The 263,287-nt window shown below is 40.4% G+C and overlaps 2 protein-coding genes across 8 annotated transcripts; one reads left to right on the top strand and one right to left on the bottom strand.

The window, feature by feature from the left end:
- The first annotated feature begins 13,568 nt into the window (after nucleotides 1–13,568).
- On the top strand, nucleotides 13,569–78,231 carry PRDM1 (PR/SET domain 1). 7 transcript variants are annotated; one of them, XM_074923238.1, is made up of 7 exons: nucleotides 13,569–13,655; nucleotides 54,883–55,131; nucleotides 61,833–61,952; nucleotides 65,156–65,408; nucleotides 73,162–74,270; nucleotides 74,577–74,705; nucleotides 75,137–78,231. In XM_074923238.1, the coding sequence occupies exons 2-7, from the start codon at nucleotides 54,949–54,951 to the stop codon at nucleotides 75,710–75,712; spliced, it is 2,370 nt and encodes a 789-aa protein (XP_074779339.1). In that variant the 5' UTR covers nucleotides 13,569–13,655; nucleotides 54,883–54,948; the 3' UTR covers nucleotides 75,713–78,231. The 7 variants fall into 7 exon arrangements, with proteins under 7 accessions (XP_074779339.1, XP_074779353.1, XP_074779362.1 ...); XM_074923252.1 differs by having other exon boundaries at nucleotides 13,625–13,651; XM_074923261.1 differs by lacking the exon at nucleotides 13,569–13,655 and adding an exon at nucleotides 16,444–16,490.
- A 26,732-nt stretch (nucleotides 78,232–104,963) lies between these two features.
- Nucleotides 104,964–189,570, bottom strand: ATG5 (autophagy related 5). The gene is made up of 8 exons (XM_074896108.1): nucleotides 189,476–189,570; nucleotides 188,545–188,705; nucleotides 181,317–181,444; nucleotides 171,712–171,790; nucleotides 165,652–165,814; nucleotides 152,135–152,229; nucleotides 132,628–132,745; nucleotides 104,964–107,757 (listed from the first exon to the last, which is right to left on the bottom strand). Exons 2-8 carry the CDS (start codon nucleotides 188,650–188,652, stop codon nucleotides 107,621–107,623), a joined length of 828 nt encoding a protein of 275 aa, XP_074752209.1. The 5' UTR covers nucleotides 188,653–188,705; nucleotides 189,476–189,570; the 3' UTR covers nucleotides 104,964–107,620.
- Between the last annotated feature and the right edge of the window lie 73,717 nt (nucleotides 189,571–263,287).

Below are 263,287 nucleotides of genomic sequence, written 5' to 3' on the forward strand. Positions count from 1 at the left end.
AACGTGTACTGTGGCAGTTCTAGTTTGTAAGCAGTTGGGTCCACATTTGCAGGAGGCCCTAGTTAGTACACTTCTGTTTGAAAATGTTTAAACAAAATTTTAAAGTAGTTTGGGATTTTGTGCCAGGGTCTGTGAGTACCCCTCTGTGTGCCCCATCAAAATTCCCCATGAGGAAGGGCACTTTAGGAAGTGTGCTCCTCTACGGTTGTAAAACATCTCTACATTTCAGACAATTCAGCATAAAACTATAATTAATATGGTTATTAAAACAGACAAGCAGCCTCTCTAAATTCAAGCACACATCTCAGTTGCTAAAGTGACTGCACATCAACAATAAAAAAATAAATTCCTATACAATATATGCTGTTTTCTCTTTTGCTATTCTAAAGAGAAACATTCTTGTTCTTCATGTAAACAGGGCAGTTGTAGTTACCTTCCAATTTTGGATTTCATCAGTACGTCACACAGTTTATTTTCCAAAATCTAATAAAATGGATGGGAAAAATTCTTTGAAACTCATTAAAATGAACCCTAATATATATAATTTAAAATGTGGTTTCTCTGCTTCTACAAGCTGTTTGCATGCTATGCTATACTACTGGTTTAAGATCTCTTAGATGAGGGAAGAGTGATGAATAACAAAGCTACAGCTTTTCCCAGTGTAGGGGTGACTGCCTGAGCAGATTCCCACCAACACAAAGAGAATTCCTGGGAAGGCATAAGGCTGCTATTTATTGTGGTAGCCTCTGAGCCGAAGTAATAACTCTGCAAATTGAACGTAGAAGTTCCAAATTGCTGCCTCATACAAATTCCCAGGAGGATATTTCACATTTCGGCTGAAAACAAAACTCCAAAGTTTTATTTTCCATGGGTTTCTGCAGACAGTGTATTCAGATTGTGTCAGTTTCCTCTCTGACAGATTTAGTCCTAGGTTCTGGTTCTGAATAAGTGGCAAAATTGTAATTTGGAAAAATACAGTTTTAACTTGGCTTTGTATTGAGATAATGAATTTTATTTTCAGTCATGAGATTTCAAGGAAGGATCATGAATTAACTCAAATTTTTAAGCTATCAACAATTTCCCATCACACACAAAAATCACACAAAGGCAATCTATAGTTTATCACTTGCAGCATTGTCAGGGAAGTTTTATGTGGGCCTGAACTTGTTTCATGTGCTCACAGTAGCTCTGAACAGCACAGCCTCCAACATTGTGTCATAGAAATAAGAAAATATACATTTCTCTGTCACTGTTAATTTGATACTGAGCTGCGATAGATTTATGAGAGAAGCTATATGTAGGAAGCACTATTTCTGTATGAGGTACTGCAGGAAATGGAGGAGAAATGCTGTGGGATTAACACACTTTGGAAAAAGGTATGGGTTCAATGTATTGCACACATAAAACATTATTTTCTTTTTTTTTTTTTTTTCCCCACTAGATTAATATATGTTTAGATGACAGGGGGAATATAAGTAAGGCTTCAATTTTGGAAACATTCAGTAGGATTGCCCATGGCAGCAAAGCTAAGTATACTCATTTGTCAGATAGGTAATTTAGAGAGAGAGTAGGATTAATAACAGAGTGTTTTGTTTGCTTGCTTGCTCATAAATGGTTTATTCTGGTCTGATCTTAGGTTGCTTGTGTGCAGAGGGCATCAAGCCATGTTCTGAGGCAAACCTGCTTTGTTACATTTGGAAAAAATGGTTTTGATTAAGCTCTTCCCTCAAATTATTAACAGGCACAAATGGTGTTTGATTTAACTTGCTTTTTATTTACATAATGATCAATGATAGGGTAATGTCTGAATTAGCTTGGAAATCATACAACCGTTTTTATTTGACCTGATTTCTGTGTTTGGATGAGTTTCCTTTTCCTGCATGTAAATATCCATAAAAACATGTTGAATATTTCAGGTCTCACCTAGTTACTCACTTTGTTGTGGCTACTGATATCTTTATGAGTTTGATTCCACAAACACTTATGTACTAGTGTTGCATTTGATGGCTTGTTAAGACACACTGTATAAATAACAACCCGTATTTCATCTAATTTTAATGTAATATTCTTCTCAGAGAATCACAGAAATAAGAGATAGATCAACTTGTGCAAACTTTTAGTTGTGTAACCTCCCCAATTCCTGACTCTCATCCAATGCTCCTTTTTGATTATTTTTATTACTTACCCGTTGTCTGTTACTTAATAGATGGCCAGATACCACACATTATTTAGGTAGAAGGCTTTCTTTGCCTCTGAAGTTTGAGCAGTTAGTCATGTTATTATTATCCACATAACATTGTTTTTCCTATGGAAAGACTGGTAGCTACGCTGTTTATAAGCTGGCTACTAAGAAGGCGTAAAACCCCATACAGTTCTGACTGTTCCTCTATACATGGAAAGTACAAAATAATTTAAGAACTGTGTTTCTCTTTTTTACTCAGGCAATGTTCCGAGTAAGATTTCAGCAGAATTGCTTTTGTGATGCAGCAAAAAAAAAAAAACCTGTCCAAGGACTCCACTGTTTGTGTTCTCTCTCTGTCTGTCTTTTTTTTACGTTTTGCAAACAATCATCACTGTTACCCAGATTAACCTATTCTGAGTTTTGCTTTTTTCCCCTCTGTATATGGATCAAGCTTCTATCTGGGTGGGGTGAAAAGTGAACTCTCCAAACATACAGTACAAATTAGGTCTTTTTAAAAACAAAGACTTCTCTTAAGAATAGCTGTATTTTATTTCTGACAAAAGAAGGGAAAACACAAGTGTGCACACTAAATCAAGAAGTCAAATGTGTGTAATCTGATGCCAAGTGTAAACATGTACAGACTTTACAAGGCTTGCCGACACTAGATACTCTGATTTTCTTTCATTTGAAAAAGTGCTTTTGAGTTTTCACAGTAGTGCTTGCAAGAGGCAGTCAAAATCACTAAGTGAGTAAGAGCAGGTCTATACAACAGCTCGTGTTGAATCGAGAGCTTTTTAATTTTTTATGGACACAATATTTTCTGCTCAGAGTAGCTAATATACATTTGGTAGATCTAGGTCAGTGGGGCTTTTTTGGCCTGGTTTTTGGCAGAAAGTTTCTTAACTGTATACTGTAAAAAGCTGCTAAAGAGTCAAAATACAGTTGCTTACATACTAACAAAATTTAGGGATATGGTGTAGTTGAGAATGGTCAGTGTTAAGTTAATGGTTGGACTAGATGATCTTTAAGGTCTTTTCCAACCTAGATGATTCTGTGATTCTGTGAAAACTGTTCAGTTTTAAGGGAGGTTAAGCACCCAACTACCTCAGGATATTGGCCCTAAAGACCACCTGAATACTCTTCCAGTACTGAAGGGCCTGATGGATACCTTACTGTGTTCACTGGAGGAAAAATGGAATGCAGAAGGTGGTGATTCAGTAAATAAAGATGTTGTCTTGCCTTCACTGCTATTCTATCAGGCTGCTGCTATAACAAATGATGGTATTACTTCATCTGTGCAGAAGTACTGATGTAAAACTGTAAATTTTCAGGCTGCTTAACATTTGTACTGAACAGTTCAAGCTGTGTTAAATATATATCTGTAAGCGCTCCGGTACTGAATGCTGATTGGGTAGATCCCAGAGGTCGGCCAAGGCATTTTTCACATAATTTTAATGTTAACAGTATTTTTGTAGCTGGATATTTATTTTAAACATATCACAAGGGTTTCTAAGCACTAAAAAAAATCGTGTTTGCAGTTAGTGAGTGGGACTTCTGTTCTTCAGCCTTATCTATAATTACACCCCATGAATGTGAGAAAGGGTGTTTCATTTTTGCTTGTTCATGCTTTAGAGCAGTTACCAGATAGCTTTGATATTGTCTCGGAAGGCAAATGTAATGACTTTAGCCCTTTACGTTTCTTCTGAAGACGGTGAGACATGTGATGGTCTTTATTTCTAGTAAAGAGGGAGTGTTACTGATCAAAATGCAGTTATAAGAGTTTTTCTGTGCTGAGAGACAGTGGATGCTCTGAGCCTCTGATGTCCTGCATGCAGGGAAGGTGAAAGATCGGGGAGATGTTACATCATTTTTTCTTCCTTCCTTCCCTCCCTCCTCTTCCTCACATGGCAGCAGCTGAGGGCTGGTTCAGCCTACCATGCCAGCTACAGCAGTCATAAGACCAGTCTGGCCTAAGCCACTTGGCACTTCTGAAAAACTGGGCACCAGAAGACAACTGGAAGAGTGGATGACTTGCAGCTCTGGAGAAGTATGGTGCTCAAGGAGCTGCCCTGGTACTTCAGGATTGCCATACTAAACCAGTGCCCCTAATGCTGGGCGTTCCCTACGTAGGCCTGATGGCAGAAAGGACAGCAAGATGCTGTGTTCACCCTACCTGGGAGATACCCTGTGACAGACAAACTCCTACCTGCCCCACTCCAGACACGTGAGGCAAATGTAGTGCTAGCCAAGTGCCCAGCCCTAAAAATGTCTAGGGAGGGCAGTGCAACCAATTCCCTCCTCATACCCACCCCTGGGTACAACTGCTTCAGTAGGTTGTGGTTGTTCCTCAGGAAAGACTGACAGGAAGGTATGGAATGGTATCCCCTGCCTGTGCCACCAGACCTGAGGGACACCTTCCAAAGAAGGATCTAGAAAAGCCTAGATGGACTCATATAGTGCTTCTCTTTCTCTCCCAAGCTTTTTGCATGTAAAAAACAAGAGAACTGGCTCCTAAAAGTCACTTGGATGAATGTAAACTCTTGAAAGTGTCACGTAGCCCTTGGAATAATTCCAGATAAACCCCAGCTTATTTGGAAAAACTGTTCTTTGAAAGAAATGCACAAACATTGGTCTCGATCCAAAGCCATGAAATCAACAGGGAAACTCTCGTTACAGAGGGCTTTGGATCTGGCCCATTGGTGGCCATGACCAGAATGATGGTCTGTTACAATAAATCATTTTTAGATTCTTTTTTTACAGAAGCCTGCAAAGTTTTGATGAGAGGAGAAAGAAAAGAATAACCTTCAGCTGCCTTCCAGTGAAATCTCCTTCTCTTTTCCAAACTCTTTGAAACCGTAATTTATGGACTGTCTTACTATTCTACTTCGAATGCAGTACCTTTTCTTCTTTCTTTTCCCAAAGATCAGAGATATATGTAGCCATTTAGAATTAAGAGTGAATTAGCTGTGCCAAGGACTTCTCATGCTTTTAATTTTCTTTTTTTTTTTTTTTTTATTTAACTGCTCAGTTTGTTGGATTATCGGAATCCATAGGTCATCCCAGGTATTTTAAATGCCCATGATGCAGAAAAAGTGACAGAACAGCAGGGAATTAAAGAAAAATTCCAAGTTTGTCCTAATTAATGTGTTAATATATATTGAATTCTTCAGTGTGCTCTTGCAGAACAGAAGCTTGAAACTGCTTATTTGTTAGTATAATTTGCTTTGCATCCAGGTTTTTTATCATTTGGGTTTGGGTTTTTTTACTGAGAATGGTGGACACAGAGTGCACTTGCTTTGTCAGAAAACCACAGGCTTCACAAGAAGAGAGTTGCTAAATGCAATGAAGAGCAAAGTATTGGTCTAGAGGTTGGAGAAATGAGTTTATTATGAGTTAGGGACATAATTTTTTACCTGCAGAAAAGTGAAGAAAAAAAATTAAATCAGTGCAGAGAATACGGGGTCTTTAGATTATCACTTGTAATATAATGAAACCCCAGCTTGCAAGAACTGCAAGTCAATCTTAAGGGTCATGAAATTGGCTTAAAAATCACAGGTTATGAAAGTAGGTGGGATTTTTTTGGTGGTTTTTTTTTTGTTGTTGTTGTTGTTGGTTGGGGGTTTTTTTGGGTTTTGGCGTTTTTTTTGTTGGGTTTGGGTTTTTTTGGGGGGGGTGGGTGTTGGTGTTTTTTTTTATTTCTTTGATTAGCCTTCTGGGTTTGGTCCTATTAGATTTTGGTTTTAGGCTTTTCTTTGTCACCAACAAGGCTAGACACTTAATTTCCTTCTCTCATGATGGCTGATATTCCTACAAAATCACGTGGTTTTTTAATACAAGGCTTTTAAAAAAGCCTGTCTTGTAAGACTCACAGTAGGATTCTTAAGAGCACACAGTGCTGGTCTTGCATGAAGTATAAGCCGATATCTACTATAAGTAGATAACCAGGGTGTCCAAACTAACTCTAATAAATACATGCTGTTCCTCACCTCATCTTATAGATACCATCATAACATCCTTGAATGTTGTGCTCGTAACTCTTAAGGAGCACCTGCTACCCTTATATACAGAGTAGTCTCTGCTGCGCCTGCAGTGGCAGACGTTCTCCATCCCCCAGGCCAGGTTGGCAACCCTCTTCTCCCTTTTGTACTGAGAAAGGAGAAAGCAGGGAACAAGGGGGTGCAAAGTAGGCTCTGTCTGTCTCTCTAATTATCAGCTCTAATTAGTTGTCTTTTCCTGGAAGCCATATAGATGGAGGGGTGCCAGTAATAATAGGTTTTCCTATCGACAAGTCTGGAAATTGAATAGAGACTGAATTTTTTTCAGATCGTCAAGAAGAACAGGCAATAGTGCATGTGAGAAATCGATTCACTGTCAGAGAAGCAGCACAGGATGCTCTAGTGGGTTTCACTGACTGGCCTGCTAGGATTAAAAGTATGGTTGTATGGTGTTTAAGTGTGGCAGAGAGATGAATCAAATTTCACTCTTCTGTCAGGCTCACAGTGAAGCTGGTAATGTTCTGGAAACAAGATCAGATTTACAAATAAGTGCCACAGGTTTATATCTTGTTCCAAACTTTGAGACTCATGTGGTAGCAGGTTCTCACAAGTGGACCCTGATTGCTCTTTCTGGAGGAGGTAAGAAGGCAGAAGAGAAAAGGTGATCCATATTTCAGCCCTTAATTTTGATAAAGAGGGATGACTGTAAAAAGAGTTATAGCTGAGGTTGAGGCACCTGGGATAGGATAAGGTTGTCTTAGTGAGTCCCAAGTGAAGGCGGGTTGGTAATCCTGAGGAAGAGACACAGAGGTGATCTGAATAGCTGGGCCATGCTCTCCCTTGTCCATCAGTTTTGGGGATGGAGCAGGACTATAACATAGCGCTGTGCAAAGGGGGCACAGTAATTCCTGATTTTGCTCATCGGTACATCTTATTGGCTCCTTTTTCTGAGTGCACGAGACTGAGTGAACAATGGCACTGAGATGGGGACTGATGCATGGGAGGTAAAAGGCCTCTTAGTCCCCTTTGACCAAGAAAATCCATAGTTGGCCCTAGTTGTGCAAGTTACCGCCTCTGGTTTGAAGAAACGGTTGAACCAATGTGCATTGGTTTGGTTAGGTTGGGGGAGTGTTACACTTTTGAGAAGGTCTTTTTAGTGCAGAATGCCCAGAGTCTACATGCTGTCATACACAAAAGTTCATGTGGTTTCTTTAATACTCTGCATTCCTGCAAATAGAGGATTATTTGCTTTCCGGCTTTTGAATGGAACAGTAGTATGAGTATATATATGTAGATGTGTTCATTTACAGTAAATGTGGAAATAGGGAAGACCTGAGAAGGGTAAATGGAGAGTCAAAGTGAATCTCGGAGGAGATAAGTGGTGAAAACGGGTAAACAGAAAACTCTACTTATGTGGGAAAACATGGAGGAACAAAACCACAGACAGGAGAGGAAACAGCCAAATCTAAACAAAGAATTGCAGCCGCAAGCTGCAGCAAATGTAATTTTAAAGAACAGAGTGTTCACAACAGACATGCGTCACTGCTGAAGATAAGTATGTGAGCGCAACTTTCCTGCTTCCCCATCCCCAGTACCTCCATGGAAAGCTCAGCCTCCCCTGTCCACCTTATTTGTTCAGTAGTGGACTTCATACGGCTGATTCAGTTCTCATTAAACTGATTTACTGGGCTCACTGGCTCTGCTCAGCTTCAGTTTATTCCTACTTTGTTTAAAATTCGGGAAGTGCTGGGGGAGGGGACAGGACACTAATGGCCGTTCTCGTGCAAGTGGAGTGGTAGCTGATTTATTGCAAAGGTTATAAAGGAAAAGTATTAAGTGTGTTCCATTCTGCTTGGCAAAGCCATCCTGCACAATGTCCAACAAAACCCTGAGAGCGCTGGTTTGTACCAAAAAAAAAAAAAAAAAAAGGAAAAAAAAAAAGAAGAGGAGGAGGGGTATGCGTGTGTGTGGAGGGGGGACGCTCCACCAAAGATGTGCTCTTCTTCTTTTGAGCATTAATTAAGACTGTAAATCACAGGCAACATGAAACAACTGTATTCGATGGAACGTGGACAGTTCTGGAGTTCTGCTGTGCTTGTGTGATCAGTTCGAATACCTACACTGAAACGCTAATGGGAGAGCAAACTTCAAAGAGAAATTTTGGCATGAAGAAGCGGTCTGCAGGACCATTACATGGATAAGGTTGTAAAATAGACTCCTCCGTGCAAACTGGGAAGGGAGATGGAATGAAAGCTTGAAAGGTTTATAGAAACTCAGGCTTCTTTTCCTTTCATGCACAAAGTCAGTCCCACATTAATTTGGTCTCATCTTGAAATAGGCTTGTGTATTTGTGTTTTGAATAAAAGGGAGGAGAGGAGGGTGACAGCAAAAAAAAAAAAAAAGTACTTGGATAATGAAGAGCTCAGTTAATAGTCTTTAAAATTAATTTTCCTTTTCTAATAAATAGTTGAGGGAGCTCTTTTGTCACATCATAAGTAATGGTGTGTCACATTCCCAGGTTTATAGAATTTAAAGCCTGAATTTGTTATGCTCAGGTAGTTTTATCTTCACCAGAACATCAGTTATAGAAATTCACCCACTAATTCCTTTTAGGAAGCCATCTAATCTTGATTTAAAGGATTAAGTAATGCAGACTCCGCCATGTCAGGTTGTTCACTTTGTTACTGTTTATTTAAAATAAAACTTAATCTTTAAAATTCCACTTTATTTCTCCATTACTTATTCTGGTATCAGTTTCTTGCTATTGTGCTTATACTGGGCTGCAGTGGAGCTGCTGTAATGTAGTTGAGAAGATGATTTTCATCCATTGGAGAATATGGTCCATTTGTTCCTCATTTTACTTTGGTGTAAAGCCACTGGATGCAAGTAACATCTTGATGAAAAATGGTCTGTCCTTAATAGTTAATTCACAAGCAACTTATTTCCCAGCACAACATATTTACGTAATTATAAGTAGACTTCTGTCCAACTACTTGTCCGGGATTCCTCAAAGCGTTTTTGGTTTGCCAAGTGTGGTTTGAGATGTAATTCATAACATGGGGGATTCCAGAATGGCTGACGAGGTTAATTTTCCTTCTTTTAGAATATGATATTATAATAGAGATATTCTCTTTAGATATGCAAGGTGTAAAAAAAAAAATAAAATTGTAAAGAATAACTTAAAAAAAATAATCTGGAGTTATTTATATTTAGTATATAGGAATCAGGAGCCCTGTTTGCAGCAGTAGTCCCCATGCTTGCCATAAAGCTGTCACGATACTACTCTGAAGACTATTCACTAATACAGATACATTATTTCTAAATTTACATATAGTATAAATGTTTATGCAATAAGCAGGGAAAAGGAATTTGTTCTATTACAGGAATGCACATGCTAGAGGGTTTATGGAATGAGAATTCGAGTGCCTTAAATGAAAGGTAGGGTTCAGAGTAACTGCACTTGTTGTAACTTGCAGAAAGAGACAATTTATCTGTATGCCACTTACGTTGTCAAGGAAGGTACTTGATGTAAAGCAGTGTGTCCACTGCTTTGCCACTGTACTAGTACTTCAGAACAGTACCTCTCCTTTCCTTAGTGACAGTAAAAACACATTAACTGACCTTCTGTTACATTTAAGACAGCATCTTTTTTCTTAATTGGGAATCAGGATTGTGCTGGCTTAGCATGCGGTGCCTTTCAGAGGTACTCAGATGGTCTTGAGCAAGAATAAATGCATGCTGTTTGCTAAAAAGGGCTGAACCATAGCATAGTCATGTGTTTGAAAAGGCTTACACTTGCATGTATGGCTTAGCTTGCATGTCCAGATGTAAATAGTTTAAAGGGTGCACAGTCCTGAATTCTACCTATGCTGGAAAAAAAATAGTCTTGTCAAGAAGTCTGAGATAACAGTAGACACCTCGTTACTTCCCTGCTGTTCTTTCTATACCAAAAAAGGAGACACAGCATAAATGAACACTGTATTAATAATTCTTTTTTTAAAAAGAGATTTCAGTGTCATTACAGAATTTCATACAAAAGGCACATCCTCAGTTTGCCTAACGTGTGCATCGCCACCAATTTCCATGGACCTAAACCAGTGTTTCTTGCACCCATCTAGAGCATCTGCATTCAGGTAGTAAGGATATCATGTGCAGCCACCATCCAAAAGCATACTTTGTTTATTGAGTTGTGTTTCTGGCAGTGCTGTGGCTAGTTTAGATTGGCTGTGGCTAAATATGTGGTCATAGGAAAAATATGCATAAAAACTTTTGACCTGAAATGATTGGCAGATGCAAAGGACCTGTCCCCAGTCTCTTTAAAACAAGCATACTATGACCTTGGTTCCCTAGTTGCCCTGGTGTATATATTCCTGTCAATTCCTGGGTCTTCCAGGAAGAATACCTATCCGTAGCCCAGGGATTTATGTCAGTTAATTCACAGATACTTTATATATACGGGAAGCGGGCAAACATTTCTGAATGAGAGGTGATAAAGGGAAGCAAGAACCAAGTGCTGGTATTTCATTTCTTGTTGACTTCAGATCAAGATCCAGTGTGTTCCTGGGAAATGCACTCCACACAAATGAAGTGCATGGAATTACTAGACAAGTGAAAAATACCAGCCAGTGCTCTGTAAATGAATGGGCTTTCTGCCCATGCTGGCTGAATCTGTGAGAGCAGAACAGCTGAGCAAACGCCCTTCAAAACAACATTTGTTACCAATGCAGTTGCTGTTCCACAATGATCTTGTATCTGTCTATATACACAGGTAAGCAAGATTTAAGTCTTATCTTGTGGGAAGCATACTGACTTGGAAGAGAGACCATCCAAACTGCATTTCATGGTCTCCCTTTGTCTCCAGTGTGATTCTGGGAAGAGAGCTGGAGTGATGTATTTTTCACCCAGCTTCACATGCCTGAATTTGAGTCCGTTGTCTCAGAGCTCCCTTTGCTGTCTCTGGAGAAAACCAGCCAACACATTTATCAACACTTTTATCAATTGCTTTCAGACATCTGCAGTGGAGAAGTTTACATTTAGTCAGATGAAACCAACACTTAGCATCAGACTTTTAAATTGCGTTAAGATGTCTAATGATGCAGGTACATACTGGACATATCAAAAGATGACAGAGATCACTCTAGGCTGTTCTCAGTTCCCTGATGAGACAAAATATCTGAGCCCCTGGGTTAATGGTGCTAGTCTACTGGGCATAGGAGCCCTGGGTGCTGGAAATCTGTACTGCTAACTGGTGGGGATGGTTGCTAGCAGTTTTGGTTGGGATAGCTGCTAACAGCTTTGGCCTGACTCAACCAACAATCTTTTGGACAATTCCTGGGCACAGTTCAGGTGTTAAAAGACAAACCAGGGGACACTGCTGCTAGCTGTCTTGTCTGCAGCCATGTGATAGATGCTAAAAGATGCTGGTAGGGTGGGCATAGGCTCTTCTGGGCGAGTAGTCTGCAGTGTTGTAGAATAGTTGCAGCCATGGCTGTAGCCTGTGTGTCTCTGTTCTTTGTTTATAAAATCATGGCCATAGTGTTCCCTGCCTCGGAGTTGTTAATGAGTGTACACTAAAGCTTGTGGAAGAGCACCTAGCCAGGGTAGTTTACAGCTGAAGCAGTTCTGTTTTGCACACAGCTGTACAAATGCTTGTGTCTTTATCATTGGGGAAGACTGGGGTGGAGGAAAGTAAATGCATCTGCAGGTAGGAAGAGGGGGGTGGCAGCAATTGCTTTAAACCAGCATTACTGCCTGAAACTTTTTCTTCAAATGACCCCCTGTCGACTTCACCTGCCAATCCGTGATCGTTTGCATAGTTCAGTATATTGGCTTTAGGGAGCCCCAGAACAAAGGCTTTCCTTAAAAAACTAAGACCTTGCTCAGATAAAACTTCCACTCATGCCCCAGGGAGTTTTGCATGACGAGGAATTACAGGATGGTGTCTCAGCTTTACAGTGTGTACTGCTTGTAGCCACTTTTTAGTTTTGTGGATGAGTAAGACTGTGCCCATTTAGAAGGTAACTTGGTTTCCGTTTGTTCCTGCTCAGTTTGCTGGAAACTTTTTACCATCCTCTTTGTAGGCTAGGGGTGGGGCTTTTGAGGAACCTACAGGTGAAGAGTAAGGGCACCCACCAGAAAGAAGTGCCTTGGGTGAGTGTGCGGAGGGAGAGGTCTTTGAAGATCTTAGGAGGCAAGTGTTGTTTCATAAGTTGCCCATACTCGCACCCACATGAGCTCCAAGTTACTCGGCCCTGGCAGGACTGCTGTTAAGCAGGAGCTCAGCCTGTCAGTCTGTTCAGTGTTTGGGGATCCTGAGATGCTTCTTTCCCCTTCTTTCCTGGCGTGGCAGGTATGCTGCATCATGTCTTTAGTTTCTCTGATTCTGCGGTTACTCATTGTTACTTTGTGTGAGTAAAGCAGGCAGATGTTACCATAACTTCCTTGTCAGCATGTTCTACAGTTTCTGTTTCTCTATTAGATGAAGCAGTAAAGCAGTCACTTCAGGGCCAGAGAATTGGGCCTCATTTCGTCAGCTGGAAGGTGACTAGTTAAAATCTAACTAGCAGTCTCACACCCAGTGCCTGACAGGAACAGTCTTTGAAGACTATTAAGAAAATAAAAATTCCCTGCCCTGTCATATAATGGAAATGAGTATACTTCAACAGCCATCCGCTCTAATCTGTTAGCCAGCCTTTAGCAGCTTACCAAGCCTGTATTTAACCTATTTCCCTAATGGCAATTAAGAAATGTTTTCATTTCCCAGGGAGAGGATTGCGAATGAAATCCTCCTCTCCCCCCCCCTCCCCATCCCCATCCTGTGGCTCTGCTCTCTCCCTGCTCTTCCCCACACCCCAGCGCCTTCTTCCTTAGCCCAAGGCATCCAAAGCATTCCCCCTGTGTTTGGGTAGCATGCAGTGAGGAAGAAATGATTAAGCAGCTGAATGTTTGAAATCCAGCTAAATGCACCGATTATTATCTGCTTAGGGCTTTCTTATCTGGAACTGTGTGGTGCTTAATGGCAGGCCCATTGTTTTCAGCTCAAAGGTATTAATGAAGGAATCAGGGCAGCAGGCTGATGTCATAGGTGGCTGAAAGGTGACTTGCTGCACTGATTTCCCTTACTCCACCCCTTCGCAAGTCCCTTCCAACTAGTTCAGGAGAAGGGTTAGTATTTTTAGAGTGGAGGGGAAAGAAAAAAAAAAAAAAAAAAAGCAGCCAGGTTGTATTTGTGTGTCTGGTAAAAGGATTGCAGAGTCTCCTAAATATCCTGCTTAAAAGATGTACTCTCTTAGCTTCTGCTCTACTTTCTCACTTCATAAAGACTCAGATCTGCTGGCACTGGTCTCAGTGTGAAAGCGGCCGCCGGCCCTTGTTCACACCTGCCCTAGGCACTAGCCAGCAGGCTACACTTTGTGTTCTCACCTATATCCAGCGTGAGGTTTCCACTTTGTGTTTTCGATGCGAAGAAAGAGCTGTGAGTAAGTAGCTGCCACCAAGGGTTACTTCCTGAGGTGGGCGCAGCCCCCAAGATGATGAACAATTTAAGGAAGTGCTTATGCAGTCAAGTATCAGCTGTACTTGTTGTCACTCTTCCGAGTTAAATTAATTTAAAATGTACATAGTTATTAGATGCAAAGTGGTCTATGTTGTGTGAAGAGAGACTCGTCTCTCTGGGTGGGATATTGTGAGTGTATTCAGTCTTCTGTTGCGGCGCGTAAGCACGGAAAGGTGAAGATTCACAGTAGCTTAGATTTCATTGTCATTGTTTGTGTTTTAATCATATGTTGTTATTTCTGTCACTCTTTTTGTGATTTAATCTGATATTCCCGTCTATTTTGTCAGAGACTTGAAAAACATGATGCTTTCTTTAACTTAAAGAATTATTTGAGTATTAAAAATTAATAGTATTACTCTACACTGTAGAACTTTGCATCATACTGTCTACAGAAATGGTAAACAGAAATAAAATTTCATCAAGCTTTTTTTTTTTTTTTTTTTTTCTTACGGACCCAGCTAAGAATTTGAAGAAAGGTGTATTACCAGACACTGACTTCTGGAGCTTTTGTGATTTATGGAACAATAAAAGAAAAACAGCTTTTAGACAGTGGGTGTTACAAGGTAGCAGGTAAAGAGTTCTTGTGTGCATACATATCCAAGAAGGTCTCAGACAAGGGTAAAAAATAATTCTTGCTTTCTTTTTTTCTTCCCCATTATAATGCGACAGTCTTTTTGTGTAATATGTAATTTAATCAGTTTTTGTCACTATGGTTAAAATTAACAACTTTGCTGGCATGAGATTAGTAAATTAGGAGTTCTGTCTTAAACAAATGAAGAGTTTACTCCTTTTTCTTATTTTTAATTGGTTTTGTTTATTTTTCTCCATTTCAGTTTAGTTTTGGTCTGGTGAACACGTAGTAGTAGTTTTCACTGTTCACTGGAGTATTTTGTGACTGTTGAAGGAGCTGTCTAAATAGTCCACCTCACAAGAGAAAGTAGAGGCAGAAAAAGAGTGGCACTGAATACCAACACATGCATCAAAGCCAGCTGTCTTGATGAATAAGATTCGTTTATTCATCAAGAATAAAACATGGAAATGTTCCCTTCAAATTTGTTTCGTTTGTTTTGGTTTTTTTTTTTTGTTTTGTTTTGTTTTGTTTGTTTGTTTTTTTGTTTTTTTTCCTGAGGAAAAAATAAAGAACTGTCTACCACTAGATCTCTCTCACTTTTTTTTTTTTTTTTTTACTAACTTGCTTATGGTTGTTTTTTTGCCATTGGAAATGAAATCAGGTGGCGTTCTGAAAGAAAAACTGGACAACTTTAAAAAAATGTTAGCAGAGGTGCACCAGAAGGGTTGAGTGAATTGACCAGCACTTCCAGTCCCCTCCTTTCCTATTCCCCCTCCCCGTATCTGTAGGTCTAGCAGTAAAACCCTATTGAAATGTGAGATTACCAAACTGAAGCAATCAGTCTGGAATGATTAAGGAAGATGACTATATATTTTTTTTTCAGATGACCAAAAGTCATTTTGTTCAGAGTTCCTTATCTTGGAGCTGCTATTTCACAACATTTTCTGTCTTAAGTTTGTATTTCCTGTTAAAATCAAAGAGTGCTTACCTTGTATGTAAAAACCATCACCAGTAGTTATAAGTGAGGTCTGTCTTTCTCCTAAAATGATGTTGAGATTTTTTAAAGGAAAAAGTGTTTGTTTATTTCTTCAGTAATTTAGCAGATTATGTGTCAAGCCCAGGGTGAAATTTTGTTTGCTGAACTTATCTTAAACCTCAGGAGGGGAGGAAGGTTCTGTTTAAAGGTCAAAGTGTTCCAGGATTCCAATTCAGTGTATTTTTTACCTTTAAAGTTTTCCCCTACCCCACCCAGACCTCTGACCATAGAAGCTTTTCAGATGTCTTACACATGTTCATTTTGTATTGAAATTTTGGGAACAACTCTAAATTAAATCCCAGAATAATTAAATATCCACGTACATATTATTAACATCCACCATGCACAAACATCGCTCTGGGAAGAAATTCAGTGTTTGAGGTTAGGGGAGAATGCTGGAGCTGACAAAATTCAGATGCTAATGATAATGAATTTATATAGTGGCAAAGATAGGTGCACTGCCAGGTGCTTTACAGGCAGATAAGATCTGGTTTCTGCTTCAGTGAGTTTACTACAATCTGAGGCCCTGGTTTTGCAAATAGTTATGCACGTGAGTTATGCCACTGAGTGCAGTGACACTACTCACGCATGTGAAGTTACTCACCTGTAGTGAGCGTATCTGTGTACAGTTTCAACTACATTAGCTTTTTGATTGATTTCATGGTGAGTCAGTAATTGTTTGCTGTGATAATTGAAGTTACTTAATAAGCTCTGCAAGTCAGAAGTTAAAAGAAAACACAGGAGTCACCTTTCCTTAAAGAGAACTGAAAACTGAGATTTTTCTGGGCCGTTTTTTAGGATGCAAACAATCCAGGTTAGATCTGGCACTGTCATGTCACACTGTCTTAAATTATGTCTATTTGATTACAAATCACACAGGAGAAAAAAAATCACCCGGTAATTGGAAGGGAAAAGTGTTATTCCCCTTACTCATTTGTCGTGATGCTGATCTTGGGGCCACATTAAGAGTGTTTCCAGTGAAATTACTTTCAAGTCTGGGAAAATTTAATCAGCAGAGGCCTTGGTAGCTATAAATTTGTGACAGCAGTCCCTAATTCATCTTGTAATTCTATGACAGGCTCTGAATTGCCCGTATTTGGCCAGGGATCACCTCAGTGGACAGTTAATGAAAGAGTAGAGGGAACTTGAAGGTCAGTCTCACTGAATTCTTTTTTTCTTCCTGGATGTGTCTTTTTTATTGCAACCTATCTTTCTTTGTATAATATATTAAACAAAACCCTTTTTGTTTCCAGCAAAGACAAATCTATCCTTCTTTGTTTATCTGCCTTCTTTCCTTGAAGCATTTATAAAATAGCCCAAAAAGTCTCAAAATAGATGTTTCTGTTGAAATTACTAGACCGAATTACACTCTAGACAATTTATTTTCTGAGTGTGATCATGAGAACAAAACTGCAACAGATGGTGCAACTAGGTATGTTTTTGAGAGTGGAATTTGTACATCAACATGTAAATCTAATGTCAGTACAATGAGAAGTCTTTAGTTATTGGCTCAAGCTCAGAATAAATGAATTTGAACTTCAGAAAACCATGACTAATCAAAATAGCACCAGAAAACACATTTGGATCTGCTGGCTTCAGACTAACCAGCAGATAAGATGGAATAGCTTTTGTTTATTGAAACACTATAGTAAATGGGTCCTGACTTGCAAAACGGGATTTTCTTGTGACATGTATAGCATCACAGGTATGTTGAAAATAAAATAGAAAAAATTGAAACAGTGAGGGGTATGGAATAAAAATTATAATGTCCTTTTCTTTTTCTTTCCTCTTTCTTATTTAATAAAGTAAGTGCCTGTTAACAATATTTTCTCTTTTTCAGGATTTTTTCTTTCTTTGGAAGACAGCCTTACTTCTTGTCTTACCTCATTCACTCTCTCCCTCAGAGTACATTGTGTCTTAACCTTCTCTCTCTAGCTTATTGCTCCATCCTTTTTGCCTCCTTTTTCTATCCTTTTCCTATTACTTTTTGTCCTTCGTTTTTACTTTCATTCCAAATGCAGTGTCTTCCCACCTCAGAGTTCCTTTCCCCTGTTCAGCCTATGTCAGAAAAAAATTTGTAGGGCTCACCATCATTTGACACTTCAAGATCAAGTGTTCTGAATGACCACTGGCTGGGAATGACCACTGGCTTCAGAGAAAAAGGAAGTGTTGGGTAGGTGAAGTAGAGGTTTTTCAGCACCTGAGCTCTTAGCATCCTTTCAGTCAACAAGATCACTGATACTTCTTCTCAGGTTGAATTCAAAATCCTTTGCAACTCTTGGCAAGCTTCATTTACTCTTGAGTTAAACCTACAAGTGGGGAGAAACAGGAGATATGAAAAGCGGGTAGAGAAGTCCACTTTCTGCCTGATACACAAGGAAAAATTAAAAAAAGATTTAGAGGTGAGTTTATTTTTCAAAGTACATTTAATTTAAACTAGCCATAAGAATTACCCGCATTTTTATGGTTATCATCTAGTCAAGGATGCCCTTACTGTAAATGCAGTACAATGAGATTTTCTGTTTTGCAGACTTCGGTTTTCATGTCACTTTTTAATAGGTTTCTGAAGCACACATCATTTAACTAGCTCTGATACAGCAGTGGTCATTACTAGCGGCAGGACTAGCATCCACTGGCTGTGCCTGTCTCAGGTAGTGGGACATCCCTTGTGGACAGTGTGACTGTGACCATTTGTCTATTTACCAGCACCAGGGGATTGCCAGCTTTGCCGCTTTTGCAGATCACAAATGTGATATGGGAAGCAAGATGATGCCTTCTAACTTGGTCATGCTGTTGCATCTGTGCAGACAAGAGGAGGTTTTGCCTATATTGAACCCTTTCAAAATGATGCCAACACAATCTCAGTCGAGTCCTGTGGAACAAAAATAGTCTTTGTTCTTGCACAAACCAATGTGGGGAACAAGGTGGCCTCTCAGTATTAGCAACACCACATTTCTACATGTGCTGAGTTTCCAATATTTGTACAAGGACCCGCTCTGAGAGGGCTGATTGGAAGTAATCAGAATTGTTTTGCATCTTGATTTTGCATATTTCTGTTTAAATCTGAATAAGTGGTTGTATTTGAAATGCTGGTGTTGGCAGTAACTGCAGAGTAACAAAATTGCTTGAAGGAGAACATGAAAATCTTCTGTTTGTTTGTAGAAGGCTATTGTTAATTTAATATAATTGGGTGTCAGGCTTCAAAACAATCATACACTATGTGTTTATAAAGTACTTTTATTAATGGTGTAAAAAATCCAGTAACAACCCAAGAAACTTATTATGAGACGAGAAGAATATTAGTGCCTTTCCTGACAGCGTTTCTTTTCACGAGGGATTCCTCTATGGAACACTAATCAAGTCCATTCAGAAAGGTCTTAATTAATTTAATTAAAATCTGTCAGATCAAACTGATTAGCTTGACATCCAGCCTGGTGGGAGGAAGGAGGCTGGTACTTGCGTTGTAACTGTGTTGAGGTGGGCTTGCTGTCTGCAGTCAGAGACGTATGGCCGCTGCAGTGATCAAAGCCATCTTTCAGTGTTGTTGGAATAAATGTTATGGCTCCCCCGGGCAAGTGATCCAGTTTCTTTTTTGTTAGAAAATATTTTACACTTCCACAGCCCTGGCAGCTCAGGAGGGGACAGCAGGTACCTGGCTCTGCGTGTGATTGAAGGGTAGCACCAGGTAACCTTTCCTACCCTTCTGACAACAGGAATACGGATTAAATGTTTTTCATCACTTCGCCATCTTCTGTCTTAGCTGTTGACCATGACCACTGCTGTACGGGCAGGAGAGAGACAAAGGCCATGTTGACGGGGGTGGCTGTGCATGTTGATGGTGAACCTGGTTATTGCTGCAGCAGAACCTTCCAAGGAATGGTGTGTCTGCATGTGGCATCTTCCTTTTGAGGACTGAACTGAGGTGGAAGATGAGAAACTGCATCCTCTGCTATCTGTCTGTACTCATCCAAAATACGAGTAACTACCTCAACCGCATAGGCTTCTTAATCCTACAGCTGGTAATAATGATGTATGGTTTCTATGGCAAACATCAGGGCAGCCAATGCAATCTGTGTCTATAGCCCTTTCCACTTCCCTTACCCCATTCATGTGCTTACGGAGTATCTCTCATCTTCAAAAGCTTTTTTTATAAATACTTTTATCCATCGTTATAGTGGGGTAGATCCATCAAAAGGGTAATAGCTAGTAAATGCTCAGGTTTTAGGCCCCAATCCTGCAGGCGCTTAGGCATATGTTTTAGCTTTATGTACTATAATTCAGGCTTCAGTGGAACCATTCACAGTGCACGAAGTTAAGCATATGTGTAAGTTAGGAACTGCAAAGATTAAATAGCATTCCTGTTTGCTAGAATTCAAAAGGTAGATGAAAAGAGTGACCCCAGCTACAGAGAGAGAGCGGTTCCTGAAAGAAGAGCAGCAGTAACAGCTGACATGAAAGACTTGCCAACAGACCTTCTGGTGACATGTGTTTGGTCTTTATTTGTGAGAAGGCCCCTTCTCCTGGCAAAATGCTCATGGACCAGTTTCTCCGAGGGTGGAAGTCACCTGGGGCATTCGGTTCTAGTTGTGTGGGCACACACATAGTGAAAGCATCTTTCTGCAGTTTAGCAGTATGTATCCAGCTTTAGTACTTGGGCTTGATGAAACTTTTTGCCAGTGAAGTGATAGGGATGTATTGTTGGAAGAAACAGAACATATATTTTGTCTGCAGATACTTTTCCTGACTTGTAGCTTCCCAGTATTTTCTGTCTGTGCCAGTTGAATTGCTACTGATATTCTTGTAACAGGCAAGGTAGCTTTAGCTTCAAGAGTGAACCTGCAGTTTGGTCAGTTTAGGATCTTACCACTGGAGAAGCATGCTTTATGGAATGATTCAGCATCGCAGGGGTAGGGCAGACAAATACATAAGAAAATAAGCCAATAGCTAATATATTTGGTTGGTTTTTTTTTTTAAATAGAGTAATATTTTGCTTTCTCTGCTATCTAAGCTTAAGCTTAGATGTAGACATATTCTCCCCTACCAGCCAAGAGCTTCTTTGATCCAGATCTTGTATTATCTCCATGCTGGCCCAAGGACCCACCCACGATGAGACCTTTTTGAAAGGGAATATACTACAGTGTCTGCATGGTCTTTGTTGATGATGACTAAATTCTAGCAATTTCTTCCTAGTGGAGAACCAGAGTCTTACCTTTTTTTTCTTCTTGCTTTTAGCATGAGGTCCATTCCCTGGTATCTTTCCAATTTCTCTGTTATTTTTGTCTTAAGATAATACAAAATTGAATTCTATTCAACTGTACTTATTCAATTGAACTCTGCTCCAAATTTTAATTTATACTTAATGATCAGGTACCTAGCTTGAAGAACTTCAAGATTCCAGTCATGTACCTGAGAGCGTGTGGTTGGTTCAACACATTGCTGTAATGCATGTTTGTAGATACAAATGGGCATCAAAGGAATATTTAAAGAGATGTTTCCTGTTAGGATTTTCTAAAATTTATCTCTTCCCATAAAATAACTGTACTAACTGTATGTACTACTTAAATCAAAGCGATTTTTATTTTTCTTCATCTTTTCCTTTCAGCTAGCCTAATATTTGTGAGGAAATAACACTGGATGTTATTGATCTATTTTTTTTCTTTTCTTCCTGGCTCCTAGGTCACAGTTTAGGCCCTAGTTCAGCAAAGTACTTAAGAAGAGGCTTATCTTTAAGCACATGTTCAAGTCTCAGCAGAGTAAATGAGAATTAAGCAAATACTTAAGTACTTTACTGAATAGGGATAGAATTAAGCACGTAGTTGAATGTTGCTGAATCAGGGCCTTAAAATTAAAAATTAATCTTATTTGTGCTACAAAGATTGAAAAGCTAGGCACTAGATTTAGATCTTGAATTAATATAAACCAGGAACAGGGTAGCACCAACTGTCACAAGAAGAAGGGTGTATAGGTGTAAAAATGGCATAAAGCTGGGGTTGTTAAAATCATGGGTAGGACACAGGAGACTTGTATGTTTAGTTCCTAGGTCTGATTTAGACTCAGTTACTGGATACTGACAATCCCTTGTGCATCAGTCCTGGTGCTGGTGAGCCCTGGCATGCATAAAAAGCCCTATAATGTTAATAGCTGACACTCTAAAGTTGCAGAAGAGGCTTAATCTTTCTAAGCCTCAATACATACTCTTATTTGTCCTGTGAAGTGAAGGTAATGCCACTTCCCTTTTTTCACTTTGTGTCTCTCTTCTCTATCTGATTACAAACTCTTTGACGTGGTGAGGTCTCTTTCTATGCATTTACATGATGCCTGGCACGGTGCTCTTGCTGGTGACTTCTAGATGGTTTTGTAATAAAAGTCCACAATAATAAATCTTGTGCCTTGGTCTTGACAAAATAATTTGTGTGACATGACAAAGTATTATTGCAGATAAAGTTTTTTGTCAAGATTTATGTTAATACAAAATAATGGCAGTACTAAGTAGTTTTCTGGCCAGCATGAGTAACTTGTGAGACTCTAGAAAAAATGATTTGAAGAAGCATGGTAACTTTCCACTGTTTTTAGGAAGACAGATGCTGTTTTCAGCCGTTAGAGTTGAGCAGCTTATGGATGAATGTAGGGGAACGTTTGCATGGGCTGGTTTTAGGGACATTTGTTAAGTGTGCAAACATCTAGTATGAGTTTTTAGTGCCTGTGAATTCCTTCTGAGCAGTGTTTGGTATCAATAATAAACATTTGACTTGGGTAAGTGAAGTGTTTGACAACCATCATTTCTACAAACGTGGAGCCTGTGCCCAAGGCTGGCTCACTGTGCATTGTGATGTTCTGTGTTGAGGCAGTTGGTGTTACCCTTCAGCAGTGTTTAAAGTAGACTGACTGACCCAAGTGCTTCTCTTAAACTAAACTTCATTTAAGGATACCTTAACAAGTATGCATAACGAGTGTAATATGATCTGTATGGGTGCTAGCTAATGGTTAACCAGCTCTGTTGAACCTGTGCTCCTTAAACAAACGCTATCAATGTGAGATGAGTTGTCTTATTGCTGCAGACAGACTGTAGTGTAGGTTGGAGACTAGTGTTTTTTTCTTAGGAGTAGAAGACAGCAGGAGGGCTTTCACTGCCTGCTCAAACAGGGAAGGGAAGGAAGGCATCACGTTACTAGAGCTGCTATTTTCAAATAAAGACAGGAGGGATGAGGGTAGTGGGGTCTCCGAGTATGTCCTGAAGTTCGTAGGGTGGCTGACCTCAACTCAGCTGTTACTTTGATTTTTTAACTGACTGTTGTCTGAACAGGTGCTTGATGCAGTTTAAAGCTTCTCAGGATAGTTGACGTAACTTTGCTTTCACGCTTTGAGAAAGGGGAGAGAAATAGGCAAGATCATGCTTTACACAGAAGGTTACTGTGTGGAGATACTCTGTACGGTGAATGAAGGGGCAAGATAGTGCTGAAACTTTGAGCTTTCTGTACAAGGCAAAAACCAAATAGATCAGGTGAGTCAAAACTATGTGGAACTTGCTTATATGCTGGGGGCTTTGAAAACTTTGCGGAAATCACTTGTCATAAGGCATATGGGATAACAAACTTGTTTCCTGAACTTTTAGCAGGGAAATAATTTACATTTTATATATGGGAGAGACCTCTCACCCATGCACAGTTCTTGCAGTGGTAGTATTTCATGGTCAGCTTGATTAATCATCTTGGCTTATAAATGGGTTGAGTTAGTATCTTTAATCTGAACATCTCTTAAACTGGTAGAAAAACACTAGTTCTGGATAAGTTGTAATTGTCTCTCTTTTTTTTTTTTTTTTTTTTTAATGGCAAACAAATCCCCTCTATGCATTTAAAAAAAGAAAAGTAGACTTTTGTTGAGCATAAGCAAATTATTCATCCCTACAGCTCAACATAGAAGACTTCAAAAGCACACCTAGAGCAAAACCGATGTATTTTGTTTTTTCACAGCTGTGGGCAGAGTAAGTTGATATTTCAGGTTTTTGACCATGGCTAGTAGGAGATATACTGAGTACTTCAGAAATTGTCTCTGTGATTATTTTTTCAGACCAACTTTTCCTCCCTTGATGAATTAAGTGAACTATCTCTACAGACAAATGAGATTGTTAGCTCTGAATAAAGTAAGGGATTTATAACTGTATAGCATCTACTGCTCACAATAGCAGCCTCTGTTCAGGACAGAAGTTTAGAATTTGATGCATGTAAGGTATTTTTATTGACCAGATAATTCTTCGTTAAAACATTGTTGGGCATTCAACTCCTTCATTTAGGTTAGCCTTGCATGGATGTAAGTACATTTAATTCAGTGAAGTTCCCTGTGACTTAGAGCATTAAACATATGACAAGAAACAAAATGACAGAATTAAAAAATAACTTATTTTTGCATTAACAGTGTACTTTATTTGCCTTTGATTGCACAAAAGCTCTAGGAACCAAGTTAATAGTAAATGTCACTTTCTAGTTAACATGTCATGAAAGCCTCTAGAGTACATAATGATTATTTTAAGAATCTTTCATTCACAAAATCAAATTCATAGCTGTAAATATTTTCTTATTTATTCTTTTAAAATGACTATCAAAAAACAAAAAACAAAAACTTAATTTGTAGCCTGAAGTTACTTTGTTAAAGTCTTGACAGACTTATTCATAAGTGAGTATGGTTTGGTATGATAACTGAATTGATTTATAATGGAGAAGGAAATAAAAATGAAGATATTTTAAACACATAAAAGAAATATTGACAGGCCTGAAACATAGATGATTTTGTTTGGTGAATTCTCCGGTCACTTTTTTTCTTAGGCAGAAGGATCTCATTTGGACCATCTCTGTGAATTGTTATAAATCAAAATTTTTGAAGTGAATCTTAAATTAGGAATCTGGAACAAGAGACCGTTTTTGGACTCCATGTTTGTTAAACAAAAATGCATCAGATATTTTGCCGAGAAATCTCTCTTCTAACCGTAGCAAACATATAAATATTTATTTCCTTAATACCTTTTTGGATTAAAGTAATAAAGTCTAAAATGACTTTATGAATGCAGGTTTCAGGGGTTTTTTGTTTTGTTTCGCTACCATACATTTTATGGAAACTTTATGAGTTCCAGTGCACCTTCCACATACTGACAGTGCTGGACTGGATGGAGGGTTCAGACCAAATCTTGAACCTCCTCGTGTTGGTTCTACAGACTGTCTGGAGTCCAAAGGTTACGAACTGCTTGTAAACTATCTCCAGAATAAAAGCCTGTGTGCCAGGACATCAGTGCTGGTATTGTGTTCTCTATTCTTTTCCTAATTTGCAGTTTCTCCCCACCCTGCCCCCGTGGATTCTCAATGGCCCGAATTGCTTCAGTCTATTTAATTCAGTGAGGCTATGCTAATCGGTGTCAACTGAAAGCCTGTCCTGAGACCTCGAGACTTTTCAGAGATGTTAATTCGCTTAGTACTACAAAAGTTTTAAAAAAAAAAAAAAAAAAAAGTGGTTCTAAATGGTCCGCTCCTGAGGCACAGACATTGAAAACCCTGGATTCTGCAAGCCCTTTTAAGTGAGTACACAGCTTTTAATGGTACTGATTTAACAAAACTATTCTCTTTGACGTTAAGCACCATGTACATTACCGATGTAATTTGTTAGCAGTAAAGGGTGTCTGCAGCATTTTACTCTGTTGGGTCTGGCAACATAAAGATTAAAATTTGCATTCAAAATACTCTCTGCTAGATTGACCCAGTGACTACTGAAGTCAACAGAAGTCTCCCTGTGAATCCAAATTTAAGAGTTTGCTTTGCTTAGCTCTGCAAGATGCGCATGAGAAATCAAGACCATTTATGTCCTTAAACATGAGGCAGTAACACGCTGCTCAACCTACAGGTTTCCCAAAGTGGACCCCTGTGGTAGGTGCCTGGAGGAGAACCTTGAAGCTTGAGTTAGGTGCTGAGACTGTCCAGGTGGCTCACTGGAAGAAGACAGTGCTCAGGGAGAGGACTCCCAGGAGCCAGCAAGCTCAGCCAGAAGCATCCTGCGTTCAGTTCAACAATACAATTTGCGCATTTCTGCGAAGTGGAGGATGGGACAGAGTCCAACCCCATCCTCCCCCAATAAACTGAATTGCCTGTCTCTGTTTTGGATATCCTTTGAGGATCCAGGCTCAACCTCCCAGGCATAAGTACAAAATGGTAGATTTCCTCAATGTTACAAAAAAATTTGGGTCTGAACGAACATTTCTGCCTAAAGCCCTTTTCCAAATAGATACTTCTGCTAGAGAGCAGGAGGCAGTCACTTACACACAGTATTTGCCTGTGGAAAGTTGTATTTTACTCCCAACTGTGATAAATTTACCTCTGGTTTAGTTCATTAAGAAAACTTTACCAGGAAAATGCAATTTCTCCTCATTGTGTAAATGTAACAAATAGTACTTATCTTCTTTGACTGGTTGTTTTTCAGACATGAAATTACTGTTAAATGGATTTAATGAATATAAAAATTTTAAAAACGCACACACATTTTTTCCCCTGCACCAGTGTGTGGTTTTTAGTTAGTAACAGAGTATGTAGAATCAGCAGTTCATCAAAATGATCAAAGGTCCAATGAAGGAAACTTATCTGAGTCTTTAACTCTGAATTGATCCTCAGTGATACACTTTATTCACCAGAAATAACTTTTTTTTTTTTTTTTTTTTCCCCTGGTAAAATAGCTTTTACCAAAAACTTCTTTTGTATCAAAATTTTTTAACGTTATGGGTGGTGTATGCCTCATGGGTATACTCTAAATTCCCTTTGTAGCCAGCAGTGATCTCAATGATAAATCATTTTACAAGGTTTCGAATGTTCTTAACTCTTTGTGAGATAATCCCAAATTTAGTGTGTTAAATATTTTCAAGAAATAGACCTGCTGACTTTTAATCTGCAGGTCTGATTTGTACAGCATGCAGTTTCCAGGTATTTGGTATCTCTTGTGCTGCGTAACCTGTATCGCGTGCACAGCTATCTAATCTTGCAGCAGGTGAGAAGCTGTAATTTGTGGGGCGTCTTATCAAAATACAGAAAACTGATGCAGAAAGAATGGCAATTAAGCCGTATTTGGCCCATACAGTCTTAATTCTGTTTTATAAGATAGGCAGTAATCAATGAATAATCTTCAGAGCTGTGAAAACATTGTGGGTTGCGTGGTGCAGAGGCGAGCCCTGCGAAGGTGAGCCCTGCGAAGGCGACCTGCACGGGGCACCAGCGCCCCTCACTCTCCAGGGGCTGAGCGTCCCCCCAGACTTGCCAAGATCTGTTTGTCCAGTGATGCAAGAGTTTGCTAATTAAACAGTTCACAGCGGTGTTTGGGGCAGAACCTGTGGACATTTAACCAATTGAACAATTTATTGCTGTAATTGAAGGGGTTAGCTGGTGTTTATTAACTAGCCTTCCTGTCACGTTTGAATGGCTGGACTAACCCTTGGTCCCTGACTTGTTTTCAAGCGTCCCACCAGTGGTGTTGGCACTGTGGTTGTCACTCTTCAGGCTGCTGATTCAAGGCCAGAACTTTACTCATCCCCCTTCTGCAAATTCAGCAACATAACTGAGGACTTTTTTCCTTGCAGGAGCAAGTGTCTTATTACAAATTAAGTACCATCCCTTTAGAGCAAAAAGGAGATTTTATCTTAGACAAAAAATAAATTGGGATAATTAGGAAATTTCAGCAAACCGCTTCTGGCTTGAAAATGGGTGTTAGGCTTTGTAATCTCAGCGTAGCATTAGTTTATTTTCTGATCATGGTCAACCTCTGCTGTCTCCATCGTCATTAAAGTGGTTTCAGGGCTAGGATAAAGGTGTCACTGCAGTGGCCTGCAGCAGGGCTTCCCGTCAGACCACTGAGGCACACACAGTTTGGGACACAAATCTATTCAGGGGAACAATGAATCCTGACAGTGATAACAGGCTGCTCATCCTCCTTACCCATGAAAGCTTCTATAACTAAAACTAATTGGCTGTTCTTAAAGTTCAATTAGCAGGGATATTAATCTAGGGCTGACAGGTGAGAAAACGTGTTTCTTTGGGTCCATTCAAAAGACACTGTATCTGATCAACCATAGGAGGAGCCTGAAGCAATTGTGTCTATAAACTTGCAAGGCTTTAGTTTGTTGGAACTAAATAGCCCACTTTTATTAATTGCACTTGAGTCAGACAACATTAATTCAACAGAAATGGATGGGAGGAAGTTCACTTAATACTAACATAATACTTGGTATCACTTCCATCATCGGGAAAGGAAATGCTTGCTTCCGCCTTCATTCGGGCACGGGAAGAAAAGGGAAGACTTCTTAAAAATTTTTTTTTTTAATTAGAAAGATAAGTCTGAATTATTTTGCATTAAGGATCATTCAGTGTTCCCCTCCCAGTTCACTTCTAGTGGCTCGATAATCTTAATTTGTAATGTTTGCTGCTTTTCTCAGCTAGTTGTTCATCCCACGAGGCACAGCACATGCTGTGTGACTTTAAAAGGTGGTGCCACCAAGGGTGGCGTTCTCATAACCTGTGCAGGTATTAAATAGGATTAACATAAAAGTCTATGATGGTGTTTCAGGACTTGTTTAAGGAACTTGGGGCCAAATACATCCCTACTAGTTCAGCTTCTTTACAGTTGGTGTAAACAGGCACAGCTCAGTGGAGCTGCACTGATTTATGTGTCCAAAGATCCTGAATTCCACCAGCAGACTTATTGTGGGATGCTGAAAGGGTTCCATCTGAATCTGCAGGCAGCTGCTTGTGCTAGTGGGCTTCAGGCTTGGAACTAGACAGGGAAATCTGTATTTCCCATTTGAATTGAAAGGGGTGTTCACAATATAAGACTAAAAGACAAAGCCTACCCCAAAGACATGCATCTGTTTCACATAAAATAAATGCATTATAAGAGTGAGAAATTGCTTGAAGATGGTCTTGGTACTGGAAATAGTGTATGTTCATGGGCATGCACATGCATGTATACTGCTCAGTCAGCTAGAATTTTCTCTGAAGGTAGAAAATTCTGTTTGTTATGTATGACCGGCTCTAAAAAAATGCATGCATAATGCTTTACTAGTTCATCCTTCTGGAAGTATCCAAACATCTAGATCATTGTGATAATTTTTAGAAAGAAGATTTACTAGAAAAGATATCTAGAGGAGGTCTTCTGGTCAGTCAGCCCAGTTTCCGCCTCTGGGAAAGGCAGTCTCGTAAAAAAATTAGTTTTACTAACGAACAAGGCCTGTCTTACCAAGACTAGGATTTTTTGCCCCACCACTGTGACGGAAAAGCCCCTCTCAGACTACAGAACTTACAGCCTGAACTTTCTCAGGTCAGTTTTGTTCTGTGAAAATCTTCAGCTGGAAAAGCTCAAAAATAGCTCCTCGCTGTTTACCCCATGACATATTTATGGAGCACAACCATAGCCTTTCCCAACCTTGGCAAAGCCAGAAAGCAAGAAAGATGATGCTTGCATTGCATAATGGAACAAGGTTTAGTGACCTTCAAGAGTATAACCAGTGATTGAGGTAGCCTTAGTATGTCCCTGGACTTGAATTTGTATGCCTTTCTGAGCGGTGAGGCTTATTAACTTAGCGGCTAATGTATCCACATCACTCTCTTGATGCAGCAATGCCACTCGCGAAACTACACGCTTCCACAGTCAGCAGGCTCAGAGTTGGCTCTGCAGGCTTTGCAAGCAGAGCATGCTGCGTGGCATAGACGTGCACTTTTGCATCTTTCTAAGAAAGGCTCTTCATTTTCTAACTTATTGCCATCTAGATTGATCTTGATTCAACACAGATGACCAGCTTAGGAAATGACACCCTCCTCCTGGAGCAGTAGCACAGTATGTCATTTCTTTGGAACCCATTGCCCTTCCGTCAAGACATCTGGATTTTCTACGTGATTTATAGATTTAGTATTCAATTCCTGATTTAGGAGGGCAAGGCAGTCTCTTTCTTGATTACCGTAGATAGTGCAAAGCATACAAGAGGAAGGAGGGTCTTGTGATTGAGACAAAAGGCTGTGATTCAGGATGTGTGGGTTCAGCTCTTGTCCCTGCTGTCTGCTTTCAGTGAAACCTTGGGGAAGTCATTCGATCTCTTCCTCTTACGCAAAATCTCTGACTCTTCCTGTCTTTTCTATTGAGCTGAGAGATTCTTGTCACTGGCTGCATGTTTGTATGCCTTCCCCACCATTGTTGTCCACTAATGCAAGCTGGACAGCCTGCCTTCTCATGTTTGGGGAGGAGGGTTCAGGTATGACAGTTGTGGAGTCCGTTCTTAGAACAGAGAACATGATCCCACACCCAAAGCTGCTACTAGGACTCCTGTTCGCTTTTACATCTGCCCCTCAATTCTCTCCCCACCACCACCTTTTCTTCCACATCCCTCCTGAACCACCCAGAAAGGGAGAGGAAGAGAAGGACTAGCTTTCCCCGTCCCCACTGTGAAGCCAAAATATGTTATCAGTCTCCTCTTAATCAGACGGGGGAACAAGATTACTCAAATTGATGTCAGCTGAGTAAAAGTTACGCAGTTTTGCAAGTTGTGGACTAGAATTACTGAAATTACCCAGAGCTAAATGATTTGTTATAGCTGGAAGTTGGAGAGCCTTTGGTGTTTACACCATTGTTTGTGATGGAAGGGATAAGTCCTGTTGCTTCACCTCACCAATGAAGATGTTTGTTCATACTTGCTTAACCTCACCTCGAATGTTTCAACAGTTACTTTCTTCATGCCTTAGTTATATTTTCATTCCCATTCAGGGTTTTCATTAGCAAGTTACTTTGCAGCTACCCAGAGTGACATTTAATAATTGCATTGAGACATTTCTCTTAGAAATCTAAACTGTAGTAATGAAGTAAAATCTGCTTTTGCTCAAGAGATAGCTGAGCAAAAAACCCCAGTGATTAAAACAATGGCTAAATAAGCACTGATGTGGTATTTATTGATAGAAAGCTGCAGCTCTTTGCTGTGTGACTGGTAAGAAAGAAGAGAATGAATAATAGCTACCAGTGTCCCAAGTTTGAAAAGTCAGAGGAAATGGCAGCAAGAAAAAGCAAATGAAGATGGATTAAACCACAGGAGGGTGAAGGGAGACGTCCTCCGTGCTGGACCGGGCTGGGCGGCTGACTCCGGGGTCACGTCAGCTGTTGCTTTTCGGAGTGGTGTTTTGAAAGGGCCCTGTTTGGGAGAAGTGCTTCCTGGCTGCCACTGCTGTGCACCACTTGCAGATGCTGCCTGTGGGTCAGTGGGAGGTCACCGCCAGTTAACTCAACACCTCCAGCGAGGAGAAAGCTCTTGGGGATAAACTGCCTTACTGTCACTGTCTAACCCGCACTGAGAGAACTCGCAGATGCTTAACTTGCCCCTTCGCTTTGTCCCGAAGTACATTTTTTTGGCATTATTAGCACTGCCAACTAATACCTCTCCCCTTGCTCAGTACAGCGGCTTCAGCATCAGTTTCTCCAGCCTGGTGGTTGGGTTTTCTCCTGGCAGGTCCCTCTCCCCGTGCTGTGTCCAGGGCCCACCAGTGCCTCGCTGGCACCTCAGTGAAACGGCCAGGGAGGGACTAAGCGAGACCTCGGGGCCTGCAGAAGCACCAGTGTCCTGCGCACGTGTGGGTACCCCCGAGCACTCTTGGGTGCCCCCAGAACCCACATGGGTGCCCCCAGGTCTTGCCCTGTGTGTTGGGGCATGCCTCATGGTCCCACAGCACCCAAAACAAAACCAGCTCCCCAGTGCAGTGGCACTGGCAGCTCTGTGGCTCAGCGCCAAAGGGAAGAGACAGCTCTTAAACCTCTGCCTGTACTCTGTGTTGTCAGTGATGACATCAAAGGCAACATCAACAGGGGATAGACTGAATGTGAAGGTGGACAGTGTTTGCTTGTAAAATGTAAAGTCTGAGTATGTTCAGCAAACTGCATCAAGTCCTTTAGCTCTCCAGAAGCGGATTAGTTGCCTTTAAATCATTGTATTCTGAAAAAGATTGAAGATGTAAAGAAATGGCACAAGCAGTGCAGGAGCCCTTTTCTTATATATACATAGAGGTATATGAGAAGTCAGTGTATTTCACATTGCTCCCACATTTTTGCTTCTGACCAGCAGTTAGAGAGCCCTGTCTATAGGTGAGTCTGGGTGCAGGCACTCCGCAGTTACTACTTCCCTGGGTGTGAGAACTGGTGGGGCTTTCTCAAGTATCCGCATGGATTCTGGGCAAAAGTCTGGAAAAGGTAAAATGCTTAGGCAAGGGGATTGAACTCTGCAAAACCTCTGCAGGGTGCAGACTGCTCTGTTCTTGTCCATAAAAGAATTTAGTAGGCATATATTTTATGTGTGTGGGTACATCAGTAGATGCGTAAAAATACATATGTCTGTTTTCAATAAAAGCATTCCATGATCTAAACGTCTTAAAAATCTTAGGCTTCACATTTTCTTGAACAGGCTTGTTCAGGGAAACAAAAGAGGGTGCTTGACAAGATTATGGTGTTGCTTCTATACATTTCCTTTATTCTTGTGGCTAAAAGGAAATTACAATGTGTTGTTAAGTCAAAGTGTGGTCTGTGGAGCTGAACCAAAAAACCTTTAAATGGACTAAAATTCCCCTTCTGATAAAAGGGAAAACTACACAGCAGAGAGACAGGATATCTTTAATTTAAATAGTGGGTTTAGGTATATTAATTTGAGTTCAAAGCATCTTTCAAAGGGTATGATGCCCACATTTTTAATTTTACCTAATACTGAGCATCTGGTGTGGACTGGTTTGTGGTACTGAGAGCAAAAGGAAATACATTACTCATAGATGAAAGGAGTTGAGGGGGAATCACTGTCCTGGCTAAAAATAGCCTTTTTTTCCACCAGTTAATATCAGCTGGAGGTTTGATTAAATAGTAATTGTCTAGAAAAAGACAATAATTGAGTGTGACTGTTTCCTTTCAGGGGCCAGGCCCAGGTGGTGAAAGTTAAGTATTGTCCTTCAGATAAGGTCCTGAAAGCAGTTTTCCTGGATGTCCACCGAGCCCTTCTGCAAAATGTCCTTTCTGGGTGCTGAGCTGCAGACAGACAAAATCCAGGCCTTTTCGCAGGGCAGCAGCAGCTCTCAGGGATGTAGCGCTGGAGGATTTTATGGCTGCATTGCAGATACGAGCTGGCTCACCTCTTTGGCTGGAACTCTAACCCAGAGGCACAGAGATCACAGGAGACAAATGTCTTGAATTAAGAAATGGGGTTGACATCTATAAAAGTCAGAGCACATCTAGTAGGCAACATGTGTAATAAGACTATAACGTTATATCTAATAGGGAGATTGGAAAGCTGTCTAAAAAAATAACGCAGCTTCCGTTCAGATCAGCACATTCAAAACCAAAACACCCTAGATTAATATTTTTGGGTTTTTTCCCCCCCCTTAATTTATTGATATGAGTCCATATGGTCTTTTCCTAAAAATCAGTCTATCTTTTTCAGTACAAGGTTTAGTGATGGTACCGGTAACAACTTTGCCTAGCTTTGTTGGAGTCCATAGTGAAGAAATGCCTGTTTCTGTGAGGTTAACAATATTTTCCTCTACATTTCTGTAAGGTTATTCTCTCTGAATGACCGTTTTATGCTTCATAACATTAACACTTATCACTCGTCTGGGACTTTGCATATTACGAATATCGGAACATTATTTAATTAACCTCTGCAAGTGTCCAGTGAGCCAGAGCCATGAGATAGAGCCAGGCAGGAAATGCTTTTTCTGCCTTGTGAAAGTTTTCAAATTGCTACTTATTCTGAGTGTAATGGACGCAAAACTGTGGGGAGTTTTTCATGGAGGAAAAGTGGAGGAAGACAGAGCGTGAGAGACCAACTGGTTTGCTGCAAAATAGCCAAAAGTTACAGAGTGCTCCCTTGGGAAGGGGAAAGCTATCGTTTCAGCCCTTTGTCCTGCTTGGTGAAGGTTTGGGACTTCAGCCTTACGCCTACACATGCTAAATTAGGACCATAATGGCAGGGCCAGAGTCAGTGCAGCTCTGCTGGGTGGCCTGGGGACAAGCACTCAGAGAGGTGGTCACCGTAGCCTGCTAGCGCGAGCAGCTCCCAAAAGCTTTGCTGTCTGTAGCTTGGACCATCTTTTCTCTTGCGCTCCAAGTAAGAGGAGCTCTCATCCAGCCAGAAATACCACTCACTTGAAAAGTAGCACACATATTGTACCAGGAAGCCTGGGTTTTGGCCATTCAACATTTTCCAGGGGAAGCTGATCCCTTGGGTATAGGTAAGGGTAGTTGCTTCAAAGCCACAGCAGAAATTGATACTGCATGCAGTTTGAGAATTCGGATGTCTTGATTCTGTGGTTTAAACCACTAGACCACACTCTTTCTGAAATAGGTAGGAATATTTGCATTTTTATATAAGGAAACTGAGGCACAGAGGAGGGTACAAGGCATGCCAGAAGCCACGTAAGAAGCCCATGACAGAGCTAAGAACAGAACCCAGGTTTCCTGATACCAGCACCTGTGATTCAGATACAGCACACTATGAGGGCAGGACAGGAAGGAACAAAGAGATAAAAATTGAATTTCTTCTGAAAGTGAAGACTCCTCTTGCTTCAGTTAGTGTCTTCCAGTATATCCAAGGCAATGATAGAGTCAGATTCATTGCTGTATCCCTATAATCTAATTTTTCTTTAACAGTTGGGTTTAACAATGAATATCAGGAAACTGCTGGCCTTCTGCTAACCATAGATTGGTGGGCTAAAATGAGACACTGCCCATTGAGAATATAATCCTGGTCTGCAAGGGAGAACAGAGATTTCTTCACCTCTGGGAGGCAGCCTGTAGTTTAAAGTAACTAGAGCCTAAAACTCATCGTTTAGGTACAGCACAGTGTGCTAAAAATTAACATGAACTTTAAAAAGGGGGAGAACGGTCTTGAGCTGACAAGAAGGGTGATGAGTTTGCTTATGGTAACTCTAAATATGTAGAAAATAGATACGAAAGTTTAAAGGGCATCTTAACCATGAGTTCAGGAAAGCGGGTATTTTCTTGTCTTTCTTATTTCAAATATAGTGGAAAAACAATATAATTCTATCCACATTTATCAACGTGTTTTAATAGAAAAAAATGGGGTCAATAAATTCTCTGGAAAGAGGCTAAAATGAAGGAAGATTGAGCGTTCATTGCTTCCATATTTTGAGCCTGCGACTTCCAAAATCAAAGGCCTAGTAATCCTAATGGATTGACTTCCAAAATTCCTTGGATTTGTATTGCTGGACTTGTCTCTCTCCAGGGCTTAGCTGGATCCCTGCAGATAGATTTTCAGGTTTATATGCTGTAATTCCACTTAGTCCAGCTGTAAACTTGCGGTGGCTGAATTAATACATTATAAGAGGAAAAAAAAGAAAAAAGAATAAGTATATACCTACAAAACCCCTAGCTTGTATATCAAATCCTGAGGGGGGAAAACTGGGCATTTCAATTAGTTGGTTGTGTGGCCTGATTGAAGGACAGCCCCGTGGCTAACAAAGCTTTGTCTGTAGTATCAGCTTGCTCCTCATCCACCAGGACAAATAGAGTGGTTGGTCATTAACGGGCTAGCCATCGGGTAGGGGTTTTGTTCTTAAATGGGGGCTTTGTCTTATCCCTGCTGTTTAAGCCCTCTCCAAGCACTCCTCACCTGTCATATCTGTCATACATTTAATTCATCACGCTCTCTGGTCAAAAGCTACACTGATAGTATCAAAAGAAGAGGAGGGGGCTTCTTATAACTTTAGCGATCAAAGGAGATTACCAAGCAAATAAGATTTTAATGAAGGCGGCAGGTTTGGAAAAGAGAATTTACTGCATTGCGAATCTCTAGCACATAAAGGTTCATTTTATTTGTATAGTATTTGAGCAGGGAACCCCAAACTATAACAGAAAGAAGGATGGATACATGTGTCGGTTTGTGGTTTTAATTAAAAACACAGAGGGAGATGTAGGGGGAAAAATAGCTCTTTTATTTCACTTATAGAGGTGCTATTTTTAATCTGTAAATATGATAAGTGTAGCAGTCTGTGTTTAAACACAGGTTTTTTGCAATGATGACAAATACATCAAGCAATTTGCCACTCAACTGATATTGTCAGGCCAATGCTCTCTGTTATTTGACCTAAGTTTCAAAATACCAATCACAATACTGAGATATGCTTGGCCTCACTGTAACCACTCGAGTCAAAGCAGGCAGGCAGTTCCCAGTTACAGGCATGGACACCCTCATATTCCTGTGATCGTACATGACAGAGGCCAGAGATAACTGAAGTGCACCTTTTGTGTTGGTGGGCATTTTCCAGGAAGGCAGCTCTGTGCTGGAGGAGTAGGGAACACTGAACGCCTTCACTGATGAGTTAGCATGGAAAAGCACATGCTGCCCCATGGTGCTTTGTCACGGAATGTGAGCCTGCAGCACCCGCACCTTAATTCGCAATTATTTTCTATTAAACCTGCAGTCTTTCCACAGAGGAATTATCCCATTTGGGACTGACAGTCCAGAACACTTACTCCATTTTCTGATAAAGTGGAAACAACCGGTGGGGAATTACCTGTTGCAGTTCCTACTGCTTGGCATGCAAGTGCTGCTCGGCCAGTTGTTTGGAGATTCACTTAGCAGCCAAGTTGCTCTACTGGAAACATAAAGCAGTGCTTCACCCACTGGCCGGCATCTGTGCAGTGTATAGAGCCAAACCTGCCCTGTTAGCAGCAGAACTAGAACGCTTTATTTTTGCAGTTTTTCCTTGCGATGTAAAGAAAGCCTCTGCGATTGCTGTGGAGCCTTTGATAAAAGAAGGGTGGTTTTATTATTATCACGGATGTTAACATCTTTACTTAAAAGACAGGGGGGAAGTGGCTGCCTAGCTTTCTTTAAACTGAATTTAAAACGTGGTGTCCAGGAAGGAGATCACAAAAACATGTCTGAGCTTGTCAGCCTTTATAGGTTTGGTTGGAAAACTGCAGTTCTCACTTCCCGCTGAGTAATACTGAGAGCTCATTATTTGTGTGGTTTTCAACCTGGCTATGAATTATGAATGATTTATTTAAGAAGTGATAAACTATGGGTCTGCCCTTCAGACATGAGGAGGTCCCTACAGCTGAGGTGTTTTACATTCAGCGAGGAGATGGTCCTCAGCACCCTTCTGATGTTGGAGTTAATGTCTTGCATTTTCCGTTGGGGGCCAGTATGTGTCCCTTTAGATGCTTTTCTGTAGCTCCCAGGATCTCCTGATATGCAAGGCGCAATCAACTAGTTTTACTGAAGGAGAGATGAAAAATCACATGCTGTCATCTGGTGACATGAGTTTAGCTGAAACAAAGTCAAACCCAGATTTATTTGCAAGTGAAGATGGAACCAGTTCAGAAACTCTGCTTGAACCTTGCTTTGACTAAGTACGTCAACAGATAACTTCTAAACTGATTTGCTTGAATCAAAAACGATAAAACCCGTGTGTGAATAGGGCCTATATTTATCTGATACTTTGATGAGACGGTACCGCAGAGGCAGCTGCAGCAGGGCTCTCCCAGTGCCCACACCAGTTCAGGGGATGGGTGTTAGTGGCACTGGGAGTTGTTCTGCAAAACTCTGCCCTGTAAACAGGGTTGACATACGTGCCAGACACAAACATTTGCATTTACTGTTGGTTTAAGGACCTCCATGCTTTTATTCAGCTGGACTTTTTTTTTTTTCCCTCTGTAAGTTTAGATGGAGCCAAGACTAGCTTACAATATCGTCTTGGCCTTCTCAAATTAGAAACTCTGGGAAGATGCATGGGTTTCTTGAGGTATGGACCAACCATCTTAACTAATGTGTTTTGGTTATAGATTTTAAGAGGTATTTGCAGGACCAAAGTACTTATGTAAAGAAGTGTTTTTTAAAACAGAAGTCCATATGACAGCATATAAAAGTCAAATGACAGAGCAATTCATGGGTTATTGTTACAAAACTAACCTTTCAAATGAGCTCCTAAAATACTCTGTGGTTGGAGTTTCACTTAAGGAATTTACTTTTAAGCCACTTTCACCAAGTTTAAATCTGTCTACAGAAAACTTCAAAAACTTTATAGGAAAAGAGAGGAAGAAAAATAGCATGCTTTTTTCTGCGTTAAAGCGAATGCTTTTGGAACATATCACCCCATACCTGACGAAAATTTAAAAAAAAAAAATTACCTTCAGAAACTGGGCATCAGTTTTCTTGGACAGAACAAAAGCCATGGTGCCAACACTTAGAAACGCAACACATCAGCTGCTCTTATAGCTCATACTTTATTCTCTGCATCAAAGCTCTGGTGGAGGTGGGAGGGTGGGAGGGAGAAAAAACAGAGAGTGAGAGAGCGAAAGAGTCAAGCTCTTCAGAGCCTCTAATGACGCGTGCCAAACACGTGGAAGGTAAATCCCCTAATTCAGTCTATTCTTTCAGCATTCCCTGGCGGGCAGCCAAGCTAAATATTTCTGCCGGATAAAAAATGCACCCTCGTATGCGGCACTTTCTTAACAGGATGGCTCTCTGGCTTTAGCGGAGGGGGCTTCTCTGGGGGAAAGCCAACATGTGTGTTCTCTTATCTATTTATTTATTTTATTAAAAAGGGGCTTTATGGGCTGTGATTGGATTAACTTAGTGAACCCTAGAGGAAGAGGAAAAACAAATTGGGAAGCTGGTTTAGCACCCCCACCTTTTTGTCATCTTCTTTTGGGATTTCCTGGCTGGCTGCCACCTTGAGCCTGTTGAATGTTCTTTAGATCAATCAATTAAAAAGGCTTTAATATTTGGGTGATTGGAACGCAACATATGGGCTGCTGGTGCGGATGTCATGTGGTGCGTGGAGTTAATTGAAATGATTAATAGAGGTGTTAGTTTCTTCAAGACTAATTGAAGAAAGAATATAATTGGAAGCATGGACTAACCCTTATTGTTGATTTTTTTAAACATATTGTGTTTCTTAAACACTTTTACATGTTTATAAGCATGCAGATGGATTTTGTTTAGATTTATTTGACAGGGTGATTTGCAAAATCACATTTACTGCACATCCAAAAATCAAATCTAGTTTTTATGTAAATTAATCTAAAAAAATATTTCCATATGTCTTGTCTGTTTCAGTAACCAGCACGTACACTGAATTTCTGGTACCTGTTTGTCTTTAGATCCTCGCTAGACTTAAACCAGTTTACCCAGACTTGCTGTTATTTATGGGGTTACAGCATCCATCCTCAGGAACTGATCATGAGCCTCCAAAGGTCTGTTAGAGCAGTCTTCTCTCTGCAAAGTGAATTGTGATAATTTACGCTCTTATGGTGTCCTAGCACACTGCAAACATGCCAGGTATTTCAAGGAAATAGCATCTCAATCGTACTACACCACACCTTGTCAGCTTGACCATGTTTCAGAGGGATCCGTTTATCTATGCAGAAGACTGGCAAAAGCTCGGCTTTGACAGTCAAAAAGTAATGTGAAATGAGAGAAATTCAGAGGATCTAGCTGAGATCAGATCCACCTTCTTTAAGAATAATACATACTTTTCTCAGCAGTAGTAGTAGTCGGTGAATTTTCACCAAAATTGTTAAGCTATTGTGAAATACAAAAAGGAAAGCCATGAACTAGGTGCAGAGGACATCTGGCAGCAAGGAGAGGGTACAAAGGATGTGTCTCTGAAAGTCATCCTGCTGCACAAGGTAGCTCTCAGGTTAGAAGAGGGGAAACTAAGAAAACATGACAATCTTTAGTCTATAGTCAGCAAGCATGGGCTGACTGCCTGAGCACTGTGCGAGGAAGAGCAGTGTCGCGACCTGCTTGCTGCTGAGCTGTGGTTACCAGTGCCGTAGCAAACTTTCAGTTGGGGATTTCTTAAGACTGAAGATCATGGCTTAAATAACTTGTGAATCTGCTAGAGGGCAAGCGGTTATCTTTGGGAGAAGAGAATCAGGCAAGATGGTAATGGACTGTTAGTCCAGAAGGTAAGTCAGTCAGTTCTGATTTAGGACAGATAAACTACATTTTGAAGCACAGTATTTTCACACCAGCCTTCTTTTTACCTACTTTTGGTAACAGAGGAGAAGCTTATGCATAATTATAATGTTCTGGAAGAGAACTGTCTTTCTAGAAAGGACATACAGATTTTCTCTATTGTTTTCTTTTACACGTGTGGCGCAGCTTATGTATTTGTGCATCTCTGCAGTAGTCGGAAAGTTTATTCTGCAGCCCAGAATAAACTGAACAGAGAAGTGATAGATAAGTTTAGAGGGGGTTTGTTGTTGGCTTAGAAGAGAAGAGTATAGGATGGTTTTAATATTTTGGAGTCTTCCCACACAGATTTCCAGTGATGCTTTGAAGGCAACTGTGTGTCTGCAAAGGCTTTGAGCCTCCCCGGAAGATGTGGCCTGTCTTGTGTACAGATCTGAGCGAAGCGTTTGTAGAAAGGAAGTGGCTGTCCTGTACTGGGGGCTGAGAGGAAGGGAAGACATTAGGTCTGATTGCAAGCTTCCCTTACTCCCTGTTGCCTGATTTTTGTGCACGTAGTGCTAATAATTTTAGATGAGGGGTATGCTAGGACAGACTGGTGCAAATTAATCTTTCAAAACTATTTTTAAATTATTATTATTATTACTATTTGGTGATGAGATTAGTCACTTAAGGATCTGGTTTTATTACAGCAAACTACTGTAATTAGATAGTCACTTGTTTATTTTTCAAATCTTAACAGTGATGAAAAATAGTAGCATCGGCATTTTTGTTGTCTCTCTTGCCCCTTAGGATTTAGTATATGAAAAGGGGCACTTTATGTAAACCTGTTGGAACAGGAACATCCTCTCTGTCTTTATCAAACCTTACTATACTGTATAGTTAATACAATTCCAGTGCATTGGCCTGAGCCACTGAAAGAGGAATATCATGCCAAGGAAATAGGGTTTAAATCTATACATGTTTTGTATGTAATTTATGTGTGATCGTCTCATCTACAAAGGAGAACGTTCAATAACATCACCCTAAAATTAATGTCAGGAAACTGATCTTTAGTATAAACGGAGCTGGTAGCATGACCTGTTGCTAAGACAGACAGACCGTTTGCATTAGGAGATCACACTTTTAAGTGCTGATAAATCTACCAAATACTAAATGTGTGACTCACTTGTTTCTCACATTTTACTTTCGTCAGGCTGTATTTTTCCCAAAAATCTATTCTGCCATTTCCAATGACTTGGTCATGTCAAAAACCGTGTTGCTAACATTAAGAGTGTGATGACTTTCCTTTTGAAAAGTAATCTCCACCATGACAGCCCCCATTTTTTGGAGTAGAAGTTTGAATGACAGGTTCAGTGGCCTGAGAAAGGACAGCATATGTGGTAGGGGAGGATGGTGGCCACTGTTGTCATGGATGCTTGAATACCATCCCTCTGCCGACAGGACTTCCCAGTTCCTGGATCTGCACATGTGCTTCACTTACATTGAGTATCTTGTCAGAGGAAGACCAGGACACACACCAGTCCTACTCCCACCTCCATCCCTGATTCCCACGCCCAGGAGAAACGCTTTTGAGCTTGAAGCCAACCTAGACCACTGGCAGAGCAGCCCCCACAGGAGCTGTAGAAGGGCATCATGGCTCACTTCAGTGAGTGAACACTGTTGAGTCGAGAACTGAGGGCCTGAACTGAGAGCAAAAGAGTGCCTGTTCAGTGCATGCTTACTGAAAACTGTCCTGAGGCCAGAGAGTCATCAAAAGGAGTTGTTTTTAAAAGCCTATGGACAAGAGCAGGATCTGAGGGGATTATGAAGGAGGAGAGACTGTGCCTGGAGATCAGCAGTGTCAGGGAGGAGGGAAACTGAGAGTAAGGTTGGTACAAGACTGAGGGATTTATCTTTATGGGTTATTGTAGACGAAGACAAGCAAGCTTGGTGTTAAAAGCAGGTGGGATGTAAGCCAGCTCTGATCCAAAAGCTGCCTGACTGCATTAGCACGGTGCTAAGCCCAGGCTAATATATCCGGCTTCTCACCAGGGCTTATTAGCTCGGGCTCAGTGCCATACTAACATAGTCACAGGACTTCCAGTTGGCTTGACACCCTGTCTGCTCAATGTGTGAACTGAGCTCACCGCTATGTGCCTGCAGAGGAGCACCAGGAGATGCCTGGAGACTTGACTACATCAGGCTGTTGTTCAGGCAGTGGAGGCCAGGCCTGCTAGTCAGCAGGAAGGGGCACATGGGGATGGAGGGTGTTTGCTTAGATCAAGAGGGGAAAGAAGTGCAGTGCAGATGAGGAACCAGGAGGGACTGAGACTGGCTTCATGGAGCCTGCATATGGGAGTGACTGGAAAGGGAAACTGTAAGAGGGGTCAGGAGGAACAAGGTGAGGACTTGCTGGGCAAGGAAACCAATCAGAAGTCTGAGACAAGGTCTGGAAGACGGGCTGAAAGAGAAAGAGAGGAGGAACAAACTCCACACCAAACCTGTCATGAAACCAAGGTGCCTGAAAGCACATTTCTCTGCTTCCAGCATATCACCTGGGAAAACTCACCAGCAGAAGTGTCCTGTCCCTTCCAATGTTTGCGCTGACCTTGCCAAAAACAGCTGTATGGTTGCTCTGAGCCAGGTCTACTAGCTTCCTTGCAGAGGTCTGCCCGTGGCATATGAGAATGTCCCAGCCCCACTGAGGATCTGTGTGGGCATCAGTGTGATGCCTGGTCATAGGATCTCTCCTTTTTCTATTTGCAGTTTCAAAAATCAGCACAAAAACTGTTGAAGAACATTACTAAAATTGCAAACTCAAGTTCTGCAGAGTTTAGGTTGTTTGCCTAATCCCAATTTGATCTTCTTAATGCATTATGATACAGTCTTTAATTACTTACTTAATTACTGTTTTTTCTACTGCTTACTTGCTTCATTCAGGCATCAGACAAGCTTGCTAGGGGAGGTGAATTGGGGTGGTGTAATAAAATGTTATCTTTAACACACCTCTTTCCGCCATCTCATTCACTGCAGCGTAAGGAAGTAAAAGGGCCATGGTAGGAGGAAGTGTCGCTTTTCTCAGGACAGGTGAGCTTTGCTCTGAGGAACCAGGTATTATTTCTGCCCATGTTTTCTGAAGATTCATGCCAGTTCACCTCAGCAAAGCCTTTTGTGTGTGGTCATTAATTTTGACATCTTCCTGGGTGCCTGATGTGAAGCCCTGCAAAATACAGAGCCATCACAGATGCCAGGAAGAAAAATGCTTTGAACATAGAGAGTAATACGCCATGCTGAGTAAATTGGTTGCTCTGCATCCCAAAATTAATGTACAATATTGATGCTGATGTCACTGTGTCTCCATACCCCTTCTGCAGAGTGAGAATAGCAATAATACCTTCATCAGCATATGGGGGAGGTATTGTGGAAATAAGATTAGTCATTATTCGGTATTGGTGAGCAATTCAAGTGTTGCTGTTGTGAAGAGCAAAGTAGAAAAATACAAGACAAAATTGGTTTGTCTTCCATTTCAGTGGCCTGTGATAAAAGTAAGACACTGGGCCTTTTAGAGAGAAAGAAGATACATGGAAGAATGACTTTTTTGTCAGCACTCTTCTTTCTAAACACTGAACAAGGAAGAGATCTGGTGTAAAAAAAGATGGTGCATCATATGCCAGTAGTGCAGAGCTGAGTTTCTGTATGCAGTTCTACACCTGGCATCTCTCACCATTTGAAAGAGTGCCTGATTTTGCACCATAACAGTCTCTACTTTCTGTCATTTCGGAGCATTTGTCTCACTGCAAAGCGTGTGGCTTTTTATGTGAGGCTGTTTTCTTGCAAATCTGATGGTTTGCTGTAGATTTTTACAGAACTTTGACTCAGCTTCAGGGAAGGAGGAATGAAGAAGCAGAAGAGTGAACTTCTGGAAGCTGAAACCCTCCTTTCCCTGTGTTTGAGCAATCTGTGCTCTTATGAAACCTTTTGAAATCTCATTTGCTGATGTCTTTCTGACCCCCAAAATTATTCTTGTGCAAATGTTGACACCCAGCAGAGATGAAATCATTGACTTAGGAAAACACATCTAGCTTGTCAGAAACTGCAGGATTCCAGCAATACACCAGCTTTTCTTTTTTTCTTTCCTTTTTTTTTTTTATTGTCTGTGGTTAGTTGGCAGATGGTATTGTGAATCAGGTTATACATATTTGAGAAAGCAGAATGTTTTTTCAGTTCATATGAACTCAAATATGTGTCATACACCAAACTGTTTTTTTTTTTTTTTTCTGGTCTTCTGCTCGTGAATTTTCTATGTGCTTGTGATTTTGATATGTTTAGTAATTTTATGTTGACAGTTTTAATTACACACTCACAGAGTGTATAAGCAGAACAAGAACTAGATGTTTTCCAGTTGAATCCAGGCTGTGTGTAAATTTTCTGTGTGGGTTGGACCCATAGCTCACTGAAATCAAAGGACATCAGAGTTTCTCCACTGACCACCTGAAATCAATTACTCCTCAGTTGTTGGTTTTTTGATGATTCTGACACTAAATTTCTGTGATTTGATTGCTGAAGGAAAGTGATCTGAAAGTGGATGGAGAAACCATCAGAAAAATTTTGAGACTTTGGACTCCTGTGTCATGCCATTAGACACCAGGCAGGGCAAAAGGAACAACTACGATTTACTTATTCATGGACGTCTGTAAAGCCAGAAGATGTATTTAAACTTGATTTTACATCTTAGATTTTTAGGGTCACAAAGTAATTCCAAAAAAAACCCCACCATGTTTCTATGGAGTTTGCTGTGCCTAGGAGGAGGGAGCTGCCCTCTAATAAACTAGTGAAAAAACAAAATAGTCTCATTGGTCCAAAAGCGACGCTTTTGAGTTCTGCTGTTCAGATGCAAGTTTTGGGGGTTGTGTTTTAAATTAAAGGCGTGGCTGAATGTTCATTATCCCTATGATAAAAGCAGTAAAAATAGGTGCAAAATTACTCTTGTGCAATGTTGTAATTTACCTTTATTTTAAACTGGTTTACACATCTTAATACATTATGACAATCAGAATTATCAGGCCACCAGGCGGAGAGGAGTTTGTTTTGTTAATTGCTCTTGTTAAGCCTAATTACAGAACGGGGTGGAGTGGATGCGAGGGGAGGGAGGAATCTGCTAGCAAGAGGAAATCCTAAAATCCTCGGAGCGGTTCCAGGCAGTGTGTGTTGGGGAGCGAGAGCGCGGGTGTGGTGTGCGTGTACGGGTGTTTGAGCATGCGTGCGTGTGGGTAAGGGTGTGAGAGTGAATGACAGACTTTCCATATGGACTAAAATCCTGAGATGCATGAGCTGGAGGTGGGGAACCTGTGCTGTGTGGACACATGAAGGTACAGCTGAACAAAGAACTGTGTTGTATTTTGCTTTATGAATTAACTCCTTTATCTCCGGGGGGGGGGGGGGGGGGGGAGGCATGATGCAGATTACTTACTTTGCTGTTAATTTTTGAGTTTTGTGTTAAACCGTTAGAATGGTTTAACAATGTGATGTGCCATCCTTTGATATTATGGGTTGCCAGGACAAGGTGCATGCATATAGTTGCGAGTTGGTATCCTATATCCCTTTGAACCGTTTTCCTTCCTCCTGGTGAGTGCAGCAGAGACGTGCTGCCCACAAACTGTGTTACTTGTTTAGACTTTCCAATGGAAAGCATACATCGAAAGAGTCCTTCTGCCCTGCATTATTCTGGTTTGTTTGTGTGCCCCACATTACGCTGCTGGCCACTTACTGTGCCTGACCTGCATTGTAAGCCCCCTCTGTTGCCTCGGGAGTCTCCAGGACAAGTTTCTGATAAGGCAGTTTTGAGCCAGCCAGACGCAAAGTAAATGATCATATAACAAATCCGTGCTCTTCTCTGGGGTATGTTACCTGACTTGTTTGCTGCCAGTGTGGTTTTATTGTTTTGGCTGCTGGGTGGAGGGAGGAGAGTAGAACAGCAGAGGAGTCACGCTTTTGTTTTGCTTAATTATAATGTACGCTTTTAATAAAACCTTTTAGCACCATGAATTAAATGGCATTGCAGCCCTGCACAGGAAGAAAAATGCTACTGCTGTTGTAGCTGACAGCTGAGTTAGATGGCCAGTGTGGGTCTGAGGCTCAGAAGCCTTTTCTTTGCTGGCTGGAGATACTGCTGGGTAAATGTGTTTACTTTTTCCTTAGTATTTATACTAGTTAATGTGTCGCACTAGATAAATCTACTTCCTGAGTCCATCTTTCAGCTTGCTCTCATCCAGCCCAATTGACAAATGGTTTGAGTTTGACACCGTTTTATCAGTTGAGCCCCTGCTGGGTGCTGCATGCCTGCTTGTTCCTACTTTATCATGAAAAGTGAATTATCTGCAATATTTCGTTACCATCTAGCAGTTGGCAGGCTTTCCTATAAGAACTGATTTAGATTTCAGCAAGGGGAGGCTGTTGTCTTTCTCTGCAAAGCCCCGTTGTTGCTCTCCAGGAAAACAAAAGATCCCAGAGCTTTCTGTACCGCAATCTGCTGCTGTCCCACTTTCAAGGAGGTGTTTTGTTTGTTGCAGCAGCTTCCTATCTTAAAATGATAAATTGGACATCTGCGGTGTTTTAAACCTCTGCCTCCAGGGCTTTGTGTTCACTTAGGATAAAATACATTATTTTGTGGTAGGCTTTGGTGTGATTTAAACTTGGTTTAAAGATTACAAAGCAAAAGGGAAAGCATCAACATCTTCAGCAGTGGTAGTTTGATGAGGAATAGCTGTCAGGAGGAGAACTCTACTGACTTACCTCAAGTGGGTTGTAAATGCATTAGGGATTCATTAATATTAATAGTAGAATAGACATTTCCTACATTCGTTTGACATCTTCCACAGTCTCACACTCTCCCCCTTTCCTTTCCTTTTTTTTTTTTTTTTTTTTTTAAAGAGCAACTTGGAGTGCAGTTTTAACCCTTATTCAAGTTAATACAAAGATGATAAACTAAAGTTAAACAGAAGGAGACCCCTGAGTGTGTGAGGTCGGTCTCAAGGAGTCCTGGAATTTGGTGCTGTGCTTTAGAGAAAGATTGTGGTAAACTCTTGGGTGAGGCTTCCAGGGCAATTTGCAAAAGGGGTCCGCTAGGTACGATTCTAACCAGAAGAAATTGTTCTATGAGGGTGACAGGAAGGTCACTATCAAAATGTCATGTAAGGGTTAGTAACTGTGTAGATTTCTAAGGTGGACACAGTAGTGGCTTGTTCACAAGTTCAGGGGTGAAAAAAGAAAATCCAAACCATTCTTCAGTCTCCAAATGTTTTGTAAGATTGGCTAAACAGTTTGGTTTGAAAAATAAATAAGTCTAAGGTAATTTTTTCTTGGTTTTCATCTTTGAAGTCCTGTGATGCACATTTTCATGCTGCTTCTGGTCTGTCACCAGCAGGCTTCCAAGCTTTCTTCAAAAAAAAACAGAAAAAATGAAATTTGAGAAAAACACCAAATATCTGTGAGATGTAAATTAAAACCAAGAATATTGTCAGCACCAGGAGGGAACATGTAATTGTGACAATCGTTTTTCAGCATCCTGCACAGCACATCACATCACAATTTCACCCACTGAGCCCTTTAACTAGTAGAATTTATGTTAGTGAAGTGAGGCAGGGACTTGCTTTTTATAGAAAACCCTGCTAAGAGTCCCAGTCTGTAAAAAGCCAAAAGAAAAAAGATAAGCCCCCACAAAGCGCCTAGTCTGGCGAGACTAGTGATGCAGCAGCTACAAACACAGAAGCGCACACGCGTTTGGCAGCTCTTACTGATAGGGCAATTTGAATTGTCAGTGTGCGTCTGCTCTACTTGTTGAGCCTAATGAAAAGTACAGTTTAATCACTGGTGTGCCAAATTGACCATGATTAGCTGTTATTGCAGATTAGTGCATTGTCTGGGGCTCCAGAATTATTGATCCGGGTGCTGTGCTCTGGTGTTTTCTGTGCCCTCTATCGTAACCTCTTCTTAATGCTTAGGGGAGGGAAGCAAGAAAGGAGAGTGGGAGGGAAGAAGTCCAGATGGGAAGAAAACAGGTCCTGAAAAGACCACATAGGAACTAGGTCAGGTACTCTGGAGATTAAAGAAGCATGCTTCATCCCTGGACGCAGGAGGCAGGGACAAGTAGCATACAATTACGAGGAATTAGAACGGCAACAAGTAGTGCAGATTTATCAGCTTTAATTGTCTATTGTCAGGACAGAGCCCTTCTTGTAGATCAGGCGCTGCCAATGCTTTAATACCTCTAATGGACTCTCTATTGTGGGATTATCTCTCCTAAGGACAATGTCTTTCTTAAAACTAGTTGTTTTGGGAGAGGGAAGGGGGTGGAACACAGAGGGGGAAAAAAAAAAAAAAGTAGCTTCAGTCCTCCTCTTATCTTTTTTTCTCTCTGGTTTGTCACATTCTGCAGGAAGTAGCTGAGAGCCCAGTGTTGCTCTTCTGTCAGCAGCCCTATTCCTTCAGGGGAACTGATAGATACCTATTGAACATTAACCCCCTTTGCTCCACCTTCCCCAACGAGCTCCTCCAGGAACAATAGCTGGTTGATAAAGAGCAGATAAGCAAGGACACCCGGCTTAAGAATCCCTCTGCTATCTTTGTTTTAAAAGCTTTCCTGGGTTTTGCAAAGTAAACATTACAACATTTAAAGAAGGATAAGGTGTCAACTATTTAATGAGAAGTTGTGTTTAATAGCAGAGGAATTCTTCCCTCCCCCAGCCAACACACAGGTATGAAAAGACTGTTATTTCACCACCCTGGGGTAGGAAAGGTGAAGAAATGACAACTGTACTCTTAGAAGCTTAAAAAGTGGTCCTTCAGTCCACTCCTGCCAGATTCCCTAGTCGGCATTAAACATGTAGTCACTATTTCATATCCTTTAGTCCTAGATGCACGGTAGTCGCATTGCTGGATCTGTGATAATCTGTGGGTAAATATTTTCGTTTCCACCATATGTGCTTTGTCATGGTGTGTAGCTCTTGTTTTGGTTAATCTGTTTTGAAATGCACTCCATGGCCAGTTCTTTGTCTGAGAAAAGTGGCTTGGTTCCACCCATGGATCTCCCCCTCCTTCTGCTGTGCTCATCGGCTCCATGAGATTGGGCAGCTTGGAGAGTATCTGAAATGAAAATGGAATTGTACAGTAACAGAGTCCGAAGTTTCCCCGTGCTTCATATCACTGTGTCTTACCAGGCAGGTTGACGAAAGAATATGCCAAAAAGTGTCATGACTGCCAAGTTGGGAAGAGACATGGAAGTTGAATGAATGCAATTAGTTCTGAGGTGGCTTTGTTATTTCAGATTGTTGTGAGCTTGTTGCGGGGATGATGTCTTTGAACTATCCGCAGGAGTGAGCCTTCTAATAAATGTATAGCATCCCATTCCTCATCTGAAACAGCCTGGAAATCAGCCTGTTTTAAAGGAAAATTTCCCAGAGCACACCCTTTTTTCAGGTTTCTGTCACCAGTAAGTTTGAAAAGTGGTTGGAATGGGTTGGTTTGTTTTCATTCATTTATCCTGAGACTCGGTTGCTATGGACAGAATATTAAAAAGCCCATGTTTGGGATGTGGAAGGTTGACTTTTGTGCTCAGGTTTTATTGTCCAATATAAACTTGGGTTGGTAGAAACACGCAAAGATAACACAAGAGTTGTTGTATGGGCACCTGGCTGTCATCCCTACGTTTCCCAAGACCGCTGTCACTCAGAAATGTGATGGGAAGGCTGATGGTAACCAAGAGGGGAACATCTGTGGTCTATGCTGTGAGGCATTTCCCTTCTCATAAGGAACAAGGAGGTGGCTCTTCATGTTTAGTGCAGACTCTGAAGTCTGCTGCCTTTTCCCACAGTGAAAAGAAGTTCAATGACAAAGCCTCTGCTGCTGCTTTCTCAATACCTTCACCCCAGCTTGCTTCCTGGGAACAGAGAGTGAGCGGCTTCAGACTGTTTTGTCTTTGCTGTTCAGCTGTGTTCACAGCAAAGAGAAGTCCACCTTCTCACAGTGGCTTCTTGCTCTTCTGATAGCAGGCCCAGACAGCCTCGGCTCCTTCTCAAACTCGAGCTCAACAAGAGGAAATGGCTGAAGCTTAGTTCTCGCTTCTGTGTGCTGCAAGAACGTTTTTTCCATTGGAGGAGGGTTGTTTGGGCTTATTCATAAGTCATCTGAGCAGTATTTTAATAAGGCCTAGCTGGAAACAAAAAGAGGTATGGTTGTTTTAGTTTAACTCTTTTTTTATCTTTTTAAGGCAAATTTATTGAGAGGTTGAAACAACAGAAGTCAAGAGATGTTAAGGCTTGCACTAAGTAACAGCCGAGAGTGCAGCCAAGAGATCGGCTCTGGGTATTGCGCAGCCGAGACAAAAATAAATGTAAAGGCATTTGGAAGTGTTACGAGGCAATGACCAGGGTTCTCTGTAATTAAAGGCAGTCCCTGAAAGCTGCACGTGTTAATTCAAAAGCCTCCTGGCTACAACATACACCACCCCAAAAGCCCTTGCAAAAACCTTCATGTAGATTCAAGTGCAATTTTAATTTCTCTCCTTATAGGCAATACTATGCTAAAGTTGTCTAGGGCATACAAAGCCTCTGAGATGGTATCTGAAGCCTATAGGCTGTGTTTTGCAAAGGTCAGGCCAGTCTGTGAGAAGAAGGCTGTAACTTTTCCTGTTGCAGTCACTAGAGCGTGGCTGGGTCTCTCTCCCTTGAATCTGACAGCAACCACATTTTCAGAAACATGGCCCCAAAACACGAGTGTATCTCAGCAGAACTTGAAAGCAAGTTCTTCTTTGAGTTTGATTTCTCAGTTGGCTTTTAAAAGATGTGCAGTCGTGCAACTACATCATGTACCTTCTCCGAGTAATGACCACAACTGGTCCCCAAATGTTTACCAGCACAAGGATGCCTACATGCAGGAAGTGGGAAATGGGGGTGGGTCTGGTAGTTACTCTTGATGTGGTCAATCTGCCACTGACCTTGTTTGAGTAAGGGGAAGGGGAGGATGTGAAAATGAGACTCTGCTTTAATCTCTTGTGTGCATTTTATCTCCCCTCCAACTTTCTAAAGAAGTTTCAACTATTAGAGCCAGCTCCCTTCCCTCCTTCTTCCCCTTACAATTACAGCAGGCGCAGGGAGAACAGCAGCAGCAGCAGCTGAGGCTGAGTTGCGCAGGCTTGTTGTTGAGCTGAAGTGGTGATAGCATCAAAGGAAATGGATGGGGATTTCTGAGATCAGAGCTGTTAGGGCCATTCATGATTTGTTGCCAGGCTGAAAGCTGCTGCAGAGAGAGCTGCCTGAGAAATGCTGATTAATACAGTAATTGAGGTTTTCTATGAGTGAGAAGGAAAAAATGAAAATATGACTAAAAATGTTCTTTTTGAAATGAACAACATTTTGAAATTGCACATTCCAGACAATAGCAGCTACTGGTATGAAAGATTTCTATAAAAGAGCAGAAAACTTCTGGTTGAACAGGGCGTCTTTTTATGTTTCTCTATTAAGGAGGAAGGTCAGAAGGTCAGTCTATATATTTCTTTAATGGCAGAGTTTCCTTTGTGATTATTCTTACTTTAGGACACATTCTTAACAATTTGTTTCTGTCTCTTCTTTCTTGATAAACTTAAGTTTTATTTCAGATCAGGCAGTGTTAGGCTAGACCTGCACACCAGCAAAATCCTTTCTCCTGTGCTACAGTAGTTCTGGGCTCAGCTTCACTGAGACACCTGGAGCTAATTTCAGGATAGCCTCAGAGTGTGCCACGGAGTTATTTGAAGTCCGTAGGCTTCACAGGCTGTACTTGCCTCCCCAGGCTCCCGGGAGAGAGCTGCACTGACCTGGGATATTGGCATCCTCCTGTTGTCCTGACGAATATTTAACTTCATCTGATCTAATCTCTGCTTCCTCTTCTTCTCCAGCCCAAAAGCGTTCTCAGTTCCTTGAAAGGCAGATTTGCTTTTCTCCCGCTCTCCTTCACATTAAGAAGATCAGCCCCCGAAGGAAACACATCAACCCTTTTTTCTACACCCACCCACCCCCTTTTTTTTTTTTTTTTTTTTTTTAAGCTAACAGGGAAGTGAAAAGCTCTGAAACAGCTGCCTCTCAGAGTGAGACTATTTTTCGGTAAAATAATCACCTTCAGTATGACTACATTGTTTTTCTGTTCTATGCGGTGTGACTCAGCATCAGTTAATTAACCCAATCAAGTAGGCCGGATTTCTCTCCTTTAATGAATGGTTCTTCCTACTTCAGAGCCTTCCTAGACCTCGTTTTGGATGTGCCTTGGTTTTACCAGGTATATCCAATTACATTTATATCCTTCTAGCCCAGTGCTCAGGCCACCTCTCTTGTGGAATTACGCTGTGGTGGAAGTTAAACCAGGACACTCACTTGCAAGCAGTTGCCCTACTTAACGTCTGCTGCCATGAGCCCTCCTGTGTTAGCGCATACGGAAGGTCTTTACACAGATATACTATTCTCAGCATCGCAGACCGAAAATGGCAAGTAATCCTTTCCACACATCTTTTTATCAGAGGGAGGAGGAGCAGGTTAAGGGAAAGAGATGTGTGTACACCCGTCAGAGACACAGACAGGCATCCAGTTGCATAAAACCTTTTTTTTCCCTCTTTCTCCCTTTTTCCTGTGAAGAAATACGTAACACCCAGATCACCCCAAAATATGAGTGCGCGAGTGTTTAAAAGAAGAATCTGAAACTAGCTGTCACGTAAAGTGCCGGGAAAGCGATGAGAAATATGCTTGCAGACGTGTGAGAAAGGAAAAGTAGTAGGGTTGCCTCACAGTGAAGCAGCTAGTGTTCTCACTGGGCTGTAGATGGCTATAAATGGAATTGTGCATCACTGTTCCTCTGAGCCCGAGGACGCGTCGCTGAAGAGACAGGACCACTGAAGGAAGTAAGGCATCTGGTTGTTTTGTAATGAGAAGCAGGAATGCTCTTAATAATAAACAAACAGGACATTGTATGCCATCATCACAGGATGTCCTTCCTTCAGCTAGCATGCTGACTTCGATTGGAGGAAAACAAATTGGGTGCAGGGTCCGCTGATTGCTATACTGAGCCTCCTTCCATCACCAGCGTGCTCCCGGACGGTTGATTACGTACTGTGCTGCGCAAGATCAGTGCTTGTTTTCTTACCACGCTGTGAAAGAGGCATCGAGTTTGGAAATGCTGCCTGCCTTGCCCTGCTTTTGTGAGCTTCCCTGCTGTTACTTGGGGAGAGGGGGAAGATTTTATTTAAAGGAAGAAACAGAAATGCTTTTCCTAATTCATTCTACAAGAGTTGATTAGAAAGAGACTCTGGAAAGGGATAAAGTCAAAACTCTGAAACTCCCAAATTAGTCAAGTAAAGTACTGTATTTGTTAAAGTTTGGGAGTAAACACTTTAAATAGGGTTTAATGGGTGTTCTGGAACAGGAGGGGGTCGTTTTGTTATGATGTTCCATCGAGTCAAATTGAGGGAGAACGAAAGCGGGTACATGTTGACCTCTGGAGCTTAAAACAGCGCGAAAAATAGATTTCTAGTAAAAACTGCCTCACGCGCGCTTCCCACGAAGCGCGAAGGGGCCTGCCCGCCGCAGCCAAGGCCGTGGGGCAGCGGCCGCCGCTCTCCCGCTTTCCGCAGGGGCCGTCCCACCTTAGTCGAAAGGGGAGGCAACAGAAGAAACCCCCTAGCATTATTAATAATATTAAAAAAAAAAAAAAACCCAAACAAAAACCCAACCCAAACCGAACGCGGTGTGTTGCGGGGGGGAGGGTCGGCAGGTGGAGCCCCACCTCCGGCGCTGTGGGGCGCGGGGAGGGGCCGGGCCGGTGGCGGGCGGGCGCGGGGCCGGCGCGCGGCGCTGTGGCAGGCGGCCCCCCAGCGTTGCTGGGCGGCAAGAGCAGGGCGCGCGGCAGCACCTGTCTGACAGGGGGGAGGAGCGGCGGCGGCGGCGGGGAGCGGCGGCTGGAGGTGTGAGTCAGTCTCCCGGGGACCCGGCCGCTGGAAGGAAGGAGAGATGTTTACTCTGTAGAGATGAGCCAGGTTTGCCGCCGACGGTGGGCTTCGGTGTGGAAAGGCGCGCGGACTCTGCCCCGGTAAGGAGCGCGGTGCCTCCCTCACTCTTACTTCATCTCCCCCCTCCTCCGCCACCCCGGCTCTTTCTTCTCGCCCTCCCCGGTCGCGCCGGAGGACGGAGCACAAGTTTCCTCGCCGCCTCTGCCGGGTCGGGAGCTTCTCCTCGGAGCAGCCTTAACCCTTTCGCTCCGACGCGCAGCCGTCACCCCCCCCCACACCCCCTCCGCCCCGAGTTGGCCTCCTCTCCCCCTCTCCTCATGCCGAGGGCCGGCAACTCCCTCGACGGCAGAGCCGGGACGGGGCGCGGGGGCTGGCCCCGAGGCGGCCGCGGGGGAGCTGCGCGCCGCCACCCCCCGCCTCGCCGTCTCCCGGCAGTTGCCGCCGGCCCGGCCCGGCCGTGCCTCCCCGGCGGGGGTCCCTGTTAACCCCGAGGCCGGCAGCCTTTCCCCTCTCCCTGGGAAGATCATGCTGTTTCAGTCGTCGCGTCTCGGTGTTCCCGGAGGAAGGGTGTGAATTTCGCAGTCGCGGCGTATCCGAAAAGGAAAAAACGACGGGATTTTACGCTGGGATTGAACGTCATTCCCAGCTACCGGCGTAGGCAGAGATTTCGGTCTCTAGCGAACCTCAGGGGAAGAGCCCGACCTAGTACCTGTTTGGGCATAGGTTTGATAACTGCGCTTCTGTCCTGAATAGACAGAGGGGCGAAGGACTTGGTGGAATTGTCCTGCGAGGCTCCTGCCCAGTGCTTTGAGATAGCGATTCTCGGAGGTACCATCAAAAGGGATAGAAAAACTGTCTTTAAAAATTCTTTATTTCCCCCCGCTCCTTTTGTTTTTTGGCCCCCGATAACGTGTTGCGGTGCTTTGTGCAGGGCTGCTGCAGTGATGCTGGCAGGATGTCGGTTCTCTCAGCCTTCCATGCCAAAGGATAAGGGGACGTCAGGAGGAGGCGGGGGGCCAGGTTGTTTTGAAAGTTGTTTGTGTGTTGAAAGCCGGTGGGAAAGTTCAGGCTTCCCCATTTGGAAGAGGCAAGGCTGGGTTCCGCTCTTCCAACATGCGCTTTCCATTTTTAGCTTCATTCAGACGCAGACAGCAGCTCCTTTCCTCTTCCTCTCCTTGTTTGTGACACTTTTCTGAGGCAGCTTTTCCACAGGCGACTAAGTGGTCTCACGGCCATGACCCCACGTTTTCTTTGGCATGGAATATATTTTTTCTCTCGGAGGCATTAAGGAAAGGGTCTGAAAAAGGTAAAGCGGTTGTCAGCCGAGGGATTTTTCCCTCTTTGTTTTTGTTCTCTCCTCATTATTACTGAGGCTGGCGTTTTAAGGCTCTGCTTCAGTCAGAGCAGCTTCGTTTACACTGCTTTTTGGCTATTACTCAACTGTACCAACTATCCTGCATATGCTTTTAAAGTGTCACAGACTACTGTATTAGTCACGCTGTCTCAACGGAAACCACAACACTGAAGGACAATGAGGATTAAAGGCTGTTTTCTTATTTTCCAGGCTGCTACACGGTGTAGCTCGGACGCTGTGAGTTTCAAGAATCTGGTGAAAGGGAGAGAGTGGACAATGAAAATGGACATGGAGGATGCTGACATGACTCTGTGGACGGAAGCCGATTTTGAAGAGAAGTGCACATACATTGTAAACGATCACCCTTTGGATCCAAGTGCCGACGGAGGCACCCTAACTCAGGCAGAGGCTTCCTTGCCAAGGAACTTGACTTTCAAATACGCATCTAACTGCAAAGAGGTAAGCGGCAATGCTCTGGGGAAGGTTGGAGTCAGACAAGCCAAATCACAGCGCTTTGGAAAGTGTGTGCTCATCCTGGCTTCCATTCTTTAACACGCACACACCCCCCCACACCCCCTACCACCATCACCACCAATAAATGCTGCCCGCTGACTTTTAAGATGGGACCCTAATAACTCTTTTAAGAAACTGTGAGATGGTCGTCTGTCGTATAATATTTTCACTGAAACTGGTTCTGTACCAATTCGCAAACAGTTAAATTTTCACACAATTTGAACAGCATCTGAATAAGCATATTTAAACTGTGGGGTAGTTCTCTGTGCCAATTTCTAGGCTGCTGTTTGCCAGGACCATTCATTGCCTCTGGCTCAGAGATTAAAGTGCCTCGGTTGTCCAATAAATAACTTTAAAAAAAAAAAAGTAGAAGAGGGGAAAAAAAACAAATTCCTGGAAATGTGTTTAATTACTTCTTTTTGTTTTCCCTTTGGTTATGAAATTGCTTTATTCTTTTCGTGAGCTTGCTGTATTCCTGACTTCCTAAATTCTTAAAAACTCCAGCATGTTGGTTAAGCAAGTGATGGTAGAACTGCAGCAAGCTTGACAGAAGGGTGGCCGTAGCTTAAATTAACTTCTGTTTATCTGGGACAGTATCTTCACTGGTAGCTAGCCGTGCGAGTCTGTCCTATCCTTGTCCCTGGAGTGGGTACATTCTTTGTTGTTGTTTCAGAAGGGCTGGAAAGAAATGAGCCCGGATGAGCAATTTGGTTTTGTGTTTACTCCTTCATATAGAGTAGCTATTATAGCTAGGTGTGATGTTCGGCAGGCTAATAACCCAAGGGACAACCCTTCATTTCTCCTTGTGCTGAGACTTGCGGTATAGCAGCTATTACCTGTGCTTCTACTTTGGCTAAACACACTGACCACAGAGCTGAAAAGAAGAGGTACACTCATCCGTGCCTATCAAATATTTCCTTCCAAACTAGGTACTTGTTTAGTCCTGCATGCAGAAATAGGTCCGGACCCCCAGCTAGAGGGTATTGGCACTGTGGAATTTAGCTTGGCAGTGGCTAGTAAGTTTGGTAAGAAGTTAAAGCTAAATTCTCCTTAAAATCACTTTTCCCATCTGCCCTGCCCTGCCCTGCAGAACTTTGGCGGAAAAAGGACGTGCTCCAGAAAAAAGGTGCAAAACCTTGTTTTGCATTATTGCATCGTTAGATAGGTCGCGCTTTGGTGGAGCGGCGGGAGGGGGGAAGGAGATGAAGCTGCCACTCCGCCGTGTGATATAGGATGATCTCTTGGTTGAAGGATGAGCCAGCAGCACGACAGCTCGGGCAGATCCTCGGCAGCCGGCTGGTGACTGATTGGCTGCCTAGGCTGCTTGCTCTCTCTGCCTCCGTTTAGTCCTGCTGCCGCGGCAGGAGACATCCGAGGATCTTTCAGAATTCCCAGTGCTGTGTTTGGAAACACCAAGGTGTAATTTCCATACGCTATAGCTCAGATCAGTGAATCGGGGTAGGAGGATTGCTGCCATCTCTGTATACGAGGTGGGGAGAGAGAGAAGTCGTTGAAAGATCCCTTGTTCTTCCATGTAAAATGTGACCCATGCAGCTCCCTGCTAGTGGGAGTCTGAATATAGGACATCCTCCTTTTGTTCTCCAGAGTTCCCCCCAGTCTTTTATTTGTGCTGAATAGCACCTACTGTAAGGAGCAATAGGAACTTTTGAACTCTGACTATTTCTAAAGTAGCTCTGACAGAAAGGGCCAATCTGATGCTTTTTTTCCCTCACCTTCTGTGAAAGCTACGGTCCTGTGAATATACGGACAGGTCACTTGTTTGCTGCTTGTCTGCAGGGCAAAAGAGTTGTAAATGGCATAATTCCGCTTGCATTCTAGCAACTTCTGATGTGAAACATTATATTTTTCTCTCTGCCTTCAAAGTTTGATTTTGTTCAGTGGGATCAGGACTGGATGCATGTTGCTCTCGCACATCACTGTTTGTGGGGTCAGCAAGGGAACTTGATTCTGGTTTTGACCTCATGGAAAACCACTGGAGTCCTGACAGCTTAATAGGGTGGGATTTTTTCCCTTGTGAAAGGATGAGGTAAGACTTTGGGGGATGCATACATGCATGCTTGCCAGTGGGTTTCAGAAGTGAGCTGTCTTCATTGTTAACTTGGGGGAGAGCTGTCGGTTCATCAGGCTGAGAGTTTTAAATGCTGAGTCAGTTTATTGACAAAAACATATATAATACATCGCTTGTGAAATGCTAATACTGTCATGATTAGATCATGAAATCCTAGTGCTGTCATGATTACTATTATATCTCCACTTGGAGTAGGAAAAGTACTGCGTGCCTGCTTAGGAGGGAGGAAGTACAACTGCTGTTGTTTGGGGAGGGTTGCTTTTTGTGTTTCTTTTCCGTGCCTGCTTTGTGAAGCAAGTGTCTCCTCTTTAAAGGTTTATTGAATTTGCAAGGGAGTCTTATGACACGTCATACTCTTGTTTATTCTTGGATCTTGATCGGGGATTTTTCTGAAGGACACATTTTTCATTATGAGTTCACAGTATGTGTCAGCATTTTAAAAAATGAATTACTACTGCTCGTAACATTTTAGGCCGCTAGATTTACATGAAGTCATTATTTATTTCTGTGCGTGAATTATTTACCCTTTCCCCCAGTTTTAGCAATTGACAAAAAATGATGAAATGCGGTGCCAAAATCACGCTCTAGAAGGCCATATGTGAATGATCTTTTTCATGCAGATGTTAAAAAACGTTTTTTTCAATGATTTTTCCCTTTGGTCTTAGTTCTTAAAGCCCAAACAGCCCTTCTCGATATAAAGTGCCAGTTATTCTGCTGTCTTGAGTATTACAGGTCCATGAGCTTGACAGAGAGAAACTTACCTCAGCAAGTCCATTCCTTGTTGCATTTCTCTGCTAAGGCTGTTTCTTAGAGACAGACCCTGAATCAGTGATTTGGATGAAAGCAGTGATTTTGAGCTGTTAGAAAGTACACCTCGCTGACCTCAGACACTTGCTCTTCCCCGTTGCTTTTATTCTGTTTCTTGTGATCACTGAGGAAGTGGTCTGAGAGCGTTTTATTCCATGGCACCTCTTTTAGATAACTGATCACTGAGCGAAGGGGTAAAATTTGTGCGGGCATATGTAACTGTGAAACTGGTAGTTTAAAAAATAAATAAACAAGCCAGTGTTATTCCCGGACACATGACAGCCTTCCCTATTTGCATTTGGAGAACGCTGTTATTTCACTGAAGCCAGTAAGAGTTTTGTTCGGCGTTTTGGGGTTTTTTTTCTCAAGCAGTTCCGCGGTCCCACTGCAAAACATCCTCCCCTTGCAGAATTAAGAGGGATGGTCATATACTTCCAGCGCCCCAGACAAAGGTGTAGGAGTGTTGGTCTTCCAAAGCGCCTTTTGGTACCAGGTTTGGAGCCGGAGGCCATCGGTGTCTCGTCGGGGGGCCGCGGCCGGGGCGGGATGTGCTCCGCCACCCCCCGGCTGCTGACCGGGCCTGCCGGCCTCCAGCCCTGCCCCCGCCCGCCGCCCGGCCCCCTCCGCCGCATTAGGACCCTGGTCAGTTCCAGGCCCGCCGCCGCCGTCCCGGGCTGCTCCCGGCCCCGGGCTGCTCCCGCCGGGCTCCCCCCGCCAGCCCGGCCGGGCTCTCGGCAGCGCCGCGCCTCCAGGCTGCAGCCGGGCCCCGCTCCGCTCGGCGCGTCCCGACCCGCTCCGGCCCAGGGGAGGGCGAGCGGGTGAGCCCGGCCCGGCCTCGGCAGGAGCCATGGCTGCCCGCCGCGCCGGGAACCGGCCTTGCGGCTTCAGGCTAACGTTTGAGTGCCTCTCCGTGCGGGAGATGCTGGTTCGCTGAAAGGAAGAACGTGCTAGCGGCCGGCTTGCAAGCGTGGAAACTCGGAACTTTGAAGGGAGAGGGGGGAAGTGTCTGAAGAGAAAAAATGGCTCTGCAAGGAGCGCGTTGCTCCCTTACGGCACGGTTCAGACCCAGAAGGCTGCACAAGGGCAGTAGGTTTTTATTTGCGGGGAGCCAGCTCGGGTCATGCTCCCCTGTGGTTCCCTGCCAGGAGGCTGTTTGGGAAGGTCCCGTCGCCGCGAGGCAGCAGTGTGCTGAAGGACACCTGGTGGACACATCTCTGAAATGCCTCTGCCACCGCGTTTCGGCAGCCCGGAGACGGCTTCCCCTCCGCTCTGGACGGGGAGTTCCTTCGCTGTTTTGCCTACAAGCCCTCGGCAGCTCTGTACTTCGGGGCCTCTTGTTAAGCCGTCCCCCTTAAGCAGCGGCAGGGCAGGAGCCCCTTTTGGCTGTGGCCGGGGGGGGCTGCCGGCAGCTTGGAGCCAGTCTGCCTTGGCACTGCCAGCACCCCTCTCCTGGAGGGTACCCCTCCTTGACCACAGCAGCTGAGCTTGTGGGGGCACAACGGAGGCCGAGAGTTGCTGACCAGAAAGCCACCCTCCATTAATAGTCATCCGGACAGCTTTAGTCCGGTTTAGCAAAACTTCAGTGTTGGTACACACGGGTGTACAGAACATCCTCCACAAAAATAACCATCTGATGGTACAGGGTGAGAAATTGTCTTTGTGTTCAGCTGTGCTGGGGGAGAAGCAAACACTGCGTGTAAGGTGGATATCAAAAAGTATCTGCTGTGTCAGAGACACCAGTTCAGTGAGTGTTTCAAGTTGACTAGTTTGAGGAGTGATTTCTAGAGATTCTGAGAATTTCATTAAAGTCTTTTTAATTAAGACCAAGATATTTTAAAACCATGAAAAAACTCCAGTTACCATGCAGTAAAACTAGTAGGGTGTGCTGTAGCTTGGTTGTGAACTTTTCTTGAGAGGGCAGATGGATGTAAATGAAGATATATGGGGAAGATGAGAAGAACATCTGCCTTTTTCAGCTCTCTATGAGAAATGTACAAGACAAAAATAAAACCGAGCCACTGAGCTTGTTTCAGCTTGTGGTAGGTGTAGGAAAATTTCTGGAAGTCCCTTTTCTCTCTTTTCAGTCCAGATGCACAGATCAATGGAGCATTTAACTACCTCTGCTGTTGACATTTAATTTTTTTTGTAGTGTGCCGAAACACATGTTGAAATGCAAACAAGCGCAAACAGCTACCACGTACACCCAGAAATCTGTTTCCGGGTGGATTACCTCCTTGATTCCGTGGTTGTTATTTGTCACCTTTATTTTGACATTTAATGTCAAATTATGCTAGGTGTTAGTCTGTTTACTGGGAGTTTTAATCTTGACCAATACACAAGTAATTATTTGTCTGTCTCTCTCCCTCTCTCACACCAAGGATGATACAACAAAAGAAAATGTAGCATGAGAAAATCACAAGGCTTAACTAATTTGTTAAGTGCTGTCTACAGTCCAAGGGTTTTGCCTCCTTTGCTTCGAAGGGCTGTTAAAGAAATGCTCACTTCAGTGAGCTATCTGTAGGGTCTAATGAGTGCTAATCTGCTTTGGTAAGAACATTTCTTTGGGGAGTACAGACAACAATAATCCCAACTCTCACTGTTTGTGAACCACTTCTGCTGTTCCTGCCTTGTTCTGAAGTCCTGATGAACAAAAAGACAAGTGGCAAGATGTGTGAAGGGGATACTATTAATACATTTTGCCATGAAAGTCTGATTATAATATCAAATTAATGGGCTTTCTATCTTCCTTTTTTTTCCACTGACTGAGCAGCAGGATCAACCTTGCAAGGGCTTGGGGTTTTTGGTTTACAAAATTGTTGGTTTTCTAACATTGTTTGGATACATTAAATTTAAGCAGATTGGTGAGGAACAGAGAGAGACAAAACCAGTAACTCAGCAGTGTTTTGCAAAGGGTTACTCCAAGGCACGTTCTTCTGAATAATGATGAATTGCTTCCTGATTTGTGGTCAGTGACTTTTTTTGGTATAATTACTGTCAAGAAGGAAGCTGAACAACTAGAATACATTTCTTAGACCTAGCATAGTGGAGCATTTTCATCAAAATCTTTACGCCTTTCTGACCAAACCCACTTCACATATGTTACCGGAACTGCTGACTCCTTTTTATAAGAGGGTGATCTGCGAGTACATGTCCCAAAGCCATTTCGTATTCTGTTTTGTATGCCACTGTATGCTGGTGAGAGAATTGTAGGTTGTCTTTTTTTTTTGTTCTTCTTTTAGCTGTCAGGATGGGTATAGAGCGGAGAAGCAGGGGAGGGGGGAGGTGAGGGGAAGGTTTCATTTTGATCTGGAGGAGCAGTCATTCCAGTTCCTAACTTATTAGAAAAGTAAGCTCTGTAGCAGTGAAGTGATTGATAGCTATTGAATATTCTTCTTTGCTGGAACTAGACTTCTGGGGGTTGCCTTTGGTGGGAGAAGTAACTTCTGAAGATATTTGACAGTCTGTACATTTTGCTTACTGTTTCTTCTTGTAAATGTATTTCCACAAAATGCATTTTTCAGAAGGTGTTCATCTTTGGCTTCCATATGCTCGGTAAGATGCTAGTACCTAACAGAGCTGGTTGTATCGTATCCAGCACGGTTGCCAATTTATTTCTGTTTTGCTCACCTGTCACTAAAAACCTCTTGCATCGGTTGCTTTACCTTGTTAAGTTTTGGGGTACAGGGGAGAGAAAGGAAGACTTTTTGATCTCTCCTGGCAATGGACTGATCCTGTGCTGCTCTTCTTGTAGGTCACTGGAGTTATAAGCAAAGAGTACATCCCAAAAGGAACGCGCTTTGGACCCCTGGTAGGAGAGATCTATACCAGCGATACGGTTCCCAAGAATGCAAACAGAAAATACTTTTGGCGGGTAAGCAGGAAAAAACAGCACCATGTTGTTGCAGTAAGGAGATCACTAAATGAGTACAGCTGAGAAGCTGGGTCACTTCCTGCTTCAGACCTGTGTGAATGCGGGGGGCAACTTCTCTGCACTGCCAGGCTCAAACAGAGCAGTGGGGTGAACTAAGCCAAGTAAAAGCCTGACTGTCTTGAGTGTAGGGACCGTGTGGGTGGAGAGAGCGGGGGAGATGCACAGCCCTTCCCGACTCTGTCTTCCGAAACGGATCGGTGCTTGATGGCGTAAAGAAGTAGTTCTGCTGCTTGCTGTAGGGGCGGGTTATTTTGCATTTCTTCACAGCGGAAAGTCATTCTTGTTTATGCAAATATCACGTATCCTTGATTTTCCCAGCTATGAAGAAGTTGTGAAAGTGCTGCATCATCTTTTACTCTAGGATTGCAATAAATTTTGTGACATTTTTTCCTGGGTTTTGAATAGAATTGCTATAACACAGTGGTGGTGGTCTTCAGAGTGTATCATTCAAGTCATAAGCTTTTCAAGTCTGCTTCAGAAAGTGTTAAAACAGCAGCCCACAGATCTTAGTGAAGGGAAAAATCCATTAATGCCAGTCAATACTAGATGTGATGCCTCATTTCTGCTCCGTAGTATAAGCTGGAAGGGAGCACCAGCCAGTTTGTTTTGGCTTGGGGAGTCTGTGCTGGGGAATATGCTTCCAGTTTATCAGTTGACATAATCCTCAGTTTCCTTTACAGACCTATTATTAATTGTTAGAGAACATTCCTTCAGCCCCATCTCCTTCCATGGATTTGTTTTGCTGCCTTCTAGCCATTTAGGTTGTGTCTAAATCGGTGGATTTGGGAGTGTATCCAAACCTCTGTGCCCAGGTGCCTGCCTGCCTTAGCAATATCCCGACCTCATATCCAGGTGAAACCCAGGGCAAGCACCAGCGTTCCCCACACCCCTTTCTTCCTACCTAATTGCATCATTTTGGTTTTCTCAGATCATCTTTGTGCAATATAACACAGCATTGCACAGGCAGTTATCTTCATGAGCATTTTTACAAAGCAGGCAAGTGTTTTCACATTGACAAGGCTACAAAATGTTTCCTTCAGCTGAATTTTCTGTGTCCAGCATAGGAAGGGACTGGCACATTAGCCCTAGTCCTGCCAGTTGTTAGTAAGATGGCAGACATTGGGAGGAGGGGCTGCTAACTGTCCTGCAGGACTTCGTCCATATATTGCAGCAAGAAAGATGACATCATTCCCCTGATGTGATTTTAAGCCTTAATGTGGAGGGATCCTCAGAAATAATATCCTAGCAGCCATCTAAGCATCGTTAAATTCCCTGTTATAATCTCTTGATTCGTTCAAGACAGGCTGCTGCACTGAAAATGAATTCCTTCCTAGGGGTCTGACACAGGCTTGCATATGCAAAGGAAATTGTGGGAGATAACTTCCCACATGTTATTAAAGGCATCCTGGGCTTGCTGGCAGGAGTGGGAACATCTGCTGTGTGCGCGGGGGGATGCTGCCTGCGCCTTGCCCGCGCAAGGGGAGCGGGGCCACCCGGGGCCAGCGTCATTTCTGGGAACCGCGCCATGACTCAGCACATCTGGTCTCGCCTTCCCCAGAATAGGTGGGAGCCCGGTGGGGGGTGCCTTTGCCCCGGAGCCGGAGCACGGTGACCGGCAGCATCAGTGGCCCTGCCATGGGAGAGGTGGAGGGCCGGTTTGGGAAGCGGTGGCAGGCATCGAGTGCCGGCACCCTGCGTTCCTGGAAGTTTGCGAGCCGGAGTGAGCAGAGAAACCCGAAGGCTCCTCTTGATGCAGCACAACTCGCCAGGCTCCCTTCCATTTTCTCATAACAAACACACCGCAAAATCTCTCGCAGGCTGCTTTGATGAGGCCACATGTATTTCCCCCTTCTCAGTTTACAGGAAGTTACTCTTAAAGAAAGTGATTCTGGTGTTTACGGCCCGCGTTAAAGGGCCAGACTGCCTCACCCCTCTCTGCCAGCGGCTCTCGAAGGGACAAGACGAGAGGGTCCGGCTGGCCGGCGGGTGCTCGCGGGGTGCACTGCCCGGCCAGGTAGGTGCGAAAGACAGTGGTGTGAACACAAAGGCAGGAACGTGCTGTGGAGTGCTTTCTCCCTGAGATAAGCTCTGTCTCCCCTTCGGAAAGGCATTTCCTGCTCAGCGAGGTGCGCCGCTGGTGCAAGCTGCTCCCACTTCAAGATCTGGCTTTTGCCTGGTCATCTGTTTCATGAAACCCAGGAACCCTTTTTCATCCAGCACGGAGCTAGTTCCCCCCCGAAAGTAAGGGATGTGTTTTTAACAAACGTGTCTCCTGGATTTTTCTTGGTGTTTTGGATTTTTTTTGTTGGTTTTGGTTGGGGTTTTTTTTTAAATAATTCTCTTAATCTTACCACTTTAAGAGACAATAGCTTCTATCAGAGATTGGGACTTCTTTACCCCCAAGCTGCTGAGCAGCTTTTAGAATCATGTTTTCTTTCCCTTCTGTGGACGAGCCAGAACGTGTCCCTGGATAGAAAAAGTGACTTCTCATCAGCTGGCCTCTCTCCAGGTCTTCGTTAAGTTATGGCAGGTGAAGTTCATCTTTGCCTCGCCCAGCCTTTCTACAAAAGGGTTACAGTCTAACTGTGAGCAAGTGTTGCTCTAGGACTCTGGGGGGGTGGAGGATGTTTGCATAGCTTAAACCTTTGGGTGGAGGTGGTAGGAAACTGCAAGTACAGAGGCCATAGAAAAAGGCGAGAAAGACTCTGACGTAACACAGCCAGTCAGTCTTATACACAGGTGACTCAAAGCATTAATGCAAGCATGCACTCAGACCTGCAGTCATTAGCATCACCCACTTGTTGATCATCGCACCAGGAAAAGGGCTCTAAGGTAGACTTCACTCAGGGAGAGTACTCTGCATTTCAGATTCTGGATCTGATTTGTTCATACTAGCAGAGACACAGGCTAAGCAGAAATGAAAAAGGTGACTGTGGACTTAACTTTGAATAAGCATCTCTTTTCTTAATGCAGAGGATATCATAGTTGGAAAGGGGGGAATGCAGCTTGAATTCTTATTTGAATAATATCTGCTTGTTTAAAAAAAAAAAAAGGCAGCTTATCATTTTTCCCCTCTGGACTCTGTGCACACGTGTTGCATATTGTGCATATATATTTTCCTAAGTGCTTCCTCTCTTTTCCAGATCTATTCAAGTGGTGAGCTTCACCACTTCATTGATGGTTTTAACGAGGACAAGAGCAACTGGATGCGTTATGTAAACCCCGGCTACTCTGTTCAGGAACAGAATTTGGCTGCTTGTCAGAATGGAATGAACATCTACTTCTACACCATAAAGCCCATCCCTGCCAACCAAGAGCTGCTTGTGTGGTATTGCCGAGACTTTGCAGAGAGGCTGCACTATCCCTCCTCCAGAGAACTGACAATGATGAACCTCAGTAAGTGGATTACAGTATAAATGAGGAATGCTAGTAATGTCTCTTCTGCCTATATGATCTAATAATAAGTTGTATAATTACACAGCTGCATCGTCTGTTGTGTCACAGTAGGTAGCTCGGAGTGGAAAAGGGGAATTAAAAAACTCAACACAACAGAATGAGTTCCCTGTGCCTGTTCAAACGTAAACAGATTATAAAAAATTTGAACAGTTACTGGTTTACAATCTGAGTTTTATCGGATGAAATTCTGGACAGACAACCTGAATATATCCTCTGCCTTCAGAACCAAAGACGTTGGTTTACTCTTGGACTTTACAAGTCCAGTTCCCATAGTGCATTGAGCCCGCTTTCATAGCGCATACTAAAGGCTGTCCAGTCATGCTCCCAAAGGGCTGCCCTCACTGTACAAGGAAGTGGCCATGTGCCATGACTCTGTCTAGGTGTCTGACAAAAAATGTGTTGACTGCCTAATGCATACTTATCGTATGGGAGCAAACCTCCTGTGGTCTTCTCATCTGGTTACTTGTTTTTTCAGCTCAGTGTATTTTGTCCCTGTTTCTTGGCTGTATAGCACAGCTTTCGTTTTCTGTTCAAAAATAATAGCACTGGTAACCGGAGGAAGAGGTATTTCCAGGAGTTCATCTCTGTGTTCCTCTGTGGTTTCTGACCATTTCCAGCCTCAGTGCTTTACTCATAGCTTAATCACTGCCTAGCACCTCACCCAGAGCCCCTTGGAGAGAGGGAGAGATTCTTGCTGACTTCTCAGTTCAACTGTTAGGCTGCCTCCCCTCCTGCTAGCTGCTCTGAGATAGAGCAGAGCATTCTTTTGTCCTTCTGCCAGCACCTGCACTGAGATTTGAGGGAAAACCGGCAGGCAGGGTTTTTTTACAAAAAGGACTATTTGCTGTTGTTTGGTAACAAATAATGGGTTATAAAATGTCAGTGTTACTTTGGGGATCCTTGAACTAAAATGTATCCCCACATCATGAAAAGGATGTCACAAATTGAGATTAATCAAAAGTACATCTATCCTCTGTGGAGATCATCCTTTCACCAGTTTTTGGTCTTTCCCTACAAATTATAGAAGAAAATTTGCTTTCTTCTAATGGCAGAGGGGGGAGGGAGGGAATGTTCTATGCTGCTATATTCCCTATTCAAAAAAATATCTCACTGACTCTGTCACCTTTGCACATATGTCATTTCACCACTCGCTGTTCAGTTTCATTTTCTGATACAGGGTAATGTTGGCTTTTCAATGGGACCTGCAGGTGGGATGAGACAACAGCATTAAGGGTTCCTGTGGATGAGGAGTTTGCAAAAATCCAGCCAGACACATTTGGCCATGAGCTAGGAGGATACACAAAAGCAGCCTCGGTTTCCTGCATCTTCTGGCATCTTAGGTTGCCTTGCAGAAGTAGCGAGGAATGTATTTGTGAAGTGTCAACTAATTACCTGGTTAGTCTTACTCAAGTCAAAAAGAGGGTCTGGACACATGCAGAATAATCCATTTTAGTAAAAGTAGGCTCAATATCTGGACTTAAAGAAATGGGATCTTGAACAACAATTGTGTAGTTCAGCCTTAACATTAAAAAAAGCAATCTTTCCAGACATTGAGATCGAAATATCCTTTCTTCTTTTCAAAGATAATTCCATGTAAACATTTTAGAAATTTTATGTTAGCCCCCTCCACCTAAAGAAAATAGCAGTTCAAAAAAAAGAGAAAAAGTACTCAATTTTTTATCTTTTCCCCTCATCTTTGTGACAAACGCATTCAGGCCTAAAGTCTGCAGCTGGGCCAGAAACCCTACAGGTACTGTAAGAACTGACGTTTTCTAAAGTTTCAGTGCCCTTTCTTTAAAAGTACAGAAGAAAAAATACAGAGGTCTCCCAAAGATGCTTATTTGCTGAACGCCCTGTAGTAACAGTGCAAGCAGGGATGGGTTTTGCAGCATTAGTACTGGAACTAGATGAGTTTAAAGTGAAACTGTTCAGTTTCCTTCTTCGTCCCAGGCTACTTCTAGTTAAAGCTAAGATTAGTGAGCGTCCTGTTGCCTCTCCAGCCTCTCCCTATCGCACGCCTGGCCAAGGTGCCCTCACACTGCGTTCATCTGTGAATAAAGTGCAGAAGGCTTGTCCCCAGATGGCTTGGATCCTGCACCTGCTGCAGATGTGGGGCTTTGCGCCATCAAAACATCTTAACACAGTCTTGCTTGGGAGGACCCACCACTGGTCCCCTCCTCCACCTGTTAGGAAGTCAGGAAAGCCCTCTCCAGCCAAAGAGATTGCTAATAATTCTGTGTTTAAAGTGGCACAGCTGCCCTCAGAGGAGCAGGCGAGCATCGTCACCTCTCCCAGCTCCTGGCTGCACGTTTTGGCACCCTCTGAGGAATAGGGAGGGAAAGTCAGAGCCCAGGTCCCACCACAGGCTGAAGTCAGGACTCCCTCCTGCTGGGACACGTGCCGGCACGAGCGTTGGGCAGCAGCACTGCCAGCCCGTGGTCGTGGTGAGTTGCGCCCAGCTCCCTCCCTCCACCGCGTCTTGGGTGTGCAGATCATGCCAGTGCCCGCAGGAGGCTTTGGAAGAGCTGTGCCTTGGCTGGTTGCCCAGCCCAGCACAGGAGAGGCCACCTGGGACACACACCTACGGAGAGCTTTCAGTCTTGCCAACTTAAAATATAGGCAGCTGCTTTAGGTGCCTCAGGGGTTTTGGGATCACGGTCTTGGAGTTCAACACCTCAGTTCCTCTTTAAGCACCCGGGCGGGATGGGCCTCCAGGGAAAAATGTATCAGGGAATTTCTCTGGCTTTATTTCCTGTAATTAGTGGCCTCAAAAATGAGCAAACTACCACTTTAGAGCATAAATATATTTACACATCCACATATAACATCTACTTGCCTCTGTAACAACAAACTTTCAAATTAAAGGTAACTTCTCCAGCGTTATTCGTTAGTGCTGTAGAAGGAAAGCATCCAGATTCAAGACGGCAATTAGGCATGTGCTTAGTTATGGGTTTAACCCTGTCCCGTGTGTTTTCTTGATCTGGGGCCTTTGACCCAGTCCTTCAGACGCTGAAGCACACACCTACCTTCACAGCCGTGATTAGCTCCGATTGGAGCTATGTAACTTCAAGTGGATGTTGAAGTGCCTGCAAGGAGTTGCACAACAGTGGTAGAGGCAAGACACCTTATCCCAGAGGTGCAAATACAGTCTTGTTTCAAACGATCCCCTTCTTGTCTGTTTTAAGGCCACTGATGTTGTTTTCTATCAAGATTTGAGATACATCACCTTCAGATGGTTCCATTGTCCAGTAAATGGTTTTAAGTGCAATGGCACAAGATTTTGATACTCTGCTGGCCAAAAATCAGTTTTCGGTAGTTTTTTTCAATGTGTTTAACCTCATTAAACTGGGCTGTCAGATTGTCCTTTAGTCTGTGATACTTTATTTTTGGACTAGTGAACAGACTGAGGAAATCTGCTTTCGGGTTCCCACTTAGTTTAGTATTTCATTCCTACTTCACTGTAGGGGGATTATTTGAGGACGGAGGATGTAGGAGGTAACAGTTTTAAAAAAATACACCACCACCCCACCCCCCACCCCCCCCCCCCGAACAATTACATTGACTCAGGACATGACTATTTGATAATAATGTTCATGTATTGCAATCATATGATGCAACTTCCTGCTGCTTATGTTGTGTTTGTCTCCTCAGTCAAGTATGGGCAGGTGACATCTTTTTCATCAAGCTTCAATAAAAAAATTTGAGTTGGGGGAACATAATTTGCCTAGTTACAAAATATTTGGCAATCTTTTTGTTCCATTAATAGGTTTAACAAGGTATTATTTAAAATCTTTAGGATTTTATGAAGATTAACTTTTTAATACTTGTTTCTTAAATGTGATTTTTTTTTTTTCTTTTCTTCTTCCTGCTGGCCCTGACACGCTAGCCATTAGCTAAGTCCTGCCGCTCGCTTTCCCTTTTGTTTATGGGCAGTTTCACTTTCTGGTTTTGAAGCTTCTCTGTTTGGGTTGAGAGGAAACATCTGCATTTGCTTAAAAAAAAAAATGCCTCCTGGAATCTTCAAAAGGGCTCAGGAAAATGATTTTGAAATGATATGAAAGGTTGTCTTCACAAAACCAGAATTTGGGGGCTAAAGTTGACTTAATATTGACGATTATTTGAAGACTCCCTTAAAGACCTTCTCTGAGCAAAATCTTTTCAAAGGCATGTCACCCTGCCTTGGACCCATTTAGAAAACAGATGATCAAATTATATACTTCTAAATGTTGGTCTCCGTTCTCATTTTGAGTGGAAACACTCTTTGTTTTGCCTGCTTCACAACTTCGAGGTTCTCTTCCTACTAGCAAAAGAGGTGCTTAATTTAGATCGAAAATGTGAATCGGCATAATTAAGCTCCACCACTCAAAGTGTTCAGTACCATCTCACTCCTGAAATTACTGTTGAAATTACTGTCTACCTTACAACTGTTTTTCAAATTTTTAGAAAAAAACAGGTCATTGTTTTTATGAAGTCTTTCTCAGGCTACAGCTTGGGAGCACAAGAAATGAGAGCAAAGCCTAGAGCTATGCAGCAGTCTGTAGCTGGAACACCCACATTGGAGTGACTTCAGGCAGCCCCTCCACTCAAGTTTTATTAATGCTTAAAAGTAACGGGAGTTGTGTCTCTTTCCCTCTTGTGCACACTCACTAATCTCAGATCTGAGCAAATAATCTGTTGACCTTGGTTAGAAGTGAATCGGGCTCCTAAAGAGGCACGTCTGGGTTTTTTTCTTTTTCCCCCTCTCCCCTCCAGTCAGTACCTTACAAATACAGCTGCACTGTTCTTGTTTTGTCATGAACCTCTTTTCTGTGCGTGTCTCTGACCACAGAAACTAGACAGATCTTGGAAGAGTATGTGGCTATATTTAGTGTATATATGTATATGGGTGTGGGAGGGAGAAATGCATTTCAGGAGTGAGAGGGAGACATTGTGATTGGTAAGAACCTAACTCTAAAATCACAAGTTTAAAAAGAAATCTATTTATAAGAAATACCTCCCTTTAACTTTGAACTATGACTCCTTTAAGAGTAACAAGAATAGTTGTAAACCTCTCAATCAGTTTCAGTCCTGGTTTAAATCCACGTTCAGTATAAAACATAAGAACCTCTCCTTGGCCCCCGACATTACCTTCTCTTATTTTACACAGTGCTGACACACTTGTTTATGTTTTTATCTCTCTGGTGTTCCCAAGTGTCCCTTGTGCTCAGGTAATAGGGGAGAAAACCAAGAGGGCATTTATGGACAAAAGATAGCTTGCAAACTGAAGAGCATTGTCACAGACTTGAAAAATTATCTTTAAATATTGTAACTTATGTCTACACATGGAAATTAGTAGGAGGGAAGACTTTACCAGGAAAACTTTGAAGGGAAGGAAAGAGCAGTTGTCTTCACTCTGTCAAGTGGGGACATGGGCCTGTTGCACAAATAAAGTTACGTTCTCACTGTGAGCTTCCTTTTTTGTCACTCACGGGCTTGTTCCAGCACATAAGGCACGTATGTCCCCACCCTGAGGTTTAACCTTGTGACAGTAGGAGCCGTTCCTCCAGCTGAAGCAGCCCCAGTTTCTCTATCACTTTTCCAGCAGTGCCAGCACTTCTTCCTCTTCCCAGCCCCCCCACCCCCCGCCGCCCCAAATTTTTTTTCTTTAAAAGAGAAAAGTGTCAATTTGAACTTCCTGCTTGACAGACCCCACTGAGAAACTGATATGGGCCTGATAAGGTGGTATTTATTTATTTTTCCTGCTGCAAGGCTTCACAAGTCCTGCTTCTCTCTCCCACCTCACCCCACCCCCCAGCTTTCAGTACATCCCGGTCTCGATACTTCCCAGTGCTGATAGCGTCACCGGGAATATTTGCTCTGAGATGCTGGCGTGGTGACAGGCAGCTGATAAGAAGACGTAGATAATAGTATCCACTTCTTGAACCTAGTAGGAAGTTTTATGTTATACTCAAAAATCAGGATGGGTGTTTAGAAAATGAGTTATCAGTCCACAAGTACAAAATGACTGAAGAAAGTAGATGATTTTTAATGCCAGACAATGAGACACGCTATTAGTTTATTTTTGAAAGAGCTCTGCCTTAAACTTTTAGCATCAAGAGAAGTATCTGTGCACTTCTGTGTGTACATGCTTGCTCTACAACACACCCTATGTTTTATCATAAGCGTTTTAAATGAACATAACTGTGTGCCATTACATTTCATTGCAACTTGAAAATACACAAACTGCCCACGTATCTCAGATTAAATTTGCTTGCTACCAGTCTAATGCTGTTTGAAAAAGGATGTTGCTGTGAAAGTGGGTTGCTGTGAGTAGAAACATGCTTTGAAAGCAGCTGTTTTCTTGGGTACGTTTAATAAATGGCTGTTCTTTGCCTTATAGGGTAATGTTGCCAAATGATAGATTCCATCAGGGTAGTGAATAGTGAAGCAAAGAATCCACGTTGGAAGCGGCGTGGTCATTGCTTGTTCCCATCTTCCTCACTGGGTTCAGCTGGTCCTCCAAAAATCAGAAATAACTGTTTCTCACCTCAGTCACAAAAGTAGAAACTTGGCTAAAGGGCTACGATACTTTTGAGTCACATACCTACTGGCACTGACTTGTACCTCCCAATGGAAAACCTTGCACAGAGCTAACCACAAATATGAAACCTTCTTGTATTTTTTCCCCTATAACACAATTATCTTAGAATTCACAATTTCAAGATTATATAACGATCAACTTTGGGAGATGAGATAAAAGCAGACATCTTTTTCTATGGAAGACATCTTTCAGTGTACTGTTTATATTATATTATGTTCAGATAACAAGGTAGAGTCATTGAATACAAATAAACAGTGTATGCACTGAACTGAGCCGAATGGATGTTGGCTTCTATGTCCTTGTTGTTCTTGTAAATACATATTTCTTTTCCTTTTTTTTTTTTTTTAAAGTACATTTCAACTTAAGCTGGAGCCAACCAGTCTTGCTTTCTTTTGCTTTGCTTCAGCATTTTTTTTATAAAGTACAGCTGCAAGCAGAGGAGTTTTGCATAGACTGAATGCCACAGAAATCTGCAGTAAATAGTCTGCTTTGTTGTAGATGTTCCTAAGCAGTATATTTAATGAGTAATGATCTGTTTACTGATGGAGAATACCTTCTCTTTGAAGAAGGCTTTCATCCTAGCCAGCCATGGGTTTTTTTGGTACTGTAAGTAATTGAACTGGCTGGTGAAGTGACTGCTGTGGTTTGGCAAAAGCCGATTTGTCATGCCTTGTTATTTTACTGAGGAACATTTCTGGGAGCTTGCGTTCTGCAAAGTCCTTCTGTTAAACCTGTATTGTGAACAAATGCTTGTTACTGCATTTATTAGAAATACTGCTTAAATAGACATTAAACAGCAAAGCTAGTCAAATTTAAGGGGAAAGAAAGGTGAAATCAGTTTGCAAAGTGAAGACTAGCACTCTGCAAATGAATCATCATTCAGATCTGTATGTACTGGCTGGTATCCCTTAAATTAACAGCGCTTTTTATTAACACTTAATACCAGCAAGCATTTCTTCACACAGAAATTAGTTTTTTGGCAAGTTAAGTGGTTGCTTGTCTCCAAGAGTGGGCTTTCCTTCCCATTAAACTTGTAGGAGTTAGACTGTGTTTTGAAAAGAGATAATGACGGATGCATATCTAAATAATCATTACCTTGTCTTTGTATTTCAGCACAAACCCATGTTAATCCAAAGCAGCACAGTGCTGATAAAGATGAGCTCTATCAGAAAAGCATCCCAAAGAAGGAGCACAGTGTGAAAGAAATCCTGAAAATGGAATCCAGTCATCCAAAAGGAAAAGACTTCTTCCAGACCAACATTTCACCAGTTACTCCAGAAAAAGACTTGGATGATTTGCATAAGAACTATAGCCCGGAGAGGTGTTTCTTCCCTCGAGTTGTCTACCCAATCCGACCTCACATTCCAGAAGACTATCTGAAAGCTTCCTTAGCATACGGAATGGACAGACCCAGCTACATTACTCACTCACCCATCCAGACATCTACTACGCCGAGTCCTTCCGGGCGGAGCAGCCCAGACCAAAGTTTAAAAAGTTCAAGCCCTCACAGCAGTCCAGGGGTCACGGTTTCACCTCTGGCACCTCCTTCCCAAGAGCACAGAGAGCCGTACTCTTACTTGAACGGATCGTATAGCTCAGAAGGATTGGGGTCTTATCCTGGATATGCACCCCCTGGCCACATCCCACCTGCCTTTCTACCGTCCTATAACCCTCACTACCCCAAATTCCTGTTACCTCCATTCAGTATGAGTTGTAATAACCTGAGCGCTTTGAACAATATCAATGGCATCAACAATTTCAATCTCTTCCCAAGGATGTATCCTCTTTATGGCAACCTGCTCAGCGGAGGTAGCCTTTCCCACCACATGTTGAACCCCGCCACGCTTCCCAGTTCATTGCCCAGTGAAGGAGGCCGTCGATTGCTGCAGCCCGATCATCCGAGAGACTTCCTGATACCAGCACCTAACAGTGCCTTCTCTATCACAGGCGCTGCTGCCAGCATGAAGGACAAGCCATGCAGCCCTACCAGCGGGTCACCCACAGCTGGTACAGCAGCCAGTTCAGAACACATAATGCAACCTAAACCTACCTCAGTGGTGTTGGCTGCCACCGGTGGTGAAGAAGCCATGAATCTCATTAAAAGTAAGAGGAATGTGACCGGTTACAAAACCCTCCCATACCCACTGAAGAAGCAGAATGGGAAGATCAAGTACGAATGCAATGTCTGCTCCAAGACCTTTGGCCAGCTCTCCAATCTGAAGGTAGGCAGTGGAGAATAGGGCATGAGACTTCTTGGAAGGCTCTGGTTTCTCCCTGTAGGCTATCTAGGAAAAGGAGGTACAGGCCTCCCTGCTTGTTAGGCTGTTTATCAGTCTGGGCTTAATATGGCACCCTCCAGCGAGAGAGCATGGTTGTGAAGACAGTGTTTAATACTGACACCACCTAATTAACCAGATAACATTGTATTTTGGCAATGGGAATCTTCTTCTGACTTTAGAAAACATCTGAAAGTACTTTTGTTACAGTACTGGAAACTGCAAATTGTTAATTGCTTTGTTTCTCCGTAGGTGCACCTCCGAGTACACAGCGGAGAGAGACCATTTAAATGCCAGACTTGCAATAAAGGCTTCACGCAGCTGGCTCACCTCCAGAAGCACTATCTGGTACACACGGGAGAAAAACCCCACGAGTGTCAGGTATGTAACACACCACAGAGACAACTTCCCTTGGAGGCCGAAGGGATGTCAGGGCTCGTGCACACCCCATATGGCGTGCGGGGAGGGCTGCATCACAAACCTGTGGCTGCTCAGGGCTAGAGTCTCTTAGCCGTTTCCAGCCCTGGTGCAGCAGCGCCTGTGAGACAGCAGTGTTCCCTTTAGCCTGCTAGAGCAACATCTGCCTGATACAGTTTTGCCATTGGCCATATTCAAAATGCTGTTCATCAATATTTAAATAAAAAAGGTGGGGATTTTTGTCCCTTTGTGAGAAAGTGTGAAGATATAAAAAGCTGCTGCTTCATCCTGCCGTCTCCTCCTAGGTGTCTGTATTTAAGCCATAAAATCCCCTCCCACTCATTCACTGTTTCTCTGCCACACACACCCCCCCCCCCCCCCCCCCCACTTTATAGGTTTGTCACAAGCGGTTCAGCAGCACCAGCAATCTCAAAACCCACCTGCGGCTCCACTCTGGAGAGAAGCCTTACCAGTGCAAGCTCTGCCCAGCCAAATTCACCCAGTTTGTGCACCTGAAGCTGCACAAGCGTCTCCACACCCGGGAACGTCCCCATAAATGCATCCACTGCCACAAGAGCTACATTCACCTCTGCAGCCTCCAGGTCCACCTGAAGGGCAACTGCCCCGTCGCCCCTGCCTCCGGCCTCTCCATGGAGGACCTGAATCGAATCAACGAGGAGATCGAGAAGTTCGACATCAGTGACAATGCTGACAAGTTGGAAGAAGTGGAGGACAATATCGACTTAACATCGATTGTGGAGAAGGATATACTGACCATGCTCAGGAGGGAAATGGAAGGAGCTAATCTGAAGGCATCTCTACAGAGGAACCTGGGAAATGGACTTATCTCCTCAGGATGCAACCTTTACGAGTCGTCAGATATGTCAATTATGAAGTTGCCTCACGGTCACCCACTACCTCTGTTACCTGTAAAGGTCAAGCAAGAAACAGTTGAACCAATGGACCCTTAAGACTTTTTGGCAAAGTGATTTTTTTTTTTTTTAATTTATGACTTGGCAAGTCAGGGTGCCTGTAGCAGTTGCTTGTACATAGTTCCAATGCTGCAAAGCAATCTTGGCTTACAGTAGTTTCCCTACGCTCTCCAGCTGAAAGAAGGAACTCCAAAGTTACTGTTTTCTCAGGGCATAAAAAGGGGCAAAGGACTGTGCATTGCCTCGCCAGTTACTAAAAGACAATCATCTATCCATAATTATTTTTTCAATGATAGTACTTCATAATTTATTATGCAATTAATCGTTCTAAAAGCAATAATTAGGAAAATGTTTACAATGACTGGAAAATTCATTGTAATTTTTACTTTAAATGTTTTTATTTTTTGTTTTATGGCCATTCTTTGTAGATATTTTTTTCTGCACATCTGTTTTAAGAACCTAAGATTGGGGTTTCAGTAAATGTGTTTTATGCACCGATGTCTTTTAAACAAATGTGGTTTTTCATATTGCCAAAGTTGGACATTTGACATACAGAATCCTTGATCCGTTGGTTTGAAAAAAATGCTGTGTACTTTTATTGCAAATCACCCCCCTGGGAATTGAAAAAAAAACCCCAGACAAACCCAGAGTAGCAGCAAGCAGGGAAGAAATTGCTACTCCTGCCTCTCTGAGGATGGGAGAGAGATTCTTTTACCTGCAGCTCTACCCAGAACAGATGTGGCACAGCACACACCTACCTGCCGTGGACAATACCCCAGGTTTTTAGAAAACAGCTCTAGCCCCACACATTGTCATATAACTTTATGACCAAAGGAATGCATCAGGTTAAAAGTGGCTCTTCCAAAATAAAATATCACTTAACATTCTTTTATTTCCAAAAGCAGTTTAAAAGCAAACACACGAATATTCTTAATATTCTGCCTACAAGGAGGTTTTTGGCAGACTTCTTTCTTCTTTTTTTATTTTTTTTTTTCTGGCCAGAGCCTTCCAGGGATAAAAAAACAATGGTCAGATTCCCTGAGAAAGAAGGGGTTTGGTTTTACTTGTATTTTCCTCTCCCACTTTGCCTGGGTAGAAGTGGGGAACAAAGTCCTTTCCTGGCACATACATTTTTTTTCTTCCTTCCTGTACGACTCAGATTTTTCTCAGTATTTGTGTTTGTACATTTTGTGGTTAATTTAATTAAAGAAGAAAAGGGCATTGCAAAGTTGTTGAACAACAATTACCTCAGTGCTTGTGTCCAGTGGTGCAGACAATGCTGTTTTATCTAAATGCTTTGCTACTTTAGAAAAGAAACCAAAATGTGCACAGGGAAAGATAGAATGCACGTCCTTTTATCTTTTTGTATTGCTAAGCCCAAAGATGATACGGTGATGTTTGAGGTGTAGCAAAGAATACATGTATATTTATAGATATATTTATACCACTATACTATATATGTATATGTATATATATTTATACCACTTAAGTTGTGAGCCAAACCATGTAATAAAACCTATTTTTCATCTAAGTGTGAAAATCAAATGTTATCCAGTTTTGCATATTACCAGTGACCTCAAAACCAGAAGGTTGTACTAAGGCATTTATGGCTTGCGAGTACGCATGCGCAGCTCCCCAGCTGAAGCCTGAACTTGCAAACACCGTCTGTGAATAACGTCACCCACATGTGGTGACTCGGCAAATTCAGTGGGAATGACCCCGTTTGCAGGACGGGGGTCACCAGTCCCCTGTTCTCCTGGCAGTCTGTACTGGGCGGAAGGAGGCGGGTGGTCAGTGAGCAAACAGCCAGAAAATGTAACTGAAAGAACTTGAAAAGGAGCCAAATACGACCCATGCGTGGTGTGTTCACAAAAGACCGTGAAGGGCAGGACGGAAAGTAGCTGGGATGAGCCCCTTGTCTCGTTTTACCCTGCCATTAACAAGTTGCATGGTCAACTAGCATTATTACACACCTCCCCTCCACCTATATTTTTCTGTCTGGTTACGTTCTTAACAAATTTTAAAATAGCCCACTTCAGCAACCCAGGATTTGGTGATCTTTTTTTCAGCAAACTTCATTTTAATGCCTTCTGTTAAAAACCAAACAATCCTGAAATACAAGTCTCTCAACACAGCTTTTGAAGGACTACAGTTCATTACATTTCCACTCCTGCAAATTGTGAGGCTGACATCTTTTAAATGTAGCAATAGTTCATAAATATAGTACTTACTTGTAGGATAAACCAAAGTATCACTACTCTGTCACTGGACACACACTTTTCCTATTATTTGCCTGTAGTGCTTTCTTGTATTTGATACAAATTTTACAAGAATTTATATGCATCAGCTTTAAGAATTGTTACTTCTCTTTACTGTTCTCCCCTTCCCTTAGAAGTTTTACATGTGAATGTAGCAACAATCAACAGTGTTTTGGGGTTTTTTTGTCTCTCTTAAGAAAGACTCTGACCAAAGTTAACAGGCTTTTTACTTTGCTAGAACAACAAACTATCATATGTTTACGTATTGGTTTACATCATTATTTATGTGCAAATTGTCAAATGTAAATTAAATATAAGTGTTCATTGCTTTACTGATGTTTCCCTTGTCTTCAATCTCTCTGCACCAACTGCATGTGCAGCCTGGTTGCGGGGCGCCTTCCCCTCCCAGCCTCAAAGGGGGACGATGTCCCCAGCAATGCCGACTGACTTACGCCTTTGCAGGCTCTGATTTTCCACGACTGAAAGTTGCAAACAGCAATGCCAGAGCCGAACATCCTGGCTTTGTTAATTACAGTGCTCAGTTTTAGATGACACCTTTAAAAAAACCCACTGATTTAAAAAAAAAAAAAAAAACAACAAGAATTTTCAATGTTTCAATGGAAATATTTGAACACTGTCGCCAATATGTGACCAGGGTTCTCATTTACATTTTTCCAAATGATTATCATTTCTGGCCTGAAACCCTAACCACTGGGACCACAATGACACACTCAAAATGTCAGCGTGAGACCACTTAGTCCTCTTATCAACATGGTGGGAACTGCATTCAAAACAAATGTGGATCTGTTTTCACTGCTCACAAAGGAGACGTGAATGCGAACTAAATCCAGGAGGTCAAGTGTCCATTCCTCCACCACCTCAGCCAAAAAGTAACAGCAGGCCAGGATGCCCCAGAAAGCTAATTCAACATTTGCTACTTCCATCATTTACTGTGAGATCTAAACCAGAGAGGCCATGTGCTGCCCTTCCCTACCTGAACGTTAAAGAAATAATGTTCCTGCTCATATTGAGACACTCAGCACCGTATGATGTTTTAAAAGTATTTCACTGTCCTCTTAAAAAATTCATTTAAACATCTGTCTCAAGAATTTGAAATACTGCCAACTCCAAACTGTGGAGTTAAGAAAACCAGAGCACTGTTGTCATAAACGTGCCAAATGCAGCATGTTATATTCCTATATTCGACAGAGCTATTGCTGTAATAATTTTTTTTAAAAAACCATAGGATAACCATTACCGCCATAAATCATACTTCATTACTTGGCAAAGCGTTACGTTGTGCTGGAGAGTTATGTCCTGGGGACACTTGTAAGCTTTAGAAGATGTTTAATAAAACACATTACATAAAAAGACAATGCACGTTATAGATCACAGCCTTGCGAGGCTGAGCCCAGCAGCTGCTGCGTTGATTTCTGGCAGCCCCCAAGCCGGCTGGAAGCCGCTGAAGGCGTGTATTGTGACCAGAACTGCGGCGGGTTTCAGCCATGGCAACACCACCACCACCAGGTCAGCTAACCGCAACAGCGTTAGCAAGGTGCGGGGGGAGAAACCCCGCCATTTTGGGGGCTGCCATAGAACACAGCCCTGCAAGGCCATGTGCCCCCAGCACAGAGCCATGGGCTGCCTGTGGGCAGGCGGGCTCAATGCCCACCTTGCTGCCATCAGCATGAAAATGCTGGGGGGCCAAGCATGAAGCCCAGGAAGGCGACGTGCACTTTCCTTCCATGGCTTTGCCAGATGAGCTGCTTTGCCACAGGATAGGGCAAATTACAGCTGAGATGATAGACTAAAACACAGATTTAAGGAGGATCCTGCCCTTCTGGCTGGTTTATAAAGCTCTGTGTCTCTCAGCTGGGTGCTGGGGGAGACACCGCTAATTCCCAGCACAGACAATTACAATCTTGAGGTTAAAAACTAAAAACGTGACTCACTGAGGGGGTATGAGCCAGTGCACGGCTGCATCCCAACACGTGCTGGGACCGCGCTCCACACAGGACGCAGCCCAAAACCTTTGCTGTCGTTCAGAGGCGTTATGTTAGAGTGAGGGAAATAGTTGTGGCTGTAATTAAAGGCAGCCAGGAAACACTTGGCTAATTACTGCATGAGCTGGGGCTGAGTGGATGTGGTGCGGCCGAGGAATGTGCCTGTCACCAGGCAGGTATCTGCAAAACACAAGCCATCATGGTGGCCTAAGAAAAACTCACCGATGGCGTTGAGGCAACTGCCCTGGCACTGAGACAGAGGTCTCCCTCCTCTGCGTGGGGCCAGGGTAGGCTGGCATGGAAAAGGCAGCTGCCTGTGCTAGGATGTGGTGGGCACAGATGGAAATTTTGGCAGCTTCAGCACTAACCAGTCCTGCCTGAACAGTGGGAAAACATGACCTTTTGTCTAAGATGCGACACTTCCCAAAAACATGGGTGTTCAATTTTTCATCAGCTGCTGACAAAGGGCCATCCTGCAAAACAGCACGGCTGCCGATCCTGTTGGGGAGCAGCACATGTCAGTGCTGGCAAATAGCACATTCGCACACCCACTGAGGCCACGTTTGCACTAACTGCAGTCAATAGCTGAAGGCTTGAGAGTTTCCAACATGCCTTCACGCATTTTTAAAAGAAGCTGGGGAAGATCTCCCAGCAATGCACAGTAGTGGCCAAAGGGTAGAGGAGCTGCTAATCCTTACCGAGCCCTTGCTGTCTTGGTGCCTACTTTGGATCCAAAGTTGTATTCTTGTCCGATGCTAGAGGGGTCAGATGTCGATTAGTTAGAGACACGTGGAATCAGACATTGCCTTCTGCTTCAAAGGCAAGCCTCCTTACCTCCACCGTGACAAGGTGCAGCATGGCACAGGTTGAATGGTGCTCTGTGCAGGAAAACCCAGTGCAGGGAAGATTAGATGATGCCTTCCACCTCCAGGCAGCACAGGCTCAGTGGGCTCGGGTCCCTCGGCTCTGCAAACTTCAGCCTGCACAAGCTCACCTAGGAAAGGTACCTGAGACATAGCCTGGGCTCCTGTCGCTCATCCCGTGCTGATGTTGTCCTACCACTGGCTATAAAATTCTCCCTGGCCTGCTCTCTGAGGGCAGAGCGGTGCAGCCCCATGTGCCAGCCAAAGCCCAGCACTTGACTATCTGTCTCCTGGCACTTCAGAAGCGCCTGCCAGCCATCACATCTGGTCACAAACTGCTCTCTAGAGCTGGGGGTTAAACAGATTGGCTGTCATGAGAGGTAAGCCAGGCCCTGAGCAGAAACCCGGCAGAAGGAAAAGGCGCTGCAGTAACTGGGCACACTTTCCTGAGAGGAAACTCTCCCCCTTCCTGGAAGGGATCCCCACAGCTGGCAGGGTGGAAACTCTGGTACAGGGCACACATGAACTTCTGCTCCTTTTTGCTGCCAGGACTTGGGGCAGAAACCCCTGAACATAGGGACAGGTGGCACTCGTTGGGCAGAGATCTCTAAAAAGAGATGCCTGGTCCTCTGGGAAAGGGAGATAGGCACTCAGAGCTCCCCCTGCCCCATGAGCTGGCCGCCAGGCACCGTGGTGGCATTTCCCTCCTCCTCCCCAGCTGTGCGCGGGGAGATGGTTGGGATGCCAAACCACTTAGGTAGGTGTGACCAAATAGCCCTATTGAAGGGAGCCAAACCAGTATGACTTCCTTATTGTGCAATAATTAATAAAGGCCTTCAGCTTTTTTTTCCATTAATTGTGAATAGGCAAGTCCTTGATCATTTCCTTATCCAAGGACCAAGTGAGATTCCTTACAGCATTCCTGCCTCAAAGTGGCTGAACTGTGAGCAGCGATTCCTACAATATTGAAACCACACACAGCAAAATCAAAGGCTGAAAACCTCTTTCCCTGTTTGTCCATTCTGAGGACTCAGTTGTCACAATGTGATACCAGACTTAGGGTTAGGGAGATCCCAAGGTTCCTGCCTTTACCGGTTGAGTTTTACATGGTAAATCCTAACTTAAATGAGCAAAGCAGTGAGTAGCTTTTGGGCAGGAATTGAAGCCCAGCAGGCAGTAGTCCATACAGGATTTCTTGGATACTATAATCTCGGTTTCCAACTTCTCTATAGCTTTCCTATAGCAAAACTTTCTGCATGAGGACTGTCCCACTGTGAACTGCAGGAAACATTTGCTTTCCCCCATCCTTAGTCTACCTTGTGTATTCAGATGGCCTTTTTTTCCTAAAAGGAACAGGTCTTGTGCATCTTCACAGACAAGATCTGCTTTTCTTGTTAGTCTCAAAGTCCCCTGCAGAAATTCTTTAGTAAGCAGGGAAGGTTTGGTTTCTTCTGGCCACATTGGAGCCGTGTCCCCAGGCGGGGACCCAGTTAACTGGGCTGGGTGGTGTCCCCAAGAGGTCTCACTTTACTCACAACTGGTCATGAAAAAAACAAAAGTTAAAAATGTTGTAGAAACTGCAACCAGGTGTGAAAGGGAGCAAGAATACATGAAAAGTGAAGATTTGCCTTTTTAACAAGCCGTTACAAGTTAGTTGGGTGTTTAAGAGGGAACACACTCTGGTGCTTGTAGTCATTCAGAGAAGATTTTGTGTGCGTGTGTGTGTTTTTAATGAGACCAGAGGGTGCAGAACAGGGCTCCTTTTCTAACCTATATTGCAGCAATTTGTGCATGTCTGTAGCTGTGGGTGTTATGTGCTTTCTACTCTGAGTGGTAAGTTTCAGTTTGATTCTGCTCTCGAGAGCTGTGGGGACAGTTTGCACTCGCCTTATCAACACAGAATCCATATAGCTTCACGGTGCGCCTGGCCCCCTGACACTGCAAACTGAGAAACTACGCTCTAAGCACAGGAAAGCGAGTGAGGTGACAACCAGAGGGCTTTTTCTCACCAGAGCATCCCAATCTACCAAAACCCTTGCACCCCAATCAGTGGGGCAATAAGTCACCTTGAGAGCCACAACCTCGGCACCACCCTGAGAGGTGCTGGCCAGGACCCTGGGGCTGGGACTCTTTTCCTACATCCCCACCGCCTTAAAACCCTGCACCATCTCCTCTGGTGCCGTGCACCAATGCCCTAGCACTAGGGGCCTGGCTTGACTGCTGCAAACTGGGCAGCTTCAGGAGGCATTTGCCCATCCCCATTCCTCCCTGGGCTGGCCCTGAGGAAGCCTGGCTGTGAGCCACTGACCAAAATTGTGCCCATGATTAGAGATGGCAGCAAGGGAAGGGCAGGGCAGGTACTACCATGGCCCTTGGGAAGCAGATCTAGTTTGGCTCCAGAGACTTGTGGTCTCAACAGTAATCCCTATGCCCAGCCTTGCAGCTGATTTCCAAATGAGTTTTGCTGTCTTTACATTGGCTTGCTAAAAACGCCCATCTTTTAGACTACGCACCAAAGCCTGTGCTGCCCATCTGGCTGTCCCCAGATGGGCTGTGACTGAGAGATGCTCCATGTCCTCCATCCCTGTGACTCCCTACTGGAGGTCCTGTGTGGCCACCGGCCCCATGACAGCAGCCCCTGTGTTCCATCATCACTCTTGAGAAAAGCCTGTTCCCTGAAGAGAGAGACCCCACAGCAGTCTCAGCAGTTGCTGCTGAAATCTACAGAAAAACACTCCCCCCCCAAGTCTGGAGCCGTTCAGGAGGAGTTCCGTGCAGCTCCCCTGGGACACCCCAGTTCCTCTCACCCTCTTTGGGTGCCACACTCTTCAATTCACTGGGACCCTTGTTCGTAAAATTCCTGAGCATTTCTCAAATTATGACCTACATAACACCTCAGAGCAACATGCAGATTCGCTCCCTCCCTCAGATCTGTTTGAGGTTTTTAATCCCACCCACCTCCCCAGTACAACATTCAGGAATGACTGTGTTGTTTGCTGCACAGACACTTGTCTTGCTTGAGCTCAAAAAGGAGCCCAGGAGATGTGGTGGAACAGTGGCTGCAGGTACAGCTCCCTCTGCCCTGCCATGCACAAGTGGTCCAGGCTCCTCTGGGGCAGGGGAAACGCGGCACAGGCCCTTCTGCTGTTTAGGGCAGCCAACTCTGCTAGCGAGCATCCGACAGAGAGGCAGGCTGAGGAGTGAAGGGTGCAGACCATGCTGGAGGCACAGTGAGCACTGATTTCCTACAAAATCTCAGCTCCTTGTCCAAACTAAGGAGGCCAGAAAAAAAGGACCCTCCCTGACCATCAAACCCATTCTTCTGAAGCAGCACTAACCCCTGCAACACACTCTAAAAGAGCCTTGTTAGACATGAACATCCTAAATCTCAGTCCTTTGCTGCTGGCCCCCTGTCCGCCAACTCCCTGTGTGCCCGTTAGCTACAAGGGAATGCATCAATCCCATCTGAGTCTCCAAAAATACATTCAGGGATGGACCCAGACACAGAGTTCAGCTACAGGTTCTCATTTCCCCCAGATCTGGGGTATTTAAGTCTGGTGCAATTCCTAATGCTTTTTTTTTTTTTTTTTAATTAATTTTCAATGTAATTGTTTAGTTCGATCTAAATACTAAGGCGGTGATGTGCATCTACACAGGGGAAGGTATCCAAGTTTAAGCTTATCTAACAATGGAGATTTAAAGAAAAACTTTATCTAGAAATTTCAGAACTTCAAGGCCAGAGCGATGTTTTGCAGCAAGGACAGGGACCCAGGAGCCAAGACAGCTGGGTTTTGGTTTTGGTACCATCACTAACTGGTGGCAAGGTCTGGAACAAGTCAGTTGACCTTCCCATACAACGCCCAATTCATTTGTAGAATAGGTACAAGACTTGTGCAAGTTGTGGTGTAAGACTAATATTTGTACCTTGTTTTGAGATCCACCAGTATGTAACAGCATGTATTGTTGTTCATAGAGAGAACAAGTTGCTTACAGTACTATCTGCAATATCATAATATTTAGAAGTCCTCACTTACGGACTGTGACTACCCTGAACGCAACAAAAACTCTCTCTGCCCCAAGGAGCTTACAAATGAAGCACTATTAAAAACCCAAAAAACCACAGTGGCTAGGTGCACAGCTTAAATTTCCATTTTCTCTCAGCATTTTCCCACGAGGGGATTGCATGTGAGAACACACAACAGAGAGTCAGATCACGCCTGGTTCGGTTGCTCTGGCATGCCATTTGGCAATACAAGAATGACATAAATTAAAGTGAAACCTCTTCACCTCGGCCTAAGTGAAAATGTGAAGAGGGAGGGGGGTGAGGAGGAAGGGGGGATATTGATCCGTATCTACTCAACAGTCAGACCAGTGGTGTGGTGGCAACAAAAGACATGCCTTTGCTTTTTCAGTAACTAATAATCTATAGAGAACCATTTCCTTTTCTGCTGTTAAGATAACACATTCACCACCTCAGCTGCATGCAAATAATTCATGCCTCTGCTTAACTAATTTACCTCTCTGGTGCAGACAGAAGGGCAGAAACCTCCCACCAGCATCGACCCACTGAAAAAGGAACCAGGTCACCCAGAACTTTCTGAAATATTTAAATCGTTAGAGGACAACTGCACCAAAGGCTCTGCAGGAGAGACATGGCTTCATGAGATTAAATGGGTTATTTCTGCTGGTCTTCAGTCCTGCCTCTGACCCACATGTGGGTTGCAGGCTGGAGCTGACATTATCCAAAGAAAAGCATTTGATATCTCTGCACATAGACCACAGCTGGTCAACAACTCATCCCAGATTTAAACACAATATATTAGCTCTCATCTGTTGCCAAAAGTATTACACGCTATTAAAAGCCCGGGCCCCCAGAAGTGTGCTGAAACTGAGTGAGCCTTCACTTCACATCGCTTGGAAACAAACAGGTATCAGGTCAGACGTGCGTCTGTACCTGCTGGAAACCTAGTTCTAATCAAAACACTGATGCTACTTTCACTCATTCACATACACACACACCCCCCTCTCCCCACATTAACACAACGCAAACAAGGTTGCAATGTCAAGCACCAAAAAGTTACAAAATACCAGAATTAATTAAGCTTGTCCACACGTAAGCTTCAGGAGCAGCCCTTGCTTGCAGGATCACACACCGATTTTCCCACAGGACTTCTACCTCAATCGGCGCACAAGGTGGGAGATGATCATCCTCTGCGGGATAGGGCAGGGATGCCCTCCCTCTCCTCCCTCCTCCATTGATGGCCACATGGCTCCGGCCTTTGTGCTCCTGCCCCCTCTCCAGCTGGAGCCCGTTGCTTCTCGGTGCTTTTGGTGGGCTCATCAGGAGGATGGCTGAAGGCCTCACCTGTGTCACTCAACGTCCACGTGGGAGAGGAAGGTGGTATCCCTATGCATGACAGAAAAAGAAACAAAATACAGGAGTTGCAAGTCAAATATTCTCTTTGGGTGCCCAGACTTTCCAGGGCAGTTTATCCCAACTGACATGTTATTTGACTGTAGCATATCTCATCCTAGCTTCAGGTATCACTGGGAATCCTCAATGCCTTCAGACTGAGCACCTAAAACCAGAGAGTACTATGCTTTGCTGCCTGTGAAAATTCGGGTTAAGTGACTTGCTCTGTGCTATGCACAACTCCTTGGGTAATAGCCACTAAAAACCGTGTTTCCCTCAGGTAGCACCCAGCTCCTGGCCAAGACAGCCCCTCCGTCTACCCCCACCCCTTTCAACAGAGACCACCACTGAGGTGTGGGGATTACAGACTAGAGCCTCCTTTGGTTCCCGATGCCAAAGGCCATGAGGAAAGGTAACAGGCATCCTGCAAAGACCACGTCATTACACACATTAATTGCGCCTTTTCTTATCTTCTGAGTGTCTGAACTTTCCATCTCGGTGCTGTTCTCCAAGGCTGCCTGAGCAAGATCCTGGGTTTCGGAAAGCACGTACACCAATGAGATTTGTCCCGCTCCATGGCTGGCCTGTGGTATGTCAACCGTGTTTTCCACCAATCAAGCTGCCAGCTCTGCTGGCCATGGCACTGCTGCCAGGAGCAGCAGCCTGTCACCCATCATGTAGACTAGCACAGGCAGGTGGTGAGCCCCACACTCTTTCTCTTCGTCCCTGTTACCTTTCTCATCCTCCCCTTCCCTGCGCCCAGCCCCATCCTCTTGCCTTCTCGGTGAGCATCCCTGGGGCTCCGGGCTCCCGGCTCCCTGCCAGCCCTGCCAGCCACCGGCCATGGTGGAAGGTGGCCACTGGCTTCCTCAGTCTCCCCAGAGAGAGACTTCCTGCTGGAGGGAAGCAGTGAAACGCTGCCTTTTCCTTGAAAAACCTGGTGCCTCCTAAGCAAGGGGACCACACAACTAAGGGCAAGGGTGAGATGAAACACTAAGAGAAAAAAAAAAGAAAAAGGAAGAACATCTTTTCACAGTCTGTAGATGCAAAGTGAAACTATTTTGGTAGATTCAGCTCTCCCACGTTGAAAGGCCCAGTGTTTCTCATCTCTGACTTTACTCTGAGGCATGAAATTTCACCCATGACTTGACAAACACACATCCACAATGCTTTGTGGCTCCGCAGAAGCCTGCTACCACCCTGCCAAAGCTCACCTCAATGTTTTGCTGGGTTGATAGTGCCAAATTACTCCCTTTTTTTGGGTTTTCCTTATTTTGACACATCTTACTTTGCTAATACTTCTTCCTGGAGCTGAAAATCCAGTGATGTGGAGATGGTGCTCTTGTTAGCGCACTGACATATCCATGGTTGGATACAGACAGCCAGGAAAGAAAATAACTGGGCCCATACTAGCAGCAGTGTCCCCTTTACTGTCAAGTGGTCACCACCAGCTTTACCATAGATGCTGAGAAAACTGCTAAGCTGCAAATGTATACAAGAACCATTTGCCTCCAGCCTCCTCACAAGGAGTCACCTAGCTCAACAGAGGGCAGATACAGCTTGGCAGCCTGATTTTGGACAGACTTCATCTACAGCTCACGTAGTGGACATTTAAATCAAAACCGGTTTATGAAGAAGCATTTTAAATGAAGAGAGCTGTGTTTAAACCTGATCTTATGAAAGCTCAGCCATATGCTTGGCTTACCAAAGTTAGCTCAAAGGGATAATAATTCTATATACTGCCTTTGAAAAGATGCAGTATTTTTGGTCTATGCAATCTAACCACAGAGATGAAGGAATCTGTAAATGTTTCAGTATGGACCGAGCATCTTTCAAAAGGAAATGGTCTATCTCAGCGAAGTTGCAGAGGGGTTCAAAGGAGTGGATGACACTCAGTAGTTTGTATAATACAAGGAAACAATCAAGGATTAAAAATCTATTATTCTGGGATTACTGTACGAATTTTCCTCCTAGCATTATGAAAGGTTTCTGTTTCCCTGTCAACAGATCATCTTCTACGATGTTGTCTAAATACATAGTACCTCGTCCACTCACTGTCAGCATTGTCACACCCTTTGATTCAGGGGAGATAAGAAGACAGGTCAAAAAAGAGGTAGCAAGTGATTGTAACACCTGTGAAACATTCATGCCTAATATGTTGTTTCCTAGGTTTGATGCTCACATACTTATGATATGTCTCCTGCTTACTTCTTCTCCCTCAAGACAATTTATTCTTTATTGTTCCTATATCATCTTGGTCCGTTTTGGCATTGACACATGTAGGAGCCTGCACATGCTCTGCCCTTCTTCAGGGATAACTAACATACCGCTCTAGAATAATTTTTAAAAGCTAGGAATGGGGAAGAACAAAACCAAAAGATCAAGTCAATGCCTTGGAGAACTTTTGTTCTGGTACACATGGAAATTAAATTGTGTTTGTCTCCTCCCCCTGTTCTAAAGGCAGAGGTGGCATTAACACACATGTTTCTTCAAGCTCTCTTGCAGCTTTTAAAACATAGAGAGCAAATGGCAGATTTACCTTTCATCTCCTTTTGAAACTTAAGTTAGGCCTTATTGGTAACAAGTGAAATTAAACTGGTTGTTGCTGTTTAACTCCTCTGTGCTATTTCCTCACATGAATTAGTCATGATCAACCCTACTTGGCAGTAGTCCTTACAAAAAACAGAACAGAGAGAAGGGTTAAGCACTCCCATACAATTTACTCAATAAATTTGTCATACCCCTTATATAGAGTTGTCCCTCCAGTCCTGCTTGTTCCCTAACATATCTGGCAGTTTGAACAATGTTGGCAATATTTGAGCAATTAGGCATTCCAAGTGGAAAGGTTAATGTACCTTACCCTCAAACACAGGGTGTGTTTTGTCTTATGCCTTCAACCACCCTTGATGAGCATCGATTGCACAAGAGCCGTGAAGTAGGAAGGTCTTCTTTCAGTTTCAGTATGGCCTAGATTGTTTTGGTTTAGCAAAAGGCCACTAGTCCAATGGCTAGGATGGAGCAAACACACCTTGACTTCAGTGCTATTGAGGCAGATCACTAAGAGGGAACTTTGTTGTTGTTATCACATTCTGAGCGTTAAATGCTTTGGTCATACTACCACCGGTACAAAACCAGGTAAAAGATAACCCATAAGAGAAACCCCTCCATGGAGCCTGGAGTAGGACTGGTCAAGATGTGTGATTTGTGGTTTATTTCCCCTTCTTCTGGTTGAGCAGCATTGGGATCCTGGTTTCTTTTTTGGCCAGTTCTCAGAGACATCACTTTGTTTGCGGTCCAAGTCTGGTGGGAAGCTCTGGACAGGAGCAGGCAAGGCTGGAGAAGTCCTACATCCTTGAGCTGTGTGGGACCTTCAAGACCACGGTCCACCAGGACAGGAACAAAACCGGCTCCCAAGTCAGCTAGGCCACGAGACAACATCCTCAGCCCAAACCATTGCTGAGGTTGGAGAGCAAGTGTGAACTGCAAATGACAGCCCCGCAGAGCAGCGCCCAGGTCGCTGGGAGGCCAGTGGCTGCTGGACTGGCTGCCACAGCCCTCTCCTGCCAGCAGTGGGACACACCCAGCAGCCAGCCTCACCGCCCTGCCCCACAGGGATGCTTGGCTGCCTAGTCAGGACCTGGCTTAAGTAAGGAAAACACAAATTTAGGCAGCAGAGAAGGAAGTTCTGCAGGGCGCAGCCACCACCAGTGCTGCCCATCCACCCTGAGCCTTCACAGCATGTTGGAAGCACTGGTGGACGAAGGAGGTCAGGCCTGAGATGCCTGGCTGCCACCTCCCACAAGACCTGAATGGGTCTGAATGACCCAACCTGTGCTTGGTTTCTCCTGCAAGGCTCCACACACCTCATCAGGGTCTCTCATGCGGCAGCCCCGTACTGGTAAAACGGCTGAGAATTGGGCACTCGGCCTCTCCACTTGCGGCTGGCGGTATTTCCCTGGCTGGGGTGATGTTGATGTTCACAATGAAGCTTTGGCAGAGAAAGAGAGACATGTTGTAACCATTAACAGACTTTGCATTTAGAATTTATCTCTGAAAAGGAGAAAGGATAACCCAGCTCAATGGGGTTTTTGTTCAAGTTTGGGTCTACACTTTCGATTTTAATACCAGTCTTGGTCTTCACCATTGTCTTCCTCTGACCCAGAAAAACTTGATCATGAAAATAGTGTTAGCTAGAAAATAATAGAACTGATAAGTCATTGCAAGCACATGTGTGTCTCATTATACATCAGTTCGGTTTCACTATATATTTTACACTATGTAACATAAATTTCACTATGCGCCACAAGTATTTCAATATGTGATAGTCAGAAAGTGGCAGTTTACACTAAAAGTTTCAGTATGTGGTAGGATATTTCAAATACTATAAATTCTCCTTTTAGATTAAATGCATTATGTAGATTAGTAAGAAATGCAGTTGTTTTAGTTTACCCAGTGTGGTTTTATTTCAATACAGTATTTAGCGCTGTGCTGTTCAATTGCCATGTTTATTTTTATCATACATATTAATGGATGATTAAGTGAAAATTCATTAAACATACACCACACAGGACTCAGGAAACCCGAGTTCCGTTTCTTAGATCTTTTATCTTAACTCAACTTACACCATATTAACAAACACACTATATTTACAAAGACTATATTAACGAACAGAATAAACTTCCTGTGCGAGCCTGTTATTGGCCTGTTTTCTTTAAAATGAATTATCTTTGAGCAAGTAAAATTTGAGGGACCTGAACTCCCCTGTAAGGGTTAAAGAATTGTTAAAGCAACGAGAAAGTATATCAAGGGTCCACACCGAATCACATTTTATTGCAGATGACCACTGTTTCAGTCGCAGCCAGAAGCAGAGGAAGCTGCACTGCCAGCACTGCACTGCTAATTATGGCTTTGAATCTGTTGATAAGTTGACTGTACAGGTATCATGTTAATCAGGCCTTTTGCTAGAAAACCCCATCCCAGTTGCTGAAAAGCGGTATTCACCGTGATACTACTAGACCAAAAAGCTCTGCCATATATTAGAGTTACCAGGTCATCATGTTTTCACACATGACACCCTTCAGCACCAGAGGGTACAGATTACCTTTGAAAGATACTTGCCATGAACCAAGAACATATAAAAACCAGTCACGTGGCTTAGTAAAGCCAAGGCACATGTGCAGCAAGGACCATCTCCTGTAACCTCGGTCAAAGCTATACTAACGATTCCAGAGTGGTGCAGCAAAGCAATTTCCCCACATCCAGTACCTACCATCAGAAATGCAGAAAGAAGAAAACACATTGGGCTAAGAGTTCTCCCTCATTCTCATGTCCTCTAAACACAAGTTACACCAAGAACAGCTCCATGCAAAGTTCTATTTTATTCAAAAACCAGTGTCAGCAGAAAGCACAGGGCAATGCTGAACTCCAGCCCAAGAGAGAAACGTAAGACATTTATCTCTGCTCCGGTTTCTGTTCCTGGAGATATAATCACACACATAATTTTCTAGCAATTTTCAATGGATAGTTTCAAAATGTTAATGATCTGTACTGAAGTTCAGTGTGTTTAGAAGGACTGGAAGCCTCCCCTACTGTGTCTCGCACTCCTAAGACAAGGGTGACCCTGCACCGCCCTGACTCTGGGCAAGCCACTTATGGAGCTACAAAGGTCCTGGATTAATTGGAAACTGGGTCTTCTAACATAACTCCTTGCCCCACCACAGGCCTAGCAGACCTCATTGGCTCTCTGCCAAATAGTTTAAGCACCTATTAACCAAGGAAAAGGTAAAGAGCTTGGCTTGTAACATGCTGGATTTCAGCCCAGCGGTTTCAAATCTCCTAACCCACAAGAGCAGCTTATCTATGTTTGGAGGTCAAAGACCACAACAAAGCCCTGTTAACAGGTGCGCGCTGGCACAAACTCAAACACTTGGCTCTTCAGATTACAGCAGTTCCCTGGTTTCTCACAAGTAAAGCAAAAAGGGCCACCAAAGTGGTCAGTGACACGCTCAGGGCTAGCCTGAGTCTTCTTATGCTCATTTATTTGACAAAACATGTCACCACGAGTGCTTCCTTAGCTCACAGGAGGCAGAACTGAATGCATCCAGTATGCAGCTTGGCTATTCCACTGCTCCAAAATTTAAAACCAAGACCCACAGTACTCCTTGTTTGTAGCCTCTACCTACCATAAGAAACAAATTCTGCCCCACATACGCCACCAAGCAAAGCTCATGAGCTGCGTCTGAAACTCTGAACCATGAGTTTCCTCATGTGCCTCCTCCGAGGCAGTTTGAGAGCCGTCCTGCTGTCTGCCACAGCGTCCCTGAGTTAGACTGGAAAAAATGTGGGCTCATCTCTCCATTCAATAGAATATTTGGGATGAAATAAAGGTAATATTTTTAAGAGCATGTCTGCTTTCCAGCATGACCAAACTGGAGCTGTTCATGTTCCTGTTTGAGAAAAGGAAAAGAGACAACAGTGCAAACTTTCCCATATTCACTTACTTCCCATGTTAGATCTGCGCTGAGATATATACAAAGCAATGTATTTATGCCCTAGATTCCACTGCCGATACTGCCAACAAAAGCTAAATGATAATGATTTTCCTGCAGTCAGGTTGCTAGTCCAACAAGTTCTGGAAGGAGGGAAATATATTACACACATACTCCAAGTCTCCTCCTAAGCACCGTCAGGCTATAATTTTAGCTTACTCTTATTACTGACCATGTATAATTGATGTTCAGCCATCCTTTAGCCATCATGAAAGTTACATTATCTAAGCTGTTGCATTACTTTCACTAACAACTCATCTTGTCCAAAGTTTTTAGTATTTCTTGACTGAAAAGGTGGAACAGCAAAACCAGTTCACAAAATATATACCAACTTATTTATCAAATCCAAACCTTTTCATTTGACCCAATTAAGTTTCACTTGTAGGCTAAACCACATGATTTCAGGAAAAGAAACTGCAGCATAGCTTGAAGTATTCACTGTTGTGATTTCAGAAGCAGTTGGCATTGGCTTGAAGACTGCAGTTTCATGTGTACTAATAACATCTAAGACAGGACTTTTCCATCTTTGCTGAGTGGAGAAGTAGGACCATTTATAGAGTATAATTAAGCTGTTGAGTTTCCGTTGTTTTGAATGTGATCTACCTTTTTTTCCTCTTTACTCAGCTATGGCTGAAGCTATCTGTTCATCAAAATCCTTCTGTTTTGAATCAACATATCTCCATCTATGCAAATCTGAGGGGGGAAATGCTCACAACGCAGTTAATATTCCTGATAGCTGAAACATTCCCGTGGAACATCTCTGCCACATTCACATTTTACAGACATTTCTCTGTTTGAAGTCAACTTCTATATGTTTTCACACAGAAAATTTTCATCAGCCTCATTTCCTCCAGCTTTAGCAGCAAAACATTATCATCAGCATGCAATAAGCAAGAACTTTGCAAAGTGACACCTTAAAGGAAAAAACTCGATAAAAACGTTGTCTTGGCATGGTGTGAAGATTTTCCACATCAGCAGCTTCCTGCATTCTTTTCCGTTGATTTTCTTCAAATCAGCCTTTCTTTCTTTTTTAAAAAAAGAACACATATTGGTGCTTCTTCTATCTCTGATTAATAACAACTGGAGATTTCAGCAACATACCACAGCAAGTACTATTCTGCTGATCTTACCAAAGAAAAAAGACTAGTTAGGTCAAACCTTCACATTCATTGCTGCAAGTCCTTGCCTCTAACTGAAGTTCTCTTCAGGACAGAGGAAGCAGTTTTGCTTTGCTGGTAAGATTATTTGAGAGTTTTCATAGAAAAAAGACCTTTCCTCGATGTTTGTACTGTGGCTTTTATGCCACAAGACATAAAATAACGGTAAAATTCAGCATCTGTTGAATTCTACCTGTGAGGACAGGGAGGCATTTCCCTGTTCTGGAAGGGGGGGTTGCAATATTGTTTACCAAGATGGCAAAACCCACAGTTTTCATTTGCAAAATGCTCCACAAATACAGATGAAAGTCACAAAGGAGACTCAGGTGTCACTTTCATATCTTAAGCAAGATGGCCAAATGAAAAGAAACAGCTTGTTGATTTAAAGGAGCGCTGTGAGAACTCCTCTGGCATTTTACCTTTTGGACAACTGCAGAAAATTAATAAATCACTTGTTTAATACTGGATTTCTATACCTAGCTATCTGCTGGTTCCCATTTCCCATAAGCATAGGATAACACAAATTTCATCCTACCATAGTAACAGAAAACAGCAGTCAAAAAGAGAGCAGCACAGAAAGGTGTACTGTAATCAGCAGTTGTCTTCTGAAGGTGGCATATCTAATAATTTCCTTATTTATTTTTTTAATCTTTAATTTTAACATCCCATTATTTTCACAGAGCTGGCAGATCCAAAGAGTTGGAGAGGAACAGTCCAAATCCAAAAAAAGAGCTGGGGAAGGTTTCTGCCCCATGGCGGTTGCGCCTGGGATTAGGCACTGAGGCACAGCCTTTGGAAAGGATACTGCTAAAAGGCACAAGCCAATGCTGGTGTAAAGGAACCTCACTGATCTGTTCAAACCCCGAATCATCACAGACCATGCAAAAACCAAGCATTACGAGTACTCAGAATTCATTCTCAACAAGTGCCATCACAGATCAGATTCACGCCTTACCTGGAAGCTGACATTTGGAATTTACATTTATCCCTCAACTGCTTGTGGAGAAATAATGAAGAACACCAAAATTAAACTCAGGAGTCATCCCAGATCCTCTTTGCACTCCAGCTAAGCATATCCTGAACCCTGGGTGGTGGGAAAGGGAATCTGCACTGTCTTTTTCTTGTTCAGATAGCAATACCCCAGAGCATACTGAAATCAATTATTTCCATCTGCCACACACAACCGAGAAACCTGAAAACTGTTCTGCTAGTAGAAATCTAATACACCAGTGAGTAACAAGAAACAACCTACTGTTTTCTTTCATGAATGGTCACAATGTCCTGGAGATGCCACAAGTGCAGTTCACTGTTCTACTATGCCTGGTATGGTGGACATTTAGTACTGGTCTCCCAGCTGAGCAGTATATATCAAGCAGCAGGTGGCAGAGAACAGAAGTATATAAAATGCTGACACACTGCAAAGAAATTATTCTTTCCTTTCAGTCTGCATTTGAAAAGTATTAGACTAGTCATTTTTTCCCCTTCTTTTGAGGAAAAACTGGTAACGACCCAATTAACTACTTGCAGAAAGATAACTGCTTTGAGATTATGAAATTTTTTGTGCAAAAAGCCACCATTTGTAATAAAAGTAATTTCAAGGTAAATGTGTAGGACTTCAGCAGGTACAAACATCAATTTTAGTGCAGTTGCCATAGTTTAGCTGATAAAATCCCCAGATATTTAGCTGGTCACTGATATTGAGATTATTGACCACTATCAACAAGACCAGAGATGTCACTTCACCAGTGACCCAGCACTACCCCTCATTCCTAAACATCTGACTTTTAAGATGCTGCAGCTACATGTCTGCACCACCCACCCCCCCCTTTCGAACAGGAGCATAGCACTGGGTGGGAAGAACTACCTGTAGGCATAATTTCTGTAGCCATTTAAGCCCTATTTGATAAAACAAGAACAAGTTCAATCTCTTTATGATCAACTTGTGCAAAACACTCCAGGAAAAGCAAAATGTTATTATCTGAAGGCACAACTTAACCTTTGAACAGCATAAAAATTTCCTTCTTAACCATAAATATAGGACTACACAGAGCCATGTCTGTCTTCCATAGCTTGATGAATAGAATAGCTATGAATGTTGAAGCTTGATCAAAATGACAAGGACAACTAAGTGGATTCCCAATCATTATGAACTACTGAGAAGTAAGCATGCTAAAGAGTGAAACAGATGACCTTTCTTCAAATGACACGGATGAAGTCTGGTACTTGGCTCCCTATACCCAGGCATAGACTCTGGACGCACCCAAATTGTCAGTCACCTAAGCCACCCGGTGTGACCAGCCAATCCTCAGCAATTAACACTTGAGTCCCATGCACAGAAGATGAGCTCAGAGTGAGTTAGCTGGAAAAAAAGTGAGTTGCTGGTTTAGCAGGACTAGCAGAATTTTAAATAAAAGATGAGATCACACACTTTTAAAAAGAGAACAGTCTCGGTAGCAAATTCATAAAGCAAGTCTTTCACGTTTGCTAGAAAAGAGATTTTAACTGATGAAAAATCTGCAGTTACTAAACTTGTCACAGTATTCCCCAAGAATTTCTCAATAACTGAAAAGTGGACTGGCTAGAAGCAGACAGGCTAGGCAGCCATTCTCCTATTGTTAAAATAATTGGGATGTCTCAAGATTCTCAATTAAGATAACAAACTAACTCTTGTGGTCTGATCTTGTTGAAATATTTTGGATATTCTCTGTTTCTGACAGTCCAAGAAATTCTATTATTTTGTTTGACAAAAGAAGCAAAACCAGTAGATCTGTATGATGAATCCGCACATAATCACCCTCCGAGTCAGATCAAAGAGGGGCTCTGTGTCCGACTGCAGTATTCATTCCCCCTTCTTATTTATTGGGAGCTGCATTTGGCAGACACAATATTTTCCAGAAGGGAAAGTAAGATCCAGAATCCAAAATACTAGGAATGCTGCCTCCCCCTAACCATACATACTAACCTCAGCCTTATCAAAGCAGTCAAGAAAAATCTGAGGGTGCCGCATTGCAATGGTTCAAATTAAACAAGCCAAGCAAAAGATTTTAAAAATTTTATTTATGAGATGTGAAAAAGTTGCCTTCTACTTTCCAAACCATAGTGCTAAATACCAAAGAGACTGTGAAAGGGATGCCTCTATTATTCAAAAAATATTTGTGTGCTTTTGGTAGATTAATTGCATTTAACATTTTGGTTAAACACACAAACAAGCACAGCTTTTTGTTGTTGCTTCAAATGAAGCCAGAAAGAGAACAAAAGGCATTCAACTGAACCAATTTAGGTTTATAAACATATTAATTTTAAGAGCGCTATGTGTACACTTAAAATGAATTTAAAGCAGTCAACCTTTGCAGTACGATGCCCAGTTTCACTATATCCAAATAATCCATAAATCCAGATGCAAGTTGTCACAGACACTTCTTTGGAGAGCTTGCAAAGTTAAAAGTCAGTGTTTCCTATTAATTAATAATTGTTTTCAGCTGTTTTGGCAACTGATTAAAACAAAGTGTCTGCCTTTAATGTTACAATATAAAAGTTTTCTTCTTTAGAGGCCTAAGCGCCAAGCAGGAATTACCTCATTTGCAGGAAGGTGTCATACGGGATTGCTTGGAACATTTGTAAGCAAATAAGATGAACAGATATTGTACCTACCGGTGCAACGATTTCCATACCGCATCCATTACAATTACCCACTGAGCAGTTTCAGAGGAACATCAGCTGAAATAATTAAAACAATACTTCTCATGTTAATGGAGCACCATGCTATGAAAGAGTCACCCCATAAAGAAACCATATGGGCTATGCATCATTTACCAAACTGTGCCATCTTGTGAATTCAGTATCACACACCCTTTAAACATTACGCTGCAAAGCAGGACAGCACCTGTCCGAACCATCACCAGGGCATTATGGACAAGCTTGCTCCACGCATGAGTGGATGGTTCAACATAACTGCAGTTCTGTCCAGCGTTTGCTGCACAGCAAGATTAAACTCGGCTTTGAGAAGGACCTTCTGCCAGAAGTAGCCTTCTAAACATCGTCTTTTATTCCCAAACTTCTACCAGTTCATTCCCCCAGTAAAACTGAAACAACAGTTCTCCTGGAACCTGAATTTCCACATCCCTGCAGAGGAAGGAGAACAGATTTTATAGCATAAGCTGAGAAACTCGGCTTGCAAAGTGGAAAGCACTGACATTAACACCATCAGCAGCAAGATCCCTAGCTATCTTCCCTATCTGGACACTGAACAACTCATTGAGAAACCTTTCTCTCCTGCAGCATCGAGAAGTTTGTAAAGTGATGGAAAGTGCTGGATTTGAGCTCCTCTCTCTCTGGTACATCATGGGAGTTGCTGCTTGTTCTTCCAAGCTCTTGGCTTCTGCCTCTAGTTTTAAAAAGATTTAAGATGTTCGTTTATTGAGGCAGGATTTTTTTAGACTAAATAGCACGCTTTATCTCTGCAAGGCAATGAATCCAGATAAAGCTGCAAATGCTGAGCAAACAACAATGTGGTTGTGCTCGGAGACTGTATTAGTGACACAAACTCAAGTTTAGGTCAGCCCTCATTTTGGGGAAGGAGATTTTTTAACCAGTACAACACCCTTACTACACAATCTGAATGGAAGAGGGATACTTCAGTGCTGCAGAAAAACAGTGACCCACCAAAACACGCAGCAGAAAGACAGCACAAACAGCAGCATTCTCTTGTTCCTGTGATCCTATTTGCCATTGCAAAAGAAATAATTCTCAAGACATTTCCAACCACACTATTCACACTTAATCATATCTCATTGCACAGTGAAATTAAATAAAAAACCCAGCCACTGATTTGCTTCAAATAATTAGCACCAATGCTAGTCAACAAAATGATCCCTGTTCTAAGGTTACTTCAAATCCCTGAAAACCCCCTTTGATATAAATGACAAAATCACTCAGAAGAAATCCCGCAGGTAAAGATGAACACTCAGATTCATTACTATCGGTCAAGATGCATGTGTGGTTACAGAGCCTCTGGCAAATCCACAGTAATTATTCATCCTCACATTCTCTCTCCCCAGCCAACGCCAGAGAAAGCAGCCTGCTGCTCTCAGAGACACGAGCAACCTGTTTACCCTGGGACAACAGAAGGTAAAAGTTCCCTATCTCAGGGCAACTCTGAAAAGCTCACACCCTTGTTTATTATGGGGCAACAGCAGCACATGCCCATACGTTAAGATGTTAAGGATCTTCTCCTTTATCGATGGTATCCGGATTCATTTCAGTGAAGCACCTCACAACACATTGGGATCAAAGTAGAACACCTAAATATGTTACAGTTCATTCCAAGCATATATTATATTAAAGACGAAGGATGTGTTTTTATCCCATCCAGATAATACCTCGCAGCAAAGATCTACTTGCAGATGCTGCACACTCAATGCCTTTGATTATTTCAGCATCTTCTAATGATGAAGAACAAACTCCATTTAAAAAATAAACATATTTTTTTCTTGAACTCCCAAGTCTCCTGATACCATCAAATGGCATTTTGGAATAGGAGCCGCATGTGGTTTTGAAGCACTGTTAATTGCCTGCAGTGACACAAGCAAGAACTGAGCTGGGTGTGGGCAGGAGGAGGGGAGTTGTGCAATAGGCCTCTTCCATACACCGTCACACGATCAGGATTAGATTTGCTTTTTGAAAGTATACAGAAAGCTCATTACACAGAGACAGTAAAACAAGTGTGAACAAAGGTAAGTATTAGCCTTTGCGGATACGTCCATCTGCTTGAGTGCCAACTTTTAAAGAGAATTTAATTTATACTTTGTTATCTTGCTGGAAGCTTGCATGGTTATCCCAGACCAAATCTGTTAGAGGTGTGGCTCAAAAACTTGAAAGACCTCTATTTCAGACCCTCCTGAAATGACATGCAGAGAATTAATTGTTATGCCCAGTAGCTATAGTTCACCTGCTTCGTTGTTCAAAGCATGCAACAAAAAAAGAAAGGGCTGGATTAAGGAAAACTGTGGCATCTAGACTAGAGTCTGGGGGAGGAGGGAGGGAAGAGTGCAAGAACGTAAGCTTCAGAGAACTGAAATATTTCCCCCCGTGCCCCAAAAAGACATTGAACTCAACATGATTTATGGGGGCTAGATGGGATACAACTGTCAATTGCAGCAGAACCCTTGAACACATTCAGGTCTCAGTAAGAGATAAAATAAAGACCAAATAGTTCCTCGTATTGGCGTGTTAGAGACATACAATATATTTCAAAGAAATTGTAAGCTGACCCATTAAGATTGTGCCCTCTTACCACCGAAATAATTGAATGCACAACCAGAAATAGGACATCACTAATTTCACTAAAAACTGACATGATTTCTTAGTGAAGGATGTTTGAGCAATAAATCAAGCTGATTTTTTTTTTTTTTTAATTGCTATTATGGCTATTGTTCCAGTGATTCCTCAACAGCTGTCAAGTATAAATTTATAATCAATAAAACAAAAGGGGACTGTTTCCATAAGGGAGCAGATCCCCCAGATTGGCAGAGAAACTGCCTGGGTGATTCAGCAAAAACATGCCTCATCAGAAAGGTAGAAGTCCTTGTGTGTCTTCCTATTGCAAGGTGTCAAGATGTAAAGTGCTGAAATGCTGATGATTAAAATTGACACATCCTCTTTCTACTGCCTATACAACCCAATTATGAATATTGACATATTTTTCTAAACTAAACCCAATATAATGGAATCTTTTTCTGACTGGAAAATGAAACAGAAAAGCCTTGTGACCAAAACTGAGCTTGGTATTTATTACACACGTGGAAAATGTATTCTGCTGTTCTGTATGAAACATTCATAACAGTATAAAGTAAAACTTCAGAACCATGAAACAGTAATTTTCATAACACAAAGGTCCTTGAGTGACTCCATCATTTGTTCCCTGAATAAAAAAGCAATGCCGATGACTTGGTTTTCCACAATATATTAAAACAGGAACAAGAAGTGCCAGTGCAAACCATGTCACTATTTTGTGCAGGACCTCCCAATTCCTTGCAGTTGAAGAAGGCCCAGGCCTGGGATCTGCTGCAGACGAAGAAACTCTGTAACAGTTTTTGTAAATAAATGCTGTCTTAGGCAATGTGCTAAAACAACAAAGTGAAACACCCTCTCAAGCACACTGCTCGCTCCAAGGAGAAGGCAGCTACGGCAGACGGTGACACCAGAGGTGCCAGACATTTCACAGGTGAAAGCCAGTACACCACCACGTTCATGGAAAGAACGGAAAGGAAAGCACATGGTGGGAGCTGTAAGATGATGAGTGAACAAGAAACCTGGGTGAGATCAAGAATCCAGCTCTGTCATTTCACTCCCCACGAAGTACTTTTCTCTCGAGCCCCACCTTTGCTGTGTTTTAATTCTTGTTTCCCTCTCCCCTCCTCCGCACCCTTCTCTCACTGTTCTCCTACAGGGCTACCTAGTTTGTGGTAACAGGCAGCAGAAACGAACTCATGCCTCAGACGTCGAAGGAGAAGCTGTGCAAGAAGGGTCATGGAGTGCTCCAGAGATGAGGGTTTTAATCACATGCACTGTACAGTGACTGACAGCAAACCTGCAAGGGAGAGACAGGCACTGGAGAGCAAGGGGTAGGTTCAACGCATCCCATGTCAGCTGAGGTCAAGGATTAGCTAAAAACAGAGAAGCTGCAAATTAAGATTTGCAAACAAGGGACATAACTCATATGATAAAACTGTCGCAGTGGAAATAGTGAACAAGCTGTATAACTTCCTGGGTCATGCTAGCATTTTGGGGCTTGAGGGCCACTCCCACCCTGATCTCTGCCTCCCATTTGCCTTGTACAGACTCGGATAAACTTTAAAATGAAGGAAGACCAGATTATTTTGCTAATTTTAAACTGTGGAAAAAAAATCCAGTGAGAGTGTGTACACATATGACTGATGAAAATCAAACCTCTGAAGTGCATATTATTTTAATTATAGCTCGAAGAGCATGTAAGGTCCAAGTTTCAGCCAGATAGTTTCCATTTTGATCTTTAATTCTGTAGTGATGAAAGTACTCGTCAGTGCCTCTGTCTAGCTGAAAGGATTACAGATTGTCTTTTTTATGGCAGTTAGGACACTACTGACCCTAAGCAACAAAATCTCAATATATGCAAGGAGAAATTATTTACATATTCGTATGAAATAAGACATCACCAGCTTCCACATGTGCACTCTCTTAATGTGCCTTTCACTGTAGGGCACCCACTGAAGGAAGAGGTTTCATGAACAACATTATCGATTTTTTTTTTCCTCCACCACAGCCCCGTCTTCTCTGAAAGAGGACCTAAATTCTAGTTGCTTTTAGGACATGCATGTGAACTTGTAAAACGCATTTGACAAAGTCTAGCAAGCGATTCTTCAAATTCTGGCAGATGCAAACTATATCACATAATTGGCTTTACCTTTTCCACTGTACAACACTCACAATTATTGTTAACGCTAAGAATATAATGTGTATTAGTTAACTAGAGCACACATTTGTTCCCACAACATATCCATTTTATTGTATCTGTTGACCTATATTAATGAAATGATGCATGGATTAAGACTTTAAACATCTTCAGTGGAAAGTGCTATTTTAAAATCTGACATATTTTGGCAGTTTCAAGTGCTGTAAAAGTCAAGCTCCTTCAACCTCCAACCCTAACACGGTGTTTGCCTCTCTTTCTACCCTGTTTTTATCCATATAAATACTAATAAAGCCACATGGAAGACCATACCTTTCAACTTCATATAATTGTAGTTAATTTATTAATATAAAACCTGAACTACACAAAACTCCTCTTCATGTACCTGTTTGCATAGCTGTATTTGAAAGAAGTTTTGCATTCTTTGTGTTCTTTAATCTATTGTTTAGAGAAACTGCTGTTTCATTTCACAGTTAAAAGAACTTAATTACTTGAATCATAGAGACATGAAAGGCAGGGGAAGGAAAGAAAACATCTCTCATTTTAAACTCTTGTTTCATGAGCTAATTTGATAGTATAACTTGAGAGTCCAAATATCTGAAATCTACTTCTGAGCATTTGAAACTTTGTATCTTTAACTTCTCTCAAGAGATATTACTCAGGTTTAGTGTGACATTTTGAAATGTCACCATCCCTGTCTCAAAACCAGAAGTTTTAATGCAAAATAGACACCTAACTGCTTTAATTCAGAAATCCGTTCTATATGTGATATGATATTCTAAGAACCTCTGTGCATACTTTTTCTCATTCTAAGGAAAGAAAAAAAAAAAAAAAAAAATCACTTCAGGAATCTCTTTCCTGTCCAAATAAACACGAACTGCTATAATCAATGGGTAAAGTCACTTTCCAAAAAGCCTTATTATTCTGATACAGCCACAAATTTTGAATCAAAAATATTGGGGGGGGGGGGATATTTTCCCATGAAATACACTTTTGCCATGTCAAGAAAATAACAGTGTTTTTTCAGTAAAGACAGTTTTGCTGAAAGGCTGAAGTTGGAAAAAGTGGTAGTACTTGACAGAGATCCACCCCATCTCCACATTTCATCCATTTGCAGCACCAGAGCAATGACACCCATGGGATCTCTCACAGTCACTAACGTGGTTCTTGTTCTAGCATAATCTGATAATCATCAATATTAGACTTCTACTAGTATGTAATCAGTTTTAACATCTACATATGGCAGCATAGGAATAAATACATTCTGTAAGCTACTGCTAAATTTACAAGCAAACTAACATCTAGGTTCTTTAGAGAGTTTAAAATGATTACGTGCAAAAATGTCAATTTGGAAAGTACCTATGAAAGGGATTAATCTATCCTTTTCTGGTCCAGTCCCTTGATTTGGTAAAGTATCACTGACAGGCTGTAAGATTTGCTTAAAACATTCTCTAAAGTGAATAGGCACGTTTTAGGCCTAGAAGTCTTCTAACAGTGTGCTAACACATTTGTACAGCCAAGATGCAGATTTTCCTAAATATCAAAACTGAAAAAACATCAGCTATCATCAGTGCCATAAACAAGGAGTTGTCACTCAGACATCATTCACCATATAAGGAAATTAAGGAAAAAAAAGGCCATAATTATTATGCAGGATATAAATAATACTGGAAGTGATGATCAAGAGTCTTCATCAGCTGATGGGTATCTGGCTGTAAGAGCAAAACACGCAGGAACACAGAACTGAAAGAATTTTTCCAGTCACTGATCCCAGTAATAATCAGTTCTCCTTTTTACAGCTTAACCTTTACATTGGCTTGCTCCACAGCTCCCAAAACCCTTAGTCCAGAAGTAAGTGGGTTTGAAGTATCTCAGTAGTTTTCCTTTCCATAAGTTTATTAATGGCTAGTTCATACTGCATGTTCCTGGTGCCTGATCTGTCCTTAAGATTTAATATTTCTTCATATTCCTGCAAGATCTCCCAATCACACCAACACAAAGACCCAGCAGTATTTGCATTTCTGTCACTAAGGCAGTGCAGTCCCTATACCAGCCCAAATCTCTTCTTTCTGCAGGAGCATTCGGACTCTTCCCCCCTCAGTATTCCGTGTGAGAACCACTGCCCTTGCAGGCAAACAATTCCCCGCTTTTTTCTGAATTTTCTGTACCTGATGGCAACCCAGAATTACAGGTGTTTTAGCAGCATAACACTGTTGTACAAGCTCTACTCATTTCCCAACAGAAATCCTTCTCCTTAGGCCCTGAGCCTACTCTATTCAGTTCAACGTTATCTCCCATTCCTCATTTTTCAGGGCTACCAGGCTTTCAGATGTCAAACTCACGTTCTCCCCAGTAGTGGCAATGTCATCCAACTTTTTACCAATACTTTTTTTTTTCCCAAAAAGAATGAATGGAAATTAAAACTAAAATAACCGATTTCTAGCACTTAATGAAAAGTCATCACCTTGTCTGCTGAGTGACAGCCAGTGGTATCAAAGAAGTAATTGGAAAATTCACCCTTTCTTCACTGAACATTTAAAAATTGAGGTAGTCATCATCAAACAACACGAAATACAGTGAAGACAGCAACAATATCTGTATTTTGCTTTTTTTTAAACTGTAATTTAACTTGCTCATGAGATAGACTTAAATTCTAAACATAGAGAAGTATGCATGTACTTAGCACCTTTCCTTATTATGGAAATTAATTCAGGGAGCACTATGTTAGATTCTGACCAGTCTAGACCAAATCTCCTTTTTCCAGAAGTTACAGCATTTCAAAGTGAAGAAAAATATTTTTCTTAAGGCACAACACACCTTCTGTTGCTATTGTTATTCACAAACCAAGTAAAAGAAACTACAAAAATGTGATTTAAATCAGGTAAAGCAAAGACATCACTTAATTTTTGTGATGACGTGCTTTTGTTTAGATACATCACCCAAGCAGCTCTTTAAGACATTCCTACTTAAGTATTAACTAAATGTTTTTGTCACTCCATGACAAACATCTTTATTTGGTTGGAAATAAAGACAGACTCCAACTTTGTTTTATTTTTTAATAAAGTTTAAATAGTTAAAATAAGAGGAAAGAGTATGTTTTAAAGCCAGGCTATTTCTTTGTTCCATGCTAGGCCTTAAAAGTTGGATTTACTAGCAAATATGGGCCATGAGAAGAGAGCTGTATACTTAAAATGCTGGTGCTGAATATATTAAAATAGCCAGTAACTTACTCCAGCTTACCTTAAAACAAAGGAACCACAATCTTCACAGTTTAAATGTACTGCCTCTTATCCTGATTAATGAAAAAAATTATCCCTACAAAATACCTTTTTTTAATATGAACTCTACAAAATATTTGCTTTATCCATTGGACTGAAATTCTCCAGAATATTTAGATGTGTCTGCCTAAGAAAGTTTATAAATGCCAATCCAATACTGTAACAAAAATTCCAAACAACTGGAAATCAGAATAACTCAACCAAATCATCCTACTATAAGAATATTATATTTCAATTCTGCATAAACACAGATCAGCATGGTTTGGTTTTAAAATTTCTTCATGATCCACAGAATACAGCACAGGTTTATTTCACTATTACCTTTTCCCTTCCATTTCCTTAATGCTATTTCCTCATTTACATTTAAAACACTATCTAATTTGTCTCCTGACTTTTTCTGTCCTTAGGGCTTTTTTAAGCTTCAATTCTATCCTCACCCAAAGAGATCCTTTCTCTCTTGCTTGTTAAACAGGCTTTTGTTTGTTTGATTGATTTTTGTTTTCTTCTTTTTCAGATACAGGTAAGTATCCTACCATAAAGGGAGCATGGATATGAATGGGAACAGCACTGAGAGTTAACAAGACATTTGCAAGCCAAGACTTTGAGTAGAAACTCCGCTACTGTTTTTGAAAGACAATGTCATGCTTTCTTTATATTTGATAATATTTGACATATTTGATAATATGTCTAGTATAAACATAGTCTTGTGCCACAAACAGCAGACAAAGCAATATAGCACACAGTTTGATGAATTCAGCGTAACGCAAAAAAATGGTAGAGTCCTAGTAGCAGCTGCAATGGTAACAAACATTTAGAAAGCAAAGTGATCCAATAACCTAAAAATACATCTGCTAAACTCAGGAAAAATCTGTGCAATGAGATTAGAAGCTTCCAAATTTCAGACTGATTGCTCAGGGACTGCAGTAGAAAACTAAATTCAGATGTAAGGAAGTATTATCTTGGAAAAGCCTCAGCTTTCCAAAATTCAAAATTATTAAAAAGCAATACATCTGTTCATCATTCTATGATTTAACTGTTTTCTACTCTATGGGAATAAACAGCAGGATACAATAATTTGCAACATCCGTTTACTTTTTTTTTAAAAACTTTTTAAACTAAATTAATAAAATATTTTTACAGAAAAAAAATATTTAGATGAGCACAAAGAAATGCCATGACAAATCCTGAGACAAATTATCCTATGTATTTGCTAGTCTATGAAAACTGGTTTGAATAATAAACACATTGGAGTATTCAGTGACAGCATACAAAGCAAAAGTATTTGTAAATTATTAAGTTGCGCATGTTTTTAAATGACAAAACATGCTCATGAGTTTACTTTAAAATCTCTCACTGCTTGTTATCAAAGTTAAAAGATCATTTGCATACCAATACACATACTGTAAACATGAACTTCTCATTAAGGAAAGATGGGTTTACAGTAACTTGATCTTTTACGAAAAGCTATTGGTAACTGAAACTCTCAGTGTCTAACTTTCTAGAAAATTAAACCAATGTTTCCACTCTCAAAGTTGAAACACTACCTCTTTAGGAAACAGACCTGTTTATTTGTTAATCAGAAATACAATCAAGTGGCATATTTCCATTTGCTCTTCAGCTGAAGGTTTCAGCTTCATTATATTTTACAAGAAAACAGGAGACTTGCAGAGGTACTGTAAATTCTTCCATATTGCAACTGATTTAATTACAGTGGTGAAGAAAAGCAGTGGTGATGCAAAATAAGATCAGCCCAATTGCCCTTATCTGATGATAGGATCTCTCTTCCTGTTTGGCTTGCAGCAGTGAGGACTTCTTGTTTCAGTTTTTTTGTTGGTGTTTTTTTTTGTTGTTGTTGTTGTTGTTGGGTTGGTTTTTTTTTTTCCTGGTCAGGCTGCCTCTGTCAAGACTGACAGAAGCAAGAAGTTGACATGCCCTTACAATTCCAGCTTGAGAATGATTCTCATGCCAATATAGCTGAGTTTCAATCAGTAGGTCGGGGAATGATACTAATGTGGAGAAAATTATCTGGATAGCTCATATGTTCACTTAGCCACTGTATGGGTGTTTCCAGCATTGGCTCAATTCCATGAATCATCACTTGAGTCTTCTGCTCTCCATCTAATTCAAAGAAAAAGAGAAACCACTAGTATACCGTTCAAAGTTCACAGAAACATTAAACATTTACTTATACTTAATTTACAGTAGATTTAACTGATGTTACAGAGTTTAACATTTAACAGAACAAAAAGCAGAAAATATTGGTATGGAGGATGCTGAGATTTCTATCATCTAAAACAGAAACTCTTAAAATTAATTCCAAGAAAACATTGGGTTAAAATGGAACTTAAAGAAAGTGCTACTCTTCTTATTAGTTGCAAGGGGTTTTTTCCCTACAGTGATCACAGCTTGGTGTCAACACAGTTAAGGCACATCCATCTCGCCTGGCTATAAACCATATGAATTTTACACAGATCATGCTTAAGATGTTGAAATTCCTAAGATGTATTAATAAAGTTATATTCTTAATCCTGCAATCTCCTGGAAGAGCTGGACTACATGTAATATGTCACACATATAATGTTCCTGAAGTAATTTTGTTTTGCTAAGAATAATTTACTTGTCTCTAGCAATATTTCAGACTTGCTCAGAAGGCTGAGTTGGCACCAACTTTTTCTCACTTAGTTTCATCTCTTGGAAAAGCTAAGTTAGCAAATGATTCCCAGTATGACAAGAATATTTTCTAAGAATATTTCAATTCTTTTTATTTATACTTGTCCCGGAGGATGCAAGTACTTTGATCCTTTGATTCAAATGATGGGAACCAGCTAAAGCAACTGACATAACTGTCATGAAATGAACTAAAAAAAACAAAAAATGAAAATTTATTTCAGAGACTGGAGATGAGAAGAGCATCTGAAATATGCTTCAAATAATGGTTAGGGGGGAAAAAAAAAGTAGGCAGTGACCTTTTACTGTTTTTATACTATACTCTGGCATTCTCACATGGACCTACCACAGTAAAATCCACATTCAGTGCTTCAAAATATCCCTGCCTTCTCTAATCAGCGTTTTATACCCCCCTCAGCTGTCTATATTACAGAACAAACCATTGCGCTGCCAAAGAGTTGCATGGAAGAGAGCAGAATGTAGAAGTGAAGGTACCATTACTAGCTCTTTCAGTCAGCTACCGCAGTTGTAGCATAACTCCTATTTTATAGCATAGATAAAATCTTAATTTATTTGGTAATCAAAATGATTTGACAGCTGCCTGAGGAAGTTTGTATTATACCCAGGTATCTATGCCAACACAGGCTAAATTAGACTAGGAAGAACCATCCTTGAACATGATGTTGACTTTATGCTAGTAACAATTCTTCCTGCAAAAGCAGACAGTTATGTTTGCCTAAAATAAAACATCATACATTATTTACATGTTACCTACATACAATATCATATTCTGTACAAACTATTGATTAAATATATAAAGCCCGATTCTCTAAATGGCATAGTATAGACATCATTACACTAAATTAAGCATGAACAATTGCTGGTTTCTAGTTTTATTGCAGACAGATCAGAAGAATGCAGCATGTAATTTAAAAATAAACTTCTGGTATTTCTAACCAAAGCAGGTATTTATTGGGCTGAAACATTACCAGTCAGACTGTCAAGAGTATAAACTCCAAAAGAAAAGACTTAGAAACCAAGTTTTTATACTGAGAAGTTAGGGAACATCTAAATATTTTTAATTTCAAGTAATTCCCAAATATATGTATTTAACACTTTTAAATTCAAATCTATCTATGGTATTCCATAAATTTGCCACAGAGATGGTGACATTTTTTTACATTTCATAACAGTTAATTTTCAGAAACAACTAATTTGCATACACAGATGGCAGAATGCTATTTTGGCATTAGTACTGTGCTAGCCACCTATATATAGCTGACTCTTCTTAGCAAAAACTTGCACAAAAAATAGATTAAAAGCTTTAGAACCTCAGTATAATTTTCTTGCCATTGGAGGAAAGGCTTTTGAGTAGTAAACACTTTATCTTTTATTTCACTGTGTGACAGAACATTTTTGGATGTGTGTGCATGTGCATACTAACTTAATGCCTCTTGCTTAAAAATGAAATGCAGTTAATTTGGGTGTCCCCATTCCCTGCTCTCTACCCAACTTTGTCCCTTTCTCATACAGATCTTTTATTCTGTTCCTCAGCAAACTGAGAAAGTCTCAGAGGTCAATGTAGAATTTACAGTTTAATTAAAGTCTAAATCTCTGCATTAGCATTGTTTGTCCTTTAGTATTATCTCTGACAAAGCATCACTTCTCCTTAATGCCTTTTCCCCTTGAGGCCTGACTAAAGAGATCTTATCTACCAATTCTGTATTTACTGTAGCAGCCTTTCACAAAATCCATTGTTTTTACTTCAGCATTCTTCCCTCCTTTTGTTACTAAAGACCATAAACTCTCACTTAAGTCGCATTTAGCCAAACTTTCCTCAACTTTCCTGTTTTCAGTAACCTCCCCATTTTGAATCACATTCAGAGCCTCTCTCCTATAGATGGCTCCTCCACTTTGTGTAGCAAAAAGTTGTCAACAGCAAATACACAAAAAAACCCCCCTAGAAAATATTATTCTTTTCTCAACAGACATCTAATTTTTATCCAACATTACCACTGTGATCTGGGTTCTGGATGACTTGCTAGCTGTCAGGAAAGCTTCAGCCACCTGATATGTAGATATAATAGATTTACAAAACATTTTTCCTTTCATTACTTTTCATAGTCTTAAGAGCTTATTGATGCATCTTGACACACCAAGTGCTGTCCTCTTCTTCCACAACCCATATTCTATGATAACAAGAAGTCTTTTTAGACTGACAAAATGCCTCTATAGAAGTGTGCAGATTGCTAAACACAACATCCATTTAAATTACTGTTGTAAGATTTAAATGACTTAATTACAAAGATTAATGCCATTCTGTGTCATTGGACCAGGTCTATAAAAATTAGGGCAAATAACTCTGCTTGTCTGTAGTGCACAGGGTCCAGACATGATAATATCATTATTGACAGTGCCCATTTTACAATATTCAGTAATGTAGTAAAAAACACACCCCATGATTTCCTCAAAAACAAGAAGTTCAAATTTTCCAGTCACCTCATTGACTTTTTTTTCCCTTTTAAGATCATAATAGAACTGAGTTACATGTTAGCTATCATATGACCTAAAGATGGTTTCTTTTACTTTGTTGCAGATTAATCTCAGGAAGATGATGAAGTGGAAGTATCATAAAAATAAAAGCATAGAAATACAGGTTTCATAGGCAGTTTTCATAATGTGTGTGCATAGTAACTATTTACTTAAAATCAGAGTATTTTTATTACTGAAGTGATGCACAAATAAATACTGTTTTGGCATTTACAAAAAAAAAAGCCTCAAAACCAATGGAGTGGTTGTCTGATGACGAAATTATTTTTCTTTGCTTTCCTTGTGGAAATCCACAAATACAGAAGGCACTACAGCCTCAAGGAGTCACTACTGGCAAGTGATAAGCACAGATTATAAAGATTTCTGGCAAAATTTAACAATATTCCATCTCCAGAAAGCAAATAATTATGGTTACATGTTGTGCACTAAGACATTGTTGAGACATTTCGGATCACTTAATTTAGACACTAACTCAAAAGGCTGCAACACTTAAACTAGGTATCTAACCCAGGCTAATAAATCGTACCATATCAAGTCAGAAGATTTTTCCAACTCTGTCCATAAAATGGAGAGAAACAGGCAGCTCTCAAGTGAAGGGTTTAAGAAGTCTGCTTCTCTATCATCTATAAGGTGCCTCAGTGTTCTGATCAGGAAACCACCATGATCCAGCCAAAAAAAGTATTGGCAAAGGACTGTCTTTTGCAGATAGACATCTGCTGAAGGTAAGCAAGAGATAATGGCTATTGCATCTCAACAGTCCTTGAGGCAGTGGCTCAAAGCACACCTCAACCTAAGGCAGCTGGAGTCCACTCTCCCTTCTTTAAGAAGAGTGTCCTAACTACTACAATATTTGCTGCTAATTCCAAGATTCCTCTGAAAACCCTTAATGTTCAAGAATCAGTAAGACACAGAGAAAGAATAAAGGAGAGAAAATCTGTAGTCTTTAGAGAAGGTAGGAAGACGTGCAATGTCATGGTATTACATGATAACTTTTTCTATTTCCTTTAGCTATAAGTTATTGCTTGCAGAGTAAACCACTCAATATTAGGAAACAAAAGTATTTAATTAGCTGATTAAGCAGCAGTTCAGATTGTTACATATACCCCTGCTGCAATCTACACACATTTTCCTACTGAATTATCTTTTTATTTAGAAAGGAAGAATTAAAGATGAAGGGAAAAGAAGAGATTGTTTTTGAGATAGATTCAAGCACTTAAGAACAGAATAGTGAGAAGGCACTACTTCTGGCAAAGGTACATATTTCAGCCATTTTTCACTGAGATCAGCACCACAATACTCACCAATGCTGCACCTACATACCCTCTTTCACCTACAGCCAGACTACCTCTGTGATGCACCACTTAAAATTCTTTAGTGGAAACACCTCCCTTCTGATTTGTGGCCTCTAGCAATCACCTGTCAGGGTAATTTAGCTGTCTTAAATTCTCTCACTGACAGACAATACAAGATATTCAGGATTTAGCAAAAATGTCCCTAGAGTACTTTGATTAGAATCCTCTGAATGCAAGTCCTCTGCATAGCAAGTCCCAGAACCTGCCTGTAGTCATCAAAATGGACAATGCAGAAACCACAGCTTCTTACTCAGGGCAGCACCACTTAAAAAATTGGCTTTAAAACCCTAAAAAGGGAAATAGAACCCTGTGCTTCAAAGCAGGAGCAAACAATGCACTTCTTGCATGATACAAGGCCACGGGACTATATTGGACAAGGACACTAAAAAGTGTAAAGAGTAACTATAACTAAGGAAAGTGTCTACCAGTAGCAGCCTTATGAACAATAGAACTAGTTTCCAGCTGTGAAGTGAGCCGTAAACATTTGCTTGCTTATCTTCAGAATAGATCGTATGTTTTGGATTAGATGATACTAAAGGTATTCCTGACAATAGGTTATACCCACACTGTAGAAAAACTCATCTTGGGTCAGTGTTACAAGGAGCAGAGTTCTCCTTTTGTGGCTGTGGTGTAGTTGCTTTCCCTTCCACCCTTCCTGCTCCTCAGATTACCAGACAGGAGAATAGGCCTTTAAGTGCAGGTACCCTGAAGCAGTCAGAGCACTCCTTAACAGCATGTGCTCAGCAGCTGGTGCCTGGGACATCTCTGAATCTGAAGAAACATCTTCACTAGGAACATTTTAGTCTACTTCTTTAGGATCTCTTAGGAAATTACTTACAGATACATAGCTTTCAGTAATGTGCTTCATGTGTAGATGCAGCCACTAAATTCATTACTGACAGATACTGCTGACTCAATTTTTAAAGTCTAAAGACAAAGCTGGGTGGGACTAAGTCCCTGGCAAGCAAAGGTGAAAATTTTCTTCCTGAAAGCAGACTTCTGGTCTAGCACAGAGGATTGCATATGAAACTATTTGCAACCATTTACAAAAGACTGCACTATATTAGCAAGCAAATTCAAAGACTATGTTCTAACCTGTAACCACAGGCGGTAAGAAAGAATTGGATAGTAGTTGAAGTTATCTGTCCTCTCTCTAGGCACCTCAGGTTGGATATTCTAGGATGTACAGAGAAGAGACAGCCCCAGACAAGCCCCATAGTCTAAAGAAGTATTCCAGCGACTCCTGCATCAGTAGTAGAATATAAACAAACAAGCACTTGATGAACATACTTCACTTTCTACACTTTTAAGTAGGTAACATCTCTAAAAAACCCCAAACCCTCAATATTGTCAGCAATGTTCAGTCTGATACACAGATCTTTTAACTACTAGCACTGAAACTGATGAATATCATCTAACTTGTCCAAAACCGAAACCAGCTCCAACATCTGATATTAAAATTGGCAATGAGTGGATACCATTTACAGCAAAACAAGCTTCACTATTATTTTCATTGCGTGTGCTACAAAAATCACATGTGCCCATAAAATATCCATAAACTTCAAAAAAATTAAGCTAAGGGGTATTTATGAACATCTTGACATCACTTTTGTAATATTTACTTTAGCCAGATACCATATCTTTTTTAAATTTATGGCAAAATATTTCTTTGCTCAGTGAGCAAGCTTAGCTACAGAATGAATTCTACCCATCTATAAATCAAATATTCACCCTTGGTATTTCTTTTATATATATAGTTTTAAAAAAATAATTATAACATATTATTTCAGGCTTTTCCATTCATAAAGTCAAATCTAACCGGAACATGTCTGCAGTCAGTTTCTGGCATGTGTATATGTAACAGCAACCAAAGTACAGACACATGGCAAGATGTTCAGATTCCACAGTAATGATGACCTCAGTACACAGGTCTCAAATAGAAAAACAAACTTGTATTTTAAACAAATCTTACCTACTCATCTGAGTACTAACAGGTGTTCAGTACCTATGAACTTTTATGGGAAGTGCATACCAAAAAAGCTGAGCTTGGTCAAATCTTGGCCAATCAATCACTTGCTCTTTGAATGAATGCAGCACAAGTACTACTTGTGAAGAATCTACTTAAGAAATGATAGCTTTGAGGTCTAAGGTTACTACAGATTCTATTGAGCAGGGGTTTTTTTTAGTCAAAATTTTAAAAATAGTAATAAAATCTGAGCATGAGTTTTCAGAAGCTTCACACTAGCCTATTTCAGTGACCACATTCCAGGTTTTCCTTACTTTATCATGAATTCCACCCTATTGCAAAAAGGACCCTGCTCACCACAGTAGTAGGGTCCACTGCTAGAAGTGACTCATTTTCCATAGCAATCTTAATATACTTTTCACCTCAATTTAATCACACAAACTACCAAAATCCTTATTTCCTTCCTCTCCCCTAATTCAGAATAATTATCAGTTTAAACAGAAACACAGATGACATATTGGACCACAATCAGCAAGATATGCTGTTCAGTATCCTCTTACCAAGAGCAAGAACACACAAAAAATTCTGCAAAGCCGATGCTAAAATAGCCTAGCCACAACAAAAAGTTCATCTGAACTCAAAAATTTAGGGGCTGATATGTGACGCAAAAGCACAGGACTTTTCCTTCCTGCCTATATATCTCACCAGCCCTGGGAAAAACCACTGATGCTGATTTCAGGTGAAGAACTTGCACACATAAAAACATGGTCAGTGCATCATTCAGAACAAGTCTTTTTCTTCAAAATTATTCTGTATCTGGAATAAACACAAGATGTGTTGGAGAATACGAACTTCAGTTCCTGGATATAAACTAACTGCCCAATATGAATATAAATAAACAATCAGGTAGCTCTGGTTAACTCACAGCAACAAGACGACATCTCTCATTTTAACCACTGGTAGTAAGATGAGTTCAGTTGCTCAAACTGAAGGTCACAGTTTTCCTAAATACACGTTCTCAGCTCTGGATATTCTTGATATCGACACAGATATCCCAGAGAGCTTTCAAGTAATGGCAAGTTCCTGTCCTCAAAGACAACTAATGTTAAATAAAATCCACAATTTTGTATTTTATTTAAAAATCTCTTTTAAAAGGAATGTTAATTTTTATTAGGTTTTCTGAACGACTCCTTACAGGTAACAGGAGTGCTTCATCTATCTTTTCCAACTCATTATTTTGATTTTTAAAATTCTTCTTCAAAATAAACAGTTCAAAACATCAGTCCCTCTCCATCATGGAGTGCTTTGTCATGCATATTAAGTGTCAATTTTGCCTTTACGGTGCCTTGATATCATCTGACCAGAGCCCCTCATAAGAACTACTGCTTCTTATTCCAAAATGCTATGATAGAACTAGATCTTTATCAGCCTCAGTGAACTCTGTTCTTGCACAGTACTTAACTACAGAAGCCCACCTCCAGGCAAGATATCTCAAGTATTCCTCCATTTTGACACTGTCATGAAGTCCATATTCACTGATTTCACTTTAATTATTGCTGTATTTCTTTACGTGGTTATGACACAGGTCAGTTGGCTGATCTCTACATGATCTTCTCATGGTATAAACATCTCCTGCCTGACTTTAGACAATGTGGCTTAAAGGAGAGGAAAAAAGTTTCTTTGCCACAGTTCTTAGTATGATTACATTCCCTGGATTATATTCCAGCACAGTACTAGCCTTCTCTATCCTCAAAATTAAAGTAGATGAATATGCAACTTTATTATCCACATTATCATGAAATACTGCAATAAAAATCAAATACTTGGCATCACCCCTATTCATAATTTTCTTCTCTATGCTATTTTTCCTCTGTTATTATTTCTAGTCATCTTCTACCTCAAGTCTATCCTTAGGTGAGGTAGTCACATTTCTGAAACATAACAAAAAATGTGGATTAAATTTATCACCACAAGCAAAAGTTTATTACACTTCGGAGTAGTTTGTGACAAATTGGGTTACACTTCTAATCCAGCAAGTACGTAAACTATCTAGAAAACTTTTTTCTATTCTACTGAAAAAAGTTTTAGAGAAAGTGAATTTGGCTTCAAACACCAGTAAAACCAGGTTGCCTGAGCAGACTATTTTTTAACAATTCTCCATGCAGTCCAATACAGTTAAAACACTGACAGTAATGCCATCTAAGACAACCAAGGGGATTTTTCCTTCTGTGAAAGAGTTCATGCAGCTCAACTGAAAAGCAGAGGATGAAAATGAAAGCTTTACTTAACTACACTTAGTTGTTCTTTCTTTTTAAAAATTTTTATTCTTGTCTATTTAATAGAAGCTTTTTAATGGGGTTGTTGTAATAAGTCCCAAACTAATTTATGACAGAACCCTAAAATACTCTCCTTAAATATCTATCATTTTAGTAGCTAAAAGGTTTTAGAAGACCTTACAATGATTGAGCCTGAGATGCTTCCCATCAAACATGTAGCTTCAGGCAGAAAAGAAAAAAAAACGAATAATTTTATAAGATTAAACTCCTAGGAAATACTCTTATACTCCTTCTTACTTGGCATGAGTGCTTTAGCCTCAGTCCTGAAACAAGCAATAAACCTGTGCAGATTTATAAAAGACTGGGGTGAGCAATTGAAGTTTATAAAACAATTTTCTGCAATACTTTAAGTTGGTCTATGCACATGTGAACAAAGTGGCAAAGTTCACTGCAAATCATGCTGCTGTTCCATGTAACGAGCAAGCACACAATACATTTATGCGTCCAAGGAACAGGCAAGGTGTGCATTAGAAGATAAGCACTTGAATGAATGACAAATTGAGCCCAACTCATCCATGATATGTTTTCCATTGTTGAAGGAGAGCTAAATCACTTTTAGGAGCTGTGTAGCTTTTTTAAACAGCAGGCATCTTGACTTACAAAAAGTTAACCCTTTCATGCACTATGTCCTTAACTAGATTTAAGGTTTCCCTTCCCTCTAAACTGTGTACAACTGACCTTCAGAAATTAAGGCTATCTCTGTGTACAGCTAGGGAGCTAAATGTGATCAATATGGCTCTAAAAAAATTAAACATGTGATAAAGATCTTTCTCTATAAAGACTGGTATAAAGCAAATCAATCTGCTGTAAAAAACCTCTTGTTGCTAATACTTCATGAGAACTTTTATAGCGTAATTTTTTTTTCAAAATACTGTTACGCCAAACAATTAAATAGCAAATTCTCTATACAACCATATTATATATTTTCTGTTCATATACTTTTAAAGTTTTTTAATGGCATTCTTGAACTTTCAACCTCCATTTTATTTCAATTTCAAGTTACTATAATTCACATCATGCCCATAAATATTCTTCAATACTAATGGTCGTTCATCTTTTATAATGAATTTTTCAGCTAATCAAATGATGAACTATTCCTAGCAAGGCAAAGCAAAGAGTAACTGTTGCTGCAAAATCATTATCAATGCAGAAAAGACCAGCACATTTACTTGTTTTCATCAAGCCATAATGCTAATTGATAGTTTATTTGTCCAGTTTAATAAATCAAACTCAAAAGTGGACATTCAAACATAATTAGTTTAAAAACATTTGCCTGAAAAGTGATAAGCGATATATACAGATCAAAGGCTTAATGGTTGCTATTTCATGTTTTGTACCTTCCCCCATTTAACTGGAGAAAAATAAACTAGTTTTGCCTTTATTTAAGTGCTACTTCCAGTAATATTATGATGATATTTAACAAAGTAAACAACTTCACAAGAAAATTAGCAATAAAAATGGAGATGAGCTATTCAATTAACCACAAAGTATGGATAGTTTTGTTCCATGTCTGACAAATTCTTCAACCTCTGCTAAGCTGATCAGTAAAAACTTGCCTAATTGAATCCATCGATGTGAAAAACCACAGGCTCAAGTCTGTACTGCATACATCAAGCTGAAGGATTTCTGCTTCAGCCATGGCGGTAATAGTCAGTGGGGTCAGGTCAAAGAGGGTTAAAGTGAGTCAGGATATAGCCAAAGGAATACATCAAACACTGATTTTAAAAGGGCAATTAATCTTAGACAGAAATGCTTCCTGGGGAATGAGATCTCAATCTTAAGAGCACACTACATGATGTAGCAGTAAAAATGTACATATACAAGCTTAGAGAGCTTTCATCCTGTGATCACAAACAGAAGGGGAGTGCTGTTTATCAGAGAAATACAAACCCTTGCTAAAATACTTACATTAGCTTCTTCCGGGCCCTTGCTCATTGAAAAATAAATTCCTTAATGAGCAGGCAATAGAGTTTGCACACATGAAGTATCTTTTCTGTACATGCACTGTAAGTTCTTTTGAACAGCTAGTAGATTAAAGTATTTAGAGATCTCTACCACAGTAAAATTAAAGAATTTACTCTTGAAAAATTCAGGAAAGAGTGGATAAAGGAGTAATGGAATACCTGAATGACTCTTTACACTGAACAGTAACTTTTAAAACAAATAAGTAATCGCCTCCCCCCAACAGCTACCTCTTCAGAGTTAAGATTGGAAGTGAATTTTCATCAAAAGCTCATTTTAATTTTTCCATTCCAAAATATCACAAGAGTTTCAAAGCTGATAGATTATCATATAATCTTTATTTTTAAAGAAAGTTTGACTAGTAACATAAGTATTTTTTTTATTCGTGTTCAGAAATTTTCCACCTCACGGCAGAAAAGTAGATTCATAAAACTTACAACACGTACATACAACATATGCAAACAGAATTTGTTAAGTTAGTACCATTAATTAGTTTGCAATATTACTAAGCTATGTGGAGAAAACACTTCAGGTACATAGCTCTGAAATGAGTTACAGCTGATTTTGCTGCGTTAGGTTACAATTTTGAAGAGAGCTGGCTTTGCAACCACCCTTCCATCTGAGAATACTGATCCCCAGTATCACAAGTGGCAGAATGGCATCTATCTGTGTATCTGGTCCATACATCTGGCTTCTTTGCTTAAAATGCCAGTGAGTAACAATTTGCATTAAGATACTGGACTTAGTGAAGTTTCCCAAAGTGTAGCCACCCATTGCATTTCCCATTGTAAGTTTGGTGATGACACCATCAGGAAGAAGGGCAAGGAGTGTAAGGGGCATTCAAGTCTTCCATGACTATAGCACCTCTGTGCATATGCCAAGCTGCTGCATAAGACTCTGGCTTTGACATTAAAAAACAGTTTTACCGTTGTTTTCTTACAAATATCCTCCAAATTGCTACAAGTGCCAAATAAGATAGAAAGTACAATTTATCCACTGAATGTGAAGTTATCAAAATCTCTGTTTAAAATGACGTGTTCAAGAGAGGGACAACTACTATTTACAAGTGCTTATCCTTAAAGAAGAGAATCTTTAAAGAAGAGAGTAGGACACAGTAAATAGTGTTTATTAGTGGATTACTCTGCTTTACATTATTGGTAAGGCTCCTACTTTTCTCTTAATTATTTTTTGTAGGTCCTTAAATTTGAAGGTTCTCTTTAGTCCTTTAAGATGTTTATGTCCTGGGAAACTCAGGTTATACCTATACGCATCAAGGCAGAATAGAACAAGACTGCAAGAGAGAAGCAAGGAAGATGGGAATGATTTTTCTCAGCCCCCCCTTAAAGATACAGTACATATACCTGATTTAAAGGTATAGCTGTAGCTCAAAATGCACCAGAACCCACTCTCTGACCTCAGGACAAGTGCCAGAGAACAGCTCATGCCTATTCTGCTGAATTATCTCCCCTTTCATTTTGCTTACTGAGAATAGTCCTCAGACTGTTAATCCATAAACACTGCTCAAATTTTCTGTGAGAGTATTAATTGGCCTAGACCAAAATTATGCCAGAGAACTGCTAATAATCATACAGCACAAACACCATATGTTCTAGCCCTCTTTTGTTTACTAGTGTAAATAAAAACACTGACACCACAATGTCTAAATCCAGCCGTGCACTGCAGTGTCCTGGTTGAGAATTTCATGTTGCAATTCTTCATGAAGGTTTACTGCTGTCTCCTGAAAGCTCTGGTATACTCACCAAATTCTCTAGCTATACTTGCACCAGTTACAGTACTAAAGACAGCAGTGATTATACAGCACGTGAACATTAACAGGATGATGACCCCTACTGAAAAAAAGAATTCTGGAGCATTCTCATATTTTCTATGAAACTAACCATAAATGATATCCTGTAAATCTATATACTTTGTGTACTTTAGCTATTGCTGACATGCATGTTTCTGTTAGCAAGGATATATGAGAATCGAGAAGAAAGGTTTGTTTTGGTTTTTTTCTGTGAAGTTTTTGATGACTCAGTCATACTGAGTGACCTCTGTGATCTCCTTGGGGTAAGGCAAAACTGATTTGGATCAGAATTAAAAAAAAAAAAATCCAATTCTTAACTCTGCTACTGACCTCAGTGTGACCAGCTGCAAGCCACATCACCCCTCTGTGCCTCTAATTTCTCCTTCCTTTTTGTATCTCTTCACTCATCTTTTGTCTAAGTGATAAGTTCTGTGGGAACACACTGCCATGTCCATACAGTGCATAAAGAACCTGAGGTCTCCTCCTAAAATACAAAAAATATTTCTTTTAAAACTGAAAAATCACCACAACCAAAACATTGTGTCAAGATGTTTTGATTCCAACATTTCTAGGAAAAGTCATATGTATGGCAGATTACTGACAGAAAACTTGCCCATTTTCTAGTAATTTTCACAATCTTTTCTTGACTGCCTAGATTTTCAGATCCATAGCATTCCATCAGGGATTTGGGAGCAGTACACTGGTGTTCCAAGGAAGTGCAGCTCTGCTGCAGCTCATGAAGCAGACCACTCCAAGATGAAAAATACCACCTCTCTGTTGCAGAGAATTTTAGAAGTGCTGGCTTGTGATTTCTAAACAGAATAAGCTAAGTTTTGAAAAAGTTATTTGCTCTGTGGAGAAATTTACTTTCTCCATTTCATACTACCATTGTTAATAATAGACTTAAAAACACTGTTGTGCCTGAATAAAGTCATTGGCCTTCTGACAAAATTAAAGAGAATAGTCTGGAGTCTGATACTAATAAAACTTATTGGGTGGCCAACAGAACAAATATAGCTGAAGCTGAACAAATTTCCAAAGGCTTGTCTGAGAAACAGGAATATTCCCCTACTTGATGTACCTCTTCCTACATTCTACCCTTTTGAATGTGTATGCATGTGCATGCCCAGAAACCACTTCTAAGTCGCAAAGAAAAAGCACATTACTCTTGTGATATTAAGACAGTTACTGGATGGAATAGGAAAAACTAGACTAGAATAATAGAATATTTCAGTTGGAAGAGACCTACAGTGATCATCTAGTCCAACTGCCTGACCAATTCAGGGCTGTCAAAAGTTAAATGTTATTAAAGGTATTGTCCAAATGCCTCCAACACTGACAGGCTTAGGGCATCAACCTCTCTAGGAAGCTTATTCCAGTGTTTGACCACCTTCTTGGTAAAGAAATGCTTCCTAATGTTCATTCTAAACCTCCCCTGGTGCAGCTTTGAATCATTCCCATGCATCCTATCACTGGATACCAGGGAGGAGAACTCAGCACCTCCCTCTCCACTTCCCCTCCTCAGGAAGAGAGCAATGAGGTCACCCCTCAGACTCCTGTTCTCCAAACGAGACAAGCCCAAAGTCCTCAGCCGCTCCTCAGGGGACATTCCTTCCAGCTGTCACCAGCTTTGTTGCACTCCTCTGGATGCACTCAAGGACATTCATGTCCTTCTTAAATTGTGGGGCCCAGACCTGCACACAGTATGCAAGGTGAGTCCACACCAACACTGAGTTCAGGAGGATGATCACCTCTTTTGACCTGCTGGTTATGCTGTGTTTGACGCTCCCCAGGATGCAGGTTGCCCTCTTGGCTGCCAGGGCACACTGCTGACTCATGTTGAGCTTAGTGTCAAACCAGCACCCCCAGATCCCTTTCTGCTAGGCAGCTCTCCAGCTGCTCCTCTCCTAGTATAGACTTATGCCCTGCATTATCCCATCCTAGGTGCAGAGTCTGGCATTTGGACTTCTTAAATTTCATCCCACTTGCCACTAGGAAAGTGCAGAGGGCTCACAACTTACCAAATGGATAATCCTTGTATAGTTAATTGAGGTAAAGTTGGAGCAGTCCTTAAAACCAAGTTATGCTTGCTGTTTCCAGAAAAATTCTATGCAGAAAGACCACAACCAGCCCTATATTCCCCACCATGTTTTTTCTTTTCTTTTGAGAGCAAGCAAGACAGAACATTCTGTATACACAGAAGTCCAATCTGATTATGCAAAGAGCTTGTTTAGAAATGAAGATGGCTAACAAGAAGCCATATAAACAGCACAGCTGCCACATTATTACCTCTCAGATTATTTGCACCTATGTAGTCATGACTAATTAATTCTATATGAATTAATTCTGTAGTTATGACTATTAATTCTATAATCTCGAGCCAACCTATGGACTTCCATCCCTTTTGATCAAAAATAACTACTAGATCAAAAGGCATGCAATTTTAACACAGATAAAAATTAAATCTTTCCACTTCAACTTAAAAAGAAAAGGCAACTAGGGCAGGTAGATGTGTGTGGGTGTAAAAAAAATTTAAAGAAATCAAAAAGTTGGAAATCAGACAGATGAAAGGCAGATGCAGAAGGATTATCCAAGCAGATGGCCTGGTTAGGAAAAGATAACAGTCACAAATAATGACTCACACCAGAAATGAGACGTACATGATGACCTCCTCTAACATGGAGAGCAACCACTGAGTCAATGACACAAGGAGAGTGGAATAGCTTAAGTAGTGATCTGAAGTTCAGTCTGACCTGCAAGATGACTCTCATAGTAAACAGTGGACTAGAATTCATATAACTGGTGAGTTTTTAATTTTTTAGTATGTGTGTACACTACAAGACCTCTAACCCTTCACAATACTGTCATACCCATGTGGGATCAAAGTGTGGATAATAACTGCTTAAAACTCATGAGGGCTAGTTATATTTCTAAATTTAGGTGGCCTGGAGAAGTATTTCAGTACTGTACCTCCATAGCACTGAAATGGAGAGACTAGTCTGCAGAGAGCACAAATTGTCACACTTACTAGCTAGACGTGGAGAATGAAAGCTTTGTAAGTTTGCTCAACACTGGAGCGGCAAGGTCTGGGATGGTGCCATGCAGCTCCTGTGGTCTACCCCAGGTCCAGCTAATTCTGACCTCAGAACAAGCCCAGTTATATTTCAGGTCAATCCAAAGACATGCACACTGCATACATCTACGTCCTATTGCACTATTTGTCACTTGCATAAAAATTAGGAGCCTACACAGCAATTCTCATCTAAATTCAATTTTCTGTTTGACTAATTTACTGGAAGTCAGTGCTTAGAAAACTGAGGGAGAACAAAAACAATTAATATGTAGTCTCTCATACAATATACATTAAAAAAAGCTGAGAGGTAATTGAAAACAGTTGATCCTTAATTTCATAAAATCATTCAGTACAGCAAGTCTTAAGAGAAAAATCCTGGAAGTCTTTTTGATCCTTGTTTTATTTCTGAAAGAACTAATGACACTGCAGTAGAAAGAGGTCAGTTCACACAGCTTTTCTGAATGAACAACAATGCTGTGAAAACTGGGATTGATTGATAGCCTACTGTTTGCGTCATTATGTCCAAATGTTTACCATTTGAGTCTTCAAGAAAGCATGAGACAAAAATCAAAACAACTTTTATGAAGACTTCAACAACACTGGCAAATTAAAATTGTATCCAGAATTGTTTAGACATGATAGCAGTGGAAGAAAACTGCTTCCTTCTGCATTATACAATTTTTATCTTTGCATTATACACAATGTCTTAAATTTCTGGTGTGGAAGAGGAAAGAAGTCTTTCCCTCCCCCAGAACAACTCTGGTTTATATCATTTTAACCCTTTGCCTCTTCAAAGCATTCTGTTGAACTCAACACTGTTTCCTTTTGCAGTTGTTGCTGTGTAGTTATGTAAGATCATACTGTGCTCATCCCCTTCTCCTAATAAGATGAGTCACCATTTCTAAATGAACTGTTTACAGTATTAAGATGTTCTTTTACAGGAACCTCATAAATGTCTGCTAAACAAATTATTATATTTTTTAAATTGCTGTGAATTATTCAAATGCTTTTTTCAAATTTTATAAACTCTGAAGTTCAGAACTGATTATCACTACTTCTGGAAACAAAGGCCTCTTAATTGGTAACAGGAACACCTATCATCACATGCATAAAATCATGGGAAAATGCAGCATGACCTCTCTAGCAGCAATAGATAGGTAGCGCTTAATTTTATTTATCTGTCAAATGACACTGTTGCTGTAAGCAGGTAGCCTAATCTACCTGATTTCACTAAGAAAGAGATTATTAGACAGCAGGGAAAAATACCCATGGTGCTATCTCCTTCAGGCACAGATAATTAATTTTGTTAATCAGCAGTTATGGGAAGAATACCCATAAGTAATGTGTTCTACCATATCAGTTACGTGACCTTATGCTGTATTTGCAGGCAACAACATGGTCTTAGCATCTTTTCTTCCTTATCTGCACAGAAACTGTAACTGCAGTCTAAGAGACCACAGGTAATACTGAGCTTCATCTTAGCCTGTTCCTCCATAATACACTAATTCTTCTCACAAATAGTAATAACTCAAGTTTTTTAAAAGACTGCCTAATTTTCTGGAACTGGAACTACTGCTGACAATTTCACTTTGCCACACAAGAACTGCCCAATTAAAGGATCGACTTTTGTCTGTGCAAGTGGCATCCACAAGCACAGGAACAAAGATCAGATGAGTTTACAAGCTGTAGCATGAGTAATCAGAATAATCTGATTCTAACCCTGGAATCCTCATGAATGAATGTTTCATATTAAAATAAAAAAAGACATCTGTCATGAGCTTAGATTCAAAACTACAGGATGTATAGTCTATGAGAAGTAGAATTAGGACTTTGGACTGTTGGCTGGAAAGGATCTTTGTGCAATTTCAGGAGTATAAAATGGTGAACAAAAAGGGGGATGCTGGACAATTTTATTCTGGACTTCCCTGAGTAATCAGGACATAAGTCATCTTGGAGAACGTCTGAAAACCAAGGGACCTAAACTGGGAAATGAAAGAATGTTGATAGAGAGACATGGTCCCTATTTAATATCTAAATATTTTAGATTTTCATATCCAATGGTAGAAAAAGTGTTGAAAAACTCATTGAAACTGAAGTGGAAGTATAGGTAATGGAACACACAGGACAAAGGATGGAAAGCACAAAGAAAGAACTAAGCCAGAAGCGACAATGACTAACTACTTCCCTGAAGATCTAGATTTATTTCTATTAGGAAATCAACTAAGGTTTGAAAAATTACAAAAAGAGTTATACAAATTATGGTGAGCTTAGTCAAAGAAGAGCCAATTTTGAAGGACGAAAAAAGGAAGATATTAAAAGAGTAACAAAGAGCAACAAGAGCTATGTGTAACTAGAATAGAGGTATTGAAGGAACTTGATGGAGGAAGAAGAAAGGAAACAGCTGTAGAGCCATTCACATGAAAGAAAAAAAAGTTGGGTCAACAAAATTAAAAAAAAGCCTGAAAGATAAGCATCACTCTTCCATGATATTGAGATCAAGATCAGAAATAATCAAACACTGTCCAAAACCTAAATGATTAGCTTGCCTTGGTTTTAAGTATGAACAACCAGGGAGAAACAAATGTAAAAACAAAACCAAGCACAGCCTCCCAATAGGATATGATCACAACTAAGAATTAAACACAGTTTAATATGTTCGAATTGCAGAACTTGCAAAGTTTTACTTTAGAAAACTGAAATGAAATTGCACATCATCTAATAAGGATTACCAATAACTCTAGGAGGTCAGGAATAGTAGTCCATGAACAGCAAGTTAAGTATTATCTATACAACCACAGAACTCCCAAGTTCAATTTAAATTGTATGCAGCCTTTACACGGATTTAAGTAAACTATAATTATGGAAATACAGTAAATAAAAAAATGTACTAATACACAGCATAGGTTTACCCGTAGTCAAATTTCAGGCCAAGGTGTGTGTCTTTCATTTATGAACTGCTGTGTAACTGATAAATTAAAATTTATTATTACAATAACTAAAACCAAAATTATAACATGCCTTAGAGATTTCAGTAGGCTGCAATAAAGAGTAAGTGATTACTGGATTAGTTTGTCTTTGAGAATATTAATTTTAATACTTATTAAACATGACAAGTAGGACTTCACTGTTTCCCAAACTTCATGTCAACACAGAAAGATCAGAAGCAAGAAAAAAAAATTGAAACAAATTAAATACATCAATATTTAATGCAAGGTGATGCACCTTCTGTGATGATTTGGTCTTACTATTTCTGTTGCTACATAACCACAACTGCTGCCTGTGAAGCAGCTAAACAAGCACCAAGAAAAACTACTCTGCTAATGAGAAAACATCCGATTTAACACAATTGCTGTCTAAATACTCATTTAGACAGAAAATTAAAAAGGGTTATATCAGATCAATTCTAACCGAGTCTTCCAGAAGAAAGTACTGTACAGTACTGCAGTAGGAGTCCTGTAAGGTGAAAAAAGAAGAGCTTCTCTGAAGGTTCTCTCAACATTGTATTATTCTTAAAGATGTTTGCTGCTAGTAAAGGTAGCCGTTCTCCCTGTTGCTCTAGAGGAACAGGGTATCCTTTACAGTCAAGATAATTAATGTAATTGCCAAAAGTTTTAAGAACTACACTGGCTTCTTAGTGCTTGTTCTAATTTGAAGTACTGCTTTTCTTCACAATTTCTGATCATTACTAGTAATCTATAAATTGCTTGATACACATTTCGACAAGTGGCTTCCAAACTGCTATACTCTCTGTGACAATTCCACTGTGGTGATTAGGACAAAAAAAGATCATGGTGACACTCCTTCAGTCTGAAGAGTTAAAGGACAGACTCTAGTAGAAGCCACTCTTCCCTTTGGTCTAACAATGCCCATGACAAAAAGCCTTTAACTTTTATCCATCAGTTTTCCTCTGATGAACAGTTTAAGGAGATGAAACTATTTAGCATTCTGGAAAGGTGACCACTGTACAGCATTCCATTAAGCAGGAAAATATATACATAATTGAATAAAGGATCAGTCTGAGGACAGACAGGGAAGTATGGGTTGGGATAATAGCTGCTCAAGTTTTTATTTTTTAGAGAACTCCAACAAACAATAAAAGCCTTGAATAAATAGTTTCATAAGCTAGTTTAAATAAAATGCAGTATCTACACAGTTACCCACAGTCTATAACAGTCCAAAGTAACATTGACACAGTATTTTACAAAGACCATTTTCACTGTCAGTGTTTTAATGTCACTATTCAACCTGTTCTACTTCTGACAATGTTATTCACATGGCGTTTTCAACAGTTGATAATCAATGTATATATTCAATCCACATATACATAAAAATACATTTTTTCATTGAAATATTTTTTCTCAGCACAGTTAAAAGAGAGACTTAATTATATCCATATTTCCTAAAGCAAAGGCATATAGACACTGTGGGTGGTTCTTGAAACCCTTCCCTCCCTCTTCTTGTGGTGGTCCCTAAGTATCTGGCAGCAGGAACAGCTCACATATATGGCTACAAATGCTGACTCTGAAAATCATATATTCTCTGTGTTCCCACGGCACAAAGCTCAGTTACGGATGTCACCATAGACAAGCAATCATCACAATTACCATGAAGCTTCCAGTTGAATGAGAAGTAATTGGAAAAGAGAAAAACATGGAGGAAAAAGGGGGAAGAAAAAAAAAAAAAGTTCAGCAGACAGAGAAAACCAGAAAGAAAGAGAAACTCACATTGATTGTGTTACACTGACAAAAAGATGCAGCTAATGTCACCAATGCATTCATTCACTAAAGAGGGGGTTAAAAAAGAGTCTTAGAAAAATATCTAAGTTTTTGAAAACAAGAGTGTAAAAGGTTGAAAGCAAGTTGCATCACCAATATCTATTATGTCTTTAAGCATATCTTTGACAAGAGACTATTTTTTTCCCTGAAAAATTAAGTAGATCTAAACTTCGGTAACACTGAATAAAGTCTGAAAACGCACATGGGGAAAAGTTTGTCATCATTTTCTAACATAACTTTGATAAAGTATACTGTTTTGTTGCAACATTATTTTAATGCCTTGACCAGAATAAATATAAATTTGTAGATTAAGAACAAAGAACAAAAAAATAGAAGATACCAAAAAAGGTCCAGAGGACAAATTTTTAATATAATGAAAATCAAACAGTCTTGACCACAAGCTTTTTTTTCCCTTCAGAAACTGTTTCATCAAGATATTTCTGTGGAAAGAGACTATTATCATTTTATGACATACTTAAGTCAAAGAGACATTATGGCCAGAAGCATCCATTTTTTGGAGGATGGGAAAGAAGAAGAGTAATGAGAGGCCTAGAACTTGATTCAGAGAGTGCCTGGTGTCTGCACACTCAAAGCCCTAGAGCTCTCACTGACTCCAAGTACAAGCAAGCAAGCTGTTCAGCAGAACACTCACATTGATCACTGGGTTTTTCTGGTGCTCCTCTCTATAAAATGGGTGGGTTTGTAACGCTCAGCTTGCTTAGTATCACGTGAATGAAATCCCTAGGGGATAAAACTGAATTCAATTCCCAAAGGCAGTTTTCAGCTGCCTAAATTATACTACTTCCTGAAGTGCATTCATTCTCCATCCATCATTTCAACAGTCAGAACAATGATTTTTCATTGCATAGCCCTGACACCAAAACATGTCCAGCCTGTGCAGGAAGACAAACGTGAAAACAAAGTGACAGGAGAGGTGGAGAGTGATTATAAGCTTTATAATGATCAGTATGCATGTCATGGAAATTAGGATTGTACAGGCAGTCTACAACTCTGATATCTCCTAAATTTCACGTATTCAACTTCAAATGGATACAACTACTTTAGAAGAAAAACCTTTATGCATAGTTTCCCAGGTTTCCAAAAAATGCTTGCACATTAAATTCTCATATGCCCATAAAATGGATAGAAACACTCAGCTCTAAAATCTCCTCTGCATTTTGAACTGATGGAGCATCTATTGACAGAGAAAGCTTGTTAAACTCTCAGTGAACCAGCATCAGAGAGAAAATGACTTGATCGAGCGGGTTTCATGGAGACTTCAGTGGCACAGACATGCTGAGGTTCTTTAGTCTCAGGAGTCTAGTCTACTTGCTGGAAAAGGGCTAAGTATGTCCTTATTATGGCTAACATTTCTATAGGCAAAACTCAGAAGTGGCACTATGTAGTCTAGTAATTTTTTTTTTTTTTTTAATAGCTCAGAGCATGTATTAGAGCATGAACACTTAATATGGTGCACATTTCATTTGAATAGTGAATAAGTGGATTAAGCCAAGCAAGAGCATAACCAAAGTTCATTTACTGGCTAGGTTGAATCATCAGTGAACAGCCATGAACTGAAGCAGTCAAGCCTAAATCAGCGCTGCCCTTCACACCTCTTAACTGCACTGACCTTACCTGTGCATGTTCCTCAGCAGTAAGAATCACTGCTGTCAGGGACATCCATCTTTTCAGGTCATTTTCCATAAGTTTGATCCCTTCTCCATAATTTTATCCTAGTTCTCCTTCCACCTGATCTATCTCCTGAGTCTTTTTTTCTTTCTCTGTTGCCATGCTTAATTTTCTACTTTGTATTCCTGTCTGGGGTGCAAGTATACTTGTACAGCAAACCCTGAACACGTTTTCCCCTAGTCCCTTATCTGACTACCTCCAGCTTGACCTGACCACCTATCCACCTGCATCTTCTCATTTTGCCAGTGCAAAATGCCCTTCTGTTCAACTTCTGATTCAATTTGTTTCTCCAAATGGGTCTCCAGACCACCCGAATCACTTCATCAGCAGGACTTCCACTGCCATTCTTTCACAGATGCCTTACACAATCTCTGTGTATGATCCAGATGCAATATGCTGCTTTTTCTCCCTCATCCTTTTACCATCTCCTAACCCACTTACTCTGTCCAAGTGTTCACAGTTATTATGTCAGGTTTTGGCTGTCGCTCCAGTGTCTTTCATCCTGCCACATTGTTTACAGTTGCTTTCCCCATCACATTTAATGACTCCCAGATCTGTCATTTTCTTTCAAATTACTTGTTGAGTCAGTCTGCCTCCCCCTCCACAGGCTCTATGTACCAGTCTACCCCCATATCTCCTCAAGAGTTCATATTATTGTCTGCATTTAGCTCAGCTTTCATTCTGTTACCTACCAAAAGAGGAGAACACACTGAATGTAACAGGAACAATCGGACAATGCAACAATACAAATCCACATTACAGGAGAAATTCTGCTGCATCCCAGATAGCTCACAACCATGAGAACGATCAAATTTATTGAACTTTAAGTTTGCAAGTTTCTCAGTAGAATCTTAAGTATCAAAACTAGGCCAAATTGAAGCAGATTTATACTGGAACAGACAAGTATATTCCAGTATAAGGAAAAAAAAAAATATGAGCAGTACATGAATTTTAAAATAACACTTCCAGAGATTAATTCTTCATGAATGCCTAAGGACTCAATCTTATCCTCTCCAATTTCAAATTTCTCCTCCTAAGTGTAAGGATAGTACCTATTTTCTGCCAAGTAATCACCATTTTTTGTCCCCGTTGAGTAAACAGTTTAGGGGTTTTTTTTAGCCTTTAACAAAAATGAAGCAAGCAATTAGCATAGCACAATTCTATTCTGCTATTAAAGGCTGGCACACTTCTCAACATCTGAAAAGGACTGCTAATGGGAAGCATCAAGTTACTACTACACAAATAAAACTATATAACATTCACATATTTAATAAAAGCAGTAACCAGCACATTCCCCATCTACAGCTTTAGCAAATCCACATAAACATCATCATGCATTATATCTTGGAATAACTTTTGCATAAATGCTTTTTGAGTTTCCTTCATTTAATTTGTACTCAATTGCCTTCCAAATTGCAATGCATCATCCTTCTTACTCTTTTTTAAAAATTCACTTTGTACCTTTTCACTAGTGTCTGTAGGATCCTCAAACTTAACTACTTAAAGATGTTTAAACTTGCTTGTGCTAACACTCAAGTATCTCTTTGTATCTTACTTAATCTTTTGGACAGTTAGTTGAAAGCATTACCTAAAATTATGCTCTAAAATTTATAGTAGCTTTTGGAAAACAGATACATGGCTATCAACATTCCATGTTTTTCTTACCTTTTGTTATTTTTGGAAATGGTTTCCATGTGTTAACAAGTATTAAACAGGGGTAAAAGAATACTTTAAGATTTCAGTTGATTTCTAAGATCACCACACTTAAAGAAATCCGTGACAACTGTTTGATTTTGAATTACACAACTTCTGTATACATCTTACAGATTTTTACACTGATTTCAAATTTAGTGCTTTACTGTCAAAAGGTGCTGATGCTACACTAGTGAATTCTGTGCCCAGATCTTCTCTAGAATATCAGACATTTCTCAAAATAAATTGTGATTTTTTTGACTGAAAAAGTTAACCATATACTGTATGGGTATATATGCTGTACATAAGATGTACAGGTACTCCAAGAACCTGTACAGCAAGTACAAGATGAAAAACATTTCACACTAAATAATTTTGATCTTAATTTGGAGAGTACATAACTTCTACATTATCCCACCTAAAAAGTATATCAGAGTTCCAGTAGTTTTAATCTTTGAGGCTAAAATAACATCCAGAAATGCTTATTTTTATTGAAAAGTGCTATTCAACAAATGCCACCGTATGAAATGATACAATGCTAGACGAACTAATTGATATCTTGTCACGCAATACTACTTAGTAAGCACACAAACTATTACGTACTTATAACAATCTCTTTCTTTTCTGATATGTTTTTCAAGGTGGAGCTTCAACAGCGGAAAAAAGTTTTCTGAAAACGTCTTCAATTTCTATCCATTTTGGAGTTTTATATATGAAAAGTTTATATAAGATAAAATTAAAGGTAACTTAAAATTAAAGGTAACAAAACTTCTGTGGAATAATAAAGAATAAAAAGAATACTTTTTTAAAAATACAGAAAATAACGTGAATGTTTTTATTAAAAACAACTTGATGGCAAAGGAGTACATGAATTTTAAAATTAAGCTTCCAGAGATTAATTCTTCATGAATGCCTCAGGACTCAATTTTATCCTCTCCAAACACTGCAGGTGCTGTATAATGGACACACTAAAGGGCCAGGAAGGAGTGAAATCTGAAACTCTGGTACTGAAACATGGTCCTACCTCCAAAATCTCCATATTAAAAAAAACCCAAAGAAACAATATGTCAACAGAAAAAAAAAAAAAAACTTATTGGACAAAAGTTATTTCTACAGTACCTTCAGGGGCGATAGCACTTGGACACACATCTTTTAGCAGATCTTCCAAAGTATGCAACTGTCCTCCTGAAGCAATTGGTCGAAATAGCTTCTGTATAAAAGGTCTCTCTGTTGTTGCCTGGTTTAATAACAAAATTAGCAAAACCAACAATTTAAGGACCACGCAAATATTTGGTATTTCTATTTGAGACAGGCAGAAGATAGCACAGAACAAGAGGTTTTAGCAGAAGAAATGTCTGGCATTTCCATTTGTAGGGGTTTTTTTTACCTCCTTGCATTCCATTCATATCATGAAATGCAAGGGCATTTTTGTTTATTAACAACTGAAAAAGTTGACACTCAAGAAAACCATGAACATTATTTATAAACACTGTTATGGATACAAGAGTGGTTTTGTTTTGTTTTTTTTTTTAATAAAAACCCTTCTGTTATGGGTTGCTTACATAATGTTGTGTTTTGTACAACGTTTGCTTAATCAATCACGTAAAACAGTACTATCTCTAATCTAGCCCACAAAGACGTCACTGCACAACTGTTAACTGACAATGATTTTAAATACTCTCCATAGGCCTAAAGCATGTATTTGTACAGTATCCATTGTTTTTTCCTACTAAGATTATATCGTAGCTCCAACAGAATATAGTGCTTTTGAAATTATTTTATTTTACAGTCTAGCCCCAGTGTAGCTGTGAGCTGTTCAGAAGATGCTGGATGCATGTGCAGGATACAACAGGTGAGAGTCAATCAGTAATTGCTGATGACAGATCTACAAAGGAAATGCTTTCAAGTATATACGAGCATATGAAGACAATCACCTAGCCCAAAATTTGCAGTGCATTTTACACAGATCATGTCCACAACTTAGTATCAAATAATCAAATTTTTATAAAAGCAAATATTCAACTCTAAGTTAACATACTTCCTAGCAAGTTGGACTTACTGCCGTTGAAATTTCTCATTGTTCTATACTACTACGTAGCACCACAAATCTTCTTCATTGCAGAACAAATGAAGACTTTACTCTTTTTAATAAAGTTTAAATAGTAACAGTGATAGGGAAGTGACAGTGAAAACAAAATTACACTACAGTGAGAAAAAAAAAAAGATTAAAATTACCTACTCAGGTATACTGGCATTAAGAAGAGTTATAGGTGCGGGAAAATTCTGAGAGGCCCTTTAAGGCAGCATAAAGCCGCACAGGATCAGAGACAAACTATACAGTTACGTATTGCACTAGCAGTTATAACTTTTTCTTCGCTATCATCCTGCCAAATAAAGAGTAGTCAGCTTGCCTGGACCTTTTCAGAATCCACAGAACATCAAACACTAAATGAAATCCACAATTTAATTAGTCAGATATTTTATACAGGATGCATCTTAAAATGAAAAACATAACTCATGAATCGTTGGGTTTTAATCAGAGAGTTACCAGTATTTCCATCTAAAGGAAAGGATTTGAATTTTCTGCCTAAACACTCTGCTGCTACTCTAACAATATTGAAACAACTAAAAGTTACCACACATACTGAACTCACAAAGTAGAAAAAAAATTCCCACATGTGCATAAGCTGGCAGCCTAAAACCGTAAAACTTGAGGCTTCCCTACATACTCCATCATATTTTCAGTAACTTGTCAAGTTCATAGTCTCTGCTGTTTTGTAATGAACCATTTTACACTAAAAAAACCTCTCATGATTGAAACTTATCATTTTGTTTAAACTGATTTAAACTCAACCAAGAAGCTTTACAAGTAGTAAGAGTTTGCACAATGATTTAAGTTATTTTATATAAAAAGGAAAGTACAAGAAAACTAACTACTCCTATTTTATTAAATATTTGCTCAAAAGTACATTTTCTATATATTTTCTAAGATGTCTTCTGCTTTGTAGAAATATTTTAAATTAAAAAAATCTCAATGCACAATGAAAAAGTGACTAATTGAAAAGATGACAAATTGCTTTAGTCATAGAACCATCACAATACCATGTCTGTCTGAAAGCAATATGCTGCAAAGTCCCATCTGAAATACCACTCTTTCACTGGTGCTGAAACAATTTTTCTGCTGGTATTTCTGGGTGTGTATCTTTGGATTATTTTTGCTTAATATTAGGCTGCAATCACCAAGTACTTCGCTGTGGAAAAGAAACAAGCAATGCTTCCAGTGTTTCTATTTTGTTTGGAAAAAAAAAAAAAAGAAAAGGACTCCACTCAGTGGAAACTGGACAGGCAGATTATCAGACTGAAAGATTAAATGGAAGTGGCAGCTAAAACTGAAAATCACCAGTAAACTCAGACAAGAAAAAAAATCTGTGTCAGAAAGGGAAAGAACGATTTCTGGGTGTGTAGTAAAAGCAAGTTCTGAGGACCTAGGCCCAAGGTGATCCTCCTTAACTTGCCCTACCTCTTGTTCCAAGTTTTACAGTTTTAATAGTTATCTACAGTTGCTTCAACTGCTCCATATTTTGACTGCTATTCTGAAACTAGTCACATATTAAGAGGGATTACCTGGCTCTTAAACTCGTTTCATATATCCCGATACCTGCAGAATAAGTCAAATAGAAACATTTGACTGGCTTCTGGAAAAAAAACCCCATGAATAAAAAATACCACATCAGAGAGGGCTTTTACACATGTAAACAGCTAACGTTAGATGGCCAAAAGAAGCCAGCAAGGAGCCTATGCAATAAATAGCATCAGTGATGTAGGAGGGAGAACATCCGAGTAGCAGGCCAAAGATTTGAGTACCATCATCAAACAGGTGACTATAAAGTAAAGAAAGATAGGAGCAGATTTATTCCAATTCACATTCATTATTCTGCAATACTGGGATGCATGCAGGCTGTATAAACTGATGATCACAGCAGATGATAAAATGCTTTATAAGCAAGATTGTGTGTATGTAGACCTCTAACTTCACACCATTCAGTGCTGCTGTTCTGAGCTTCCTATCTCCAATCATGCTCTTTTGTAAAGTTTAGTTTTGCTAACTAAAAATCATTCATTTGCTTTTGCCATGGCCAGTGTGACTCAAACAGATTAAAACAATTTTATAAGTTAAATTAATGCTGCAAAGTATTTCTGTATAAATAACTGGCCAACATCTACAGCAGTCCTTTTTTGCACTTCCCTGCACACCTCATGTTTATACAACATCATTAATATTTTGAAGTATTAATTTATGTTCCACCTATCAAGACATCCTAAAATTATGCTAGGACAACAGAAGAATCTAGTGTGGTACTTGCATCTTAATCAACTCCACCACAGAGTAAAGGTGATCGCCTAACTAAAAATATCAGTACTGCTTAACTGATACTTGTGATTCCTATTTCATCATTCAATTAACAAAAGCTTACAAAGAGCTAGGCAAACATGTACGGAAGGAAATACTGTTCTAGGCACAAACTTGTGATGTTAAACTTCAAATTCTCTTTTCACTTAATTTGTAATCTCAAATTAAAAACCACAGGAGACACTGAATTATTTAATAAATTGATTTGTTCTCCTATGGTCCAATCTTACTTTTAACTTGTGCATTCAATTGTAAAATATTTCCCTATTCACAATTTCTGCTACTTCCCAGCATATCTTCCAGTTTATGCTTCTAAATAAATAGATTCTGAAAGATTTGTGTGTCAGCTGGAGTGTCACTATTTAACTTCAAAGAAAAAACTTCAAAAAATTATTATACCAATTTCTTCATTGACTATTTTATAAGCATCGACTATTTTATTTTTTCCTGCTTCAGTCAGGACAACCTTGAAACAGTATTTTCAAAGTGCACTAATAAATAATATACACGCTAAGGCTAGAGATTCGAGTTACAGTGTAACCTGAAATCCGTTATTTAAATGCCAAAACACATCATCAAGGTAACTGCATTTTTACTACTGAACTGTAGTACAGTATACCTATGCACAAACACTATATTCCAGTAAATTAGCCGTGAACCTACAGATTTTTAAAAGAATTATGTAAAATAATCCATGTTTGTTACTTACAGACTTAAATTGTGCCCACTTTGCAAAGAATTAAAGGTAATTTATTCATTTCAGTACAAATGAAGGAAGCCTTTTCTTAACAAGCTGCCATTACTCAAAGAGCAGTTTGAGAAGCAGAAGGAAAAAAACAGATCCCTCTCTGATACAAAGCATATTTAAAGCAAAAACCTGATTGATTCTTAATTCTTCATTAATGTTTAAAAAAAAAAGGAAGTGATATGTTCCTTTCCACTTCACACCTTGTATGATAGCAAACAAGACTCAGAAATGGTTACTATGTCAGAACTACAATAGTTATATTTATTATGATCCAAACCCAACACTTTCTGACTTTAGCTTTTAAAAATCTCAGTATAAGATACAGAAATCTTACACCCCAAAATACATCAATAAAGCAACTAAAAGCAAGTTACTTGACAGAAGCAAAATGGAAGAATGTTTAAATGAAAATTCCAATACAAACGGATGACTAAAACAGAGGAAGACTTCCCATTCACTCTGCAATTATTATCACAAAGATTTCCAAAGGAGGAAAATCATTTTAGTCACCATGTATCTTTGTTAAATTATACACAGTTTAACACTCTGTTCTACCAAGATGAATGTGATAAAGCCAAAGATTAAATAGTTGCACCACATTCAGTGCCCTCAGACAATTGGAATTACAATGCAAGAGAGCATATAATGTTAATATATTGACCAACTAAAAAAACCCAAACCAGCAAATATAACGTGAGAATGTTAGTTTAATAAATGCCTCTAAAATATCATTGGATCACTTTTTCTTATTAGTCTGGTATTTTTTCTGTGCTGCAAGGAACTTTGATCACTGTCCTTAAAATAATGTATTATTCATCACAGATACGCTCCAAGCTGTAGTTATAAAATTCAATTTATAGGTCTTGTGGTAACAGCAAAGCTAACTTCCAGAAAAATATAAATTTAAGTAAATAAGCTGCTTATAATATTCATATTGGTTTATTAAATCTTAAGAAGTTAACTGAATTTCTGCATTAAAAAGTATTAATGACCCACCTCTGTTTCCTTAAGTGATTATTTTACTTCAACATATCAAAATCAATGCTAACAGTCCACAGACCAGGAAGAGTGGATGGAATTTGCAACTCTGTTATCAAACCATTAAAAATTACTTTTATGTCTGTTCCTTCCAAAGATTCTGCAGAGGTTCTTAAGCTGCCAGAATTGCAAGGAGTTTCAAAAAAGGCTGTTCTCTCACTTTTTATGCCCACAGGTTGACAGTGTGAAAACCAACAAAGACTTTCAGAGAAAGATGGGCTTAAGTTTACACCTTTCTTTTTGCAAGAAGGACACAATGTAACTATTTTGTAATTGCTCCAATGCCCAAGACTGCAGTAACACTTTCAACTAAAGCTTTAAGGGTCTGTTTGCAAATCACTGCTTTCTGATGACAACACAGAAGGGAGGAAATTAAAATGCTGATAATATTTATTCTAACTAGAGTACTGAAACAAGGTATTTCTACAAGCTTGTCCCACTTAAAAAAAAAAGTAAAACCAGCTTATTCCTACACAAAGCCTAATTTATAGCTGAGCTGCAGTGCAAGGTTGTCCGCCACTTTAGAGCACGGCATTTCATGCTATGTAGAACTTTCCAGTGACAAAAATGAGAGGTTACCTTCAGGAAACCCAATGCTCAAAAGGAAACACACTAAAATACCTCTTTCTATTTTTACCTACTTATTTCTTAAAAAGAACATGGCCCCCTTCGTTTAAATTATTTTCTCAGAAGCATCGGTTACACTGTTGCCATCGTATATAATTTATCCCAAACAATTTCTTTGCTAGAAGGAACATACTATTTGCTTAGAAAGCATATTAGTGCAGTTTGGACTAAAGAAACTCCCTCAGCAGTAACCTTACAAACTGATTACTCAGATTTAACCTTTATACCTTTACAAAGGCTCAGCTAAAAGCAGGAACTGCTCTTCTCCGTTTCCCTCGGCTAGCCTTCCCCTGAAATATTAAAGCAGTGGGTTGTAAGAGGCATCCAGAGTCCCAGTGAAACAAAGTTACAGCTCTCTTCCTCTGCATTTCAAGCAACATCCCCCTCCCCAAATCAAATCCACAAACAAATTGACTATATGAAGGACATCCAGCTAAAGTTAAACTCAATCAGAAATACATACACACACTGAAAGAAGCTTCAAAGAACTCACTCTTCGTCAATCACCTATTGAAAACCTACAAACTTCATCTTTTATAAGGCAGTAGCAAGTTCACCCTTGATTTTCAGCTCAACAAACTAAAGTACATACAAACACACAAAAATAGAAATTATCTCGGTTTATCCATTTGAAATCTGTCACCATTTAAATTTCATCATTATTTTTTGACCTTCTGTTACAAGAGACATAAAACATTACAACATTATTTGTCTTTGTCCTGTAATCATTCCTCCTCTCCTTCAAATCTTTGAAGCTATAGAGGACTTCTCCCAGACACCCCATTGCTTTATTGTATAACTTTGATGACTTCTATTTCACTTACTCTCCAAGTTGTTAGGACTGGAACAATGTTCCAAGAAAATTAAGACTATTTCTAGTATTTCTTTAATTAGTCTCTGCAAACTCCATCAAATAGATGCTCTAGTTATGATCTTCTATGCTTTCAGAATTTTGAACTGCTTACCTACAACGTCACATCACTGTTCAGAGAATAAAGTATGTCACCTTGCAAAATGGAAATAATTAAAATAGTTCTTTCATTCAAAACAAGTAATGGTTTTATATGTCCAGTATGTAACTAAAAACTGTAAGATGAAAAAAAGTATAAACACGCTCAACACACATCTAAAATTACCATAAAAACTGACTCACTGACAGGATGGGATATCACCTGTAAAGTCAACATATAGAATAAATCAAATGACTTGTTTTTCCCATAATACATTTTAAATTGCTCTAATAAATTACATATTTTTGGTGGCTGTAAAAATGACAACATATACCTGATTACAACCTATAGAAAAAAAAATGATCCTTTCACTTTTTCTTGAGTTTGTATTAGGATTTCTGCAGTTGTGTGGTGAGAAGGAAGTTTTGGGTTCCTCATGAAAAGTATTTATGGTGATGAACATTATACTCTCTAATATTTTTAAGAGAGATGCAACAACAACAAAAAACCCTTGATGAAACAAATGAGCTACATTTTATACATTTAATTCACACTAACAGCAGTCACACAAATTACAAGTGCAGAAGCATACCACTAGATTGAAGCTTCACATAATTCTATGAACACCTGTACATACACTTTAATATAGTAATAACAAATGTGTATTGGGATATATCTTTAAAACTTCTTACTCCTAAGATTTGAAGTAACATGAAAGAATATGAAAATAACATATACTGTTAAAAGAACATTGCGTAGCATGAAGGACATATAAGCTGACTCCATGGATCATTTTTCTCTAGAAGCATGTATCCAAGTTACCTCAGACTGATTTTCTTATATTTGCATACTTTACTTGGTCAAGAAAATATAAGTCAAAATTATAACCTGTACACATATCAAGTCAAGTGAAAATTCTGTTATTATTGAAAGCACTCAACATTATTACACAAGCTGGAAATCCTTTAGTTTTTGAACGTTAATGATCACTGTTTTAAAAGCAAGAACAACTATATGATGTGTTCCCTTGGTGGAAGCTTTAACTCGTTATGGTCTATTAAGTGGCAAGTGTTGTGTCAAGAACTGTGCAAGTAATACTTAGTGACATAATTAAGTAGTGTCTTAGTTGAGACTGTAGTCAAATTAAAGCCACAACTAGAATTAAAAACACATCTGGAATAAGGTTAAAATTGTATGTAGTAGGGTTTACTACAGTTAGATAGTAATATTGCACAACTTTTGGTCATGAATGGTTAAGGACCATTCTCCAAATCACATGTGGGCAAAAACTCATGTCTTCCCTGAAGCCTTTCGTTGAACAGACTACACTGTAAGAAGCAACAGCTGTTCTAACTTCCTATACAATAATTTATCATTATTACAAACCTACAGAGAAATATGGCAACTATTTCAATTAATTCTCCCACGCATGTAGAGGCCATACTTGCTCATCTTTAAAAAGATTAAGAATCATTTAAGATACCACCCTTTTCAATATTATTTAAATTGGCAACGTGCTTCCTTGCAACCTTTTAGAAAAAGCAACAAAACAAGTTATTATACCACATAAAACATTTCAAAGTTAAAGTCCTAGCACATGTTCTACTAATCTAGAAGAGATATGCATAGTTAAAACGCACCCTTTACCTAATTCAAGTGATTAAAAATTTAATGGGTTGGCTTAATTGTAAAACTTCAGAAAATAAGACATTGCTTCAGTTTCTGTAACTGTTTCTAAAGATGCATCATGCTGTCCACACTGATTTTGTGCCCCTGTCAAACATATTCACATCACACTGCATAAGGGCATAAAGGAGAAAAAAAGGCACAAACTTCTCTCAGATCCTTCTAGCAATCCTAGATTTCAGCTTTGTAGCATCAAGTAGAAGCCTGTCACAGAATTCCTAAGAACACTGGTTCCTAAGGAACAGTCTAAGCTTCTGTGGCTTGATAGAACATCTTTTGGGTTTTCTAAATGGCCTTTCAGCATGGTAGCATGTTGATTATGAATCACTGAAACCCAGAATGGCTGAGGCTGGAAGGGACCTCTTGAATTCATCTGGTCCAAATCCTATGCTCAAGCAGGGCCACCTATAGACAGATACCCATATCCAAGTGGCTTTTCACTACCTCGAGGATGGGGACTTGGGATAGAGTTAATTTTTCTTCTTAGTAGCTCGAATAGTGCTGTGGTTTGGAGTCAGCAGGGGATTTTGTATGAGAAGAATGTTGATAATACATTGATGTTTTCAGTTGTTGCTAAGACATCAAGGACTCTCCAACTCCCCAGGTCCTGTCCATGAGTAGGTGTACAAGAAGCTGGGAGGAGGCACAGCCAGAGCACCAGACCCAAATTAGCCAATGGAATATTCCATATCATGTAATGTCATAGTCGGTATATAAAGGAGGAGCAGCCAGGAAGGAAGGGAGTCCTCATTGGCTTCCAGGATTGCGATTGTGGGATCTCGGTTTTTCAGAATCACTAGCTGGGAAGGGGCTGGGTATCAGTCGTCAGGTGGTGAGAAATCACATTGTGCATTACCTGTTTGTACTTTCTATTATTGTTACTGGTTTATTACAATTATTAAACTGTTTTTATCTCAACCTATAAGTCTCCCTACCCCCAGGCAGAGGGAGGGTGAGGGAACAGCCGCATGGTGCTTGGCTGCCAGCCAGGTTCAAACCACAACATGACTCCACAATCTTTCTGGACAACCTGTGCCAATGCCCAGTGACCCTCATAGGGACAAAGTGTTTCCTGATATTCAGATGGAGCCTCCTGCATTTCAGTTTGTGCCCATTGCTTCTGGTCCTGTCACTGGGCACCACTGGAAAGTGCCTGGCTCCTTCTTCCATGCACTCTCCCTTCAGATATTTATACACGTTGATGAAATCCCCCTGAGCCTTTTCTTCTCTAGGCTGAACTCTCTCAGACTTTTCTTCCCCTCATATTAGATGCACCAGTCCCTTAATCATCTTAGTGGCCCTTTGGTGGACTCTCTCCTGTAGCTCAATGTTTCTTCTGTACCAGGGAGCCCAGAACTGGAGAAGTGCTCCAGGTGTGGCCTTACCAGTGCTGAGTAGAGGAGAAGGATTGCCTTCCTCGATGTGCTGGCAACACTCCTCCTAAACCAGCCCAGGACACCATTTAACCTTTCTTGCAATAGGTCCCATGGCTGAACTCCCTGTATTCTCTGAATTCAAAGGTTATCTAAAAGAACCCTCACATTTATGAGTGTAGACACTGAAACCCTTATGAGATCTTCAGAGATTGTACTCTCTTCCATCTGAAGTGAATCTGTCTGTTTTATAAAAAGTTCTTACTGTAGAACCTCAGACGCACTGGGTACACTTGAATCTACTGTGTGTAAGAGTGGTTACAGACCTGTTAGATTAAGGAAGGCCACAATGTAACCACATCCCTTTAAGAGTAAGGTATTTTCGTATTGTTTCAGAGCAAGTCTGCAAATGGTTGATAAAATTCCATTGCTGTTGGGAAATATGGATTATTTAATAGCAATTCTTCTTTGAAGTGTGTTTTACATCCACAGATCTTTCTTCTGCAAGCTGTCAAATCATCTATGGAAGGACTGAGTTTACTCTTTCTTCAGTTCTCAACAAATATTTTCATATTTCTTCAAGGTTTCTGTGAGAAAACAGTTGGACAGATGAAGGGTTGAGAAGGTATGTACATCTGTTCTTCAAAGTGTGTTAAAGAACACCCTTAAAACACTCATTATGCTAATACAATGTGATAATACTCCAAGCAGTATTCCTTACAAAGCATGATCACTTGGATAATGGTCCTAAAGTCCCTTATTAAATGAAAGCTGAAGCATCACAAAAGACATGTTATTTTGGTTTCTGTAATGTGACAAAAATTAACAAATGTGTGAAGAATCTCCTTACATGTGCAAGATGGCCACTAATATTGCTAGAGCAGAAGGAGATTTATCCCTAATCAGTACTTGCTTGTATCCTAAACAACGTGGACAAGATTCTTAACTGAATATGGGGTTAAAAAAAAGATGTGTTGAAGTGGACAGTGCTTTGAACAGATGAAGAACTCTCCTAAAGGACTCTCCCCAGTCCAAGTCAAAAGACAAAGCCCATAACACACAAAAAATATGCAGCAAAACTTCAGTCTGGGATGTATGCAGTATTAGCAAGACTCTGGCAACACAGCATCTTGAATATTGACCTGGAAAAAGTCTAAGTATTTGGGATTGATCAAAACATGGTATTGTTCCTATATGTAGCGATAGAAAAAGGACCACCTAGCTTGTATAGTCTGGCCATTTTGGTTTAAAGAATTGGTTGGAGTTTTAAGGTAATAGTAACATAAAGACACTAAGAACAGATTCATTCATTCAACAGACCCACAGAGGATAAAGATCTCTCACAAAAGAGAAAGGAGAGAGAAATCAAGATCTCTAAGCGGCCTATCAGTAACTAAGTAAATGAAAAACCCTGAAAAACTCTTCATCTGCAGATATATAGCTAATCCACCCAACTAAGTAAGACAGCAACTTTGCCAGAAAGGGATAAATCCCTCTAGAACTAAAGGGGTACATGCTGTAATCCAAAATACAGTGCAGATACCTTGCCTAGAGGCAGCAATTTTGCTTCACAACAATCTAAAACTCTATCTGCTTCTCTAAATAAAGCATTTTATTTGGTGCCTTCTGCACTACATTTGTGACAGGGATAGAATACATCTGTAATACTGTGAAAGCTGCCCAGTGTCTGTGTTGCAAGAAAAGGGGAACAAAGGCTTGAAAGGTGGTGATGATCCAGCTGCTTTACCAGAAGGGTCTAAGAAAAACTGATAAGAGTTTTGGGCCCTGAAATCAAGCAGCAGAATGTAAACCAATAAAACCAATCAAACAGGTTTAGGACAACTTAGAACAAACATTATCCAAAACAAATGTCCTGTTATACCTTGTGGGTCATTTTCAGCAAGAATATATATTGCCAGAAGTTTCATTACCAGTTCCATACCAAAAGTGCAGAAGTACTTCTCACAATCAGTTTCATGTCAAAACCTAAACTAGCATGGCTGAGCCACATTCTGGCCAATCTTTCAAATGGTCTGTTAAAATTGCCTGTACAGGTGAAGTAGCCCTGTATTCTCTGAACAACTGATTTTGCATTATTTAACCTCACGTGAATTGTACAGACCCTAGAAGCAGAAGAAAGTCAACACCTAAGAGTGTGGTAACACACAGGACAGCAGGCAGCAGTCATAAGGCCAGAAATAACAGAGACTACATAGAAGAAACAGTTCCAAGTGACAGTTTTGTGGAACAGAGAAGAAAAAGACATCTACAATATAAATGTGGCCTTGAAGTGTTAATCCTTCCCAGAAAAGGATTGGTATTTGCAACTGGTAAAATATCAAGGTATCTGAAGAGTCAGTGACAACAAATCAATAGTGCTTTTCACAGTTGCAGTGTCTTATGCACACATGCAGACCTAATCCTCACATCAAATCAAGTACTGACTACCTAAGAAGCAAACAACTTTAGAAACGGATTTACATCCATACAAGAGCATTGACTAGTACAATACTTCATACAACACTTTCAAGATACTTAAAGCACTAAACCCAGTAATACTCCTTAATATTCTACAATAATGATTAACTAGAAGAAACCCCTATAGTCAAACAGGAAAATTTCAGAAATTTATGTTGGTTAATTCATAATGTATTCCTAGAGTATTATGTTATATCCCACTTCCTCATAGGTTGGTTTCACTCCACACTTACCTGTGTACAAGTTGCTTTTAGTCTTCTGGAAAGTGCAAATAAAAGTCACTACTTTCAAAAAAACTGAACACTTCCTGTATTTTCTAATCCTCAATTTTGTGCAAAAGTTAACTTTCTTTATTTACCTATTCTACTTAAAAATAAGATGGCATACTGATATTGACAAATAAAAACAGGTATTGCTGTGACTATCATTTATGTAGAGCTAATTCTTTGCAGCACTATCATCATAAACTAGAACAAAGTCTAGTCTAATTCCTAAGCAATAGGCACTACATATGCTGCACAGCCAGAGAAATACCCCTCGAAGACGACATTCTTCATCCCTTTGAAGAAAAAATTCCATACCTGCTTTTCCCCCTTTGGTGAATGCAAGTTTGTGGGTTTTTTGCTATTATGACAGGGTACAAGAGCCAACCTCAGAGGAATACAGCTCTGGATTACAAGCTTCAGATAGCAAAAATCCCTCTTGCTACAAAATAAGAACCTGACCACATAATGATGTATGTGGTGAAAGTGGCAAATCAGTTTGTGTTGACTAAACCAAGTGAAACAGAGAAGTAAAATGATCAACTTTAATGATCAAAAGAAAGGCAGCAATACACTAAAGAGGACTGCATTTCAGTTAACAAGATCTAACAGTAACTCTACACAGACCTAATGCAACTGAATTACTGCTTCATACATTGTCTTCTACACAGCCTCCCAACACACTCATATTCTTAAGAACATTCAAGGGTGAGGTGAAAAGTGTAATTTTTTTTTTTTTAAATTGTATGCATACATTAACTTTCCTAACAAATTTAGGATGATATATAAATATACAAGAGTGCTACCTTAATAAAACGGTTGAGGGAAATAGAGCCACAAGAATTCAAACCACATGGTTTATATTAAAATTTTTACATTAAAAACTTATTTATATCCAGGTTCATTATCATAAGATGATTCAAAGAAAAAAGTAGCAAATTATTTTTATACAAAAATAACTTACTAAAAAAGTAACCACAGTTTGCAATTAGGGAGTGCATAAGACATTTGGTAAAATTAAAGCATTTTCAAAGTAGGAATAGATATTTTTTTTTCACCAAAAGTATTAATTATTTCATCATAACTCAAAATGTATTGTGACTTATCTTTTGCTAACAAAAAAAAAAGAGCTATATAACTGTTTACACAAAGTTAATTTATTAACTACCAAGATGCTACTGGTTTTTGATACACTTAGATTCTTCTGGGATCTAAGAGTATCTGATAAGATAAAAAAAGGATTTAAAACAAACTACCCAGTTTTCCCTAATATGCAGAATCCATTATATCCCTAAATGATTTTAAACTAGTTATAATGTAATTCAGAACCTGAACAAACCATTTTTCATACAAGCAAAACTACTTCACAGTAGTAGAAGGATTCCTGTAACTCCTACTGACAAGCCTGAGCTAGCTTAAAACCATCCAGCTTGGTAACAGTTCAACCATGGCTGAGAGAAGCTACCCAAACCGAGGTTTTATAGCCCCATCTCTTCTGCGCCTCCTTCCCTGAGCACTATGCAACTTTTACAAGTGCTTTGAACTAGGCAAATCGACAGTTTTACAGATAACTGGGTCATATTTATGTAAACTTTAGTCACATCTCTGACAACAAATACAGTTTATAATCTCAGAATTTTTCTTTTAAACACTGATTGATAGCCCCCATTTTGTACTGAGATTCTTAAAGGCCCAAGGCTAATCTTGCACATGGGTGCAAATCTTAAGTCTTTTAAAAGAATTGCATGGACATTCCTTAATATAAAACACGTAAAAAAGTCATCTTTAACAGCGTTGGTTTGAGCTAGCCCATTTCACTTTGCGCTTAAATAGACCAGAAAAGCTTATGCAATTATGGAACCTCAACTGTGGTAACAGTGACCTTCAACTCAAGGTGACAACTTGTCAAATTGCTATTACTTTCAGCATAGGCTAAGCAATCAAGTTCAGAAAACAAGAATTGATAGCAATTTATGGATCATGATGCCCATATGCAATAGTTGATAGAAGGGTGTTGTATTTTTTCTATGATGAGGCACTAGGAAAAATTTTTACCTACCACAGCTTTTACACTTTCCCACCATAAGAGCTTTGATTTTCAAGTAATTTAAAACTGGTGAAAGTGTGCTAGTGTTTCTTCAGTGCTGAATCATCAGTTATTAGAATAAGACATTCTGTGTACTGAGTTGATGAGAATCAGAGACTTTTTTTCTTTACAGTGCAGAAATTCAGCTGAGCAAAACTGTTACACAAATGCACCATAATTTCACATTTTCCTAGTCACTTAAACTTCCTCTTTGTAAAAGGAAGGTTTTAAGAAAGAAATGAATCTATTTTCAGCAGGTCTTTTATGAAAATTACATTTTTAATAAAAAAGGAAAAAGTTAAATAAGGTATTACACTCCAGTCTATTCAAGATCATTTTGCACTAGCCAACAAGACACAAACTTGCTGTGTTGTGTTGCCCTCTTCAGGTCGACAGCACTTACATTTTCTAGTTCTTTTGCTTGGTGAGTCATCGCCTTTCGATTTCTTTCATAAAAATGTTCAGATTTGCAGTTTCAAGTAGCAGCTAACTTTACCTCTATCCCACCAATGCTTGAAGTATTTTTGATCTAAAATTCTACAGAAATAAACTTTACTTTTGACCTCTATATCTCCCTAACTTTAATACTAATCTTGAGGATTATCAAAATATCAGCTAGTGTTCAAAAAGATAACTAAAAAAAAATGTCAGCACTGGTAAGCAAGCCTCAAGACAACAGGCTTAAAGAGCTCAATTGATTCAGTTTACCGAAGAAAATGGAAGCTGCTGAAATCACTCCGTAAGTAAATTGGAGGTTTAAAAGTCAGATGACTTTAAACTGGTGCCAGGCAAAACAAAATCTAGGAATTGAAGTCAAACAAATTCAGGCTTGAAATGCAATGGAGGCTTTTTACCCCAAAACAAAGAAAGATTTTAATAATCTACTAACAAAAAAGGATGGATTCATTATTACTTGAAAATTCTACAGGCAGACCCAGCATCTTTCCACATAATCTGTTTTGAACAGTTTTTGAGTAGTTGTCATAACATGGGCCAAACTGTGATGCTGATTTGCATACTTGTAATGGGTTTTGCAGTTGACTATCTGAGCTCTGCCGATTAATGTGGAAATAAAAATAAAACAGTCTTCCATTGCCTGGGAAAGGGCCATGCTTGGGCTTCTGATTCATTTATTAAGCCAGATATTAATAATGTCCTTGAATGTTTAATTTCCCCCTCCCACTTTGCTGTTTTCAGAGGACAGGTAGACATTTAAAACTGTCTGACATGTCAGTACTGCAACTTTCACAGAAAGAGCATAATGTTGGATTTAACAGATATATTATCAAATATGGAAAATTTCACTCACATTACTAAGGCAGATAAACAACATAACAATTTGTGATCATATAATTTAATCACAACATCTTAAGGGACTTATGATATGAAAAACCTGTTAGCTAAGCTAAGGCCTACTATGTAATTAGGCAATAAAATTAACCTAATCAAAACCCTTAGAAAACAGAAGCAAAGGAAATGCTCATTCTAGTACCATGGCATGTGCCAGTACCCACATAGGGGAACAAGCAAACGAACAACCCCAGATCATCTGCTTTTGTGCTGGCAAACACACAACAGCCAGCCTGCCTTAAGCCAAGTGCAACTCCGGGAAAGCTCAGAAAAACTTGTCATGAATAATTTTAATGCATGTTCTTTCACACACTTTTGTAATTTTATTCTCAAGAATGTAATTCTATTTACAACTTTAAATCCTATATACTCATAGGGCAGACTCCAGAGGAAAGCAGGAAGATTGACAGAGAGAGCAGGCAAGAACAAGTGGGTGAGCATGACACGGGGAGAGAGCAAGACACCAAATGAGTGCAAACTAAGTGCACAACAACTGAGACTCAGAGTGCTCCCCTGTACAGTATAAGACAGCAAACAGTAGTTCACCAGGGTAGTCTCTATCTAGTGATAGAGATTACACTGGAGTCCTCTCTGGTACCTGACTAATATGGCCCATCACAGGGCCTGGAGCCAAAGACTGATGAAAACTTCCTGCCATCTATCAGTCATATACTTTGTTCAATTAGAAAGTGCAAAACCAGCTGGTCTTATAAACCTGGGGAAAAAGTCCTCAAGCCAAACTAGCTCTAATACTGTATAAGAAAAGCAACACTCTTAAATGCATAATGTACTCAAAACATTACTATTGTCTCTTGCTATTAAAGAACAAGTGAAAAAAGCGCACTGTAATCAACAGTACTACCAGGCAAAAAAGCAAAACCATTTTTAAGCAACTGTCAGCTGAAGACACAGCAGCTTAGACCTCTGAACTGATGAAGTGGGGCACTTTTTTTTTTGTTTTGGATGCATGTTAAGTAAAAGTGTCACAAAAATATAATCACTATTTTTAAACTGTCTCTGGTAGAAAAAGTTTCCACCCATGTTAAAGGTTCATCTAGTGCAATGTGTCTGTTCCATATGACACAGTTTAGAATATGACAGCTGTTAATAAAATCTCCAAGATCTCTTAGCTAACTTTTAAAATTGCAAATGAGTTGCTCCTTAGCGATACTCAGGCTTTTTCTTCATATTGTACAGTAGATGCCAGGATTCTGGTCCAATCTGAGTTGCTACACTTAAAAGAAGAGGTGCTGGACAAGGGCTTTTAAAATTACCTGTGGTTAGTTTAGTTCTGACTTACTCAAGTACAATGTTCATATTTTTGCCATCTCTTTCTCCCACACACACTATCAGATTTGGATACCGCATGAGGTATGATTCATATTATTCTTTAGAAATGTATTTTAATAGACAAGCTTTACAATTGAAAGAGCCTTTGAGTTTTGAAGATATCAGGCCTTCGGTGAAAACCATATCAGATCACTTTATTGCATGTATTTTTTCTGTAGCAACTTTTCCCAGTCACATTTAATAGTTGCTAAAACTGATTTTTTCTGAGTTGATATCATAATCTAGTATTGAAGGAAAACAAATTCATCCACCTCATATCTCCAAAACTCAATCTAGACAGTTCCCTTCATAGAGTTTCCTTCTAATAATTTTGGGGTAATGGAAGGAATGGAGACTAAGAGGAAGAACTCCCCCCACTGAAGGCAATGCTTAGTGATTTCCTGCCATCCATCTGTATATCCTTAAGTATCCATAAAAACACTATGTGAAAACACATAAGGAATAAACATCCACTGTAATACAGACCCAGGCTAAACTGGCTTGCAGGTATTTATGTAGTGATATGCAAGCAACTAATTAAAATGCAAACCTTACTTCTACCAGCACTAACGGAAATTAAATGCCATAGGGGTAGGGGTTAAATACACCTTCAGAATACTTTTGAATCAGTTACTTCAGTATATGTAAGGCTGTCACTAAGTACCGTAAAACTGTCTAAAACTAGAGGAATTAACTTCTTGCTTGGAATGAAATTATAATCTCACCCTTCCTAACACTTTCCGAAGATTCCTTTAAATATACAGACTTTTCTGATGAGCAGTAATCAGTACACAACCCAAGAAACCAAACAAAAAAGCCAGAAACACCTGCATCCACTTTTTTAAAAAGAGGAAGATTACTTAAAATACTTAGAAATATTAAGAGCAGCATTACTGAAAATAATACACACCAACCTTCTCAAAGGCTGTCTCAGCATAATCTTTATTTGTGTTTGGGCTTCTATTCTTAGCTAGATATTTTGGGTTTGAACTACAGCAAGTAAGGGTTTCCAATTGAAAAGATAACGATAATAAAGACAAGTACTATGGCTAAAGCAACAGATATTACTGAATTAGATTTTTCTTTTTTTTCCTTTTTTTAAAAAAGCTTTATTAGCATGCAATCATGTGATATCACAGAAAATTTCCCTCATGGCATAAACGTCTGCACTTTATTCAAACAGCAAAACCTCCATTTCACAAAGACATTTATGTGATTTCTATGAAAAGACTTAACCCCTCCCCCCATCACAGAACAAACAGACAACTTAATAACCAAACAAAATGCTGTGAGTGAACTACTTTTCCTGATACGTACCTTTTGATACTTACACAAAACTTGCCATCTGCTATCATCTCTGACAAAATAACTGACTTCCGTTCTCAATCTAAAGTTTCACTATGATGGTAAATGTCTTATGTCTAACATTAAAAGTTACTTCAGTCCCACTGCAAGATTGTATAGATTTTTATGGTCATTAAAACCCATTATAAAGTACTATCAGACTATTCAGTACTATGAATAAAGGCCTTTGCTAGTCACAGGTGCAAAACTTAAATGTAAACAGATTAAAATGTTTCAAAGACAAAACAGAGAAGAATTGTTTAATTTACGGAGAGGCTACACGAAGTCTGTACAAGCTTTTAACCATACTTAATTCCAAACTTCATCGTGACCTTAATGCTATAAAAACTAAAGAGACAAGAAAAAATTGCAAGGATTCCAAGGAATATGTCTCCAAATAAACTGCTGAGAAAAACAGAGCACTGGTATATTAAAACAGAAAAAATATTCAAAGCTAGTTTTGGATTGTAAAGTATACAATTAGAAGACAAAGCTAAGAACTATGCCGTTACTTTCACCTTATAATGCCAACAAGAAGTCTACACAGTGGTTGAGGGAAAGGTGTTATTCCTGAAATGTTTGACGCAGACCTTTCAGAGGGCATTTTGCATCCAAAGCAGTCTTCAAAGTCAGAAGTTACTTTTAATGACAGAATTAGCTTTTTTTTAAAAAAAAAAACCCCAAACAAATATAACCTATACCAGCTGTAGCACATTCCTCAAGTATTACACACTTACAACATAATCAATAGTAATTACCTATTAGAATAAAGACAATCTATTCTATCTTTGTTAATTCATAAAATTCAAGGGTCCAGCAAAGATAAACATACAAAGTTTTACCATGTTAGAAAAGAGAACATATAATTCTGAAAACAGATTATGATATATGACACCTCAGTGGAACAGTTTGATAAAAGTGGGTTTATTTCATTGTCTCCTACCTGATAAATTCTAAATGGGATGTATCGAAATCCATTATCTTCTGGAGGATACTCCATGAGTTTTCGATTTATTGCCCAAAACTGCTCAAACTTATCTGTGAAGGTAAAATTAGATTTTGTTAATATTAATAACATATATCCTTTTTCAGCTAAAAGAGGTAAATGAGATGACTGGAACAACATGCAAACTTTTCTTACAGAAGTCTGACTTGTATGAATTTATTATTCCTACATTTCTCTTCCCTATTTAGACTGAAGCCAAAAGAAATTAATCTGCATTCTCCTATGAAAACAGTGATGTGGCAACTTAAACTGAAAGAGAAAGCAACTTGAATTCATATTGTACTTCCCACTATTAAGGAAATATTGGGCCACAAGTTATGGATTTCATTACCTCAATTAACAGTGCCTGTTTCTCCACTCCATGCTGCTACTGGTCCACAGTGTCTCACAGTTTTAAAAACATCTAATTGTTCTTAACTATAGATGAACAATAGGTGTAAAGTGTAGAGAAACAAAGCAGTAGAAAAACTTCTTGAGGGGTTTACATTTGGATATGTAGCTCTTAAAATAATCTGCAACAATGTATGATACAATCAGAAGACATACTACCAGTTTCATCACACAATCTGAAAATAACATTTTATCTTTGAAACACATTTTAGTTAATATTAACCAAGTAACTAGGTTTAGTAAAAGTAGCCTGAGGCAGCAAACCATTTCATCCTGTTCAGACATCACATGGATTAAATAGTTTATTGCACTTAAAATGTATTAAGGACAGCATAGGTCTAGAGTAGTAAAGGCTTTTATACATGCATATCAAAAAGCCTGCAGTATAACCATTACAGAATTCAGGCCCCCTGAAGCAAGGTAAAATTCAGAAATTTATTAGTGGAACAAAGGTTCTTCCCACTTCCAAAACTGCTGATAACAATTAAAGCAATTGCAGAAAACTAAGAGTTTGGGATTTGCTTCATTCCATGTCTATCAGTGCTCTAAAACACACAGTTAATACATATTGCAGGGTTTGTAACACCTTGCTTTTTCTGACTGAATGTGACACAAGGCAGGAATTTCCAAGAAACCATAAACAAACTCCTGCCAGGTATTCTGTAGGAGCTACCCCACAGCTCACCAGCTAGGAAACTCAGCAGGCAGCAGTTACAGTGACCAGCCTGGAGCTGACTGTACCCAAGCAAGCCTGCATTTGGGAACCCCAGCCTAGAGAGTCAGAGCTTTACTCTTACAGTAGCTGGCACAAAGAAGGACTGCATCCTCATGAACTCTTGACAGTGGGATGGTGAAGATTTAGTGTACTTTCCTCATCCTTGGAGACAGCATTGATAACAGCTTACAGCTTTCACTACAGATCGTGTGGACAGGAATCCTACAGTAGGCATTGATCAATTTATACTTTAATTACCACTTCTGACTATAAACCCAGTTGATAAAACTATTAATTATGGTGATACACAAAAAATAATCAAGACCTACTTAAACTAGTGAGCTTCAGCAAACTCTTAAATAAGGAATCTACATACTTGGAGACATCCCACCTGAACAAAACTAAAACAAACATCAACTTCATTTACTTGTTTAACACTCATACTGCAGTAAGTAGGAAAGTTGGGTGAACAGCTTACTGTTCTCAAAATGCAGTAGAGATGAGCAACACAACTTATGGGTCAGAAGAACAAGAAATTCTGAACAAATAACAGACATGGTAGGAGCTTAAGTATATTGTCCCTTGTGGCATATATGACAAACAAGTGAATCTTTCAAGGACAAAAAAAAGTTTAACAGGGGTAATGTACAGCTAACTCACTTCTGTTTTTCATTCCAGTTTCCTCAAGTTCCAGAAATCATACTGGTAATCTTATTTAAAGTCATGTAAATTGACAAATTTATACTTCTCAGATTATTGTCTGAGCACTCAGACAATGCTCAAGACATTCTACTGTTTTATCAAGATGTTTACATTTCTGATAGTTTCTATAGTTTTTCAATATAACAGCAATAAATCTGCAACAGTTGAATGATGAACTTGTTGCAGTTTGTAATCAAGTATGTTCTGTCAATCCACCTGACATCCAGAGGAATGAAAAACTTTCTAGTAAACTGGCGAGACAAAACAGAGTCAGACATCTTAGACACACCTCCACTGTGTGTACAGCACTGTCTGTATACATCCAAGCTAATTCATCCTCATAACTTTATACTGCTGATATCCAAACACCTTTCCGAGGATAGAATATCTGTACTACAGGAAACTGAGCTGGGTATAAGAAAATTAACATAATTTTTTAAAGCAAGCAGCACAAAAAAGCTATCCAGTTTGCATACTGATATAACCTCACAAGATCTTTTATTAGCATTACGCGCATTGGCTGAATGCCAGAATCCTAAAGCTCCAAAATACAAAATCAAAAAATAACTGTTTTCGCAGAACCCTTAAGACTCAAAGCTCAAAACAAACAAACAAAAAACCCAACACCACCCAACACCTCCCCTCCCCCAATCCCCTTGAAAATATAAGTGAAAGGATTCATCATTCTCCCATTTTTGTGTGTCAGTACCTCCTATTTATGCAAAACAGACTTAAGAAAGCTACTAAAGCTATGATGAGCGATAAGAACTAATTAGTGCTTTGGCTAGACAGGACTTAAAGACAGAAGGTGCTGGCCGGAAGTTTGACAACCAAAACAAAACTGAGTTTTCATCAAGCCAGTAAACAAGAAAGAGCTTTATACCTATCAGCAAAAGCACTTTACACACTCATCTCCCTCCCTTGTGAAAAGCTGATGCAGTCTACATGATATCTAAACTCCCATAACAGTCAAATCTGATTACTTTTGTTTTCCACAATCCGTTTTTAAGAAAGTGCTTGACCGATGCGTTAAAGAGTTTCTGTATTAGCAAAAAACAGTACTTGCAAAAGGCAGATGTTCATATCTGAATAATAATATTTAAAGCAATGGCAATAAGATTTGAACAGAAGTGAAATTAGTGACAGTATAAAAGTCTCAGATGACTCTATTAATCATATTTTTTAAACAAGAGAGGATGGTTGCTATATAACTACCTGAAGTAAAATATAAAAACTTCTCTCTGTGTTTTATATCAAAGATCAGAAAGCTAATAACCAAATAATTCAAGAGAGATCCAATTGAAAAAAATCAGCTAAATCACTTGTATTTTAAATATTTACTTAACAGAAGTGCAATCACTGAATGCTCAAACAACTGACAGACATTAGCCTTCAGTGATAGAGATGCACAGAATCTAACCAGAGCTTTGAAAATACCTATTTACATATATATAAATAGTATGAGTTGGCAAAAACTACAAGGACTTAATGTCATCCATAACAATAATCTCAGTACACAAATTCATTAAGCAACAAATTAAATCTCAAACATAAATTTACAAATACACTATGTCACATCATGCATTCAGGGCTCAGAAATCTATAATTGAAATTGTTCATGCCTTTAAAGCACCCTTTAAAAGAGTTTTTTTTAAAAAAAAGAGTGTTAGAGGTAGACACTTTGAGAATTGTTTCCTCCATTAAGCAAGACTGGAGAGCCTTTAGCAGTCATTTAAATTAATCCAATTTTATAACTGTGATATTAAAAAGTTGTTGGTAACTCCAGTCACAGGTTGTAGTTAATAGTAACTGCTGAACCTTTTACTGTTAAGCAGTTTTAACTAAGAATTATTAGTTCCGGCTGAAATTTTGAAGGCTGGGCCTCTTTCTCAGGTTGAGACCTGGGGGCAAAGTTCTTCAAACAGAAAAATTGGTTTCACTCGTGCTACTGTCTTACAGTCATTCTCTGAAACTCAAGTGCTGTCATGCTTCAAACAACTTGAAATTTCACATGGATCTTGATGTTAAATGCATCTCTTCCACACCTGACTCTACGAAAATGGTAACCAGAATAGATCACTGTGAGGGTAAAGGACACTGCTCTAGTGCTTGCAATCAACATACACGTTTCAATGCAGCAGAGCTTTAAATCAGCATACACAAAGAATATGGGCAATTATCACTGAATGAGAAATTATATCTACAAGTAACTTTTGATAAGACACAGTGGTCACAGCATATAGCCAGTTAAAATGGAATTCCCACTGTTCCACAGTGGGTGAAAGAACTAGAAAAACCCCACCCTAATGTTTAAATTTATCAACAGAAGTATCTTAATAATAAGGAATTATTTTGTTTCTGTATTTGACACTGGTCCAACTGCTATCACAGTGCTGACTCCAGAACTGGATATATTTCAAGAAGGCTATGGAGAAGGTTTAAATAATAGGAATAATTAATGCAAAAAGAGGGAAAGATTGTTTAATTAAAAAAGAAAACGGTAATTCACAGCTTTTATCTTCCAATAGCTTTTTAGAAAGTCAAAAAAGTGAGAAAACAGGTATAGCCCTCAGGGTAGCACATATGCACGTTTTTTGTCTGGACTATTCATGGTTTCTTCTCAAAAGCTATCTAGCTGTATAAAGTTTTTTTTTAAAAAAAGCTTGGAATTTAACTGTATCTCTAGCTCTATGCAAACAATATCAATTTGCAGCTTGCATAAAAATGTGTCCAATCCTTGATTTTAAAAAACACAAAACTTTTGTCTACTCTCAGTGGTTCACCACTGTTTAATAACCATATGAACCATAGAAATGATGCACAGCTAGAAGTACTTGGGCAGAACCAACCATAGCATTAACTAAGAGATCAAAGACTCTCCAACTGATGTATCAGAACCATACAAAACCTTTAGATTGGAAATGCCTGTGGAGACCAAGCTTTGGTATAAAAGCTCCTGCCCTCCCCGCCCCCAATAAGAGCGAGCTGTCTGCACAAAGTTAAATGAGTTTGCTCAAGGCCTTGCCCAGGGAAGCTGTGACTGTCTCCACAGGTTTCCCCCAGCCACTTTCACTCCCCCACCCCAACTTTCTCCTGCTGCAACTTGTAATCATTTTTGTTTGTAATTGCCCAATTCCACTGTCAATGAAGGCATGTCTGAGAGGGGTATGACTCCATCTGCTCTACAAGCCTTCCTTTTAGGTAGTGGAAAGCCGCTATTAGATCCACCTTCAGCCTCCCTGTCTTCTGGCTAAACAAGGCAGTTATCCCACTCTCTTCTAATACAGCACATGCTCCAGCCCCTAATCATCCAAGCAGCACTCCACTGGCCTCTTTTGTGTTTACCCACATTTCTTTTGTCCTGTGGTCCCAAAGAGGACACAGCATTCCCAGTGCAGCTTTACAAGTGCTGAGCTGAGGGGAAGAATTACTCACCATCTGGCTATAGAATATAGGGGGCACAAGGGCTAAAGCAGCTTCCTCGTTAATCTTCATTTCTGTAATACCACACAACAGACTTTTCATTCAGCTTGTTGTTCACCATTACCTACTTCCACAAAGCTGCTTCCTAGTCAGTCCCTAGCCTGCCCCAATGCATAGGGCTTTTCCATCCCTGGTGCAGGGCCTTGCACTTGCGTCTATCAGCTCCAGGAGGCTCCTGATCACCTCCTGCTCCAGCTCCTCACTGTCCTGAATGGCAGACCTGCCCTCCAGTCTATCAATCTCTCCCACCAATTTTTCATAAACAGTCATAAACAAACTCACTACAGGCTTAATCAGCCACATACACATACATATATTCAAACAAACTGTACTGTTCAGAGATCTACAGCTGCAAGTCAAGGATACAAAGTGTATTTTCTTAATGTAAAGCAAGTGCTCTAAGAAGCATTGTGCTTAACTGTTACAGCCAGAAAAGAGTCTTCTCAGAATTATCAATTCTACTTCCACATTGTTTCCAGAAAGACTAAGACTCTACGTGCATACATAGTTCTACTGACTGGTGAGAAATTTTAACAAATTCTATAAAAAGTTAAAGTTTGTGCAGTATGCCTCAAGCATGAATCAGCTTTCTTGATGAAAGATAAATACCTTAAACACTTCAAAACTAACTTTACTGTGCTATTCAGAAACAATATTTACAGCTGGTTACTCTCATTTCTCAGCTATTTAAAGACCTGTCTCTAAATGACTTTAGGCCATCTAAACTCATTGTGCTTATTCTTGTACAACAAAAACACAGATAATTATAATTATCAAATACTTCAGGAAGACTCCAATACATATTTGACTCTGGCTCACCACTACAGTTCAGTGCCATCCTTTTTCAGAACACAGTTTGAAATACTGTGTGGCATCATTCAACATAAGATTTTCTTTTTCTTTTCTATTTTACATATTGCCATCATCCACAGTTAAAATATTCTTGCTACTGAATGCTTAGGTTACTTGGGTATTTTGACAGATCATAGTATATAACACAAATCCACAACTGAAGAGAGCACACAAGTTTATTAGTCTTTTCAGACTATCTTCAGGCACGAGTAACTATCGGATAAGAGAGATAGGACTTTAGAACTGTTCTGACAATGTGACAGAAACTAGCTACAGAAATATGCGGAAACATTCTTCATGTCACAGATACAAAGTAACAACATTCAGCATAAAGGTACATATCTGGACTAGTTATAATTTTGCCCTGTAATTACAACAGTCACTATCTGAAATACCTCTGCCATGTGATGTGTCTGTTAATCTTACATACCCTCCAAATTCACATTCAGCTTGCATATTGCTATATAATACCACAGGAAAGCAGTAGAGATTGTAAAATTTGAAAGTAAAAAAACAGATAGGCTTTACTTAGCCAGTCCATGCAAAATTAGACATGGAATCACCACAAAATTTATTTTAACCAGCTCAAGTACTAATAATAATAAATTACAGTGGTATGGACCTCAAAGTTGGCTACCTAGGCCTGTCACTCCATTTTTAATACTATTATCATGTAAATGAATTAAATCAATTCAACTCTGCTTGCCTATATTGCATTATAACAAATATCCAACAACAGCATTGACAACCAGAGAACAATTAGGAAAAACTTCCTTATGTATACTTAGCTGTAAATTCTAGTTAAAAAAATACTAATTCATAAGCTACACTATAAATTGAGCTATGAATGCAACCCAAGAAAAAAAAAAAAAAAAGGTGTGTGTGGGGGAATCCCTCCCCTAATGCTGCACAGTTAGGTTTGAGATAAATGTGTTTAACACTTTTACATTTATGCTATAATTTATCCATTAGCTTTTAGAGCAAAGTAGTGTGCTGAAGAAAAAGAAATAAAAGCACACTGCCTAAGTTTTGCAGGTTAACAGGACATTTTGAAAACTGTATGACAAAGGAATATTTTACTCTTCAGATCCAAAAGGTCTTTTCCCCTTGTTTTCTTCTAATATACACAAGGGAGACATACCTCACCAACATTCTTTTCACTTACTAAACGTACTCACGAAACAGAAGTTTCACTTTAAGTATACTGTTTCCTTAACACCACCTCCATTCATTTCTAGCTCATCAATTTATCTGGAAAAGATTCAGGGGAAGATGATCATCAAGACGGGCTACTTTCATTCCTTTATCCAAATACGAAAATTCATATATCCTACCAAAATTAAACCTAAAAGCAGGTGATGTCAGTAGGTACTGTCACTTAAGTGAAAAAGAAAGCTCTGATAACGATTAAAAATGTGTGTAATCCATTTTAGAGACACAACCCACAGGTTGCGTAGGAATAGAGCAGTAGGGCTTGTTAGAGACTTCCCTAAGTCAAAGGAAAAAGGAGTTCTGACAATTTTACCCATTGTCCAGTTCTCTGCTCCAACTCTAGATAGTCTGGATATTTTAACATCTTTGCCTCTAATTATACTCTGTTTATATATATGAAAATAGAGCAGCATATCTCCATATAACTCACTAACCTACTTTGCTTTCCCTGTACTATGCTTTTTCTAAAATATAGCTTTTCTTAAAAGTTAAGGAACATTTATATTAATGCATCTGTCAAATTCAGGAGTTTACTAGCAGAAAATTACTTAGAAGCATTTCAAATTGCAAAGTAAAAAACCCTCAACAACTAAAGTTAATTTTAAAATTAAGTCCATTTTTTAGAGATTGCTTACTTTGAAATTTAGTTAGACCTTACATGTCTTCCAGAAAACAACATATTTTGAGGGGTAGGGGAGGAAGGAAAGCAGGAGGTAGTAAAAAAATAAGGGTTCTGCATCACTTATGCCTAAGTAAAATAGATTTAGAGAAATACAGTCAAAGATTCTCTCAACCTGAATCCAAGTCTATCAAGTATCTGAAAAAACTACGTAAAATGGGAACAGTGAAGGTAGAGAATCAGCTTATTTGTGATTTGGGTTGAAGATAAAAGGCACACCTGCTTTAGCAGGAAGTCTGGAAGGTGCTATATTTCTGAAGAAATGATAACTTTCCAGTAGGAAGAGAGTCAAAATAAAACACAAAGCCCCTGAAACTGCAACAGGTATATAAATTCAAACTTTCCTATACATATGAATAGATTATATGGTTGGCAGATTACCTGTGCCAAAGATGCAGATACCTCCAAGCTTCCTCCCTCAGAGTGTAACAGTTTTCTTTAGACACATGGACATCTAGCACAAGATGGTGAAAACACTAGAAAGCATCTCTATCTCTGTCTACCTATCTCTAGACAACATCCTCTCATGGTGGAGATTTCAGTATGAAGTAACATTGTGAGTGCTGGGTTACCTTTTGCTTTCCTCCCTTTTCTGCCTTCATGTAGACCATGTCCTCCTTTGGGACCCACCAGTTCTCACTAGCCTCACAAGCACAGCAGCTCTGCTCTGCCCTCTTGTTGAGAACGTAGCAGAGAAAATCAAGGGGAGAAGTCAGGCTGCCATTAATTCCCCACCTTTGCACTGTGACAAAGGGCAGCAATGCAAGTAGGCGCCAGGCCAGCACAGAAGAGTAACAAGGCAAAAGCCAGTTTCGGGGGGGATGACAGTTTAGAATCATGATACTGCACCTATACGGGTGAAGCATTAGTTTAGTCATTTGTGCAGAAAGGCTGACAAGCCACTAAACACTGCAGAACTAACACTGAAGTCTAGGTTACTATTCATTACCAGAAAAACCCCTACAACCAATTAAACCCCAAACAAAAACCACCAACACCAAAAAAAAAAAAAAAATCCCTGGGAAGGCCAGTTCTGATGCATCTGATTCATTCTGCAGGTCCAGCCTGTCTGAACCTAGCCCCGGCTCAGCACCAAAACAGTGCTAGGCTGCCTTTTTGCAGAGCTATTTGAATCTGTCTACACTGCACCCCCCAGATTTCATAATACCAGAAACCCCAGTGTTTGGTGTATGCCATGCTATTTTAACTCCAGAATAAGCAGGTACTGACAACTAATTATGAGAAAACTTGATGCATTTCCAGGAATTTTCAGCCACCAGCCCAAAGGTAATGGCTTTTTTTTTTTTTTTTTTAAATCCTCTTTTAACTAATACACCAATTTTTAAAGCTCAAAAGAATTATTTAGTCTTTCTTCACAGCTACCCAAATCTCTACAAGATAGAACATGGAAAGGTATTACCATTTTGGTAGTGATAGAGGAAAGAAGGAAAAAAGATGGCTTTGTGATTTAAAAACTAATGGCTGCTTCATTCATTCTCCTGTTAAATACCTAAAGCATTTTTAAGTACATAATGCTTAATTTAAGTTTCAAATGATCGGTTGAGATTATAGAGATTTGTTCAGCTACCAAAGCACGCTCATCATCTCAGACTCACATAATGAACAGCATTACTCCCACAGTTATCTACTAAGAGGAGAAACATACATATCAAACCTGAGTAGGCCATGTGCACACAGCACAAGAGATGCTGATAATGCATGGCACTTTCTTTTTGGTAGTTCAAACATTTCTAAATAGCAATGTGATAACCCAGAAAAAAACCCCACAACTTCTGCCCCTCAAAAATGCAGGACTGATTTAGATACAATTTAGAAATAAATGCACGACAACACAGGCCTGATTCTGTCAGTAAGACAAGAAAGAGAACACATGCATTTATAGATAAAATATTGCACATTCTGAATGCTTGCAGAATTTTCCTCCTTTAATAGGAGCAATTCAATATGGTCACTTAACTTTTCGTAAGCCCTACAGCATGCATGAGCATTACATTATTTTTCCATAATATTTTCAGTAAAATGACAACTTCATTATATTTTATAATATTTAAAGAAACCTCAAAAATGGTTATGAGGTTTTACTGTTTATATCCCCTGCTAATGTATCAGAAATCCAAGTCTAGTCTTCACCTGTTATAAAGGATGACTGTGAAAATTTGAGGGTATGGTTGCTTATGTCTCTCCACAACTGATGAAAAGCAGTTGTGTTGAATTGAAAACTCCTCCTTTATCAAAACCATTGTATACTGAAGTTACAGATATCAATTCTTTGAACCATGCAAAAAAATACAGCTCTCCCCCTAAAAACAGTTGAGGTTTCATTTCTTTGATCCTGAGTCATCACTAGGCCCACAGAGTCTTAATGTTTCAAAGCTGAAAGCCTTTATGTTTCCACACAAAAGGAAAGAAGAAAAAAACACTGACTTGAAAGTCCTCTTTATTCATTATAAAAATGGCCATAATACTATTAAAACAAGAACAATAGTAACATTTTGCATCTATTTTGACCAAAGAATTTTATCAATTCTTACAAAGGAAAAGAGGTGATTATAGCTATATAGCCTGTCTTTATCACTTCCCTACCAGAGTCAGACATTTATGACCCTGATCAAAATTAGGGCAACACAGATGTACCCATTCCGAAGAAGTGTTCTAGCTAAGAAATATCTGGTTTATGGATGAAAACTGGCTAACTGAAGTGTGAGGAACAAGCAAAACCACAGCACAAGCAATAGACAGAAAGGTATGTTTATCTTTCTGATTTGGTAGCAAGTTAAAACAAAATCAGAAATGGTAGGAGGGATGTAAAGGTTGTTATGAATACCTACCAGCTGTTACCAGCATAAGATTTTGTCACAAATTCACTATTACAGCTCTTCCCCTAAAAGCCATTTACGGGCAACTGAGAAGTTTCTCATGCTACCTGTTCAAGTAACTTCCTTCTCAGCAGAAACATTTATACTCAATTACACTTGTAATTGGTAGTTACATTTCTCCAAACATGCAATTTTTTTAAAAAAAATATGTTTAACACATATCCTGTAAGTACTGCTATCACTCGTTAAACAAATAACACTTCCTATATTAAAGAATTGAAGAAAATTGTTTGAAGTTTCACAGAAAAAAAAAAGCCTGCAGATGTATCATTACTTACAAGGCAGTTATCACAAATGCTACTTTCTTTTCTTTTTTGTGGTCGTTCATTCTGTTTCACAAAGAGGTTTAAAACTATTACATCTCAAATGAAAGCCTATAAAAACATATTGAAAGATACAACATGCTTAAAAAGAGTTTTCTTGGTTTCACAAGCTTTTCTTGTTTCTCTTTTATGAAGAGCTGAGAAATTAAAATTAGCATTTGAAAGTATTCAAAAAATTATTTAAAATTCTCATTTAGGTGTTGGATTCCACAGGTGCGATTTCTCATTAAGTGCAGTGAAACCTTCTTGAAATCAACCTCGCTAGGCAACCTCTGTTTTTAACATTATAAAGCAAACCAGTAAAATCCAGATTTCTCTACAACTGAAGATACTCTTAGACAAATAATCAACTAAAAGGTAGAGCCTAAGATGAGCACAGAAAAAACACACTGCATATCTGTTCTCTTACCTTACATACTGAGGATATCGACGTTCTAGAACTTCTGATTAAGAAAGAACCTTAACTCATACCACCTCACTGTGTGGTCAACTCTTCTGCCATTATTATACTCATTACTCATTATAACTCGTGTTAGAGGTCTTTTCTTTTTAATTTTAAAAACCATTAATAAAAAGAGCACATAAAATGCACTGCTGAGAACGCTTGAGCATCAGGACAAAGTAACAGGATTTCTTTTTGCAATAAAGCTAGTAATTCTTGAAACAGAAAACAAAAGTATGTTGGTACAGCATTTTGCTTCTCTCAAACTAAACTTCTTGCAAGACAAATACTGTTACAGGAGAATACTTTTTTCAAACAATTATTAAAATTGCAGTTTAAGTTGACTTGTAACAATGTAAGCTTTAGGGAAACATCTATTTATACCCATTCTGGCTTCCAGTGGACCAGAACTCTTCATTTACTGCTAATTCACAGAAACGAATATATTATCAGTCAGTTTGCTGACTAATATCTATACAAAACAGAATCTCTCAAGAAGTACTTTGAGCTGAACCAGATAAAGTGCAATTTCTTACTTGATAGATTTTGCTGGTATGTACAGCATCCCTCAAGATTTTACCACTCAAATAGCAATTTAAGATAATCCCTCAATTTCTAACTTCCCCCGATTAAATAAAAAAAAAATAGAAACTAGAGATTGTAATAAGCACTTAACCTTCAGAATTATTACAGGAGTACCTTTAATATGACAGGTAGTACCACTAAAAAACAACAAAAAAAAGAATTAGAAAACCCACACACTCACTAAACACACACAATAAACCCAAACTAATTTGGAACGCCACTGTCTAAAGCAAACACATGCCTCACTGCATTCAAAGTTTATTTTTTTAATTCAATTTTCCTTACAAACATATGTGAAGATGTTAATTCTAAGTGTTTAGTTATTTTGTATCTCAACATAGAATAAACACCTTTCTGCTTACAGCTTCCCTAAAATAAATTTACGAGTAATAATACCAATGACAGTTTCAGGAGATGAGGAAAAAGACATTGAAAGTGGCGTTACCACCCATTCCAAACAGTAGTTTCTGAAATACAAAGCTTTTCAACTTACAGGCCTCTAAGAGCCATGATAAGAAAGAGGAGACACTAAAATCAAAAGAAGTTATATTTTGCACTGCAATATAGATTCATGTCATCTGTGCAAAGTAAGAACACTATTTTAGAACATCATGTTCTGAATTATTTCACTGATTTTTTTAAAGTCAATACTTATCTATGCAGAAATCTTTGTGAAAGCCATGGTAATATTAGCAATTAAAAAAAATGGCAGAGGGAAAAGTAAAATTATTAATCTAGTGGGCAACCTGTTTTTGAAGTTTACCTGTATTGTTTATCACTGACAATCCTTAAGCATTAACTAGAAGAGACCACCTTTTTTACTTTACAGTCCAAGATCGTCAATAGTGAACAACACTTACAACCCAGGTGTCTCACAAATAAAGACCATTAACTGCACAAAAGTATATTAGACAATATTTATCTATGTATTTTTTTTCATTGATTGTTAAAATAGAGTCATGACCCAATTCAGTTCCTTGAATAACTCAAGCCACATTTAGATTATCACATAAATGGTGACTTTAAAAAAAAAATCTATCTTATCCATGACATTAGACTAAAATTCTGCAGAACAATGACATTTTATATCCTGTACCATAACTAAAATTTGAAGAAATTTATTTATTAGCATGCTAGACCTAAATATAATTAATACTTGATGCACTGTATTTACCATTCTGTAATCCCATCCATAGTTGCTTATGATCTTTTTTTTGCATCTCATTGATGACTTGACTTTTGTGCTTTAAAGCATCTGCTTCTTTTATACAAGCCATAAAATGAGCTTCAATCACATCCTTAGAATGGCAGTGTAGAAGATCCTTTTCTGGAAAATTCTACAAAGAGAAGAGATAGATCAAGAGAAATAAATGCATCACATAGAATCTTCTTAGAAGATGAAGAATAAATTATAATTTTAATCAGGTTTATGTTTATACAAAAGCAGCACACTGGAATCTTCTACTTATGGAAAAAGGTAACAACCATTCTCCCACTCTGTTAACAAGAACTGTTTTGCAGTAAAAAACGTTTCAGGAAAAACAAAAGTTGAACAATTTCCTGCAAAATCAGAATTTACTTTCTATCACCCAACCTCAACTTCATAAATACATTTTAATACATCAGTGAATGTATTTAGGCTCTTATGTCCAAAATTCGGGAGACAGAGTTTTAACATGTCTTCAAGCAGATATTCAATTCTATGGCAATGAACAGGAGAAAAGAGGGCAAAGTAAGTGACAAGTACCCAATTCCTATTAACTCTCAATGGCAATTTAGCACCCATTTCCATGCAGACCTTTGAAAGTTTCCTCCATCATCATCCACCTATATGAACTATAGCATATATTATGCTTACAAAGATTTTTCCTTAAGAGTTACTGGAAACCCCTGTCAGCTCCAACTTTACCTAATACACATGCCTATTGCTATCCTGCGTGACTTGATTCTATACCCCTTTTATTTGCTCAGAGTTGGCACACTATTCAGCATCACAGATGCAGTTACCACTCCTCAGGTAACTTTTATCCCCTCAGTAAATGATAACTACCTTTCCAATTAATTTATTAAGAATGTTAATTAATGAATTAAAAATTCATTATTAAGAAATTATATTTTTTTTATAATATACTCATTCAGGTAGAAAAGAAGATTTCTTTGGAAATTAAGTAATCAGAAGTTCAGCGCTACACAGGTATACAGTTAGGGTTGTTCTTCCTCTTTTTTTTCCCCAACACTTAGTGTCACTTGCCATTAATACAAGCATTTGTTATCACAAATTAATTGTCTTTAGTTTTCGAACTAAAACCCAGCATATTTTATCCCCTCCTTATTAATCTTCTTTTCACAGTTGCTTATGACCGTGCTGAACAGTACAAACCCCCAGAGCCAAGCCAGAGTGGCGTCATTAGTACTTCTCTTTCTAACGAAGGCTTGTCACTTTTTTTTTTTATACTTTAATTCTCATCTGCTATTCCACAAGAGGATCTTTCTTCTTAACCCATTACAAATCGGCTATTTAAAAAAGCTTTTATGAGGGACTATCAAAACCATTTTAGAAATATAAATTCATATAGCAGGATATTTTTTAACCACTTTTACAACACAGTTAATGTGTCACAGTAGGAGCAATATAATGCTGGAAAATCACATGCCTTCCCTCCTCCACATAAACCCAGGAAAAATAGTGAAAACTGCTTCAAGCTACAAGAACTCAAAATATCCAAGAAGCACTAACAGTTGGCAGTATGAAAGAGAGCTGGGGATTGCCTTACCTGAAGGTAATTCTGAGAACACGAATGATAGTTCCCTCATAATTAGGTTACAGAAAAGAGTTGGAAATTAATTAATGGAATTTCATATAGTGATTCCTCCTTATGACAGTGAGCCCAGACTCTGGAAGCTGTGGATCAAAAGGATGAGTATCTTCCAAAAACAGGAGTATAAAGGGACGAGAAGACTGCTAATACCTTTTGCACTGAAGTATACACGGTTTGGCGTTGAACTCACAAAGGGAGTGCTATTGCTACTTAGGACTGATGTATGTGGAGCTGACTAGAAATCCAAGGACAGAGATAAAGTTGTTTCTCAAATGGGGATGGCCAACTAGAAAGACATTAAAGAGGACAGAACAGAAAGGAAAATTCTCCTGCCAGGGCAGACCTCGCTCCTTTTCTTCCCTACAAAGCTGAGTGTCTCAGCATAATTGGGCCCAAGATGAACAGAAAAACATTACTGGGACTGTTACTTGCCAGCTGACATATGTACAGTCCCATAGAATCCTTTTAGAAATTTAACTTACTTGCTCAGATAAAAAAAGTAAAGTGTGGTAACCAATCCAGAAGAAAAGAACAGTCAGAAATAGCATCGAGATCAAAAAAGTTCTTTACAATTCAAAAGTAAGACATGGGCATCCCTCAGAGAATGAGGCAATGGAATATACCAAATGCCAAGTAATACAGGAACCTAGAAGCTTTCACCATCAAAAGCTGAAGTTCTAGCTACATTTATGAAAACAACAGTTTTGTTACAAAAAATATTGAACTGTAGGGTCCTTGTTTTGGACATTCCTGTCTTTCTACAGGTAGGCATCTCCCTGATGACTTTCTTCTAATGAATTTCAAATTACAGGAAATGTCACTCCCTGGGGATGTGTTCCAGAGAACACACATGGTGTGGTCTGCAGAACAGCAAAGAAATATTTAAAATTGGTCAAAACTAGCTAAACTAGTGGAAAGAATCTAGTCACAGTAGTACAAAGGTGTGGCATGATTAATTTTCCCAGCTTCTAAGACATAACACTGTGGAAGACTGGAAAACACTCCTCCAATCTCAGTGCTGTCTACTCTTTTCTTTAGAAGAAAAACACTGACACATATCTATGCAGTACTGTGCTGAAAAACCTGAACATGAAAGTGATAACTTGGAAAGCAACACTGCTGCATCTACAAGAAGCATATGAAAGAATTTCACCTACATGAGACTACCAACAGAAAATATGGCACCCTCACTCATTCATAAACTAGGGCACAGAATAATAAGTTCTGTATTTAAATATAGAACATGTATGCTTGTATTTTCTTTCTTTTTTTTTTTTTTAATTCTACTTGCCTTCTTTCTACTTAAGGAAATAACTTTATTCAGGTCCCTGAAGAAAGAGACAATTGTAAACAAGCTGGTAGCCACCCTTGGCTATACAACTATGAGATCTGCAGAAAGTTTTAATAGATCCCATAAGCAGCTTTAATTCAAGTATTCATATTGGTGGCGTCTTACTCCCTCAATGTTCTGTATCTTTGAAAGAAAAGTTATTAAGGGTTGATTCTGATTTTCTTAGAAAGCTCAAGTAATACTGGTTTTGTTTCACATACCAGCAGACGCAGCATAAACTTTGTCATGAAGAAGTAGGTATCATCTGTACAGACAGGAGTACTAAATGACCTCTCACATAAAACTGTTCTAAAAACATTGCAGGTAATTTCAACAGTCTGGTTTCATAACTCCATTCCACCCATATTTATCAGTTCTAGTTCACAAAACATCTGTTTATACTGTGACAGTCTAGTTGCATTAGGCTACATTTACAGAAAACTACACCAATAACAGGGTATTAAAAACCATAAGGAACTTATCCAGTGGCAGGGGCAGCATCCATATATTTGTGTTTAGTTACCATCAGTGGTCTTTTTTACAAAAAAGATTAATTTAAAAAAAAAAAAAACCTCACTTATGCTTCTGGCTTCCACATGTCTCCTAGCAGTTCCACAATTTATCCATATGCTACATGGAAAAGTACTTCCTTTTCACTCCACCTCACACAATTTTTAACTAAGAAAATGAAGATGACAGCTGTTATACAAAACCAGATGCAGTCTCTCCTCCTCTACATCAGCTCATGGGTGGAGAAGCAGGCACCAGCAGATAAGGGCTTCAGCAGAGGAGGTCAGCCTTTCCCCTGGCACACCCGACTTCCTCTCCTCCAATAGTGCTGCTGCCATTGCCAGTTCACCACCCTCTACTGCCCAAAATCTGCAGAGTTGGTTACCATGCTGAGAACGTGAATGGCGCTAAGTACGCTGCAGAGCGGCATGAGATGAGTTTAAAAGGAAGGGATAGTTTCCCCCTTCCCCATAAAGTCACAAAGCTGGATAATAACAGCAACTTCCCAGACTACGACTTCTCATGATTCTCAAGAACTTAGCACTCCGTTCAAGCTCATCGTTCTACGACTATTTCAACTTTACTAAAGATACGAATACACGTTATTTTATTGCACAGTGGAAATACAAGTGAAGAAACTGTTTCTTAAATGCAAACAATAAGTGTGTTTATTATTTGGTCTGCATACGTAACACAGGAGGACAATTAAAGTATCTGTCAACTTTCAAACTTCTGCTGAATAGAAATAAACTTTTAAAATGTTTTTAGCTTTAAACAAAGAAAAGTGATGGAGGGGGGAAAAATGATTAAAAAAAACCCTCTTCACAGATGTTTGAGGTATCTGTTGGTGACTTCATGCTTTGGTAAAAGAAAGAAGGAAGCCATTACAGCAAAAGTTAAACCCCAGAAAAAGCTAATACTGTTCAATTAAGCCAAATAAAAATGATGACTCTTTGAAGATTAACTACAGACAAATGAAAAGAGTAATTCAGGCTGAAATCCCACACCTGAACTACTTAGCTGTAAGAAAATGTAACACACAAAAATGTATTGAATATTTTGACGTACTTTGATATATTTCAGTTATGTTTTGACTTTAAGAATTAAGAGGGGTTTATTTAAATAAACTTTCAGATTACATCAAAAACAGGAAGAGACATTAAGCAGGTGCTTAATCCAAGGTGTTATACTTTTTAAAAATAAATTACACCAGCTTTTAAAATAATACTGCCTTAGTAGTAAATTATTTCTGCTGATCTTTAATGTACACCCTTGAGACAAACTTAAATGAGCTATCTTTTGGCAAGCAGCAATATAAGGACATTAAAGTCAATTTACCACATGAAAACAAAAAGCACTGTGGTGCTGCAACTTATTTCTCAAGATGGCTCTACTGTGGGATAGCAACATCCACATGCTGCCATTGTTAATCTCCCAGAGCTCTCAGAACATGTAATAATTAAATCATGCTTTATGAAACTAGACACCCTACAGTTTCTTCAAAACACTCTGGAAGTTTCTTCAAGCTCTCTCTGACATATATCAGACAGAAGTGTAGCAATTACAGTGGTTTCAAAAACATCTCCAACTTCAGATTCAGTCAGTCATTTTAAAAGTTTCAACATGTGGAAATACGTATCATAAGAATGTATGATTTCAGTGCACACTTCCAAAAAAAGAATCGGACCACTCCTGTTAGCAAGACCTTTTCTAAAACACCTTCAAGAGAAGAATTGTTGAATGAAACCGTTCCGACCTAACTGCTCCCCTGTAAGCTTTTCATTTAATCTCAAATCTCATACACTAAAGTTAAGCCTATTAACCTAGCATTTTCCTTTGGATCTTTGCATTGTTTCTTTTGCAACAGAGAAATTAAAGTTTCAAAGTAAAATACCATGATTTCTAGTTGTGATTTTGACTTCAAAACATACCTGGTATTATCATCTCAATGCATTTCAGAGTATGAAAGAATCCTGCAACAAAACTAACCCTGTTCTTCTGAGCAAAGATCAGTAGTGCCATGAAGTCATACCTAATGGTTTTACAATGTGCAATCAAAATAATGTCCCTCCTGTGACTAAGCTGTCACAAGACCAAATGCATTTCACTCTGTTCTCTAGAGGGGACCCACACGAAGTACAACAGCATTCCCTGACTTCAAGGATTTCTACAGTATCTCATATCCACACTCATGTGCCTAAAAGGATGAGCACTTCTCAATCTTCCCAATCTTCAATCATCTCAAGGTGAATGGATTAAAACCAAATAAATTTCTTCCCTTATATACACACTCAACTGCACTGACAGTCTCATAACTTATTTTGAAAAACAATTCTGGACTTTTGGATTATAATAATTTTCAAATGTAAGTCATTTGAAAGCACATACAGTCCCCTGGAAAACAGCCATAGATTTACAGAAAACTCCAGAGGATTCCTGAAGAATGAACATTCTCCCCTTGTGAGTGATAACATTCACTTATTTATAAAATAACTATGAAACCTTGTCCTAGCTTTCAAATTTCATGTAATCCCATACTCACTGGTTCATAACTAAAGGTGTATTTCAATTTTACCTTGAAATGCACTGTGATGCTCCAAGGAAGGGCTGTATTTGATGCATGGAGATCAAACAACAAACCAATTGGATAATGCCTAAAAATGAAGAGATACTAAACATGAAAGCTGTGCATTTAACTCTACAAATAACAGTTAACATACTTGCATTTACATGAAAAAAACCTAGCTGTTTGACTCCCACAATTAACATTCATTATTGCTTACTCAGAAAGGTTATACAGGTGGGTACAAATGACTGACAGTTTCTGGCAGAATCAAGTCTGGAATTTACATGTTCAGTATCTAAAGCAGTGGTCTCCCAGCTGCACCCACAAAACACTGCTAGTTTTGCAACAGCATAAGTGGCCTACAGCTGCTCTGTGGAATCCTTCAAAACAGGATTTTTAGTTAAAAAGCTTGATAATGGTAGGAATTGCAGGTCTGACAGAAAAGTATACATGCTTTCAGATATTTAAATGCAATAGGTTTATACCACATTGACCCTTGACATTTCTTACCTCTCCCACCTGCCTAATGTTGTTGTGGAGAATAAGTAGTAAAATGAAAAAACCTGTAAAAGGGCTGAAAGAAGATAGATGAAGATGAACTCTATCTTTACTATTATCAAATGAAGAAGACTGGAAGGAGAGAAAAAAGATTAATTGGAGTCTTGCATTTCAGTGGTATTGTGGATTAAAGGAGTTACACAAAGAAACTGCTTTCTCCAAATATTTATTTCTGTATTACAGCATTGTCTACTTTAAATTCATCAGAAGAAGCCTCCAGCAATATAAGGAATATATATCACATACACAAAACTTCCATAGGCACTCTAAAAAGGTCTTTCTGCAAATTTTTCACAAGTAGACACTGTCAAGATTTTTCATAAAGTAGGGTTTTTTTTCCATTTAGCATACCAAGCTCCATTTGTTCTCTTATGTTTCAAAAAACTAAGAGTGTACTAGCTTTTCGTTCTACAAAGAGATAAACACAAACTGAACTGTAAACTCAGTAGCTTCACTGAATTAAATGAGGCTGATCACAAGACACTGTGCCAAGCACGTACTTAAGTTTTGAAAATCCACAGAGCAGTAACTGAGAGCATTGCTCTAAAGCACCTGTGCCAAACCAATTTCCTGACCTGCTAAACTCTCACACAATGGTGTTTTAGCACCCTCTACAGGTGAGCTAACCTGAAAGCTAAAACAAAGTCACCACAACAGCAAAATAAAAAAAAAACAAACAACAAACTGTACTATAATTCATGACCTTCCCCATGGCATTTGTAACTTCTTACAAGAAAGAATATGGGGAAGTATCAAGAAAGTATCTAGAACTGTGTTTTCCTGATACAGGGAATGTCAATGACCAGCTGGAGTGCATGGAGCTCTACCTGGGGGTGGATGGGTAGCTGATCAAGAGCTTATGGGTCAGGATTAAAAAGAAGGCAGAGATGGGAGATGTTACAGTGGGGTCTGCTACAAGCCACCCAACCTGGAAGACCAAACGGATGAGGCTCTCTATAGAAGATAGGAGCAGCCTCACATTCATAAGACCTGGTCCTCAGGGAGGACTTCAACCACCCCAACATCTGTTGGAACGACAACACAGCAGGGCACAAGCAATCCACGAGGTTCCTGGAATCCACTGATGATAACTTCCTTCTCCAAGTGATAGAGGAGCCAAAGAGGAGAGGTGCCATATTGGAACTTGTTCTCCCAACAAGGAGGGGCTGGTGGGGAATGTGAAGCTCAAGGGGAGATTTGGCTGCAGTGACCATGAAATGGTAGAGTTCAAGATCCTTAGGGCAGCAAGGAGGGCACACAGCAAGCTCGCTACCCTGGACTTCAGGAGAGCAGACTTGGGTCTCTTCAGGGATCAGCTTAGCAGAGTAGCATGGGATAAAGCCCTGGAAGGAAGAGGGGACAAGAAAGCTGGTTAATATTCAAGGATCACCTCCTCCAAGCTCAGGAGTGATGCGTCCTGACAAAGAGGGAGTCAGGTAAAAACACCAGGAGTCCTGCATGGATGAAGAGGGAGCTCCTGGACAAGCTCAAACACAAAAATGAAGCCTACAGAGGATGGAAGCAAGGACAGGTAGCCTGGGATGAATACAGAGAAACTATCTGAGCAGCCAGGGATCAGGTTAGGAGGGTCAAAGCCCTGATAGAATTAAATCTGGTCAGGGGTGTCAGGGGCAACAAGAAAAGCTTCTATAGGTATGCTGGTGATAAAAGGAGGAATAGGGAAAATGTAGGCCCTCTCCAGAAGAAAAAAGGGAGATTTGGTCACCCAGAATATAGAGAAGGCTGAGGTACTCGACAACTGTTCTGCCTCAGTCTTCATCAGCAAGGGCTCCAGCCACACTGCCCAAGATGCAGAAGGCAAAGTTGGGGACTGGGAGAATGAAGAACTGCCTGCTGTAGGAGAAGATCAGGTTCAAGAACCTGAAGATGCACAAGTCCATGGGACCTGATGAGATGCATCCATAGGTCCTGAGGGAACTCGTAGGTGAAGTAGCCAAGCCACTATCCATCATGTTTCAGAAGTTGCAGCAGTCCAGTGAAGTTCCCAATGACTGAGAAGGGGAAATATAACCCCATTTTTAAAAAAAGGGAACTACAGGCCAGTCAGTCTCACCTCTGTGCCCAGCAAGATCATGGAGTAGATGCTCCTGGAAACTATGCTAGGACACATGGAAAATAAGGAAGTGATTGGTGACAGCCAACATGGCTTCACTAAGGGAAAACTGCGCCTGACAAATTTGGTGGCCTTCTACAATGGGGTTACAGCACTGGTGGATAAAGGAAGAGCAACTGACATCATCTACCTGGACCTGTAAAAAGCATCCAACACTGTACTGTACAACACCCTTGTTTCTAAATTGAATAAACATGGATTTGATCAACGGACCACCTGGTACATAAGGAATGGGCTGGATGGTCACACTCACAAAAGTTGTAGGCAACAGCTCAATGTCCAAGTGGAGACCAGTGATGAGTGGCATTCCTCAGGGGTCAGTGTTGGGGCAAGTACTGTTTAACATCTTTGTGGGTGACAGGGGGATTGAGTGCACCCTCAGCAAGTTTGCTGATGACACCAAGCTGTGTGGTGCGGTCAACATGGTGGAGAGAAGGGATGCCATCCAGAGGGACCTTGGCAGGTTTGAGAGGTGGGCCTGTGTGAACCTCATGAAGTCCAACAAGTCCAAGGGTAAGGTTCTGCACATGGGTCGACCCAATCCCAAGCAGAAATACAGGCTGAGCAACAAGTGGATTGAGAACAGCCCTGTAGAGGATGAATTGAAGATATTAGTGGATGGAAAACTGAATGTGAGCTGGTAATGTACACTGGCATAGGTTGTCCAGGGAAGTTGCTGATGCCCCCTCCCTGGCAGTATTCAAGGCCAGGTTGGATGAGGCTTTGAGCAACCCGATCTAGTGGAAGGTGTCCCTGTCCATGGCAGGGGGGTTGGAACTAGGTGATCTTTAAGATCCCTTCCAACCCAAACCATTCTATGACATGATTCTATGATAAGAATATAGATAATGCATATCCACATTTATTACGATTCACTGCTAATGCTCAAGTTTTTACTACCAAGGATTTTTATTACTGTCAATCATGTCTTGAGTACTTCAACAGGGATTCAGCAAGAGTTCCATGAAAGAATGATTTTCCAGGTGAACTAAGTAACAAAAATCAGGTTTCCTTTGATAATTAAACATGAACAATGTTATCATGTAACTTTTAGTTAGTTTCCAACAAAATAGCTAACTATCAAAAAAAAGTATCAGTTCTTGGCCTACTTATGTATTTTATACTCAGTTGAGATTTCAGAATGAATTTCATGTACCCAAGCTTTCAAATCCTTGTGCTTTGCACAGTTGATATATGGGGTTTTTTTTTTGAAAGAGGTCAGCCCTAAATTAATTTTTTTCCACAGCAGAACACATGAGATTAATGAAGAGAGTAGACCATGAGAGAAATAGTTGTCTACTCAGAAGCACAGCCTTCCATTAAGAGTAGAGCTCACAGCAGGAGTGAAGTAATCCTGAAATATAAGATGTGCCCTGCTTCAAATTTAAGTTCTCACACACTGTCATTTAATCTAAAGTCGGTAGAAGCCTGAAGAAGCCTACACATAATGCCATGTTTAACTTCTTTTTGAGATGTAGTTACAAGCATTTTTAAGAGTCTGGAAATAATAGCACTCCATATAACAATAATGAAGCTATTCTTTATATTTACTTCATAATAAAACCTGGTTTCTTAACCAGGATAAAGAATTAAGGGAGGTACAAACAGAGAAGTTGAGAAGAAAAGAGGACTTGTCATTCTGTATATGAAATTAAAAAACCCCAACATTCCCTCACTCCATTCTTAAGAGTGTATCCACCTTGTGCTATGAGCCAGCATTCCTTCCTTAAAGATCTAGCTTCCAGTGGTACTGCTGCAATGCTGTTTCTGAACTTGTTTGAAAAATAAGCATTGCAATTAAAGATACATACAAATGCTCTCTAGAACCTACAGAACCAGGAGAATGTGAGAAAGAGAATTCAAAAGCCCAGAAGAGCCTTTAAAGATTTTCTCCCCAAAAAAAACAGAAAAAAACCCAGAACAACAGCAAGTGAAACATCCAGCCCAGAGGGTATAATTTTGAAAAAAACAGTATTGGATTGCTGAGATCAAGCTGGTCTTAACTAGAGTGGGAGCCAAGAACAGGCAGATTGTGCTGAATTTTCTCAAAGAACATAAAGGGAAAAATATCAAAGAGAAAATGTCTAAGAGATCACAAATCTTTTTTTTCCAGGTTTCTAGAATAATGATTGGTTCTGGAAGTCTTCAATCTATAGAAGTGTAGCAGCACCTTGACTTCCAGCCATTCTCAATTTATTACTGCTTTTATTAATATACAGAGGGTGGTTTCACAGTGTGAGAGAAGTGCTGGAAAACACCACATTAAGTACTTAAAATATTTTTGAAAGTGATAGATGGACAATAAGGAAAATTAATTACTACTTTTATACTAATTTCATTATGAATCCAGGACAAAAAGTGACAGCATGAGTTGGCGAGTTGTTTTCAGACCAGAATAATTTACTGTGGTAATTCAGTAAGACACATCACATGAACTAGTAAATCCACAACAAAAAATCCTATGCTCTAGAACTGTCTGGGGTACCAAATACATCAAATGGCCAAAATCTGGTGCTTAGGTATTTCTATGAACAAATGTTTCATTGAGGGAAATTTTGCCTGCATCAGAAGATAGTCTTACCTTTTCCCTTAGTATTCAGTATGAAATAATTTTTTCTTAGAACTTTTAAGCAAATGTTAGCATTTTCAAACAACGTGTCAGCTATGCCTGATCAAATGGTGCTTTGACCTTTTGTCTTCCACCGATTCCTGATTAATAGGGGTCAAGCACCCATCCACCTGCACAACTACCATGGCTAGAGCACAATCCACAGAAACAGGACAGAAACTCTGTTGAAGACCATGCAAGCCGTCAGATAGGATGGTAACAAGCTATAGGGTGTCATCTCCTAGCATCTGCTGAAGAAACCATCCCTGGCACATCAGAGGCCTTCACTCAGGCTGAGCTGAGTGAGGATGCAGCTCTCCAGGTTTCAAGCTGCCAGGAAAGCTTGGCACCTCTCCTGAGTGCTAGAGCAAGCAGAGAATATGTCCTTGCCTAGAGGACATTTGTGTGCTAGTGGAGGAACTATGTCACTAAGTTAAGGAAATGCAGGATGTCAGTTGGTTGCACAGCAGCAGGAAAGATAAAAAGAGACTGATGGCATCTTCACTGAGGTCTTGCAGAGGTGAGAGCCTGAACTCCCAGCTGCATGAAAGAGGGTCTGTAGTCATTGGAGTGGTGAATGGAGAAGCACAAGATGGTGAAGGTCGGAGTCTTGCAATGTCTGGCAAGAGAAGGCAGTTCCTTCTCCACCTGCAGTCAGTGCCTCAATAGCAGACAAGAGGCTGGAAGATCTGAGGAAGCATCAGAGCAGCCTGAACAGCACATCCACACCAAGAAGCAGCAGTCGTAGCAGTAGGAGACTCCCTCCTACAGGGGACAGAGCTCTCCCCTATCTGCCAATCTCCTTGCTACCTGCAGAGGTTTGCTGCTTGTTAAGAAGTTGCAGATAGACTGGCAAGGTTTGTCCTGCGTTTGGATTATTAGCCCTTGCTGTTCAACCACATGGGCACAAATCATAAGCACTGTAAAGGAACCCTTGAGTGTATCAAGAGTGACTATACAGCTTCAGGGGAAAGGTAGCATCTCCACAATTTTGTCACTGAAGGAGAAAGTCTCAGAGAGGCATGACTGCTGGTCAGTAACTGCAGGTCAACAACTGGTTGAGCAGCTGGTGTGACAACAAGGACTTGGCTTTTACGGCCACAGGACACTCTTTGGGGATAAAGGACTGCTAGGGAGAGATGGAATCCACCTAAATGGGACAAAAGTATCTTTGCCTTTAGGTTGGCCAGCCTGGTGAGGAAAGATTTAGAGCATAAACAACAGGGGTGTGAGTAACAACCTACAGACAAGTAGAAATTAATGGACATGGGTTGGAAAGCAAGTGATGAAAGATGAGAGATACAAGGGAGATCTCAAAATGATAAAAGAGGGTAGAAGAGAGTCTACCATAAATGTATGTATATAAATGCACACAGCTTGGGAAACAAGCAGGAGAAACTAGAGCTCCACATGCAGTGCCATAACTGTGACAGAGTTGGGCTACCTGATATATGGTGAAACAGCCTGCACAACTGGAATGCTATTGTAGATGGATGGATGCAAGCTGCTCAGGAAAGACAGGCAGGGTAGATGAGGGTTGTCTTCCGTGTGAGGGAGCAACTTAAATGTATGAAACAACAGGCAACAGGTTGGTTGAGATCTTGTTTTGGATCAGTGGAGAGATTAGTAAGGGCAACATCATGGAGAGTTTGTTACAGATCATGTAATCCAGTTGAGAAAGTAGATAAAGTCTTCTTTAAGGAACTCAAGAAGCTCTGACATCTGTTGGAAAAGCAACATGGTGGGACACAAGTAGGCAATATTTCTTGATGCAGGTATTGGATGGACCAGAGCTGACCCGCAGCTGAATCTTTTACTTACTAACAAGACAAAATTGTTCTGCATGTGATAATCAGTGGCAGCTTTGACTGCAGTGACCGTGAAATGTCAGAGTTCAAGATCCTGGACAGACTGACAAAGGAGAGTAAGCGAAATACAGACCTTTGACTTCACTTGCCACTTCCTCCTGGTGTCCCTGCACAGTTCAGGCTCAGCCACCTCAGATGCATCATTGAACAGAGGTTCAGTCTCTCACCTGTAGCCAGAGCACTGAAGCTATCCTGTAGTTACAGAAATGCAGGTGGAAAAGAAGCCTCCCTCGTGCTGCCAGAGGTCACAAGCTTATAGCCCTTCCATATCTTAGGAGACTATTTTCCAGTACAGTAATCACTGACTCTGCCTTCATCTCCTTTAATGTCATTGTAGGTTTAGGCTCCTGTAGCAGCACAATCTCTGAGAAGATCTGATCCACCTTTTTTATAGTCTCTGGCGCGGCACAGTTCGATGACTTCTTCCTGCAGCTCCTTAACTTGGTGACACAGACCCTCCTGAATCACATGCCTCCTGCAGGCAAGGAGACCATCTTCCCCTGTGCCAACAGCCTCAGCAGGAGGCATCAGGCCCCTGTAGCTCCAGATCTGGAGAACTTCATCCTCCTTCAGGAGCCTGGCCTGAGTGCCATGAAGTTGAAACTATGTTTCAGACTTCCTCCAAAATCTCACTGGAAAACAGAAAAGTTGCAGCTGTAGACACACGCTACATCCCAACCACCTGGCTGAGACCAGACACACTGTTACAGACAGACTGTAAGCAATATGACCTCACAGTGCAAAGTAAACAATTAGAATAAGCAGTATCATTAGCAAATGCTATTTGATTCTGAATGCAGAAGTTACATTTAATGCTTATTATTCTTTTCCTACAAACTGCTAGCTCAATCTAGTTCTCAGTTCTGGTATTTGGGTCTTCCTTGGAACAAGCTACAGCTATTTAGGGGATTACCAAAATAATGGTTTGAAGATAGTATTTTCCTTCTAAAAGCAATTCCACTGAAATCAGTATATTCTGCCAGGAACAGCTCCACTTAGATTTTCTGAAAGATCGGAGCCTTAATTAGGATATCATAAATACACTATTCACTTTAATTTCAATGTTCAATGAGTTTACTAACACTTAATTTTAGAATTATAATTTATATTTTTACTCTATACCTACATTCTATATTTTTTTCATTCTAGTTTAAACATCATAGTATTTGAAAACTTACAGAAAATACAAATGTATTTTTGGTTGAAGTAAAAAGCCTCTCTTTCCTTTCTTGTTACAACTTCATTATAAAGTTTCCTCCCATTGTCTGCCTGAGATTATGAATAAAACTTGGTACCTTGCTGTTTATTTAGAGAGTATCCATGTCTCAAGCTCACTACAGCACAGCAAGACACTAACTATTGTTAAATTCCAGATAATTTAAATAGAAGTCTAAAGCTGGTTTTGCCACCCAGTTCTGAAAGAGTGAATAAAGCTAGTTTTTATGCTTCTCTATTCACATATTTTTCAAGGTTTACACTAGGTTGGTCTCAAAGAAACAAAAGACTAGAAGACATCTACTGCATCACCAAGTCTAAAGGGACTTCATGATGTGATGCTTGCTAACCACAAGACAATCCAGGTTCAAGAAGCTAAAACAGTCACTGATTGTTTTCTTTCCTATTATGATACAGGAAATAAAAAGAGATAATAAAAATCTCTTCAGCATTCAAAATACTAAATACTTTCTGGAGAGCTGATGCTATCTCTACAGAGCTAGCAAACACTGCAGCTCTCAAAATGTTTTCCTTAAAACTCTTTATGGCAAAAATAGGAAGATATAAAATCTGATGAATAGTATTTATGAAAACCAAGTAAAGGAAACAATGTCGGTCTGATTCCCCAACCTCTCAGGAAAAAAAAAAAAAGATTTAACAGATCACATAATAGAACAAAAATAGAATCAACAGCAATTAGTTCAATAAAGTTGAACTAACTGAATTCAACAAAAGCCAGTGCATCAGTATCAGATTATCTATTTTACAGTACAAGCAAGTATCACACCAGCAAGAGGTGATGGTTATGCACATTTTACTATCTTTAAGCATATATCCTGTTTGCATTCAAACTCCAAAAATAATACTCCTTATCTGTGTGATTAGGCATCTTTTAAGAAGGTAAAATAAGCTAAACAAAGATTTATTTGGCAGTTCTACTGCAAAATACAGTAAAGCCAAAGCCACAGACATTTGCTGTTACAGTAACTAGAACAAAAGCAATAGGTGCAGCACAGCCTCTGATTTATACATATAGTAATTACAAGCAGAATAATCAGACATATGTTCAACATTAAACATTATTCTGTTTTTCCCAGAAAACATGCTTTTCTTACACTCCTCTTTTGCCATCTTTGAAACCCAATGGAGCAATTTAGTTGAGGAAAAGTACTGACACCGTGCGGTAATTCTTTATATGATAAATTTAGTAAAGGTACAAAGTTAAACTCACCATTTCAGCGGTGTACCTTCATATTCAAACCATATCTCACTAACTTCCTCTTGCCTCATAACTTTTTGAAAGTGTTTCTTCACTTTGTCTGTTACCAGTGTCAAGTAGCTTATCCTTGGCAAAAGCAACTGAAAGAAAAAAAATTATAGAAGCTTTATGTATATATAAAATTTACTAAATTAATAAAAATCTGTAACAAGCATGCATTTTCAGAACCAAAATTCTGTCAGCGTTCTTTCCCCCCCCTTTAAGGTAAAATGTCTTTTGGACAGTTTAGTAACAGTCAATGAAAGACTATAAAATTATGTACTCAGAAGATGCAGAACAGTAGTATCCAATGAACACACACAAGTAAAAAAATAAGTTATTCTTTTGATGTGGTGGGAGGAAAAAGAGTGGAATTTATTTCCGTTTTTCTGTATTTAAGCAGGTCAAAAAATGAAGTTTTTAACCTTCTTCATATGAACAGATAGGAACATGTTCTAACTTCTTATTGAATAAAATGAGGAACTGTATATCACCTATTATTTCACAATGTAAATTCCTACAAAATTTTAGAAAGAAGAGAATGAAAACTAGCTGCTTAGGGATATGGCTTCCAAGTGAGTTTTATATTTCCAATAACCGACAATTTCCATTTTCTTTGCACTGGGTTTGCCAGTGCAACATGTTAGTCAAGGCTACCATGATTTTTCCATTATTTATTCTTTGCTCAGCTTCTAAAATCAGAAAGAAAACTGTCAATATTTTACCAGCTGCAACAAGACATCTTCTTATAGCTTTCTGGTATACTGTAATTTTTTCTCAAATGTAATGTTATGTACTATCCACAACAGAATTATGTGTTATTATTTGCAATGTCCTCCCCCCACCTTTTTTTTTTTAAGTCTTATGCCTAGTAACAGTGGTTAAGCAGATTGCATCAATCAGTATACTGACTGGTGACTGTATAGCACATTTACTTAAAATGAATCAGTCCATAAGCTTTAACGAACAATGCCTTTCAGTACCCCAATGAGAAAAGATTAATCTCCCTGTAAAATAACATCTAGCTTTAAACCATTTTAAATTAATCATATTCATCCTGTAAAGTTATTTTCATTTCCTAATTATTAATAAAATAGATGGGTCTAAGGAATAGATAAAAATAAATTATACTTTGCATATTTAGAGAAAAATAAACATTTGTTTTCCAGTACTCCTCATAACCAGTGTTGTTTCTTAAAATAGTTTCTTTATATTATATGGATAATGCTAGGCCTTAAGTGAATGTCTATAGTATAGACATTGCAAAATATGTAAGGATATATTTAGCTGACAGAAAATTTTATCTCGGCTGCAACATTCTTCCAGAATCTCTCCAATAATTAGACCACAACCTGATATATAAATAAGATAACATTTTGGCCATGATACTACAATTTATTTATAAACATCAGATTCACAGAATAGTATGGAGAGTAAATCAAGTGTTTATGAAAAATAAGATAATACTGCATTAGGTTACTAATTTGCATACACCCGTGAAACAACTAAATTTTAGGATTATATAAAACTACAAAAGATCAAGCTTCACCACTATCACAGTCATCAAGTCAGTTATCACTCAATCTTTTATGTACCATAGGTTTTCTTTTTACATCTGTTGCTCTTACTACCATCACCATATTGTTTCCACCTTCTTTCATTGGAGTCTAATTCAGCAAGGTAACCAAACACAGCCTTCAGTTTTAAAAGGTGAACAGTCTCAAATTCAACGAAGTCACGTATACACTCAAGTGAGAACTGGTACCTCTATGACGTGAATGACAAGATGATCTCCTTTATTAACATAATTCCACATATCTACATTGATTGCTCTTCAGACAACATAGTCAAGGCTATTCCAATCAAACCCCAATATTTTTGGTAATACTTCCATATTATTTCTGTGTGATATTTACAGTTAAATTAACGCTGACATATTCTAATATGAGACCTATTTGGATTGCTACCAAAGCCAATTTTCAGCATGCTGCATGTGGCATGGCCATACAGGAATTGATAAATATATTAAAGCATTATTGATTGCAACAGTGTTTAACATAACCCCTTAAACTGCATAACTAACTTTCTCTGTAAACTACTTCAGTTTGTAGTGTAGAACAACGACACAGCTTCTATTTCAACACATTTAGAGATCACAGACAATAACCTAACAGCATTTAACTGAATTTAACAGAATGTGGCCAGCACTCCAAATGGACCTCTCCAGAGTACAAAACCCAACAGTTAATCAGGTTAACAGGGACTGCCTGTTTTCCAGAGATGCTAAGCATTTGCAGCACCTACAGAACTCTTTTCGGTCTTCCCACCTCTTCTACCTTGCTACAGTTTTCCCCTTGCATGGGTGACATGAAAAGATCCAATTCTATCACTTCTCTAGCTGTAATTATCCTAAGGATTTACAAGTATACTAAATCTGTTAAGTGAGACCTTTAAAAGCATAGTGTAAAGACATTTTCATTTTGTTACCCCTTTTAATACCCCTTCTCCACCAGCTGTCTACATTCAGTGAAGGACACCTGTTGACACGAAACATTTTCATTCCAAAAATCCTGTGGTTTTTAAATGCTACTACTATTTCCTAAAATTTTTTTTTAGAAAAAAACCCTTAATGTATTTAACTATATGCTGGACTTTAGTCAATCTCTCTGACAGCAGAATCATGTCAATTGTTTTACAAAGGCCTCCATATGAAAACCATAATTCTACACAGCAGTTTGCCTTCTAGACTATTAGACACTCACAAGCTTCTCTAACACTTCAGCCATGTGGCAAGAAGCCTTCATTTTAGGCAATGCCATGTTCTCTAGAACAATACCTCTCCCACAAACACTTTTGCTACTGACTCCTAAACCAGTCCATGCAGGCCAAGGAGGCTATACTCCTTCAGTCCTTGGTTACCCTACAGCAGCACTTCAGTGATTATAGCAATTCTTGGTTTAGGGCTGTAATACCTAACTTAGAAAAAAACTACATGATCATATGACAATACGTACTAATCCAAGAGAAACATTCCACCAGGTCAAATTTGATCAATTGCCTTTTTTCTTTTTTTCTGACAAATAACCTTCTGTCAGCAGACTTAGTGCTAAAGGTTAGAACAATGCTACGAAAAACAAACACATCCAACGATGCAAGTAATGTAACAACTTCAACCTGAATGTAGAACTGATAAATTGCTACATAATACGCTAAACAACAGAATGCCCATGGTAAATTAAATAACCTACAGTACTGAATAGGCAAATACGTAGACAAGGTAGTATCAACGTTTCTAATGAACAGACTGAGTGCATATTTAGCATGGACTCAAGAGTTACCAATTTAAATAGCGTATGAGAGAAACTCACAGGAAAGCGCATGGTATAACACATAAGCAAATAACAGAAGAGAATCCCAGGTGTGATCCAAGTTGTTTGGCAACTGACTGACGTGCTGCTTGCTGATCAATGGCAGACGAATATAATGCTTGCTGCTCACTATGCTGTGTAACAAAGAAACATGAATGAAAAACCCACTTTCAGTTGAGCTTTGTGGCTGAGGAGCTGCCTCATCTGCCTTGTCCCTTAGAAAGGACAGACTTGTAAGAAGACTCAAGGGAAGTCTACAGCAGTCAGTGGGAGAATTGCTTTTAAGTGTCAAGACCAAGTAAGGATTCCTGAAACATTAAGTAAGGCTGGGTGCTTTTCCCTCCAGCAACCAGTTGTGTAAGTTTTCTCCCACTCGGTATAAAAACAAGAAGCTGGCATAAACTCCCTTAAAGTAGTCAAGAGTACATGGTATAAAGCCAAGTAGATGTTCATGACCTTTTGGGATCAGACCAACCATTGCAACAGTAATGAAGACAAGATAAACAAATCGCTCAGTACTAACAATTAAAAAAATAGCACCGAGAACACAAAAACCCCTAAAGTTCAGATTCACATGTGAATATTTAAGTCAATGACCATAGGCAAGGTAATTATTTAATCCTTTTAAAACAAACAGGTACTAGTTAAGACACAAGAATAATCAACTGGGTTTGACATGATTTCTAGCCCTAGCTTTGAAAGAAATCGTGAAAAACACGCACACAATTCCTATCTGCTCAGCTTAAACCAAAATAGCTATACAAAACTGACAGTGAGCAGGGGAGGAAGGGGAGTAAACAAATAACACTAGGAGTTCTTATAAAATTAAGAAAACAAAAGTCAATCACCAACTACATTACTAGGCAGAATAAATCCTGGTAGACTAGAACATGCCATCCCCAAGATTACACAAACTGCGACACCTTTCTTTTGCATGTTGCACATTGCTACAGTATTTAATCACAATAACCAGGAATGCATTCTGCCGAGGTTAACTGAAATGCAAGAAACAACTAATGCCTAAGTACACGCTTGCAATGTATTTTTGTGTAAGAAGAGTACCTCTCTAGCTACTGCCACAGGTTTTGTTGCAAAGCAACACACCATTCCACATGCAGAATGGATTATAAAAATGAAAAATTCTAGATTTAACAGGAACTGGACTTGGTCTGATCATCAGTGTATCCAGTATGAAGAAACAAAGCATCCTAACGTGGAACGGCTTCACGTTGTTCACTCTTACAGACATCTTAAGAAAACAACCCTTTTGATACTGGGCAAGCTTAAAGAGTGGTGCAGTAAAGTCTAGTCCCTTGGGCAGAGTATCATTCTAAGACTACCTTCTGCTGTAATTTTGTTCTTTACACCTGACAAATCTCAGCCAATGAGTACCCTGCTTCCTATACACATTTTACTTCCAACTGTTGTTCACACAAAGAAGCAGACAGTACACCATTTTACCATTTTAAAATAAAAATCATAACAATATTAAGACTAGGGAAAAATCAGATAGTTCAGCAAGAAGGGTAGCTCAGCCTAGCTGTTTCTAATTACGTTTCCACTCCAAAAACAAGCATCTGCAGGAAAGACTCCAAAGAAACTTGACATATCCTTTTCCAGCATAACTGTGCAGAAACCTACCTGGTCTGACTACAGGAAGAAATAGGACAGTGTTTTACCTAAGCTGCTTAGTCTAGATGTCACTGCTCTTTCCAAAAGATACATACAAGCTCATCTTAAATTAGCTCTGCTACCCCCATGCAGTGCCATAATGTGATACACACATACACCCCTGTGTTGTGCTAAGACATCTAACAGATATGGGTCTCCCATCCCACTACTCACAACAAACTGAAATCCACCACACAGATTCAGGGTTGTTTTTCTAACCTCTCACCCTCCAGGTCTGTATCTTCTTCCTTCTTCATAAAGCACACTCCTCAGAGCACAAGCTTTCTTCCCCTGTTAACATAACAATGCCAGCATTTCCTTCCCATTTACGGAAGGCAGTCTGGAACACTGGGGTCATACCTATATTAACAAGTACGGAGGTGTAATAAGAGAAGACATGTAAAGCTGAACAGTTGGTGTCAAGAGCTGGGAATATTCACTACATATGCTTTTTTTACTTCAGTTTTAAGGATTCTGATGGTTTTTACCTCAATTTAGCTCCAGTTTGATCCCAAACACTAAATGCCCATTAGCAGCTGAAGCACATCTGCTTCAGGTTCACATGAAAATGATTCAGCTTGTGGGCTGTAAGACTGCTGGGTGATGTAAACCTGGACACAGTAAGTGGAAAGGATGAAGACTTGCTTCAGAAATGCACTCCAGATCTTAAACACATTAACGTAAATGCACTCTGAAACCATGATTTAAAACCTTGATTGTGATTCTAACCTTCTGCTATTATAAATTCTTGGTCCCTTCAAGAAGCAAAGGTCCAACATGACCTGAAAAGGGAAGAAGCTAAAGTTTTTGAATTGTGATCCGTGAATAACCAGATTTCGCAGAAATAGAGAATTAAGCCCTGAGAATTTTTCTGCACACATTAAGTGGACTAAATAAAATAAACCCCACCAGGTTAAAACTATCTCCTTGGCTTAGAAAGGTAGCCACACCACGAAGATACCATGGCTTCACGGTTTCCATGCTGATGTTAAAGAGATCAAGACTGCATGTCTCTATACTTACTCATATCTTTCATGTAGCTCCTATACAATATATACATATATATTTAAACTCATATATATATATATATACACACACACACAAAATTTTAAGTCTGAGATTTCTAGATAGGTCAGATGCATTTGGCAACAGTTCAACCATATGAAGTGCTTCTGTTTTACCAGTGGTGAAACTAAAACATCAAAAGATGAGTACTATCATCACTGAACAAAAAGCATTAATGCTTTATTAGGCTTCAAAACCCCACTGAATACACATGTAAATCAGAAACTGATGATACAAATATTTTTCTCCTGTGTTTAATAGTATCTTTATCCAGTAATATTTTCAAAAAGAGTAGAACAGGATTATGACAAGGATTTCAGAATCACATAAAAATTCACAGTACAAGATTTTCCTCCCACATACTTGTTACATTTCAAATTTAAGTTTCACTGAATCAGCTAACATTCTCTTGCAATCAAACGTCTATTAGGTGCCAAAAGAACGAAAACTGCTGAGTATGCTATAAATAAATACCACATGATTACAGAAGGCACTTCTAGTTTTCAACTCAAACACATCCATCATCCTCATTTTTATAATTGGCTAACAATCCAGTTCAGGTACTGTACTGTTAAGACACTGTAGCTGCTCTTCCTCCATCCAAGCTAGATCATTCATGGCTGCTAGCATTTCAAGAACAGAAAACAAGCAGAAGTTATCTGTGAAGAGAAATACTGGAGCCAGTGATGGTTACGAGTTTGTGTTACATGGGCGACTGATCTTAGTCTTTAAGACTGCACAAAGCTCTGAGTGAAGATATTTCTGTAGTAAGGTAAAGTAAAAGTTTTCTCCCTTCTTCTGGACGTTATCCAAGTACATACAAACTCAAAAGCCTCCTACTTTTACCTATTTACTTGTTAACTTTTTAATAATTTTTTTAAGAACTTAATTATCTGCAATAAGTTTCTCTCACTGGTAAAGAGAGATGAATCATGCAATGTGGTCATACAGTTTACTTTCAGAAAGTACCAGGAGTAAGAAGAAAGAAACTGGGCTTTTTTCTTTTTTACAACATGTAGTAGAACACACGATGAGAATGAAGGAAACAAACATAACTATGGCATTGGACTATCTGTGACTACCTTCGTTATACTCACATAGTAAGGTTCAGCTTCCCTCTCAGTTATTTCATCCTGATACAGAGTGAAACAGGTCGGTATTCGTCCAAACCACACATCTCGAAGTACATCTTTGTCATCTGTCATTCTTCCAATGGATAGTGAAGCACATGTAGATCAGTTTGCTTCTTCAGCTAGAACTGTAACCCCGTTCCCCCCCAAAGAAACAAAGTCAGCACGACTGCAAATAAAAAACATCTTGTTGAAGGTTCCCAACGCTGCCACCGAGACGTTAAACGCATCAGTTTGGACGAAGAATGAGTTTAGGCCTCTAAATTACACTTTCCAAACTACAAACACGCGGTTTTGTAGCTGATGGTTTGCTAAGCCTGCATCACGCCCCAGCTGCAGAGGTAAAGGGACGTCTCCCGTTACAGCCTTGCCGTCACCGCGCAGCTCCCACACCCCCCTGAGGCCCCGGACCCACGGGCAGCCAGCAGAACCGGTGTCCGCAGACGGGCAGGACGGGAGGCAGCGACGGCAACGACGAAGCGAGCAGGTTTCTAGCCGGGGGCGCCGCGGGCCGGCCCCGGGGGGAGCCACCGAGGCCGCAGGACGGGCCCAGCACTGAGCCGCGCTGAGACCCGGAGGCGCTCGCCCAGCAGGCTCGGGGCAGCGGCCCGGCCCGGCCCGGCCAGGCCCCGCGGAGCCTGCCTGCGTCCCTCCCTCCCCGGCGGCCGGCCGAGGTGAATCAGCAGCGCACGGCGCGGCGGCGCTCCCGCCTCACGGGGCCGGACCGAGGAGCCCCGGCGTGCTCTCCCCGAGCAACGGCAAGGCCGGGGGGCGGGCCCAGCGGCCCCGCCCCAACCCGTCGGGGGCGAGCGGCGCCCCGCGGGGGGTGGGCGCGCCGCGGGCAGCCCCGCGGAGGGCGGGGGGGGGCGGGTGTGAGGGCGGGGGGGGCCGCCCTTACCTCAGTCCCGACCCACGCCACTGCCCGCGCGCGGGGTGCGCGGCCCGCCAGCCAGGAACTGAACCGCCGCCCCGCCCCCGCCTCGGCCACGCCCCCCGCCCCGCCCTCCGGCGCACGCGCTGTCCGGCGCCCGGCTTCCGCCCGTCTCCCGGCGGGCAGCCCCCCGCGCGCCCCGCCCCTGGCCGGCGCCGGAAGCCGGAAGCGGGGCGGGAGGCGGCGGCCGTGCTGCCGGGGCGCTGCGCCCGTGCCCGGGCCCCTCCTGAGGAGCCGGCGGCGTCGCGCAGGCGATAGGCCGCGCTCCTGCCAGCGCGCGGGAGGCGGCGAACGTTGATGCGGAAAGCTGTGGGTGCTCACGGGTTTAAATGCTCTTTGGAGGATTTTGAGAGCGATCTAACCACTTAAGCCCTCTGTTCTCTCTTACCCGATCGCGCTCTTTTCCTGTAGTAGATTTTATACACCGTGGTTTTATACCGCGGTCACAGGAGGGTGAGGAGCACCTGCTGCCACCAGGAACGTCTTTTACATACCAAAGTATCATTCTGGATCAGTTTTTATCAGCCTAACGTGTGCAAGTTGGCCGTGAATTCCATCTCTGCATTTTAAAGAACACTTCCTGCAATTCTGTCACTCCGCAAATCCCCATCTCCATGTCCTACAACTGTCGGAGTGGACAGGAAGGACAGCGCTTTGCAGGTGGGAGGGAACACCATAATTCTAAGGAAAATCTGTGTCATAGCTTCCTCGCTAACGTGTGTCCGACACTAGCAGTTGTCAAACCGGGGTTCTTCTGTGGCAAGACGTACAGCTGTAGCAAAGGTATTACAACTGGTATTTTGGCAGTTAACATTTGAAAGAAAACATAAAATGAGTTTTTACCTGATGTGGATGGCACGCGCTGCAATTTCAGTAATGCGATGTTCTTGCTATGCTGGCTTGTAGCCACCAGATGTCATGCAGTGGCCACTGCTGCCGAAGGGGCTGAAGGAATTCAAGAACTAACTAGTTACTGCTTTTTGCGCGTTTTACCCAAAGACTGGCATTTAAAGGAATTCGTACGTTGCTGATTCAATCGTATGATCGGGGAAATTTTAGTATTTTTTCAGTCATCTGAAAGATTAGAGAAGCCTGAACAGCTGGTTTTATTTTTTCCAGTTTAAATAAGCTTGTCATGATCACCTCTGTTTGATAAAACATGATGTTCTGAACACAAGCCCTATTATAAATTATTAGAGGAAAACCTCAATTTTTTTTGATAACGCTCTATAAGCAAAAAGTTTAGCTTGTGGCACTTCTGTGATTTGGGACATACACAGTGAAACTTTCCATATCTTCTCTCCGAGGGTTTTTGTGACACATTTAATCGAAAAACAGATAACTGGTGTACACCTGGAGTAAACTTCATATTCGGTATGGTCTACCCTAAAGCACGGGGAAACCCGGCACGTAGCACATGCTATAGGGCCAGGGCTTTAGGCTCTCAAGTGACCAGTTCCCTTACGCTCCTAAATATAGGCAACTTCTACTTGCCTTGGGCGCACGTACTGGGCAGCACCTCTAAAGAGCATGCTAATGCTGAGATGTTGGAAGGGGAGGGATTCCTCTGGAAGTATTCCCTGTGCACTCACAACAGTTTAACTGGTGTGGATGGTGTGGAAATGACTGTCTTGCAGACCTGTAATGCAAGAAACTTCAGGATGCAAAAGGAAAAGGACACTTCCATGGAGAATGGCGCAGAACTGATCCCAAAATTACAAAGGCCCAACCCACAACCACTGGTCATTGCTACAGGCTTCTCTATGGATTTCTGCCAGGAACCCCCTTAATGCTGTTACAGGTCCGTTGAAACCGGTCTGATGAGGATGCGTTGACTAGTGGAGCTACTGTGAAGTGCTAGCACCACCAAAAAAAAAAAAAAAAAAAAAGTAGTTTGCCCTGGTTACAAGATTTGCAAACTTTCAGAAAACTTTACACGTATGAATTTCCCTACAGAAAACCAAAGAGAACCACATGTTTATTCTGTGCCCTTTCCTCCTATGAGTTCCTCAGAGTTCTTCTACAGGAAAGAGTTGCTTCAGTAGCACTGGAGCATTTGACTGATCATAGTAGCAGCATCACTAAAGATAATGCCAGCTTGTACTGAAAAGAAGGTGGCCCAGAAACATCCACTGGCACAACTGCTCCCAGTCGTTTTTTCCTCACGAGCAGGTCTGCAGGCACTGCTATTAGTAGTAATACTGATAGTGTGTATATACCAAGGATGTGACCCATTCTTGATGCTGCCTGTGCTTTCCTCCTGAGGTCTTACTTAACCTTTACTGCTACAGCTCTCAAAGCACACCACTGGCCAGCTCGACTGTGTAATCGGCGTTCTGTTGCTTACTAATGACAACTCCCAAACAGACCAAACATTCACTTTTGCATTATTCTCTCACGTATATTATAAGGAACATAAGGCACCTGACTCAGGCATATGTATTCCTCTCCATAGGCTGCAAACTGAACACCGCTGAGTGCCCAAGACTTTTGCTGGATCTAGATACAAGATGTTAAGTAGAGAATAAAACACAGTAAGTTATAAAGTGAGATAACTTGCTCTTAAGAGTATCTTCCTATTTAAACATCTTAGCAAGCTGCTGCTGTAGTTACCAGACACAGATGAAGAAAGATACATTGTAAAATCTGTGTGAGATTATAAAGACAGTAGTTCTATAGGCAAATTGGGCTCTGCTACCAAGATGAACTTGGTTGTAGAAAAATACATGAGATATAATGTAACTACTGAACAAGTAAAGTAGACCTGAAGTGAATGCCAACTTTTCTGTTAATATGACTATAAATAATGAACCTGAATTCAAACAAAAATAATTGCTAGGATGGAATGTCAAAATAAATACAATAAAAAAGGAATTACCTCCTTTGGAATATTGTTTTCCATGTTGTTATCTAAGTTGCATTATCACTCAGCAGAATGGACCAGTCTAAATTGGAAGGGAAAGAGCTTAACAAACATATTTCCAGTTCCAAAGATCCTCAAGCAGTATTCCCCCATTTTAAACGTCATCATCAGACAACACACCGTGAGTCATTCCCTAAATGGCACCCAAATCAAAACACCTGTTTGTGAGTACCCGTGGAATGTGAAGATGCTTGTAAAGAACAAGATTATAATTAAAGATGCATTAATTCTAACAGAAAGACAAGAAATGGAACAGATGGTTTACATATTTGTGGGCAGTTATGTTTTTGTGTAATGGCAATGGAGATTTGTAAACAATCACTGTATAATTTAGGCTGGAAGGGACCTTTGGAGTCCTTTCCTGACCTCTAGGCCAACATCCCTTCTCAAAGCAGGAGTAGCTACAAAGTTAGATCATCCTGGGGAAGGCAAATAATGCCAACATTTGGTTCCTTAAAAGTCACCTGAAATAAAATGTGGATATTCCTCTATATATTTTTCATATGGAATGAATTTAATGTGGGTTTCATAGAACTGGTATTTTATGGCACCTACATATACACAAAGTAAGGATCATTCATATGTATAACAAAGGAGCCTGGCAGGGGGACAAAAAATTCCTTTTATTCAGGCCTGACTCCATTAAATCAATGACAAAACACACAAAGATATGTGAAACCTAACTTATTCATGTTGCTTCATTAGGAACTGATCAGGAAGCACTATGTTTTCCCTTCATTTCCCAGCAGTTTTCAATAGAAAGCAAAACATATTTTGTTTTCATTTCTTAGCTATCGAGTATGTAAACAGAAACAGATTGTGAGAATCATTAATGTACACCTTTAACATGCAACAGTGAGTAAGACTCAACTGAAACTCAAAATGCTGCTATTTATATCTAGCTAAATAGTTCATTGTTGCCTACTCCCAGTGAAGAATTAATTTGATTAATTATGCGAGAAGCTGATTCATTCCTCTGAAACCTGTCTAGAAATATTACAAGATACAAATACTACATCTGATGGCACAATGTTTTCCAGATACAATTTTAATTTATATGTTTGTGGGGGCAAAAAATCACTCTTATCTGAATATAATTGTCCTTTCATGCCCTCTTCACCTACTAATATTTGTCTTCTACAACAGCTGTGTACATTTGTAAATATACTAGACTGCTTTTAAACTCTTGTCTGAATAACTGAAGTGTGCTGACAGCTGTCCTATTTTTCCTTCATGGTAAGTAAAACTCTGGTTTACTTTGCTGATTTCCTATTTTAATTACAACTTTAAATTCCTAAGTCATATTTTGGACTATCAAAATAATCTTTTATTGCTAAAACAAGTGACTGGACATTAGGAACTCCTAGCTCTAAGCCTGCTGCTTAGTATTTACGTTGAATAAAATTTTTTGTGTTTGCTACTTTGTTGTAGCCCTATTAAGACATCTTGGTCTTACAAGGGAGGGAAATACCATTTTAAAAGATTCACAATATGTATATGTGGAGATTTCTGATGAACATAAATCAGATCAGAAGATTTCTTTTTTAATATATTAATAGTGCCAACAACCATTTGTTCACTTGGCTAGATTTTCACCCCTCTGCATGTTGGCTAAGTAATACTTATTCTGTTAAGTGTTGTCACTTATCAAAGAGGAGTGTCACCTATTCAAAAGGCAGTAGGATGGTGATTCTCGACGATTCCCTTTTTTCCTGTTGGAAATACTGAAAGAGAGGTTAATGGCTTTGTCAGTACTATCTTGGCATGTGACAGGATTGGCTCCATCTATGTTTGATACATAAATTTAGCTGTTTATGACTAAGGATCACCCCTAATTTAGTGCTGAATCATGAAGTAAATTGGTCAGGAAGTAAAACAAAAATATAAGGACAATAATACAATAATCCTGTGCGGTTTGGCTATTGGAACAGCCTTTAGCTTGTTTACTTTTAGGCAAGAAGATGTTTCGCCCTTAATCTGAACAGAAAGCTCCTGTTAATGCTGTTGGAATGTCAACTTCTGAGACAAAGGCAGTCCAGTCCTCAGTACAAGACACCCGTGTGTCACCCAGTATTCAGGAACTCCCAGAACTGAAACTAGCATTAACTGCTGTTTATTGACAAGTACTCTTTTATACCTTGGTAAGAAGAGTTCTTGCTGTACAGCTTTATATTAAAATCCTTTCAGTAAGGATTTAATCGATTTTCTGTGTTACACTGCATAATTTCAAGCATCAGAGTTAAGAGAGTCATCCACAGATACACATTATAACCTAGTCTGTTGGCTAATTTATGAAATCTGACATACTATTGCAATAAATTATCAAATATCTTCGAGGTTCATAGGTAACACAGTGCTGTGTGGTGTAGGTACAGCAGGCCAGATTCCCTGCCCATACAAGTCACCGTGGCTTCAGAAAAGTGATTTTATATTCTCAGTAAACCTGTGTGTCTATTACATCTGACCTAGACCACAGTTTCTTTCTTAGCTTTCTGAAAGGAAATACTTCTGATTTGTACTAAAATACAGGATTTCTCTATCCCTGACAAAATTATTTTTGTGGTATGACTGGATATTCTTCAGCAGTTTTACCTAGGGAATTAATTTTTCTCAGTGATTCCAAATTCACTTTGATAATTTCGTAGTAATAAAGTCTCAGTAACTCCAGTTCTGAAGCTCTATCTTTGTTTTTCCATCAATGAAGTGTGTTAAGGAGGTTTAAATTTACAAAGACATTTTGGTAAAATTAAAATCAATATTGTATGCGTGTTCTTCTGTTTTTTCTCTGTTGTATTTGTTACATGAGCTAGTTCTTAAATCACTCTGATTTCTCAGGGAAAAAAGTAAGCATAACATGCATATAAAATAGGAAGTTGGATGATAGCACTGATGGGGAAAAAAGTAGAGATCCTAAAGCCTATCTGATTCCATAAGAAGTATAATTACCAGTGGCCTCACCAGTGCTAAGTGGGGGGAAACAATCACTTGCCTTGGTTTACTGACCACACTGTGCCTAAAGTAGCTCAGTATGTTCTTGGCCTTCACTGCTGCACAGGAGTTTGCATTTGCCTCTGTCAAGCTCCATGATTTTTCCACTGGCTCATTCCTCTCATTTGCTGGGATCCCTGTGAATGGCAGCTCAGCCCTCCAGCATATCAGCCACCTCTCCCACATCCAGAAACCCAAGTGTATGTTCCAGCTTATTGACAAGGTCAATGATAAAAATGTTAAATGGCACTGGCCCTATAGTACTGATGCTGGAGGAATGCCACTAGTAACCAGCTTTTGTTTAGACTTTGTGGTGGTTTGGCCTTGGCTGGATGTCATGTGCCCACCAAAGCTGCTTTATCGCTCCCCTCCTCAGCTGGACGGGGGAGAGAAAATATAACGAAAGGCTCATGAGTTGAGATAAGGATAGGGAGAGATCGTTCACCAGCTGACATCATGGGCAAAACAGACTCAACTTGGGGAAGACTAATTTAATTTATTTCCAATCAAATCAGCATAGAATAATGAGAAATAAAAACTAAATCTTAAAACACCTTCCCCCTACCCCTTCCTTCTTCTCAGGTTCAATTTCACTCCCAATTTCTCTACCTTCTCCCTCCATGTGACACAGGGGCATGGGGAAGCGGGGGTGCGGTCAGTTCACCACATATTGTTTCTGCTGCTCCTTCCTCCCCAGGAGGAGGACTTCTCACACTCTTCCCCTGCTCCAGCATGGGGTCCCTCCCACAAGGGACAGTCCTCCATGAACTTCCCAAACGTGAGTCCTCCCCACAGGCTGCAGCTCTTCATGAACTGCTCCAGCATGGGTCCCTTCCATGGGGTGCAGTCCTTCAGGAACAGACTGCTCTAGGTTGGGTCTCCCACAGGGCCACAAGTCCTGTCAGAAAACCTGCTCCAGCATGGGCTCCTCTCTCCATGGGGCCACAGGTCCTGCCAGAAGCCTGCTCCAGCATGGGCTTCCCACAGGGTCACAGCCTTCTTTTGGCATCCCCCTGCTCTGCCATGGGGTCCTCCCCGGGCTGCAGGTGGTTCTCTGCTCCACCATGGACCTCCATGGGCTGCAGGGCTGAATTGCTAAGGCTTGGACAACAGGCCCAAGCCAGAGTTGACCTATAGATGAATCCTGCATATTTTATAACTGATAACCATTGTGCTAGTAGGTATTGTACTAAGTTATAACAACCCACTTATGCTGATGTAAAAAGTGCTAAAGCATTGAAATACTGAAGCTTGAACCACAGGCCCCAAGCCAAAGCTGCTAACTTAGTCTGGAATCATCAACAAAGTATGTAAGCTCACTAGTGAAAGATACGGCCTAGAATATAATCAGTAGTGAGAACAAAATGCTGAGAGAATGTATCCAAGTTCCCTTGTTTAGCCTTGTTCAAGGCTGAGAACCCAAGTATCTGGCCTTGTTAGAAACTTCCCTTGGTTTCCCCCCCCGAGCCCTGGCCAGGCTGTGGGTGGAATCCAACAAGAGAATGAAACCAGAATTTTTCTGCTCAAAACAAAAGTGCCAGCTATTCTGGCTTGTCGATCTCTTGTATATATAAGGCTGGACCTGCTCACAGCGACTTTGGCAGCCTCACCTACAGGTGGACACACCGCGTAGGATTTCCCCCTTGCCGGGACAGGCTCTGCAAACCCTCGCTGTAACCGGGGCTGCCCAGCCACTGCGGGGCTGGGTGATGGTAACGTGTGCAAGTGGTGAGGGATCTTTCTTAATCACTATTCTCTCTCTCATGTAGTAATGATTTGATGCATTACCCTGTATTTTCCTGTTTGTTGCTTTAGGTGCAATATTCTGCCTTTTCTTACTGCATGTCTTCTGTATTACTCTGTTACATTATTTGGTTATCACCAATAAAATACACCTACTCTTTTCACTCTGGTGTCCGAGTTTGATTGGTATCCTTAATCAGCAAAACAAGGGCACAGCCTGCCTCACCATGGGCTTCACCGCAGGCTGCAGGGGAATCTCTTCACTGAGAGATAAGTCAGTGATCTCAGATCTCTTCACCCCTCCCTCTTCACTGACCTTGGTGTTGGCAGAGTTGTTTCTCTCACATATTCTCACACCTCTCTTCTGACTGCTGCTAGTGTTGTGCAGAGGTGGTTTTTTCCCCCTTGTTAAATACGTTATCACAGAGGCACTGCCGTTGTCACTGACTGGCCCGGTTTTGGCTTCATCAGACACAGAGGAAGCTTCTAACAGCTTCTCATGGAAGCCACCCCTGTAGCTCCCCTGTTTACCAAACCTTGCCAGGCAAACCCAGCGCAACCTTGAACCATTAACTACTCCCTGAGCCCAGCAATCCAGCCAGTTTTTCACCCACCTTGCAGTCTACTCATCCAGTCCACATCTCCTCAGTTTAACTACAAGTATACTATGAAAGACTGTGTTGAAAGTCTTGCTTCAGATAAGCTACATCTGTAACTCTTATTCAGAGCCAGCCATTTCATCATAGAAGGCAATCAGGTTGGTCAAGGATGATTTAAACTTGATAAATCTCTACTGTTTCTCTACTGTTTCCAGTCATCCTTCTATCCTTCATGTGCCTGAAATGGGGAAGACTTGCTCCTTACTTTTCCCAGGAGCCAACCAGGTTGTAGGTCTATCTTCCTGGCGTTTTACAATATTGATGTAACGTTTGCCTTTTACCGGCAACTGGGGAGTTCCCTCATTGCCACAGCCTTTCAAAAGTGATGAAGAGCCTCACAAAGCCATTTCAGTTTCTGTGGATGCATCTCATCTGGTCCTATGTCCGGAATTACTTAAATTCTCCTTAACTGGATCCTCCTGTACAGTGGGTAGTACCTCATTCCTCCCAGTTTGCTACTAGGCACAGAGACCTGGCCTTGCCAGTAAAAAACAAGGCAAAGAAGGCATGAAGTCCTTCAGCCTATGTAGTTTGTCACTAGGTCCTTTCTAGCTTGCCTGCACTATTTAGCAGTGAGCTTACATTTTTCTTTACCTTTCTTTCAAGGCTGCTTACCCTTGCTGTAGAAGCCCTTCTTGTTGCCCTCTACATCCCTAGGTGGTTTCAACCCCAGTCTTTCCTAATTTGACTCTTGCATGCCTGGGTGATGCTTCTAGATTTCCTAGTAGCCCGTCCCTGCTTCTGCTTTGTGCATACTTCCTTTCTGTGTCTGAGCTCAGCTAGAAATTACCTCTTCAGCCAACCTGGCTTCCTGTCATATCTGCCCATCTTCTTGTGTAATTATGATGAGCCATTCTTGTGCTTCAAGGAGATTTTATTGGAAGATCAGCTCTAATGGGAACGTCTTCTTTCTTGGCTCCCCAGCGATTCCTGCCTACCCATTACCTGACCAAACTGAAGTCCATGATCATGAAGTCCAGGTCTTTACTCTGCTACATTGCTTTCTCACTTGCTTAACATCTTAAATTCAACCTGTTTCTCCACTTCTTTTTAGGCTTTGATCTTCGTACTCTGATGAACCTGCTTAAAAGCCTTTCTGAATAGATTAGCAAGACTGTTGGGAAAGATGCTCTTGCCTCTCTTTCTCACACTGGTGCCATCACCCCCGACCAGTCCCTGCTCCCAGAAGACAATCCATGGGCACAGAAGTCAAAGGCCCTGCCTGTGACACCAACCTTTGGCTTTGATCTTCAAGACACATCCTCTCCTACTGAGCCCATTTCCTTGACTGGTAGGATCAAAAAGGAACACCACCTTGGTCTCTTTACCACAGCTTAGAGCACAGCAGTTATCTTTGATCTGCTCAAGGTCTCTTTTGGCAGCAACACTTGTGGCCAGATGGGTAAGCAGAAATAGAGAGTAATAGTGCAAAGAGAGTAATAGATAGTAATAGTCCAAAGACTTCATCAATCCTTCTGTGGTGTCCCACATTGGGGCCCAGAACAAGCAATCAGCTACCCAACAGCAGGTCTGACCTGCAGGTGGATGCTTCGGCCCCTAGAGAAGGGAGTCTCAGCCACTGTTACCCACTACTTCACTGGTTTCAGCCAGTTTGGGATTTTTGTTGGATACCCCTGGAATTCCCAATGGACTGCTCTGATTTTAGGCATCCCCCAAAACCTTCTATCACACATAAATTTTACTATCTTGCTACATATCATAGCTCATAAATAAATGTTTAAATAAGAACAATCTTATTAGAGATGTTTAAGTAAGTCCATTACTTGTTTCATCTCATATTGATTATTCTTTTTCTTTTAGTCTATGACAGCTCTTTTTTCTCTCAACCTGTAAGTATATAGTTTCCCTGATAACTTATTGGGAAGGGCATGGTTATAGAGACTGAATAAATTTCAGCTTACTCATTCTCCTTCATCTACTTTTTTGGAGACCAGCTAGTAGATAACTCCCTAATTATTGTTTATTGATGGTAGAAATTCACTGACCTGTATTCTCATGGTCACTCTCTGTGCTTGTTTTAAATATTACATCCTTATTCTCTGTGATTGCAACTGGTTATCATGGGAAAAGCAAATGCTGACAAACAGCTCTGCCACTTCATGCTTCTACTCCCTGGGACTTCCGATAACTGGTTTGCTTCATCAGGCTGTTTCAACACCTCCTCTTTTGGATAACTTTTCATGGGACAGTGCAAGGTCTAGATTCATCTGAGAAGAGGACAGAGCTGATGGCTGCACAGAGCGGTGCTGGCTGAAGGATTTCACAGGGTTTTCACACAGACAAAAGGGCTTTGTAATATACAGAATACAGGAGGAAGAGTGACTGGTAAACATAGCTATGAACAGTTTCAATTTCCTAGTGATGCTCCTATATTATCTGCAGATATATAGGAACAGTTATGCTTTTAATTACATCTGGTCAACTTAATATTTAACTACAGATTCTTTAGCACCTAACTAGATTACAGAAAACTGGAAAGCTCTTGGATTTGTAACAGGACATTCATATCCCATAGCAATTTAATCAGCTGTGCTTATGCTTCAGTCTTTAGCATTTTGGTTTTAGACTGTAAATTGCTGAAGATAGAGACCTGCCTTCCTATATGCTTGTACATTTCCCAGCTCATTTGTTACTCAGTGTAAATAAAAACAAATAACTGATAATCATGTATTTAATTTTCAGGGCTACTGATTAAGTAATATACTTGGAATCTCTATAAAGTAATTAAGTTTGTGGTAGTTTCTAACTTCCTTCTTAAAAACTAAAAGAGAAAGATCCTATCCTAACTTAGGTCATGCTGGCTGATAGAATTCTTTGAGAATATGATGAAAATACAATAGAATGGCATTGCTGATTTAGTCGAATTTAAATTTAAAAATATTCTCTAAGTCTTCCAAATTAATTTCAACCTAGAGAATAATTAAAATTTCGATCAGGATGCAAAATAAGAACACAAGATGTAGCTTACCTTTTGGGCAATCACAAAAGTGTAGCAGTATTATGGTCACTAACTAGTGGAAAACTGGAAAGCAAGAGAAACAAAGCCATAAAATATTAACCCAGAAATAGATATGTTTCAGCAAAGCTGTACCTACTCAGAAAAACAGAAGCACATCCTGATATTAAGCAGTAAATTAATACTTGCCATTATTATATTCCTAATGTCTCATTATTATGTTAATTTTGGTATTTTTTAATTGAATTGATTTATAGTCTTATTAGTATACGTTTAAATTGTGACTATGGGAGAACAGAGTGCTAGAATTAACATTCTTTTATTTTATTTTAAATCAAACTTCAGAGGAGCCTGGAGCCTCTGATGCACAGAGTAGCACGATGATGCCAATCAATGGCATCCTACCCTTGCGAGAAGCAGCATCTCCTGCCTCCCACTCAGCGTCTATCAGTCTACAGAACCACCAAGATGGGAAAGAAAAAGAAAATTTGCCATAATGTGGCATGTTCTTTACTCTAAGTAGCATCCACAGCATTTGTTTCAGTCTAGTTATAGAGTCTGTTTACTCATCACTATTTTATCTTCCCCTGTTACAGTTTCAGGAAGGAAAAAAATACTTACTGAAAAACCTCAGATACCAGACAAATGCCATAGTGAACCAATGTTGGCATTAAGGGAGCTGGTATGAAAAACATAGCATACCTATAGTGTCTTACAGATTTTACTGTTCAGCTTGAGACCAGGTACAGAATCTTTATGTACATTCTCTATGAAAACTGACAAGTCCAGAGACTGAAAGCTTGACAAAACTATGAGATCAAAAAAGTATGGAGGAAACATTCATCTTTTGCAGGGGGACAGAAGAATACAATACTTGGATACTCAGAGAAAGACTGAAGTAGGTTGTAGGTGTTGTCTTGGCTTTGTACTGACACTGCACTTCAATGAAAGGTAGTTATCATTAAGAGAAAAGTAACATCGGACTGTCATTAACAGAATGAGAAAAATACTTTTTTCAGGTAACAAAGAAGGAAACCCCCATAAGAAATGTCTTCTGTGGGATGTTTGTTTTTTTTTTTTTTTCCGTGAACTGAGTGGAGGAGGAATGAAAACTACTACCACACTTGTATTAGCAAAAATAAAAGTGATGTCCTACAGTGGGAACTCCTGAACATTTCATAACTGAAATCTATTTGGCTATCTGCCTGGATTTGTGGGCCGTACCTAGTTGGCATTAAAATCAAACAGAGCACTCTCACTGCTAGCATCACGATGGAAGTATGTGGAGGTAGCAACTAATGCAGAAGTAGTTCACTTCTACATTAAAAAACCCACCCTAGGATGGCTGTGGATATCACAACTATCTCCATTTACCATCCACTCTCCTTTAACTATAGCTCCATGTTATAGTTAAAGATCACATGCTACACCTTGGCCACCTTCCCTACAACCTGGGACACTTTTAATGGGTAAGCACTGAAGTTATACAACCCCATGAACTACATACATGATATATTATGTTTCTTTCCCTTGAGCTGTAGGATTCTAATGCAAAAACCTCTTTAAAGGCCCAAAGATGGATTGCAGGACTCTTCTTCGAGTACCTGACAGGAGGTGTGTGGGTAGCAGGGGGGATCTATATGACAGCTTCCATCTATGTGAACATACATATGCAACTCAAAGGCTCAGATAAATTGTCTGCATTTTACAGCAATAAGAAACCATGCTAATATTTAACTGAATGTTTGAATATGCTAATTTTCCATTACAAATTCTATCCACCCCTATCTGCTGTGGACTACTCAGTTTAAGGAATAAAAATCTTACTTAAGAGTATCAGTGTGTTCGGTAGAACCATCCATAAATAACCTGATTACAAATTAAGTCAAAGCTATCGAAAGAGTGAAGATGAATTCCTGACCCTGACAAGGGTCATATGTGGTTTTGACTTGACCTGATCAATAACTAGCACCTAAGAGATGGTCACTGCATGCTTTCAACAGAGGTACCAGCTCGCAGATGGAGTTAAATGCCAAAGATGCCAAATTGGACCATGATGGGAATAAGACACTTGAAAAGAAGACCAAAAGCATCCAACACACAAAGCTAATGTACTGCCTGAAGTAATCATGTAGTGTGTACAAGTAAGAAGTAATTCAGAGCATGAGGTTATATAAATTCATCCCCACTCCAAAATGCCCCTCAGAGTCTGATGTGCCTCCATTTACTTCAGCTCCAGCGCCTGTGTGCTCAGCAGTGTGTCTCCCCAGGCAATCCAGCCATACAGCCGCCAGACAGCCAGGGTAAATCATGGCAACCGGCAAGCCAGTAATGTTGACTAAGTGAAGATTGCCCTTTGAGCCTGGTTGATGTTTTGCCCCACCTACCAGGTAAGGCAATCCCACAAGTTCTTCTTGACTTCCAAATTTACTTCTTGGTTGAAGCTGAAATCCCTGGATCTTGCTTCCAGATTCCTTAGTCCTATTCTCATTCAATCTCTGCTTGCTATTTTTCCAAAGTCCTTCCCTGTGACAAGGACTTGCTGACCTCTATAGGGTTTGCCCTGCTATTTGTTTTAAGAGTCTCTTGTCTTCTCTGGCTTCCTACCTATTGCTGTGGCTGCAATTCTGGCTGGCATGTTCCTGAGCTAATTTAGGTCCTAGCCTTGGCTTTCCCTGGTCATAATATTTAGTTGCATTTTCCATTGTTGATTCCATCCTGTCTTTAACCACCAGGAATTATCACCCACATCCTGCCATGTCTGAAAATTTACTGAAGACATGTATTTATGCCTTTTTTTTCAAGGCATGGAGTGGGACCCATTCCTTCTCTTTTCAGGTGTAGCCAGGGAACCTCTAGTCTTGTTGGGTCACAAAGAAAACATTGGTAGTGATATGACTATGAGGTAGAACATCCCCTTATAGATAGGATATTCCTGAACTAAGGTTACCATTTCCATCCCTACTTCTACACCATACCTTGAACTCTTGGAAAAAAAATGGAAGCCAGTATAGCATTTTGTACAGAGCCTGCTATTACTATGTGTGTTAAATAAGACCCAAATATGCCAACCACAGGGAGTCTCAGTCGAGATGTAGGCCAAGCAATACCTAGTTTTTAGCTGCTTGACAGACTTAGGCAAGAAGCGGCACCCAACACTCAGTCCTATGAAGACTGAGGCAGTTCTGGGCATGTGGAAAGGTGAATCCCTAAGTACCTGGGGCACTTTCAAGACAAACAGGGAGGCACCCCTGGAATTTAGGTGCCCGTAGGGTTAGGTGTCAAATGAATGTGGGATTTCAGGACCATAGTTTGGATCTTACGTGTGTTATGTGGGACATAGGCAGGATTTTGGCCCCTGCATACTTTATTGCCTTTTATCACCAGCTCCAAAATATAGGAATCCAACCTACTCTTCATATATTCTGACAGTGAATTACCTGAATCTCAAATGCTCACTTGCATGTACTGTTTCTAAAGGAAATGTCAAGCCTCTATTTTATTGGAAAAGAAGATAAAATATTTGGTGGCAAAGTTGATGATAGTCCATTCCTGTTTTTCTGTAATTTGTTTATGGGTTTTAGATTGTTTTTTCACATATATTGTGCCATATATTGGAACAGTTTTACATGAGAACGGTGTTTCTGTTTTGAAACAATGAAAAGGGAGGATCGATGACTTGAGTAAATAGTGTTATCTCAACTTGTGTGTTATTTAGTTTCTGTAACAGCTTCACAAATTTTGAGTCTGTATTTGTCTGATTCTCGTTGCAATTCCAAAATCAGCATGTTTCTGGTTTTTTTTTGGTAAATCTCACATACAGTGTGCAGTCAAGCTAGGTGGATATTGAATATGATAAAGTCTAATCTAGATACCCAATCACCTTCTTTTTCACCATGTTGGAATGAAACCAAATAGGAGAAGGATAATTTGTTGCATAATATCTTTCTATGATATGAATTACTATGAACTGTTGCAAAATTGTGTTCGTTCAGATAAAAGCTAGACTGACTTGTTCTGTTGCATGTGTTAGTTAGGACTGCTGACGTAAACATGACCATCATTTAAAGTTCCCTAAATGACTGGCTAATCCTAATGAATTTGTATCTTAACTAATGGTCTTAAAAATGCCTTTTCTGAAAGAAGTGGTCCAAATATTCTAAATAAGCCTAAGAACAAGAACTGCCACAAGTACGTGATTTGTGAGCCTCCTCCACAAATCTGTTTGGACTGAGATCACGTGTTGTTCTGATGCTGCCCATATTTAACACACAGATTTCAATTTTAGCCAAAGTTTGAACAAGTTATTATCAACCAAATCCCCTCACCTACACTTTTGTGTATCAGGGTATTGTTGTGTATGTTAGCATTGAAGCACAGATGCTGGATACCTCAAAGCTGATGCCGCATGCTTATTTCTTGCGTGTCACTCCAGAGATACTCTGCGAGTTTTCAAGGTACTCTGTGATGCTAATGCCAAGATAATCTAAAAGGATCTGAAAAGGTGCATGCCTCACACTTCTTTTTTCTGTTCTGTGATTTAAATTGTATGTTCTCAGGCAGCACGTCTTTTCTTGATGTGGAATGAAGTAGCTCAGGTCTGCTGAACATACCCTTGGCTGTCTGGCGTGCTGAGAACTGCAGGTACCTAGTGGGTGCAGTGGCAGAGAGAGGAGACACTGGGACTGTAATGGCCCAGACTCCTTTCTCCCCAGTGCTGTTTAGTTGAAGTGGCTCATCAACACCAATTTATTTACCTTTGCTCTGGCACAGCAGAATCCTGATTATAACTGAGACCTAAATGGTAATGTAGTGCACGTACTTAGCAATATATTTGTCTGGCTTCTTCAATGGTGAATGTCACAAAATGCAGTGATTATGCCAGTTGTGGATCTCTAGTCAAGGAAATATAAAGGAATATTTTTAGGCTAAAATAAGAGAAGAGGTATAGCTATTTGGATCTTTACAGTGTATAGCCACTATCTAAAAATCCTATTCTGATATAGGGAACAGAACCTCCTGCTTTGTCCCTAGCCAACCGTCAAGGACAGCATGCTACCTGTCATCAGGTCTCCTGTCTCTGTCCTTGGAGATACCTGAAACCCAACAGGACACGGTCCTGAGTAACCTGCTCTTGCTGACCCTGCTTGAGCAGGGGAGGCTGCACTAGACAACCTTCAGAGGTCCCTTCCCACCTCAAGTATTCTATGATTCTGTGATTTCCATGCTTACAGGAATTGCCTTACTGAAACTGACATTTTTTTGCTTGATCCCTTAGGCATTTCCTGAGGGTACAACTGTCAGCCTTTCCAGTTCTGTCCAATTTTGTCATGACACATACTTAGTTTTGGAAAAAATCACCTTCTTCGTAGGTTAATCTGTTTAGTTAATCACTAGTCAAGTAAATTACACATCGCGCAGAAAAATAACTGAATTTGCCCGCCAAACAGGTGTACATATTGCTTTGGGTAAAACAGTAGTATAGGTAGCGCTGAGCTGCTGAGCCAAACCCCTTCCATATTTTGTCTTCCTCTGCCTTGCTCACATCCTTGTCCTCCTGCTGTAAAAACTCCTGCATTAATTTATGTCCACCTCAATTTATGTAGTGTTTGTCAGTTATCGGCCGATTATGACCATTTTGTAACACTGAATTTAAAATTTTTCCAGCATACAGACTTCCAACATTTTTACTATTCCGTGTTACCATTTTTAGCAGACAGCTACAACCTCCCTGTCCCTCCGGTAGCAAGCAAAGTCAGAACAAACACCAAACGCTAAAAGCTCCTTATACCAGAGAAAGGCACGCTTGTCAGCTACAGTTTAGGACAGACCGTAAATCTCCGAGGAAAAGCTGGAGAAGACCTCAGGGTGATTTAAGAGAAGATTCCTAAAAGCACCGAGGGACACGTGGGACCACCACGTCCCGGCAGGGGCTGACACGTCCTGCCGTGACGGTGCTCCCCGTTGCAAGCCGGCCGAGGTGCACGGACCCCTCCCCGGGAAGGGCTCTGCCTCCTCGCGAAATCCCTTGCTCGGTCCTCCTCGGCGCAATAACGAGCCGCCAGGTCGGTTTGAGCCAATTTATTCCCAGGGAGAGGGATAAGCAGCTAATTAATTAACGTCGCGGGCACCGGGACAAAAAGCAGCGCTGCAGGGTTTGGGGTGCGCTGGTTCCTGAGGAGACCCTTCGGCTCCCCGGGAGGGCGGCGGCGGCGGGAACTGGCGGGCCCGGGGGGGGCTGCGGAGGCCGCGGCGCTGCCCCTGCGCGGTGCGGGCGGGCGCGCAGCCTTTCCCCGCCACTTGCACAAGCGTCCGGGGCGCGGGGCGCACCTGAGGGTTAACACAAAACAACAACAAGATAATGGCCCCTAATGTGCACCCTGGGCACGGATCGCACGCCGGCCGCTCCCTTCCTGTGCGACCGGCGGCCGGCCCGCCGCGGCGCGGCGCGGCTCTCTCCGCGGGGAGGGACCGACCGACGCGGCCGGCGGTGGGCAGGGAGGGAGGGAGGGCGGGAGGGAATCACCTTATTAAACGCATACACCGAGGCGGGCGCCTGCCACCGCCGCCCCGTCCATGCCCGCGGAGAGCCCGAAACCGCCGGGAGCGCCGCCGCGCTGCCCCCGCTGCCGCTCCTGCCCCGGCTGCCGGCGGGAGGGCACCGCCGCCGCGCTCAGCCCCGCCGGCCGCCGCCGCGCCGCGGAGCCCGGCATGGTGCGGCGCGGCCGCTTCCAGCGCCTCTTCGGCCGCAGCGAGTCGGAGGACTCGGAGCCCGAGGGGGCGGCCGCATCCCCCCCCCGCCGCCGCCCCTCCGCCGCCGCGACCAAGCGGCGCCCCGCGTTCCCCCACTGGCGCCCGAAGAGGAAGGAACAGCAGCCCCGGGGGGGCGGCGGCCCCGCTCCCGCTCCCGCCTGGACCCCGCCGCCCGCTTCGCCCCCCGGCTCCCCGGCCCCGCGGTAAGCGCCGGCCCCGTGGGCGGCTGCGGGGGGCGGGAGAGCGGGCGGCGGGGGCGCCCGGGGGGAGCCGGCGGCGCCCGGGGGGAGCCGGGGGGCCAGAGGCCCTGGGGACCAGGGTTTTTTTTCTCCTTCCCGAGGAGGGAAGCGGGTGTCCCGCAGCCGCCTTCCCGTCCCGCGTTTGCCGCAGCCCTCTGGCTGAGCGGCGCCTGAGCGGTGTTGACAAACAGCAGCAGCGCCTGTGTGAACAAGTAACAGTCACCCTGTGCCCGAAGCGGAGGGAGGCTTCCCGGCCCAAAACAGCCTCCCGAAGCGTGGCTGGCGTGTGTCAATGGCGTTTACTCCTCTGTAGCGTTGGGCTTGCTCTATGCTCGCTTTTCCTAGACGTAGTAGTGGAGGGAAAGAAGAGGCTTGAGAGAGAAGGGAGAAGGGCTTGACACCACTTTGCTGCACTGCTCCCCATAGCTGTTGCTCCCCACTGTGGTTCGAAGTCTCTCATGAGCAATGACCATGCTTAGAAATTCTTGAGGACACAGGCATTCCCCGGCGGCTGTTTACAGGCTGTGGCCGCAGCATGGGGAAGCTCAGAGAGGCTGTGGGGTTGCCGAGCCTTCCGACGTGAAGGTAATTCACAGCAGGGTATGGTGAACTCGGGGTTACGTCAGGAAGCGGTTGGGATGATACGCTCAGATTTGAACAGCAAGACCCGGGCAACGAGAAGATGTCGATGCTACCTGGATTTAAAAAACCAAAAAGTTGGAAGTTACTGGTCTCTCAGAGGTTTGGATCAGACTGAAAAATCTATGTGTTACAGAAGGGGATTCTGTGTGTTTATACATATATTTATATTAGCTATACAGAAAATGCTAGTACTTGTCTAAACGTAGGCATCATGTAGATGTGTGGACTTGACTAAAGTGTAGTCTTATGATGTTTGTATTTGGTATTGAAATGTACTGTTGAAAATTTTAAACATCAACACATCAACATCTTTTATAAAAGGGAAAAAGATTATCTTTACATATTTATAGGAAAATTAAAATTAAGTCTGCTTTTCAGAACTATTAAACCAAGAAACGATGTATTTCACAGTGCTGTTGAGTGGCCAAGCTCAAGGTGATGCTGCACGCAACCTCAACCAGGAACAGACCTCTCTTCTGCCTTCCAAAAGCCAGATAAAACAGAAGGGGATCATAGTGTAGCTCAGGTTGGAAGGGAGCCACGAGCGTGGCCAGCTCTGAGTTCAGACCCCAGTTGCTCAGGACCGTGTCCAGTTGAGTTTTGAAATCTTCCAAGAACAGAGAGTGCACAACAACTCTGGGCGAGCTGCGACTCTGCTATGCGTGAGAAAGTTTCTCCTGGTACAGGGTCGGAACATCTTTTCTTTCAATTTACATCCTCTGCTACGCTCTATTGAAGAGCCTCTTGGCTCTTCTTGGTGACCCTCCCATGCATATTGTCCAGCAGATGATGGGTCCTCTCCAAGGTCACCTCTTCCCTGGGCTGAACCAGCCCTCCTCCCCAGCCTCTCCTCTCAGGGCAAAAGCACCAGCCCCTGAGCATCTTGGGGCCCTATGCTCAACACACCCCACTTTATCAACATCTGTTTTCTTTTGAGCCCAAAACTGAACAGATTATCTAGATGTGGCCAAATGAATGGCGAGAAAAGTGGGATGAGTCTTTAAGTGTGATCCTTTTTCTTCCAGACTCCTTACTAGGTCTACATTACCAAACCAAAACAAAATTGCTGTATGGGATTTGGGGTTCAGTTCTTACACCTGAAGAAACTGGAGGATGCTTTTACCGCATAAATTTGTTACCAAATTCTGCGCCTAAAAAACAAGTGAGGTCTACTAATTGCAAGGCTTCTGAAATGATAGGGTTGTAACCCCTGTTACAAAATACTGCTTTTTTACTTTTTGGTCAGGGAAGCAATCCTTCTGCTATTGATAACAGGTTGGGCTTGTGCTTCAGCACATGGAAATACATGCGTATGGCACTATAATTAACTGCAGCTGGTCATTTTCAGAGAGCACAAACTTCTCTTGTTTGTGTATCTTTCTACCACCCTTGTTTTTTAAAAAATGGAATAAACAAAGCCTTAAATACACAGCCAAAACCACTCAAAGCATTTTTTTTTAATATATTGAAGATTATGCTAGTATTTCCCAAAAGACTTTGAAGTATTTTATTGCATGAATGGTAGGCTATAATGCATGGTTGCAAGAATGCTGTATAGGCCAAGTAAAAGTATACATTTAACAGTGATGATTTTGGAAATTTGAGATGCTTAATAAATGGCCATGGCTTTTGCTATGAGAGAGATGTGGTTTAGCATGTAACTAACATGACAGCTGGCAGTTTGAAGACACCTGTTTATGTGATACTGCAGTTTAAAAATTATCTGGTGACCTGTTTTGCTATGCTTATGTTATTTTTTCAGGTAGCCAGTACTTTTCCTTGCTGTTAGTTACCTGAAGAGCAGTAGCCAATATGGCATAAAAACAAAACAAGCAGCCCGACTCCTTTAGACTTGAGGCTACAAGTGTGCATTCTCCTGCCTCGATGAAGTTTGTGTTGTACTGCCTCTGTTCATGGATGTCAGGGGTTAAATCAGGGAAGCCAGATGAACTCCTGTGGTCTCTTTTTCCAGCAAAAGCTTATAGAATCTCTTTCGCGGAGGTAATAGCTACAAATTGGAGCCTCTAACACAGAAGAAGGTGCAGTTGAAGAGAAGAATCAGAAAGAATGATAGTTGTCACCATGCCATAGAAAACCACACCATATTAAGAAACCAATTTTTAGTTGATCCATTGGAAGTCATGTCCCTACAGAGTTGTCATGTCTTGGACATTGAGTGATCTCCACCCAAGGGCAACTTCAAAATGAAGATTATAACTTGGATTTGAACTTTGAAGCAGGAAGTTGATTACAGGAGGAAAAAGAAAATTGTATATCTTTGGGGTGTGATTGTTTAGCAGTCTTTCTCACAATGTGTGCTATTCTGTGAATCTGGAACTTTCGGTATTTAATGGTCAAGACCAGACAAGTTGCTTCAGTCCAGTTATGAGTTGGCTAACAAATAAATTTCACTAGCTAGATTCTTGCCCCAAATGTGTCAGTGTATTCATCATGAAAAAAAGAGGATGTTTTTGCTGATCTTTACTTCCTCAGTTTCAAGAAGCACTGATGATTTGGTCTTGGCCTTGGTGTTGAGCATGCTAGGATTGCTACTATCAGCAACACCCCTTGTTTTTACTACTTTCCCCTGATTAAATTCAACTCAGCTCATTTTCATGAACATAGTAAATACATGAAGGCAAAGAAACCAATATGACTGTTATTCTGCAGCGATTTGGCAGGGAAATAAAAATGAATTAGGATTTAGTAATAGCATAAAAATAAGGAAAGGGTAACAGCATTAGGCTACATGCAAGGAAGGTTAGACAAATAATTGTACCTTATCTTGGAGAGGAACATACTCATTCAGGAGATATGTTGAATTTGAACAAATGTGTGGTGAGTGGAGAAAGTGGTGGTGAGACCAAGACATGATATCTCTTCCCTACTTTCATATTCTTTGAGTTACTCTTCTTTGGCTTCTGTATTAGAAGAGGTGAAGGAACCATGCTTCACAGTCCGCATGTAACATCACATTTTGCAGAAAGATGAAGAATGAATGTTCCACCCTGTGAAAAACAGAGCTTATAATAACACAGAACATTAGTAGCTTGATTGATTAACAAGAACAAAATGTAGAAAACTGTTACACAGTCGTCTGTGTTATATAGTAAAATATGAACCCTATTCGATATACTTTATGTGTGAAACTACGTTTGTGTATTGTCTGGTTGAAAGAAAAAGTGGAATTGTTCACCTCTGCTCTTTGCAAGATTGAATATAGATGTCTACAAGTGTTCCTGGTTGCACTTACTTTATGGAAGGTGGAAAAGGGTAATATGTTTGCAGTATAATTCTTGTTACTCTGTAATGTAAGCATAATGCCTTGAGAATAAAGATTTATTAGTTTAATTTTGTTTTATAGAGGAAAGAAGTTCTCTTAAACTGTCATGATCAAATAATTAAGTGCAGAACATTTTTTGCTCTGATTTTATCTATACTGTGACCTAATCAGGAAATCAGTGCTTATTAAAAAATGTTTCTAGAAAGATACTAAGATAAGAGGGATGGCATGCTAAAACATTCACTTAGTTTGCATTTTTAAGATGTCAAAAATACCGTCCTGTGAAAACGTACATAATGACATCTGTGCCATGGAAGTAGTAGGCTGTCTCTCTTGCATGAGTTTAACATCAGCTGCTGTTTCTGTGTTGCTGATTTGTCAGGTTTGGTGGCTGTGAAAACACCAGTGTGAAGAGGGCTCTCCTTTTCATGTTGTCCTTTTAAAAATCAAATGACAGTCTAAAAAATCTGAACCAGTAAGAGTGCTGGTGCCTTCCTGATCAGCCTGCTTAGATGTCAGTGGAGGGGTACATCCTGGTAGAGAAGAGTGGGATCTTGTTCCCGACTTCCATGGAGCAGAATTGCTGACTTACTTTATTCATGTTTTTTTCCATAAATTAGAAAAAATGATCTTAAAAAATCATGCCATTCACAGTCAAGGAATTTTTCCTTTTTTTTTTTTTTTTTAAATTATTTGTTTTTGTTTGGGTGCTTCTACCTTTGTGCATGTTTATCTTGGGGAGATGATGTACCCCATTGTATTCAGGTGAATCTGATCCATAATAGTTCTGAGTACCATTGAGGTGTTAGGAGTTCTATACTGAATAGTTAAAAGTTTATTAAAACAAGGACTGTTGTGGAAAAGTAGGTTCTAGCCTACTGAAACTAGGCACCAGTCTTGACACCTCTGCTTTTAGTGTATCAGATCCACACTTCGAAATGGTAACAAATGAAAATATAAAGGTGTTTTGAGAAATTATTAATATAAAACACCACTGTGGAAACCACCCAGGAAGGTGCACAAACAAAAGGTTCATATTGAATGCAGATACATACAGTTGGCACTTAATAATGCATGGGGTGCTAAAACCAATACTAAATATTGAATGCATGCCAATTCAATGAGTACCGTTTCTGTAAAAGTGGAAACAGCAGTTTTCTCTCTCTACCCTTAGCACTGCTTTCTCGTCTCTTCCTTATTTCTGTGTCATGTTCCATTGTTCCTACAACTCTCTATCCCATCTTTCCCTTCCTTTTCATCCTGTTGAGATTTGCATCAAGCAGTTCAGCCTTCATTCTCTAGTGGGTTCCTGCTTGCATGGAGCAAACAGAAAAGTGATGCTTTATTGTATCTGTGATGGCCTCAGGGCATAGGCAGCACAACATGTGTAGATAGAAACTAATATCTGTTATTGAAATGGTGAATATAATTAGTTTGACTTAGTTCATATCCAAGTACAAGATGGGATCCATATCCTCTAATTTCAGATATCTGAACTAGTTATTCCCTTTATAATCCAGGAGGGCAAATAGGCATGTCTGGTGTACAGTTCATCTCACCCTAAGGTGCGTGTCTAAAACAGGCTAAATGAATTGCACCTTATTTTTCCTCATTGACTTTAAAAGCTGCTCCAACATCTGAATTTGGGCAGCTGCATTCCAGCTCTGTTATCTGATAACAGGGGAGTCCACAGGCTGATTCTTCCATGCAGGATTTGCTATAGTGCAAAGTCAAAGAGTCATGAGCATCAAAAACTGTGTTCTGATTTTTTGTGTGCACTTTCTTTGTTCACAAGCAGTCTGCTTTTCAAGGCTTATTTTCTGCAGAATTTCTGTGTTATTAATTTGATTGTGGTTCAGAGTTTCCAAGTTTCTTTAGGGAACTGGGGTTGATCCCTACTTTGGCTGTATTTCCTAGGGAAAGCTGGGCAAGTCATGGGAAAGTTGTGGAAAACAAACTTGTCAGAGATGATTACAGAGAGAGAACAGGGGAAGCAGAAGGAGGAGAGGAGACTTGATCTAGAGTATGATTTGCAGAATTTTAGCCAAAATGACAACACTTAGGAAAGCCAGAGGCAGCTGGAAAGGGGATCTTATAATGGGAAAGATGGGGAACTGTTAACACTAGGCAGTTCTTCCTTTAGCAGTTTGCATTTTAAAGCAGAATAAAAACATGAGTACCTGTTCTATAATCAGCTTCCTGTGCAAGGAAAAAATGCCTTCTTTGACTTCCAAAACAGAAAGCAGTAATCAGTGGCTTGTGTGATAATAGTGTGTCTTTGTATTTACTGTTCTTATGTCACTTCTTAAATCTAGCAAACTTCTGCTGTGCAGTTTACCTTCTCATGCATGTTTGTTCATGTGGCCACATACTGTGAGCTAACACAATCATCAAATATTTCATCATTTGGTGCTCCCTCCAGACAAGAAGGGAAAGACAGGCAAAGACTGATCACTGTAAGGGATTAAATGTCTCATATGGTGCCTTCTGAAAAAAAAAACCAAAACACCAAAACCCAAAATAAGCATAGTATTAATTTAAAGAAAATAAATTATGATATTCCATATTACCATCCACATCCTTCATTCCTAAGTGTGCAAAAGTACTGTCATTTTTCATTCGCCTCATTGTGGAACTGTATGTGGAAATTCTGAAATGAAAATGCCACAGGCAGAGGGGCTCCAGTGCATTCTTTAAGCAACCTTCTTATAGTTGCTATTTCATCTTTGTAAGTTACTGTTATATTGTCTCTAGAGTATTTTGAACTGTTGCTGGTGGCACAACTATGGAGGTCAGACTGTAGGTCAGGAATGCTGTCCGATGCCATTCAAATCAGTGAGGATCAGTGCCCAAGCTCACAGATCTTGAGCAGGCTATAAACAAACGAGCAGAAAATGCTTAAGTTGCATGGCCTGGTGGATGCCATAGTTTTCCATTTGTTCCTTTTTCTGTGGCCAGGAATAGGTGCCACAACACAGTCAGGGCTCATGTAAAGCCACAGATGAGTTAGAATTAACGCTAAGAAAGCAGGAGAGAACATCTAATATCAGTGGACTTGTGAGGAGAGGCTGCTTTTTAGAAAGTCAGGAGATTGTATGTTTTTTCCTGGCAAGAAACTAGCAGAATGCTCTCCTCATTATACCATAGAGACAAAATAGGTGGGTTTAGGTTGGGAGAAACCTCTGGAGCTCATTTCAGCCAACTCCCCACTGAAGGCAGATCCAACTGTGATGTTAGATCCCTCTCCAAAGTTAGATTTGGTTGCTCAGGTCTTTGTCTAGTCAGGTGTTGAATATTTTGCATAGACAGAGACTCCACAGCTTCTCTGTGGAGACTGTGAAAAATTGTCCTCAGGTCTGATCAGAATTTCTCACACTGTACCTTGTATCCCTCTCCTCTTGGTCCATCGCTGTGCACCCCTGAGGAGAAGTTGGCTCCCGTTAGGTAGCCAGTTTCTACTCTTCCAGGTGCTCCTTGTATCTCATACCCCAGCATCTAAACATCTTGGTGGCCCTTCTCTGTACTCATGCCATTTTGTAGACATACAGATAGCCTTTATTGTCACAAGGACACACTGCTGATAATGTCTGATAGTAGAATAATGTGAAAACTAAGGACATGCAGAGACTCAGCACTGATTCCAAGGTCATTACAAGTGTCATTGTGAACCTGTGGATTTTTGAGAGGAGTGTCTATAGTTTCTTATTCTTGTGACTTCCAAAAGGTTTTACTGATCTGTTTGTTTGGGTTTCCATCATTTTAATTCCTTGGAACTGCTAGTTGGGATTTTGTGGTAGACGTTTCACAACAGCCAGGGAGGTTCTCTGTGATTAGCAGTGCCGACACATTTTCCTACCCTTGGGTGGGAATCCTGTGCCATTTATGAATCGTTTAGTGAGTAACTGGTAGTTCTTGTGACAGAACATATATTTAGAATTTTAGGACAGTATAAGCATGTTTAGCATAAAACCAAACCATATGATTGTTAGTAAGAGTCTGTAACACTACAGTGCCATCTCTGTTTTCAGGGAAAGTGTCTTGATGATTCACCCGTGATTACCAATTTGCAGATAAAGTACAAGTAATTAATACTCCATGGTGTAGGGAAGACACCTGTAGATACATGCTGAAGCTTACCTGTTGTCCCCTGTTGAAGCATCTTTGTGACCTCTCTTAGCTATGTGCAAAAGCTGAAGCAGTAGAGGAGAAAGTAGGAATGGAAATGAAAAGATACCTACCTTACGCTCTTTCTATTTGAAGAATATTTGTGCCCTTGGTGAAGAGGAAGAAGTTGCTGAGTTTGTTTTTTTCTAAATATGTTTGACAGTAACACTGTAGATAATTTAGTGGAACTGCTGAAATGAAAGCCCTCATGTTACCTTTGGTGTTAGTTCCACTTTCTTACCTGTGCAGACTAGGTCGCAAGAAGAGGTACAGATTTATGCATGTTCAGTCATCCTGGGTTAGAAGTTGTCTAGGAGCAAGGTGCCTTCTGTATGGAAGCAACATAGGTGGGCTACTATAGCTAGCATAAACACAGATAGTTTACACTGTTGCATGCTACAGAGAGGCAGATTGATCGATTAGGCTGATTGATTGTTTTTTTACAGCACATATTCCGCCTGAAAGGACAAATGTGCGGACGCAGCACCTAACTAACATAGTGACGTGGCTTGCAAACTAGGTCTGCTTTTTAACTGGCTGATTTTAACTTGGACACATTGAACACACATCTGCCTCACCCCACCACGTAGACATATTCTGAGTTAACCTTGTGGGATTTTTCTGATCTGAGGCTGGATTCCTTGATTTCTTCAGTTGGCGACAACCTTGTCTGTCTTTAGTTTAGGCAATAAGAAATCTTTTTCTCATACCTTTTGTCTGTGTTGTTAGTTCACTGAGTAATCTCTTAGAGGCTGCGGTGGCTTGGCTTGTGTGTTTGTCAAATGTCTAGAATAATGGAGTTGGATTTTGACTAGGGCTTCCATATGCAAATAGCAAGTAACAGCACAGAAGTCCAAAAAAAAGTTGGCATCTTTCAAAAGCTCTGAATGAATGTGTATCATTTGCAATCTCACAGTGGAACTCATTAGGCTTTATAGTCCTTGTGTAATTTAAAAGGGTGTGTATGAAGCGAAGAATTAAAAAAGAGGCTGAGAGGCCTATAAACATTCCACAGGGATATATTTTAAATGCAACATAGCTGACAGTCCTGCAGTTGATAAGTCTATTCACATGCAATTGGCTGCCTGTTTGCCGATGAACAGCTTGATACCTGTTACCATCACATCTGTTCGAAACTGAGTGTAGCCAGGGCTTCAGGGAGGCTCTTCTGTATTTGGGATGAAACCTGATGATGTTTTCAGGAAAATGCTTCTCTTTAAAGTGCTAACAAATCTGAATTATGGAGGTTTCTGTCCTCCCAGTTGTAGAATAGAAATTCAAAGGCAGGCAGAGTGGTACTGTTATTCATGTGAGTCTGTCTCATTGTTAGCACTATCTTAGGCCACATATCTGTGGCTTGGAGCGCCTGGTAATTGAACTAACTAGTTTTTTAGTAAGATTTAGATGATATCTTCCTTGCTTCGGACAAATAAAAATCTTTACTATATACAGCTTTTAGGGCAAGGTAGAGCTAATAGTTTTAATGCACGATTTTTAGTGGTTTATGTGAGATATATCTATGAGTAACTAAATTATGTGGGAGAACTTTCATGTTTTCAGCGTAATTCACTATGAGGGGAAAAATGTGGGTAGAGATACAACAGTACTCTCTACTGGCTCGTTACAGTTAATAAAAGGAACAAAAAAAATCTGAAATGCAGCTTTTTCTGTCAAGATACCAGCCTTCTCATCTTGACTTTCAAGAAGTATTTGTTACTGCAAGCATACTGTGTTTGGATCAAAGCATAGTTTAGAAAATGTTTAACTTTCATAAACGAGCTCAAAACAAATAAGAGTCTTATCTTGAACAACTTTTATGTGTGTGCCTGTGTGCAAAGAATGTCTTAAAAAAAAAAAAACGTAGAAAATCAGCACATACTTCATAATGTAGCTTTTTGACAGAAGTAAATCTTGTCAGTTGACAAACTCTAGTGTTTTTTGTTATGTGAAAAGTCCCTTTTTTCTATAAATTAGTAAATACGATGTGATAGTAAGGCTTCTAATTTGAAAACATGAGCCAAATGTGACCTCGATTATAAATGTCTACTAGTATATGAAACGGTGTAGTAATTCAGACCTGAGTATTTTTATGAATGCTCTGCATCCTAAGTGAACCTAGTCTCAATGGGCTGTATCTCTTTTCTTCCCACTTAAGAGTATGGTGCTGAGAAGCTGTGCGTGAGCCCGTCAGGAGACAGCAAGCTGCTGGCACTGGAAGAATGTCCCACTAGCTGCTAAACCAGTGGGGCAGCATTGGAAGGAATAATAATAGTTCAGGGCTTACACAGAGGTATTTGAGCGATGATTACACATTACAGGGGTGCTCACTGTGATTGCAGAGGAGGAATTGAACAGGAAGTATCCGGCAAAAACTGGGCAACTTTAAATTATCAAATCCTGTGTCTAAATGAGCTTTAGCAAGTTCGACTATTGAACACAACAGTATTTTTGATGACATTGTAGTGTTGGCTGATGTAATCAGATTTTTGTGATTTATGTTTTAATATTCTGGCAAGACTTTTTTAAAATTAAGAAATACAATTAGTCCATGAGGGGTGTTTTCTTAGTCTTAGAAAGGTATCTGAATCGCTTCTCACTGCTGGCTGCCAGTTTTCCTTGTCTAGTTTGTCTTCCTAGTTTTATTTAGCAGTTGATTTCTTTGGAATTGTTTTCATTTTTTTTTGATTTTACTAAATATGATCAGGGTGATTCCTTAAAATCACTACAGTTGTGACTAACTTGCCACAGTTTAGTTTTGCTTGGTTTTGTTTGGTTTTAAAAGGAAAAGAAACCTCTGTATATCTGTTTGGGCATGTCTAATCTTTTCTAAGTTAGATCAGAGTTATTTGCCAACCTTTGGCATATTTCCTTGGTGTAATTCTGTTAAAACAGTGTTTATCCCCCGCCCTTCCCCCATGCTGTTTTCTGCAGTAGTAGTGCTTTTCCAGCATCCACTTGAAAGCAAGTCCTTTATGCTCTGAAGACTCCACATTTTGAAAATTCATTTCTTTGCGGTTCATAAGATTTATCAAAGTCCAGAAATTCTCTGTTGCCACTGTTCTTTATTATGGTCCGTGGAATTCCTTCTCTTCCAATCATGGATTTGATACAGTTTTTCAGCTGAAGTTGAACCCTCCAGTCATTACTCTGGGACAGCTGCCAAAACAATGAGCTATTATCATGTATTCATTCCTTCCCATGGTGAGAGGTGTCAGTTCTGACTTTGTTCCACGGAACACAAGAGTTGACAGAGTTAACATTTATTTCTTGGTTGTGCCTCTCTAAGACAGACATATTTCTCTCTCATCGGTAATACTGCTTATTTTTTACCAATGTGCAGTTCCTTCAGTTCTTCTTCTGGACATAGTATTCCCCAGGCTGTCCACCATCTGATCTGTTTCTCTCATAATTCTGAAATATATTTTTATGTACTTCCAGAGGACTCACTGATATGCATCTGATATTGCAGCATAGGTGTGTAGAGTAGATTTACTGGATATAAATGAATAATACATGAATTAATTTTATATACTTGTTTTCATTCTAACATACACAGTTTACTGGCTGTGTTTTCTTACTATCAGGATGTCTATTACACTTGAAGATGATTATAAATGGATTTTGCTGCTGATGAGCAATTAGGTGTTCATGTCATCTAATGAAGCAGGTGTGACCAGACACGTGTTGGTAGTAGCAGGCCACGGTGTGTGAGATACACATACTTATTTTTTTTATTTTTAAAAGCTATCAGGGTGCTTCTCCAAGGGTAGATTTTGATATTTGGGTTTGTGTGTGTGTGTGTGTGTAGTATTCCATCTAGTAGTTGAGTCATTTCTACCTTTCAAATGAGTTTTGAATCCTCTTCCAAGTAGCATCTTACTCGTTTGTGGGAAGAACACGTGCAGTTGCCTTTACCTCTCCAGTCACATTTTCCATATTTCTGAGGCAGCATAACATCTAGCTCTCCTTTTGAGCTCTCTGTGGGCACATTCATCTCTCTCAGTAAATTGTCGTATTGTTGGTAGTGTTAGTGTATCACTTCGCTTTAAAAAACCCATCATTTTATATGATGGTCTAGATGCCACTCATAAAACTAAAAAATTCCCACACTGAATTACTTCTTAATACTAAATGCTATTTTAAAATGTAAAGAGTGTCAGGGGAAACAGCTGTGAAATAAAGTCTATTGACTGTCATGAAATTAAATACTAAGTGGATATTGAAATGGGGACAGACTTACTTGATTCAGCATTTCTTATATCTTCCCAGGGTTGCCCTTGCTTGCCTCTTCTTTCCTTGTAATTTTAGCTTGTGAACACCAAAACTTTTGAGAGTCTTTTGCTTATGTTGTTTTCTGAACTTCAGGGTCAGGTTTTTAAAGGAGATGTTAGAAACTGGTCAAAAAGAGAGAAACCCTCACCGTGAATAGCTCCTCAGAAAGAGGATTTGGCAGAACCTTTTATTTCTCTGCACTTGTATTCTAAATAGACTGTTTTGCTTTTGAGTAGTAGTCCTTATTCATGTTCAGGTGTGGATGTGTGTGGTTACTGTGTACATAAGGACTTTCTAATCTAGCAATATCCACAGGTGTCCATAGATCTGCTGCTGCCACTTGTGCTTCATATCAGAGGAACAAAGGGCAAAACATCTTCATGTGTTTCAATCACTCCTCAGCCTTAGTGCAAGTTTGTTGTTCTTGGGGAGCTTTTAATTTCAGTTTTCAATAGTTTTTATACGCCTGGTTCTATTGGTTTAGGTCCTTTGTCACAGATTTCACAGAGCTGAAGAAGGACACATGAACAAACAAGGCAGTGATTAGTGGCATGTGGAAGGAGTAGTGAGCACCTCCCAAAACTGGAAGAGTGAATATTTTCCAGTGGTGCTCATGCAGCTTCTGATAGTGGTGACCTGCTTCCAGAGTGCCTGGGTGAGAGACAGGTGCTGTGGTACTGCCAGTGCCTTCCGCTTCTCTCCCAGGGCTGAATCACAAGCAAATGACAATAAAGAAACAGTTTGGGCACCGATCCTCCCTACGGCATCTTGTTATCTCATCCTTGTTACCACTGTGTCATTCAGTACCTATGCTGGCACAACCCAGGGTGCCAGGTTATGTTTGACAGACAACCCAGGATACGTCAGGGGATCTGAGCAGCAGGTAACACTGACTAATGCTCCAGGACTTGAAACTGCATTGCTGATGGCATTAAGTTCTCGTGACAGCCTTGCTTCCTTTGGCACCAAGGTTACTGCTGTAGAGGAAGGGTGTTGCCTTTCTCTATGACTCCTCACCATTTGCAGGAAGCTAGGAGGATGTGATGGATGTAAATATTCTATGTCTTTGCCAACATGAGTGGGCCCTGGAAAGGAAAGATAGTTTCTGAGACAGCCTAGGGATGCAAGGCATTTGTGGTGGACAGGGTGGCACAATGAGAGACGCCTCAGCTCTGCATCCACCCAGGAGCACTCCCCAGGGCAAGAAGATGTTTGGAAGACACTGATTGAGTTCCCAGGTGTTGGAGATTCTGTTCCAAGATCATCCTCTCCAGATGAAGTGTTTGTCTGTAGATGAGCACTCTACAAGTGGGAAGATTTCAGAGAGTTGAGGCCTAAGATGTGATGGAGTGGCAACGTATCACCACATCAGAGCACCAGCCAGTATTGTTGGAACTTCAGCAAACAGCCTTGGGAACAGTGTCTGTGTCTATAAACAAATGACCTCTGGATAATGGATTTGCTGAACTGACCAAGGCTGCTGGGGCTCTGGAAGTAGTGCCTCCAGCATGGTCAGAAACTGTATTTCTCTGAAGAGTTCCAAAGGATGGTTTTGCAGTTCTACATTCATAAAATACTACATGGATAATTCCCACTTCTGAGCTGACTGCTTATTCCTTTGTAATTATTCACATGTGTGCCTGTGGATAACCACAAACAGAAGGAAGGGATTTTTTTAACATGTTATTTAGTTTTCTTGAAGATATGTTGTCCATAGACACCTTCTGCAACCACTCTCTCTACAGATAAGGAAACCTGGGATCACATGCTCAGGAGGAAACTAAAATTTTGGGCGTGCTTTCCCCTTTATGACATGGGTGCAAAGAACGTTAAACTATGTGTGAAGAACATCAAATGATAGATGCTACTACAAAAAACTTATCAAGTCTGAGTATTTATGCTGTGTGCACTTCGATTGGAGCATACCTATGGCCAATACTGATTTAACTCTGTCAGCTTGTTTTCTGTTTAGCAGAGTCACACAAGATTGAATTAAAACAATCTTGTTGCTTTAAGTGAAAGAAATAGTGCAACATGATGACATAGTGAAGTAGAAATGGATCAATGTACACTTATGCATGATAACCAAAAAATAATATGCTTTTCACAGATAGGCCTCTGAACATATGTAATCTCCTGAGGACAGATTATTGTGAAGGAATCCTAATCCCAGCCCCATGAAAAGGATTTCACTCTGTGCTGGGTTGACCCTGGTCAGCAATTAAGCACCCACCAGCCCCTCACTCACTCCCCCCTTGCCAGTGGGATGGGAGAGAGAATTGGAAGAGCAAAAGAAAGAAAAAACTCATGGGTCAAGATAAGGATAGTTTAATAAGCAAAGGAGAACTAAAAAAAAATCCCAAGTGATGCACAATCACTCACTCACCAACTCCCACCAGCAGACTGATGCCCAGCCAGTCTCTGAGCAGCAGCTAGTTTGGAAAGGCACCCCCCCATCACCAAACCGGAGTTTGTACTGCTGAGCATGACGTTGTGTGGTGTGGGCCAGCTGTTCGCTCCCAGCTTGCTTGGGGGGGGGCTACATGAGAACTGGATATAAGCCTTGGTGCTGTGCAAGCACTGTTCAGCAATAGCTGAAACACTGATGTGTTGTTTTGGTCGCAGATCTAAAACACAGCACCATATGGGTTGCTATGAGGAAAATTAACTCTATTCCAGTTAGAGCCAGTGCACACTCTTAGGTGCTTATCCATAGTTAGTAATTTGTAGTCTAGTGAAGTATTTATTATACCAGTTTGTGTATTGTCTTACTAAAGGCATGGCTGAACTGAAAGGTCAGTGGAAGAACTGTGATAGGTGTGTGATAAGTTTTGCACAATACATACTGTGGAACATTGAGAATAATAAAATAGTTGAAGATCAGAAAGTTCACTATGAAATAGCTGAAGTTACCCAAAAAAAGGTGAAGACATACTGATCTCTTCTTTATAAATATGATAAACAATATTGTTTTATATACGTTTAAAACCCACACAGAATATTTTATGGAAGAATCACCAAATTATTAAAGGAAATTAAAGAAACTGCCTGGAGTGCACATGAGGTCAAATGCTGCCATTTAGTTTTAGAAAAGTCCTGGATAATTTTTACAAATTAGAACATTTGTAGTTAGTAAGCTTACAGTAAGAAAAAATAAGTCCTAGACTTTAGTGCGTAATAAGATTGCCGAGGGAAGACAGGAAAGACTATTTTTGTCCAGTATTTATGCTGTTGCATAATTAGAGAAGATTATTCCTTCTTTATTTGCAAAATAAATTAAATACGGTCTTTTTAATGCTTTAATGAAATGCAAGTTTGCATATCTAACATTATTTCATTCTCTGACTTTTCATTATGTAACTTTTCTTTCTTCCTCATAGACTCTGTAGACTCTTGTTTGTTTTTTTTTTTTTAAGACTTGTTGAATTTACCTGTTTGTGTTTGTTAATCCACGCAAGCATGAATTTGAACAAAAATCCATGTCCAAGCAAAGAACCGAACATATCTTACCATAATGTGGAATTCCCTGCTGTCCTGCATGATTACTTAGCTGGTGATGAAGTGCTATCATTGATACATCTGTTATCCTGGAGGTTATGGGTGACTGTCACTATTGTCCCGTGATCTTGATTTGAGAGACCATAGAGTGTATATACATTGTGTATATTTTGGATGACTCCCAGGAGCTTGCTCACATCCTATCAGTTGGCTTTGATGTTCTCACCTGCTCTTACCTGGTGTTGATGCTTCCTGCCACAAGTCTTCCCTGTCAGATGTTGGGTCATGGTGGTGATAAATCTGATGAAGCAGCTGCTGTTCTGAAACTGTTATGATAATTGCAGATGTTTGGGCATAATTGTGTCTCCTCCCTTCCCACTTAGTGGACACACCCACTTTTTGGGACAAGACCTATCACAGTGAGATTGAAGATTCTTAGCTTAATTGCAGTGCAAATAATACTAAATTTTACCTTTTGCATCTTTTTTGTCTTTAACACAGTTTGTCTGTTGTTTACATTGTATTGCTTAATCTTTGGGTCTGAGTTTTTACATGGCACCTACATAGCATGTATGCAACAGAAAATAACAAATTGCAAAAACTTGAATCAGTACAGACAATTTTTTAATGTTTATACAAATTGATTTTTCCTAAAACTACTTTCCATCTCCTCCAAGATTAAGAAATACATGGTTAAAAAAAATGGCTTGAGGAGACCTTCTTCTATTAATTGTTAAAGAAGTCCTCACCCTCCTTTCTTAAACTACCTTTGTCATCTCATACTTTTAGAAGTGTTTTACTTCTTCCACTGATTTCTGTATGTCTCATATGCCTGGAACAGTCTCATTATTTTCATCTGCTCACTAATCTTTTGTCTTCCTAAATCCCTTTACAAATGTGCTTATTTTGGTTAGCTTTCCACCCCTCCTTTCATGCTGCTCCACTGTCCTTTAATCTAGCCCATATTACAATTTAATAATGAAGGTGAGGGTTGAGGAGGAGAGGCGGTTCTAGTTTCAAAAGTTTGCTGTAAAACAAAATCCTTCAGTCATCTTGAATCTTCTGTTACTGTGGTCTAGGGCTCAGTCTGCTCAGGCTTTTCAGGGTACTTGTTTGCTTTCTTGTGCACAGAGGTGCAGAAAACTGCTGCATACGGCTTACAAAACCAAAGGGGAACTGAAGCTTTTCTTTAATAAAAACTGTGTGTCTTTTTACTGGGGACTAGCAGAGCCTCTTAACAGAAACGGGTTTCTAAGTACTTGCCAAGGTTTCTATAGCAAAACTATTTTTTGAGCCAACTCTTGATCAAATTTGCCTAGTAGAGCATTAAAAAAGAATGACTAAGGACATAGAATTAAGCTAAAAACAGCACAGAGTGTAACATAATCAGTTTGTTTTGCTCCTGCCTGTATTTATCTACTAGTTGAGGGCTTCTGTATTCTGCATCGCTGACACTAACTGCTTTTATTAAGTTGTATTATGCTAATTAACAAAGACAGCTGTTTGGCTATACCTAGGCTGTACCTTTTATTTTAGGAGACTTGACATTGCATTTTAGCATATTGTGTGACTTCTGGTCAAATATCAGTACTGGGAGGATTTGGGGTAATACTTAAATTATGCAGGCTTATGTGGTAAGAAAATAAACTTAATGATTAAGCTGGTTTGGCAGTGAGATGGGTGTACAAAATTCAAGTTGTTAATTCTAGATTTTTATGCTGAAATGTGTAAAGGTTGATTAGTGTTTATTGCCTCCATTTTCATTAGTCCCATGACACTTCTTTAAGGGAGGAGAGTATTAGGCATGCCTGTGTAAGTTATTTTGAACAACTGGATTTACCCCAGAGATTGCCTGGGAATGATACGGTCTTGCTTACAGGACCAGCCACTGTTGTTCTGAGGTTCCTAAAAATGTTATTGTACATGTTAATTAGTGAGACCTGAGTTACTAGAGTGATGTTGAACTAGCTTTAATTAGGGAAACCAAGACCTCAGTGTCCTCTTATTTCTGTAGCTCCTGTTTTTTCCCATTAATTAATGGAAACATTAATAGAAAATGATATGTTTCATTTATGTTTTTACGTGAAAAATTTGTAATTAACAGACTTAAAGACCAGGCTATAGTGCTGCCTTCTGAAGAAAACATAGTTCAGATCAAGTCTTTTAGTAAGGTCATTTCTTTATGATGCTTCAGCAAAATCATGCCATTTTATTTTTATATCTGTAACTTAGAAGTTTACAACATTTAAACATTTGATCTGTCTTGAAAATAAATTTCAAATATTTAGGAATTATTTGCCATCCTTAGTTGCCTCTTCCTGATCTTTGGCTTCTTTGAAGTGAGTATTATCTCATATGAAGACAGAAAAAAAATACAGTTCTGCGTTATGGATAATTAATATCCCTTGACAGAGATTTCAGAGTCTGTGTCTTTGCAGGAAGAAGCTTTGCAGCCCTTAAAGGTCTGCTGCCAGGTTAACTGATTTAAAATGTGCATTACTGCACACAGCAGCCCAGAGGAGGCTTTTAGAATGTTTGAAGGTCTGGGTTTGGAGACCATGTCCAGAGATTTTGAAATTGTCCCTTGTTTCATCGTGTATATAATATCACGAAAACATGACTGTTTCTTTCTTTTCCCTTGCATAACTGATTCTAGTCACAACATTGATTACATTAGTTGTTTACTTTTGCTCTTTTTTGGAGATTACTTGGGGTTCTGAAAAGGAATCTGTGGCTCCTTAGTGTGGAAGGAGGTTTTTTCAGAAAGGAGGGGTCTATGTTATGCTTTGAAAAATCATCAAGACAAAATACTCTGCTGTGTAAAACAGTGTACCAAAAATGTTTTGCCCCCAAATCCTGAGGATTTATCTGTGGGAGATTCTAATGTCTTTGTCCCTTATGAAGGAGTTGTCCCATCTGGGTCACAAATGACAAGATAAATGCCTTGTTAAACTGGTTCTAGGCCTTAGAGGGTTGAAAGTAGGCAAATGCAGAAATTAAAATAGAAGGTTTTAGCAGGTAACTACAGAGTTGCTGGCAGATGACTCTATAGTAAGCTATTGTAAATAGGATATCCTAGACGACTTAAGTCAGTCTTTGAACTGGCTCCAGAATGACTTGCATTTCATGTGTAAAGTCGAAGACTCATAATACATTTGTACCACATGATGCTTTAGGATAAAGTTTAATGTGTGAACTATTTTAAAATTAAAATGTGATTGAAATTGTAGTATTATTTTGTGTGATTCGAGATGTTTACTTAATTACTCTTCGTACTCAACTGTCAATTAGACATCTTGCGTAAGACTCAGATTCAAGCTGAGCTACCTAACCTACTGCAATAATACGGATGGTATAAACTCCTTTGGCTCCAAAGGAGTGCCAGAAAACTTTGTACGTGATGCTTCTGTTTCTTCGTTTGTTTTTAAATGGTCACATGATGTTTTTAAGACTAGAAGCTTTTAGGAGCATACACACTGAAAGTACGTAAAGCATCAGAATCACCGAGACAGTATGTATGCACACTTGAACAATGTAGTTTGTCACTTAGTCCTGTACCAAAAGAATTCATTTCTTGATGACAGAGAACTGACGCATGAAACTTACTGAGATGAAAATTACTTCCTTCAGCAAAGACCATAGAGGTTATTCCTCCTAGGTACAAACAGGTCACGCAGACATGGTAAGAGTATGTGATGCTATAGCTGCAGGCTAGTAAGAGCAAGTTCACTCCCTTAAGTTTTTCTTCATAATTCATCTTCAAACACAACCATAGTAATCTTACAATTTTATGGATGACATCTTTAATCAAAGATAAGGAGGACTATATCTAAATTTGCTTGTCGTGTGGAGCTTTCATTAGTAATAGACTTCACCCAATCAGAAGAGTAGGTGTGGCCGAAAGTTAACGCATATGGTGGATAAATCAAACTTGTTTTCACTCAGAAGTGCATGTGCATTGAGATTAGCTACGTCTGCTCTGGCTATCTGTTTGTTAAATCTAAGAGACAAGATAAAGTATTTCTTTTATAGAGGTGTGGCCACAGATTGGTGCAAGAGATAGAAATAAAGAGTTTGTCTTAACCAGCTTCCTCAAAGCTAAAAACTTACTTTGCTTTTTCTTAGGATTTTTCTTTGATACAATGATCTCATTATAGGAGCACATTGTTTTTACTCATTACAAAGAGTCCCTGCCTGCTTTCCAATGTTCAGAACCGCTTGGCAAGCTCCATACCAGAATTTAATATAATTAACTTGAAGGTGTTTCCTGCTCTGGAGGTATTTAAGCATCCTAGGATGAACAAACATTGAGGCTGGAAGATGAGCTGTTCATAAAGCCTTGTAGTTTAGTAATCCCAAAGAGAGCTGTTAATGAGCAAAGTGGAAGCAGCATTAAGTAAGTGTACTGAATTGTAACAAAATGCTCATAGTTTTAAATAATAAAACCTTGCACAAAATTAACTGGTCTGTCAGTGTCCTGGTCAAAAATAATTCTCTCTAGTTTGTCTGCACCTCCTTTCCCAGAAGCCTCTCATTTTCATTTTTCATTTCCACCTTTCTTCTGTTTTTTACATCCTTTCTTTTATCTTCTCTCACTGCCTGCAAGATCACTTTTGGTAACTCTGGGAAAGAGAAGGAGGTGAAAGTATGGAATGATAAATGGGTTTGAAAAGAGGCAAAAATACTGTCAGGAAACAACTTCTCATCCCTCAAAAGGTGAAGCAAAACAAACTCTGAAAGTGAAGCCTGTGATCTTCTGGCTCTGTAGAGTTAAGATCCAGAGATGCAGGTAGGCTGCCTTGCAGTGGGCTCATATCCAGAGGAGGAATCCTGTAGTCTGCTGCTGCTTGCTCTGTAAGCTAGTCCTTCCTAAGAAGCCAATATGACTTCAGAGAAGTTGAGCTGGCAGAAAGCTTGGAGGTATCAAGAAAGCCCTGCCACATCCATGTATTTAGATAGGTAACTTTTGACAATTTAAGTATCTGTATTAATTGTTCTTAGTGTAAGAATGAAGAGTGCTGATGACAATCTGTAGGGATACAGGATGTACTGTGAAATGGTATCTCATGTTGATACTGTGCTAGTATTTGTGACAAAATCACTTTATGACTCATGTGTGACTGCAATTGATATATATTGGTTTTGAGTCGCCTTTTCACCTTCTCTGTTCTTCTGTTGAAAGGCTTAATAATTTCCAAGCCTTTCCTGGACTACTTTTTCTGCTGGACTTGTGACTTGAAAAGCCATAGGAAGTATGAAAATAGATTTTTTAAAGTTGGATCTTAAAATATGTCTATGTTAAAGCATTTTTAAAATGTTTTCATAAACATAACTGTAAGTACACATACAAGATGAAGATTTTTTCCTCTAAGACATGAGAGTCATGGACCTGGCCTGTTGAACATATTCATAAATTGTGATTGAGTGTTGTCATCCTTTTACTTTAAGACACGATTCACAATCTCACTCAGATGTTCCATATAGAAATATGTAGAAAATCTGAATGAGAGTAATTAGTGGTTTCTTAAACCAAAATAGTAAAATGTTGGGATTTATATTAAAATCTCTGCAGGTGCATGATTTTAGGCAAATGAGAAAGTCCATATTAGTATCTTCTGCAATAAAGTTGTCCTTATTTGAAACCTGAAATTATACAGTTCATTATTAAGTCTGGAAGCAACAAAACATCTCACAGTACATGAGCTGACTTATTTAAGTATAACTTCACGTTTTCCTATTACTTCTTACTGAATTTAATTAATTAATTTCATTCAATTTTCTATTCCTGGCATCAAAAAACAGTTGCTCAGTCATTGTAATAAATTGTTCTGCCTTTCAACTTAAAGCTTAGGAAAATTTTAATGGTCACTTTTCAAAGCTAAATTTCCACGTCTGCATTCTTAACTGGTGCCTGTATAGTGCCACTTTTTAAAAAATATATTTGCGTTTTTCTGCAGCATGTTGTAACTGTTTTATAGGTTTCCTAGATATTTAGATGGTTGATATTCAGAAATTACATAACAAACTTATATTAATGCAATTTGTAATCACAAATCTCCATTGATTATAAGCCACTATGTTATTTTCTGAGCAAAAGGTGGCTCAGTGCTTTGTTGCCTAAAGTCTGAGTTTCAATTACGCTCAGCATAATTGATGCGAATGTAAAATGGCTGGTACCACACTAGTTGGTTGTCTTTGTTCTAGACAGTGGGCTAATTTAGCTCATGAAATCTACTCATTTTAGGCGCGTTCCTTTGCTGTAATTGCAGGGTGTGGTTTATGAAGATTTTGATGAATAGATAAATCGATGAGTTTATGCAGCACCAGCCAAACCTCACAGGTCCTGCATGCATCTCATTCATTTGCCCTTTCCTCACTCTCCCGGGCTGTTCACCCTTCTGCATGCTGCTCGGCTCATGAGACCTGCACAGGGGTCTCCTTACTGGCCTGATGGGTTCAGGAGAGGATGGAGCAGGGGAGAGCTGAAACATCAGGCTGTTGAAAGGCTGTGTAATCTTCGGGGATCTCATGCAGAAAGGAACCTTCCTGTAAGCTGCTGTCCCCAGCCGTGGCGCTGGGGTCATTCATTTCTGTATGACAAGATGTGGCCTTGCCACAAGACCAAGTGTTCAGGTGCGTTTAGCTAGTGCATCCCTCCATGCTGCTTCTGTACCCATCCTGCAAGGGTTTCCCACATTTGGCCAGTGGGAACTTGAGAGGCCTGTTTTGGTGTATGTGAACTTGTTTCATCCCTTCTTGTGGGCAGAAATATTTTTCTATGAATTAAAGACTTCCCTACTTGCTGCTGGAATTGCACTGCATTTAGAGGTACCCAGATGAACTGGACTTTTTCAAAGTGGAACTTTAGTCTAAGGCAGATTGCTCGATCTTCCTAATGAACTTTAAAGAGCAAAGAGTGCTAAAATTACTTTGCTAAATTTTTTCCAGGTATCACTTTGAACCAAATGCTAATACTTAAGAGAGCAGGGGGGAAGATGTTGCAAGCGTGAGTCTGTGTGTTCAGAAGTATTTTCATATCCCTGAATTTATAAACACCTTTCTGTATCTCTCAATATTACAGAAAGTAGCAAAATCATGTGGTAACATGATATTTCTGTTCATGAAGTCATGGTGAGTCAATATGAACAAAGGAAGAAAAGCATCATGTGTTTAAAGAAATGAGTGTTGCTGACTTTCTGTCTGCTCAAACAGCTTCATCTGGTTCTTTGAGCTTCTTACTATATAAAATGAGATATTAACTTTGTTAGGTTAAGTCAATGTGATGATTATTGTTTATACAATGCTTTAAAGCTAGGCCAGAATATAAATATCAATATTAGCGCTGTACTTGGTGCAATACTCCAGTGCAGCACAAATGATCTCAGGGGGTGAGCATGTTAGTGGTGAGTATTTGTTCATTGCCCACCAAAACTGGAATTTGTCTTTGCTTGGGCTCACTGGATGCCACTGCAATGTTAAGACATGCTTTGTTTTATATTAATACAAAGCAACAAAGGTTGTTATGTATCTCCTCTGTCACATCTCTCGAAAGCTGCCAATACTTAGACGTATTCAAAGAATCAGGTTTCCACTGACAGGTTATTTTATACAGCTTCATTTTTTCCCAAAATTAGGAGTAGAAAAATTGCAACAGAAAATTTGAGGAATATTTTGCAAAGTCAATTTTTAGTAATAAACTTTAGCAGTCTCCCAAACATGGCTGCATATGCCGAGCTAATGTAACGTCAACACTTGGTTGTGTGAGGAATGAAGTAATTATCACAGGCAACATGGGTTTGTTGGGGCACATCTGGCATCTATGTAGAGGTGCCACCCAGTGGCCAGATGGTAATAATGAGTTTTTCTAATTAAAAAAGAGCAGGTTCAAAGGAGACCATCTTACAATAGTATTTTAATAATATTTTTTTTAGACTTCATGATCAGCACATGGGGTTCAGTTTCTTGAAAAGTAGTAGCTGACAAAGTTTGTCAGTGGTCTTCAAATTACAAAATAAAAAAAGAGCTTCAGTTAATTCAAGTAGTCTCCAAGTAACCAAATGACAAAATGCATTCCTTCTTTGAAATCGGGTTTTAGAAAGTGTGTCAGAACATATGTACCAAACCAAGGTGCTATTTTTGTTGGTTTTGTTAGACTGTGTTTTTTTCCTATGCAAACAAGAGCTAGAAGTACAATTAAAGAGAAGTGATTGTTTGTGGTAGGTGTTAACTGAAGTTTATGATGCATCTCCTCACAGCAACATTAATACAGAATGATAATCATCTGGCTCGTAGATGTAAAACCAAAAAAAGTGGAGTTGCTTCGAAGATATTTATGATGCCAGCAAGATATAAAATTAAATCTATTACGGCAATTAAATTCCTTAGTTGAGATTATTAAGAGGCAAAAGAGTGAAATGGTGACGAGCGTCTGGTACAGGCCTGATGTAGATCAAGCTCTACACTACTATTCATGATGTACAAGTGATGTCATGAGGTTATGCAGGGAGAAAACTAGAAGGGCCAAAGCCTAGCTAGAATTTAATCTGGCCACTGTCATAAAAGACAATTAAAAAATGTTTCTGTAAATACATTAGGAACAAAAGGAGGGCTAAGGAGACTCTCCAGCGATATGGGGGGAAACATAGTGACAAGCACTGAGGAAAAGGCTGAGGTACTTAATGCCTTCTTTGCCTCAGTCTTTAATACTGAGACCAGTAGTTCTCTGGGTACCCAGCCCCTTGAGCTGAAAGACAGGAACAGGGAACAGAATGAAGCCCCCATAGTGACCTGCTACACCACTTAGACACACAAAAGTCTATGGGGCCAGATAGAATCCACCCAAGAGTACTGAGGGAGCTAGTGGAACTGCTCGTGAAGCCACTTCCAATCATTTATCAGCAGGCCTGGCTAACCGGGGAGGTCCCAGTTGACTGGAAGTTAGCAGATGTGTCACCCATCTACAAGAAGGGCTGGAAGGAGAATCCAGGGAACTACAGACCTGTCTGTCTGATATCAGTGCCTGGGAAGGTTATGGAGCAGATCGTCCTGAGTGCCTTTACACAGCAAGTACAGGACAACCAGGCGATCGGGCCCAGTCAGCATGGGTTTATGAAAGGCAGGTCCTGCTTGACAAACCTGATCTCCTTCTATGACAAGGTGACCCGCTTAATGGATGAGGAAAAGGCTGTGGACGTTGTCTACCTTGACTTTAGTAAAGCCTTTGACACCGTTTCCCACAGCATTCTTTTGGAGGAACTGACTGCTCATGGCTTGGACAGGTGTACTCTTCACTGGGTAAAAAACTGCCTGGATGGCTGGGCCCAAAGAGTTGTGGTAAATGGAGTTAAATCTAGTTGGTGGCCAGTCACAAGTGGTGTTCCCCAAGGCTCAGTACTGGGGCCAGTTCTGTTTAATATCTTTATCAACAGTATGGATGAGGGGTCGAGTGCATCCTCAGTAAGTTTGCAGGTGACACCAAGTTGGGTTGGGAGTGTTGATCTGCTCGAGGGTAGGGAGGCTCCACAGAGGGATCTGGACAAGCTGGGTTGATGGGCCGAGGCCCATTGTATGAGTTTCAGTAAGGCTCAGTGCTGGGTCCTGTACCTGGGTCACAACCCTGTGCAACGCTACAGGCTTGGGGAAGAGTGGCTGGAGGGAGAGCTGCCTGGCAGAAAAGGACCTGGGGGTGTTGGTCAACAGCCAGCTGAACAGGAGCCAGCAGTGTGCCCAGGTGGCCGAGAAGGCCAATGGTATCCTGGCTTGTGTCAGAAAGAGCATGGCCAGCAGGGACAGGGGAGCGATCATCCTCCTGTACTCAGCACTGGTGAGGCCGCACCCGGAATACCGTGTTTGGTTTTGGGCCCCTCACCACAAGAAAGTACCATTAAGGTGCTGGAGCACATGCAAAAATGGACAATGAAACTGGTGAAGGGTTTAGAGCACAAGACTTATGAGGAGTGACTGAGGGGAACTGGGGCTGTTTAGTCTGGAGAAAAGGAGCCTGAAGGGAGAGACCTTATTGCTCTCTACAACTATCTGAAAGAAGGTTGTAGTGAGGTGGGTGTCGGTTGTCTCTCAAGTAACGAGTGATAGGACAAGAGGAAACGTCCTCGGGTTGTGCTGGGGGAGGTTTAGATTGGGTATTAGGAAAAATTTCTTCACCAGAAGGGTTGTCAAACATTGGAACAGGCTGCCCAGGGAAGAGGTTGGAGTCACCATCCCCAGAGATAGTTAAAAAAAGAGTAGGTGTGGCACTTAGGAACATGGTTTAGCAGTGGACTTGGCAGTGTTAGGTTAACAGTTGAACCTGATGATCTTAAAGGTCTTTCCCAACCTAAATGATTCCATGATTCTAAGATTTTAACTCGCTATATCATGGCTAGGTTTCTGGTGCAGCAAAAACCATTATTCACTGTTTCCATATTATCTAGGAGATAACCTCATGATTCAAATGCAGCTATTCTCAGTGTGAAGTGTCTGTATCAGGTTTATTTCCCAATTAGTAGAGGGGCTAAAGAAGTTAACTTTAGACATAATGAATAACTGCAATAATTTCTGTGACCGCAGGACTTTTGATTTTGTAAAACGGAAAAGGGTCACTTGGAATAAGAAGCCAGAAGCTGCTTGCATTGAGTGTATTAAGGATTTGGCTACAGAGCAACACTGTGTATCTGTGTTAGGACTTGGGAAAACATGTTTTGAAGGACTAATGACTGTAGTATTTCCAAGTGTATGCTGTTTGAAGCGCAAGAAACCCAGAAGCTTGAAACAATTTCATCTCATGAGCAGTTGCTCAGAGCTTCAGCAAACTGTCAAATGCAAACAAATACATTTAATAACCTGAAATTAATATATTGTACTGGGAAAGCAGTAGGGCTGAAAAAACAAATACATGTAGGTATGGCAGAGGACAACAAGTATGACAAGTTTGTGGTGTTACAGTGGCTCAGAAGCAGCTCTGTGCAGTCCTTCTGTGTGCAGATGTATCATGGAACAAAGAATGAGGCAGCAGACCTGCTCTTTGTGATTTTTTGTGTGACTAGAATGAGAACATTGTGTCCACCTCTGGACGCATCTTTGCTGGAGAGATGTTGTCAGAAGGAAACAGAGAGGAGAGCACGGGGATTCATTTACAAAAGGAAAGATTATGCTAAGTAATGGCTGAGTGAGAGATACAGCTGAAGCCTGCAAATATTTAAATGGTGTGAATTTGCCAAACAAAGGAATTATTTAGGCTGACATAGTAAGACTGGAGTAACTATAACAAAGGGTACTTTTAGGTGAGGTATTAACCCTGTTATTAAGATGTATGACAAAACACTTCAAAGTAAGCCAGTAGGGATACATCTGCCCTGACAAGATGTGACCTAAGGTAGTTTAAACAGACTTTTCTATCTCTAGGATCTAGAAAGGTGGAGGCAGAAAGGTAAAATTTGATTCACCTGTGAATCTGAAGCCTGGCCATTAGATGGCAGGGTGCTGGCACAAGAGTGTGCATGTTTCCTACCAATTCTTAATGCCCTGCCCCGGGAGGAGCTCAGAGTCAGCGCCTGGGAGAAGTTTGAGATGCTCAGTTTTCCTATAAAAATCACACACATGCACCCAGTCACTCCTACGGCAGAAAGCTGTGTCTTAAGCATATGTGCTTTCAATGACACGTGTGTCTGCTCTGGTTTCACTCCTTCAAATCCTGTGTGGGTAGGTAGGTAGGTACAGGAGGTGTTTTGTTACCCCATTGTAATTAACCACTTTGTATAGGAGCTGAAGTTTGTTTGGGCCTGGACAGTGCTTTAAGGAGGGGAAAAGAAGAAGCTCTTCTCCTCTATAACCAGGGAGACAGTAATGGGACTGCTGAGGCAGTGGGAAGAGGTGCTGTAAATGCTGTACATAACTTGCTGCAGACTGTTCAGGAAGTCCACATACTGGTTTTGTGGAAGAGATGACAGAAGGCATAACAAGTTTTGTATGGAAAACTTCAGCCCAGAGCAGGCTGTTTGAACTGCTCAAAATATATTAAGACTGTAACTACAGCAACTCAAATAATGTGCAATAAAAAAACCCCCTTGTTTAAAATAGAGTCTACACTGCTAAAGGATCTGCCCCAGGGAGAGATCCTTATATATGCATCCACACCTCTCAAGATTACACGCCTCTAGAGTGAACTGGCTGTGTTTGTGCTGCCTAGCACTTGACCTGGCTCTGATGCCCCTGTGGCTCTAAGACCATAATTATATTTTTGCGGCTTCAGTTCAAAGTGTCTGAGGTAATGTGAGGGTTTCTTTGCTGCCTGCAAGACTGGTGTTTTTATAGTATTATGCTAAAGGTATGCTACATGCTGTGGGGTGTGGTGTGGGGTATACGGGGGGTGTCTGAGGGCAGGAGGCTAGCTGGGATGGTGTAGGGCAGGAGGAGCCAAAGCTGGTATAGTCCCATCCTTGCTCTGCCATCCATAGGACAATCCATCCACAGAGCTGCACCTTGGCTTTTCCTTGGAGGGGAGTAGTTGGTTTCCTCCAGAGGAGAGTCCAAGCACAAAATGATGCACGTGCAGTATGGCTGACCGGGTGACCAGGACCAGGGAATGAACCAGGGAGGTAAATTTGACAGCATAGGTGCACCTGTCATAGTCACGAGCACTGAGGTGGTGGGCGAGTCGGGGAAAAGCCCCTCACTGCTCTTAATGTTGTTCTATGTTTTGCAGTAAATCTTTAGCACAGACATTTTGCTGATCAAATTGATATTGGTTAGTCCCAGGGAAAAATTTAAGTGCTGATACAGTGTGGGAGGGGGGAGGCTGGGCAGAGGATCTGAATAAACAAACAAAATGTCTTTACATTTTAATCAAGTTGCTCTTGTTCATACATGCTCTCTTTTTAAAAATGATCTCATCCTGTGTAAAAGTGTTGATTGAAAATGGGGATTAATATGCAAGAGCCATCTACTGGCTCAAGACTGTTCTAAAAAATAGCAGACTGGAGATGGATATCAGGGCTGAATATGATGGATTATGAGGGAAGCCAGGGCTGTAAAATTGTAAGGATACTAGTTTAGTAAGCTTTATTAGTCTAAAATGTACGGTGATCTCCTCTTTTCTTCTTTTTCTTTGTGCTTTGTTTGCTTATTGGTCCTATCTTAGTTTTTTCATATATTTTTGTCTTCAGGTTAATTCCCTTCAAAATTATTTATAGTTGTTATGATATTTTAAGACAATATCTTAAGATGGTTAGTAGGATAGCATTGTGTCACTACTAGGGACTTAGGCATGAGCAGGTATGAGCAGTGGGGCTGAGATGTGTGTAGTCTGCAGCATAAAGAGAGCACTCCCCAGTTTAATTCTTATCTGATGGTTTCCTTTTCCAGTCAGTAGTTCTGCTGTGAACTGGTATCCCTGAACTGGTAAAGAGAAGATGTATCTACCTACAGAGCTTCTCCTTCCTCATTTTAGTGCCTCATGCTCTCTTCAAAACCTTAGTAATTTCTAAGGCCTCCTACCTACTCTTCCTTTGCTTCACTGTAAAATTAGTTACTATTTTCATTAGCTGTATGAAAACATGCCACACGCACATTGCTGTAGACCAGGTAAACATACTCTGGGAGTTTTTGAAGTAAGTAGTTGTACTATTTCGTAGCCAGACATGTAACAAACAATAAACTACTCAGTCTATCATAAATATTCACCCCACCGTTTTTCCTGATTTAAAAATTCTTACCTCCACAGACAAAGCTCCTCTCCAAGTGCCTCCGACAATTGATGGGCCTTGCAAAAACGTCTGAGAGGGTTTCATAACATACCTAGCATGTTGCAAGCACCCTTTTCCCCCCGGGCCCTTGGGGCTCTGAGGGAATGGGTATGGTTACACAAACAAGCCTGGGTGAGGAAAGGAAGGGTGTGGGTTGACTGTCAGCTCCTCTACAGTAACTGTCCGCCTGCCTGCCCTTGCCCCATAGTGAGTTTCTCTATAGTGAGTTGGGGCAACCTGTTCCACATTTGGGCTAGAAAGAGAGAATTTGCCTGGACAGTTAGGGCAGATGAGGTGCAGCACTGTGCCTTTGCACCCCAGCTTGCCCCCCAGAGCTTGCGTGCATGCTTGTGCCTTCAGGCGGGAAGCGTACCGCAGAATTTCCCTGGAAAACTGCCCGGTGCCATAAAGTAAAGCTTTTGGGAGGCTCTGGTGAGCTCAGCTCATCAGCAGATTGTTGGGAGGATAGACCTTAAACCATGAAGAAATTCAAAGAGTGCCTCTTCTTACTCATTTGGAAATCTGGAGTTGGCTGTTTTCCAGCATGCTGTCTTTGGGTTGAAACTTTTCATACTGCTTCTATCAGCTCCAGCTTTTGGCATGAAATCGTGTCCTTTAAAAAAAGGTGTCTGGAAGAAACAGTGCTGTTTCACTATACTTTGAAAGCAACGGCTTCCTGGCTACCATGCCCCAGACCTGCCACCTGAGGTCTAACAGTGTGTCAGGAACTGATGGTCCTCCACCGTGGCCATGAGTGGGCCCGTGGGGGTTGAGGTGCGAGGGTGCCTCCAGGGGGGCCTGGCCTCCGTTGCTGGAGGGGAGCCAGCAGGTGCTTCCCAGGTGGACATTGCTGACTTGTCTGGGGACCAGCACAGCCCCCTTCTGCAGCAGGACATGGGGGATCCTGGGGAAACATCATGAATTCCTGCCTGGGAAGTGTTTGCTCCCAGAGCTTTCTCATTTTGGCATTTTGATGTGTGGGATTTGTGATAATGTTGTTTTCTGATATATGTTCATTATATAGCACTTGGGGTGCAGATGCTTGGCACCAGCCCAGCAGTGCCATTGCAAATGGTGGCCTCTTGCAGGGTGTTGGTGTCCCCTAAACACTTGACAGCTCTTCCATCTGCTTCCCATGGTGTGCCGTTACTTTCCTCCTCCTTACCTGGAATTCTTACCCAGATTTCAACCAAGCACCTTCCCACTCTCATGTCCATACTGTGTCACTTGTTCCACTGCTGAGTCACTGAGTTGATAGTCCTCAGTCTACCGTTGCTCCCTTGAGCAGTTTTATGGAGGCTTCCAGTATATACATTAGACAGGGTAGGGTGCAACAGGATCTTTGAGCAGCTGGCTAATGTGACTTCTGAATTCTGTTATACACGCATGTGTGTGGAACTACCCCAAAAGCAATCTCCATTGGTGGGGGCAGAAAATGAAAATCTAGATGGACTGCTCAAAGTCAGCTATGGCTTGGAGAAGGTAACCAGCTATTGAGAGCAATGCAGTTTCTTCCTTAGAAATAGGTAAATAAACAAAGTAATTGCACATGTTTGTTAGGATATGTGTTAAAATGTCAAAACATTTTAACCACAATTATGCAATAAACTGAACACCTCTGTAAATATGCCCAAGGCTTTTCTGCTCCTTTATTTACTCTTTGAAAACTCTAAATGGCATTCAGTTATAAAACTAAATTTGCAACTAAAGCTGTACAAACAGAGCTGGATTTGGGACTTTGTGATGAGTCTGGAAAAGAAGCCTGTGGGAAAGGGAGTTTTGATCCAACTGAAATAGAAAATATGCATATTTTAAGGACAAAACAAAACAAAACCATTTTGAGACTTTTTTTTCTGAAAGCAAAATATTTTGTGAGGATATTTTCTGCCTAAAGATCTCTCAAGTGTTTCAAACTGGGGTGAGTTCATCAGATGGCCACCGGTATGGTCAGGGATTGCCTGTGAGGCTGCACTTGCCGTGTGAGGAGAAGATGGAGAATTGGGGCGCATTCAGTCTGGGGGAAGAGGCAGCTCTGGGGAGTGGTGAGGGGCCTGAAGGCCCCCCAGTATATCTGAGGAGGTCACCAAAAAGATGGACCCAGACTCTTCACAGTGGTGTATGGTGGGAGGCCAAGAGACAACAGGCAAAAACTGAAAAAGAAGGGATTCAGACTAGATTTTCACCGTTGCCCAGAGAGGTTGTGATATCTTTGCCTCGCATGCTTTCAAGAGATGACTGGTTAAAGCCCTGAGCAATCTGGTGTGATCCCATAGCAGACCCCACTTTGGGCAGGACATTGCACCCTGGGGTCCCTTCTAACCTGAATTGTCATATGATCCTGTGAAAAATACAGTCCCAATTTTGAAATAAAAATATAAAAATACATAAGTGAAAAAAAGCTGGATTTTAACTAATTGTTGAGTCATCTAAAGGACTAAATATGGAAAATGTCATTTTTATCAACCTTTTTAATGAAACCATATCTTCAGAGAATTCTGTATTCTTGCTAATTTGGTTTTACAGACAGTGAAATGAAAGAGCTGAGATAAGGTGGTCAGTTTTTACTATTTGATTTCTCTCTTAGGAGGAGACTGAGTGAATTTTTCCACCTTCTCTGGATTCAGAATTTCAAAATTGACACTGCAGAATAAACATAAGCAAAATTAGGTCCGTTAAGCTTTAGGACTGACTTGGTAAAAATTAATGTATTTTTTTGAAGATTGTATACCCTTTCAATTGTGACAGCATCTTCCCACCAAATGACCTTCTGTTTTGAGGATTCAACTGGTTATTTACTGAGATAGCTTCCAGAAGGAAGGTGAACAGAACGTGTGATGTAATGTGGAGCTATAAACCCCAAATGTTGTAATCTGCTGTGTCTGTAGAGGTGGAGTGACATAAGATAAGACGACTAATTTTTCTACCTTGTGACTCTGATGTGGTTATCCTGGTGAATATTGTATTTGGGTTTTGGTTGTTTTGTTACCAGGAAAAAGCTGACAAGTTAGAGTTTCAGATAGCTAAAGCAGGTGGGATGAATTAATATCTAATAAGAGGAACAAGTAGTTCGGCTAAAATAAACTTGAGAAGTCCCAGAGGCCTGGAACCACTACAAGAGAAGAAACCCATTTAGTGTGTTTTGTCGAGAAATACAGCAGATATTAGCTCAGACTTCATTTTGCTTGGATGTATTAATTGAACAATGTTTACTCTCCTTTCAGGTACTATGATATATCAGGCAGACGCTATACTGTTCCAGAAAACCAAATACCATCAGTAATCTGTCCACACTCTTATGTTCTTCCAGCAATATCAATGTCTACTGCCTCATTACCAGCAGCACTTGGAAAGGTAAGAGAAAACTAGATATGCACGTTTACATAAAATATATATATATACATGCACTTACATATATCATAAAGAAAATTACTATTCTGAAAACAGAATTTAACACTAAGTATAACTGTAATCTTCCTTTAAAAGACCTGTGTTTGAAGTACTGGAAAATTCTCAAATGAATATCATATACGGAAATAAGGAAGGTACATAATGACTATAGCTGGCATGAAGAGCCAACAAAGGAAATGGCTCGAGGAGATCTTCCACATGCTCTCACAAACCATATGGCTTTTTCCTTTTGTTCATGAAATATATATAAGCCAAAATAATAAAGGAATAGCACCTACACCTTTGCAGTTTCTCACCTAACCTGTACTGTTTTCTGTGTTAAGTTTTATTCCAGAGAAGGAGAAATGGGTACGCATTTATCTTCTAGTGTTCATTTAGTTCGTGTAGTGTTACTCATTTGCTTGGCAGCAGTATTACTGCATGGAAGCAAGCTAGGGAAAATGCTAATTACTTCTGTTCTAATGTGAGAACTTAATTTCAGATTGCAGACAAGGTTGTGCAATATCATTCTTGTCTTTATTTTAATCTTTCCATGGAGAGAGAAATGCTTTTTTTTTTTTCCACATTAACAAAAGTACACAGCAGGCCAGTAATTGAAAAAGTTCCTTTTTTCTTGGTTGTGGAACTAATATTAATCTGAATATATTTGATGAAGGCTTAAAATATTCTGTCTTTAAAACCATTAAATTTATTGTCTAGTCTTCTCAAGACAGCAAATCTGATCCACTAATTTCTATATGAAGCCTCTGGAAAAGACTCATTGGTCTTTAGTTGAATACACAAATAATATAAACCTGAAACATCCCTTTTGGTCTCATTCAGCATCTTAGTTCTATCGATACTGTAGAAACATTCCTACAAGAAGAGCTCAGTTCTTCACAGTTGCAAAACTACAAAATGGTGCTGTAATGTGGTGGGATAACATTTCTATTGCAGTAGAGCTAGCTGGGGGAATTAGCTTTCCAACAGAAAAAATTGCTGTTCACCTTATTGTCGTCTTGGATAGACCTGTACATTAACTCCTTGCAAGGACTTCTCCTCGAAAAGAAAGTAGATACTTGATTTTTTCATTGAAAATTTAAGAATGACAGATTTCAGCTGCTACTTAACGAGCTCTGAGTTGGCATTTTGTTATTATTTTGGAATAAATTGTTCATACTTACAGCTAAGTTAAACTGTTGGCGTATCATTCCTCTAAACTGGAACAAGTCCATTTGTATTAAGGACATTGAAAAGCCTTTAAATGAAGCATCTGGAAGGGTATTAGAGCAGGCCACATCATTTTATGCTTTGATGCATAATACAAAGGTCTCATTGTTAGATAGATCATACAAAACAAGGAAATTGTGTATGTGGGGGGTGTGTGTGTGTGTGTGTGTGTGAATTTGGCAGTTTTTTCTGCACTGGGATAATCTGCTAATGTGTGTAATAATATAAAGTCACCTGCTGATGATAGATGGTTTATGGGAATTGGGATTTAATGAAGCCCTGCCTTTCCTCAGCATTTCTTGTGGGAGAGCAGTAGAAAACGGTGCATGACACGGAACATAAGCTGTTTGCACCAGGCTCCTCTGTTGATGTTTTCTCTATGGAAATCTGTTCATAAGCCCTTCAAAGGTGAATGTAGTAAGTACAGTCTTGCAGACTAATTTACACAGCCTAATTTGTGTTATCCTCTGTTTTTGCCTAATTTAGGTTATTCCCTTTACCTTGGATAATTAAGAGCTGACTCCAGCAGTGACTAAAACAGACAAGCTCTCCTGCATTCTTTTATTAATTAAACAGTCTTCGTAAGAAACCTTGCTTATCAGTCTCTGGAGCTGGAGCTTGTTAACATTTGGGTTGGGGGGTGGGGGGAAGTTATTTTGCTGTTTTCCCTTTCCTTTTTGTAGTAGTGATCGTTAAATGGTGTAGTTCACTTTCACCTAAATTCCCTTCCACTCAGCCAGTTTGTGCCTACTAGTCAGCAGAAGATCTAAAATAGCCACTCCCTTAATGGCTTTCTTGGCCTTCTGAAGAAAAAGCTGTCCCCAGCATATTCCAAGAACTTGTTGGACTGTCTCTGTCTCATATTTATTTTCCAACAGAAAAAAAAAAAAAAATCCAAGAAGTAATTAAAGCCATCAGGTTCTGTCCTTTTGGATGCTTCTCTTGCTTGATCAAAAAACAGTCTTCCCTCCATCCAATTAATGAGTGTATAATAAACTTTCATCATAATATACCCTGGTTTTCCCCTTTCATCTTCTCCCAGGATTGTTTAAGAAATCTTCATCTTACCTATTCCTGTACTTCACAGCAACTGTTCTCGATACACAGTGCAACTTTGTTTCTCTTTCTTTTTGTTTGACTTTCATAAATAGCTGTGGTAAAACAGCAGGAAATGAAAAGATGTTTTAAATCACTTGTTTGATAGTGTTTAGTGAGTAAATGTGTTGCCCAAATTACAAGGCAAAAATATTTCCTCTCACTACATCATTTTAGGAAAAAAGCGACATCTTTCTATATCAATATTGCTTTCTCATCAAATTCTTCTGATGCTGATTCAAATCTAATTCTACACAAAGATTTTCACTTCTTTTCCCTTTGCAAGGACAGCTGGAATTTATAACTATTACAAGCTTCTGATTTGAACAACTGAAAATGTCAGCTATGTAACAATGGAAGAGATTTTAAAGTGCTCTTATCAGATATATAAATAACATATGATTATTAAATCACTGGATGTAACCAGATTTATGAGAAATTAATAAATCATACAAATTTAAATATATACTTCATTTTCTTGACTCCATTTTCTTGACTCTTCTAGTCCTGTACTGTTTAACATGCAAAACATTTGTTTTATTAAAATGAAGGTTAGCAGTTTCTCTTTTGGTATTTTGGCAAACAGAAGTTTGGTAACACACTATTAAATACTAAAAAAACCTTCAGAACTAATTTCTAGATATCAGTTCTGCAAAATATTTCTAGATTTCTAAAACTCAGCTTACACATTTTCCTTTTCCTAAATAATGCATTGCATCTGTGGTTACATTTGCACAATCCAATTTTGTTCAGTGGAGCTAGGCAGGAATATTTGGTGTCTTTGAGTTTGTTTGCAAACAACGGCAAAATAGCTTGATTAGATTCTTGTTTATATTTAGAACATCTCTGCAGATCTACAATGAAGGTTATTTGAGCTGTCACATAACCTATACTTCATGAGGTAGATAGCTGTGCCATAATTTTATGACTTTTTAATATATCTTTAAGACTGTTTAATTAATAAAACAATGTGGCCAGTGTTCTCATTATAAATGCAGAAACAGCTTCCTGAATGTTTGATTCATTCCATTCCCTTTGAATAAATAATAATTCCATTTGAGGAACAAATCACAGATAAGTGTATATTTTGCAGTAATACGGCTTCAATAGTGATAAAATACTCATAGCAATTGAGAAGGAGCCCTACCTGTGATATGGCAAACTCAAATGACCTTAAATTGTGTATTTAAAGAGGCTTTAAGCTCATAGGTTTCCGTATAGTTAAGCTGAAAGGCCTTTATTTCAGTAGAAGACAATTTCAAATTTAGATTTGCTTCTGCTGATAGTAAAATGAGCACTAGGAATAATGATCACAAAACATCTAGACTAAAATTTCATGTGAGATACTTAGGTCTAAACAGTTTTTTTCTAAGTCACATCTATGTGCTCTAATGCTGTCTTTCCTCTTATTGTGTTGATGAGTCATATTTTCAGACCTATAACCAGGTACCTGTCTAAAGGTTTCTCAGGATTCTCCATCTAGATAAGAGTTCTCACACCTACTTGCTACCTGAACACAGCCATTGCCTTTCACACAAAGATTCAGTCCTATGACATGAATATTTGACGAAGGAAACTGGGTGGAGTACTTCTTACACTCAGGTGTGGCTGTGGAAGCCCATTTTGATTCTGTGTCAAATTAGTGGATTAAATGAGTTTATTCTATCACTACCATTGCCATGTTCCTGAGACAGCAGATATGCAGATCCCTAATACCTCCTGCTCTTTTAACTCATCTTTCAAGAAGATAGCTCATCAAGGTTTAGGATATATTCAGGTTAGGATTCATCTGATTCTTTAATTTCATTTCTGCCTTGCTTGGAGAAATGTTCACAAGACATCCAGCCCAGGTCCTCATACTGCTTCTCCTTATAGTGTTTTATTTTCTCAAGAAATAACAAAACCTAAAGTCTGTTTGGGATCCCATGGGATTACAAGATCACGTCCCAGAGTGATGTTTAAATAGTAGAAACAAAGCATTTTATACTGCCATTTGATAAACTTCCAATACCAAGTAAGTGAGAAAGCAGGTGAGCCACTCTCCAAAGTAACAGACAACGACATTATCAGTTTGTGGATAGGTGAAAGGAACCTGCCCTGAGGAGAACAAGTCTTTGCCTTAAGGTTCACCACAATTTTTAATAGATAAGGCCTTTCAGTCATTAACTGATCTCCTCCGAAAACTTGAGACTGAAAGACGAGAAGGCATCCTTCACCAGCTTGGAGTCAGAAAACTGAACAAAAACCTTGCAGCCAGAAGTGAGTCATGCAGGGGCTGAGAATATTTACTGGTGTAAGTTTTCCCAAAGGAGGAAAAAACCCCAACGATTTCAGGAGAGCACTAACCTGCTTTGTGCAAAGACTGAGGGTGAAAAAGAGGAAATTACATGACAGTATAGGACTTTTTTCTTTTGAGGTGAAGGGCAAGGCAGTCACCTAAGAAGAGCGTAGGTGAAGCAGAGGGGTGGGCTTGTTCTTGGTTTTGTTTTGTTTTCTTTTAAACTCCAGATATGTCTTCAACTGTTTGAAATAGGCTATACCTTTACAGCTAATGAAATGTTGCAGTAGAACAAAGTTTTATTATATTACCTGAAAAAAACCCACAGGGAAAAAAGCCTGTTCAGTGCTGTGCTGGACATCTGGATGCTTGACACAGCTTCAATCTGCTTAACTGCATGTATGCTCAACTTTTATATAAAATAATGCACTTTGATCTGTTGGGTTTTTAAAAAAATCTTCTTTAGTATAACTATTGTGTTCTTTACCTGTTAAAATTACTGCCATTCCTTGTGTGGGAAATACAGCAAGGGCCACTCAAGCTGGGTTGTAGGCCTCACTGAATGCACATGTTCAGTGCAGACAGCTCATTGCTACTGTATGATGCTTCCAGTCACCCGCCTCCCCCAAGTGTAACTTGTTTCCCTGAAATAATGGTTGCACTTTCTGCCTCTCTCCCAGGCTTAACAAGTTGAATTATTTTCCTTTCCTTTTTTTCATTTCTTTTTTTCTACCAGGAATTCCCCCTTGTTACTAGACAGATAGATTCAAAACGCCTTGATAATCCCCACAAAAAGCTGGCATTCACTTACTCCCTTTTTGATTAGTCATGCTTGTGCTCACTTTGGTAGGGGTACTTTTTAATCACGTCGCTCCCCATTGTCATTCCTACAGAGGAGAGAGTAGCCTCCCATGTTTTAAATTTTAAAACATAACTTTTAATCCCTTTAAAATAGTCAGGTCTGCCTGTGAAAGTCACCTACACATTGTGTGCCTCTAGTGGACTAATGGGAGATCTGGAGAAATAAATGTCTTCAGTTTAGATCGGTCAAAAAATACAGCAATAGAGATTTTTATAGGCTAGAATATATATAGGAATTTTATTTACATTTTTATATATACATGTATACAGATATATATGTATGGATGTATATTTAAATGTATGTATGAATGGAAGAAAGTTTGGGGGATGTTATCCATAAGCTGTAGATTTGGGATTGCTGTCCTGATGAATTTGTATGAATTGAAGAGAACAGTATATAGAGAGAATGGAAAAAGATCAAATATAATGAACCATGGATCACATGAGAGCTCTTTGACAAGATTTAGAATAGCTACATTATTCATTGTCTGTATGGCTTCTAATATGGATTTTAATAGGAAGTTATTGTGCTGGCCAGCACAGTAATTCCTTAGTATGGTTTAAAATGTCTAGGGAAACATGCGAATGGTATAATAGTTTATCTAAGTTGTTTTTGTTTTGTTTTATTTTTTCCTTTTATCCTGTCTATGCAATTTGTTCCTATTTTTGGGCTGCAACCATTCAGTGCTTTGGGCAAGAAAGAACATTGAAGTCTTTACTTTGAAATTCATGGGGGAAAAAAAAAAGTAATCAAATTTTTAAACCAAACCAGTTGAGTAGGGTGGAGAGATGTGGGAAGGGAAAAAGAATGCCTCATTTTGTCCTGGCTATGCCAGCATTTCTTACATGGTTGACAAAGGATTTATACGCTTAGCAAATATTTAATTTGCTCTCTTCTTTAACCTTTTAAAGTTTTTGTAGGATGTTTAGCTCTGAGTCATGCCATGTTTTGCAGTAGTTTGAGATGGTTAATACTGAAATATTCTTTCAGAATTATTGAGTTGATAAATATGCAATTAATAAATAAAAACACCCCACCACAAAAAACCAATAAGAAGCAAACAGAATTTAAATAGTACTGAAATCGTCCTGGAAGCCAGAAAACACAGAACTGGGACAGAATTTAAATGCTGACCATTTAAGTCACAGTGACATCTCCCACAAACACTTGTGCTCCGAGAAGCCACTGCATCTTAAATTACTTGTCCACAGTATTCGGTGAGTGGTGTCATAAACCAGTAACCTGAAATGATATGGTAAAATGTTAAAACCACAAAGTCCAGGGGGGATAACTGGAAGATAGTTTCTGTTGAAGCACTTTTCATTGACAGAATATTTAAGAGTACAATCTACAGAGACATAATGGCAGTGTTGACTACCATAGGTATATTTGACAGAAAGGGAATCTCAGAATCATGGAAACAAAGAAAAACTAGTCCCAGCATGTACAGATAGTCTTTGTGTAATACCACCTGCTAGCAAGAACCCACATGTAGGCCAGCTCTTCCTAAAGAACAGTACTAAGTAACAGCGGAGTGAACCATGTTTTAATTAATTCTTCCAGTTTTAATAACTTACGGTGCTGCCTCTTAATATAAATATTTCTCAACATTGACACTAAAAACTATAGAAGTAGCAGAGCCCCTCTACAAGCAATTTACTTTTAATAGCACATGGGTGCTGTTGTACCTGTAGGAATGCTGAATCAAGACACTGGGACAGCCATCCATAATTCACCATTGGTGATGCTTCTCGGGCTGACAGAACTTAGATATTATGTCTGCTTTATAGCAAAAGATAAACATGTTATGAATGTGTGTACATCAAGCACTTTTGATTTTGGGCTGTGATGATTGCATGTCCGTTGCTTTATCTGCATCTCTTCTTTGTCAAGGCCTTGACAGGAGGGAGAAAGGGACAAGAGGGATAGCAGAAAGGAGAGAGACCAGAAAGGAGAGACTGAAAAGGCTGCACCAGAGCAAACCAAAAAAAACCCCAAAGCAAATCAGAACGCCAAAGCAAGAACAATTAACTGTTTATAGATTAAATTCACAGCAGATAGGAAAGGAAGCAAACCCTAAAATTTAAATAGGAGTGTTAACAAGACAGAATAAGCTGTTTCTGTCATTTAAGTGCTTTCAGCTATATGATACTAGGTTTATGGTTTTCTAAGATCCTACTGTAAGTCTGGTTTATTTTATATCTCTAGTTAAAGAAGTACAATTGTGGTAATTGCATCCCCAGAAGAGTAAGCCATTCATAATAGAATTTTCTTTCTAACATGATTGATCTGCCTGAGGCACACAACAGAATTAAGAAGTCCTCAGTTAAGAGTATCCACAGTTGGTACCTTTGGTTAAGCATCATTCTGCCCAGATTTCCCAGGACACTGCAAGCATCCATAGCACTGCAGCAGAGATGCTCTAGATACAGAATGATGATTATTTCATTGAATAAAATGCCAGGTGCCCTCAGTTCAACTGCATTTGTTAATAATAAAGACAGAAGAATCCAGCAGCTAGTTACGCATGCACAGCCGTACTTACTGTGTAGGCAGACCAAAATTCTGAGTTCTGATGTCAAAAAGCTTGGACATCAGGTCCACTATAAAAGTATCTGATTATTATGAATTGGCTTTGTAAGACAGCTCAATAAAGACCTTTTATCTTCTAAAAAGTCTGGACATTTATGGCTAATTACAGCACGAGAGGTTCTCAGCTATCCATGACAGAACCTCTCTGAGGATTGCTCAACACAATTACTTCTCTGCTTAATAAAATACCATTCTGCTGACTAGACTGATGGCATCATTGCAATTTCCTTGTCAGTCCACTTTTTTCCATAGTCCCAGCTCATTATTCCTCTTATCCCCATTTGAACCATAAATTCATTTCAGTATTAACTTATAAAGGTTTTCATGTTGCTATTTCCAACCTGGCTTAATACAGCAACTCTCTTTACCTAGTTTTTATGGCTCTCAATATCTAGTTTTTATGGCTGGTTCAGAGAGACCTTGAAAACGTCTTTCTCTCTTGTATTTCTGCTGCTTTTCAGTGAGAATTTAGCACATGAGCATTTAAACTGTGGTTGACTGTAGGTGTACAGGACTACAGCTGACAGCTAACATGAACCTTAGAGACATGCAAAAGACAAGGGGGGATGATGGCATGGAGTTAGTTAGCATTTTCATAGAAGGAACATAGCTCGTGGAATATTGGTGTGAGAGGAATCTGTCTTGTAGTCTAACACTTTGGCATTCAAGATGACAATGGAAGGTTGTCTCCACCTCTTTAGAATATAAATATATTTGAAGGCAGAGTAGGAATACCAGTAAATTCTTATTCTGACAGACATCTTTCAAGTACTCTCAAAGTTTATTGAGGAGATTGTTGGGATTTTTTACATGCAGTTTAAAAAAACCCAAAGCATAATCTGTATCAGACAGTTATTTACTTACTTTTATTTACCATTCATTTACTCTTGGCTGGCAACTTAAGACAGGTGTCACTTGGAGAACTCTCCTTCCAGGCAGCTCAACACATCCACCTTGATGCAGGAGAATTATAAAAAGGCTATGTCCAACTTTACATTGGGCTTGCATCCTGCATAGTCTTTGTGTTCTTTGGAATCGAATTTCATCTTAGTATTGCATGCTCCATGTAATATTATGAACAAATTTACAGGATGCAACAGGTGAAAATGTGTTTCTGTTTGAGAAAGTTAGTGACAGCTTAAAATACAGTCACGTGAGCAATGGAATGTGATAGTGCTGTGGTCTTTAGGGCTGGATTGCTGAATAATCTAGAGTCCCCCAAGCGGTGGCAAAATAAAAGGTCTATCAAACTGGCACACTACTGTGCTTTCCAGGAGTGAGATAATGTGGATAGCCACATATGCAATGTGGCATTGCCCAGGGAAGGCAAGGAACTATTCATGTATTGCAAAGTATTAACGAGGTCTGTCATCAGTGATCAAGCATGGACAGTACATAATGAGTCTGGTAATGTGACATGAGAGTGTGTACCAGGCAGTCCAATGTTATCAGTGGCCATCCTTTATCTGCCCCACCTTTGTGTATTCATCATGCCCAACACCTAGCTACATAGCATTTCAACATTTCACTAGTGTTGCTCATGCTTGTATGTAACTCTTTGTTAGGATGACACCAGGCACTTTACTGCCTTCTTCCCAAAGGGCATACTCCTCCCTTCTCTTTCCCTTGGTGAGTACAGTTCTGTGAAGCTGCTCTTTGAATCACCAGGGGTTTGTCTCTCGCCTCCATGCTAGGTCACTGTGCAAGGTATCTGTGTGGAGAGCTGTAGACTGCTTTGCATCTTGCTTTTCTTGTACCACTTCCACCCTTGTGCAATGTGTTGGAATGGTTTTCAGGACCTTGGCAGCTAGCTGTGTGCTCTCCTTGGGTGTGACCCTATTTCCATTTTGCCATGCTACGTGACCAGGTGGTTCAGCATATGCACAGTACACCTGTGCACCCTCAGATCTGAGAAGGTTGCGACACAAAGCTTTTAGTAATAGTTCATTCCTCCTGACCAGGCTTTTGCCACTTTATACGCTATATAATGTATATGATAATTAGAAAGGTGTATATATATATATACACAAATATGGGTAATTTATTGCCCTGTAGTTCCAGCTGCGGTATAATAAAGGGTTTGCAAAGGGTAGTCATGAAAAACTTAATCTTTTTGGTTTTATTCTCTCGAGAACTGAATTATAGTGAATAAGCTGGAATGTTCCTTCACTTACCCTTTAAAACAAGCACTCAGTCTGCCATGGCTCAAGATCTACAAAGGCAAAGCATGATTCACTTCAATGAAGAATTGCCTAAGCTACTGCTTGAGTAAGATTTAGAGATTCTGAAAGAAATCTACCATTCCTAAAAAATAGTTCATATAATTTTCAAAATTACAGTGGGTAACATTTCAACAGATAAGTTTTGAGTTTGTTGTGGTTGCAAACAATATCTAAAGATTTAAATAGAACATAATGTTTTGTTCTACAAACATTGCTTTTTAATAATGGAACTTGACATCGTAATTTCCTCTAAATTATACCTTATGACATGCAAATAAATGTATAGCCTCTTTTCCTCTCCCATTTTTACAGTTCCTCTCACCTTTTTTTTTTCTTTCATTTTACCAATTTGATTTCTGGGGTGTATTTGCTGAAAAAGAGAATAATTGTCTAGGAGGAAAATAGGGATTGAAAAGTCTGAAAAATCTGAATACACAACACCATAAATGTTTAGCAACGAAGAATTTAGATCAAAAGAACATCAAGATCTGTTTAGAAACTTGTGATTTTAGAAGGCTTATCAGTGGTAATTCTGGAATTTCCCCTTCTGTCTTCTCCAGAGGAGTTTTGATTGGTTTGCTTCTGGGAATGCTGAGGGTATGTTTTTTCTTTGGCATGTAAGACTTAATTTTTATCAGATAAATTTCAGACTCTTGGACCTGAAAAAGAAAAACACTTTGCAAACAGGCAAAAGGTACAGACAGTTTGTGAGGGTTTTTTCCTAAGCGGTCACCCATCAAAGCAGAAGCTCACCCTGCTTGTTGCTGGCTGCTGTTCAGAGCCTTGTGCACAGCTGGGAAACAGAAGAGACACGTTAATCATGCAGCTGGCTGAGTTACAGCAGAGACAAAAGATGGAGTCACTTGCAGATGAAAAAGGTAGGTAGCTAGAGGAAAACCATACAGAGTAGCAGAGATTTGTCTTCCCACCCCCTTCCCACCAGGTGCCAAGAAGGCGTGGGAGGGAAGTGGTAGAGTAGGAATGGGAGTGAAGACGCACACCTGCCTTGTACATACAGGAAGCACTTGTTGTCTACCAGGTTTTAATGGTAGACAACCAGCTTGGTGCTGTATTCTCAAGCACTGACAAAGGATGGACTAAGCTTAAGCAAAGTGGTCCCCAAGAGTTGCTAATGGATTGTTTTTACCATAGTTTACTTAGAAAGGATCTAAAATAGTTTGAGCCCAACACTAGAACTGTTGTAGTTAAAACTGTGCTTGGCTAATCATGATGCTTTTAAGGGTTAGCTTTAAAAGTACTTCTTTAATGACTCTCGTTCTAAGCCACAGACACCAAAGCCAGTCCTAGAGTATGTTGGATTGGTCTATGTCCAAACTGATGTCTCATTCAAAAATTCAAGTGCAGAATCAATAATCCTGTGTATTTCTTGACATTTCCTGGAAATGTTGGTATTTCTGAACAGCATAGCTTCATCCACTTTGATCTAATTTCCTGTTGCATTATTGATAATCAACAATATATATTTTTAGTGCTAAGACCTGAAATTTTTTTAAAGAATACCAGGTAGGAATTTGAATTTTCATCTAATTATCCAGTAGTAGTAGTAGTGAGATTTAAAGGCTGTTGTAGTTACATCTCTTTAGCAACTAACATTTAGTACTTTGGGTCCAGAGTAGGATAATGCAACATGTCTGCAATAATATATCTGTAATAGCTGGAAAACATATATCTCCCTTTTTCTTCTGAAGTAATAATGTATCTGTTTTCTGGACAGACAATTATTGTTTATGTTAATGTTTTATATAATAATTATTCTGTTTGGAGCCCAAAATAAACACACCTAAGAATATAAATGCATTTCATTAAAACATTTTCTCTTAGAAGTTTCTCTTCCTTAATGGTGAATATTAGGCGATACTGATGTAATCGTCAGATTAAAAGCAAAGAGTTTGCAGGAGTATTCCACTTGATTTAATTTTTACCCACAGCACTGCAGGGAATCAGTGGGTCTTGAGTCATTCCTATCTTCTCAGTACTGGTTTTATAAAGTTTATTCTAATTTATAATAAGGCAATTCTCTGTAATAATTATTATTATAATAACTAGTTTGAGGGAATTCTGGGAGCCTTAGGTGAACAGTGTTACTTAGAATAAATGCTAAATTGTAACATTGTAATTCAAATCTAAAATGAGATGTCCAGCCATTTTTATAAAGTCAGGATATGGTATTTTAGTCATAATAGTTCCTTGTACTTAATACTCTTCATCTGTACATGATGAAAAATCTGTACATCAAAGAAGTTATCAAGGGGTGTAAATACTTTATACATTTTGTGAAAGGGCTTTTTGAAGCACTTAGACTATCAATCCCAGATCTTCCAGAGCAGCTGTTATGTTGGGAGGCTTCATAGCTGGGGTTGACTTGAGACACATTTCAGTTGGAAGGTTCTGTATGTTTAAAAGTACCAAATGATAACCTGACACAATGTGTAATGTAAGTTAAACTTTGCGATTTTTATTTAATTAGAACTTCTGTGGAGAACAGAGACTCTATTATTTTCATATTTAAATACACTTTGATTAAATATTGTCATTTTCATCCTACTAAATGGTTTTCAGAGTCATAAACATACAGTAATTTTTTTTTTCTGTTTCAGGACCATCAACTTCCCAAAGCATGTCAAACATGCAGTTCACTTTGTTGTTTATGAAATTTGGCTTTGGTCAGATTAGCAGTCCAATTTGCAGCTTGTTTACTGTCTTTATTCTTTTGCAGTTTTACAGTCTCACATTAGCAATGCAGTGCTCAGAAGGATGGCTTTCTGCCTCTTGCCCTGTATGCCTGTGACAGCCTGTCTTCTACTGTGCCTGACCTGGGGAAGGTCTTGGTGTTGCTAGCAGAAAGCTTTTAGTTTTCCATGTTTAGTTTCAGACTATCTGCTTTACCCAGTGAAAAGAACCCCAGTTTTCTAAATTTCAAATGACATAACAAGTTACTTTTAGGTATCTAGAGCTAGAGCTGATAATGCTTAAGTGCTTTAGTTAAACTAACTCCTAGGCATATTTTCCCTAGACTGAATTAAAGCTGCAGGAAGACGTAGGTTTCCTACCTAGTGCAAAGCAGAGAGTGAGACAATCTGTATCCTTCATCTGCTGAGCACTTAGAGCTAGCTAACAAGAAAGACTGGGCACAGGAGTGTCTTAGAAATCTTTTCTTGCTCTTGAGCTACATGCAGAATCATGTAGAGATGCCCAAGCTAGCACAGGAGGAGCCAGCTCAGTTAGCCAGCACAGAGTAGCCACATCAGTGATGTGTTTGGCAAAGGCTAATATATATGGCTCCTTAGGATTATTTCCTCTTTGTCCCATAATCATTTAATGTAAAAACATATAAACAGTCTTGAGGAGACGGATTAGAGTAACTGGAATGAGATCCAAGGATTACAATAGTCTGACAGTTTTAATACAGTTTCCACAGTCTGATTTCAAAGGTGTTTTCAGTGCGCATAACTTCTGGGAATATATATCAGTTTTACTGTATCTAAGTGCTTAGCAGAGAAAGAAATTCAGATTGCCACTTAAAATGCTCTTTCTTAGGTGAGAACAATGCAGAATGGAAAGCATAATGAGTTGTTACTTGGCCATTTTTAGCTGACCTAGCCAGCAGTTTTTGTTTGACTGTAAGCTCAGTAGTATTAGTGAAAATTATCAGTCTTTGTCATACTACCTGATTTTGGGTTGCTCTGGGAATTTACTGATGCTGTTAAGAAATTCTTGCATGTGCTCTGAAACGCTGCAAGACTTTTTCAAATGTCATACACTTTCAAGACTGCGGAGCTCCTGTTGACAGCAACAATTTTGCATGAAAGCCAGGGGAAGAGATCAAGATTGATGATGCCTAAGAAAGCTGGTTTCCAGAGATTTATAGCTTAGTCTGTGGTACAGATACTCTCAGATTTGCAGCAAAAGAATCCTATTTCCAGTCTCCAGTAATTATACATAAATACTTAATCTAAAAGGAATTGGGAAGTGTTATGGTGAACTATAGATCTAAATTAGACTATTTATGTTACATCTCTACTTGCCAGCATACACGATTTAGAGTTAGTGACAGACAAGAGACTAGCAAATCCAAAACTACTTATGTAACAAAGCCTTTATCATTCTGAATTGCATTCAGAATTGAAAAAGAAAAGTTGTGGCTTCTGTATTAGTTGTGGGTTCTGGTTAGGGAGACCTAAAAGACTTTCAAGCCCCTTTCTTCTCCTCCAGAATGCTTTTTCATTTATCCTCTATTGCTCAACAGAAACAGTACTTTCAGGTTCCTGTCTCTTAGAACAAAAACCAGATAGTATATGTTTATTTTCACTCTTTACTTCAAAAGAGGTGATGTCTTGCTGAATCTTTACACTGAGTAGATTATCCATTGGTACAGTTTTGATCCAGCAGCAAGACTCAAAACCCTGAGAGCAAAGATGTGAGGCTAACTCATATCAGACTTTCTCACTTTCTCTTACACTGAAACACAAAGAGTTACAACTACAGTAATTTATGTTAATGCTATTTTTTTGCATATAATTTTATGTCTGGAAGTCTTCCAAGTTCAGGAGACTTTAAATATTCTCTCAGTTCTTCAGTGTTGAATGATCCCTGCTCCTACTTTTGGTGCTGCTTGTTTTCTGTTTTTTTCAAATTTCTTTTTAGTATAATTTTTCCGCAAGTTGCTAGAAAAATACAGATTTAATATACCAACACAGGAAGCCAAAGAACCAAGGATGCCTGCATAAATCAATCTCCTGCTGAATAAAGGCATGAGTATTTTTTTTCTTTAGCCATCTGAAATGTGGATCAGAAAACAGTAATAGTTGGTGAGAACCAACGTGTGTGGTATATTTTTCCTACTGTTGCAGATCTGCGTTCTAGCATTGCGTGTTAATTAATGCACGTAAGGCATTTGCCCAACACTAACTTCATAGTTCTTTGCAACAGGTTCTCTGGCTCTGTAGAGGTGCTTACTGAAGGACTTGCTGCCACCCTCCTGCAGCTCTTCCTCCTATCCTCTAATTGAGTCCCTTTCATAGTTATAATTTGTCTGCCAAATGACTTATCAGTTGGAAAGGCTCAAGTCAGATACTACTTCCTTTTTTGCTTGTTTTTAACCGAATGCTGCCAGAAGAAAGAAGGGGTTAAAGCGTGGGAGGATTGCTAAGAAAAAGGGTTTGGTTAATGACACACAGGACTGCATCTCACACACCATAGTTTGTTTATTCTTCTGTAAACAGCAAAAAGAATTATCATCATCATGGTAAGGCAAACAGCACTCTCTTTTTTTTCCTCTTTAAACCCCACCAGAAATCTTTGGATTAATACACGAATAATTTTTTAAAATCATAAAACCAACTGATCTCCGTTAGTTTTATAGAGCGTCTCTTTAAATGATGGATGCTACTGTTGACAGAAGGGGAGGGGGTAAAGATTTTAGTATATGGAAATAACTAGCTCTGGGGAAGAGGAGATGGGAGCAGGCATGCCTTTCTGACATGCCTGTTCTTTTTTATCAACCTCCTTTCCTAGATACCCATGTAAGGATCTGTTCAATTATGTTTCTTTGTCTTCCCTGAGCTTTCTATTTATTTGATTTTGCATGATTTGCTGCTTTCAGTTTTGCTGGGGTTTTTTGATACATCCAATATCTAAATTTCTGTTTGGCATCTAAGAAGTATGGAGTTTATGCTTACATCTATGCTTCTTAAACTGGTTATTTCCTTTCAAAAAATCAGTTAAACATACAGGCTCAGTATTCTCACTAGTCTATATGCTGCTGCAAAATGGTCAATTTTCAGTGTACATTTGAACATTTATTGTTCATATGTATATAATAAAAATTTAATTTTACAGTGAAAGAATACATTGGAAGCATATAGGTCCTGTTCTCCTGAAGACATGAACTGCTTTGCTAAAATATCCTGTTTTAAGTAGAAAATAGAAAATGTAAACAGTTTGTGGAAAATAGGACTATTAAGAAAACATATGTTTGTTTCATTTCACTCTGCTCAACAGTCTCACATTTGTATCTCCATGGTTATTTAGGTAGGTTCCTCAACTTAGATTCCCTGTACATTCCCTGTATACAGAGCTCAGGTAAAGCTGCAGTTGTTTAAAATCCGGCTATTGCTCTTTATATCCTCTGTAAGTGTAGCAGGCAAAGAGCTGGAAGAGGCAGGGAGTAAATTCCATGCTAGAGTGGACTTGTTAAATCTAAAGTTTATTTCTCTGCCTCTGAAGACTGTCAACCTGGAATCTGCTTATTTAAGAGAAATGCTAAAAAAGTTTAATGTGTATATGCTGAATTTTTGGTATTCGGAAGAAGGCAGTGTGTGGGTTAAAATAACCTAAGTCGTACTTTTCATAATAGTAACCCCTCTTTTGTGGCTTTCTGAAGGGTCAGCATAAACAAGGAACAATTATTACAGTAAATTGAAGTAATTCAAATCTAGTTGACTGACACCAAGGTAACTGCATAAGTTTAGAAATTGTTTAGGTTAACTTGAAATATAATTGCTTTTTTTCCCTCAGTGAATTACCAGAAAAAAAATTGTTTCAGGTCAACTGAAACAAAACTGCTTTTGTGAAGTATAATTTTTTTCCCATGCTTTTTAAATGAGAGCACAAGCAAAAGCTGCAAGCCTTTATTTCTGTCTACAACTCCCTCTCTTTCTCTGCCATTAGCTAAGGCACTCACCTGTAGGAGAGCAGAAGGAAATCTTCTCTCTGTAGGACTTCAAACAGGGACTCGAGTGGGTCTTGTGCTTCTCAGACTTTTCTCTCTTAGCTTTGATTTGTACATCCTTCCGTCTAGTTTTCCTACTAATGTTTTTACAGCACATTGTGCCAGCAATACTCTAGATGGATTTTTATCCCAACAAAGCCTGGCACTGCTGGTGTTGAATATTTGAGTCTTAGTCGCTGCAGAATGCTAGAGTCTGAAGAGTAGTAGCTTCTTTATTTAAATGTTTTTGGCTAGTGCAGTTTTTGGGATATCACATGACTGCTAGAATGCCAAGGCTTTCTCATGGTTGTGAGAATTACAATACTGTGATTTAAAGATACCCAGTTACTGGTGTCCAGTATGACCTTACAAGGGTTCTTCTACATTATTAGAACTGCTCAAGATAGAAGGGTCTCAGAGGTTTTCATGTTACTTGAAATCCAGTTATTTATGACCTTCTAGTGAATGATAAAGCTTAAACTTACTCTTCACTAAATATCATTTGTTGCTTTTTTCTCCTCTGAAGGTGAACATATGCTAGCAAATAAATGTTTAAATTACAGAACTGTCCACACTAGTATTACCGTCTATTAGTTACCACAAAGTTGCTAATGACTAGTAAAAATACTACTTTTTTGTATAATGTGTGCGCTAACAAGTGTCTTCAGTCATGTTCAACTGACTCAGATGAACTAATCTAAGAAAATAACATCCAATTGATCCCTTGAGACACAGCCTGAAGTTCTCATTGAACAAATCACAGTGGCTTATGCTTTCTCTCCACTGGAGACCAGCAAAGCACATGTTTAATTACGTTGTGAAATTAGGGGTTTGGCTGTGGCAACTTACATTAGCTAATGAGAAAAAAAACACCAGCCAAAAAGAGAGGAAATACTTTAATGCTAACATAAACAGGTATGAATATAAACATCAAGATTTACATTTCTTGGTTAAGAAGAAGGCATTTTGCTTTCAGATGAGAACATTGCTTTAAAGATTCATGAATGTACTTGAAATGGCTTCCTCCATGCTGTCCGAGGAATAGATAGGCAAGTCCTCTGTTTTTTTCAGTTGCCAACGCCTTTAATCAGGGATTTCTGAAACAGCTAATGTCTCAAGGGTAAGAATGCTTGAGCAGAAACACGTTGAAGACGACTGATCTGCAGAGCAAGGATACTTCTTGCCTTCTGAACATCAAACATTTCAGTGCTGTGCTCTGGAAATCAAGCATTCCTGTGCTGTACTCTTGTCAGGCTGGGCCCCATGTCGGAGCCTCTCGAGAAGCTCGGTCTCTGTGCCCTCTTGCACTGGCAATACTGGCTCACCTACATTTATCTGAGTTAAAATACAAGCTCTTCAGGGCAAGTACCTGGCCTTTTATGTGTTTTGAAAGAGCTCTATATAATTAAGGTACTTTGTATGAAGAAATTACTTCAAAACAGTTTACATAGGGCAGCTATTTCAAGATCAAGAAAAAATCTTTAGCCTCGTTCCCTGAGGAAACAAGGCTTATGTGACTGGACTGGCTGGCTGTCCCTCCTCCCTTCCATCCAACACCTTTTGAACTTGGACAGTTTAAACTACATTTTAAAGGGGGAGACGTCTCAAAGATAATTAAGTTCCCATGGACTTTATGAAAATCAGCTGCTGGGAAGAGAGAAATCCAGATCCACAGTTCAAATAGCTAATTTTTTCCAAGTGTAATCTTGCAAACCCAGAGCTTGACTGCAAGTGTAATAATGACCATCGCGTTGATAATGTAATCCCAACTAATTTAGAGGACTGACAGCTATTATGCATCCAAATATTAATATGCAGATTGACACCGTAAAGAAATTACATTTCCCCTCTTTTGGTGTTTCACTGGTTTTTAATATGAACAATATAAGCATCCTCGTCACAGTTGTAGTTATTACGAATTTTCAGAGAAATTGTCTCTCATCACTTATTGGCTTGCTTTAAGTGTTCCTGAAAATTTTGTATTTTTACTTTTTTTATCTAGCACTGTTCATTAGTGTCTCCTTATCCCTTCTGTATAATTAGTTAGTACTGGCAATACATATGTAGAATCAAGAAATTAGATAGTAATTGGGCCGTATTACTCATGATTGTTATATCTGATAGGGAAATTTATAGTTGTTTTTGTTATCGCAAAAGCACTTAACTATCTGAGCTGTATGAACCCAACACAACCCTCAGTGTTATTATTTAATTGTTTTGGTTCTACTGGTTGAAAGAAGTCAGCAAAGGGAGGGAAACAACAGACATCAAATTTTCTCATTTGCAGGTTATTTGTCTATCTCAGAAAAAACCCAAACACCTCAAAAACTTAAGCAAACTCAAGGTCACGATCATAGACTGCCTGTTTGAAAGCTGCCGCAGGAAGGTCACTAGGCGTGCAGAGACAGTACTTTGTTGGTGGTACAGTTGCTTATCAGTTGTGTAATACATGTAAGAAAGGTAGGGAAGGACAAGGGTTCCCATGGCTTGCTTCGGTTGCAGTGTGATAAGCTAACTCTCCATATTCCCCAGGTTAGGTTTTCTGTGTCTTTCATGTGTTTGGGCAAGCCTTGCTGCTGTACAGCATTTCACTGGCAGGCAGGCGGCTCTGCGGGGCTCTCCTGGAGCTGAGACGATGTTTCACAACTCACGTTTGGGGGACTTTTAAAACAGACGCCAAGTATTAGTCTGTTGATGAAGCAAAAATAACTAACTTCATACATTTTTGCCCGGAGGAGGAAGCGACCGTGTAAAAAAAGGCCCTTATTTTCTTCAATAGCCAGAGGGCCAGCCATGCTGCAGGCGGGTTGACCTGATGTCTCTCCCGCCTCCGCGCAGGGCCCTCAGAAGCGCCGAGGCGAGACTTGCGTGGTCCTTCCTGTTGAAGCTGTTCCACTTCATATAAGTAATTAAGAGTTAATTAGAAGAGGACTAGTTTAGCATTCATTAAGCATTAAATACTAATTGAGCGCCCGGGGAGAGCGCTGGCACCATTAGGCCGCGGAGTCATTCTCGCACCGCCCCGGCCGGGGACTGGACGGGACGGGACGGGGGTTGCCGCCGCCCCGGCCTCCTGCAGCCGCGGCCCCGGCCGGCGGGCGGCGCGCCAGGGGCAGACCGAGGCCGAGGCGGCAGACGGCCGTGCCCGCTGGCCCCGCCGCCCCGTGGTTGTGAGGTGGAAAACGCGGGTTCATCTCCCCGGAGGGCTTTGAACCGAGATCTCCCACACGGGCCCCAGCCGCCGGGCGGGGCCGGCCCCGGCATGCCTACCCGGGCGGGTCCTGCCGTGGGGCTGCGGAGAGCGAGCGACGCCTACTCTGGGCCGGGAGCGGGGAGGGAGGCCGCCCCGCCGCCGTGGCAGCCGGTGCGCCCGCAGCACTCGCCCCTGCCGAGGGAGAGCGCTGCCCCCCGCGCTTGGCCCGGGAGCCGGCGGACGCTGGGCGGCCCCGGCTGCAGCCAGCGGCGGCGGCGGGAGCTGCCCGCGTTCAACCCTTGGCGCTCTTCCCCCGACATCAAAAGTTCGCCGGTTTCGCCCGCGGCGGCGTTTTGCCCTCAATAGCGAGGCGGCCGCCGCGGCGCGGGCTGTTGGGGCACGTACGGGATGCGGCGCTCGCTCCCGCCTCGCCGCCCCCTCGAAGGCCTCGCCCGTGGCCGAGGGCGCTCGCTTTCCCGCGCTTTCCGCTGCCCCTCAGCCTCGGCCCTCGCTGGGGGCCGGGACGCCGCCGCCCTCCCTCCGCCCCTCCCTCCGCCCCTCCCTCCGCCCCTCCCTCCGCCCCTCCCTCCGAGGGCGGCGGCCCGGCCAGGTAGAGCCGGTGCCCGCGGCCGGGGCGGGGGTTCGGGGCGGGCCGGGGCGCGCTGCGGGGGCGGGCCGGGGCGGGGCGCCCAGACAGCTGGCGCCGGGGCAGCCGCCCGGGTAGCGGCGCGGTGCGTGGGGCAGCTCAGCGCAGGGGCCGCCGGGCCGCGCCGGGCGGTGAGTGGCGGGGCCGTTGGCGGGGCCCCTCGCTCGGCGAGGCGAGGCGCCCGCGCCTGCGGAGCCGGGCGAGGATGCGGCGCGGCCGGGGGCGGGTAAAGTCCGCCGCGGCTCCTTCCTTCCTCCCGCCCGTCCCGGTGCGGGACGGGGAAGGACGGCGGCAACCTCGAGGGGCGGGGGGAGGCTTCTCCCTCCCGGTGAAGCGCGGGCCGGGGGCGGCGGGCGCTGAGGCGGTACCGGCCCGTCCCCTCGGGGAAGGCGGCGGCGGCGGCGGCTGGGGGGAGACCGCGCCGTTTCCGCGGGGGGGGGAGGGCGACCGCGGGGCTGCGCGGAGGACGCGGGTGTTTCGGCGCTCGGCGGTGGAAGAGAGGCCCAGAGGAGGGCAGGCGGTCGCGGTGGCGGCTGCAGCAAAAAGCAAGTTTAAAATGCGAGGAAGCAGCCTCCGAGCTGTCGAGAGTGACCCGCCGCCCTCGGGAGCGCTGGTCTGCCGAAGTAGGAAATATTGGCGGTGTTTTGAAATGGATGTCTCAAAACAAGTATTCATCGTGCCGGCATGTAAAAAGGGCTAATATATTAAAATGCAAATATGTATGTATACTCAGCAATGCTGTTGCGTGTTTCCTGTTTACCATGTTAATTAGAAGTTGTAAGGGAAAACTTCACCGAGAGTAATCCAGGGCAGCATTTGACCCAGTAATGCTCTTTGAATGATGCAGTGGCTTTTGTAGTTCTGGGTTTTCTAGCCCAAAACACAAGCCAAGTATTGATTGGACTTAACGAATGAGAAGTACGTGAATTATAATACAACTTACACCTTTGGAATTATACCAGCACAAGTGTTTCAAAACTAACTTAGCCACAATGGAAAGTTAAACTCGCCACTCTTGTTTTGTAGGGAAAATCTTCAAGTGGTTTGTCCCCAGTCTTGCAGACACCACAATGCTTTCCAGCATTATTTTGGGTGATGGTAACTAATGAGGTTTGGGACATGCAGTGCTGGTATAGTAAGGCAAGATGAACATACTTGTAAACAAATACAGGCAAAAGCATAGAGAAGGATCTTGGGATTTTTTTGCGGGTTTTGTTTTTCTTGTTCGTTTTTGAGAGCTGGTATTGTTCAGTAAAGCTGGTTTGTTAAATGCACTGTGTCCTTTTAATTTATAGGTGGTGCTATTGCAAACAAATGTATTACAGAAACAATTTTGACATTAACCAAATGTTTGTTTGTTTTTATAGTCCACCTCACAACTTCCAGATTCTTCCAGAGAAGAAAATAAAAAGAAACCAGTATTGGAAAGACTTGGAAATTTGTTTGGTACAGGAAAAAGGAAAAATGTCAAAAGTTCACTAGAACACACTTCACATCGGAAAGAGGAGAGGTCAGTTTCTCCTCACAGAGTGCAGCCAATATACTGTAGGCACATAAAGGAAGGACACGAAGCTCCCCAGGTACAGAAGCAAGTGAGAAACGTAGGTGCTGTTTCTGTGACGCAGGAGTATAATTTCAGTGGTGAAGTAGGACCACCGTATCGC

The sequence above is a fragment of the Athene noctua genome, chromosome 1 (assembly GCF_965140245.1).
Source record: "Athene noctua chromosome 1, bAthNoc1.hap1.1, whole genome shotgun sequence".
NCBI lineage: Eukaryota > Metazoa > Chordata > Aves > Strigiformes > Strigidae > Athene > Athene noctua.

What these genes read in the sequence shown, in the direction of transcription:
- PRDM1 (XM_074923213.1), top strand. Translation starts at nt 45,406, where the DNA reads ATGGCCAGTGTGGGTCTGAGGCTCAGAAGCCTTTTCTTTGCTGGCTGG. An exon ending in ACTGACAATGATGAACCTCA is followed by an intron (nt 65,409 to 73,161) that starts GTAAGTGGATTA and finishes TTTGTATTTCAG; the next exon opens with CACAAACCCATGTTAATCCA. An exon ending in GCCAGCTCTCCAATCTGAAG is followed by an intron (nt 74,271 to 74,576) that starts GTAGGCAGTGGA and finishes GTTTCTCCGTAG; the next exon opens with GTGCACCTCCGAGTACACAG.
- ATG5 (XM_074896108.1), bottom strand. Translation starts at nt 188,652, where the DNA reads ATGACAGATGACAAAGATGTACTTCGAGATGTGTGGTTTGGACGAATA. An exon ending in ATGGATGGGATTACAGAATG is followed by an intron (nt 152,230 to 165,651) that starts GTAAATACAGTG and finishes TTACCTTCACAG; the next exon opens with ATAAGTTTGAGCAGTTTTGG. An exon ending in TCCCATTTAGAATTTATCAG is followed by an intron (nt 132,746 to 152,134) that starts GTAGGAGACAAT and finishes TTATTAAACCAG; the next exon opens with GCAACAACAGAGAGACCTTT.